This window comes from Rutilus rutilus, assembly GCF_951802725.1.
Source record: "Rutilus rutilus genome assembly, chromosome: 22".
NCBI classification, from domain to species: Eukaryota; Metazoa; Chordata; class Actinopteri; order Cypriniformes; family Leuciscidae; genus Rutilus; species Rutilus rutilus.
The window spans coordinates 5,053,890-5,342,247 of record NC_140227.1 but is presented as its reverse complement, the minus strand read 5'-3'; the positions used below and the strand labels follow the sequence as shown (position 1 = coordinate 5,342,247).

Here is a 288,358-nt window from a genome sequence, read left to right as displayed (position 1 = left end):
CGGAATTTAATTCATTTGGCAGATGCTTTTATCCAAAGCAACTTACATTGCATTTCAAGCTACACATTTACCCACCAGTATGTACATTCAGCTCTCCCGCTCCGCTCTCATAACACAGAGCTCGTGTACATCACTGGCCATAATGCAAGCTGTTGATACACACTCTCTAAACTGGCATAAGCTCACATTGACCAACAATATCTTCACACGCACACATAGACAAGCGGCTCCTGAAGACAAAAAGGCTGATGACGTCTAATGCAGGTAACCTTTTATACGCATTTGTGCCCCAATGTGACACCAAAGGACTGCCGTCTGCCAACTAGTTGATGTGTTTCACACGTGCTTCTGACACCGGTCAAGTCTGGGGGTATTCCAATAGTGTCAACTTAATGATGCAGCACATAGAGTTCTCTTGAAAGGGAACTGTTATTTGGGTTGAGTTGAGTGGAAGCGTGGGGTCACAAGAATTATGAAACCTAAACATAGGTCATGAATTACACAAGTTTTTTTTTATTATTATTTAAAGGGATACTTCAGGATTTAGCATTAAGCTTTGTATCAGTAGAAAACCTGTTGTATTTTCGAATTACCGTGCTTTCCTCCCTCATATTCCCCTGAGACGAGAGATTTATGTATTTTTTGTCTGGAAAAAATTTTTTGGCCAGAGGCTAGAAACTACAGCCAGTAGTAGGGGCTGTCCCGCATGTTTTCAACCCGCCCATAGAGGGTGGGATCTCACTCACTCTCACTGAATGTACAAACAGTGTCAGCCATCTTTTATTTGGAAGCTAAGCTAACGGGTTCTTATTCTGTGGAGAAAGCTGAGTAGTAGGGGTTACCATACATCCTCTTTTTCCCGTACATGTCTGGCCATCGAGATCGTCCAAAATGTCTGGGATTCGGCTTTTGCTTTCTGCGGTCACCATTCATTGTTTACATGCACACCTTTTTTTTCAGTCTAACTGAATTCATTCCGATTGGTGAATCTGAACGTAGTGTTTACATGAAAGCTAAACAAGTGATCGGTTGATGTGCGTTTTACCATTGCTAAGAAAATACCCGCTCCTCCGTGAGAGATACGAGACCGGTGCGTCTGCATCAGTAATCACGCCACCGGCCTCGCGCCGTTCTCCTAGACCCCTAGCCTCGTCCTGCTCGCCACAGTAAACATGATGAATGGCGACTGTAGAACGCAAAAGCCGAATCCCGGACATTTTGTGCGATCTCAAAAACCCGGGAAGACAGAGTTTTTGTCACGGAGATTCACTAGTAGCTTAGCTTTGTTGTTTAACTGCTGTCTAACCGGTAGGCGTGGCTTGGGAGTGGCCTCCTAGGGCAGCGAAGCAAGTGCATTCTGGGAGTTTTTGTCTTTCATCCACATGAGCCAAAAATAAATTTTCTGGCTTTTCTCAGTCTAGAAGGCTCCAAATTCAAAAATTATTTCACATTTCTACTACATAAATGACCCAATTTAAATACACATTCATCTTTCCAGAGATGAAGTATCCCTTTAAAATATTATTAAAACTATAATAGTATCTTAATAATACTTAAATAGCACTGATCTAAATCTTTAAACGTTACATGTATTCATACTGTTGTTGTATTGTGATTTTTGTCAAGTCTAGTCAAGTCACCTTTATTTCTATAGCACTATACAATACAGATTCTTTCAAAGCAGTTTCACGGTAATAAACTGGAAAAAAAATGATCAATGCAAACTTCATCAGATATAAGACAAATTCAAATTCTGCTGTAAAGCAGCTCTACAGAAGACAGAAGTGTTGTTATTCAGCTCAAGTCAATTTAGTACTGATGCAGTTCAGTAACATTGTCAATGTTGCGAGATTCGTCAATTATGAAACAAAGTCCAATCAGCTATAAAACAGCTCTGCAGAAAACAGTGTCTTCATCATTCAAGTTTTGTTCTCATCCAATAGTGTCAGTGCAGGCAAATTAATATATTGTGGAACACAACAGGGGAAATTTAGAAGAATATACTTGTAAGAAATTGTAGTTTGCCTTGACCCAGATTCCACTCCAAAATATATTTTAGAATGAGCTCATCCCCAAAATGGCTTAATTATTATTATTAATTAACTGACTATTATGGAAGTCAAGTTATATTGTTTCTTCACCATTGATCACATCCTGAGCAAATGGTAGTCAATTGTAGAATGGGACTGGGAGTGGGACACAGAGAACCTTCTCAGACAACGGGGTGTCTCAACTCTCAACTTCATTAACATACAGACCACAGCTCTTACAACAAGAGCAACTTCAATTACATTAAGATTTGTTAACTAACAGGATAAAAGGTTTAAGATTTGGAGGTTCTGGGTTCATTCTGATGCCAGTGAACCCAGGGTGCTTTGTGTACTTTGCCACTGCTATGCTGTAATAAACTTCATTTTTGAGATCTTCGACGTCCACATAATTTTTTCTTACATACTGGTCTCTCTTTCAATACAATTAAGTACATTCAACACTGTAAAAAGTAATACCTAGATCTAACTTATAAAAAGTGAGGCAAGCGGCTGCATTGGATGTTTTATGTTGATTCAACTTGCAGCCTTTTTTAAGTATATTGAACACTTTAACATTACTTAATACAAATACAACAAAATCGAGTTGAGTTAACTAATAGTACTAGTATTACTCAGTTAGATAAACTTACTTTTATTGGTACAGGTAACTTATTTATGGGTTGCTACAAGTAACCTGTACTCATTTTAATTAGGTTTTATGAACTTTATTTTCTTAGTAAAATTAACTTAATCACATGTGAATAAACATTTTAATTGAGTCCTGGCTATAACCTCAGAAAATAAATCTAAATGTCTGTATCCTGCACTACAGTGATCAACTTTAAATAAACAGACTTTGTCAATAACAAATACAAATTCAATTGAAGAAGAAAAAGATGAGAAGATAGATTGAAGACAATAATTTATTCAATAAATTCAATATCAACAAGTGTCACTTTTAACAGTGACTACAAAACATCAAATAAATGTGCCCGCAGCACATGTACACTAATATAATACAAACACTGTAGAAGTTTATTTTCAACCTATTCTGAACAGTACATTGAAATATCCAAACTGCCCAATCTGCAATGTTTGGATAAAGGTAAATGTGAGCCATAACATCATCACACTAGAACTGTACTGTCAAAAATGACATGATGATGGCTTAGGATGCACAGGGTCCAATCCCACAAAAAGCCTTTGATATTTCTCAAGAATACACCAGTTTTGAGGGGTACTTGCGGTCGAGAGCATAGGTAAGTCCAAACAGGAGGCAGCATGCTTTCGACAGGTTTGGCACACCTCTGACCACGGGCTGTCCTTATATGATAATCCCAATCGTGTCGGGGTGATGGCACATCTACATTTTCAGTGGGCAACTGCCAAGCTCAGCGTGCACCTCTATTTCAGCCCGACTCTAGTGGAGACAAAAAAGAATCAAGAGTTTGGTCAGACAAATAGGAAATAAGATGAATATAGCAGACAGGTAGAAGACATAACACACAAAGTCAAAATTGTACTTTTGTTGCAAAAGGTGTTGGATACTAGACGGATACTTTGACTAGAACATGTGACCAGAGTGAAGTCTACCATGACAATGCCATAGAGTGTGGGTACTAAACTATCATGATCTACTCTAGCATGAGTGTTGTCTTTTTCTGGTTTAAAGGATGCATTACAATAAAACGAATGCAATTGTCCTTGCCTGTACCTGATTGGTCATCACATTACTGTTACACATTACATCACATTATAGTTTAAATATCTTTCAAGAGCAAATATAATCACCCCATATCATCACAATATTAATACACCCACTAAGCAAAGTTATGTCCAAAAAATTTAATTTCAACGTCTTTGTCACAAAGACGTACGTTGAAAAGACGTCCACTGAGGAGCCAGAATGAAGGTTTTTGAACGTTTATGGAACCTCTATTCAAGGTTGAAAACTAGTTCAGATGTGGACAATGTGGACATATTTTCAACATCATTTAAGGTCTCATTTGGACAATTTATTCTTATTCTAGACCAAATAAACACTCTCAGGATATATTAAATTAAAACTCACATTTATTTCAATGTGTAATTGCAAAGCAATTCACAGACATTGAAGTTTCTTTCATGATTTTTGAACAAACACGCACTGACACCTTTAGACAGCTCAGCGTCTGTAATTCACACATATTTGGATCGTGAGAGAAATCAGATTCGAACCAGGGACCTTAAGCTGCCTGCCCTAAGTAGACAGTAATGATTTCATGATTTTTGGACAAACACACACTGTGAGTTGCTTTGCAATTAGAAATTATGTTGAAATAAACACAAGTTTTAATTTAATGCATCCTGAAAGTGTTTATTTGGTCCAGAAACAATTTAAATTGTCTAAATGAGACATTAAATTACGTTAAATAGGTCCACATCTGAACTAGTTTTTAACCTTGTATAGAGGTTCCATGAATGTCTATATTGGACTTACAGAACCTGTCAAAAAAGGCGTCATAACATTCATTCTGGCTCCTCAGTGGACGTCTCTTCAACATACGACTTTTTTGACAAAGACGTTGAAAAGACGTCTTTTGGACATAACTGTGCTCAATGGGACAGACATAAAAATAGACAAGTAGCAATACATACATGGTGGACAATGATGAGGTCTTCCTGTCTCTTCCCCATGTACTCAATCAGGCATCTCAGGACCACTTCTCTCCTTTTCTCCTCAGAGGCAGATGAATCCTGTCAAAAAGTATAATCTGATCAAATTGTAATTGAATTATTTTTATATTTTATATTGAATTGAATTATGATTATATTCTGAAGTTTTTATTACCTGGAGTGAAGCTCAAAGACCCCAGGTTACAAAAAAGCTTGGGTATCTAAAGACCAGGAAAATACATGTTAGAAATAAGGTTAAAAATCAGTTGTAAATGTAACTAATAGGTTAGGGTTTTTTTCAACCAAACATATGTCATTAATTGACTATATGCAGCATTAAAATAACATGGATCAAATCTCTAAAATCAGACAGAAGCATACATCTCTCTAGTCTATAGTCTAATCTGTGCATCTGCTTTAGTAATGCAAAAGTATACTAACATAATCTCTGAGTCCTGTCAAAGACACACAACACACAAAACAAAGTGGTGTCTATAAAACACCACATCTTACTTTCCCTTATTTGCCCGGACAACTATTGCCTGAAGGCTCGAAATTGCGATGATCCCGAAATTTAATCTGTACAATATAAAAATATAACAGGGCATTTGTGCAACTAATTATTACCTACGTAACTTGTATGCGTTTATAAATGTGCAGCTATCTTAGCTTACCATGTTTGCAGGATAGCTAGCTATACAATTTTCAAACCTAACCTCAGCTCCCTAGTGGAGAGAAAGCAATTTCGTGTGACTTTACATCACCAGTCATTCGGCTAAATATGCTCAACTTACCTTGTTAATAAGACCCTGAAATTCAGATCCGCTGCAGCGACCGAACAGTTGAAGTGCCGAGGAAGATACTGCATCTGCCTGGAAGATCCCCGCCAGTGACAAAATGGATAATGCCAACTTATAAAATTTAAAATATTTACGTTTGATGAACACACCTGCCACATCGACAGCTGCTCAAATAAATTGTGTATTGTCAACTCACTTTTATAGCATTTGTTGTACACAACAACCACATACAAATAACTACCCAAATAAATTGCATGGGTTTTATTTAAAATATATTGTTATATAAAAACTGATATATTTTAAGTAAAGATGAAGTATTTTGATACTTTTTTGTATAAAACCAATAAAATAAACTAGATTACAAATATTTTAAATATATAAAACCTACTTTGTGGGTGTAGCACTTTTTACAGTGAAGTCCCTTTTTCTATTACATTAGAATGGCATGAATGTGATTAAATGATGATAGAATTTTCATTTTTGGGTGTCTTCATTGCTTTTAAACTGGCCATCCAAGCAGTCCTGGCTGCATTTTATGTAGTAGTCCTGGATTTCATAATGAATATGATTAAGCAATAACATTTCCCATGCCTTTACCATATGTCTGAGAGAGCAGTCAACAAAAGATTGATCCCCATAGGAACTGAAAGTAGCACCCAATGGAAATCAACCCTGTCTTCTTCAGTTAACAATCATGTAAAGATTTTTCTCAGACAACATTTATATTGGCCAACAATTTTTTTTTGCTACACTGATGCCAGAAGAACTTTTGTATGACCTCAGTACTCAGTACTTTCATATGACCTCTATTTAGTTTCCTAAATATATTCCACATTGACAACAGTCTTTACATGTTTATATCACACAAATCTACAATCACATCTGACCTACATGCAGGTTCAGGTGCAAGCATGATGGTTAGATCTACCCAGGAAACCCACACTTAAAGAAAAGGCCCAGCTGTGACTAATTTTCAGATGTAAAATTTTTTTCAGGCAAGACTCAGGAACACATGTGAGAGGCATGCATCAAATGCTTTGCTTTCCCCATGGATTATGAAGTTACTGTTGCGTATCAAGAACAACATATGTTATCAAAAGTTTCAAATGAGTTTCAGCTGCTTTGATTTCCAACTGATAATCAGAGCCTGATTAAAATACAGCCAAATTAATCATGTTTTCTCTCTATATCATACTCCAAATACATTAAACCACATGCCTTATGTACAGTAAGTTGAGCAATGAAGGACTTTACACCAAGCTGTACCACATAGCTGTAAATTGCTTGACACAGAAACTTTTACAGTTCAAGAATATTCTACTTGCTTTAAATTGCCACAGAAGACTCAATCTGCTTCTGAAGTTTATTTTAGACCATGTTTATAAGTATAGGAGCCAAACAGATGCTTTATGGATTTTGTACTTCCTGTTTACTTCAATTTACTTTCTGTTTACTTTCATTTAGCTATGGTGCTCCAATGTGCAGAAGGCCTTATTTGAGGAGGAAGAGAAAGTCAAAAACCTCTCTCAAAAAGTGAAAATCCTGGAAAAGGCCAACAATCACCTGAGAGACAAGGTGAAGAACATGAAACGTCTCTTGAGGCAGGCCAAACGAGAGACCAAAGAGCCAGTTCAAAGCTTCAAACAGCTTCACGAAGCCGAACCAGAGTTACCCCATCCACAGCAGGACACCACCCAGGACCAGAAGCCTACTCTCAGGAAAATCCTGTCCAAAAAGCTCAAGAACTAAGAGCTGTTCCTGCACTGAAGGAACGTTGATTGAAATGATGGTGTATTGGCAGATCTAGATTAATGCTGAAAGGTCATAGGGATCTATGAAAATAGTATAGCCTTCAAAAGGTTCTCATCTGCAATGAACCTTCTACTGTGGATTATACTTCAAAATGGATAGACAAATAAATCCATCTTGCAAAGAGGCATTAGACTAGTTAAACTGTTCTTTAATGACTTCAGAAGGTTTAGACAAACAACGTTTTTCATATAATAAGGCTACGTTCACACTGTAGGCAAAAGTGGCCCAAATCCAATATTTTTTTTGCTCATATGCCCCTCAGATCTGATTTTTATATATATATAATAGTGTAAATAGCACAAACCAGCCCGATCTCATCCCAAGGCGTCATATACTGACGCTTTTGACATTTCGTCTACATCCAACGCACATGGCACCCTTTAGCGTCAATATGAGACGCAGATAGAAATGGGCCAGAAGGCGCCTCCTAGCGGTCTAACCCTAACCCTACCCCAGACCTAAACCTACCCATAACCGAACAAAGCTCTGTGCGTGTCATAGTGACGCTAAAGGTGCGTTGGATGTAGACGAAATGTCAAAAGTGTCAGTATATGATGCCCTAGGATGAGAATGCGTTGCACAAACCACATGGAATCTGATCTTTTCGATTCTGATTTGTCTGAACACATCACCTTAAAAATGAACACATAAATGCCGACATCTGTACCTCTGTGTTTACTTGAGTATGACAGTGTGCTGTGCGCCGTCTTTGTTATCGTTCTTTTGCACATGCGGGTCAGTTCAGGACCGAAACCAGTTCACACTCAAATCTGAAATTGGCCACGTGTGAACAGCCAAAAAAAAAAAAAAATCAGATCTGAGCAATGAATCAGAATTGAGCATTAAAGCTTGCAGTTTGAACATAGCCTAAACGTACAATATCATCAAAACTCAAAATAACAAAAATCATACAATGTTTTGACTTTGATGAATATAAAGTATCATGATCCTTTATCAAAATCTGAAAATACTGATATATATATTACAACTTATATAACCACAGCATGAGGTTTAGGCCAGTAATCATCCAATCATAATCGAAAATAATGTTTTTGTGAAAGCAAATTTGGTCTTCCTGCCTAGATGCAGATGTAATTGTTAATCGGGCAGAGCCTGACAAGATCACGGATACAGTTGTCTTGTGAATTTATTTGGCCAGGTGTTTATATGGAAATCAATTTTGGCACAGTGAAGCAACATTGACTTTCAGTTCACAAAAAGTCACCCTTACACATTACACTAAAAGTCTTTCAGCTGAAACATCCATCTAGACACAACATCTGGTTTTGAGCTTTTGTTTAGAAGTTCCATATTTGACCATTTATGGCTAAAATATAATCCTAAGAGTCAATGCACATCACAAATCTCTCCATTTAAGTTTGAATTTTTTATGAGTTTTATAATTGCAAACAGGGTGCTGAGCACCTGATATATATAACCTTTACTCAGTGAAGCTAAAGTGAAAATGTTCACCATTTAAGGAACCGTTTACTGAAAAGGTTTTAAAAATGGTGTTTTTTAATTGTAAAATAAAATGTACTATCATTTTCTGTTTAACACATTCACATGTATTCCAATGAGTAATTAAATAAACATCACATTTCTCTTAATATTTGTCCATACTTTTTTATGTTTCTTTTATATGTAATGAATCTAATGACTACGAGTTACGTCGTGACGACGAATGGGGTTTCGCTTACAAAGCCTATCACCCTCGAGTATTACAAAACGAGCCAATGGCAAGGAAATGCCATGGGTCTGCGGAATTTGCATAGCGTAACTCCGCCCCACCGTGTGGGTATATAAGGAAGTACGCTGGCAACATGCAGTTATGTTTTTGCTTCGGAGCCAAGAGGTCCTCTTCACTCCTGCAAGCCTGTTTCTCTGTGTCTACTTCGAGTTTCTTCGAGACAAGCAGTTCTCCAGTCTGTGTTGGTGTGACGGCGTGATCCAGCGAGTTTCACATCCTGCCTGCTGATCTGTGCAGTGGTCTGCAACAGCGTGTGTGTTTCTCCCTGGGTGCTTCAGCACAACTGCTGAGCTTCCTCTCACAAAAGAGCTTGCTGAGTCTGATCCAGAACTGACTGCCATGCTTTCCCGGGCAGCCGCGAGCATCGGGCTTGAGTGGAACCCTCCGCCATGTCCCGAGTGCTCAAGGCTTGATGATTATTTTTGGGGGGCGGCCCTCAATTCTTTTCTTCCCGGAAGTGCATGAAGAGGTCATGAGATCGTGGAAGTCTCCTTTGACTTTTCGCGACTACTCAGCGCCTCACTGGCCCACCCGGACCTGGATAAAACTATCCTGTGTAAAATGATCACTACAGAGGCGGGTGTTGGTGGTGATCCTCAGCTCTCCATCAAGGTGACTCTTCACAAAATTAATCCACCTCTTCTTGAAATGATCGTTTTTCGGAAATTTAAATAAGGACACTGATCTGCTTTGTAAGTGATCACATCCAGGTAATTCCATGACGAAGGCATAGCTAGCTAACAAACTGTAGTAAATAGTACTGACAGTAACTCACAATTGAGCGGTGAACTGATAGGGGAAGGGGCAGCCTCGGTGGCTCCAGTGCGTCATCAACAGTACCAACAGGGCCAGGAGCTCAGCGGCTCCAGTGCGTCATCAACAGTACCAACAGGGCCAGGAGCTCAGCGGCTCCAGTGCGTCATCGAGCCACCGTTTTAGCCCCGCCCAAAAAATCCTGACCATAGCAACGGTGAAAAACTGTTTAACGGTCTAACTCCACAATTCAGTACTTCACAGTTCACAGTCTTTGTAATGTGTTTTAGCAATACATTTCTAACATTTATAATGTGTTTCGATTTCTTTTTTGGGGGGAATTGCCTTACTGGGACTTTAAGTTTCTGTCAATGAAGACACCGCTCCTGGTTGCATTGGCCTCCATCAAGATGGTAGGGGACCTGCAGGCATTTTCGGTTGACGAAGCGTGCCTAGAATTCGGGCTGGCCTACTCTCACGTGATCCTGAGACCCCGTCCTGGATACATGCCTAAGATTCCCACCACTCCCTTTCTAGATCAGGTGGTGAACCTGCAAGCGCTGCCCTCGGAGGAGGCAGACCCAGCCTTGGCACTGCTCTGTCCAGTACGCACCCTCCATGCTTACGTAGACAGAACGCAGTGTTTCAGGACCTCAGACCAGCTCTTTGTCTGTTATGGTGGGAAGCTTAAGGGGAAGGCTCTCTCCAAGCAAAGGTTGTCTCACTGGATAGTAGACGCCATTGCTTTGGCATACCAGCAGCAAGGTCGACCGTGCCCCCTTGGTGTGTAGGCACGCTCTACCCAGAGTGTGGCTTCCTCTTGGGCTCTAGCGCATGGCGCCTCGCTAACAGACATCTGCAGAGCTGCAAGCTGGGCGACACCTAATACATTTGTGAGATTCTACAATCTCCGAGTGGAGCCAGTATCCTCCCGTGTACTCGCTTCAACTAGCCAGTAACTAGGATCTGCTCAGGTGTCTTCACTTGCTAGCCATTCCACTCCTCGGACGGGATACGTGCAATATTCTCCTCAGGTGAGTTTCTGCGGGCTGGACACCCCAGTGTTGTCCATATGCAGCCCGCTCGCGGGTCATATGTGTATTCTGTAAGTCCTCCCTTCAGGCAGGCATTGTGCTGCATATTCCACTGAGATATGCTTCTCAGTTTACCTTAGTATTCCTGTGTTAAGTAGAAGTCCTTCATCCGTGCTAGTCTCATGACAGGGAGCTCAGACTTACACAGGACATGGAAGACAGCCGAGGTGGCATGATTAGACTGGGAACCCCATTCGTCTTCACAACGTAACTCGTAACTCGTCTCGGTTACGTATGTAACCCTCGTTCCCTGAGTAGGGAACGAGATGTTACGTCTCCCTGCCACTTCCGCTGTACCACTGAAACGCCTGAGTTCAGTCTCGGCTCCTCAGCAGGAAAACATAAATGCATGTTGCCAGCGTACTTCCTTGTATACCCACATGGTGGGTCGGAGTTACGCTATGCAAATTCCGCAGACCCATGGCATTTCCTTGCCATTGGCTCATTTTGTAATACTAGAAGGTGATAGGCCTTCTAAGCGAAACCCCATTCGTCGTCACAACGTAATATCTCCGTTCCCTACTCAGGGAACGAGGGTTGCATACGTAACCGAGACGTTTGTGTTTGTCTTTAAAGATGATGTGATGTCAAGTATGGTCTTGCCAGGCTATAACATGAACTACAGGCAGGAAGTACATTAATGCAGGTTGTGTTTGATTGGTACATTTAATTGGTTAGAAGAAGGGATAATATATTGCATCCAGAGTACAAAATTGAATTCAGTCCAAGACTTGTCACTAGAATGAAATATAGTCCACAAGGCTCCTGAGGCCTGTGAAAGATATCCTTCTTCCTCTCATGTCACATCTCAGGAATTTGAAGCCCTTGGAGGAACATTGTTTCCAAACACATACACACATTAGCCAAATCTTTGACTCAGACATGCAATAAAAATAATTTTTAGACCTTAAAATAGGCTGAACTCTACGGAGGATACCGAAGGGATCATAAAGGCAGTCTGGGTTTCTCCCTGTGCTTGAGAAACTCCCAATCTAATGATCATTTACGACTTATGCAAAGTGATGCTAAGCCAAGTATAAAGTACAAAGCGAAAATGTTTCATCCGATCCCAATCTCTTCTCTAAAGGTTTTCAAACATATTTGAAGAGAAATCATACACTTTATCGTGGAATTTTCTTGGCAGACCAATTGCTTGATTCATTTTTCTCAACACAATTTACAGGAGGTTCAAACCCAATCATTTCCATATGCGTGTGACTGTTCCTGAATGGCGGAGGAGGGAGGGGTATGAATTTAACATTGAACAACTTAGCCATAAAAAAACTGTACAGTGTGTTCTTTTTTGCAATCATCTGAGAAAAGTGATATTGCGGTGAATGTATGAAGTGGAGAAGTGCAACAGACATTTATAGGTTTTTTATATACATTCAAACCAACAGCATGGAACTGGCATTTTTTACAAGAGGCAGAAATTGAATTACTCTTTCCAGTGACCTCTTTTTAAAGCATATTCATTTACATCGTCATAGTACTTCATCATAGTAGTGCTGCACCCTGCAAGAATCTGTCATTACTCCATGAACACACTCCAAAGAAGATATACATACACTGCGTTTTAAACATAAACCATTTTCTCGGCCAAGCTGCAGACCAGATGTCTTGATAATATGGGGTGCTGCAGTGATCTTCCTTAGAGACTTCACGCTAGACATGACTTTGTTTATTTTTTTCCTTCTGTTGATATTTTCAGCAGAATGCTGTATTACATTTGATTAAAAAATTTGGGATTTCCTACTTGATTTCACTAGAATGCCACATGATATCGGATTTCCAACCTGGAACCTTTCATAAATTAAAAGTTTGTAATATACTTTAATTAAAAATTCTCATTAGTATTGTAAGAAAACACTCATTTTACCTGGTCAAAAACAACTCTGTTTTCAGCACGCCGTTTAAGTGCATGTGTCTTTAAATGATAATGAGCTTTGCTCACCCCGCCCCTCTGTTCTGTGCATACACGTTTGTAATAATAACACAATAACCATAATGCGTTGTTCATTATAAACGTGGGATTATTAATTATATTGAGAACGTCATTCATAGAAAACATGCCATAATGTACCCTGAGTGTAAACCTTAGCCGCATTCATCGTGAAGAGTGCAGCAAGCGATTTGCAAAGATTAATATAAAGATTAATATAAAGGTTAATAAAACGTTACACTCACTTCAGTTATTCTGGAGGTGCAGCAGGAACACGAATAGTTGGTACCGATCCTTTTTTCAGGAGCAGCTTCTTAGCAAAACCAGCTTTATAACGTTACTGACCCTCGTTTGTAAAGCAGTCTGGTGTGTGAAATGATTCGCGCAAACATGAAAGCATTGCTGTTGATCGTGGGGAATATTCAATTCGAAAACAAACTCAGCCACTGCGTCTTCAGCGGTTCGGATTTAGGAACATCAAAATGACTGCTGTGTTCCTTATTACACCCAAGAACAGAACACCACAATCGCTTAGACGGCATTCTGCTCATAGACAGTGCTCCAGCGTATCAACAATGGCCGGGCCGGTCCGCGCGGACTATGATTGACAGCTCGCTCACGAGCGAGGGCGGGTCTGTGTTGAAACGTTGCTGTCAATCAACAGTCGTGGGAGGGACGTCGATTTTGTGACGTCACAGAATCGAACGACTTGATTTGAGATGGGGGGAAAACATATAAGAAGATTTAAAAAAAAACACTGGATGGATTTTTATCATTGTATGATGGTTGTGTACAGGCACTGCCAACACACATTTCAGTACAATCAACTTGTAAAAGTGCATGTACCATTATATGACCCCTTTAAAGAACTCACTTTTTAAAGTAGCAAGCAGTAGACAATATATACTGCACAGTATTCAGTAAGCAATATTCCATACAAACAGTTGTATTCATGTTTTCTGTTTTTCTGCTAGTACAAGATTTTAAAAAAGGATGTTTTGTTCATGTATCATACTGCCCCAGTCATATTTTAAACGTTCACATAGCATTTGGCATAAACTTTAAATGCAAACCAGATCTTAAACCCCAACTCTTAGACTCTATAGCCAATTCAAAATGGGAGGTAGCCCTCAGGCATGTGGTAAGTAGAAAACTGTAAAAAAAAAATCCAAACTATAATTAAGGTATGATTATTCAGAAACCCTATATTGAGTCAGAATTTATATATATATATATATATATATACAGTGCTATGCATAAGTTTAGACACCCATGCTAAAGTTGACTAAAAAGAGGAATAAAAAATCATCTTTTGGAAATTGAACTTAATGCCTTAATTAAAAAAATTTGGAAAAATCCAACCTTTAAGGACACCAATTTTCTTTGTGAATGAATAATGTATCGTAAATAAATAAATGTTCTTCCTTAAAATACAGGGTGCATAAGTTTGGACACCCCTATGTTAAATTCCCATAGAGGCAGGCAGATTTTTATTTTTAAGTATTTAAAAAAAAAAAAATTTTAGGATACTATGCATCCTGATAAAGTTCCCTTGGCCTTTGGAATTAAAATAGCCCCACATCATCACATAGCCTTTCACCATACCTAGAGATTGGCATGGGGTACTTTCCATAAGATCATCTCTCAATGCAAATCAAACTAGCTATTAGGCTAACTGAAATAAAATCATGCCAATCTCTAGGTATGGTGAAGGCTATTTGATGATGTGGGGCTATTTTAATTCCAAAGGCCAAGGGAACTTTATCAGGATGCATAGTATCCTAAATTTAAAAAAAAAAAAAAATACTTAAAAATAAAAATCTGCCTGCCTCTATGGGAATTTAACATAGGGGTGTCCAAACTTATGCACCCTGTATTTTAAGGAAGAACATTTATTTATTTACGATACATTATTCATTCACAAAGAAAATTGGTGTCCTTAAAGGTTGGATTTTTCCTAATTTTTTTAATTAAGGCATTAAGTTCAGTTTCCAAAAGATGATTTTTTATTCCTCTTTTTAGTCAACTTTAGTATGGGTGTCTAAACTTATGCATAGCACTGTATATATAATATTAAACATGAAGCATGACAAATGCTTTGGTCTTCATCTTGGAGGGGGCACTGTACTTTCCACTTTTTTCCCCTTCTTTTTTAACCAGTATCTTATAATCACTGTTTTAGGACTGAGATTTTTTTATATATTTTACAGTCATGGTAATGCATGAACATTTAAATATATTGGTAAAAATTACCTATACATATTTTCAAATATGAATGCATATTGTTGCTCACAATGCATAGGCTGCCATAAGTTATATTTTCAAAACTGTGGTATAAAAACCTTCCAACCCAAATGTCTTAATTCATCAATATTGTATGCCGACTGTGCTTGATAAGTGACACAGGGAAGAGTGGGATATGATGAACCTGTGGGTAAGTTGACCCACCCCCTGTATCCAGGCAACAGTCAATATTTATGTCATTTGATTATATAACCAGGAAGTACAGTATCCGTCATTTCTGTCTGGCTATAATGAAGTACATGGGAAAATAGTGATTTTTTGAGATGGGTTCATTGACTTGGCAGCTGAAACTAGATTTAAAGGATTAGTTCACTTCAGAATTAAAATGTTCTGATAATTGACTCACCCCCATGTCATCCAAGATGTTCATGTCTTTCTTTCTTCAGTCGAAAAGAAATCAAGGTATTTGAGGAAAACATTCCAGGATGTTTCTCCAAATAGTGGACTTCAGTGGGGTCCAACGGTTTGAAGGTCCAAATTGCAGTTTCAATACAGCTTCAAAGAGCTCTACACGATCCCAGCCGAAGAATAAGGGTCTTATCTAGTGAAACGATCGGTCATTTTCTAAAACAAATATATAATATCTATACTTTTTAACCACAAATGATCATCTTGCACTAGCTCTGCGATGCGCCACGCATTATGTAATCACGTTGAAAGGTCACGCGTTAAATAGGCGGAAGTACAGACCTCGTGTTTACAAAGCGAAAGAGCAAAGACTAAAGGTCCTTGCACACTGAGTCCGAAATTCGTGTCCAAAATTTTCGCACGTTAAAAAATAAATACGACCTCATGTTTTGTCAATCACGTTTACACACTGCCTCCGATACTTTCGTCGGTCATAATTTTTTTGGGATCGGGTTCGATTTTCTGCGTTTTTCGCATCTGTAGCAAGCATTTTGAATGGTGTTTTGACAATTCGGGTGACCAACCGTCCTGTTTTCCCCGGACATGTCCTGTTTTCACGTCCTGTCCTGGCCGTCCTGTCTGTTTTTTGTAAAGTGGTGAAAATGTCCTGGTTTTCATTATTTTTCATTGGGCCATTAAGCGTGTACTTTAAATACATGCTTGCCTTTGCACACAAAACATATGAAACCGACTTCGGCTTCGCCCCGTCTTGTTATAATCAGCGCATTCCTCAAATTCAATCCGCAGCGGCAAGCAGAGCGCACGTCAGAATACAGATGCCTGTGTGTGTTCACTGTTCATCTCAGCCTCATTGGTCTGTCACACTGCTCTTCAATGTCAGAATATTTGAAATGACCAATCAAATCAAAGTAGGCGGACTTTACGTTCACAGACACAGAATTTCAATTTTAGCAGCGTGACTTGACCAGGACTCGACGGTCGACGCTTCAGTTTATATGTAAGTAGCTAACAGCGTAAAAAAAAAGCCCAAATGTAAATTCACAGATGATTTACAGAGAAAATTCCCGTGTTTTCGTTTCGGTCGGGATCCGTGTAAAGCAGAATGCTTGAACTGCAAAGCTGGCACATACGTGTCAGTGTCAAATAAAGGTGCTAGCGATCTAGAAGCCCACATAAAGAAATTATAGGCTACAAGAGAACATCAGGAGGATTGAAATATATATATATATATTTATACTGAAATAGTGTAGTAGATTTTTTATTTTAGTGGTAGCTAGATTTTTAACCTATGACCATGAAAAGAAATAGTGTCATGTAAAAGGTGTTAAAAGCTAAACTTTTTTTTTAATAGTAGGCCTATTCTATTGTTTTGGTCCAAACATTGTGATTGGTCTGCCAGAACCCCTCCCTCGGGGTTTCACATGCTCCCTAGGTGCGCGTCAACGCGGACAACAACACAGAAGTATAAATTAAAACCAACACGTACGTTGCCTACGCCGTATAGGCTCCGGCGTAGGCACGATGCAGAAGTATAATGAGGCCTTAAGAGACACCGAATGACAAATACAAAAAAACGCACACGGACATTTCAGACTCAGTGTGCAAGGACCTTAAGTCAAACGGGATAAAAAAATAAAATAAAAAAAAAAGGTAAATAACGATTCACCTTAATCTAAAAAAATTCGATGGAGTTTTTCGCCCTACTCTACCTTTTTTTTACCGGAACAAGCGTGATTACGTAATGCGTGGCACATTGCAGAGCTAGTGCAAGATGAACATTTGTGGTTAAAAAGTATATAATTGTTGTTGTTGTTGTTTTTTTAGAAAATGACCGATCGTTTCGCTAGATAAGACCCTTTTTCCTCGCCTAGGAATGTGTAGAACCATTTGAAGCTGCATTGAAACTGCAATTTGGACCTTCAAACCGTTGTACCCCATTGAAGTCCTCTATATGGAGAAAAATCCTGGAATGTTTTCCTCAAAAACCTTAATTTCTTTTCGACTGAAGAAAGAAAGACATGAACGTCTTGGATAACGTGGGGGTGAGTAAATTATCAGGCAATTTTAATTCCGAAGTGAACAAATCCTTTAAGCAGAAGTTTAAGGTTATTCCTAATTATAATTATAACTTTAAAAATTAAAAATTTAAATAAAAAATTTAAAAAGATTTAAAAATTAAATCCCTCAACCTAAGAGACAACAAAACAACAAGACTGCCAAGAAAAGCAGTGGAACAAGAAGCATTTTAAACACAGAGCCATAGGCATAACAAAGGAAAAGTCAGCACTCGCATAATTAAAGAGTAAATGAAGGGGTGGATCAGTGCCAGGACATTCTGCTCAGTTGCAGATGGAAAAGAGCAAACCTGCTAGATTAGCCTGTTGCACATGTGATTAGCGAATGGTATGTGGGTGTTTGTGTGTGTTTGCAAAATCCAGTCTATAGACACAGCCTTCCAAGCATGTTTTATGGCCCACAACATCTCAGACAGACAAGAATGCTGGCAATAATACAGTCTCTGAGAGCTGATGTGTTTAACAGTTTTCCCAGCTTTTGATTCAGTAGTAGGTTTCTCATCCCAGAATTTCCCCCGAGATTATTCAGTTTATCTTTTTAACAGAAGCAAATGTAAATTGAACAATTCTATCTCTACTAATTTGTAACACTGGAATATATCAAACCAAAACTGAACATACACGTTACAAAGACAGGGTAAAATCACAAATTAATAGAAACAAAAGCACAACATAAGTGTCAACTGGTCAGAGATGATCTTCTTAACATAGTAACACGCTACTATAATTTTTTATTACAATAATTCCTCTTTATTACAGTTAATGTTTTTTTTTTAAATCTGAAGTCCAACAACAAATACAAAATGAAAACATTGGAAATGAATGTACACTCTCAGAAAAAAAGGTACAAAAGCTGTCGCTGTGGCGGTACCTTTTCAAAGGGTACACTTTTGTACCTAAAGAGTACATATTAGTCCCTCAAAGGTACATATTAGCAGAGGTGGTTAATCCAGGGGCCAACGAGTAAAAGTCCTGCCATATGTTTATTCCACCCATAAACTCAGTCATCTGATTTCACTAATTAGTTCTCTCTCCTGCTGAATTAGCAAATCCAGGTGATTGGAATAAAATAATGAGGAGGACTTTTACTTTCTGAACCTGGACTTTACACCTCTGCATAGCAATGCCACATGTCAGCCAAGAGCAAAGAAATAAACCAGAACTGGTCCTTATCGTATAGCCACAAAATCTGTGTATATTAAATATGGAGTAATTTCAGCCACAGCCTCAGATGAAATCAACTGAAGAGAAAAGAAGACATTCAATCTGTGAAGATCTCAGCAGAGGAGGATTAAACAACTCCACAAACAGCATTACCAGCTTCACTTATTACTAACCAGACTGACTTTATTTCTGTCAGACATCTACAAAAGTATTTATTGAGAATTAACAGAGGTTTAACTCTAATGTGTTTCATTTGAAGTCACCATAACAGTGATTAGTGTTTCCATTAGTTGGGCTCTAAACTCTTATTATATCTATTGTCTTTTTTGGCTGCTCTGACAGTGTGTTTGCCAAACACATTTGTAGCAGCAAAGAAAGCTAAAGTGAAATGAGATCAGGTGATGATGGTTACTTGTTGATAGTTTTATAATCAAAACAATAGTAATAGTATTAGTACTAGAGCCTGATTGCCTAAAGATACTAATGAAAGCAGTGAGGCTGATCACACAGGGCGAAGCTCAAACCATAAATTAATCTAGAGATCCAAAACTTCATAATATATTTGTTTAAACATAAAAATAAAAAAAAAGACAGATAAATGTAAAAGAGAATTCCACTAAATGCTTATTCCGCTTCATGGAGATAAACAAAAGTCTACTACATCATCATCATTTTCAGTGTCAACAGTAAGAATAAGCCAGTTTAAGTGCAAAAAGAGCCTAATATAGGTGATCGGAATAAGCAACGTAATTAGCAGTCATGTCACAGGCGTTCATGCACACACCAAGACAGCCAAAAACGTGTCATTCATTGATACACTGTACTGTGTCTGACAACAAAAAATGAATAACAGCTACACTGCGATTGCCTTTGTGTTGCGCTTCAACTTCAGACAGAACTACAGTCTTTCGTGAAGTACATATTGTAGAACATAATGCAGAACTTTGATCAAGTCCAGCAGCTGTCAAGGACGAGCATACCAGAGTACAGTCTGGACAGTTTAAAAGCTGTAGTAATGCTGGACATGAGTAGTATAGTCCATTATTCAGATTTGATTTTGATGAAATCATTCAATTACTCTGATTTTAGAGTTACAATTATATTTACAAAGAGCCTTTGAGTCATCTCCCACAGGTGTAATTGACGTTTTGAGAGTTGGTCACTCTCCCACTCTTTACAGTGCAACTTATATTTAGGCCACTTTAGCAGTGCGATCGCTTGTAAACATTAAAAAATCCGGTCTCTTATCGCGCTAAAACCCGTGACCCATCACGTCTCACCAACATAAAAGACCAACGTAATAGGATTGATAGGTCTCCCTTATGTTGTTCAAATACATTAAAATAACATGACTGAACATTAAAGTCAGTTATTAAAAAAAATAAAAAAATAAATGTCAAGCCTTTTTAAGTTGACACAAATGCATCAAATGCAGTTTGGCTATGAACTTGCAGAATGGCACAGACGCAGACACCAGACACCAGGCAACCGATGCCTGTGGCTGTACGGAAGTTGTCACTCCAAATTCTATTTGATGCTTTGTTTTCTTTGCCAAAATAGATAATCCATTTGATTTGTTAGAACTGAGGTTAAATCACGGCAGGCACGTGCAGAGATAGACCTCAAGTGGTGCTCAAGCATTTGCCCTTTTGACCTCTGACCAGATAAGTGCCCTTTTTATTTTATTTAATGTTTTAGTTTTTGTTTACAGTTGTCCTGTGGCAGTGGCATGAATTTTCAATTCTTAGTGTGTGCCCGATGACTTATTCTTAATAATTCTGCGAGACCACATGAGCCCCTCCCACTAGCATCATGCAAGGTCGGAAATGCAACCAAAATAAATAAAAATTGCCCCCAAAATTCAAGATATTAATTGCCCTTGCATGAGTTCTATTTTTTGTTTATAACATAATTCAGTTAAGCAATATCACACGAGCAGGAATGCTATTTTCTCGAATATCAGCACGATTGCAAATTGTGATATTCATTTTATACAATAATAATAATAATAATTTGTTACATTTATATACAGTAGCACTTTTCTGGGTACTCAAATCGCTTTCCACATGGAAGGAGGAATCTCCTCCGGCGGGAACCACCACCGACGGCAGCCATAGTACGCCAGAACGCCCACCACACACCAGCTTATTGGTGGAGAGGAGACAGAGTGATGAAGCCAATCAGTATATATGGGGATGATTAGGTGGCCATGACGGACAGAGGCAAATGGGCAAATTTGGCCAGGATGCCGGGGTTTTTAATGACCACAGAAAGTCAGGACCTTGGTTTAACGTCTCATTCGAAGGACGGTGCTCTTTGACAGTATAGTGTCCCCATCATACTGGGGCGTTAGGACCCACACAGACCACAGGGTGAACAGCGCCCCCTACTGGCCTCAATAACACCTCCTCCAGCAGCGACCTGGTTCCCCCAGGACTCCCATCCAGGTACTGAGCAGGCTCAACCCTGCTTAGCGGCAGTAGGCAACTAGTCTTGGTCTACAGGGTGATATGGCTGCTGGCAACAACAGTTCAATAAATAATAAGTTGATTATATGAATTGAGACACAAAAAGGCTATTTAGATTCAAATTCAGCAACCAGTCTTAGGCTACATGTGATAATGTAGCCCAAGACTGGTTGCCCACTGAAGCTAAGCAGAGTTTAACCTGGTCAGTACCTGGATAGGAGACCTCCTGGGAAAACTAGGTATAGTGATGGGGATACTACACTGTAACAACCACCGTCTGGATGAGACGTTAATCCGATGTCCTATTTCTGTGTGGTCATTAAAAATTCCAGAATGCCCTTCAAAAAGAGTAGAGGTCTAACCCCGGCATCCAGGACAAATTTGCCAATTGGCCTCTGTCCGTAGTATGGCTGCCGTCACGTCATCCATTGGTGGTGGTTTAGAATTTTGAGCACTGTTGAATAAATTCTTAAACTGGAAATCAAAAAACTCAAATAAATTCTGATTGACCATTGTGTTGCCAATCGAAGTCAGTACTTTTGACAACTCTAGTTGGCATATTATTGGTTATCATGGAAACATTTTTGCAAGAGAGACTAGAAAATTTAAACAGGAATTCAAATCAGGATTATAATATTTTGTTTTATATTGTGTCCTTAATCAGACTCAAAAGCTTTTATGCGTGCCACACCTCTCTGTCAGATACTGTATGTTAGTGGACTAATGTAGTGAAAAGTGAACTGGGGGTAATTTCGGGTAAAAAAAAAAAAAAAACTGTAGCTGGCAGCAGGAAGTGGCTGCCATTAAAACCAGACATCAATGGCCTTTCACAACAACCAAAAGTAGGAGGTGCCTGATATGAATAATATTATTGGCAAAACTAATACATTTGATTTGATATAATATTATTGTTCTTGTTTGTAAAAAGTAATACCAGCCATCTGTATGGACAGGTGGGGCAGGTCAAGTCACCTTCATTTATATAGCGCTTTTAACAATATGAATTGTTTCAAAGCAGCTTTACAGTGATAATAGAAAATTAAAGTAACAGAGATTGTTTTCGCTTTACAGGAGCTCTAGAATAAAGTTATTGTCCAGCTAAAGTTAGTATTTGATTGATTCACTTCCGTTGCAAAGATCATTAGTTATTAACTTACACAACACTGTTTTATATGAAAACAGAAAACTTTTTGGGTCGTTCATTTGCACGACAACCGTGTTTGGTGGCTCGAGAATGCAAACTTTGAAATAGGTTCCAAGGTGCAAGTTGTGAAAAATTTTGAAAAACTATCATCTCCGTGTAAACTTCAAAAACGTGAATCTGTGAAAACAGTGATGGCATGCTCATGCGTATTACATGTTTAATCTATAGGTATGCGCGTTTGAATATGTATGAGCGCAGGCGCGTAGTCTTTCTTTTCAAAGTGACAATGCCAAATTACTTGTCTGACCTGCATAATACAGATTTTTTTTTTGTCATTTCAGCAGATCCATGCGAACTGCAATCTTTTTGACAACGTTTTATCTGTAAAGAGGTAAAGGGAAGGGAAGGAGTGCCTTCACAGTGGAGAGACTAGATGACACTTCAGGGCTGTGTTGTGGTCGTGTCTAGGCGCAGGTCCTTCATGGATCCGGCAGACTGTAGTAAACCTCGGGATAAAAAGAGAGACTAATATTAGCGTAGACGCCATTCTTCTTATGATCAGGTGTTATGGGAAGTGTTCCCGGTTCCAGCTGATGTTTCTTGAACATGTAGGTGATGTCATGAAACTAAAGGTAAACTGTCAAACTGCAGCAAAGGAAAGCACATAATGTGCCAATGTGTCTTTTGTTTTTTTTGTTTTTAAATATGGAAGGGGTATAAAGGGTTTTCTTATTGTACTATTTGCATATTGTCTATTTGCACACGTTAGTTAAATGTATATTTTCTCTTTAACATCCGCCAACGCTCCCCTCTGAGCTCCCGTAGTTCCGAACGGCCTCAACGTTTGCCATAGAGATACACAAACAACATGGCAAATGAACAAGACCGCGGCAGCACAAGCACACCCGCCAAAAACATTTACAAACTGAATCAGCAGGGCTGCCAACTCTCACGATTTCACCTTGATACTCACGCAACTGTCCCTTTTTACATGCTCTCACGCCAACACATCCATTTTCTCACGCAGAGAAAAATTGCGACGATAAGAGGACACTGACAGGACACTGACAGACAAGACAGAGAAGGTTACTATTGATATGAAACAAATTCTCAGCTCTCAGATTCTGTCAATTTAATTCAAACAATAAACGCCGTTTTGGCGCTTGTAAATGTGACGTGACAGATCGCTGACAAATCTCAGTTCAAGCGGCACATGAACCGATGATCTGTTACTCTTTACTACTAGTTAATGGTAAATAAACACAAATGATCAATAGGTAATTTGAAAGATACAGTTCAACTTACCGAAATGTAATAAAATCGATCGATCATTGTTTCTCAACCGCGGACAGAGGTCCATAAAACAGCTGGAGAACAATATGTCACATAACGTTACATTTACCTCAGGAAAGCCAATTATGACCATAGCATGTTAGCTGGACTTGAAAAAATTGCTATAGAAAAGTATTTTGCTAAATATGATAACTATATTACACATTTATTATATTTGTACCTATATATATCATTAAAATATTATAATATAATATTATAAAATATATATGTTATTATAAAAAACGGATTATATTTCATTTGAGATGTTATTTTTAACCTTTAATAATAATACCAGCTGACAGGGCTCTGTATGTTTATGGCATTAGGTAAGATATTTTTTTGGGAGAAAAATTAACATTATACATTAACATATCTACTGTAAAAATAAATTAAATTAATTAATTAAATAAACGTAAACATCTTACAGAGCTCAGACTTGTACCACCCGGCTGCTGCAGATTCATCTCCTTCAGTTTAGCTCCATGTGTTGTCTTTCTGCACAAGAACACAACAGCCTAGATTAGTCTTTCACTAAAGAGGATTTACACTGAAAATATAATTGTTTGATTCCTGTTCATACTCCAGTTTTACAATGGACTTACATTGTAGACTTATTTCCTATGAAGACATTGGTTCAGACCAAGAATGCACTAATTTTGTTCTTCCTAAAGGCCTCATTATACTTCTGCGTCGGACCTACGCCGGAGCCTATACGCCGTAGGCAACGTGTTGGTTTTAATTTATACTTCTGTGTCGTTGTCCGCGTTGACACGCACCTAGGGAGCATGTGAAACCCCGAGGGAGGGGTTCTGGCAGACCAATCACAGCGCTTGTGTCCGCGTAGAATTGACGCGTTGTTACATTTTTGGAGAGGTGCACGTCAGGGTACGCCGTAGGGTACGCGCGCTACACACAGCCTACGACGTAGCTACGGCGGCAGTTCGACGCAGAAGTATAAAACAGGCTTTACTTTGGGCATTTCTGAAAAAAGAAGAAAAACAAAATAGCATGTTATTAGAAACTCCAACCACAGATTAAACATGAATAATTGGTCCAATTTATTATATATACGAATTATATATAATACTTTGTTGACATTCACCTATTGGGCTGTTCTCCTCAGGGGTTTCAGGAGAAGCATCCATGCCATCCTGATCGATCCCACTGCTGCTGGCACAGTTGGCACTGGTGTATCTCTGAAGAGGGGCGACGATGTCATCAGCATTCTTCAGGTCGCCCTCGTTATACAGACTGTGATCTTGAAAATAGCCCACCACAGGGTCGGGCACAAGGTAGCGTACACTATGTCCTTTGCGTAGTGCACAGCGCACATGGGTGGCTGAGATCTCATTGGTCACCCATTCTTGAACCACATGGATGTTCTTACGGTGTCTGGACAGCACATTAGACTGATTGATAAGCTTCTCACATCTTGTGATGCACACCACACCGTAACGCCCCACTATAGGGTTGCGCGATATGCTCCATTTTCATATCGTCCTATCGTCAGCCTGTGAGATCGGCGATACACGATATTATCGTGAGGGGGGCGGGGCTTACTTATTTGATTATTAACTTGCTTATTTACTCATCAATTTGCTTGTTTTATTACTTCGTTTTAAATGAGAATCTTTTTCTATTTTGCTAGCAAAGGTGGAGTGTTTATTAATAGGCTAAATCAGGTTGTTTCCTGGTATAGCCTAGTGAGGTAAAAAAAAAAAATCCTAATCATTCTTGTATCTGACCATTCTTGTATATTTCAACATGTCAGCGGGAAATTTACGGACACACATTATCCTCTCATGCCGTTACAGATGCAGCATTTTGACTGTAGGCTGCTTCTGCACGAGATCATGAGAACACGTTTTAATTTATTGGGTCAAGAAAGAGTCGGAGTCTGCGATATGTCCTCCTCTGTCTGGATGCACTTCACTTATGCGCACCGCACTTCAATAAGCCCAAATAACGCGGGTTTTAAATGCCGGGAGAAATCAGAGGCAAAAATCTAAAAGTCGATCGGTACTTACTTATGACTTGACTCTGATAAAGGAAAATGGGTTAATCCGTTTACATGACCACATGCATTGTCAGTTTATTCAGCATAATCGAGTTAATAACGTGCATGTAAACGCGCTCATTCCCTGAAAACGAAAGCAGAAACGGACTGCGCTTTCACTGCATTAACTGCGCGTTCTCTCAGAGACGACGGTGGATATAACGGTAGGCTACAGCATCTTAATTTACTGGCTTAATATTTCTCTTGTGGACTTACATTATTGACAGTGAAAAAAAATAGAAGAATATATTTCTTGTTAAACAAGTTTGAAGTTGCTTGTGATTTTCACAGGCAGAGTTCCACAGATGCTTCGTGTAACCTACTAAAGACTTTATTAGGCCTAGGCGGCCTATATAATTTTATTGATATTATTATTATAATTAATATTTTGTAATTGTACTGTTTTTAGTGTTTTTACTGTCATTAAATATTTTGTTAATGTGCTATGGAAACAAAATACTGACGAACAACGATGCCGCGTCTTCATCTTGGCTCTGTATAAGAATGATGCGTCTGTTAAGCACTCTTGGCAATTTGTGAATGGATCACCTTGCAATTAAATTTCGTTGTGGGATGTAGTTTTTTTTTAGTCTGTTTTAAAAATATTTTCTTTGAGGAGTCTTCATACGCGCGCGTCGGTGACGTCGCATGTGTGGTTATGTGATGTCGCAAGTGTGGTTATGTGGTGATGTCGTTATGAATTTAGGCAAGGCAAATATAATTGTAACTATACTAGCTTCATAATAATAATAATAATAATAATAATTTAATACATTAATAGGAAAACGAGCCAATTATCGTATTGATATCGTCAAAGGCATCTGCCATCGGCGATATCTCTGTCTATCGTCGATACACGATACTATCGTCTATCGGCACAACCCTACCCCACTATCTCTTCAATGTCCTCAGGCTTCCATAGGTTGGGGACGCCAAATGACTCCAGCATATCAGCACCACACAACAGCTTCAATTGAGGGGTCTCTAAAATATATATATATATATATATATATATATATATATATATACAGTGAGGAAAATAAGTATTTGAACACCCTGCTATTTTGCAAGTTCTCCCACTTGGAAATCATGGAGGGGTCTGAAATTGTCATCGTAGGTGCATGTCCACTGTGAGAGACATAATCTAAAAAAAAAATTCCAGAAATCACAATATATGATTTTTTAACTATTTATTTGCATAATACAGCTGCAAATAAGTATTTGAACACCTGTCTATCAGCTAGAATTGTGACCCTCAAAGACCTGTTAGTCTGCCTTTAAAATGTCCACCTCCATTCCATTTATTATCCTAAATTAGATGCACCTGTTTGAGGTTGTTAGCTGCATAAAGACACCTGTCCACCCCATACAATCAGTAAGAATCCAACTACTAACATGGCCAAGACCAAAGAGCTGTCCAAAGACACTAGAGACAAAATTGTACACCTCCACAAGGCTGGAAAGGGCTACGGGGAAATTGCCAAGCAGCTTGGTGAAAAAAGGTCCACTGTTGGAGCAATCATTAGAAAATGGAAGAAGCTAAACATGACTGTCAATCTCCCTCGGACTGGGGCTCCATGCAAGATCTCACCTCGTGGGGTCTCAATGATCCTAAGAAAGGTGAGAAATCAGCCCAGAACTACACGGGAGGAGCTGGTCAATGACCTGAAAAGAGCTGGGACCACCGTTTCCAAGGTTACTGTTGGTAATACACTAAGACGTCATGGTTTGAAATCATGCATGGCACGGAAGGTTCCCCTGCTTAAACCAGCACATGTCAAGGCCCGTCTTAAGTTTGCCAATGACCATTTGGATGATCCAGAGGAGTCATGGGAGAAAGTCATGTGGTCAGATGAGAACAAAATAGAACTTTTTGGTCATAATTCCACTAAACGTGTTTGGAGGAAGAAGAATGATGAGTACCATCCCAAGAACACCATCCCTACTGTGAAGCATGGGGGTGGTAGCATCATGCTTTGGGGGTGTTTTTCTGCACATGGGACAGGGCAACTGCACTGTATTAAGGAGAGGATGACCGGGGCCATGTATTGCGAGATTTTGGGGAACAACCTCCTTCCCTCAGTTAGAGCATTGAAGATGGGTCGAGGCTGGGTCTTCCAATATGACAATGACCCGAAGCACACAGCCAGGATAACCAAGGAGTGGCTCTGTAAGAAGCATATCAAGGTTCTGGCGTGGCCTAGCCAGTCTCCAGACCTAAACCCAATAGAGAATCTTTGGAGGGAGCTCAAACTCCGTGTTTCTCAGCGACAGCCCAGAAACCTGACTGATCTAGAGAAGATCTGTGTGGAGGAGTGGGCCAAAATCCCTCCTGCAGTGTGTGCAAACCTGGTGAAAAACTACAGGAAACGTTTGACCTCTGTAATTGCAAACAAAGGCTACTGTACCAAATATTAACATTGATTTTCTCAGGTGTTCAAATACTTATTTGCAGCTGTATCATACAAAAAAAATAGTACATTGTGATTTCTGGATTTTTTTTTTTTAGATTATGTCTCTCACAGTGGACATGCACCTACTATGACAATTTCAGACCCCTCCATGATTTCTAAGTGGGAGAACTTGCAAAATAGCAGGGTGTTCAAATACTTATTTTCCTCACTGTATATATATATACACATAATTAGTTATTTTGACTGCTTTAATCACGGTTATAAAATCATCTTGTTATAAAAGTTATGATTTAATTGAAATACTTGCTCCTATCCAAAGCCACATGGACAAGCCAACACTATATGCTAATTATGGTTATGCTGTTGTACTGCAACTAAATATTAAAACATGAAGACAGAGTATGTTGAACATTCTAGAAGGCCAGAAGAAAATACATTTGATTTTAACTTATATTTTAAAAAGTTAAATTACAGTTCCAAAGTTTGGGGTCACAAGTTTTTTATTAAAAAGAAATGAACACCTTTATTCAACAAGGATACACTAAATCAATCAAAAGTGACAGTAGAGACAGTCATATATTGTTACAAAATATTTCCATTTAAAATAAATTAAATTATTTTGATTTCTATTCATCAAAGAATCCTGGGAGAAAAAAAAAACAGCATGATTTCCACAAAAATATTAAGCAGCACAACTGTTTTCAATGATAATAATCAAGCTTAAAATATAAACAGATATTTTAAATTGCAATATCATTGCACAACATTACTGTTTTACTGTACAGACCCCAAACTTTTGAACAATAGAGTATATTTCAATTACAGTTTATATTTTTACAATTTTAATATTTATTTTATATTTATATTTTTACATATAAAATATTTTAAATATATAATACATAAAAAAGGATGTTGTTTTGGAGTTTATCAACTAAACACAAATATAACTCGCTATACAATTTCTCTACTGTCCCGAGGGCACATCAGCCGTTCATTTTTATTGCCTGTTGTCAGGTACTGTGACAGAGTGACATTATAAACACCACTTTAAATGCACTGAGAAGTAGGAACATTTATCCTATGAAGGATTGCTGTGGATTATTTTCCATACCTGCTTTTGTGTTAAAAGAAAAACCGATCTGACAGATGGTTGTATTTTGCTCCAGCTGTCTCCTCTTCCTACACCTCACTGTGTACCCATTATTACTGTTGTTGTCACAGCTGGAAATTAGTTCTGCATGATTGTGCCTAAATACATTTGAAAAAGAAGGATCTGATTCAATGTCAATTTTGCATAAAACTTTGATCATTTTGACATAGTAGAACATCAAATATGACGTCCAGCCCAACCACACAAGATGACACTATCAGTTGTGACATGGAAGTCATGCAAAGGTAAAAAGCACTACAATAAGTGCAAAACAGAAAGGTTGTGCCATTATCTTTTACGTCAACCAAAACTAAACATTCACTGAAAGCACATGATTTTAAGATGTTCCCACCGAAGTACTTTGACTGTCTCCATCCACTCCGGCTGCTGAATCTCCCAGTCATCCACAGTGATCCACTCGGAGTTCTCTGTGGCCAGTCTAGCCATCTCTAACCGATGACAGTCTTCAATCAGACCTTTCTTTTTATACCCATCTCCAACTGGAGAGATTATTCCTTTCAACACTGTGTATCTTCCTGAATCAACAAAGAAATACAAAAATATGAAGGTATGTGTTAAATATAGGCCTATGTAAAAGTATATATTTACATTAATACATGTTTTATTGAAAGTTTACCAGTGTATTCAAGGTAATCTCGAGCCAGTTCAAACATTCGCAGGTGCATGTTTGTGACGGGGTTGAAGGAACCGCATGCCAGCAGCACTACTTCGGTCTTTAGTGCTGTCATTGATTATGTCTCGTGCTTCCTATTTAGCGGAGTAGAAGTATAGTCACAACACAAGCAATTTACGAGTATTATTAAGAACTTTGACGTTTGTTAAAAGCAATTTTCCACTGTATCTGCTGGTAAAGGTTCGTGAAGTTGTTACTGGAGCATTATAGTCGCTGACTCGTAGACTATAGCGGCATGCATTGTGGCGTCACGCGTGGAATGTGGCCAAGGTGGCGCCGTAGGTAGACGTTCTTATAGTCCAGTCATTTTATGAAAAAATTGAACAAATTGCAACAGAAGCAAACTCAACTGATTTTGTATCCTCGATATGTACTAATTAAGGGGAAAAAAGCCCAGAAGAATCCCATAAGGGGAAAGTTTAGAAAAATACCCAAATATAGCCTATTCATACGCCTATTCATTCTTTTACTCACGTGAATAGGGTAAAATTTTTAACCTTTAGATATCACCATGAAAATTACTGAGTTGATTACTTACATCAAGACAAACAAAAAAAATTTTTTTTTTTTTTATTGTTTGTTAACATGGACAAACGTGCATAATCTAATTACGTGCTAATTTGCATAAATATCACAACAGATCTAAACATTGGGTTAGCCAGGTGAAAATGTCTTGTTGAATCTTGTTGACATATTTTAATATATGCAGTTCACAATGTTTTTGGTAAAATTACAAATGCTTCTGGACAAAAATAATGTAATTTTTGACAGATTAGAGAAAAATAATACTACCAGAATGTTTGTACACTGGATTCTTTGTCCTAGGTGTCAGGGCAGAAAATTAAATTCATACTAGAATATAGAGTAAACCTGTCTTTTTATGATGCCCTCTGAATTACATATTTTTTGTTCATGCACAAGCTGACAACAAAAAGATTTACTACATTTCATTAAACCTTTCTGATTAATTTCCTTTAAAAATGTTTCCTGTTCCAAATATTTCCCCAGGGGAGCTTCATTGGAGTGCAATATTTGTTGAGGCAGAATAGTCAGCCCCTGGAGGACATGTGCCCTACCTCCGATAGGACCTCTCAGTTGCTGGAGGAGATAGATGTGGAGGAGCAAGGGGAAGAGGATGAGGGTTTCAAAAGACAAATCTTGTGGCATTAGATGACTCATTCCTTATAGGTCCACCAGTCCCACCAATCCCACCCGCTGCACCAGTGCCCAGTGTCCAGACTCCTTCCGCTGCCCTGTGTCCAGGTTCCACCAGTGCCCAGTGTCCAGACTCCTTCCGCTGCACTGCTGCCCTGTGTCCAGGCTCCACCAGTGCCCACTGTCCAGACTCCTTCCTCTGCACTGCTGCCCTGTGTCCAGGCTCCACCAGTGCCCAGTGTCCAGACTCCTTCCGCTGCCCTGTGTCCAGGTTCCACCAGTGCCCAGTGTCCAGACTCCTTCCGCTGCACTGCTGCCCTGTGTCCAGGCTCCACCAGTGCCCAGTGTCCAGACTCCTTCCGCTGCCCTGTGTCCAGGTTCCACCAGTGCCCAGTGTCCAGACTCCTTCCGCTGCACTGCTGCCCTGTGTCCAGGCTCCACCAGTGCCCACTGTCCAGACTCCTTCCGCTGCACTGCTGCCCTGTGTCCAGGCTCCACCAGTGCCCACTGTCCAGACTCCTTCCTCTGCACTGCTGCCCTGTGTCCAGGCTCCACCAGTGCCCAGTGTCCAGACTCCTTCCGCTGCCCTGTGTCCAGGCTCCACCAGTGCACAGTGTCCAGACTCCTTCCACTGCCCTGTGTCCAGGTTCCACCAGTGCCCAGTGTCCAGACTCCTTCCGCTGCACTGCTGCCCTGTGTCCAGACTCCACCAGTGCCCAGTGTCCAGACTCCTTCCGCTGCACTGCTGCCCTGTGTCCAGGCTCCACCAGTGCACAGTGTCCAGACTCCTTCCACTGCACCGCTGCCCTGTGTCCAGGTTCCACCAGTGCCCAGTGTCCAGACTCCTTCTGCTGCCCTGTGTCCAGGTTCCACTAGTGCCTTGTGTCCAGGCTCCATCAGTGCACAGTGTCCAGACTCCTTCCGCTGCCCTGTGTCCAGGTTCCACCAGTGCACAGTGTCCAGACTCCTTCCGCTGCACCGCTGCCCTGTGTCCAGGTTCCACCAGTGTCCAGACTCCTTCCGCTGCACTGCTGCCCAAAATTCAGGATCTGCCAGCTGCACCTCTGCCCTGTTTCCAGGCTGCACCAGTGCCCTCAGCAATTGTAAAATTTCCTTTTTCCTGTTTCTCATTTAGTCATTCACCCTTAAGCAGCAAATCCACAATCTCACTTAACAGCATGTAATTATCTAACCAACAGTTATATTTTTCCAGGCTGTTGACGGGCACTGCATTCCTGGAATGGACCGGGTGGATGAGTTGGTGGAGTGTCTAGTGGAGCTGTGCACACAGGCGAGCCTCACACTTACCAACCAACAAGTTGCGACCATTGTGGGTTTGTGGCAGAACCTGGACCAATTTGACAAAGACAGGGTGATGTATGCTGCTTGTCATGAAGACAGGCTACTTACAGGACATTTTAGGTCCCCTAAAAAGAAAGCTGTCTTCACTCCTGGTGTCGACAGCACAAAGAGATGTGTGTTGGGTTCTAGCGGCTCTCCAGCACAGACGCCTAATTGTTGTCGCCTTGTTGAAATGATTTTCATAAGGTTGTGTAGCATCCAACGAAGCCCCAAAAAAACAGAGGACAGAATCTCTGTCTAGATGGGATCTCATTCTTCACGATTACAGAAGAATTCGGCAGCTAATCCTGAGCAATGGAACGGTTATGAGCGACACAAGGACCCTTACAGCGTGGCACAATGAATGATTAAAGGGTCAGGAGGTCTCAGTGCTGTTGCAAGGGCTGGTGCTTCCTGAGGCACGTCCAGTGGCATTGGATGCACTGCCTCCAGCAAGAGTACAGCCTGCTGTGCCTCCACAGCCACCAGTTGCATAACTACCAGATGCCACCAGACACAGCTGGACAGGCAAAGACAAAGTTTAGAAAGATCCAGCCCTCAGCTGCCTGTAAATCTGCCACAGCATCTTCATTTGAGCCATCAGCCTTACACCCTCAGCGTTCAGCCACGTTCAGCCAGCTAAGGACAATGACGTCACTGAGGTCAGATAAATCCCATGACATAGAGACTATTTCACCTAGATATCATCATATAGAGACTGTGTCTGTTCCCCGAATTAGGAAATACAATTTAATTGATGTTCAACAAATAAAAAACATATATTATACAGATGAACAAATGATAAAGCTTGGGTTGCTGAATATTTGTTCCCTTACTTCAAAAGCACTTATTGTTAATGATATGATTACAGATTATAACCTAGATGTGCTGTGTTTGACAGAAACCTGGCTAAAACCAAACGATTACATTACTTTAAATGAGTCCACCCCCCAAGATTACTGTTATAAACATGAACCTCGTTTGAAAGGCAAAGGGGGAGGTCTTGCTGTAATTTAGTAATATCTTCAGAATTACTAAGAAGATTAGTTTCAAATATAATTCTTTTGAAGTGTTGGTGCTTAATGTAACACTATCTAGTGTAAATGATAAATCACGTTTGAGATTTGTGCTGGCTACTGTATACAGGCCACCAGGGCACCATGCAGACTTTATCAAAGAATTTGCTGACTTTCTATCAGAATTAGTACTGGCTGCAGAAAAAGTCCTAATTGTTGGTGATTTTAATATACAGTACATGTAGATAACGAAAAAGATGCATTGGGATTGGCATTTAAAGATATTCTGAACTCTATTGGAGTTAGACAACACGTGTCAGGACCTACTCACTGTCGGTATCATACTCTAGATCTAATATTATTACATGGAATCAATGTTGATGCCGTTGAAATTCTGCAGCAGAGCGATGACATCTCAGATCATTATCTAGTCTCGTGTAAACTTTATTTAGCCAAGGCTGCAAAGCTGACTCCGTGTTACAAATATGTTAGACCTATCACTTCTGCCACTAAAGATTGCTTTATTAATAATCTTCCTGATCAGTTTCATCATTTCGATAGAACTCGATATTGCGACAGAAACTTTTAACTTTCTCTTTTCCAGGACTTTAGACACAGTTGCTCCGTTGTGCTTAAAGAAGATTAAAGGAAATAGTCCAACGCCGTGGTACAACGAGCACACTCAGGCCCTTAAGAGAGCAGCCAGAAAAATGGAGCGCAACTGGAAGAAAACAAAACTAGAGGTATTTCGCATTTCATGGAAAGAGAGCATGATTGCATACAGAGAGGCCTTAAAAGCTGCTAGATCTGCTTATTTTTCAACCCTATTAGAAAAAAATAAACAAAACCCTAGGTATTTATTTGAAACAGTGGCTAAACTAATGAAAAATAAAGCTTCAAGCCCAGACGTTTCCAAGCAGCACAGGAGTAATGACTTTATGAACTTTCTTTACTTACAAGATTGATAATATCAGGGAGAAAATTATAACTATGCAACCGTCTACTACATTATTGCATCAGGCAGTGCATTGTAGTCTCCCTGAGGAAAAATTCGATTCATTCATTGCTATAGGAGAGGAAGAATTTACTAAACTCGTTAAAGAATCTAAATTGACAACATGTATGTTAGACCCTATACCGACTAAGCTATTGAAAGAGATGCTTCCAGAGGTCATAGATCCTCTTCTTAATATCACTAATTCATCTTTGTCATTAGGATACGTACCAAAAACCTTTAAGCTGGCTATGATTAAACCGCTTGTTAAAAAAACGCAACTTGATCCTATTAGTAAATTACAGGCTGATCTTTAATCTACCTTTTCTGAAAAAAATACTAGAAAAGGCAGTATCCTCACAACTATGTTCCTTTTTTAGAAAGAAATGATATCTGCGAGGATTTCCAGTCAGGATTTAGACCATATCATAGTACTGAGACTGCTCTCATTAGAGTCACAAATGATTTGCTCTTATCATCCGATCGTGGTTGTATCTCTCTATTAGTGTTACTCGATCTTAGTGCTGCATTTGATACTATCGACCACAACATTCTTTTAAATAGACTCGAAAATTTTGTTGGCATTAGTGGAATTGCATTAGCATGGTTTAAATCATACTTATCTGACCATTATCAGTTTGCAGCAGTAAATGAGGTAGAGATGTCTTATCGATCAAAAGTTCAGTATGGCATACCACAAGGCTCAGTACTAGGACTGTTGCTGTTCACTCTGTACATGCTACCCTTAGGAGATATCATTAGAAAGCATGGCATTAGTTTTCACTGTTATGCTGATGATACTCAGCTCTATATTTCTTCACGCCCTGACAAAACTTACCAATTCACAAAATTAACAGAATGCATAGCTGATATAAAAAACGGGATGACTAGTAATTTCCTACTACTTAATTCTGAAAAAATAGAGATTCTAATTATTGGACAAAAAACTTCCTCACGTACAGTAATAACCTAGAATACTGTCTAACACTTGATGGCTGCTCTGTCAAGTCTTCGTCGTCAGTTAGGAACCTAGGTGTGCTCTTTGATACCAATCTTTCATTTGAAAGTCACGTGTCTAGTATCTGTAAAACATAAAACGCATTTTTCCATCTTAAAAATATATCTAAATTACGTCATATGCTCTCAATGACAAATGTGGAACACTTAGTTCATGCATTCATGACATCAAGGCTAGATTATTGTAATGCTATTATGGGTGGTTGCTGCACGCTTAATAAATAAACTACAGCTGGTCCAAAACGCAGCAGCTAGAGGTCTTACCAGAACCAGGAAGTATGACCATATTAGCCCGGTTCTGTCAACACTGCATTGGCTCCCTATTAAACATTGTATACATTTTTAAATATTGCTGATTACTTACAAAGCAATACCTAGATAATACAGTTGATAATACCTAGAATATCAAAATCGACTGCTGGCGGTAGATACTTTTCCTATTTAGCACCAAAACTTTGGAACAGTCTTTCTAACATTGTCCGGGAAGCAGACACACTCTGTCAGTTCAAATGTAGACTAAAAACACATATCTTTGGCCTAGTATACACATAACACATTATAGACTTCTATAATTCAATGTTAGGCTGCATAGTTTAGGTCAGCCGGAACCGGGAACACTTACCATAAATCCTGATGTACTTGTGACATCATAAGAAGGATGGCGTCTACGTTAATATTAGTCTCTCTGTTTGTCACAAGGTTTTCCACAGTCTGCCGGATCCAGGCTGTATCCAGATCTCATGAAGGACAACAACACAGTCCTAGGGCCCTATCTTGCACCCAGCGCAATTGGCTTTGTACACCGACGCATGTATCATTCCTATTTTGCACAGCGGACTTTTCCCTCCACAGACACATGTCGGTTAACTAAGAAATACACTTGCGCTTCCCGGGGCGGTTCAGCGCAAAGAGGAGGCGTGTTCCGGCGCAAACGTTCCCTCATGCTATTTTGCAGGTTTAGAAAACAATTCCGCCACTGACTGAAAAATAGTTTAAAGTCAGTGGCGCGTTGCGCATGATATTCATATGCTATTTTAAGGGCGCATGCTTGGCCATAATCAATGTAGCGTGTGCACAACGCGCATACACTTTGATTCTCTCATCTACACAGAAGCAGCAGTTTTCATTTTTGCAAATCATACATTATTACGATAGATAGATAGATAGATAGATAGATAGATAGATAGATAGATAGATAGATAGATAGATAGATAGATAGATAGATAGATAGATAGATAGATAGACAGTTTATTATAAAGGCATACATCTAGCTTACACATTTACCCAAATTATCATACACCTGTTTAACCGAAGTTAATTTGGGTGTGTTTCTCCATCCCCAACGTCACTTCTCTGTGTTTTACGGCCCTGACGAGAACGTCGGTCTCCTCGGCTGTGAACCGCTCCTGGCGCGCGCCTGGCAAATCCGCCGTTATAATAGGAATCCGCTATAGAACAAGCGCGCCTGCTCTTAAAGAGAATGTGAGATGACGCTCTGATTGGTTTATTTCACATTACGCCCAAACCACACCTATGAATAATGAAGCTACTTCAGACCAACCCATTTTAGATTTGCGTCGGGCGCAAGAGTCATTTATCCCGCCGGTATAATAGCAACAGCGCCCAAGACCCGCCCACAAAGTTACTTGCGTTTCGCGCTTGATACTTGCGTTTCAGATCGTTAAAATAGGGCCCCTAAAGTGTCAATTAGGCTCTCCCTTGTGAAGGCCTCCTTCCCATCCCTTTACCTCTGTACAGATAAAAGTCCCCACGTGGCTACACGGACTCGATAAATAATTCTGTTTTTTCCCAGGAGGTCTCCCATCCAGGTACTAACCAGGCTCAACCCTGCTTAGCTTCAGTGGGCAACCAGTCTTGGGCTACAGGGTGATATGGCTACAGGGTGAAATGGCAGGGTGATATGGGAGGGTGATAAGGTTAATTTATTACCATAATAAATGCATTTGGACAAAAATGACTATCTTAGTCAATTGGTCATCTATTCAAATGGTTTACTCCAAAAAGAAAAATTAAAGGTATAGTGGAGGATTTTCCTGAATTTTAGAAAAGAACCGCCCTCTCCACTTTTTGCAAAAATGCACATGCGCAACACTCTACCTGCTCCCGAGAGGGAACGCCTATTAAACGTGTGCACGAGAGAGCATGCACGAGCCTAGTGCGTGACTTGTGCCAGGGCTAGCATCGCTAATCATAGCTTACATTAACTTTTACTAGCAGTGATTTTAAATGGATTTCTCCAAATAGCATGCCAAACTTTACCTGTCGAGTAGAAACTTCGCGACTGAGGCATCAGTGGGAAGCCCAGCCTGTGCTTTTAGCGCACGCCAGCGTGTGAAATATTCTCCCAAAAACACTCTGGTCTTGTTTCTTTCTTCAGAGGCCTTTCTCTTCTTGTCATACAACTGGTAGACACTTTTTCTCTTGCGACCCTCAGACATTTTGAAAAATGACCAGTGACCAAAACGGAACAGAGGTGTTGTGCAACTGCTGATGTACCAGTAGCATGGCAGTAGTTTGGTTGCATCACCATCACCACAGAGCTCAGCCAGTCCTCCAGTCCCATCGCTCCTGGACGTTTGCAGCCTTGCGCCGTCTCTGGGGATGCCCTGCCAGGACATCGAGCCGCAGATCATGCAACCACCAGCTGTCCAAGAGGATCCTGCAGCTCTGCCTCGGATCCCTTCACTCCATCTCGGCCCATCGACCTGTCGGCTCCGTCTTGGCTCGTCTCACTTTCGGCTCCACCAGAGACCCTCAGTCTAGAGGCTCCTCTGGGTTCCCTCGTCCCACCGGCTCCCCCTTGGTCAGTCATCACACCACTTCCGCCATGGACTTACGGGCCATCCGCTGCGCTCCATCCCTTCGGCTGCAGCAGGTTCCTCCTTCCCATCAGCATTGCCTCTGTCCTCGGTCACACCATCATCACCCCAGCCCCTTGGGTACTCTGGCTCCTCATATGATGTTCGTCGCCAAGACATCGCCTGGGTCTCCAGAACCAGCGATGTCACTCAGCTCCCTCGGTCTGCGCCATCGGATCCACCAGCTCTGTCTCCCTCGGTCGTCTCCCAGATGTCGTCAGCAAAGCCAGCAACATCTTGGCTCCAACCTCCCTCGTCTAGAGTTTCATGATAGAACTTTGTATTTGAATTTTCTTGTATATTTTTGAGTAAAAATACAAAATATCTGGAATCACCACTGCACCAATAACCACAACACCACTGATGTCCAGCAAGGTTTCTCTTATCCTCGAAAGGACCTCAACTTCTCTCACCTGTTTGTCTGTCTCTATCTCACTGCTAACAGAAACAATAAGAAATTCTGAGATTTTCAGAGTGTGGTGAGATGTAACCTCTGAATCGAGGGCACTGGTCTTTTGTGTTAGACAGCTATCACCTCCATGCTGATGGATTTGGTAACCACACAGACTCTTGATGACTGACGCAAACACAATGTGCTGCTGTTGAAAGGTAAGTCCGCTGAGTGTGTGCACTCATTAATTCTGGAAACATTCATCACATTGTAGTCTCTGACATGGCTGCATGGTTCTCTATGATACACATAGTGAAGACAGAGGACTATGGAAACAATCCAGAAAGACCCTTATACTCCTTTATTCTAATGTTCAGAATGTTCAAGACAAACTTTTATGTTTGCATGACAAAGTCTAAAACTTTAAAAAGCCTTGACGTTTTTTGTTTAAACAAATAGCAAGAAAGATAGCAAGGGTTTTGGTAAGCTGTATATGTTGCTTAGAAGTTGCTAGGATTATCTCAGTGGTTGCTAGGGTGCTGCTGGTTGATACATAGGATATTTTGAGAGAAATTGCAACAGAACTTGGTGGTTGCTATGGTATTGCTATGGTGTTCTAGTTTCTGAGGTGTTTCTTGGTCATTGCTAGGCGGTTTTGAGATAGATTAATTTGATAAAGAATAATAAGCTTAAATAGAATATCAATATGTTGCTATTGGAAAAAAACACACCTGAATAACATAAACAACTCAACCCAACATAGTTTCACAGGTGAAATCCAGTCATTTCAACCATTTTCCTTACCGTGTGTTCAAGAGATTTGCATGAGGATGATTTCACCATGCAGATTTCACAGCCGGGAGCAGGTCACGCGAATTCACCACATTTATCAATAGTAAGCTGCTTGGTTTGAAAGTGACTTTTGTGCGAGAAGTGATTCATCCATCGCTACACTATTGACAAAGGCCTGTGGACTTTTTTGCTCTCGAACTTAAGCTGAAATATCACTAATGTGACTGCACGTTTACTGTGACCTAGACCAGCGGCACTAAACAACAGACTCCAAACAGTGCAAAACATTGACATCAATCATCATTTTATTTTCTTACACTTGTATGGGAGCTGTCATCATTGTTGGCATAAACTTCTGTGATCATTTGTCTGTCCACAACTGCTTTTGAAAGACTAACAAATAATGAAGAGGTTAAAGGTTTAAGGTCAGACACTCAGATAAGGCCTGGGTCATGCTTCCCTAAGCAAATGTATTTATTTAGATGATAATACTACATCATCATTGGACAAAATGCCTCTGATTAGTTTACTCAGAAATGACAATAGTGTCATTTATTCACCTTGCCATTCAAATTAATTATATTTTGTACAATTAAAGTGAATGGGGACAGATGTTGCAAAATAATAATAAAAACTGCACCATAAAAGTAGTCCAGACAATAATATTCTAAGCTTTCAGAAACCATATGACACTGGTCTAAATTTAAACCATTTTCAAATTGCATTAATTCCAGTGAGGCTTGGAATATAGTGCACAAGCAGTATGGACCAAGATATTGTTCAATACCCAGAGAAAGCTGTTCATCTCAATAACAGTTGCTTGGAATATATAACTCCTTCGAATGGAGACAGATTAGTGTAGTTACTATAGCCTATCTAAAAGCAGTGGCTATGGATTGGACCATGCTAACTTGTCAAATCTCATCCCCTTGGTGTGGATTACTTTTTGAGGTCACACTTCAGTTTAGGGCCCAAATCTCACTATTAAAGGCACAACATGTAAGACTTTTAGATTAAAATATCCAAAAACCACATGAACAATGTTATATAATTTGTTGACTTGTGTACTTACAGTATCCCAAACGCTTCCAACAATGTTTAAATCCAGAGAAATCAGCAAATTTAACCAGGACACGGTTAGTTTTACTTTTGTAAAAACCATGGAATCACCAAAGACACTTTAATATAGTAGCCTATGTGTTTTATTAGACAGGTGAGCAAATGTTTGGATACATTTATCAATAGAAAACTAATCATTGTTATATAGCTCAACACGGTTAGTCTTATTGTTTGAATCACTTGTTTTCCTGATTTACCACGAGTGCCATGTTTTTACCATGCCTCGGAGACAACACTATTTTGCCAAGTGGCTAACATAGCTCTATGCAACTATTAATTAGCTATTTAAACTATTACATAGAGCTTTCTCCATCATACAATATACAATATACACTGCATTACCCCACATACGCAACGAAAAGGGTGTACAGACCCTAAAAAAAAGTTTCTTTATTTCCATAATTCCATTCAAAACGTTAAACTTCCATAGATTATAGATTCAGGGCCCACAACTTAAACGATTTCAAGTATTTAGTTTAGGCTTGGGCGGTATTCGAATTTTGAAACCGTCAAACCGCCGCCCTATTTTACCGGGGTATACGGTATTACCGTGACTAATTAAAAATTATGACATAATGGACTCAGACGGCGTCACCAAACTGTTGGCTTGTGCCTACACCGTTCAGAAACTGAATGCCAGATCGGGCAAAAAAACAACAACAAAAAAATCAAGCCCAACCCCTGCACGTTGTGTCTGAGTCAGGCCGACGGCATTAACTGTTATTATGAGCCGGAGCCCACCATTATTCAACATATCTGTGTGCGCGCAACAAGCAAGAAGTGCAATCCGGTGACGCGTGTCCATTGATTTTTATTAATAAAACTTTTCTGCAAAGATGGAAGTTGACGATCGCCATCTCTGTAGTGAACGAACATATAGAGAGAAATTACACAATCAGAGAGTGGCCTTTTTCTTTTCGTTTTGAATTGTTTCGTTTAAAGAAATTGACGATCGGCATCTCCGTAGTGAACGCTAGAGAAATGCACATCATGGATTACAGAGAGTAGGCTAGTCTATTTATTTTCGTTTTGAATGGTTTCGTTTACTGAAATTGACGATCGCATCTCCGTATGAACGCGCCTAGAGAGAAATGCACATCGTGGATTACTTAGCCTAATCAGTGAGTAGCCTATTTCTTTCGTTTTGAATTGTTTCGTTTAAAGAAATTGACGATCGCCATCTCCGCATGAATGCGCCTAGAGAGAAATGCACATCGTGGATTACTTAGCCTAATCAGTGAGTAGCCTATTTCTTTCGTTTTGAATTGTTTCGTTTAAAGAAATTGACGCTCGCCATCTCTGTAGTGAACGCTATAGAGAGAAATGCACACCATTGATTAATCAGACTATATTTCTTTTCGTTTTGAATTGTTTCGTTTAATGAAATTAACGATCGCATCTCTGTATGAACGAGAGAAATGCACATCATGGATTACTTGGCCTAATCAGTGAGTTGCCTATTTCTTTCGTTTTTAATTCTTTCGTTTAAAGAAATTTCAAGCTTTATTTATTTGTCATGTCTGTGAGGCATAGCCTTTTTTATGAGATTTCAATGCAAGTGACAGCGGCATGCCCATCATGTCATGATTATATTAAATCCAGGCATATTGGATGATGAAAATTTTATAAAAATTTAGATACAATTTATACAAAACGAAATTCGTTTTAAAGAGGCCTTTTACAAAACTAAATTTATTGAAATGGTCAAATCGTCTGACTCCCGATGCATCCCATCTTATTTGTGCTGTTCACTTTTCATAATCAACAAAGATGGAAAAAATAACATTATAATATTTTAACAAATACGAAACTTAATGCGCTTATGTATCCTGGCAGCAGTGAGTGGGCGGTTGTTTCGGAGATGCAACGTTAGAGGTGTTTACCGGTCACCTTTTTATTGCACAATTTACAAATTGCCTCGTCAGTATTTACCGCCTCTCCCTTCATATTCGGTTGGAACCAGAAATATTGCCAAACAGCAACCACACATAAGCATTTTTTAGGCAATAAATAAATTATATATATTATAGGCTATATAAGTGCCGGTAATGACGGTATTGAAACTGATACCGGTGCTATTTTAAGATCCCGCGGTATCCGATATTACCGTAATACCGCCCAACCCTAATTTAGTTGTTTATTTGTACATAATTTGGGCTTCCAGCTCATAAAACCCACGAAAACAGGATTTAAATTTTTTTGAATATTACATGAAATCACACAGTAAATACACAGTGATACCATGGTCATTGAACCAGGTTTAGGTTCTTTTGGCAGTGTGGGCAGGTGCAAATCCTGCTGGAAAATGAAGTCAGCATCTCCATAAAGCTTGTCTGCTGAAGGAAGCATGAAGTGCTCTGAACATGTCCTGGTAGACGGCTGCGTTGAGTGGACAGCACAGTGGACCAACACCAGCCGATGACATGGCTCCCCAAACCAACACAGACTGTGGAAACTTCACACTGGACTTCAAGCATCTTGGATTGTGTGCCTCTCCATTCTTCCTCTAGACTCTGGGACCTTGGTTTCCAAATGAGATGCAAAATTTGCTCTCATCAGAAAAGAGGACTTTGGTCCACTGTGCTTTATTAAATCCAGAGTCAACGCAGCCGTCTACCAGGACATTTTCAGAGCACTTCATGCTTCCTTCAGGATTTGCACCTGCCCACACTGCCAAAAGAACCAAAACCTGGTTCAATGACCATGGTATCACTGTGTAATTACTGTGTGATTTCATGTAATATTCAAATTTTTTGAAATCCTGTTTTCGTGGGTTTTATGAGCTGGAAGCCCAAATTATGTACAAATAAACAACTAAATACTTGAAATCGTTTAAGTTGTGGGCCCTGAATCTATAATCTATGGAAGTTTAACGTTTTGAATGGAATTATGGAAATAAATAAACTTTTCCATGATATTCAAATTTTTTGGAAAGGGTCTGTAAGTGGCCAACTGCAGCACAAGCATAATAAAAGCTCCGCTGGACTCGTATGTATCGCAGGTATCTCTCATTAGCATTCACTTTACCGGCCTCATACGTTCCCACAGCTCTCGGCCCACCCTGCTTCATACCACAAAACTTCCTTGGACATGATTTCTGCCCGAGTCCGTCGGATTCTTTTCCATCGGCTGTGGAGGTGAAGACGACAACTCCCATGAACCCATGCTCATTCACGGCGTCATCAAACTACGCCTTTGTTTTGAATAAGTGACTCTACCGGACAAACGTTCATATTGTGCCTTTTGCTCATTAGCATGCATTACTAGGATATTGGCTGTTTAAAGTACTTATAAAGCACATATTAGACCATATTCTACATCCCTTAATCCTTCTTGATACCTAAACTTAACAACTACCAACTACCGTACTAACTATTAATAAGCAGAAACTAGGAGTTTCTTGAGGCAAAAGTTGTAGTTGTTGGACCCTGATCTAAAGTGTGACCATAAATATTTACAAATATTTATTTACAGTAATCTTTATTTATACTCTTGAATGACTAGTTGTTTCTTGCTGAGGAAGCATAAAACACAAAAAATATTAATGGGAGACAAAGGGAGTTTGAGGAGGAGACTTTCCACACACGTCATCATTTTTCTCAGATCTTCCACCATGTGTTCCTGTGCAGCAGTGGTTGGAGAGGTGGAAGAAGTGTCTCCAGTCTTCTTAGTTTGGCCAGCTTATATCACACAACAGTTTAGAGGTCAGGTCGAACAGGAAAATGAGGATTCATTGATTTAAAAGGCAGCGTAGGGAATTTGAACACAAAACAAGGGGAAACTGCACGAGGGGGAGGCAATGATTTGATGAATAACTTGGTTTGCTTTTGATAAGAAAGGCGATGCAATGGTCCCAAAATCTGACATAAAAAATATAGAAAAGATTGACATCAAGAAGCAAGTGACAAAAACAAAGAGGATGACAATCTATTCCAGAGCTCTTGAAAAAGCTTGTAATATATGGCCATTACAGGGTGGTCTCCATTCAGACAACGTGGGCCCCTATTGCCTTTGTAAAAAAAAAATGAAGATAAGCGTTTATGCAGAGGTCTGATAGCCTGTCAGAAAACACTAGTTGCAGTCTCTTGGGATCGACACCAAGCAGGGGAGAGGGAATGAGTAGACTGGAAGAAATGAGGTAGAACAGTTTTCATCACCCTCCAGCAGGAAGTGTTGACTGACACGAACTGGAACAGAATCGCTGGTGTGAGGCTGTGAACTCTGTGTCATAACTTTCTATTACTTTCCATCATATAATTTAGAGAAAAACAAATACTGGTTACATTGATCCTTGAATCTCATTGCTTAATGCTTACTGTAGACGGTCCTGTTATACATCACACTAATTAATACACAGTGGCCGGATGTCACGTTTTGTCTTTTTCTGTTCATGTCTGAGTTTTGTCATAAGTTTTCATTGAGTTCAGTTCATGTTTGCCTGTGAGCCCGTCTATTTGATCCAGTTTCCCAGTGTGTCTCATTGATTTATTCCTGTCACCTGTTCCTCAGTTAATTCGTTAGTCTTGTCAGCTGTGTCTCGTTTCCTTGATTAGTCCCTGTGTATTTAAGCCCTGTGTTTGGTTCAGTTTAGATGTTACCATTGCGTTTGGATGGTTGTTCTGTTCCGTGTTCTTCTGAGTTCATTGTAAATAAACCTTTTACTGTTGCACTTGGATTCTGTTCCTACTTACCCCGCAACCACCATGTGACGACGGCGAAAGTGTTTGGACCTATATTTGACTACCTTTATGGTGTTTTTGTTATTTATAGAGACGCAGCTTGGACATTCTGAAAGGAAAAAAAAGTCTTTCTCAGTCCCATGGAAAACCGATAATAAAAAAAAAAAAAAAGACAACATAATGAGTGAAGAATAACAAGTTTAGCCTAAAGCAATGAAATCTTTCGAAAGATTGAAAGTGAAAGTGACTTGGAACGCGCAGCTTTGTGTGATGCGTTGATGTACGGTGCAAGGTGGGACATATTGAATGGTTCCTCCCCCTTTTCAAATAGCCAATAGCGTTTAGTTTACCTCACAGACTGCAAGCTGTACTTGACAGCACAATGGAAGCGAATCTGAGCACTGATGATATGTTGGATTCAATAGTAGAGGTGTGAATAAATGCTAGCCATGTCATTCTTAACCAACGTACAGTTGGAAAACAGAATAAAACTCAAGCGTTTGAGCAACCAAACACACACGTCCAACCCATATTGCTCCGTGACGGTCGCTTTGGCCGGGCAGCCATTTGATTGGACAGAAGATGTGATGAGAAGCTGAAGTTCGTGGTGATGTCATAAAAATGTGTTATCCATTTTAGCGGAAGTGAGAGACTGTAAGTTTTGAATGCTTATTCTCCTAAATGTGAATTTTGTCATTGTTTTGGAACACACCAGCTTATTCATAACCTTAAGGCTAACATATTCATACTAAAGCTAAAAAAACGTACATTTTTATTTCAGGGGGCATTTAAAATAGCATCAGAGTAACATTAGAAACAATAAATATATTTTGTATCTAATTCAATTACATTTATACATTTTAAATATGTGGCTTAGGTGTACAAATATCACATACAGATAATATAAATTGCATGTATTAAATGATTTTTATATAACATGTCTGACATTCTGCATAGGCCAAGAACTCCCTAGAATTTCCACTGTGGTGCAGGAAATACAAAACCCCAAAAAATCCCACTTTAAAAACATGTTTGAGTAGGACTATTACCATAACCTGCTATTATTCACTTCTACCATATCCTTCCACTCATCTCTCTCTCTCTCTCTCTCTCTCTCATTTATTCAACACGCTAGACAGAACACAGAAACAGTGCATAGACAAGGAAAGTTTAATCCACTTTACAGTTACAAATGTTTTAAAAATACAAATCATTGGCGTCAATATCGAGCAGTACTCCATTACAAATACAGTAAATATCTATGATGCACTGCATCCATACAAGTAGTGGCTCAAAACAGCTTTTACAAGTCTTACAAAAAAGGCTAAACACAGTATGTATATTCTGATGGTTATACATATTTATACAACATACTGCCATTAATATTTTAGTTCAAATCAAATCAAAGACTACGGTGAAATTCAATTTAAACACATTAGGGAAATTGACATAAATCTCATTTTGGTTTAGAAATAGTTTGTTTAGAAAGAGAAATGACTTCAGTTTTTGTTTTAAAGGGTAACTCTCGCCAAAATGCAACCTAGGGTCTTTTTGTTCATCTACCCGAGGCAAACTTTCGTTTAAAAGCATAATTAGAATGGAAACGCCACTTTCAAGTTTGACCGTATTTTCGTTTTCGCTCAAATTGCCTTTTGAATGGGAGTGATTGGGGCACTTCTATGACAGCATCAAAAATCGCTATTTTTAAAACACTAAGAAGGCTCGACACAACTCAAAGTATCACCAGGGGCTCTACAACATGAACTTCAGCATTGAGAACATTGTTTATGTACACAGAGTTTACTAAGAAAGATTTTGAACAACTCACTGTGTTTTCGTCCACCGGCATTTCGTCAGTCAAAAATAGTCGATCTCCGAATGCAACATAATGATTCATTCTAAGTAAAGATGGAAAGCTCCTAAAGCTTAGTTCCATATAAATTCACGGATAGTTTGTTGTTTTGTCGTTAGTAAAAATCAGTATTGACCTTGTATTTGAAAAAGAATGCTCATATAAGAAGCAATACTAAAATTCAGAGTCAGTTCATTCGCATTCGGAGATCGACTATTTTTGACTGACAAAATGCCAGCGGACGAAAACACAGTGAGTTGTTCCAAATCTTTCTTTTTAGTAAACTCTGTGTACATAAACAATGTTCTCAATGCTGGAGTTCATGTTGTAGAGCCCCTGGTGATACTTCCAGCAATGTTGCGTCGAGTCTTCTCAGTGTTTTAAAAATAGCGATTTTTGATGCTGTCATAGAAGTGCCCCAATCACTCCCATTCAAAAGGCAATTTGACCGAAAACGAAAATACGGTCAAACTTAAAAGTGGCGTTTCCATTCTAATTATGCTTTTAAACGAAAGTTTGCCTCGGGTAGATTAACATAAAGACCCTAGGTTGCATTTTGGCGAGAGTTACCCTTTAAAGAGTCAAGCCCTTGAAATTCATTTTGCATAATTACTAAGGCCAATGATACAAATGTTTGGGTTTGCATTTTAGGAGTGTGGAAAAATGGGGCACTTTTTGCAGATTGTAAATCTAATATTGTTGCCATCCTGAGTTGGTTTAAGTTGGTACATTTTCACACCGTGGTCATTCCCAAACTTCTTCCAAGATACTGTCAAAAACACTGTCCAAAAGACATGAACAAATGCAAACCACAACTTCTGCAGAAAGCATTCAGAAGCCAGAGAGGTAGCTATCAACTCTTTATCAAGGAGAACAGGGATAGTCAGAATGACATACTACTCTTACTATTTGTGCAGTGTGCATACTGAGTGCGGTATGTACAGAATACAACAGTATTCCGAATGACGCTATCGTTTTACATCTAATTTTGACTCATGATTAAAATTATGGGGCATAGTAGGCCTATATAATGTGCAGTATGCATTACACAGCACACTTGTATTCCACTCCGAACATAGTTTTATGACAATCATGACCCCGTCTCTGTCGTTAGGTTTTTTTTTTAGGTTTACATTGATCTTAAATTGAACTAGTAAACTTACATTTTTTGCACTTTACATTTAACAATAGCATATATTTCTGAGTAAACATATTTATCTGTGTATTTACAATAATCTTTTTATGTATGTACATAAATCACCACAACATGCTTAAATCATTTGCTTCTGACTATATCAACATATATATTTATGGTAAATCCTCATTTCCACTGTCTCAACCACAGTTACTATGCAATATCTGTGCAAAATACAGTCATACATATACTTTTGAAAACGCCACAGCATGTAAAGGGCTACCACAGCAACAACTGATTAGTTCAATTGAATTTATTCTTTGACCCACCATCTCACAATGGCACCTTGATCAATACAGGAGGTCTGCGCAAGCAACACTGCAGGCAAAATCACATGACAGGATGTTCTTCACGTTGCCTTTCACTATTAACTGTTTTGTACTCTTTTTTTTTTTACTTTAATTTCATCCTTCTTCATCACACATCTAAAATAAATTCAGAAAGCAGATACAGCAAAATCAATAATTAAATTAACCATTTGTTTTCATCTAATATTGTTCAATAAAATGTATAATTCTTGGGTTTTTTTGTTTTTTTTTCAACCTTACATTTTCTTATCTATTAGTAAACGCAGATCCTTGAAAGCTGTTCAGCACCAGAATTACATTTTAACCCTTCCAACAACCATTCTGAACATTATAGACAGATGACAGAGGGTCTATGAAACTGCTGTCACAAATCAGACTTGCATGATATTTGTATGTACTATTACAATATCAATAAATCCAAAACATTTGGTATCGTTTGGGAATTTAGCACTATATATTATGTTCATCCAAAGCAATTACCAGCATATAGACATTTTTGAAACTTCGAGAAGTCTTCCAATGCATTATGGAAAACCACCATCTTCCAACAAACCCGTGGGAAACTCTTTCCGCAAACATCTGGAGATTCCAATTATGTGACTTTTATGAAACGGTTTTTCCATCTAATGTTTTTTTGTTTTTTTTTAAAACTTCTGGATGGGAGTGAATGGAAACAAACAAAACAATAAAATTGGAGTCAAGTCACACATTCATGTCATTTAATGGAGGTTACTTTCATACAGGTTCCAACATTGAAAAGAATCCAAATTTTCAAATATAGTTATATAATTTGGACCACAGCCTCGTAGTGACATGTTTTCGTATCCTATAGTTCTTGTAAAACAACCATTTAATATATCAAAATTCTCTGATTTCTATATACTTCTAAATATTTCCTCCCCTGAGTACTGTTAATGTTGTAATAGAAAGGGGTTTACAAAAAAACAAAACAAAAGCTTTGCCGTATTTACAGGATGGCAGCATTAAACATTAGACATTAACAAAGCGTCCACCGACAGTGCATAGCTTGGAATAGCCGTATATATGCCTTGTAGGTGAATTTGATGGTAAACAGCTATGTTTTAACGTGTACAGCTTCCAACATTCCCAAACGAAAAGATGAAACAAAACATGGTTGAACGAATAAAAAAAGTCAAACAAATTGATACTGAATCCATGAAGGCACCACAGAAAACATTTGAAGCGAGAAAGACGCTCTTAAACATACTGACAATGAATTCATGATCGGTTGAGTAGACTTAGTGTGCAAAGAGACATTGAATGTAAAAAAAAAAAGATGTTTCAAACACAAACTAAAATATCACTTACACTTAATCAGCGCTTCTTATGAGATGTGGCAACATGGATCTAAAATCTGATCGTACCTTAGTTGAAAAGAAAGAATATATACCATTCAGGGTGTGAATCTGAAATGGACAATTTTACCATAACCCAACGCCAAAGTTCTCAATCGAATAAAATGTTGCAGAATCTAAAAGTGATGTGTATTAAACTAGGCCACATCCCAGCAGCCACTGTGGCAAGAGCTTGCATTTTGAATGAAAGGAGAAACAGGCCTGCATACTTTTAGTTTAGGAAAAGAAAAACGAAAGTAGACGGTGTTGTTTTAAAAAGTGAGTTAAAACACTGTCCAATCTCTATCCAGCTCCCACAAAAGCATATATTACCCATGCAGCGCCTGTGGCAATCTTCTCGTCTCCTTTCTTTTCCAACTCTCATTAAACAGAATCCCTCCATTGGAATAGTAGTGACCACATTCCCACCTGGGTTCTTTACACTGCAGTGCCTCCAAGTGGATGCTGGAGCTGCTCAGTATTCCTGGCCAGACTGGGGGTGTGGCAGGACTCCAGTGGAAAAACAGGACAGTCAGTCATTGGTTACTGCAGGATGATTGACACTCAGACCCGACTAGTGGGATGGACATGGTAGGTGCAGTTCTGGATGTCGTTCCCTTCACCGACACCCTCAGAACAGCCACTGTTTTCCCTCCGCAGGGCTGGGAAAGAGAGAGAAAGCTTAGCCCTCATAAGTAACTGACAAAAACGGACACGTTTTTATTAAAATGTTCACCCCCCCCCCCCCAAAAAAAAGTCATCCTCATCACTGCAAAAATGAATTGAAATTATTAGAATTAGATATTATTTAAACGGTAAAATATTTACAGATTATGGGTGAATGTGTTGTACTTTATTCAATTTATGCTAATTTAAATTAAAAAATGGTTTGATTTTCGATACTGTATTTTTTTTTTAATACATTACAATAATAAAAATGAGATATGTATTTTTTAGTGCTGTCAATATTAATTAAAAGTTTGTTTATATGTGTGTATTTACAGTATATTATATATATATTTTTATATATAGTGTGTGTGTGCCTGTGTATAAATATATAGATATTTATACAGTATATATACATATGCATACACACACATATATGCATACATATGTTTGTGCACACACACACATATATATATAAATATAATAGTATATACACATATATTATATAAACACAAACTTTTATTTTAGAATCGATTAAATCGCGATTAATTGATTTGACAGCACTAGTATTTTTTAACATTACAGTTATGAAACTTTGTGAAAAAAAAAAAAAAAAGATTAATTAAAATTAGTTTAAAAAAGAATGCAAAAAAATCAATGGTACTAAAATAGGCTTTGCTGTCCCCTTATGTAAAATATAATTTCTGTCTTTCTTTTTTTTATATTATGGGGTGCAATTTGTTCTGGCTTGACTAAATACTGAAATATACAGATATATGATTGTGGTTTCAAGTTCAGACTGTGTAAATATTTGTTTTGCTTCATTATGACTGGCAGTTGATGATAGTGTCTGTATAGTGTCTGTCTGAATGAAAGGGTATGCAAAAACACAATAGGAAATGTAAATGTGACATGTCTGGATACTGACAGCTCTCTTCCTCGTCCCCCTCGGGCAGCAGCAGGTGTCCATGGCACGGGCTGGGCAGGGTGGACTGCATTTGGCCCTCCTGACTGGTTCCCAACTGCAGCCTGCGCATGTGACGAACTACAGCTGTGGCATTAAATGCTTGCTGTGAAGGATAGCAAGAGAAAGATAGCCACTGAAATCAGAAACCATGCTTTACACCTTTGCAGTACAGACTTTCTCAGATGAGGTCCTTCCACTCTCATATGCAATGATTTACCTTCCACTTGCTTTTGGCAAAGTTCTTCTTGATTTGGGCACTGACAGATTCATGGATGTTCTTATCCAACGCTGTGTCTCCAGCAATCCTGAAGTACAAAACACATTTATGTTCAAGTTTCCTTTGTTAAGTTTCCAATGTCTCATCTGGCTGTATATGTGCCAATACAAGCAAAATATATTTTTGAGTAGCCAATCTGTTGTTTTAAGGCAACGGTTCATCCAAAACGCAAAGCTATGTCATTATCTATTCCCACCTTTGTTCCAAAGTTGTAATGCTCACTTTCTCACTACAGTTTAACTCTTTTGAAGGTACAGTAGATAGTCAACCAAAATGCCTTCACTCTCAAAAAAAAAAAAAAAAATCATTCAGGCCCTTCATAGATATGACGCATTTCAATTTCGTTCACTTTACTTAAACATATCTAATTAGCAGTAATACGTATTTATAGTTAATGAGTCAAACATCAAATATTTAAAGTGTCATCTATGTCATTTATTTAAGTTTGATCAACTCAGTTTAGCTAGATTTAGGAAAGAGCAGCGCCTTCTGCACATGCACTCGACTCAAATGAGCTGAAGTAACAATTTATTTTTCCTATTTTTTTATTTCTCTTTCCTAAATCTATCTAAATTGAGTTGATCAAACTTAAATAATTTTCATAGATGACACTATTTAAATATTTTATGTTAGACTCATTAAATATAAATATGTTGAAGTAAAGTGAACAAAATTGAAATGTGTCATATCTATGAGGGGCCTGAATAAAGGGGCCAAAATTTCAGGATTTGAGGATCTTCCCCTCAGCCACAGCTCTCAAACGTCGCTTCTGTGTACTCAAACGTCATATGACATGATTGGTTACGACATTAGTGAAAACCAATGGCATTCGACATCATTTGATGACAGGCCTGGCACAACAACTTTTCATGCGTATTCGAATATATTAATGAGATGGTAAAGCTGTAGCAGATTTTCAGTGAATCACGGCATAAAATTATAATGTATAAAGCATAATGTAATTTTTTAACATACAGCCTCATACTATTTAATCAAATATTAACACTCCTTCGCAACAACATCTCTTCTCTGATGACGTGTAACACATGTAGTACTTCTTTATGGTTATTTTTTTGTCATTTTCTGAGCTCTACAGCATCTATTTACTTTCACTTCACTATTTCACTATTTACTTTTGTTTCATAAAAGAAAGTTATATGGTTTTGGAATGACACAAGTGAGAATAAATGACACAAGTGTGAAAGAATTCCACAAGCTCTACATCATCTGTAACAGGGAAAGGTATTCATTGTGTTCTTGGATCCGTTGACAGATGTTTGAAAGGTGATGGGGTTCATGACAATGTCTTTTCAAGCAGTAAAACCACAACATCTGGTAAATGTAATAGTTATGCCAATAAATATCTGTATGTAAGCAGTCATTTTTTTTAATTGCTATAAAAGAGACTGTAAAACACAAAGTATTAAAGTGCTATATGTGAGATTTACAGTATAATTGTTGAAGATCAGTCTGAACTCATACCATGGGTGCTGAAGAGCCTGTTCACACGTGTAACGCTGGTTGGGATCCTTTTCCATTAAATGCACAATAAAATCTTTGGCTGAGAAAAGAGCACATTGTTAAAGTTAAGAACATGACATAACTGTTTCCATAATGTCATTGAGAAACAAAGGAAATGTCAGAGAAAAAAAGAAAAGACTCTCCAAATATATTTGACAGCCATTATAGTTTGATAAAATAAAATGTTTAATCAGCAATAAACTTCTGAAAATGTACCATTACAGAAAAAGTTTGTGCTATACCTGAGTCAGAGATATCATCCCAGTATGGCGAATCAAACTCATACTCCGCCTTCAGGATCTGCTCAAAGAGCTTGGCATCATTCTCATCGTAAAATGGCGGATAGCCACATAAACTGAAAAGAGACAGACAGATGGTGAGCCCAGTTAAATTCTTATGAACAAATTCAGTTCAGGTACAACATTAGGAAATTACAGCTGAAGAGACAGAGGAAAGATAGGTACAAATGTAAGAATACACATGTAAAAGCAGCAGCAGTAGTGGCACTCACAGGATGTAAGCGATGACCCCGATTGACCAGCAGTCCACCGCTTTACTGTACGGCTTCTGTGCCAGAACCTCAGGAGCTGAAGGTCAGGGTAAATAAGATCAAACATCAATTCACACGTTTATCCATTCACCCCACCGGCTCAGAAAGCTTTACAACGGACTATGTTTGATTAAATGAAGCAATAAGTCCCGCAAAGCCGTGTTTTACAGAGAATTCACTGTAAAACACGGCTTCAAGGGGCTTATTGCTTTTATAAAACGATTACTCCATAAAAATATTCATTTTAATATTCATTTTATTCATAAAATAAACACCAGCAACAAAAAATATAACGTTATAACACCGAGGTCTTCAATCCTGCTCCTGGAGGGCCACTGTCCTGCAGAGTTTAGTTCCAACGTGCTTCAGCACACCTGCCTTTGAATATTCAGTCGATTCTGAAGAGCTTGATGAGCTGATTCAGGTGTGTTTGATTAGGGTTGGAACTAAACTTTGCAGGACAGTGGCCCTCCAGGAGCAGGATATAACACATTTATTCCTCCGCCAAGCAATGTAGTTCCAAAGAGGTTGGAGGGCGGAGCCAGGCGAAAGCAACACATGCAGCAACAAATAATCACAAACGGCAGTTGCGCAGTAACACTAATGTAATGCGGTCACAGGTGTGTGTTTGTTGAGTAATTTACAACGGCTTCGAACGCGGCTCAACCAATCAAAACCAAGGACCGGAACTATCCGTTTTATAATATATAAATATATCGTGATTAATCATTCCCCTTGACCCATTTGTGATTTCTGCAAATAATTGAGGTACCACCTCACTTCAAATATTGCTATGTGCACTTAATTAATTGGTATATCATATAATCAATTTGTTATTATAATACAATAAATTGATTATAATAAATTATATTATTTATTAATTACTAATTAAAATTGTTAATCGAATGACAGACATTATTTGGCCGGAAACCCAAAGGCTGTAAGTTCAAACCCGAGAAAGGATCATTGTAATCACAATGTAATTCATGGAAATAAATTCCAACGGCTCCAGTAGTGTGACAAAAAACATACTTCCTATCATATTCAGGTTATCCCTGTTAGATTTTACAACTATGTTAATTTTAATGTTGGGGAAAAACTGGTAGTATTCAAGATGAGAATACTGGTTGTGGTTGTAGATACATTTTTAGATATGTTGTCGCTTGCTCCTCTGCAGTCATCCATGTATAGTTGGCAAAGAGACTTATACCCAAGTTCACTTCTCACTTTTTCTGTATAAATAACCTACATTTAATCTCCCTGACACACATACAGGATATTCTTTAGAATTGGGTGCACATGGAACCAGTTTCAACCAGTCATTTCTAAAGCTATGAAAACTTCCAAAAGATAAGGTCAACAACTGAGGGCATACAGGCATACCAGAGGTTCTTACAACACACATTTTATCTGCACATTTTATCAGAAAAGATTGATGTTAGACCAAGTTTACACCTGGAATTGAACTACATGTCCAGACAGAACATTTCATTGGTATTCTCAGTTGTTTTATGTGTATTATTCTCTTCGAGTCAGAAACAAATAGTGTTCAAATCCTTCATCCAGATACATATACCGTACTTTTTGCATATTTGCATATGGAGGCGTGTCTTACCTACATATCCAGGAGTGCCACATGCCGTGCTCATCACACTATCCGAACCCTCAATCTTTGACAGGCCAAAATCGCTGATCATGATTTTGGAGTCTTCATCCAAACTGTAGTACAGCAGGTTCTCTGGCTGAATCAGAAAACAGACACAAAAAGGTGATTGAAACTTTTGTGTGAGCGGTATATACAACACACAGAAAATGTAATTCGGACGTTTACTGTCACTGGGTTAAGTGATCAGACACACACACACACACACACACACACACACACACTCTTTTTGTATTCATGTGTTAGCAGAGAGACGTAATTAACCCAGGCAAGAATCACACTCAACATCCTTCACTGCACTGGTTATAAACAAACAAACTTTGCATAACGACTAGCATAACTCATGTTAACTGTAACACCAGAAACCATGAAGGAAAGTAGCTGGTTAGAAAAATTGCATGATAATAACTAACTGTTGCAAAATTTTAAGGGTTGATCAACACCTCTAAAATATTAAATTTACATCTTGTGGATAACAATGTATATGAGCAAAACTCATAAAAAAGTGCATTTCCACTACTGTTCAAAAGTTTTTTTATAAAGAAATTAATGCTTTTATTCAACAAGGATGCATTCAATTGACTAAAAGTCACAGAATTGTAGCTTGAGCAGCAAATCAGCATATTAGAATGATTTCTGAAGGATCATGTGACACTGAAGACTGGAGTAATGATGCTGAAAATTCAGCTTTGCCATCACAGGAATAAATTATATATTGTAAATATATTACAATAGAAAACAGATATTTAAAATTTCACAGGCTTATTGTTTTTGCTGTATTTCTGATCAAATAAATGCAGCCTTGGTGAGCATAAGAGACTTCTTTCCGAAACATTAAAAAATATACATTACTTTAACTTTTAAACGGTAGTTGTAAATGAAAATAAAAAGCTAAATATTTCTACATGGTTTCTAGGGTGTTCAGGTGGTTGCTAGGTGGTTACTATGGGGTTCAGGGTGATTTTTGATGGATATTTACTGGCCAAATTCCCAAGATATGGCTTGAGTCACTCATAAACTGTTGAATAAATATAGTACAAATAATGCATGTATATTGGAGAGAGGGAATTACACTAGCTGGACTCAATGGATAACCAGGATTCAATGTGAATGAGCCAACCACTAGACCACGACGCTGACCTAAATGAAAATTCTTAAGATAAAATGCAGTACAGATCCTTCATTTTGAACTTATTCTAAAGTTTAAAAATGGGGCCGGAGACATTGATTGATCCATTTACCTAGAACTACTTTCCTGTTCTCTGGGGGCAAAGACCCAACTATTAATATCATGAGCACTATCAAGGACTCCTGAATGAAATGATAAAGCTGGATGGGAAAAGAAAAGGAGACTTTAAACTTTCAGAACAGATTTCTGACACTGAATCGTGGCTTTAATCTGCTTGATCAGACTCGTTTCCCTCCAGACCAACTGCCGCCTCACCTTCAGGTCTCTGTGCACAATGCCCATGTCATGCAGGTATTTCACAGCGTCCAGGATCTGCTGGATGAGCTTACTGGCATCTTTCTCAGTGTAAAATCCTTTTTCCACAATCCTGTCGAAGAGTTCGCCACCGGACACTCTGCCAATGGAAAAACAGAGAGATGCTTGCAAAGCCGTCTTTCACACACACCAACGCACATGCTCACTTCTCTCTCGTTTTTTTTTACCCGAGACAGACTGGCGCACAGCAGGATCCCAGCAGAACCACATGCTGATGCTGTACCGCATCACAACCACCAGATGAAGCTGTTTTACTCATTTTATGTTGAAAGACTAGGCAGTCACTCTCTCTCTCTCTCTCTTACACATTTACTTGCTCAATCTCACTGTGGTAAACTTCAAAGATGACTCATTAAAAGTGCTGTAGTAAGAAGACGATTTTTATTCCTCAGAAGTGGTGACACCACCTATACTAAGGAAATGTATAATTATTCTCTGGCACTATGAATATTATGGTAATATAATATAAGTTTGGCCATAGACCAGGGTAGCCTACTGTTTAAAGTACTTTGGAAGAGCAAGTAAATTCCATGGTATTTGATTATGCCAGTTAATGGTATAAATTAAAGTAGCAATACCATGTGATACAATCACTATAAAATGGTGCCACCATAGTACTATTCTTTTGTAAGGATGATCTAGGTTTTACAACAATAGCATTATAAATAGTTAATTAAAATAATAATAATAATAAAACAAACATTTAAAGGAAGAGCTTCTCCACCCTTCCTAAAACACAATTTGCTTTGAGTGAATTTCATGGACATGTCAAAAAATGCCCAGGTCATATTTCACATTAAAAATCAATGCAGGTTTTTATTTTTATTTTTTACATGTGACATTTTCTCTTCCAATTATAATTACCATAATACAATCCCATTCTCTATAACAGTGTTCCTGGAGTCCCCAACACTGCACATTTTGCATGTCTCCTTTCTCTGGCCTTGTCCACACTAATACATTTTCGTTTGAAAATGCGCCTTTTTCTCTCCGTTTCGAGACTTTTTGAACAAAGCTTTTTAAATCTGAAAACGGCGTTTCCGCGTTGTAGTGTGGACTGTGAAAACTGAGGTATTTGAAAACGATGACTCATGTTTATTCATCATGTGACGCATATTGTACCAGTCGATATTCTTGTGCCTGTTATGTGCTATTCACTTTCTACTTTAATCCGGACACATTTGAAAACGGCGATTTCGTTTTGGATTTGTACTGTGGAAAAACAATGACATTACTTACATTGTAAAGTAACATTTTTGGTATACTTTATGGTAGTATTTGTTGTAATTAATATAATTTAGACTTATTAAAAAAAAAACTATTACAGTAATGAGAATGATTTGTTTGTTTTGTTTTATAGTAATGAGAATTTGAAGTTTTTCACATTATGGTAATGAAAATTGTGCTTAATTGTCATGAAAATAATTTCACAATGCAATAAATTTCATTGGTCCTGAAATGTATAACTTCTTTAAGACATGTAATAGGAATATCATTTGTTTAGATTTTGGGGTGAAATGTGTTCTGGCCATTTCTGTGAGATTCACCCACTTGTGGAATGGACGAGACATGCTGTCTATGTGCGTGTCAGGTTACAGTGACACATTATTCAGCAGTGAGTGTTTTGTCTGTTCGCGTGTGTAGGATGAAGGCAATGCTGAGGGTGGGATTTCATAGTCTGTGGTATTTGAAGCATCAAGACTGTGGGTGCTAACACACACACACACACACATATATATATACGCACACATACAGAGTTAATGTCTCGCTGAGTTGAAAGCCTTGGCAAGCTTGGAGTCCTGCTGTCTGCATGCAGAGCTGCCATCACCCGGAAAATACGACAATGAACATCTCTCGCATCCTTTTCTGTCATTCTGTCGCTCTTGATCTCTCTGTTAACACAGCTGTAGTGGAAACCGACCCTTTGCTGTGTTTCTCTCTCCATCTTTTGTCACCCGTGATATAATCTGTCTCTCCTCTCTGTATACACATCTAACTCTCTCTCTACTGACATTTCGGATGGTGGGTGTGAAGAAGCAGGTGTGAGCATATTTTCCTGGCTCCGTTCAGCTTGTGCGCCTGTGTGCGTGTGGTTGTTTAGCCTTTTCCTTGATTTCTCAGTGGAAAAGACAATAGCGAAGCTCTCTGGCACATAAGTAATTAAAACAGGTTGACACTATGACACGGCGAGAGAGAGCCGAGGGGGGTGACACACGGAGTCATGCATTACCTGCTCCTCTGTAGCTCTATGGGGCCTGTTAGAAAGACACACGATAGATTCTAGTATTGTGCCGTGTGTCTCCTGTGGGTTCATCTAGATGAAGTGTGTCATTACTTCGATGTTAAAATGCTTTTTCCCCCCTCAAATAACAGCTTAACGGTGCAGTAGGTGATTCTCTGCAGAATTTTTTTTTTGTTATGCTGGTTGAAAGTCTCCTCATATCCTGATAGCAATCACTCTGTTAAGCGGTCTAAATTTATTTTTTTTATAAATATATGTCGTCTGTGGAAGGCGTAGGACCATAGAATGTTCGTTCAATTGTATCGTTCGGTCCGAACGATCCTATAGCATGTGTTCCCTGTCGGTCAATGTGTGTTTGCATTCCACTGCACAGGCTGTTCACGCAGACATAACAAGTCATCGGCGCGTTCACGTACGCTGTGCAGACAGAGCGAGAATGGCAGGCAAGCAGCAACAACAAGCAGATTCTCATCGTGGAACCCTGGCATGCGAGAAATATTAATATACACTGATAAGTTTTGCTAGCTAAACAAACCGAAAACTAGCTGCATCTAATTCCGTTTTTAAGAAGTTGTTTACGTTTGGTATTGTAGTGTTACTAACTGTACTTTAAAGTTTTCTCACCGGTGAATGACGCATGATGTATTGCAGTAACGTTGTCTCCGGTCTTCTTGGCTGTGCGCGTTCATGCTTTCAGGAGGCGTGGCTTTGGACGGCGATTTGCAGGGAGAGTGGGACGTACGCTTTTAGTGCTATTAGGCTAAAGTTAGCGTTTTCCCAGATGTCCTACTGCACCTTTAAGTCTAAGTAAACCAATTGCAGGTTAATTTCCCTCAAAAGTTGTTTTCAAATCATTTCTGTTTGTTTGAGCATCCAGACCAGGGGTATGTCTCCCTAAGAACTATGATCTCAAGTTCTGTCGTTATTAACATAGATTCAGTGTTTTCTGAAACCATATGAACATTTGCAAACAGAGTCGCATTTTTTAAAAGAAAATGTAAGGCTCTTTAAGACCTTATTAAGATCTGAATATATAAAATAATACTGTATATTAGGGGTGTGCAACAATGACAAAATGATTATATCTTGATAATTTCAAAGACTTCGTTGATAACAATAATTAGATGATATTTTGATGAGTGAACAATGTTTGCTGAGTGTGTTTTTGTGCTGGTAATGGCTGGTTTATGGCTGTTATTGACAAATGACTCACAAAGACATTCATATTATTGCGGTGGTCAGTTCACAGCAGTGACAGAAATTTACTTTTTTTATTACAGGGCAAAATTTGCCACCTTAAATTGATTTCCAGGGGCATTTTTACCTATGTAAGGGCTTTTTTTCCCCTTTTAAAATTGTTAGATGTATGCATCATTGACAATGCGTTGTCTAAAATATAACTCACAATGTTAATTTATTGTTCATTTAACTGTTGTATAAAATAAATCTCACATTTGCAATCGTGATGATATTTGGGGAAAGTGGCACTCTTGCTCATGTGATATTGTAATATAACTACACCATAATTGGGGCAAAATTGGGGCCCGTGTATCTTGAAATTTAGGGGGCATATAACTGCATACATCATGCAGTGAAAGCGTGAGTGACAAACTCGATGTCAGCTCGCACATCGTTAAAACAATAATTACGATATAATCATAGACTATACGTATCGCACACCCCTACACACAAAGAATGAACTTACAATTGAACTTTGAGACAGTACGTAATACGCTGTTGTAAATGCTGCGAATTGTCAAGTGAACAAGCAAATCCACAAAGAAAGAATAATAAAAATCATACAACGCTAATTAGATCATTTTAATTTGCTTAAGTATTTAGATATGACTAAGTTAAAGTGTCATCTAAAATGTAAGATCTCTCATAAGTAAAAATAAGACTTTTTATGACCTTACATTTTTAAATAAAATGTAATACTTTTTAAAACTTAACCCTGAAATTTATGTGGATGAAACTCCAGCTCTCAACCCGTGGTTAGAGGTCAATGCTCTTTAAGTTGTTTATGTTCATTATTATTGTAATGTTATGTGCTTTTGAGACATGTTCAGTTTACATTCTTACAGTTTACATTCATTGAATCTGCAATCCTATTACAGTATTTTTCACAAATAAAGTAATTGTTTAAAAATATATGAATATGTGAATAAAAAGGAAGTAAACACTGTAACAGGGCACTCAGTAATCTGGTAATTTCGTGAGCACTGGTAATCATATTTTTTCATATAAAGACAAGGTAGCGTTAATTTTACACACAGCACACAGTGAAAACGATATGAATATGACACAGTGGGCAACTGGTTATATATCAGCATATTTCAAAATGAAGGATTTAAAGTTTTTAGATTGCGTCTCCTGTGAAGCTGATCTTCTGTTCGCATTCACTCACTTCGCACGGACCGACCGTCACTCGCAGTAACACGTTTATCCAGGCTACAAATGCACACTTCACAAGATATCACAGCTGGATTCCATTAAATATGCAAGGTTTGTGAAATTAAATGTTTATTAGATTCAGAGATTTGTTTAAATGATGTAGATGCGCATTTGCTGAATGTTGACGGTAAATGAGAAAGTATAGCCTGATTGTTTGCCTTTTCTGTTACAAATAATATAAAAGCAACGCTTTACTTTTTCGCATACCATTTACTTTCTTTGTTTACCAGTTCTGTCTAACAAAGTATTAGATATGACTGACAGAGATCGTGAACTAATGAAGACGGAGAATGTGAGTGAGCGCTGTGTGATCAGGGCGCTGCCGTTCTCTTCTTAGGCGCTGGTATTCTCAGTGCCGCCCGTCAAAATAAAAGTCTGGAGCGCCGTCAAAATAAAAGTCCCGCTTCCAACACATCGGCCAGTCAGAAAAACGTATCGGCCGAGGCGGTATTTTAAAAATGCCAAATATCGGCCGATATATCGGCCTTGGCGATATATCAGTCGACCACTAGTAATTTCATAGTTAAAGTACTTTTATTGTCTTTGAAATCTGGTTAAAATGTACTGCTGAACGTCCTAACAAGCATTTATGGTAAACTAAACTATAATGTAATTTTTATTAAAATGTATAAATCATGTATTAAAATATTTGTAATAACACATTTGTAATGATCAAGTTGCAATGTACAAATTTACATTTATTAGCTCTAAATGTAATATCAAATAACACACTACAGTTAAAAAGATAATCAAGTATTATACATGCACTTTTTAGTATGTTAGTCAGGACATCAATATAAGTGTACTTTAAAACATGAAAAAAGATAAAAGGTCCCTGCACACTGAGTCTGAAATTTTCGTATGCGTTTTTTCGTATTCGTCATTCAGTGATGATGTCAAAGCTTAACCAGTGCATTGCAATCATAGCAGTCTCCTTTGGCTGAGAATGTAACATATACTTACACTGTGTTATGGAGGAGTTCTGACATATTTTAGAATACAATTAGAAAACAATTAGAACACATGTGTTCATGTACTTATGTAGAGAATATTTTGGGTCTGAATGTGTACATTTATGTATGGTAGCAATAATAATAAATGTAATAATGTCTGTTCTCTACCTTTGCATCTCTGCTGCAAGTCTTGTGCTGTACAAATGCTCTAAAATACAGCTTTTGGCCTGCATTTAGATTGATTCACCATAAAAGCCACGCAATATCTAAACTTGGAGAGCCTTTAAGTCACGGAAATGAATGAGTTCGAGATAAGGAGCTAAAAACGGCACCCAGCACATGGCAGCTGCACTAGATAATAGCTGAATTGTTTGGAGGTCGGCTCATGTACTCTGTGTGGAAAGCTGGAAATATGGGACAACAGCAAAGTTAAAATAAAAGATCAATGACTCACAGTTGCATGACAAGGTAGAGGTGTGATTTACACTCATAGATGTCCTCCAGGGAAACTATGTTGGCATGTTTAATCCTGAGAGAAAGAGGGAAATAAAAACAAAAAAACATGTCAACCCAGAGATAAGGCAAAATATCTAGGCTAAGTACTTGGTGCTTATACTTCCAGAATAAAAAGTAACATCAGAGACCAAAATGAATGGCAAAATACTTTTATGATTGTATATAACTTTACACAGGAAAGGTTAGTTAAGTGACTTCATCACACTAAAATCATGCTGACATGCTGTTTCTGTCTTGTAGCATACCTTTGAAACAGTAGGTATATTTGTGGACAACCAAGCTTAACTTGTACTGAGCATTAAAAAAGGCACGGAACCAAGAGCATTATATGCAAATCTTTTTGGGTGGAGGCGAAAGTGTCAAATTAATGCTTCGTTTTAATTAGTGCTTCACAGCGCATACTAACAGGTTTAATAAGTCTGTCTCCATGAAAGCTGATCTGATTCCAGATCTCTCCTCGTCCAGACCAATCTCTGCCACAATGTTCTAGACCGTTAAACTGACCCAGAGATGCGTCATAAATATTTACAGAGGGGATCTGGAATCAGGTTTCTAGTTGTCTATAGCCTGAGACGCAATGTAAATATGAAACCAGGTCTGAGTGCATTGAATCATGAAAAAGAGAGCGAGAGGAAAACCAGACAGAGGGTTTCATCAAATGTCTCATGCCTATTACAAACATACTGTAGGACATGTTACTCACAACAACATAATGTGACATTTGCAGAGCAGATGGCACAGTGAGACACTCGTAGCAAGAAGGCAACAGGCACATCTCACAAAAGCATGGAGAAAAAGGGTTTCATCTTTAATTTGATCAGCGGCCTTCAGCGGTTCTAGAAGAATTTTTCCTATCCATTTTCTTCTCCACGGGGATTTCAAAACATTCTTCAAAAAGAGTTACAATCAACCAAAGCTACAAGACTAATCACAATATCACAAACTTTCATTCTGAGCAAAAAAAGTATATGAAAATTGGATAACACAAAAGAACTAAACTTATTATTATTATTATTAAGGAATGAACTACTAAACTACTCATTGGGAATTAAGGAATTGAATCAGAAATGACAAAATATTGAAACTTTAAATTTATATTTTTGATTAAAACATTATTTAGTTTGGGACTGCAAGATTCATTAGATTACATTAGACATTTGATTCAAGTCTGATTTTTAAGATTATATTATTTAGCATAAAAGTTCAAATTCATTTGTCAAAAGTGATAGTAAAGGCATTTATAATGTTACAAAACATTTCTATTTCAAATAAATGCTGTTCTTGTGATTTTTTTCAAGCTTTTAAAGAATCCTGGAAAAAATGTAGCATGGTTTCCACAAAAATATCAAGCAACACAACTGTTTTAGACAATAATAATAATAAATGTTTCTTGAGCACCAAATCAGCACATTATAAAATAGAACATGTGACACTGAAGACTGGAGTAATGATGCTGAAAAATCAGCTTTGCTATCACAGCAATAAATTACATTTTAAAATATATTAAAACAGAAAAGAGTTAATATTTCACAATATTATTGTTTTTACTGTATTTGATCAAATAAATGCAGCCTTTCTGAGCATAAGAGACTTGATCTTACCAACTCCAAACTTTTGAATGGTAGTGTATATTTTTATATAAATTAATAAAGGCAGGGCTTGACATTAACGTTTTTGCGTACCAGTCTACAACCACTGTTGCTAGCGGTTTTCCAAAGTTACAAGCCACTCATCATTTTCTCTGGCCACAATTTTGACATCGATGCCATGGTGAAAAAGTGCCATATTGATAATTTTAATATTATCTCATAATTTGGCAGCAGATATATTAGGCTGCTGTCACTTTAAGACCTGACGCACATATCCATTATACTGTTACACATGCATTTTATTTCTAAACTGTTATGTATTTTACGTTTAAATTACGTTTACTTAAAAAACATAACTGACTGTGTTTACATGAATACTCTCCAAGACTGGCATTATGACATTATTTTGTGTATTTGACTGTTTAAGCGCAATAAGCAGCAAAAAAAACCACTACAAAATCTGTGGGAATTAGTACAATTATGCGCAATGCTCGAAATCCCACACTGAAATTCAAGCCCTGTAACACCAACAATATTCATCCAGAGCAAATGAAACGAGTGAGTGAGGAGAGGCGGGTTTGTGTGTCACTCGCTGTCAGAGAGATGAGAGAGAGAGAAAGCGCAGCTAGTATGGTGTATCTATTCTGCTGAAAATGAGTATTGGAAGTGTTTCAGATATTTCAGTATCATTATGTATCAAAAAATCAATATTTTTGACAACATTACAACGCACTTATTTTATTATATAAGATCCTGTTTTAAAAGACTACAGTTGAAAAATGTATATACAGTATTGTATATAAAATTCAACCCACCAAAGCGGCTAGTAGGAATGACTGCGTTACACGCCACTGCTGAAACCCACCCACATTTGTCAATCCCTAGGTGTATTATATGTATCCATATATGAAAATGTTTATTTTACGTGGTTCCATAGGTACAAGATGTCATCATCATACTCAATCCCAAATCTGTCTGACACAAGTTTCATCTTTGTTTGATGGCGATTCGGGGAAGTCCAAATAAACGAATCGCATAATATGAAGTAAACTCTTACAGAAACAGGCAGCAGTGAACACTGCGTAGGAACCCTGAGAATCAGAACGCAGCTTGTGACATATTGAACAGACTGTACTTCCCTCCCACACAGCCTTGAGTTTCATTCAAATTAAATATGCCGTCTATTCTGACTAAAGTCTACGAGGGGGTGGATTTTGTGTTAGTCTAGTGCATAATAAAGAAGAGATAAAGAAAATTGTATCAACTAATGTCACGCATCTTCCTCCGTGACCCCTGACTCTCAGTCTTCACTGCCCCCACAACAGCCAACAGTCCAGCGGATTTTCATTGACTTACAGAAGGACTGCGTGAGTGTGTGTGACACGCGGGGGCTCTAATTGAGCCGAACGGTGGAATCCCACACACCTCCCCATTGGCAATACGACACGACAGAGGCACCTGAATGAGTCACTGAGGATCTCTTCCACTCATTCTCATTCTTTCTCTCCCTTCAGCAACATGTACACTCACCCACTCCCCTTCTCGCCTTCTCTCCTTTCAGGCATACTGGTGGCCTCGTCTTTGCCTCCTTCAGAAACTACGCACCGCTCCGACCCACACAACTGTGGGCAGGCACGATTCCACAACAAGAGTATTATTGTTGATGAAAACTATTGCTATTATGAATGATTAACTATTTCATTCTCACTTATATAAAATCCAAAAGTATAAATGTGAGCTAAATTAAATCAAAGACAAAATAATTTTAATTGTTGTCTTTGAAATTAATGCTGATTTAATAGGTCATGAATGCATGTGAGTGGCATCCAGTTATCATCTTGAAAATCTAAATTATTTAGTGTTTTTATTTTGTGCACACCGAGGAAAATAACTATACCAATAAATGACAAAGATTTAGTTTTAAAAATCGTTCTAAATGTAAATGAATAACAACTATAACAATAACGGCACAGAGAAACAATATCATTTGGATCACTTATAGCCAATCAGAATCTATCCTGCTTTAAAGGGCCGGATTATTTAAAGGTGCAGTGTGTAATATTAACAGCTAGTGGTTGAAATGGGAACTGCAGTCAAAATGTAAAATATTGGAGAGATTGTTTCCCCCGCCCCGTCCTCCTCAGACTTGATGCTCACGCGGGTTGCCAAATTGAAAGCATGCAACATGAACAAGCGCAATTGACAGCCTAACACTGTAAGTTGATGAGTTGATTTATCCGTGTTTAATATATCACTGAACCGATGGATGCTAAGGTTTTTTAGGTTGGGTAGAATATGCAATCTCTGACCCAGTTCATTTGCTTGCATCCATGGCTGCAATAAGCTTTGTTTACTGCCAACTGGCAACCCAGGAGTGTCGAAATTATTACTATTGGGTAAATTGGCAGTGGGCGGGATCGCATAGACCAAAACAAAAACAGACAATCCGACATGGAACGCACATTTCGAAACTGAATAACAGGCTGTAGCATTGTTTTTGAAGAAACAAGCATGTGAACTTAGCCTGTTTCCTAAATGTCTGCAAACATATTATGGTATTTTTTAATGCTCAAGTAGAGTCGAAAAAATTACATACAGCACCTTTAAAGTGGCAGATGACATAACTGCAGTGCACGTTTATAATAAACAGAACTTTATTGTTATAGATTTCATTATAGGCCTTTACTATAAATTGTGTATAATTACATGCAACTAACCCTATAACACCCTAATCCTAACCATATAGTAAGTACATGTAGTTAATTATTATTACTCAGGACTTAAATGTATAATTAATTACACTGTAACACAGACACCTTAAAATCAAGTGTAACCCTTGATTTTAAGGTGTTTGTGTTACACTGTAATTACACACATTAATTAACATGTATTTTAACATGTGTAAAATGTTTGTAATTAGGCATAATTTACTATTACTATAGTAAGTACAAGTAATACAAGTAACAAGGGCACTGTAAAATAAAGTGTTACAGAGAAACTATTGTTTAGTTTATCCAAACAGAACTCAAAATAAATTTCAAAGATTCCACACTGTGAACTTCGTTAACTTTGGCAAATCCAGACTAGTTGGTTTCCAGTTTGGCCATCTGACAGAAGATCTGAGCAGATCCAGTCTGTGCGGCTGAATCATAAATTCCCCAGAGATTCCAGTATGATGGTAGTCACAATTGCCTTATGAATGTAGAAGTCATGGTGTATTTATAGCACATACCTACCACATACCTTTATAGCAAGTATGGAATGCTGTATAACGCTGAACTTAAATTTAATGGTTTTATTTTCAGTGCAACTGCAACTAACCCTCAACCAAACCCTAATCCTACCCTAACCCAATAGTAAGTATATGTTGTTAATTAATATTACTCAGAATTTAAATACATAATTACATTCTAACAATGACACTTTAAAATAAAGTGTAACCGAAACTTTTTCTAAACTATAATAACCCTGCTTGAAAAGTACAAAGTACTTGCACTCGCTCCTCAATCTGTCCCAGGGTGCCCTGCGTTCTGGTGTGCACAGTAAGGTCACTGAGCATGTCTTCCCTTGAGGACGCCCTGTCGGATTCACAGTGACATAATCTGGACATCTTACACAACACTGACATCACAATCCTGCTGTATCATCTCTGTGGGTGACAAAGACCGCGGGACTGTCCCTGCAGTAGATTACTGTGAATTGTTTTGAACAAAAACCATTTGTTAAAAAAAAAAAAAAAAAAAAACAGCTAATCTGTTCAGTTAGGATATAAAGTTGTGCCACAAGGGCATTTGAAACAATAAAGACTTAAACTGTTCAAAAACCTAGAGCTGTCTCGCTCTCTATGCACTACATGGGCAGCTTTCTCAGCCTTCTCTGGCAGCATAATAACTGAAACCGAACCTCATACATGACGATTTTAAATGATCACCATAAGACTCAACTCATAATTCATACCAGTAGAGTTTGACGTTAGTATGTTGCTAAGCTAATGACACAACATTGGTAATAAGCACATTGAGATGGAAATTCACCCTCTATTTGTCCATGTCGTATGTCCATCTATTTTCGAAATGATTCAACAATGTATGCTTTTCAGGGTTTTTTTTTTTGGGATGTAATTTTTTGTCAAAATGTCAAAACTTCTTTATTAATTTAGTCAGTTAAACTCCACCCCCTTTTCACAACTGACTGCAATCACGTTCAGATCAGACTCCACCCACTTTACAAACGATTGACAGAACTAATTTCCTGCCGTACAATCTTTTTCTTTTCCGATAATCCGTTTCATTCGGGATATCCCTTAAACGCATTGGGACATCATTCACTACCCTCCTCTTAAATCAGTTTTTAAAGTTAGACATCAACCTTCTTGGTCTTCCTCAATCAATTCATTATAAACAATATGCCAAGAAATTTTTTTTATAAAAGAATGCCTGTTTCCCCATTTATTTTTTGTAAAAATTGTATAGGGTTGCTAACGACCCGAGGTGTGTAACAGTGTAAGTATGTTTTTTCTGCACAACAATAATTTAATCTTTGATGACTGAATAAGTGAAAGTTGGCGATGTCTGATACACAATGATGAAGTGACGTTTCATTCATAGAATGAATTTCTGCCATTCTCCGCAGGCAGAAAACAAAAGAATAGGAAGAATCATCAGTAAAACTTGAAATGGCTCAGCGATTTACTGCAGAGCAAGTACTGAACACAATCAAATATTAGTGTCAGTGTCATTTGATGGTTTATCTGGTGAAAAAGTTGTCAGCGATGAAAATATTGATTTTGAAGTTGCTGAAAATGATAGTTTTGAGAATATGGTTGAGAGAGTGAATGCTGAATGCACTGGGAAAATGAACTCTGTTGAGGACAGTGATGATGGTATAAAACATATGCTCAAATATCGTGACAGGTAGAGATCCATCTGTTTTAGATATAGATCCGGGTCGCTAAAGACCCGAATATGAAATAATGATTGGCGAAACATTCATATACGTCACAATATGGAATTTTATTTGTCAATACTTCTGTAATATTGTGACTTTAATAAGCATAAAAATACATGGCACACACAAATATTGTATAAAATGTTTAAATTGTTTGAGCTTTTATTTGGTGTTAACTGAAAAGTACATTTTATTTAATTCATTCGCCATCTTGGATGGATTTTCTTAACGAATGTAGTTGATGTTGCATCAGTGGATTCTGTTCTTCTGTTAATGTGATTTTTCACCAAAAATGAGGTACCTTACAAGGCGACAAAATGTTGCTGCCTACCTTTTGCAACAGTCATTACATTAAAACCTATGATGCATTAAATTGCTGTCTAAGTAGGGCAGCTCATTAGGTAGTTAAATAAATGAATGAGGATGCATGCGATTCTTTAATACCCTAGTTTTTCACATAGCGTAACAGAGCAGCGCTTCTGGGTTCAGAACGTAGGCTCACTATTGGCCAGCGCTGGTCATGTGTGTGATGTGTGTGATGCTGGCTAATAGTGAGCCTACTTTCTGACGTACAACCCAGAAATGCTGCGCTGTTACACTACGTGAACTCACTCAGAGGCCCACACAAAGAAAATTAATAGTTGAATAAAGTCGTTATTTTTGTTGTTTTTTTGCGCACAAAAAGTATTCTCGTCGCTTGATAAACTTATGGTTGAGCCACTGTAGTCACTTGGACTATTTTAAACATTGTCTTCACTAACTTTCTGGGCCGGCAAGTTTCAATTACACAGAAGCCTATGGAGGAGTGAGCCAGCTCTCAGATTTCATCAAAAATATTTTCATTTGTGTTCCAAAGATGAATGAAAGTCTTACGGGGTTGGAACAACATGAGGGTGAGTAATTACTGATAGAATTTTCTTTTTTTTTGGTGAACTAACCCTTTAAGTCTAAGGCCATTTCACTGGTGCCAGCAGCATTGTTGAGAAATGTGACTTTCCAGCAGACTGTGAGTGCTTCCTCATTCACACGTTGCCTCAAATATCTCTGTGAACGCTGTGCCTCTTTGCCTGTGGTAACCCAGGCAACCCAGCCACTAAAAATAGCGTCGGCTGCTCCGGCTTCAGTCATTCCCACAGAGCTTTATGATTCCAGCGGTTTAAACATTAGATTCTTAACACACACACACACAAATCACTTGCTGTCCTCTCTCCCTGAGATAACATGGCTGTTACATATAGATGAAGACCTTCATGGACTTTACAACTCTGGGCCACAGTGTTCATACAGCTAGGGTGTGATATTTCATGTGTGTGTGTGTGTGTGTATGTCATATACATCTGTAAGTGAACTAAAACAGCTGTTTCAATGACTCACTTGTGGAGCACAGCGATCTCATTTTCAATGCTGTTTTCTTTCCCCTCCAGAGCTTTTTTCGGGATGCACTTAATCGCCACTAGTTTTCTCGTCCTCTTCTCCTCTGCGAGCACCACCTCAGAGAAAGCCCCTCTGTAAGACAAAATCCATATAACCAATCAGAATACAGTAAAACCAGGGTCAACAGACCATTAGGGGTCCATCAAGGTCCTACGGGGACAGATATACAAAATATTTAGACTATAAATAGCATATACATTTCATAGCATTTCTAACTACATAAATTAACGTTAAATAATGATATGTGTTAAGTATGGAGGGGTTGTTTGGGTTGACAGAGTCTGGTTGGGGGTTCCTGGCCATATTGTTATTATATAAATAAAAATAAAACGTACAACTATAAAGATTTTGGTAACACTTTACAATAAGGTTCATAAGTTAACCTTAGTTAACTACATTAGTTAGCATGAACTAATAATAAACTGCACTTATACAGCATTTGTTAATCTTTGTTAATGTTATTTTCAACATTTGCTAATACTTTATTAAAATCCTGTTAACATTAGTTAAATTAAATATCCATATTGCATTACATTTAAAAACGTTAAAAAACATTCAACTTAAAAATGTTTCAATGACAACTAACTGAAATAGATAAGTTAAAGTACCAAAATTGTCTATTTATATTATGTGTCTTTAACTACTATGTAATAACATTTAAATTAATCATTGGATACAATTAAATTTATTGTGTACATACATGTTTTTATATTAAACTTTAACCCACCCTTAAACCTAAGCATACCACCAGACCTGTCCCTAACCTTACCCGTATCCCACCTCAATAGCAGCACAAGTTTTTCAAGTACATTGTACCTAATTTTTTTTTTTATGTGCATAAAGACACCTAATATAAAGTATGACCACTAAAACTGAAATAAAAATCATTTAAAGCTACATAGAAAAAAATATATATATATATATATAAATAAAACAACACAATTGTTAAAACTAAAATAAATAAAAGAAAATGTAAAAAAGCTAATTCAAAATATTAATATATACTATAATATTATATAAATAGTACTAAAATATCATTAGTTCCTGGGTCAGAAAAAGTTGGCAGCCACTATCTAAAACAACGGCAAAATTCCTAAAATTGTTGGCAGGATTAACATCATGCTGGGACAGCGTTCCTGTCATTTCACTAGTAATTTGATCGACAAATACAGTGCAAGTCACAGATGGGTCAAATGTTGACATGTTCTCAAACAGACTTGTCTTAACAAGAGCTAACCACACACAACATGGTATTATGGCAAGCAATAAAAGCTCTTCCATGTAAATTTGAGTTCTTATCTCCAAGTTTCTGAGGCCCTGCCCACAGAGAAATCTCACTGCACATGACCGCTGCACATAGCTGCACATTAAGCATCCACTATAGTGGATCAGTGAAAGCAGGAAAACAGGAAGCAGATGTTAACTTCCTCTGAAAGGATAACAGCACAGGCAGCGAGCTCTCTAGAAGAGATTAACGGGATAGTTCACCCAAAAAAGAAAACTTTGGCGTAATTCAATCATCCTCGTGTTCTTCCAAACCCGTACGAGTTTGGTTAATCTTCGAAACAGTCATTTTAAATGAAACCTGAGAGGTTTATGTCCAGGTAATCAAACCTAAGAAGGTCCAAAGGTCATAAAGGTGTCATAAAACAAATCCATATAAATCAAGTGTTTTAACCGTGAAGAGATACGTTCACTTTGTATGATGAATAGATTTCATTTAGGTAACTTTTATTCACATAAGTAACTTTGCAACTACATGTCAACTAGCAGTCATTAGAGTATTAGTAGACTGTCAGTAGATGTAGTTGCAAAGTTACTTCTTAGTCAGTAGAATGTCTGTTGGGAGCATCAAAATAAAGTGTTAGCAGATATTAAGCAGACAGTCTACTAATACTCTAATGACTGCTAGTTGATATGTAGTTGCAAAGTTACTTATAGTTAGTAGAATGTCTAAATAGTTACCCAATAGTGTCATTATTCAGTTCAGCGTTGATTCAATTAAGTTCAATAACTGTGTAAAGTTCATCAATTATGAAATGAGATCAATTCATCTATAAGAAGCTCTACAGAAGACAACAGTGTCGATATTCATCTCGAGGCAATTATGAAACAAATCTTTGTTGATTGAGCAATAAAACAGCTCTACAGAAGACAGGCTTAATTCAGTTCAAGTTTTGCACTCATCCGATAGTGTCAGTGCAATCAAACCGATGATAATACTGAACTTTTAAACCCCAACTAAGCAAGCCAAAGAACTATTTACTGAGTGTCGATTCAACTTCAGTTGTTTCAGTTGGCTTTATACCACAGCACACAGAGATCCAGTCACAAGACATAATGAACCGAGGATCTGTGATCAGGCCTAAAAGCTCTGATATCATCAGCAAACCACCCAGCCTGTTCAATATTTGAGAATGGAATGAAGATTAAGAGCAAACTCATTATTAAACAGGATGTGATTATCGCTCCTCAGCGGCACAGATCCGGCCAGGCAACCTTATCCCAGAGAGCTCATGGAGGACAAACACTGATATGATGCATAGTTAAGCCGGCACACGTACGTGTGTCCTCGGCACATGACCAGAGGACAGGGGAAGACTGTGGGCTAAACCGCTGACGCTGACCCTGAGAGGACACACACACAACATATCCCATCAGCCCATGCACTCGCTCGAGTACAGCAGTGCCACACTAGTGCTCACGCACAACTGAACATGGCATGACAAGCGTAAAACAGCAAACAGTGCATATGTCGGACATCTTTGTTTCAGTCATGCAATGTGACCTCATCAAACTCAATGTGGTTCGACGACTGGAATCAGTCGCTCTACTGTAAGGAAAATGCACACGACTAACACATGCAGGAAGGGCCTAAAATTAACACTCGCCAAGCGCCAAATGAGAGTTAAAATCGGTGTTGGTGAGTATATGAGTCGATTGCCATTTGGCCAGTAACAATTTTATGAATTCTAACAATACAAAATTGTGAGAACATGAAAGTGAACAAACGTGAATGAAGCTGTTATCAGTTTTAATGCTCATAACTAGGGCATAACTTTTTTTTAAATTTAATGTTTTGCCACGATTTTATTATTTTTAAATCGAGAAATTGCGGTTTTGAATGAAAATGTTAGCAAATGTTACAATTAGACATGTTGACAATTCAGCTATGATAACAGTTAAGACAAGACAATGATCCGACCACATGACTAGCTAGTCTTAAGAGGCTGTTCACTGAGAAATGCATTATTGCTTTGAAAAAAATAAGACGTGAGCAGTGGAATGGGAAAAAAGTTAAGTCATCAGATGCGAGTTCAACTTTTTTTAACTTGAGTGCCACGTTTTTAGAATGCAGTTTCATGGGTGAGTCGCTGCAAAAGACACGAGACACGAGTGCAACAGCCAAACATAAAAACAATAGGTCAAATATAGGAATTTTGCAATTCAATATCGTCCATATTTTCTCATCGGGCCGATAACGATAACATTAAAAATGAACATCTATCGGCCGATACCGATATGGTGGCCGATATATGTTCATTTTTAATGTTATTCGTTATCGGCCAGATAAGAAAATTTGGACGATATTGAATTGCTTGAAATATGATTGAAATCACTTCAAAAAAGGAAAATACAGTTAAGTGCAACATGTGCAGCGCAAGTCTGTCATATAGGCTACATAAAATTACAAATGAGAACGTTATAATTGTGTGCTTGGGACATGGATTTTAATGGTGAGATTTTTGCTTTTGTAATCAGGCTCTCTAAATTTCTATAAAAAATAGGATTTAGAGTTATCGGCCAATACATTGGTTATCAGCTTTCAAATATAAAGAATTATCGGTTATCGGTCTCGGCCAAAATGTTCATATCAGTGCATCCATAGTAAAATAGCGCAATGGAAGGCAAAAACCTGTAAAGAACCACTACTGTATGTGTGATATCTCATGTTTGCATGATGGTGACAGGCTGAAAGGTGCTGTTATTTTCAGTTTTACAAAGCATTTGCTGTGTATAATAGCCTAATACTGTTGAGTATACAGGATATGTTTAAGATACGTTTGTACAATATTTGCCTTTTATATTTCATGTATATTTTATACATTTACCCCATGCTGATCACTTCAGGTGTGGTCCACTTGGAATAGAACATTTTTAACATTTAACATTTTGAATCATATTGTAGTTACAGTTTTAAGTTGACTAGTTAAACATAAAAAAAAATTAGTCGTTCTGAAAAAAAAAAAAATCGAGATTTTATTTTTTGGGCATATCGCCAAGACATAACATGAAACTAATTATCAATTATTATTTAGTGTGTTGCCTGCTACGCAGTTTCTAGGTTATTGCTAGGAGGTTGCTTACTAGTCCAAGTCAAAAGAGCCTGTAAGTATGATTATTAGTATTAGTGATCCTTGCCTTCAGTAAGAGCAACAGTTCAGAGCTGGGGAACTGGGGCAGAGCAGCACATTCCTCTCCGGTCAGAGACACAAGAGGACGGCCATCTGCTGGAACCAGGGGATGTGGACTAGATTACAACACAGGCCTGTCTGTTGTGGCTTCCTCATTATATTTCCCGAAATACAAAGAGGACAGAGAGAGGGACGCTGGGGGCAGAGATGGACTCCCAAAACATGATCTGGAATTATAACTTCATGCCTGAAAGAATGTCATTTTGATTAACGCTAAACCCAATTCATGATTGACTGTCAGCTGCACTTTTCATTATTGGAAAAATAAGCCAGTTTATTTTAGTCATTTGTTCAACCCAAGCTTGTCACAATGCACTCTTGAGTTGAATTATGTTTCTGAGTACCATTAGGAACAATCATTGACATCGTGGTAATGCCAATAATACCGTCGCATTCTCTATCCTTTATCTTTTCTTTCCCTCCATTAAGCATTCTTTCCCACTAACACACTTTCTATCTCTCTCTCCTTCTTTCTCATGTACCGTTAAAAACACACTTTTGCTTGGTTTGGCCGCTGTAGAAATTGTGGTTTCCCTGAGAGGAAACAAGAGGTCAGGAGCAATGCAGAGGGGACAGCGACTTCCAGTCTGTGTTACATGACTCTCACATCTTACTTTAGAAGAGAAAGCCTTCTCGGAAAGACATTTTAAAGGAATAGTTCAATATCCACTGCAACCAGATCATGGAGTCAGAACTGTATCAGTCCAATTAGTTCAGATCTTTTTTTTTAACCAATTCTTTGAAAAAGATTTTCACCAAGTTATCATATGGCTAATTGTATGATACATTTATGGTGCTTTGGTGTCCTTCTGGAAATGTAATGGCCCTTCGTGTTCTTCACTTAGGGGTAAAAAGAAAGACCTGAGCAGTGATGAGCTGTTAGCGAACATCCTGTTTAGATGAATATGCATATATATGTGATTTCCTCTCAATAACAAAATAAACAACAAAAATGACAGCGTGAGAAAACAGCAGTTAAGAAAGCATCTGATCACAGTGACGTGGATGTTTGCACTAGTTCTGCAATGAGGCACTCCAGTGAAGTCACATGATGTTTATTAATATATTACTTTATACAACAAATTACTTTAAAGCAAGCAGCTTTACAGTACTAAACATGAAAAAAGTGTCACTTTCATTTAGAATTATAACTTAAAATTTACTTTTGAAGACCTTTAAAATCATTTGGCGAAGTGATATGGACATGTAATGCGGTCAAGACCTGCCTGGAACTACTTTAGCCGTGCGTTTCCTTGAAAATAATCACACACCTTAGAACGTTCATCAACCAATCAGATTCAAGCAATCAACAGCCCTGTGGTATAATTGAAATTAGAGCACTGAGGCAAACAAATTACACGGGGTGTGACATTCTTTAGAAAACGATTAATTCGAACTAATTAAATACCACAAACAATTTAATAATTCATCTCTCACGAGACCGACGCCACATGTCATCTTTCTTCCTGAGGCAGTGCTCAGCCTAAATTCAGGTTAGTGCAGGTCCCACAGACTCGACACGGAACCATCATTTCTGCGGACTGCATTATGTAACGTTCCCTAAAATAAACAAAAAGCAGGTGCAGCTCATGTGCTGGAGGCCAGACTGGAGTCTGAGTTGTGTGAATCGAGTCAGACGGCCCAGTGTCTCTGGACGGATGCAATACATCTCAGCTTAACTCAGGCTACCCTTAATAGCAGCTCCAGAGCGCCTTATCAGCTGATCTGAGAACAGCATTGTGTATTATACATTTTAACATCATAATCTGGATTTGGACTAGGCAGACTGATCCAAAACATGCAACATTGGTGAACCGGTTCTTTACCGCATTTTTGGGTGAACAAATTATTTACAGTACAGTAGGGACTTCCAGCATAAACATGTTTGCTTGTAAAATGCATTTATTCTTAACCATGTTAACTGATGTTACAATACCAAACACTGTATTTGCTAGAAAAAAGTATATTTTCATTAAATATTAGGTTTTCTTTAACAAAGGGCCTGTTTCACTGTCCACACCGCAAAAAGTGATAAATTTTAAATTTGAGCAAGATTTTATATTTGCTAAAAATATTTATATTTTTCCATAAATGGTAAATTTTATTTGTTTTTATTTAAATATTTTAGTTATGTTTTTGTATTTTATGTTATTGTAGTATTTATTAACATTTAGAATTATCTTTTCTTTATATGCAAGTTTTAGTCATGTTGTTATGTGCTTTTGTCATTTTTATTAGTTTTTGTTGATTAAAATATTTCTATTTAGCCTTAATTTATTTCATTTCAGTTTTAGTCATTTTAGTACCTATTAATTTTTAGTTAGTTGCAAAAAGGTTTTTTTTTTTTTTTTTTTTGTCTAATATTTATATTATTATTATTTTATCTCAGCTTCATTTTAATTATGGCTGTCAAATAGATTAATCGCATCAAGCTTAAAAAGTTTTGTTTATATAATATATTATATATATACACTGAAAAAAATTATTCGTTGAATTTAATTAAAAAAATTATCCTAAGTGGTTGCACACAATTGATTTTAGCTACATTTAAACAAATGCATTAAGTTGACCTTAATCAATTTTAGTTCAACTTAATGCATTTGTTTAAATGTAGCTAAAATCAATTGTGTGCAACCACTTACGATGAAAAAATTGATTAAATACATTTTTCAGTGTATATATATATATATATATATATATATATATATATATATATATATATATATACACACATATTATATAACCACATTTTGTATAAACATTTTTAATAGTTAGTTAACAATACAAACATTATTTACAAAAAGAAAATTTGCAACAAGATGGAAATCATACAGCTGTAATGTAACTCCAATTCATACACACTTTTGTTGGAAATTGGCTAAATACGATGGTTTGAGCACTATCCATCAAGTTAGCATAGAGGTGCTATGGGAACTTCTAAGCAGACGCCTGTTTTAGAGAGTTTGGTCTCTATCCTAGACTCTTCGAAAACATAAAACTAAAAGTGGTCAGAAAATCCAGAAGAACGATGTAATGAAATGCTATAGACGTCTATCTTATTCCCTTAAGTTACCGTGATAGTGTCGCTATACGTTTCTGGCACACAGATGATGGGAACAGTTCCACTAGGCGTGTGATTCAGAGAAGAGCACTTATAATGTGGTCGATCAGGGTCGCGCACAAACATGCACAAACAGCAGCACTGATTGATCTCCTGGGATATTTCTGTTTCCAAAGCAGGAGTTGCGACCTCACACCTGGCCGTCGGCCGAGCCCGGAGGATAGCCTGCAGACAATACCACTCAACATGAACAGACAATATCTGTGACTAGACTACAAGACTAGAGAGATGTGGCACACTAACAGCCAATTCCAAATGCTATTTATACACTGTGGAAAGAGAACACTATTTGTATAGGGACCCTTCACAGAGGTTCACTTCCACGTGGCCTTTAATGAAGTGATCATTATTTGAGATAACATCACCTATTTGATATTGGATATTTTTTGCCACAAAATTTCGTTTTATCATAACATGATGTGAGTAGTGATACCTTGCAAAGGGTTTGCCTTTCAAAACCCTCATTACTAATCTCAAAAATATTCAGATTTTTTTTGACATTTTCAGGTTTTTGTAAACCACATTTGTTTTATTTACAACAGTCAATAAAAAAAAAGCACCTTTACTATTCAAAATAAAGTCGTAATGACCTATACGTACAAACAAGGCACATTTATTCTGTTCCAAAAACTAGCGAGCTACCTTTCACTGTAAACAATTATTTGCATGATTTGTTATCACAACTTTTTATCTTTTGTCAATTCAACTTTTTGTGATTCAGATAACATAATATTTTGAGCTAAACCAATCTCCTTCATAGTATTAACTCAGTTAAAAAACAGTTTAAGTTTAAGGCAGCTGCCTTTCAAGCCAGTGCGTTTTTGCATTGAATTACAGTGCTTTTCTATTGTTTTCCCATGCAAATATGCGATAGATTGACGTGTTTGAACACTGTGCGTGCATTTTGCGTCTTTTGCAACACCTTGCACATGTGTTCTAAGAATGAATAATAAAAAAAAAAGTGTCTCTAGACCTTGTTTTCTCACAGTTCTTAAAATAGGGGCCTAAAAACAAGATGTAGTGGGTGGGATGTGCATGGCTGATATGAAGAACACACTCTAGTCTCTGCAAATCATCACTTGCAGTGAGAAAAACAAGAGTAGAAACATCTTTCCTGTGAAGGGGGAGGGGAGGGGGAGGGGTGACAAGCGACAGCAATCAGGAGATTAACCTTTCATTCCAGGCATAAACGCGGCAGAAGACACACCTCGATTGTGTTTGTGGGTGTATATGCTTGCAAATGTGTGTGTGTGTGTGGGTGTGTGCAAAAGGATTGGTGATTGAATAATAAATGCACAGGGACACCTCATGGTGTTTACCAGCCTGGTAGAAACACCTGCTCTCCCACACACACACACACACACACACACACACACACACACTTTCAGTTACCGTCCACACCTCCACTAGAACATAACAAACAATTAAAACCCAGACAGTGCAATCTGTTTTTGAAAAAAGGTTCATGCGACACAATCGAAGACTTAAAGGGATAAATCTCTTCCAAGCTTTATAATGGCAGTGAATGGCCGTTTCTGTTTTGAAGTCCATAAAAGTGCATCTATCCATCATAAACGAACTCCACACTGCTCCGGTGGGTTAATAAAAGGCCTTCTGAAGCGAAGCGATGCGTTTGTGTACGAAAAATATCCATATTTAACACCTTACAAAGTAAAATTCTAGCTTCCGGCCAAACGGCCATACGCAGTTTACTTGCGTATAAAGCACAACTTGTGACGTCAGAAGTAGCGTAGTGCGTCATGGCGTAGCGTAAATATCAGCAGTGCGGCGCATTACTCGCTTAAAGGGACACTCCACCCATTTGCATTAAGCTTTGCATTGTTAGAAACCCAGTCATACTATTGAACGGTCGTGCAACACTCTCTCATTTTCCCCTGAGACGGGAGAAATCCGTTATTTACCTTTTACACTTCCTCCTACAATGACGCAAAAATCTTCATTTTGCGTCATTGTAGGAGGAAGTGTAAGAGGGGGGGATTTCTGTTGAGACTACAAGCACTAGTTCCTCATCTTTCCCAGGGGGCGGGACCCGCTCACGCTACAGACCTATTACAGATCAGTGGGTGGGACTTTACTCTCTGAAACTGAAAGCAATATCCTCCATCTTGTTTGAAGCTAAGCTAACAGGCGCTGTGGAGACAGATGTAAAGTTATGACAATAGCGGAGGAGAGTGCTCAATATGATATAGACTAGAGGAAGAGGATTTCGGAAGTCTGATGCTTGAATCAGGTGTTTGTGGCAACCTTTACAAGCCGCATTATAGCGAAGAGCCGCCGAGGCAGAAGACCTGCCTGCCGCGGACGAGGAGCCCGGACTGGCTCGAGTTAGGGCGGACTGGTGGCGCCGGTGATCTCACTATGCAACTCATAGACTGTAAGATGCAACTACGAACACAGAGATAGTTGATAGTCTGCGGCAAAGAATTTCAACGATGACAATTTCTCCTGGACGAAATCTCTGAATCAGACGAGGACACAGACGTTTGTGTTGAGAACTATCCTAGTTTCGCACCGCATATGTTCTGACTGAACATCCAGGTACCATGCAATAATTCACCTTTTCGAAAGAAATACAAATGAGGAGTAATGAGTTCGCCAACTAACTAGACATTTTGTGTGAATGTGAAATGAATTTCAAGCTCTGGTGGTAGCTAGACTTGTAGACGGAAGAGTGATTTCTCTTATAGGCAGATATGCGCTTTCTGGATTAGTGGGAGTGGCTTGCGGAGCTGTGCAATGTGGTGCATTGTGGGAGTTGTTGTCTTTCATACAAATGCGTCCTGATTCCTGAAGTTATTTTTTGTCTTTACTCGGTCACGAAGGCACCAAATTCAAAATTTATTTTACATTTCGACTACATATATGACCCACTTTAAATAAAAAACAATGTTCAAATGGGTGGAATGCCCCTTTAAGGTGCGCTTAGACTTAAGTCAAATCCGTATGTTCGTTTATAAAGTTTTAAATATGGATATTTTTATATTAACCCCCCGATGCCGTGTGGAGTATTTTTATGATTTTTATGGACTTCAAAACCAAATCAGCCAATCACTGCCATTATAAAGCTTGGAAGAGCCAGGACATTTTTTTTTATATAACTCCGATAGTATTCGTCTGAAAGAAGAATGTCATATACACCTAGGATGACTTGGTGAGTAAATCATGGGCTAATTTTCATTTTTGGGTGAACTATCCCTTACATTTTTTCTCTCTTTACAGAGAAAAACAAACATCAAACGTCAATGTCAAATTACCATTAATCCCAAGCATGTGGCTTTCACTTTAAATATTTGCGCTGCCACCTAAACTGCTCTGACAACACTCTGGATGACACGCCATGCTCATCTCGTCTTGGGTTAAACCAACACTCACAACAGCCTGTAACTGCATCTGCTAATAAGCAGCTAATGGAAATTCAACATGCCCTAGTGTGCTTCACATCAATGAAAGGGAAACCATTAAATCGCTATGGCAACTCAGAAGTGATTTGGTTCAGCTCAGTGCCTATTCTGAGGGATTATGGGTTCTTCACAATCAAATCAAATATACCTGGAGGAAACGGTGCCTCATAACTGGGTATCCCAGAACCGAAACATTCTGCTGTTAAACAGGATAAAGGGATAGTTCACCCAAAAATGAAAATTCTGTCATCATTTACTCGCCCTCAAGTTGTTTCAAACCTGTAAGAATTTCTTTTTTTCTGCTGAACACAAAAGAAGATATTTTGAAAAATATCAGTTGATGGACCCCATTGACTTCCATAGTAGGAAAAAAAATAATACTATGGAAGTCAATGGGGTCCATCAACTGTTTGGTTACAGACATTTTTCAGCAGTGTTCAGCAGAAAAAAGAAATTCTTACAGGTTTGAAACAACTTGAGGGCGAGTAAATGATGACAGAATTTTCATTTTTGGGTGAACTATCCCTATAATGTTACAGTATTGCAAAACAAAGCGAAAACAAGCATCATTATTACTATTGCTCATACTTGGTGTAAGGAATTCGAACAATCCCTTAAGTTTATTCAAAAGGCTATTCAAAAGTAGACATTGATCCTGATAACATTTATCACAGAAAATTGTTGTAGATCAGCATTGTTATTGGTAACTATAACTGAAACCTAAAAAAAAAAAAAAAAAAAAATATTGTTATAAAAATATATAAAATAATTGAAAAACTTCAATGAAAATTAGAAATGTTGCCAAGGTCGAGTAACTGAAATGAAATAAGTTGAAGAACAACTATAACAACTTATAATACATATAAATTCAAGCTAATTATGAAAATTAAATAAAAACTAAAACTAAAGTAAGTAAGCACATAACAAAATTGCTAAAACTTAAACAAAAATGAAACTAAAGCTGAATATATATATATAAAAAAGCAGCTAATTCAAAATATTAATAACCATACAGTATAAATAATACTAAAACAACACTGGACTACAGTGTTCAGAATCGATTTTCTTTTTTCTTTTTTTTTTTGTGTGGACTCTTAAAAGCATGGACAAACAAGAAATGGACTTTTCCCTGTCTGCTACAGACCATAAAATAGTTAATAATAATAGTAATAATATAATAATAACATTTTATATCACGATATGAGTATTTATATTTCACGATAACGATATACAGTATATCAGTATATAGTTATTTTTGCTTTAAATAAGGTCAAGATTTTTGATTCCATTGAAATTTCATAATTCTTATATAACCCTTTTCAATATCATTAAAAAAACTAATACTAGCCTAAAAAATCTCACAAGCTTACTGAAGAAGAGAAAGAGCAAAGAAAACAAACTACAACAGAACAATGACAAGTGAAATAGACCTACTAAATCAAATTTATAAAAAACAAAACAAATGCATAGTCTTTACTGTATAAATTAAATATACATTTACTCTTATTAAAGTTGCAAAAGTTATTCAGTCAAGAGTAGAGAGAGATTTTCTCTTTTTGTGATGCTGTTGTTTGATTAACATCAATAAGGACAGCAGGTTTATTAGGCTACTGTCACTTTAAGACCGAATACGCGCGTGTGTTTTCTTTCTGTTTACTGTTTACGTTCACTTAAGACATAAATTACTGCGTTTACTTGCAAATACATGGTCAATTTGACACAAGTGGTAAGTGTATTTAACCGTTTAACCGGCTGACAAATTTCTCCGGGTTAATCATGTCTACCGGTATATCACCCACCCCTTTAGTACACAAGTAATCCTAAAATAACACTGACTTGGGAGTGGGACACTGCATTTGCACCAACATTTCTTGTAGCGAAGACAATACAGATGGTACTAGTAATCCCAATGAAATGGGTTTAATTTTCAAAGAAAGCATACATTTTTAATATATTATTATTATTATTATTATTAGAAAGTAATGTTTTGACCATCAACATTGATGTGGTACATTTAAATTGAATATTTATACGGCTCTTTCACTGAATGATCAGTTTTCACAATGGTTTAATGGACTTCTGGCATTGCACAGCAGCTGAATGGACCTCCATGCACGTTTGTAAGACATCTGAGCACACTTTCACTGTGTGCTGTAGACCTGGTGATAAACAGGCCACCTCCTGCTGTGCCCCGGTGTGACTCTTTCGTTCGGGAGAACGAGTGCGATTCATGTTATTGGAAACAGGGCCATATGTCTTCCTGAGAAACCCCAAATGCAGTCTTGCTTGTCCGGAGGCGCATAAAGCTAAGCAGATCTCGCGCAACTATGCTGACCTGACAGAAATTTGTCAAACTGCTGACCGTCCTGTGCTCTTACTGTCTATCAATCACTGAAATGAGAGTATGAGAGAGCACGGGGTCAGCAGCAACAGCAGAAGCGGGCACAGGCGATCCATACTCCCAATTGATTTTAGATTATTCCAGTGCTTTTTAAACCGCCCACAAACCACCAGCCCCCGCAAAGCACGCTGGGAAGTGTCATAGTTCGCACAGTGCCACTAATAAGGTTGGGCATGAATGTTGTGGAACAGAATGAAATGCAACAAAAAAAACACACAATAACACATATATATATATTTTTTTTTTTTATCAGTTGAATATATATATATAAGTTGTTTTCAACTGTGATAATAACAAATGTTTCTTATTGATTTTCTGAAGGATCATGTGACACAGAAGACTGGAGTAATGATGCACTCATGATGGAGTTTTGCATCATAGGAATAAATGACATTTAAATGACATAGAAAACAGCTATTTTAAATTATAATAATATTGCATAATAGTACTGTATTTTTAATCAAATAAATGCAGCCTTGGTGAGTAAAATAGACTTAACATTTAAAAAAAAACGTACAGACCCCAAACTATCGAAGGGTAATATTAACTTAAGTACGTTCCACCTGTTTTATTGTCAAAAGCCATAGCTAGGGATCCGAATATCATAGAGACTCTTGGGCTTTTTTTGGCCCAGAAGACCCGATAGTAACAACCCGAAGCATTTGCTCCCACCACCTATTCTATTTTAGGCTGTTATATAAATATGTCCTGCACAGCATCCTTTCACATAAAAATGCTGTGCAAATAAATCTTTTGATTAGTGGTACAGAAACTGCCAACCCTACTCTATTAACCAAAAATAGCTCTGGCCACTGGCCAGCGACTCTCTCTTAGTTAATGGAAAACTGCTTCAGTCACAGTTTTACTTCCTATTTACACCTATTTTAGGAACTTTGTTTTAAAATCTTTAGGTTTTTCAGGTTTTCAAACCAGGAACAAATCATGCAAAAGAAAAGAAAGCCAAATGTAAAAGATACAATGTACAAAGATGTAAAAATAGAGATCACTTTTCATTCTAATTTGATGATTTGCTGCTCAAAAAATAATTCTTATTATTATCAATTTTGAAAACAGTTGTGTTGCTTAGTATTTTTTTGTGGAAACCATGATACACTGCCATCAAAATTAAAAAAAAAAGAAAATAAATGAATACATTTATTCATCAAAGACACATTAAATTGATCAAAAGTGCATAATCTTACAAAACATTTCTATTTTAAATAAATGCTGTTTTTCTTTTCTTTTTTTTATTCATCAAAGAATCCTGAAAAAAACGTATATATCATGATTTCCACAAATATATTAAGCAACAAAAACTCTTTTCAACAGATAATATAAGAACCATTCAGTAGGCCTACAAATAATAATTGAGCAGCAACTCATCATATTCGAATGATTTCTGAAGGATCATGTGACACTGAAGACTGGAGTAATGATGCTGAAAATTCAGTTTAGATCACAGGAATAAATTACATTTTAAAGGGGTCATATAATGGTACATGCACTTTTACAAGTTGATTGTACTGAAATGTGTGTTGGCAGTGCCTGTACACAACCATCATAAAATGATAAAAATCCATCCAGTGTTTTTTTTTTAATCTTCTTATATGTTTTCCCCTGTCTCATATCAAGCCGTTCGATTTTGTGCCCCTCCCACGATTGTTGATTGACAGCAGCGTTTCAACACAGACCTGCCCTCGCTCGTGAGCGAGCTGTCAATCATAGTCCGCGGTCATTGTTGATACGCTGGAGCACTGTCTATGAGCAGAATGCCGTCTAAGCGATTGTGGTGTTCTGTTCTTGGGTGTAATAAGGAACACAGCAGTCATTTTGATGTTCCTAAATCCGAGTTTTGTTTTCAAAGGGAATATTCCCCACGATCAACGTCAATGCTTTCATGTTTGCGTGAATCATTTCACACACCAGACTGCTTTATAAAGGAGGGTCAGTATAAAACTGGTTTTGCTAAGAAGCTGCTCCTGAAAAAAGGATCGGTACCAACTATTCGTGTTCCTGCTGCACCTCCAGAAGAAGAAGTGAGTGTAACGTTTTATTAACCTTTATATTAATCTTTGCAAATCGCTAGCAAGCTTCACGATGAATGCGGCTAAGGTTTACACTCAGGGTAAGTTACGGCATGTTTTCTATGTACGGCGTTCTCAATATAATTCATAAACCCACGTTTATAACGAACAACGCGTTATGGTTATTGTGTTATTATTACAAACGTGTACGCACAGAACAGAGGGGTGGGGTGAGCAGAGCTCATTATCATTTAAAGACACATGCACTGAAACGGCGTGCTGAAAACAGAGCTGTTTTTGACCAGATAAAATGAGTGTTTTCTTACAATACTAATGAGAATTTTTAATTAAAGTATATTACAAACTTTTCATTTAGACCCTAAAGAATCATATTAGCTTGTACAAAAATTGCATTATATGACCCCTTTAAAATATAACTGAAGAGAAAACAGTTCTTTTAAATTGTCATAATATTTCACAACATTAATATTTTTACTTAATTTTTAATCAAATAAATGCAGCCTTGTAACTGTATTTGTAACTGAAACTGTATTTGGGAACTCTGAATAACACACATACACACTGACACTGCCGTGACAAAAATGTAAGTCTAATGTACATTTGCTAAGCATTGCAATTATGTGTACTTATCGAAGTTTGCCCAACCCTCTTAATGACATCCTCAGAAAACAGTCTGTTTAATCTGAAAGAGTGTCCACAGGAGTCGCTTTGTCAAACATTTACTAAAGGAAGTTATTAGGGTGTTGATAAACAGAGTTCGTAGAGTAACTACATGAGAGCAGGGGCACGAGGGATTGGGTGGGGGTGAAGAAGCATGACGGTTTTTTAGCACTGAACACATCAACAACTGTTAAATCAACATGGAACAAACAGCGTCCACCCAAAAGCTAAATACACAGTCTGTTGCTCTTGGATACAAGCAGATCCAACAACAAACATCGCTTTCGTGAGAATCGGGATACATCAGGAATACCGTAACGTATCTGTACCGTGCTGAAATATATCTGTAACGTATTGCATGCCAACGTAAGCGTGTGAAATGCGTCAAGATCCTGTTTGATCAGAATCGAGTCCTCAAATTATCAACAGATGTGGAGAAGTAACCACAAAGATATCAGAACTATGGTTTCTAGCATATTGCTGTGCCGTTGTTAAGGTGTTCTGGGTGTTTGCTTACTGACCCACTAGTATCTTATTGTGCTTAAGCAGTCAAATACACACATAATAATGTCAAAATGCCGGTCTTGGCGAGAGTATTCACATAAACAGTTGAGAAAGAAATAGCATGTGTAACAGTATAATGGATCTGTGCGTCAGGTCTTAAAGTGACAGCAGCCTGCCAAATTATGAGATAATATTAAAAATATCTATATGGAAGGTTTTCCCCAAGGTATCGTGACTGAGTGACTATAACTTTGAAAAACCACTAGCAACAGTGGCTGGTGAGCAAAAAAGTCAAGGTCAAGCCCTGGTTATAGTTATAATTTTGGGTGTGAACAGGCCTTTAGTCTGTGGGATTTCTGTTTGTTTTATGGTCCACCAGATTAAAATCGAATACACACTGTAAAACTGCTTCAAAGTAAATAGTGATGAAATGCATGAAATTACGGTAACACTTTATTTTACAGTGTCCTTGTTACACGTTGCATGTAAATAACACATAAATTATGCATAATCACATGCAACTAACCCTAAACCAAACCCCAATCCTAACTTTAACTCTACAGTAAGTACATGTAGTTAATTATTATTACACAGTACTTAAATGCATAATTACATTGTATGGACACCTTCAAATAAAGTGTAACCAAAATTACCGCAAACATTATATGTGCCACTGTGCTACTGAAGAATCTAGAAAATATCTAAATAAAAACTATGAATGATGAATAGACTCAACTGAACCATATATCCATGAACTTCAGGCTGACTGAAATGCCTGCTGGAAAATGCATCTGTGCTTTAGCTGTGTTTCTAGCTGGCCATTTCCACGTTCATAAATTTAGCTTAACCACCTTGGTTTATTGCTTGTCCAAAATGGCCTTCCAGCTTGATCCTGATGGTCATAAGTTGTATTTTACAGTAGGCTAATTTGACTCCACGCCAAAGGAAATGGCTTTGGTTTTTCAAAGATGCATCAACTTACATTTCCAGAGTCTCTCACTTGCTCAATTAATCAATAGCGGTTTTAGTGAAGCACATTAACAGTTTGCCATTGTATCGACATGTTCTCCAGTTTATGAACTAGATTTTACGAGGCTGGCTGAGTGTATGTTTGAAGAGTTTGTTTAGGTTGAGGTTTTATGAGGATCAGTGTAACATCCCTCAGAGCGCTGAGCGTCCGTCCACTGCAGCACAAAGTCAAACATGCATGGGAAAGCCTAAGGAAATTCAGCAGAAGCATCACGACTGGACAAAATGCCCCCAAAAATCTTTTCCACTAGACTGAAAATTGAGGCTCTCGATCCTTACACATTTACTCGGCAGATTATTAATAGAAAATAAAAACTTTGTTTCCATAGCAACAGTAATAGTCCATATGGAAAGTGTCTCCTCCTGTTGCCAAGACAACCAACCCACGATGAGCTCGCAGTTGAACGACGTAGAGAGCTGTTGATCTTTCCCCAAACAAGCCTGGACAACATACAAAACTGACCTTACGAATAGAGTTTAGCCAATATTGAAATCTTGAGATTTGCAGTACCAAAAAAGACAGACTTATTTGAACATTTGTTCCAATTGGATTCTGGGACTGTTTAAAACATAATGTCTTTCTGCATTCTCATTAAACCTACAGAGAAAACCAGACCATCCTAAAACTCTATAGTTAAATAAATGAAAGCACAATTTCCCCTTCTCTCGGTCCCAAACCGTTCCTGCAGACATGATGTCACTGAAGATTCCATTAACACTGAGTCCAGGCCTAGGATATGGGCCCTGAGTATTCCCACTCTCGCACTGTGTGAGCAGAGGCCAAAGGTCATCTCACACACACAAAATCGAAGCAAGCCCCCGCCTTAGCCCGAACAATAGCCGCCTTTAAACTGGCTCTGAGTAAAGCATGTGGAAGTGTTTAATGAGGGTCTGGAGTTTGGAATTTAGAATGGGTTCCTGTTCAGATCCGGTTCCGACGCTAAAAAATGGTTATTGGTTAATGTTTTGGGAGCAGTCCGCTACTGAATCTACAGTGCTACAGAAAAACAAATAACGTACAGTTTGCATGTGGTGTAGTTTGAACAAATGACTCCTGTGAGCCGCATCAAATGGTTCTAATCTTACCTCACTTAACAGCAATTTTTTATTTCATCAAGTCCAACACAAAATGGACAAAGAATTTGAATGTGAATGAATTTGCGCTTCAAAAGATTGTAATAACTGACTTGTTGTTCGTAGTTAAAGATACATATAGAAAATAGCAGTTATTTTGTTTAGTAGATAGCACCAAATACTGTATGTGGGATGGGTTCCTTCAAAGGGGGTTAAACTAATTTATTAAAGGGATAGTACACCCAAAAATGAAAATTCTGTCATCATTTGCTCGCCCTCATATCACTTTCGTAGCTGTCAATGGAGGGACAGAAAGCTCTCAGATTTCATTAAAAAGATCTTCATTTGTGTTCCGAAGAAGAACGAAAGTCTTACGGGATTGAATCGACATGAGGGTGAGAAATTAATGACAGAATTTTTATTTGTGGGTGAACTATCCCTTTAATATAATAGTTTAAGAGCCAAAACAATACGAAGGATCAGAACCAGAATAATGGATAACCAGTCCAGAAAGCATTATGGCCTGGACAGTTTCATATTGGAATGACAGTCACATATGAGAAGTTGTGGGAATTGTTGTTGCTCCCTGTTGAAATCTGAATATCTGGTTTATTTAAAAGAGCTATATTCTACATATTTTAGTAGGGGTGTGTGTCTTTGGGTAGACAGGATTCGATGCCATCGAATTGATTCATGATTCACAGGTTTTCAATTCAGGAACGATTTTTGCAAATTCAGAAAGATTCAATCCAATTCACAGTGAGATTTGATTTAATTCGATTTTGATTAACGAGTCAGTAAACTAATCCAAATATTTCAATAATAATAATTTCACCTCAAGGTCTCATATGCAGATAAAGAAAATAAAAAAACCCTGCTATATCTTAAGACCCCTTTAAATGATTTTGGTTTGCCCAAATAAACAATGATACAGAATTTTATCTTATAGAAATTAAATCACAATTTACAATTCCTTTGATTTTCGAATCCAAACCCAAATCCTAACCTGATAGTAAGTACATGTAGTTCATTAACATTACTCAGTAAAAATTTTAGTATTTTGAATCGATTCTTTGACCTGAACAAACTATTCACGATTTAAAAATCCATGTTTCAAGATCGATGAATGTGCATTGGCAGGATTTGTAATCGATGTGTACATTTTTTATATCGTTATACCCCTAATTTACAGCATTTTCTCTTTATCTCTGAAATAATGTTCGTCAAGGTTTCTTACACCAAAACCTGCTTTTGCTACTGTACCTTTAAGACTTCTATTCGTAAATGATCTCATACTATTCATAACAGAGACAGCTAATTTCCACGCACAGTATACTCTGATTCGTCAGGGTGGGCCAAGTCACTAAATACTGAATGTTCCCTATTAAAAATCCATTAAAAGCTTGACTTTCTATGAACATGCACTTGGAATCAAAGGGAAGTGCCACGTCCACATAGGTCAACACAAAAAGATCCTCAGCCCAAAATTGTAGCATAATTGACTAAAGATGAATGTGATTATTGTCAGGAAGAAATTACTGCCATCAGCAGAAATGCAAACATCAGCGGTATCTTTGTAGCTGCTGAGCTGGAGTAAAATGTTCTTATACTCACGTTCCCAAAACATCTTTGAAGTCATAGATTTCCTTGATGTGCGATGTTTTCTTTTTCCAAGAGTGTCCTTCCTCTCCCAATGGCATTTTGCTGCGGTCAATGATGGAAAAACTGAGAGAGGAAGAGGAAACCATTCAATTACTATACAATAACGGCTATGCAAAACATCCCTAAAGATTTTTAGGGAAACTAACCGGAAACTAACTGATCTTCAGCTGAATCCTTTAAACCTTTGACGTATAGGGCTATTCACTTGGACCTTGACCTCACCATGTGGAAATCTTCAGGCTTAAATGACTGTGGTATAATTTATAAGAGTCACATGAAGACACATGATGTGCCTTTTATGAATCAAGACCTTTTACTATGTGTCAGTTGTGATTACTATTAAAACACCATGATGTCACAGCAAGTTCTCCCCAGCTGTCAGTTTTTCCTTGAGCATTTCAAAGCAAGGGGTCTGAAAACACACTAACAATATCAGCCAGGCCAGTTTCATTTAGCTCAGGCTTCAATAAGACATGAGAATGTAAATTGAGACAGCCGCAGTTACTTAAAGAATCTTGCAACACCTGTTTGTCCACATGGGTGTATCTTCACAGAGAAAGTGCTTTTTAATAGGTTGTTCATTTGTACAAAGACAAATAGGAAAGTTTGTCGCTTAGTTGCTTAACTAGCATGGTGGAAATGTAATGAATTATTAAGTCTAACATATTCTCACCATGTGTTTATTTAAGACTTAACATAAGTTATTTAACTTACCTGTTCTATACCTGATCAAAGCTTCCACCAGAACAAAAAAGGCTCTTTCCATGCCAGTAAGGTGTTGAGCGAATCAATCAGGTGAACCAATGATTTAATGGTCCATTCATAAAAAGAGCCATTTATTTAATTCCTGAATGAATCAGCTGTTTGAACGAATCGAATGAATGAGAGAAAAATCAATGGGCCCTATCATACACCCGGCGCAAGTGTTTTTTGCTAGTTTCAGCCGACGCAGTTATCATTTTCACGTCCTGCGCCACGTTGTTTAAATAGCAAATGCATGTGCGCCCATGAGCGTGCTGGTCTGACAATGGGTTGTGTTCAGGCGCATTGTTGGTGCGTTGCTATTTTGAGGCAACTAAAATATTTTTTTTGTTATTTAAAGAGCGCGTTAGTAATCTGCGCCTATAGTCAGGTCCACAACGCGCGTACACTATCCCGTAGATGGTCTGCTCGAAGTGTTCAGTTTTTCCGCTTGCAAATTCCGCCATGTAAATAGCGAATCTGCCATGGCGCGAGTGCAACTGGCTTTTAAAGGGAATGGGAGATGAGACTCTGATTGGTTTATTGCACGTTACACCCAAAACACACCCATTACTCATTAATAAAATAGGGACAACCCTTTTAGATAGGGCTGCACGATTAATCAATGGGCCCAATCATACGCCAGGCGCGGCGCAAGTGTTTTTTGCTAGTTTCAGCCCGACGCAATTATCATTTTCACATCCTGTGCCACGTTGTTTAAATAGCAAATGCATGTGCGCCCATGAGCGTGCTGGTCTGAAAACGAGGTTGTGTTCAGGCGCATTGTTGGCAAGTTGCTATTTTGAGGCAACTGAAATATTTTTTTAGTTATTTAAAGAGCGCGTTAGTAATGTGCGCCTATAGTCAGGTCCACAACGCGCGTACACTGTCCCGTAGATGGTCTGCTCGAAGCGTTCAGATTTTCCGCTTGCAAATTCCGCCATGTAAATAGCGAATCCGCCATGGCGCGAGCGCAACTGGCTTTTAAAGGGAATGGGAGATGAGACTCTGATTGGTTTATTGCACGTTACACCCAAAACACACCCATTACTCATTAAGAGAATAGGGACAACCCTTTTAGATAGGGTTGCAAATTAAACCGATTTGGCTTATAGCGATTATGAAATTGCAAAGGCTGCGATTATTTTTTTATGCGCAGTTTGTCATTGATGTACGGCTCTGTAAACGCTGCTCCATCTGAAAGCACTGAGTAACTTATAACGTGCATTTGAAAAAGCAACACGCGTCAAACATCTTTCCAAACATGAGAAGCATTAATGAACCTCTTGTCCAACAAAAGACAACATTTACTAACATGCGTTTACTCCAAACTCACTTCATAACGACAGTTGAGCATCCTTCTGTGAGATGATGTGGCAGATGAATAAGGCAGTCGTGTGTTTATTAGTCATGTTTAATCAATCAAAGCGTTTCAATCTGTTTATTCAGCTACAAGGATAGGGATTTCCTGGAATGATGTGCGTTATCGTACTTCTGCGGCGGGGCATATTTGGCATGTCTGCGTGAGACGCCCTCTGGCGTTCAGTTGGAGCATCATTTACTACCGATCAGCTGCTGCACTGACAACCTGTGCATAAAAAAAAATCGCAGCCTTTGCCAAATTGCGTGCGGTTTGATTGTGATTAATCGTGCAGCCCTACTTTTAGAACATGCGCCGGGAGCGCCGACCATTTTTCCTGTCGTTAAACTAGCAAAAGTGGATTCGGACATGTCCTAAGTGCACTTGCGCCGCACGCTTTAGACCATGCGCTTAGATCGTTAAAATAGGGCCCAATGACTTACTCATGTAGACATTTACCGCCACCTATTGGCAGTTTTAGTTTCTTATTTAGACTATTGTTTCATTAAAAATTATTTCATATTTCCATATTAATAAAAAAAAAACACATTAAAGGAATAGTTCACCAAAAAAAGTTAAATTCTGTCATCATTTACTCTCATGGCCGTTGAAGCTTAAAAGTTTATGTGTAATAAATTCTGTTGAATCAAATAAACTGTTTTTTTTCTAAAGCTACTTTTTATAATGTCTATTATGCTTTTCTCATTTAACACAATAATAACTTTAATGATCTTTTGGGGGTAATTTCTCAGCCAAACTCGATGTGTGATTTATTTGTGATTAATTCTATTAATGAATCTTAAAAAAATAAATAATCGCTCGACAGCCATAATAATAACATTAATTATAATTATATAATTCGCCATCCACCATTAACTATCAGGACAATTAATTGTTAGTTTGCTCTCATTTTATATTTAGATAACCATTAAATTGCCATCATCTAACATTTTCTGATGCTTAAATTTACTTTTTTCTATTGTTTTATAATTTTACATTTTTATAATTTATTTAGACAAAATAGGCTAAAGTACATATTAGTATCGCATCCCTAAAATATTTTCAATATCCAGCTTTAATTTACAATATTACACTGGAAAGATACAATGTAAAATTTCTGAAATAGTACAAGTAGAAATATGGCTTTCACAAAACGTAAAATGTGTGACTTTGTAAATCTTTAAATACCGTTTTTGTTTTGCCATTTGATTTTCAACGGTACGCTTTACAAGTCACCAAACAGCTTTTGTGAATGTTACTTCCAAACAGCCTTAGGGACATTCGAGGATCAATACCAAAATAACATTTATGCAGCTTTGCACATTCGGTGGCCCTGTAAGTCTTCAGCAATCACTATCAGAGTAAACTCTGTTGTGTGGGGGTTTGTTGTGTCTAATTTAGAGAGTCAGTGCACAAGCATTTCTTCATGATAAGTGTTGCCACCATCAATCCACCCCACTACATGCCTCTCATAGACAACAATCAAGGCTCTGTGGTCTGAAACAACCAGCTTACTATTGTCCTATATCTAAGGAACTTAAGGAGATGGCTCAAGCCAAAACTTGTTACCTAATGTCAACCATAACCGTCTACTGTGCTGTTTTTGGCTACGTGGTCTACTGTATTCTTTTTATGTGATGACAATGTTTCCATGGGAACCCGGTGATCCACGGTGTGTCTGGATCCAAATGGCAAGCTAACAGAGCAGCTGCGTTGGGATCTCGGGTGGTTTAGGCGTTCAGTTTGGGTAAACACTCTAAACTGTTTGAATGTTTGTGTTTATGGAAGGCTGTCTCACCAGTAAACCTCTGTGTTAATTGATTCTTAATCGGGAGACAGTACATTTCCTCTTTCCTAAAACAGAAGTGTTGCAAAACTGTAGCAATATATTGAGCAATGTCACAGCCATGTTACACCGATCAGACATCTGAACATTTAAAGTTTGCTGCCATCAAATGTAAAGTCATATAGCTAAATCTGTCCTACATAAAAGAATGTTCCGGGTTCAGTAAGTTAAACTGTAGCTCGCTGTGCGTTACCACAGAAAATAGACCAGCACCTTATACAAATGTCAATGACATGAAGCTCATTTTCATCCCGATCCATTACTGTATTTAAAAATACATTAACATGCATTTCATACATTCAACAAATTGTAGACACCTCTTTTATGATGCAAATGTTTTTCATTTCTGAATACAAATTTTGAAGAGGCATAGAGTCAAACATATCACTAACACTATCCTGACATGAAGATGAAGAAAATAAGCCTTGTTAAAAGAAAAAAATACTTGAAAAGAAAATGTTTGGTCTTTTATAGATATTCAAATATTTGAAAAACCTTTTTTCCCACACCAAATCATGCAATGGGAAATGTGTTGTGACCGACAAAGTCCTGTGATGCAACCAACGTGCAAAAACATGCAGGAAATAAAAAACGTAAAACAGAAAATGATGTAATCGAGATGAGGACATCCTATGGCCCTCATGGACAACAGTTCTCCTAAATATCTGATCATTTGATCTTCATATGACAGTGCAAAATAAGTTCAGGTTTGCATATTGTATAGGCTACAACCCCTCAAAAAACGTAATGATATTTATGAAATAATAATTCATGATAAAAATAATGATTAAGATGTGCACTCTAAAAAATGCTGGGTTGTTTCAACCCAAATTTGGGTCAAATATGGACAACCCCAGTCGTTTTTTAAATGTTTAACCCAACGGTTGGGTTTGTCCACATCTTACCCAAATTTGAGTTAAAACAACCCAGCATTCACATGTATTCAAAATGTGATGATATGTTATTTTTTACATATTTTATTTTTACATCAAATATTTTTTATACTCTACATTTAGACTGAAAAACCACCCTTTTGACCACCTTTTTGACTGAAAAAACATATTTTTGACCATTTTTCTTTTCTTCTAGAAAATTCTGACCCAAAAACACAAAAAAAAAGAGATTTCCCTTACAAATAAAGTTTATAGGATAATAATTGTATGTTGCACCATAGCTTTCCATGGAAGGCTCTGTTTTAGTTCACTGGACTGGATCTGGATCTGGATCTGGATCCTCACAGACTGAACATTCATGCTTCAGTAGACCGCAGGATCTGGTATATTAGGAAATACTTGAAGTCATTGCATAACTAAACAGACTCTATAAAGTACATTACCATAATAATTGAAATCCAAATTGGTTTTGCTTTAACATTCATCATATAAATGGATCCTTTTATTGTGGAAGACTTTGTTGGTCTAATCAAAACCAAGAAATCCAATTAGCTAATGGCCACATTTAAATGGCCTACATAGTGTATAAAAACAGATATAAATTAATGTAGTGGTACAATGATCGTCCCAAAGACGTACTCAAACAATGGTATGAGTACGTCTGTAATCAACAACATGTCACAAAAGTTGTCAATAGAATTGAACCAAGAATGTTCATTTAAGTAAATGCTGGAAATTTCTTTTTAAAACCGGACTGGTATACTTCCTTAAAACTTCTGCATTACAGACAGATGGCAAGCTCAAAACAGCAAAGAAGGAGTGCAGGAATTAAACGTGATGACCGGGCCGACATCTAACATGAACACATGCAAAGGAGATGGGAGACATTAAATTCCCTTATCAACTTATTTTCTCGTTGAGAATCACTGGAGCATCCAGTCACATCACTGAGTTTGACTAAACTTCATCCAATGCTCTCCAGGCAAGCAAAATATGAACATACACCAAAGACTCAAAGGCATCCAAAATCTCAGGCAAGAAGTTTTAAGAGTCGTATACATAGGCACCTTATATCATAACAAAGGCCCGGTAGGTATTTTGGATCACTACACATGCAGGTCCAGCAGTAGAAAGGGGTTTCAATTCATCGTTTGTTAGTGAGGAACCACATAGAGGTCAGGAAATAGATTGTAGAAAAGCTATAAACTAACCCACGTACAAAGGAGGAGAATCATAAGGCAAGCTTGAAGTATTGAAAACAGACACATCCATACAACGCTACCATCTAGATCATCATGCAGCATTCATAATGTTTTGAGTTCATCAGACAGACGATGGAGATACTCACTGGTTTCCCATGGCTGCTCAGAAGAGGACAGAAGAGATACAGAGTGACACCTAAACCTTCAGTAGGTCAGAACAGTGTCACATCACACTCAGAACTATTCATGGTTCGTGCTGACAGAGTCTGTCATGGGCGTTCATAACCACAAACTGCGCTTCCCCTTTAAAGGTGAGCTATCTAACCACACCATAACTCAAACTCAGGAAGTATAGAGCTTATATACACACATGGAGGTAACCGAAGCGAGTGTTCTCTCACCCTGAAAAAGGCCTCCACTACAGGATGTGCAAAATCAGGCTACAGGAATGACTCAGTCTTTCTGTTTATAAGCTTTCAAAAGCTACAGTGATCAGTGAGAAATTAAACCAATTAACATACTCCTGAAAATTGGGGAAGATTAACTGTGAATAATAACTCAAGTTTTGGTCTGTTCCCTTATGGAGCTTAATAGACATGGTAACAGCTGTATCATTTTAATCAAACTACATTTTGTATTTTGTATTTACATACTTAATCCCAAGAATCAAGCACCGTTTTCATGCAGTTTTGAAAACTTCACTAAACATTACTTGTAGCGCACCAGTCATCCAATAATCACAATAAGCTTTGCGCTTGGCACTTCCGATATGGAACAATTGTAAAAAGTGAACAGTTGGATCAACTTAAAAAAAATTACTTCAACTGGTAACACCTAAAGAAATTAAGTTTTCTCAACTTAAATTATCAAGTTTTTCACGATAAAACGTGATAATTTAAGTTGAGAAAACTTAATTTCTTTAGGTGTTACCAATTGAAGTAATTTTTTTAAGTTGATCCAACTGTTCACTTTACAGTGAAAGTCTCAGCTTTCAGATTATGTAAATTTTACCATGACATTTAAACAGTAAATGACGTTTTGTGGCGTTCCTTGTGTTGTGACAGATCGATGTAGCCACCTGAGATCAAGTGGCAGAACTGATCATCTCTTCCTCTTTACTAGTAACAGCACGAAATAAACATGAATGAACATCAGAATGTATGTCTCATGTAATCGTTCAACCAGTGTTTCAAAAGCAGAAGGACGTCATTAAAAAAGCTTGTGAACAATGTCACATAATATTACATTTACCTCAGGAAAGCCATCTTTCCAACGCTTTTATGACAGTGTTTAAATGTTTATATTAATGGAGTAGAAAATGTACATTTAGAAACTGCCTTATGTGCCATTTAAATGTTTGTATAAAACTCAATCTTTTATTGTTGATTATTAAATTTAAAAATAAAAAGCAGTTGAATTAGTAGTTTGGACTAATCTGAACCAATATTAATGTACCAACTGGCAGGGTTCCCTGTATAGCTCACTGATTCAGATGAGAGAGATTTTATCCAAATTAATCAAATTGAGATCAGAATCAAATTGAGTTTGAGAATCGAAATCAAATACAATCAATACCCAGCAATGCTGCATAACAATTATTTGGAATAAATGATATTTTAAAGGGGTCATATAATGGTACATGCACTTTTACAAGTTGATTGTACTGAAATGTGTGTTGGCAGTGCCTGTACACAACCATCATAAAATGATAAAAATCCATCCAGTGTTTTTTTTTTTTTAATCTCCTTATATGTTTTCCCCCATCTCAAATCAAGCCGTTCGACCTAGTGACGTCACACGTTCGGACGCCCCTCCCACGATTGTTGATTGACATAGTCAATCATAGTCCGCGCGTCATTGTTGATACGCTGGAGCACTGTATGAGCAGAATGGCGTCTAAGCGATTGTGGTGTTCTGTTCTTGGGTGTAATAATGAACAGTCATTTTGATGTTCCTAAATCCGAACCGCTGAAGACGCAGTGGCTGAGTTTTGTTTTCAAAGGGAATATTCCCCACGATCAACAGCAATGCTTTCATGTTTGCGCGAATCATTTTTCACCAGACTGCTTTATAAAGGAGGGTCAGTATAAAGCTGGTTTTGCTAAGAAGCTGCTCCTGAAAAAAGGATCGGTACCAACTATTCGTGTTCCTGCTGCACCTCCAGAAGAAGAAGTGAGTGTAACGTTTTATTAACTTTTAGATTAATATTTATATTAATCTTTGCAAATCGCTTGCTGCATGCTTCACGATCAATGCGACTATTTTTACACTCAGGGTACATTACGGCATGTTTTCTATGTACGACGTTCTCAATATAATTCATAATCCCACGTTTATAATGAACAACGCGTTATGGTTATTGTGTTATTATTACAAACGGTGTCCGCACAGAACAGAGGGGCAGGGTGAGCAAAGCTCATTATCATTTAAAGACACATGCACTTAAACGGCGTGCTGAAAACAGAGCTGTTTTTGACCAGGTAAAATGAGTGTTTTCTTACAATACTAATGAGAATTTTTAATTAAAGTATATTACAAACTTTTAATTTAGACCCTAAAGAATCATATTAGTTTGTACAAAAATGACATTATATGACCCCTTTAAAAAATGTTTTAACTGTTTTTGCCCATACATTGAATGTCAATGGGGTCCAAAACTCATTGGATCTCACTGATTTAACATTGTATGGAGAACAAAACAACAACACTGAGACAGTTTTTCTTCCACGTAAGAAATAAAGTAATTCAGGTTTGGAATGACATGAGGGTGAGAAAATAATTACACAATTTTCATTTTTGATGCACTGTCTCTTTAAGCATGGCTGAGATGCTTACAGATACACAAATGCCATATGGTTGCTTGGGACAGTTAACTCATCAAGTGTGTGATCCACAAGCTATTTGCAGACAGGTTCAAAGTTCAGCTCTTCACGGCACCATCCAGCACAGCTTCACAGCACCATCACGACTAGCTATATACATTTTTTTTTTTTCTCACAGAGGCTTTCACCCTCACCACGACACTAAAGGGAAGTGCATGCAATGTGAAAGCACAGGGAAGTTCAGCTGCCGCATTGTTATAGTTTCAGAACACTTAAAATGCATGACTTTATTTCCTTCTACAGCCTAATACAGAACTGCACACGTGACAATGCAAACGAAGGCTTTGCAAAGAGGAAGACGTCCCTTCTAACCAGCCCTCACATTAACGCGTCTATCTACACATCACGATCACATTCTGACTGTCAGAGCAGCCCACAACAGCTGATAAAGACTAGATCTATTCTCATACAGAAACTGGTCAAACTGTTATTGACTACATGTGATATAATGAATTGCTAAAACCGACGGGCTGTCTGATCCCTAAAAATGTGCAAATGAGGGAATCAAACAGCCAAAGTGCTTTAAATAATGCCAGTTTTGGCTGTGCTGTGTGGCAAAGAGGAAGAAATAGCACAAGAAAACAGGAAAGAAATGCTAAGAGGCTGAAAGAGAAAGGGCACACATGTGGAACCACTTGAATGACTGGTTAAAAGACACAGATGCTGTTGAGATAAGATAACAGTAATGAAACCAAAATATTAAGCCGTTTCAGACTATTAGAAGCTAAGTTTGTCCTTTTATGGTCAGAAACTGTGCAGTATGGTGGTTTCATTTATATTAAAGAAGTCATGTAATACAGTTTTATTTCCCTTTTCTTCTAAATTCATTTTTTATTGGGATGAGCAATACATTGGTGGTCATATCGGTATCGGCTGATACATATTTTATGTTTAATATTTTTAAATTAGGTTGATATACTGTATATTAGAAGAGTTTTAAAAGTTAAGAAATCTTTAACTGGTTCAAATAGACTACTTTAGGTCAATATTTTTTGGGGTAAAAAACAAAACAAAAATTCTGTTAAGATTTCCAAATAAAAGCAGTAGTATGTTTGATATAATTTGAAGTCTTGGACATTATGGTGTATGTGAGCCTTTTGTTTTGTAATATTTACATTAAAACAATTATTTATCGGTGTATATATCGGTTATCGGCTTCCAAATATAAAGAATGATTGTATCATATCAACCAAAAGTTCCATATCGATGCACCGCTAATATTTTAGCATCTATCTAAACTTTAGAGTGGAACAGAAAAAACAGCTTTTTCTTTAATGTTTCTTTGTATGTGTGTGAAGAAATAAAGCACTGTGCTGTGGGTTTGCAGTCGAGTTGGATATAGATTTTAACTGCGCCATTTTTGAAGGACAACAAAATGTGAAGAAATGTGCCACTCAAACTGTTCAACTCTAAAAAATAACTTCATTTGCTTATTTCTCCTAGCCTAGAAATCTGTCGTCTAGCAACTCTCCGTGGGCTTGCAAGCTGGAAAAACCAAACTCTAGTCTGGCCAATCACATCGTGTATGGAGTCGGTGGGCGGGCTTAACATAATGACGGCAGAGTTGCGACGGTTCCGCGTGAATTCCCTGCTACTTGAAAACAAAGACGACGAGTCTTTCCAATCGGCTTTGGCCGCGACTCTGGAAGACTTTGGAGTTAAGCTTTTCTTTGAGGAAAGAACAAAAAACGGCACTGAAGTCGTTCTTAAAAAAGGAAGATGTGTTTGGAGTTTTGCCGACCGGATACGGCAAAAGTTTAATCTATCAACTAGCTCCGCTGGTGGGAAAACGCTCTGGTTGGTTGTAGCGCTGTCCTATTGCGTGCAGAGGGAATTTGAAAGACAACCGTTTATCCCGCCCCTCGGATTGAGCCCTGCCATTGTTCCCAGACCCAACATCTTTGATGTGGGTCTGGCTTGTCAGGATATATTTCTCCCATTGGGATTCTTCAAAAGGATGTGTGGTGCGAGAAACAGCACAAAATATGACCATGTCCCACATTTTACTTGTATTGTTATTATTAGTTAGCCTATTCTGATATTAGGAATAAAGCATTGTTCACAAACGTTGCATTAGGTGTCATAATAACAGTTATGAAAACTATAACCGCTAAGATGTCAACATGGAATGACATGGACTGTCAGCAAATCAGTTTTAATGCTACTAACAACAACGCATGCTGGCTGATAAACGCAAACGATAATTTGCTGAATCGTTTATTCGTCTGACGTCACAATGCTGCGGAAGTTCAAAAGAGTCATTTTTGCAGCAAAAAATTATTTGGGGATACGTTTTGAGTTTTAAACTTGCAGAGTATTCAATACAATAGTAAAATCTTTTTTATCTGGAAAAAAAGAGCATTTGATGCCTCATATGACAACTTAATCAAAACCATTTATTGTTTCAGTTCTTCATCCTTTGGTATTCTTTCAAGCAATCAGCTGTCAAAGTTTCAGTGCGTTCAAAGACTTAGAGTGGTAAACCACATCCACCCTCTGAATGAGTGAGTGCGATAACGCATCATAAAGTCAACCAGCTCTAATACAAAACTGTAAGCTCTTAATCTGGTGGACCAGCCTGCATTTGCGAAGTGCAGGGTTATTATTAATGTGCATCATTAATATTATTAAAAGTTGAATGCACATTGTGCACATGCATGCATGCATACATTACATGACATCAATACATAAAACCAGCATAACAGGCTCCTAAAAAGACAGCGAAAAAAAAACCAGCAGCAGTTATCGATCGTGCACGGCTGTCCTGAACATTTCGTGTGAAATACAAGGTTAATTGTAAAAGTGGGTACCTGTGCTGTGTGTCGGAGAGGTGTGAGGAGCGTCTCGTGCTGTAATATGAACGCGCTCGAGCTCGCGCTAGTGTCACTCGCAGAGAGAGAGAGAGAGATCTGACTGACTGCTGGTTCCTCGCGCTCACCCAGTCTAGCGCGCGACCGACGTCACGGACACTCTACAGCTCTGCGCCAATCAGAGGACAGAGATCGCTGAATCAGGTAATAGAGGCGGGGTTATGTCTGTCTGACTCGCTGTTCCCAGAATTTGATCTAATAGCTGGAATTATCTGATATCCTTATTCCTTAGAGCTCAGGATGTGCTGATGGGGACATTTGTTTAAGAAAATCTTTCCCGCTGTCCCTCTCTTTGGTGATAAGTGAATATGTTCAAATACATAAATATGCAGTGTGTAGTGCATTTCAAAGTAATTCCTGTAATTTAATCACATTTCCCTTGAAAAAGTAAAGGAAGGGATTACTCTATTTTTCTGAACTGTAGTTACTTTTGAACTAATTGCATTGAATGCTGTACAGACAGGCTTTAGAACAAAACAATAGTGGATTGAATATTGTAACGTCTAATGTTAAAATGTATGTTTTTCATGTAACCTTCTCCCTTTAAATACTTTGATCAGTTTAAGAATAATTTATGAAATTTTATATCGTTTATTTAAAAGAATTAAAAGAGCAATTTCATGTCTATCCTTGTATTGCTCAACTGGTCATCTATCTATATATCTATCTACACACACACACACACACACACACACACATATATATATATAAAGAGAGAGAGAGAGAGAGAGTCTATCTATCTATCTATCTATCTACATATCTATCTACACACACACACACACATATATATATAAAGAGAGAGAGAGAGAGAGAGAGAGAGAGAGAGAGAGTCTATCTATCTATCTATATATCTATCTACACACACACACATATATATATATAAAGAGAGAGAGAGGGAGAGAGTCTATCTATCTATCTATACACACACACACACACACACACACACACACACACACACACACACACACACACACACACATATATATATATATAAAGAGAGAGAGAGAGAGTCTATCTATCTATCTATCTATCTACACACACTCACACACACACATATATATATATAAAGAGAGAGAGAGAGAGAGAGTCTATCTATCTATCTATATATCTATCTACACACACACACACACACATATATATATATATATAAAGAGAGAGAGAGAGAGAGAGAGAGAGAGAGAGAGAGAGAGAGAGAGAGAGAGAGAGAGAGAGAATCTATCTATCTATCTACACACACACACACACACACACACACACACACACACACACACACATATATATATATATAGTATAACTTTGTTGTTTGTTCAACTGGCAGGTAGCTGTACTTGTCTTCACCTGACCCAACCAATGTGTACAGTAATACATGAATAAAAACATTACGCCACCTACTGGTGAAAATAATTTTTTGCCTTTGCCTATACTCTACTTATACTACTTTAAACTTCACATTTGCAATATGTGGAAGAAAAAAATAAGTATAGTTTGAAATGTAATTTCATATATAGCCTATATATAACGATAGTTATGCAATGCATATACTTTATATTTTCAAATATTATTGTACAAGTTAATGATTATGAAATAAAGCTTTTATTGGCAACATATCTTATGAAACTCTAATCGTCTTGCTGCTCTTATTTGGCACGTGTCGCTGAGCCTCTAGAGGGCGCTGTGTTGAGACTGAACACACATTAGATCGGAGTGTGTAGCGTTAACGCGGAGTGTGTTGCCTGGTGACGCCGAAGCTGAGCTCGCTGTTTCCTGCGCCCTCTGTCACCCAAAACAAGTTTCAAACAGACAAATCTCCGTCGATGCATTGAGAATAACGCGCTCACTTGTATTCGAACTTAAAACCACTCGCTATGTGATACAGACAGCATCTCTGGAAGAGGATCATGGACAGTTACTTGTTCGTTCGAGTTGTGGGGAAGGGGAGCTACGGGGAGGTGAACCTGGTCAGACACAAATCAGACCGTAAACAGGTAAGTTAACGGTAGAGTTACACACACACACACACACACACACACACAGCTTTAGAGATTTCACTACTGGCCGAGCTAAACTAATGTCTTGGTTAATATCAGATTGTGTTGTTGTTGTTTTTACTGCTGAGAGTTAACGTTAGCCTCTTCCATGAAAATGTCTAATTATTGAATTTACATATTTTAGGAAAAGCGTAGGAATTTTGTATTCTTGTATGATGCATTAGTTAACATGAACTAAGAATTAACAATACTTCTACAGCATTTATAATCGTAGTTAATGTTAATTTGCTAATACATTATTAAAAAATCAAATGTTGTATTTGTTAGCATTAGTTAATGCACAGTGAACTAACATGAACAAACAGTGAACAGCTGGATTTTTATTAACTAATTAATTAATACTGTAGTTTTTTAACAAATGTATTGTTCATTATTAATTCATGTTTCCTTAAAAATTCCTTAACTAATGATAACAAATGAGACCTTATTGTAAAGTGTTATCAATGTTCCTTGTACGTAACACTTATATATAATAACTTAATTTAAGAGGCAGATTATGAGCCTATAGGATACTTCATATCAGAGTGATCATGTATATTCAAATATGAATATGTATGAAAAAAAAAAAAATGAATCAGATCAATCTGTTAAGCATATAAAGCAATGTTTTAAGTGTTCTTATTATTTGACTAATTACTATAAAGGCAGTTGACATCCTGCAGTGTATAATGCTCTAAAACTATTTGAAACAATTTTGAACAGCATTTTTTCTTGTAAATTAAGTTTAAATAAAATTTTGAATTAATTTTCATACATACCGTTTTTGTGATTGTTTAATTACTTATTTATTGAAGCAGGACGATTTAAAGTCGGCATAAAAGAAAAGTTTTCTTCCCTATTGTGACGTATATCCGAGTGAAACGGCTTCTGGAACAAGAACAAATGTAGGGCGGGGCTTGATTTTGTCCATGGGGAATTGATTGGATGGTTGTGGTTTGCTATTGGTGGATCTCGTGTGAGTGACATGTTGTCGCTGCAAGAGGGAGGTGAAGTTATTTAGATTAAAGATTACGAGGGAGCATGTATTAAAAAATATATATTTTCTGCATGGATAAATCATTTATAATAAGTACTGCGATGTTCCATAAAAAATAGGAATTGTCAATTTTTATTTCATGGTGACTTTAAGGGATGCTTCGGAGTAATTTCAACCTAGGGTCCTTTGCACCATGACCTCGAGCCAAACAACCCCCCCCCCCCAGAAGCCTTTTTTCCCCTTGGTTGAACATTATTAAAGTTAGAGCTTATTTAGAGAAATCAGCCGAATGGCTTCGTGCAAGCGCTAATGGATCCAAGGATGTATCTCGTAAAATTACCCCACTAATAATGCCCAGAATGGTACCAAACTTCTGCAGTAGTACAAATGGGTTCTGTACTCATAAAGCGAGGCATTGGAAATTACTCCGAACCATCCCTTTAAATACACTGAAAAAAAAATGATAAAAGTTGTGGAAAATCTTAAAAGAACTAGTTTGCCTCATTTAAAATATATACTTTCCTTTATACAAACTGACAATAATGGACATTTGGATTTGGAATATATGATTGCTGATATGTTCCGTTCTTTCTTTGCGCAACAAACTTTAAATTGTGTTCCTAAAGGAATAGTTCACTTCAAAACAAACATTCTGTCATCATTTCCTCACCCTCAAGTTGTTTCAAACCTGTGTGAATTTCTTTATTTTGAAGAATGGTTATGGACATTCTTAAAAATATCTTCCTTTGTGTTCAGCAAAAGAAAGAAATTCACACAGCTTTGAAACAACTTGAGGGTGAGTACTTGATGAATTTTTTGTGAACTATTCCTTTAAAATGTGGACATTTTCCACTAGGATCCATGTCTTATGTGCAAAGTTGTAGCTTGGTATCTTGTATGGTTTTGGCAGTATGTGATCAAGAAGCTGAACCTGAGAACATCCTCCAGACGTGAACGGCGAGCCGCGGAGCAAGAAGCACAGCTCCTCTCTCAGCTCAAGCATCCCAACATAGTCACATACCGGGAATCATGGGAAGGCGAGGACTGCCAGCTCTACATTGTGATGGGTTTCTGTGAGGGAGGAGATCTGTACCACAGACTCAAACTGCAGAAGGGAGAACTGCTGCCCGAGAGACAGGTGGTGGAGTGGTTTGTTCAAATAGCCATGGCCCTTCAGGTAACTCCATATCCATCAGTCTGTCCAATTGTCCTTTCCGAAGTTTCAACTGAATAATAATTTTTTTTCTTTATCCGTAGTATTTACATGAGAAGCACATTCTGCATCGAGATCTGAAAACACAGAATATTTTCTTGACCAAAACCAATATAATCAAAGTGGGTGACCTGGGCATCGCACGGGTCTTGGAGAATCAGAACGACATGGCCAGCACTCTGATCGGCACACCTTACTACATGAGTCCAGAACTCTTCTCCAACAAACCGTACAACTACAAGGTACCGCATGCTCACAGTGACAGTTAGTGCAGCTCTAGATCAGTCTACGTCAATGATCATGTCTAGATCATCTTTTGCTAAATGTCACAAAACCTTCTTTTTTTTTTACCTCAGTCAAAATAAAAAAAATTTTTATATATATTGTTTATGTTTTTATTTAGCAATTAACAATTAAGCAATTTAAAAAAAGTTAATTATATATATATATATATATATATATATATATATATATTTGATTTAAGATTTGTTTTAAAGAAGTTATTAATATTATTCTGCAAGGATGCATTAAATTTATCAAAAGTTACAGTAAAGATTTTTACATTGTTACAAAACATTTCTACTTCAAATATGTTTAATGTTTTGTAATATCTTTTCATTGTAGAATCCTGAAAATAGTTGATCATGGTTTCCACAAAAACAATATGAAGCTGTTTTAAACATTGATAATAATAATAAATCTTTCTTAAGCTCTAAATCATCATATTAGAGTGATTTCTGAAGGATCATGTGACACTGAAGACTGGAGTAATGATGCTGGAGATTCTGCTTTGCATCACAGGAATAATTACATTTTAAAATAAAGAAATAGAAAATATTTCACAATTGTAATAATATTTCACAATATTACAGTTTGCACTGAATTTTTGATCAAATGGATGCAGTCTTGGTGAGCATAAGAAACTTTTGTTAAAAACATATAACATCTAACCAAACCCAAACTTTTGAACTTATGTAATATATTTTTATATAAAATATTATTTTGTATATATAATGTAATAATGGAGAATTAAAAAAAAAAAAAAAAAAAAAACTCAAGTAAAATATCAAACATAAAATGTCTGAGGATTTCTTAAATTTTAAGACAGAAATCTAAACAGTCCTAAAATAGCTTTTTTTTTTTTTTTATTTGAGGGTAACCTGGAGTTTTGTTCACCCAAATGTTGTGTTTAAGATGAATCATTATTTATGTTTGTTCATTTCAGTTATGTTTGTTTGTGTTTGCAGTCGGACATTTGGGCTCTGGGATGTTGCGTGTACGAGATGGCGACTCTAAAACATGCCTTCAACGCAAAAGACATGAACTCTCTCGTCTATCGGATCGTAGAAGGGAAGGTAGAGGATTATATTCATCATCTGTTTCACTGCTGAACTGTGAATGTTTGCATTTGTCAGATCTAAAGAGCTTTCCATTCATATCAGTACTCAATTCATCCTTCCTCATAATATATTAACAGTATTATTAATTATTCATTTTTAATATTCAGCTGCCCCAGATGCCGAGTAAGTACGACCCCCAGTTGGGAGAACTGATAAAGCGGATGCTGTGTAAGAAACCAGAGGACAGGCCGGACGTCAAACACATCCTCCGACAGCCGTACATTAAACACCAGATCTCCATGTTCCTGGAGGCCACAAAAGAGTATGTGCTTATTCCCACCTCTCCGATAAAATGCAAATAAAAAGATTCCACTAGATTTCAATAGGTTTGTAACTAGGGATTCGCCATTTTTAACAAACAAATATTGTCCGATACTGATATTTGTCATTTGCTCTCTTATTTAATCTTTTGTCATTAAAATAGATTCGTGTTTTAAAGGGGTGGTTGAATATGATTTCACTTTTCTAATTTTAGTTAGTGTTAAATGTTGCTGTTTGAGCATAAACAACATCTGCAAAGTTACAACGCTCAAAGTTCAAAGCAAAGGGAGATATTTGCTTTTAAAGAAATAGTTTTTTTAGGACTACAACAACGACATTCCTCCTGGGTTAGTGACATCACCAACTCTAAAATGTACATAAACCCCGCCCCCGGGAACGGGATTTATAGATTATCAAGACAGAATATGCTAATTAATGACTAGAAGATAACTACACATAAGCTACATAAATTCATCAACTAACCATTCAGAAATGTTGCTCTACATGTTGTCACTTCTTCTAGAGTCTCTCCATCTTTGTCTGACTCCGGTTTGAACATAAAAGGCTAAAAGTTTTTGAAATGTTCAGTCCATGTCTGTGTGAGGTAAAAGGACACAAGTTATTGAAGCTCCGCCCCCTGTGAGCAGCAGCAGCTCATTTGCATTTAAAGGGACAGACACAAAAACTGTTTTTTTGCTCACACTCAAAAAGTGACAACTTTAACATGCTATATAAAAATATTTGTGGGATATTTTGACCTAAAACTTCACAATACACACTCTGGGGACATCAGAGACTTATTTTACATCTTTCGAAAAGCGCATAATACCACCCCTTTAATCATTTTTTAAATAAGCAATGTTCAAAATGTAGGTATACTGGCTAGTTTATTGCTGCGTCATCAAATAATTTCTGTTGAACATGGATCCATTTAACATTCAACAGGCCAACATAAAAACAAATACAACAGAACAAAGATGCATATGAAATAAACAGTGCTTTTCAGGCAGGTCTAACAGTAGTTACAGAAATGAAGTAATAAAATGCTAAATATATTATTTATTGTATAAATTAAACATACGTTAATCTTTATTAAAGCTACAAAGTTATATAGTCAAGAGTAGTGATGTAGTTTGTTGTTTGATTAACTTTAAAACAGACAGCAGCGCTGCAGGAACATTAGGCTGCTGTCACTTTAAAAGCTGCACAGATTCAATATACTGGTACACAAGCGACTGTTAACGTTCATTTAAGACATAACCAACTATGTTTACAAGGATCCTCGCCAAGGCATGCATTTTGAAATAAATGTGTGTGAATTAGAAGTGAAAGAACTCAATTCAGTATTTGTGCCCTGAGACGTGGCTTTTCAGGCGTGTACTTTGTATGTGTGCGCACACAAAACCTCTCACAGTGAGTAGAATTGAGTTCTCTTTTGCGTCTTCTTGCGCTTTAATATTTAAATTAGCAAGGCTTAAAGACACGTGCAAAGGATACACTTTCGTGAAGATGCAGAACTGTCCTGATCGGAAGAGTCAGTTCCATCTTTTTTACCGAGCGTTGTTCACGCTTCCCCCAGTCCTTATTGTCGAGCCCTGCTGATTTTAATTTGTTTTGGCAAGTATTTAATTATTTTACTCAAAGAAAAACGTTGGATTGTGCAACAGACATTATACAACTCAGTGCCTTCACACAGTTAACCATCTGTTTGTATTATCAGCCTTTTTTTTATGCTGTAGCCGATATACCGATGATTTTAAACTGATACATCGGTGAATCTCTAGTTGTAACGGTACACAAAGATGACGCTTCGGTACATCCCTTGGTTTTGAAGTCACAGTTCGGTATGTTTTTGGTACAGGAGGGGGAAAACTAACCATGTGTTTTTTTGTTTTTTTTTACAAACTATGTCTGTCTTCAAATAATTAAAAAAAAGTCTGTCAGTATTGCTGCATACACTGCAGTTTATGGTTCTGTTGTAATTGGGGGAAGAGATTTGAAGTGCTTTTACTTGTTGATGCAAATATGTTAGTCAAATATTTTAGAATAAGGTTAGGATTATTGGGCTCTCATTCTAATCCTCTCCATCTATTTGACACACATGCTCTCCGGCACTTGTTCATTGAAGTCTGCAAATTTAAAGTTAAATTCTGACTCGCTTTCTGTCAGGATAATCCTTTATGCGAAATTGAAAAACTTGTGTGAATTTGTAACATTTACAGGCAAGTATACATCAGTAAGATGTGAGTTGTGCGCTGACAGTAAGGAAAGCCATGTAGGTTTATGATTTAGTTTGAAGTGCTAAATTTAAAGCATTTCTCATGTTTAAGACAGGTTGGATTATGCACTTATTCAGTGGCAACTCACTCTGTGTGGTTCATTATTTTTCAGATGTGTTTGCAACATAAAAGTATATTGATATAAACGATATTGCCCCACATAAGGAGGAGAATCAGAGTTTAAAATTACATTCCGCACAGAGATTAAAACAATACTGTATTCATTTGGTACACGTGTTCAGTACGGGTCGTTCGGTTCGGTACATGCAGAACTTAAAGTGTTTATAATGTTTACAATGGTCTGTCCTGTTACCGATCTAACAGGAAAACTGCCAAATCACGGAAAAACGCAGCAAACAGCAAACCGAGTGCCGGATCAGATGGCTCAACCAAACCAAATCATGAAGTTCAGCCACAGTGTTTTAACTCTGAGTCAAAGACCAGAAGAAAAAAGGTAGGATGAAGCTGGCAAGTTGCTGATTTTATGACCATGTGTGTGGACATGATCTCAGTTCATCTGTTTTGTTTTCCACATTTCATAGGTTGAAGAAAATCACTTGAACCGACAACAACTCTGTAACGGTGCAGTGGAAAATGTGGTTCCTAACCCACCCTTGCCCCCCAAATCTCCTAATCGGGACATTCTTAACTCAACAGGCCAATCTATAGCCACTATTAGCAATGTAGACATTGAAATCCAGTCCCAGAAACAAAGAAAAGCCAAGCCACCACAGCCAAAGCCCAGCAGCCATCAAAACCACAAGCCTCCATCTGTGAGCGTGAAGAAAGAAGATCCCAGTCCTCCTCAGACACACCCTCTGAAACAAGAGTTTGGTGTCAGCAGGACGGAGGATAAGATGTCAGCGGATGGATTGAGATCAGAAAGCTCAAACACTCCCAAACCTGCAGATCGAACCAAGAACAAGGCTCTCGAAGCAAGTATGGATCTCAAAGACGACACTATGAAGCTCCTGCAGGAGGCAGGGGTGGAGGACCTCCCTTACGAGCCCACTGAACAACATCACGATGCGGAGAGCCAAAGAACTTCAGCAGCTGTTGACGATAATCACAGCAATGCTTGTGTCATGAAGGATGTTCCCACTGGAAGTTCAACTGAGGAGAGTGAGGTACGTTACTGTGATGGAACCGATCGAAGCTTCTGATAGGTTTGATTAATATAAAGCCGGTTGCACACTGTACGAGTTATAATGGTTATTTACGCCTGTTGCTTGTCAGACTGTACGAGCATGATCCCCGCTGTAAGCCATGTCACACTGTAGGGTCTCAGTTGTCATTAATGTCAGACTGCTGTGTTAAAAAACTGGTGCATGTCCGGAGTGTTACATCATCAGTCCTTCACACGTTCAGTGACTGAGCTGCATTTACATGTGTTACAAAACTGTTGGAAAAAAAAACGGTGTGGACCAAGTGGTGGTTAGTTGTTGTCTCACTGATTGTGGCATCAGGTTCTGCGTTCTTATTGGCTTTTGACATGATGCTTGTCGTAGGAGAAGTCACACTGCAGGACTGCGTGTCATAACTCCTGACAATGCCGGTATTTTGTTGGAGGAACAAAAAAAAAATCGTCTGTCGGTGAGCAAGTCAAACTAGCGGTCAAAGACTTCAAATTTCGGCCTAGGATCAGAGGAATCTTTTAGGCTTCATAAACTTTGTCTCAGACGGCCAAATCGTGGCCAAAATCGTACAGTGTGCACCCAGCTTTAAACCATAACTCTCTTAGGCCCTGTTTACACGAGAACACTCGCGGGTGAAAACGTAAAAATATTTTATCAGATGTGCCTTTCGTTTAGACGGCGACTGCGTTTTTGGGGCTTAAAAACGCAAAAAAGTGAAACCACCCTCCAGAGTGGAAATCTTAAAATCGCTCCACCGTCGCGTTTCCGTCTAAACGGTAAAAACGCAAAAGTCTGCTAGACAGTGAAGGCACCGATCAATGCTTCACATTGCCACCTAGCCGCCTGGAGTGCATACTACATTGAATTTCACACACTTTTGCGTCACCATATGCACGCAGATTTCCTCCCCATAACGCTCGTCTAAACGCAGAATAAAAAGTGATCACTTTTGCGTTTTCTCTTCAGATCGTTTCCGTGTAAACGTAGCCTTAAAGTCCCTCTTATATTGATGGACTTTAATATGTTTTATCATCTGTGCTAAAAGAAAGATTCACAATGAGAAAGATTCATAAATTCTGTCATTATTCACTCACTCTCATGTCATCCCAAACCTGTATGACTTTCTCTCTTGTGTGGAACATAAAAGGCGATATTTTGAAAAACGTCACATCAGAAAATGTCCATACTATGGAAGTCAATGGACACCAAAACTGTTTGGTTGCCAATCATGTTCTTTGAAATGTCATATTTTGTGTTCCACACAAGAAAGAAAGTCATACAGGTTTGGAACAACATCAGGGTGAGTAAAAGATGACAGAACTTTCAGTTTTCAGGAACTATCCCTTTAGATTCATTCATTCATTCATTCATTCATTCATTCATTCATTCATTCGTTCATTCGTTCATTCATTCATTCATTCATTGTATTTTTTTTTTTCGTCACATTGCAGGGAAGTTTAGACTTCACAGAGAAACTACTCAAGCCTGTTCCTGTCATTTTAATGGTAAAACACCGTTCCTTTCTTGTTTTAAATCATTTTATTTAAAGATATTAATGAAAATGTATATTGTAAAATTTATACTTGAAAAACATTTATATAGTTATATAAATATTACAAAAATATTTATTTACTTAATTGTTTATATTAGTATTAATGGTAACACTTTACAATAAGGTTCATTAGTTAACATTAGTTAACTACCTTAACATGAACTAAGAATGAACAAGACTTCTTCAGCATTTATTAATCTTAGTTAATATTACACTCACCTAAAGGATTATTAGGAACACCATACTAATACTGTGTTTGACCCACTTTCGCCTTCAGAACTGCCTTAATTATACGTGGCATTGATTCAACAAGGTGCTGAAAGCATTCTTTAGAAATGTTGGCCCATATTGATAGGATAGCATCTTGCTGTTGATGGAGATTTGTGGGATGCACATCCAGGGCACGAAGCTCCCGTTCCACCACATCCCAAAGATGCTCTATTGGGTTGAGATCTGGTGACTGTGGGGGCCATTTTAGTACAGTGAACTCATTGTCATGTTCAAGAAACCAATTTGAAATGATTCGAGCTTTGTGACATGGTGCATTATCCTGCTGGAAGTAGCCATCAGAGGATGGGTACATGGTGGTCATAAAGGGATGGACATGGTCAGAAACAATGCTCAGGTAGGCCGTGGCATTTAAACGATGCCCAATTGGCACTAAGGGGCCTAAAGTGTGCCAAGAAAACATCCCCCACACCATTACACCACCACCACCAGCCTGCACAGTGGTAACAAGGCATGATGGATCCATGTTCTCATTCTGTTTACGCCAAATTCTGACTCTACCGTCTGAATGTCTCAACAGAAATCGAGACTCATCAGACCAGGCAACATTTTTCCAGTCTTCAACTGTCCAATTTTGGTGAGCTTGTGCAAATTGTAGCCTCTTTTTCCTATTTGTAGTGGAGATGAGTGGTACCCGGTGGGGTCTTCTGCTGTTGTAGCCCATCCGCCTCAAGGTTGTGCGTGTTGTGGCTTCACAAATGCTTTGCTGCATACCTTGGTTGTAACGAGTGGTTATTTCAGTCAAAGTTGCTCTTCTATCAGCTTGAATCAGTCGGCCCATTCTCCTCTGACCTCTAGCATCAACAAGGCATTTTCGCCCACAGGACTGCCGCATACTGGATGTTTTTCCCTTTTCACACCATTCTTTTTAAACCCTAGAAATGGTTGTGTGTGAAAATCCCAGTAACTGAGCAGATTGTGAAATACTCAGACCGGCCCGTCTGGCACCAACAACCATGCCACGCTCAAAATTGCTTAAATCACCTTTCTTTCCCATTCTGACATTCAGTTTTGAGTTCAGGAGATTGTCTTGACCAGGACCACACCCCTAAATGCATTGAAGCAACTGCCATGTGATTGGTTGATTAGATAATTGCATTAATGAGAAATTGAACAGGTGTTCCTAATAATCCTTTAGGTGAGTGTATATTCAACATTTACTAATACATTATTAAAACCAAAGGTTGTGTTTGTTAACATTAGTTAATGCACTGTGAAGTAACATGAACAAACAATGAACAGCTGTATTTTTATTAACTAACATTAACAAAGATTAATAAATACAGTAACAAATGGATTGTTCATGGTTAGTTCATGTTAGTTAATATATTAACTAATGTTAACTAATGAATCTTATTGTAAAGTGTTACCTTATTAATAGTACAAATATTTACTTAATCCTTTAAAACCTGATAGTAAAACACAGGTGTTATTATTGCTTTTGTTTTTCAGATTGGTGATTGAAATACAATTAATTTTTGTGCAAATCATTAATTAACTGTTGTTGTTTATTAATATTTCTAATTAATATTTTTATTATAAATATTAATATAATCCTTTAAATAATATTTAAACATTACTTATAATAACATTTAGGAGCCATGCAATTCAGAGTCCACAGCGCTCTCAGATCACAGCAGAGCAGTTCTTCTTCCTTCTTCCTCTTCCTCTTCCTCCGAACCATCCACGTCACGTCAGCGCAGGCAGAGGAAGAAGGACACGTCTCTGGATGACCACAACACTCATCAGGTGAGCAGCTTGAGCATTGGAATTCTTGTATTTTATAATTTAACGATTAATTGATAACTTTTTATCAAAGAATCAGTACAAACCAGGATGAATTCACATACTTATATTGTCTGTCGCTGATCTTACTCACTAAAACATGTATATGTTCAGGTCAAAGCAGTGTCCAGACCACTGCCGCCTCTTCCTGAAGATATCCTATCAGTAAACAGTGCACAGAAAGCCCAGAGTAACTCAGAGAAGAACAGACCTACCGATCTCTCATCCAAGAACACTCCAGAACAGCAGGTGAAACATTGGGGACTGTATTAAACTGCTTTATACAGTATATCCATGTAAAGAATGCATGTGCCGTAATCTGATATTTCCCATGGTATCATGTTTGTTTCATCTGCGAGTTTGTTGTCAGTAAAAATCACTGTACTTGCAGAGCCGTCCACTGTCTGCGAGGGAAAGGAGAAGACTGAAGCAATTACAGGAGAACTCCAGACAACAAGGTTTGTGAATTTCTTTGAATGCCGTGAAAATGTTTAAAAAACAATAACAATGTGAACGTTGGAACGTGGAAAAATTACAGCAAATATAGACCAAAACAAGATGACCTTGTTCACATGCACTCCATTTTCCGACTAAGGTCCATGTTCTGTTTAAGGCTTTAAATGCTTCATAGCTTCAGGGTTATTATCGTGAACTAAACAAGAGTTTTGTTAAATAAAGATGAATAAATGTTAGATGTCGAAGCACTAAATTACTGACTGGAAATAAATACAAACTAAAACTAACCAATAACTAAAGCTAAGACTGAAATAAACCTAAAGTGATATTTAAAAAAATAAATAAAAAAAATGACAAAGCACATAACAAAATTACTAAAAACTATTAAACTAAAATGAAAATATAAAATAAAAGCTATAAGTATGTGAATAACACTGCACAGCTATTGGAATATAGACATAGACATGCACATTTCTTTTTCTTGTTCTTTTCTGAAAATGCAAATGCAAATGACCATATTCGGACTACTGCCGGAATATTCTTTTGCACATAAACACAATCAAGATGTATGCTAGATTCTTTTTCAAACTGTTCACTTTTTTGTACACTTAAAGGGATAGTTCACCCAAAAATGAAAATTCTCAAGTTGTTCCAAACCTGTGTGAGTTTCTTTCTTCTGCTGAACACAAAAGAAGATATTTTGAAGAATGTCCGTAACCACACAGTTAATGGATTTTTTTTTTTTCATACTAAGGAAGTCAATGGGCTCCATCATCTGTTTGGTTACGGACATTCTTCAAAATATCATCTTTTGTGTTCAACAGAAGAAAGAAACTCATACAGGTTTATCCCTTTAAAGGAGGGTTTGACTTTCATTCTGTTAAAGAGGCCTCACGAGCGATAACACCCTTGAGAGCACAGTATTGGCGGATCAAAGCGAGACGTTTCTGCATGCGTCCATTAGAATGCATGAGGGGCCGCCCACTATGATCAAAGCCCACAGGTGCTGCATAACTGAATTCAGATAAAAGCAGATTTTGCACAATGATTATGATTCCTTAGTTTCTTTTCTTTGAAGCAGTGTCCGCTGTCAGAAGGGCACCTTGTGATGTCCCCTCATTAGACGGTAAGCAGACGGACCAGCTACACTGCCCGAGACCTGCTAGCACAACCTTGGAAACAAAAAAGGTACGTCTAATTTTTCCTCCTCGACTCAGAACGGTCTTTCAAACAGCATACACTTCATTCTTAAAGGCATAGTTCACCAAAAAATCTAAATCCTGCTATTGCCACTCTTTCTTCTGTGGGACATTTAGATATTTTGAACAAAATATATATTTTTCCTTTCAATGGTTCCCAACATTCTTCATATGATCTTATATATTATTATGTCAGATCTTCTATATTAGAAATACATACAGGTTTGGAACTACATGAGGGTGAGTAAATAATGGCAAAAGATTAATTTTGTTTCATCAAGTTTCAAAACTATATTCACCATGTAATCAAACCTGTTTAATGCCTGACTTTAAATAAATCTACTCTGTGACAGTGATTCCCAAACATTTTAGTGTCGTACCCGCTTAGGGATTTAACATCCTTCTGCGTAACCTCTCTCTTCCACTCTTCCACCGCAGTCGCACCTTTTCCATTAAGGGATAGTTGAATAGAGAAATAAGCAGTGATGGTAAAAACAAAGTGATACTTTTAAATATTAAACTACAACCACCAGTAGGTGGCGGTAAGTCACTGTCTTAATGAGTGAGTTATCAAGTCATTCATTCATTCAGTAACCAAGTGTCTGTATTTATGAACGAGTCATTTAATCATTGACTCACGATTCGTTCAAAGCCGCTGATTCGTTCATGAAACCCCACTGTGTGTTTCAGTTCTGCTGTGACTTTCGTTGAAACTGTTATTTCGTTGCAGAATAGAGCAAACAAAACTGTTTTAAAATGTCCATCACTTAATATTACACTTTTGTTTGTTGAACTGTTGTATAAAATCAGTGTCACACGTGGATATTTGGGAAAAATGCCATTCTTTCTCGTATAATACATTACAAACGTTAAAAACAAGAACTCGCGCGCACACACACACAGTATGTTTTTGTAAGAGAGTCTTAATTGAACAGTCTATGAACAGTAAGATATCTGTGAACAGTTAGAATCCAAGATCTCAGCTAGTTGGTCAAAAGGGATCTGACCTGAACTGTTTCGGTTGTCTTTGTGTATCAGGAGAGGAAGTCCTCATGGAGACAGTCTGATGAAGACGAGTGTAGCTCCTCCACCAGCTCCACTGAGCGCTCAGAGGGGGACTACAGAGAACAGTAAGACCTCACACTAATGTGCTCTAATAAGACATAACTGGCTACATTTATGTATGTACAAATTCTGAATAATGACGGAATTGGGTCATATTCCGGTTATGTATGCGTCATGTAAACATATATGTGTTCTTCGCATTGTTTACTGCCAATAACAGTGACTCATTTTTTATTTATTTTTATACAGAAAGCGTGAGACCAGTGAAATGCAAGACTTGGTTCAAATGATGACACAGACGTTACACATGGATGCCAGAGATGTATCACTGCCTGAGTTCAAACTAAACAGGAAGTACAGGGACACCCTGATGCTTCATGGGAAATCCAGAGAGGGACAGGGGGATTTCCAAATCAGTGGCTTCCCGTTAGGTAACTCGCTTAACTCGTTTTCAGGAACATTCACAGTCAACACAAATATTCAAATTCCTTTAAAACAGAAAATTGTGAATTGAGTAATCCTTCATTTTTAGTACACTAGTCTGGCGACAGAATCCATCGTTATTTTCCTACTTTTCTGTATTTAGATGACAGCACGGGTCCAGCAAAGGTCAGGAGAGTGATCGAGCACTTGCGTACAGATGTGGTGAAAGGACTCGGTGTGAAGCTGTTGGACAGAGTCCTGGACATCATGCAGGAGGAGGATGAAGTGAAGAGAGAGGCAAGTTAGCTAAAGACTCACTGTACTTTAGAAGGACATCAGAATCAATAGGCCATTGAAATGTTTACAAAAAAATCATGATTCATCATTAACTGTTGTGAAAAATGTATTCTAAGTTTATGATACAGTGGAGGAACAACTGAAACCACACGTGCGTAATAATCAAGAAACTTTGCTGCCGTACCATGAGTCCAGCAGGCGTAATGATATGACGCAGCGCCTGAAAATAGTCCCCAGCTCGGTAACTTCCAACGTGACCGGGACTAAGTTTGTCTAACCTATTTGACCTATTTTCAGGCGCTGCGTCATATCATTACGCCTGCTGGACTCATGGTACGGCAGCAAAGTTTCTTGATTATTACGCAGGAATGAGAGTATAGTTCCTAGCCATATCAGCCTAGAAAATCGCAACTTTTCATTTTCCGTCGGTCTTAGTACACGATGTAACTACAGAAGAGTTAAGTTTTAAATAGGAAAAATATCTAAACTCTTTGGTCATTTTTTTGAGAGAGATGCTAATGGTCTTGTCCGAGTCAATGATCTATGCTAAGCTATGCTAAAAGTGGTACCGCCAGACCCGGAGTTCGGCTGAATGGATTCGAAAACGGTAAAACTCAACTGTTTAACTCTGGGGGAGTTGTAAAATGAGCCTATTTCCAAAAAAAAGTGGAGTATCCCTTTAACAATTTAATGGGTAGCTTTCGTTCTAATACCAGCACTAGCAAAAAGACTTTCATGTTTGCTAAATGGATAAAAACATGAAAGCATTTTTAGAAAACATACTAAATAGCAGTTAGCCTGATATTTCTATTCTTTTTTTCTATCCAGCATTTACTGCAGGAGCAAATGGGGGATGAAAAATACAAGCAGTACGCAGTGAAAGTGCGACAGCTGAAGTTCTTTGAGGACGTCGCATTCAAAGATTGAGCCAGATCAGAAGCACTTGAGGATCCCCGCCTGTGAAACGCTGATGTACCGTTACGACTTCACTGAAGCCTCCTATCAACAATCACTGTTACTTTAGTAATGCTTTTGTAAATGTATAGTGATATAACTGAGCTTAACACTAGATATGCAATAAAGCTATGTTATTATGCACCTTTAAATTTCACAAAAGCATTATTTTCTATTGGAAATGTGAACCTATGCTATGTAGATAGCAATCTTGAATTTAATAGCAAGACGTTGAAATAGTTTTCCTATTTTCTGGACTGTATATTTATATGATGAATAATGTAAATCAATATGAAATGATTTTTAATAAATGACATTTTCAGGAACGCTGTGCTTTCTTTTGCATTAATACATCTCCACTCAAAAAAAAAAAAAAAAGTTCCACACAAATAAACCAAAGACAGTTCTTTATTACACATACTGAATGTTGAAACGGTGACAAAAATGGATGGGTTTTCATATAGATTGATTGTTTGTTTGTTTGTTTCTACTATATATCTATATGGCTTTGCTGTGCCAAATCCCCACTAAAATGCTGGCGGGAATCACTTGTGCTTCTTCTTCTTCTGACTCTGACTCTCCTGAGGTTTGTCCCGGTTCTCTCCGGACGTCTCGGGCACGGCCGGCTGCCAGCTCAGAGGGTTTTTTCTGTACATCGGCCAGGGAGGCAGGGTGAGCTGAAGAACAGGACACAGCCAGAGTTACACAAGAGGATTTCTGAAACTTTACATCAAGCAAACAGAAGTCTCGTGACATACCAGACAGGATACTGTGAATCCAGCCAACATTATGTAAACCGTCCACCCAAACTGCTGAATAAATAATCCATAGACGAAGCCGATCACCTGCAAGATACAAGACGTGAGGCAGAGGAGAAATGACAGTATTGAGATGGCTTTCGAGGTGCTTCCAGTGTTACTTACTGCTGACACCAGAATGATTCCTTGGAAAATTTGCTCGGCAAGTTTCTGTCCCTTGTAGTCCTGCAAATAATCAGTGTGAATATATGAATACTCATGTTTATGTGATGCATTATACACAAGCAAGCCATCAGGAATGTTTTCCAATTTGTATTAGAAACGTTAGAACTGTAGATCACCATGCATGAGACACACTTTCTCTTGGGATAGGTTATGCAATAAATAGGCTACTAATAAAATATATTTCAAATATAATAGTGTAAATAATTACTTGGGTACATTTCAAACGCAAAATACATCCAATGTATATTTAATAAATTATGTCATAAACATGTGGATCAATACTGTCTAGTAAGAATAGCATTTTCATAAACGTTACATCCACAATTACTCTCCATCCCTTGACTCCCAAAGCTGTTGAGTGCACACTAGATTTAATAATTTAATGGGTAGCTTTCGTTCTAATACCAGCACTAGCTAGATGGTGTCTAGCTATTTTTTAAATATTAAAAATAAATGTAATATTTCCACAGGAACGTCGCTAATGCGTTAGCTGCTAACATATGACAGTGTTTTAAAACAGCTCTAAACACCACTGAACTCACAATATAAACACGTGCACGCTTACCATCACAGGAAGGCTTACCATGTGTGTCGGAATGGATTTAAACATTGCAAGCATTTTGAAATAACAAAATAAAGCTGCTAGATAATTGTATTGTGAAGAGAGTGATGGTTTGGTTTCCTGTTTGAAAGTGTGTACGTAGAGATCCGCAGGACCCCTTAAAAACATCGACCGGCTAAAATGCTTCCATTCTGCACAGATCAGAGAGAAATACCTCTTGTGATCTCTCGGTGCAGATGTGGCTTCAATAATAGGATGATAAGCTTTCAACGCTGTCTCGGTGGAATTCTAAATTAAAAGAAACATTTATGTTTTTAATCAGGCAGAATTCTAGACGCACATTTCAGACCATTTATGGTCAAGGGCGTGTTGAAGTACGTCATCGGCCGCTGGAACGATCAGATCTGTAATTCATATTAGAGAACGTGAGGATTTTGATTCGAATCTTTTGCATCATTTCATTTCGTTCTGGTTTGTTTTTTGATTTTGTAAGTGGTAAAAAAAAAATTGTAAGTGATTTGTAGTGAATTGTAAATCTGCTATTGCATTGTTACACCAGAAGATGGCAAAAAGCAAACGTTTTCGAGTCAATTACTACTTTAAATGCACAGAGTCATGACCGAAACGATGTTTTATTAAGATTTGCATCAACATATCTATCATATGTTAATTCCGTTTTGTCAACTGCTGCCTATGACTTGTATTAAGCGATACAATATCCGTTCATTCAGTTCCATGGGAGATGTCTAGTTCAGTGATTTACTTTCAAGTGGCTTTATTGGCATGGCAAAAAAAAGTCTTTACGTTGCCGAAGCATTAATAACATTAAATTAAAGCATAAACACATTTAATTCAAAAAGGGGAAAAAAGGTTTGAGAAAGAAACCTCAGTGGCGCTCTGATAAGACTCAAATCATCGACTCGTTCTGTGAACTGAAGGGGGCGTGTTCGTTCAATGGGTCAAGCCAATGAAATGCTTCTATACAGACCACACTCGAATGCTATTGGCTCTCGCTACAGTCTGTCTTGGAGGAGTCAGTGCGAGACTGATTCGTTCACTTAAAAGATTCGTTCAAAACACCAGTCGACTCCGGCTGTTGCGCTCTATCCTGATACTATATAACCAGTGAAAGGTCTTTTCTGCTCTGGCGTGCTCACTGCGGGACTGAAGGGTAACTGGACTTGTTGATGTTGAGTTGGCGTTTTGGATGAAGACCCGAAGAGAGTCCAGACGATATAAGAAGTAAGGTTTCAGTACACACCTGCAGTTTTCAAGGCTTGTATGTTTGAGTAGTTTTGGACTTCTTTGCTAAAATGCATTTTGTTTGTATATGCAGTGATTTCTTTACTTGTGTGATTTAATTTGTAACCTTCTTGTGTTATATTCCGCTTCAACCCGATGTTAAATACATATTTCTGTCGTTTTCTTTTCTGCAATTCATGTTAGTGTTTGTTTTCATTCAGGATTTAAACTCAAGTGCTTTTGATCGAGTGCCATGACTGTACGCAGAGGTGAGTATATTCGAGTATATATATATGAGGTTTTAAGCATTGCTTTCTTCAAACTTTATCATTTAACATATAACCTCTCTTTTCCAGTGAATGTGGTTATTCTTGTGCTGCTTGCCATCGCCTTTTTGATTATTTTGCATCGAAATCTGCTAAATCTCAATGATTTCCTGAAGCAAGAGAATTCAGGTATGAACATGCTGTTGTTGGTGAAGTTGAAAAGTTTTTGGCACCCTTAAATGCAGCACCTCACTGATCTTCCTTTGTGTTCGCAGACACGGTGCCCGGGATGGTCCTGCCCTTTGAGACTGACCTCCTGTCGGGTCATAAGGTCATCAGAACAGGAGACGAGATCCCAGTGCTCATCACCGCTCCAGAGGAGAGACTGGGAGCTGCTGTCACCGCCATGAACAGCATCTACCGCAACAGCAAAGCTAATGTAGTGTTCAACATAGTGACTCTAAATGAGTCTGTGGTTCATCTCAGGTACACCTTATATCGCATTACTACGGTTTATTAAACCAGGGGTTTTCAAACGGGTCCGCAAGGGAGTGTTTAGGGGGGTCCATGAAAACGTTTACAGAAAAATGATATATACAGTACCGGTCAAAAGTTTGGAAACATTACTATTTTTCAATGTTTTTGAAAGAAGTCTCTTATGCTCATCAAGCCTGCATTTATTTGATCAAAAATACAGAGTTTTTTATATATTTGTGAAATATTATTACGTTTTAAAATACTGGTTTTCTATTTTAATATACTTTAAAATATATGTTATGCAAAGCTGAATCTTCAGTAACACATGATAGTTTGGAAATCATTCTAATATGCTGCTTTATTATCAATCTTTTTAACTGTTTATTTATCAATGAATCCTGAAAAAATGATCACAGGTTCCAAAAAAAATATCGAAAATATAACTGTTTCCAACATTGATAACTGAATATCAAATCAGAATCCTAGAATGATTTCTGAAGGATCATGTGTCACTGAAGACTGGACCGCGTGAGCGTTTACACCACGAAAGCAATCCGGTTAAATGCGTTTTCGACTACCTCTGAAAGTGGTCAATACGTTTTAGACCCCGTTTACACCTGTATTTAGCATCATCCACTTGTGATCTGATTGACCAAAACGCCAAATCTTAATACCAGGTGTAAAAAGATTGAAAACCCCTGTATCAAACTATACTGTGTTTCATTACCTGTGCTGTGATCATTTGGTATACATAATTATTTCTCATTCCAGAACATGGTTGAGTAAGACTGACTTGAAACATAAAATTATCATTTTTGATCCGAAGATCCTGGCTGGGAAAATTTCTAATGATCCTCAGAAGGTGGAGGCAGTGAAGCCGGTAATCAAGCGCCAGTGCTTCTGTTTGAATAGAAGTGCAAATGCCAGTTATATATCATAACTGTATATGTATTTTATTTTTCAGTTGACCTTCGCCAGATTCTACATGCCAGTTTTCTTGCCAGATGCAGAGAAAGCAATTTACCTAGATGATGATGTAATTGTACAAGGTGAAGTGCATAGTTTACATTTTTTTTATAATTCACATATTGTCATATTGTTTATATATAAATTGAATTAGTAATTAAGTCCACAACAAAATTTGAAGGCTCCCTCCCTGCTAAATTTACAGAAATTAGGAGTGCCCATAGATTAAAATATGTGACTAAAATAATTATAACTAAAATGTATTAAATTTAAAGATTTCAAAAAATTTGAAGGGGGTAAAAAAAAAAAAAAAAATTAGATTTGAACTTATTTTAAAGCTAAGTAATCTTGAGGCTCTCTTGGAAGTTTGCTGTGGCCTCTAATGGACCCCAAACCACTGATTTAGGGTACACCAAATACAGCTTACTTTATCAAAACAAAATAGTTATTTGTGGTGTTATATTTTAAACAGTTCAGGGCTCAACATTAAGAACTGCCTGATGGGACAGGCGACGGAAAGCGCACACACCCGAAGCGCATGCACGGAAAGCCACCGCATGAATAGCGAATTGAGTTCTCTCTTTTTTTCCTGCTTTTGTTATAAGTGAGCGTAAACCGTTGGGGGAAAACAAGCAAGTATATCAGTATATTTAATCTGTGGACTAAGTGACAGCTAAACCTGCTGTCTGTGTCATTAATGTTAAACAAAGAACAAAAGACAAAGAGAAAATCCCTCGCTGCTCTTTACTGAATTACTTTTTTAACTTTAATTAGGATTTATCTATCAATGGAAACATCTTGGGAGCGCTGCTTGCTGGAGGGAACTTTAAGTAATCCCAGAAGGTGCTCTGGTTGGGTTTCAAACCTGTATTTGTAGAAAAAAATTATCCAAGGCACTTCTGGATACTTGAATGTTTTGTTCTACGACGTACATTACACACACTCACACTCCAGACATTCTCATCTAGTTATTCAATAGAAACACTTTTTCTTTTTTTTTTTTTTAAATAAACATAACAACTTCAAAATTTGCGTCTTCAATATTGGTGTGTGTAATTTATGTTGTAGAACAAAACGTCCAAATATAGTAAACTTATGTTTACCACAGACCTTATTTTACTTTGAAAAATCTCGAGGGAGCCAGTGGCGAATTAGTCTTCCAGGTTTTGACCTCATCCCTGCACCACTGGAAAAAATCATTTTTATTTAAAGTGGCATCCAGTTATATGGGGTATGAAATGGTTATTTTGTTTATAAAATGTGGAATAGTTGTCTTTGGATTTCCCCTTTGGTTTTATACTGCACATTCTATTACATGTAGTACGCCATCTGCACATTTTACACATACAGAAATTCTGCGTATCGTAAAGTATGCATAGTGTGTATATAGATATACTGCAGAGGTACTGTGATTTTGATTAAAATACAGCAGGAAGTGCTAATTGTATTGTTTTCTATGGTTCAGGGGACATTCGGGAGCTTTTTGACACCAGTCTGAAGTTTGGGCATGCAGCAGCTTTCTCAGAGGATTGTGACTCTTCCTCCTCGAAAGGCATGGTCAGAGGAGCTGGAAATCAGGTGATTATTCTGTCATGATCTAAACTGCCTGGATTCCAGAATCCACTCAGACCTGTCGGAATATCAGCAGTGCGATGACAGACACACGGAGGAAATATGAAAATACAGGATGTTTTTTCAAAACCATAAACTTGTTTATCCAAATATAGACATGGTTTTTGAATATACAAACCATTTATTTTCTATATTGTGGTATAAAATTATTCATACCATCCAGCCCCAAAGTCAAAAAAGGTTTGCATAACACATATTTGCTCATTTGTTTTACCTGCTGCTACAGAACAGCTATATTGGTTTTCTGGACTTCAAGAAAGAGGCGATCAAGAAGCTCGGAATGAGAGCAAACACTTGCTCGTTCAATCCTGGAGTCTTTGTGGCCAATCTAACTGAGTGGAAGCAGCAGAATATCACCAGCCAGCTCGAGTTCTGGATGGAGCACAATGCGAAGTTAGTTTCGTGTTTTATTACTTCTCTTCCGTTCTGCTTTATTATATTATTCATTCAAAAAATGTTAAGGACAGCTGTTGTACGTTACAAGGCAAAGAACTGGAGTAAAATCCAGCGTTTAATCTGTTGAAATCATCTAAGACAGTGGTTCCCAATTCCAGTCCTCGTGACCCACTGCTCTGGGGTCTCATTTATAAAACTGTGCGTAGGAACCTTACTAAAAGTGTACGTGCGCCCGAAAGCCAAAAATGGCGTACGCAAAATAATATTCGGATTTATAAAACCGTTCGTACGCCAGAACCTGCGCAGAATACACTTTATAAATCCCAGTCAGCGGAAGATTGTGCGCACATGCGCCTCCTCCCTGAAATAACCATATATGGAGCTTACAACGCCTAGTTTTACTATGCAGATCCTCATCTGCATATCATTTGCATATGATTATTCATCCACGTGATAACGTTTAACGGTACAAGACACATTACATTAATAAAAATCAAGTAGTTGCCTATCCTTGCCTTGTTTTTGAATACATAAATCAAATAGTGTAAAATACATTTCAGAGAAAGTTTTTCTCAATCTTTTCCACTGGCCGAATTGTATTTTTAATTGATACTTTTAATGGAAACAGATAGGCCTTGGTCATTATTTGCACGAAACTATTTTCTCAGACAATCTGGTATTATCATGATAAGCAGTTATCTCTGTGGTTAAAACATTAAAACAAAGCATGCCAGAGGAAAAGTGTTCAAAAACACCGCATTAACAACAAATATTTCTATTGACTGAATTTGAATATAAAAATGTTGTAACTTCTCAGTAATGACTTCATGTTTAAGTGCTTAACTCCATTAGTTTAAATCATTATTTTATTTATTTAAACTGTTATTTGCGTCAGTTTCACTAAACGGCCCAACGCGCTCGCTGGCGCGGACATTTAAGAAGGGATGGATATTTGCTTCAAGTGGCAGGCTTGGTGAGTGAAATTATATTTGTATTATCTTTCTGTATATGTTAAATTTTCTTTAGATTTTCTGTCTAAAAGTGACCAAAAAGACACTTAACTCCAGCTCACCATCGGTGTCGCCAATTCCCTTTGTCTCCAGAATGTGCGTACGCACGGCTCAAAGTTTGCTTAAAGGTGCGCACATTCTCCCGTCAAGTTTGTTTTTTATAGATCACAACCTTTGCGTGGGAACTGGCGTACGTACGTTTCCAGCCCCGTTTTGTGCGTACGCACGCTTTATAAATGAGGCCCCTGCACATTTTGTATGTCTCCCTTATTTAACACACCTGAACCAGATCATCAGCTCATTAGGAGAGACTCCATGAACTGAACTGAGTGTGTCAGATAAGAGAGACCTACAAAATGTGCAGAGCAGTGGGTCACGAGGACTGGAATTGGGAACCACTGATCTAAGACATCTCGAGGTTAATGGTTTTGTGTGGTCGTTTTGCTTTAGAGAGGACCTTTACAGTAAGACTTTGGCGGACAGCATCACAACGCCACCTATGCTCATCGTGTTCTACAAGCACCACTCGAACATTGATCCCATGTGGCACGTCCGACATCTCGGTGAGGAAGTCATCGAAGGCTCTGGTTCATAAATGTAAAGCAGCTTTCTGAATCTCTTAGTGACCAATAGTTTTTCATTTTGACCTTTGTTTCTAGGGGCGACAGGAGCGGGGAATCGGTATTCAGCTCAGTTTGTGAAGGCTGCCAAACTCCTCCATTGGAACGGACATTATAAACCGTGGGGAAGAACATCCTCTTTTTCTGATATTTGGGACAAATGGTACATTCCAGATCCCACAGGTAAATTCCACACAATCCGGAGACACGCTGAGGAAAAATAGACTGTGGTTTGGACTACATGCATACAAAAAAAAGGTGCTTTGTGGAGGGACCTTGTCAGACATTTGGCTTTGTTCAGGGGATTTCTGGATGCAAAATATGGGGCCTTCTTAATGTTCTTTCTAGGTCTTTCAAGAAAACCTAGTTACTGGGACCAACATTGAACAGAGCAACAGCAAAGAAGCAACATTCAACACCAATCAATGCACTACCTCAGCATCCATTGTCTAATTATAAAGTAATAACACTAAAACATTTATGGCAGAGCTTTTACATTTTCATTTTGTATACTACATCCATGCAAGTGTCTAGATTTTTTTTAAATGTTGTATAATCCTGAATATTTTGGGGTGGAATTGTGGACCAACGTGTTTTTTTGTTGCAAAATTTCCGTTTCAGGGCTTACGACACAAACCTGTGACGATTAACATTTCAGATTTCCTTTGACACTACACAAACCACTTTCCCCTTCTGTTAAGTGTTCAGTTATATTTCTGTGGGTGCATGTTTTTTTTCATGTCAGCTGTTACTCAGCATGTCAAGTTTTGTCCTCGGATTGAAGGGGAAATCATGCTAATTTGTACAGAAAGGAAAAAGTGTTATAACAAAGTATTGAATAAAGCTCTGTTTAAGTTTTGTATGCAATGCAAGAGTATTAACCCTTTATTTAGTCAAATAAGCTATAATGCACATTTTATTATGAATGAATACATACAGATGCACTCCAACCGAGTGCCATTTCACAATCTGACTCCTCTCAGTCCATGAAATTTTACACAAAATCTGTGTTGAAATCATACGCGTCATCACTGTTGTTGTGCTGCATTGAAGTCAGGTCGACGTTGACAAACTTCACTTTAGTTTCTTTAGTTGGCTTGTCTACAAAAGATAAGACAAAACAACTGATAGACAGAAGATATCAAACAGAAAGAGGAAGTTTATTGGTGTAAATCACAAAACAACATACCTTCTCTCTTTTGTGTCGATTCCTGAATCTGTGTCTCCATCTTTGGAAGGGGGATTTCAGCCTCAGGCTTAAATGTGGACAGCGTGTTGACTTGACACTTAATTTGTAAAAAAAAGAAACAAAAAAAAGATCTTAAGATGCATTAAACTCAACACACTTCTGAGAAACAATAACATTTCTCTCGTATATGGTTTGTGAATATCGAATCTACTGGAGTTGCTGTCAGAGAGAGATCAGAGTTGGATTAAAAGGTCATCAAGGACTTATGTGAAGAACTAACTCATCATTTCTCATGGTCTGTGATGACAGAAGTGCTCCAGAGGTAAGTGGCTCATATGAAGTACCTCATCTGTGCTGACGGTCATGTCCGTTTCATCTGCTTCTGTCGTTACTGACGTTATCGTCTCTTTAGGCAGCTCGCTGACGTCCAGCACACCAGCAGTGGGGCCTTTTGAGCTGAAATTTATACTGCTCGCTAAATTTGGGGACCGCACACCTGAGGACAGGTACATTTCATTGATATTTTGCTTCATAAAATATCAAGTTTTATAGTCTGATTTGTTCAATGAACTGATGTACCTCTGATAGCATTCTGGTTGCCCTCCCTCACCGTGTCCATATTCAGACCTGACTGCAGTTCGGTCACGACGGCATCAGAGAGGTACGAGGGGAGGTCCCGTCGCTCTGGAGCTCTGCTGTGGTAACTCAGTTTAGCTCTAAAACACACAACATAATGCTTAGGAAGAGACTGCTGATTCGACTTAGAAAGAAAAAGTGATTTAATAATTATGTACGATGAATAAGCTCTGAAACTAACCCAGTCCAATCGTTGAGGAACGTCGTGGCTGCCAGCTCTGTGTTTGGGATGCCACCTTTCTGCAGCAAACCTCGTTTCTTGGCTAAGGTGGTCAAGAACTCTAAGGAGTTTCTGTAGTTTGGGACATTATACTGTAGCATTATCTGAAAGAGACACATGAAACAAAAGCATGATGTTAAAAAGAAAAATGCAGTAATTGACTCCTCAAAAAGGATTTCCACTGTTAAAAGTTTTGCATTTGTCTGAAAAAAAATGTAATTCCTGTAGCAATTATTATCTACATTCTATGGAGAAAAAAAAACCTTTGAAAACAATGAAAGTCAAATTTTTTAATAAAAAATATATACACATTGTTGGCATTCAAAACAGTTAATAATAATCTATAGAAAATGCATTATGGCTGTGAATCAATGGCAATATGAGCATGTGCGATTTCCAAACTGCATCAAGTTATTTTATTTATTTAATATTTTAATTCAGAATTCTGTGACTTTCTCAGACCTGCCGACCTGTAAGCATTTAGCATAGCAGGTACTCATTTTGACCTTAAAAAATGCTGGTACGAAACTATGCAAAAAGCTGGTGAAGCCTTTGGGGCAGGACGCATCAGTGAACTTCTATCTAAAAATAGCCTTTAGTTTACAGCACAGACTGGAATACCAGATTGTCAGACTGATGAATTCCTGGTTCACGAAACCATTCAGGCTCAGAGTCAGCGCATGTACACAGAGACATATCAAATTATAGGAAAGTTGCTGACCGCTAAAATAACTTGATCACGCTGTTGAGACGCCACTATAGGATGTAGTGACGGATCACGTGCGCTCCACTGAATTCACTCCTATTGGTTGTCGCTCTTGAAAGTTGTTCTTCATTCATTTTAGTGCTGCACGATTAATCGTATCGCAATCGCGATGTCAAGCCTACGCGATTATATGACGCAAAATGCTGCGATTTTATATTAAATAAACAAATTAGCGCTGTTAACGCAATTAACGCAGCATCTGTTAATTTTTGCCATCCTTTGGCTAGTGTTACATGATCCCGCTCTTATTCATGCAAATGCTTTTAAACCATTCATGCGCGATAAGACAAAAAAGAACGCGCTGCCTGTGAATGTCCTCCTGACACACACACACACACACACACACACACACACAGATAAACGCGCGCCAGTATCAAGTTCTCTTTCGCGGTAGAACGAACACACATGTATGCCAAAATGAACGCGCTGCCTGTGAATGTCCTGACTGTGACACACAGAAAGACTCGCGCTAATATCGTGCGTGCGCACAAAACAGCATGCCAGAATACGGTTCTCTTACGAACAATAACACACACAATTATGCCAAAATGTCTTTTTGTCGAGTATCTTCATAACATAAGAGTAGTCTTATGATGAACGTGAAGAGTTGTGACTCGTGAGAGAATGAGGCGCGCGTGTCTCTGACAGCAGTGGCTGGTCTTAAAGGGACAGTACACAGTAGCCACTAATTATATCTGTCGCTAAAGTTAATCAAAGAACAAAGGGAACAGAGAAAAACACTCACTGCTCTTGACTAAAGAACTTTTTTCTTTAGGCAGATTATCACTAATCTGTGTGTGCATTTATTTTCCTTGAGAACCAAGCAAGTTGACTCATGAAACCATTTGTTTATTATATCGCAATATTGACCTCAATTATCGCAATATGACATTTTCCCCAAATCATGCAGCCCTAATTCATTTGCATAAACTTAAACATATCAACTTTATCACGGTGCTGGACACATCCTGTCACCAATGGTCACTGTCACTCACCAGCACTGGAAATCACCAGCTCTCCATTGAAACAAATGTGATTTTGTCGCTTAAGAGAGAGGATACGTTCTCGTTCTAAAATTCTGTGCCAACCTGAGTCAATGTTTGATCTAAAAGCCACAAATCTCCTATGGTGATTTCTTAAGGTGTTCCTTACATGCTGCTGATTGCACTGTTTGAGTAAAGTCCTGACTGCTTCCAGGGGACTCTCCTCCTTCTCCTCCACCTGGAGGCTCCTGAGGGCCATCACGTCTCCTGGGTTACTGGGGGCCGCCACAATCCCTGGGCTGTCAATCATCTTCACACTTTTAGTAATATGCACTTCTTGCATACATCTATATAGGAGGGGAAGAATATCATTGAGGTTGGTATGTTATTGAGCCTCAACGCCTTACAGCAGAAATGCATTTTGGGAAATGAAGCTCAGTGTTGGATTGATGGAAGACTTCATGTGGTGGTCAGTCCAATACAGTTCATCATGCTTCAAATTCACATACACTAGGACACTAAAATAATGAAGCTTTACCTGGTCAATCCTCTCTGTAAGCCAACATGACAGGCTCGCATTTCTTTCAGACTATTGATGATGCTGCTCTTTCCCACGTTAGGGAAACCTGAAGACAAGGCAACAGTAAAAGGTTCAATATTAAAAAAAAATGAAAAGAAACACACTGAGCAGTTACGAAATGATTTCATGATGACGAAATGAGATCACCGTGGTGCATACAAATGACAAGAAGTCTTACCGACAACGCCAACTTTAAGCATGGTCTCGCCATCTTTCTTGTTAGCCAAGTCAGTAAGCGTCTGTAGGAGACAGTCACGTCCAAAACATGAAGCTGCTCTGCTGTGATCCAGAACTGCATTCGTTCCTCTCTGCTTCTTCTGTGACTGTAAAATGGAGATTATGAAGTGACAATGAGTGCGCTTAAGCAAACAATGATGTGGTCATGTAAACGCGTTAACCCGTTTTCCTTTATCGGAGTAAGGTCATAAACGGCTTAAGCATAAACTGTTGGGCAGTTTATTAGCTTGGCTAATGTATGCACCGTTATTGATACAGTTTCCACATGGTCACCGCAATAAATTAGAAAAATACTCGGTAAATAAATAAGTACAAGTAAAATAATCAGTTTGTTGATGGACATGCACTTGTTAATGCTGATGGTGAGGAATTACAGTAGCAACATCTCATCATGTACCTCAAACCAGTGTTCATTTTGGCAGCCATTTTTGATTTAGTCTTAGTCTTCAGATGAAAATGCTTATTGGTCTTAGTCACATTTTTGTCATTTTGTCTTTCATGGTTTTAGTCTAGTTTTAGTTCACGAAAAGTCATTGCATTTTTTGTCAACTTTTAGTCAAACTGCCGTTACCAACATTCATTTCGGTAGCTATTTTATATGTAGTCTTTAGACAAATGTAATTATAATTTTTCTCTCTAGGCCAATTTAATTAAGCTTATGAGAAATTTGAATCAAGGTCACAGGCTGTATTGGCATTGCACTCTTTAGCAGTAGCACTTGTGTAATTCTTCATATCCCTTTTCCTTAGTTCAGTGGTTCTCCAATTTTTTAGAGTGGCGTACCCCTGAGGCATTTACAGTCCTTCTGTGTACCCTCTCTCTTCCACTTAGACTGCAGTCACACCTTTTCCATTAAGGGACAATATCTGCCCCCTTTTCCAGTTCATTTTTTACCTTCATAAATACCTTTATAAAATAAACAATGCCTTAAATAAAACAATGTTCAATAAATATGCAAAGATGGTAAAAACAAAGTGATTAAATTAAAGTAGTTTGTGGTAAGTCACTGTCTTAATGAGTGAGTCATCGAGTCATTCATTCATTCAGTAACGAAGCAAGTTGCTGTATTTATGAACGAGTCATTGAATCTCACGATTTGTTCACGAATCACCGCTGTGTGCTGCAGTTCTGCTGTGGATTTCGTGGCAAAATAGAGCAATAAGCCTACTGACAATACTGTTTTAAATGTAGTACATCACTTAATATTACCCTTTTGTTTGTTGAACTGTTGTATAAAATCAATGTCACATTTGAAATTGTTTGGATATTCGGAAGACACTGCATTCTTGCTCGTATAATATGATCAACATTAAAAACACAGCTGAATATCAGCCTGCATTTTGATTGAGCAGATTTAGTCGCACAAACCGCGCTTGCGACTCGTGACAGAACAGTCTTTGAATGACACTTTAATTTAAGTAGAAAAATCGCAAATGAAGATCGCTGAACTCCAGTTTACTTTTCAGATCATCCGTGCTTCTTCAGCAGTGTAGAGCGCGTGCGCATGGTTGCCAGATACTATTGAAAAGACCGGGTAGAAAAGTGTTCTTTTAACAGAAAAGCTCTGACGGGGGTTTAAATGATTGAAATCTGGCAACCGTAAGCATGAACACTCGTAAAAACAGTCTGAAATGTGTTGTCTCCTTTATTCGACAAAAACAAGTGGTTTTGGTCAAGTTTTTATTTTGTTAAACATTTCAGTCTCGTCTTTTTTCGTCAACGATATTGCATGTGTTGATAGTCACAGTTATCATTTAATGACGTAGGTGTCGTCTCTCATCGTCTTGTCTTAGTCAGGGGAAAAAAAGGTCGTCAACTAACATTTTTCGTCAGAGTTTTTGGTAACGAAATTAACACTGCCTCAAACTGAGTAGCGTATCACTGAGAAACGTCCTGCTCGAGTCGTCCTTGCGATGGAGGTTCGGGTTGAAGAACTAGTTCTTCCAATGTTTCATCATCGGACTCGCGCTCGGATTGATATGGTCAAATCTACGTCATTGTTCGTTACTGTGTTTAGTTTACGGTGAAGGAAGCCTCAGGACACGCAGAGCTGACATTGTTATGGCGACGGGCATTTTTGTTTTCGACACGCGCGGTAGACCAATCACAACAGACTGAGCTGTCTGGCCAATCAGAGCAGAGTAGTTCACGGAAAAGAGTGATTTAGAGAGATTGATTCATCTGACGAGTCATTTGAGAATCATTAAAAAAATGTGGTGATGTGCAAATGTCTATTATGAGAAAATTAAACAGTTTTTTGACCTTTGATGCATGTAAACATGTTGTAGGAGACTCCAAAACAACATTAGGAAACTTTAAAATAGCATAATAGGGGCACTTTAAGGAATCACATACCACAGTTCTGTCCTTTAGTTGCATGGATGCTTTGAAGAGAAAAGTTGGACACTCAGCTTCAAGATACCCAAGCCATTTCTCTAGGTTATCTTTAGGAACAAGATCTAAAAAGTAAAAAGAGACTTTAGTAACCAGTTTCCATCATGATAACTGGGTGACTTCAAGTGTATGGCAATTCAGATTTGCTCTCTACCTATTTTGTTCAATATGAACAAGAGTTTTTTCTTTCCCTCGTGTTTCAGGACGGTTTCCTCCAGCTGAGGACAGCGGCAGCCCAGAGGATCTCTAGCATCCAAAACCTCCACGATCACGTCAGATGCCTCAATAACCTGCACAAGAATTCAATCCCATGTAAGATCAACCTTGTGAATGACCATTTTGGCCATGTTGGAGACCCTCACACAGATTCAGGAATATATTATTGTCAGTTTGTCAACTTGCCTTGTTCAGCTCACAGCATTTGAATGTTTTAGCGCTTTTCTCTTTAGCTACCGCAGCCCTTGCTTCTCTAACTTTCGTCCCCTGCAAACAATCAATAAAGTTAGAAGTGAAGCTAGAGTCAGTGATTTACTTCTTTAGTAAAAGTTTTTACACCTTTCTTACCTTTTTAGCTTTCTTGGCGGCAGGTCCGACTACTGCACTGGCAGCTTCTTTCCCCTCTTTCCTCTTTGCAGCTCTTTCTTGCTGCTTTACAATCTTGTTTTTCTCTTTCAGAGCTTCAAGCTTCAAGAACAACATAATACACATCAGTTAAGTGCAAAGACATATGCTTCAGTAATTGATATGTACAAAACACTCTGACTGTTAGTTTGGAAAAATGAAATTTGATTTCCACTGGTTTTAGTAATGATCTTACCTCCTGTTTTCTCTGCTCAGCTTCTCGAAGCACTTCCTCTTTAAAAGGTGCACTGTTTGGTACTCCAACATCTTGCTTTGGCTTTCGGCTTATCCCTGTCTTCTTTGCCGCTTTCTTTAATTTACGGTTATGCTCCCGAACCTAGCAATGGAGAAAGACAAAAAAAGAAAAATGGCAAGTGTCCAAATGTGTAATAATAACATCTAGAAAAATAATAAACAACATTAAGCCTTGTCATGGGTTTGTCCTTCGAACAAATAAACCGGACATTCACTTGAGTAAAAAGGTTACTTGTCTGGATAGAAAAAAAATATACTCAGTGTTCTATCAGCTTTTACTTGCTTAAATAAGCATATTTGTGATATTTGCTCTCTGAAATGTATTTCCAGGGCATTTCTTTTCCAGTTAGGCTCCTCCAGATGATGCATTAACATGTTTACAGTTATCACCTTGTCAATTATTATTAATAATAATAATAATAATAATAGAGCCATGTTTGCAGTTGTGCCACCCTGAGTTTTTCAATTATCTCAACAGCTGTAAACTTCTGATATTTCTAAAATGTTTATATGAAAGATTTCAAACCTAAAATGATGCCATAGTATATTTTATTATTAAGACACCATTTTAAATAGTTGTCTTAGTCTGTTCATTTGTTCGGACAGTTGCGCCACCTGACATTTTGGGGGGTTTAAGATAACAAAACATAAAACAACAAGTACAACTTAAATGTACTAAAAATGAATTCAAACTAAATCGGTTTATGTAATAAAATAGTGAATTTATCAAATTATTTTATAAGGAAATCAGGCACATGGACACAAAATTATGCACGTCATGTCATTTACCCATCCATCCATATGCATACGTTACATGGACTGTAACAAAGCCCATATTAATGTATGTAATGTACATGTACAGTTGCAATTTCTTACCTTCTTTTGTATTTTGAAGCGTTTGGCGCATGATACGCGTTTGCTTGCCTTCTTCAACTCTACAAAAGACACGTGAGTTCCGTCAGTGTTTGACTACTTACTTCTGATAGTTTATTACATCCTTTTAGCAAACAACGGGCAAATATAATGATTGACGTTGCTTTGGTATACTTAAAGTACGTTAATAATGCTATTTTTGAGAGCATATACTCACTCGGCCTCTTCATGTCTGTAGCTGCTCCAGCACGCGCTCCTCTCGTACACGACGCAGCACGTGTCTACTCCTCACTTCCGCTTCCGCTCTCGCGCTGTAAAGGGTTAATTTTTTTCCCTCAGTTTCTTAATAAATCACTCAGCCTCCTTGTTGAATGTGTGTCAGTCCTCAGACAGCTCTCAGAGACAGCTGATCAGACACGGACGGTAAGGCCTGCACCTCGCGCGCTCTGTGTATTGTTTGCAATATCTGCCGTTCATGCTATAATAAAGCGCGAGCATCATCACGCAGAGTGTTGCATGGCCCAGTGCGTGCGTGCGCGCGTGTGTGTGTATGTATGTGTGTGCGTGTCTTTGTTTTTATCCGCCTGTGCTGATGCATGTGTCACACAGCTTGTGTCTGCAGACACATAACGGTCCCACCTTCACCATCATCATCGTCATCATCATCATCATCATCATCATCATCATCATCGCACTGCTGAAGTGGCTGTGATCATCAGACGTGATAATAAATGCATCTGATCACAGGTTCACGCATTGTCTCATAGCTGCACATCACTCATGTTGGAGGTGCTATTGTAATAACAGCATAATAAAAATCCGGGTTGAGCAGAAGACGAGCTCTATTGATATGCAGCTTCTTGTGTTGTTCTATATCTGAATACTTTCAAAAGTGTGGACATCTTTCTCTTAAATGGCACATGAATGTTTACACGTATCAGCTGCCACTAATTTGTAAGCTGGTATTAACAAGCAGTACTGTACTTTAGGACGACTGCTAATAATACAACAACAATAATCAATTAATTGTATTAAATGCTTATTTAATTAGGGCTGTAAAATCGATTAATCGCATCTTAACATAAAAGTCTGTGTTTACATAATATATTTATAATTATACTGTATGTGTGTACACACACACACAAATATATATAACATATAAATATGATCATATAAATATATATACACACACACATCGATTTTACAGCCTAACTTGTATAATACATGCACTGATTTGAAAACAATTTCCCGTATATTCCACATATATATTCAGTTATAAAGATGAAAACACTGTAAAATATTTATTAATAATTAAGGAATATCCATCAATCAGTGTTAGAATCTTTCTGGCATTTTGCTTATTTTTTATTTTATTTATTTATTTGTGGTGGTGACTAATACTAGTCGCCATTTTCTTTTCTTTTTAGCAATAATAACATGGCTACCATTTTTAGAAACACAACACTGGTAAATTGATGTCTAGACATAATTCTGTTTGTAAATGGCACTAACTAGTATTACTGTATTGTGGGATTACTGTTAATTCACGACGAAGCCAATGACAATACTTTATGGCTATTGTTAATAAATACATCATTAAATTTGATTTGAAAATGTTCGTTTACTGACCCTTTACCATGATAAGCATAGTACAAAATATCTAAAATACCACAATATCAGTCACTACAATTATTGTTACTATTATGAAATATTTCTAAATTCATATTTGATCTCATTCTAACAGAGTTTTCAGAATCGTTTTTATTTTATTTATTTCAAATAACCACAGTTGTATCTTATTATTAGTAACTGTGTGACTATAACGTTTTGTTGCAATCAGTGGTTTGCTCTTTATCACATAATTCTGTTATTACCCCGGTAGTAAATTAGTAGTATTACTGTGCAACAACTTTACTTCAACAGCAGTAATTTAGTTTGATCTTACATAAGCTAAAAGCGAACTATTTGACTCATTACACCTCTTTTCTAGCGTTTACAATGGGCTCAAAGCGACGGAGAGCCACGTCTCCATCCAGCAGTGTGAGCGGAGGAGATTTTGAGGACAGCCAGACAACATCCATACCTTCAACCAGTCGGAAGAGGAGAAGAACCACAAACATCCCCACTGTTGACCCTGTGAGTTCATACACTTCATGTACATTTGATGTGATCCAGATCAAGTGACTTCACAATCTGCTTTAGGAATATTGCATATGCTAGTGCGTCATCTGTTTTCCTCACAGATTGCTGTGTGTCATGAGTTGTACAACACTATCAGAGACTATAAGGATGATCAGGGCAGGATGCTGTGTGAACTCTTCATCAGAGCACCAAAGAGAAGGTCAGTGACACACGAGAGATCGAGCCAGTCGTTATCTGAATATCTGAAACTTAAACAGTTTTAACATCACAGTGGTTAAGACATGCAATGCGTCCCCACAGGAACCAGCCGGATTACTATGATGTGGTGTCGCAGCCCATCGACATGATGAAGATCCAGCAGAAGCTGAAGATGGAGGAGTATGATGATGTTGAGCAGCTCACAGCCGACTTTCAGCTCTTATTCAACAATGCCAAGACGTACTACAAAGTGCGTATATATCTTACACTAGCAGTCCAATGCTTGAAATCATTTAGATGTTTTTTAAGTCTCTCATGCTCACCAAAGCTGCATCAGTATAGTAAAAACTGTAATATTAATAGATTTAATATATTTTAAAATGTCATTTATTCCTGTACGTTTTCAGCATAATTTCTTCAGTGTCACATGATCCTTCAGAAACCATTCTAATATGCTGATTTGCTGCCTAATTATTACTGGTGCATTATTATTATAACAGTTCTTAATATCAGTGTTGAAAACAGTTGTGCTGCTTCATATTTGTGTGGAAACTGTGAAATATGTTTTAAGATTCTTTGTTGAATAGAAAGTTCAAAAGAACAGCATTTATTTGAAATAGAAAGCTTTTGTAACATTATGAATATCTTTACTGTCACTTTTGATTCATTTAACGCGTCCTTGCCGAATAAAAATATGAATTTCTTAAAAAAGAAAACTCACAGGTTTCCACAAAAATATTGATAATAAGAAACATTGATAATTATAAAAATGTTTCTTGAGCAGTAAATCATCATATTAGAATGATTTCTGAAGGATCATGTGACACTGAAGACTGGAGTAATGATGCTGAAAATTCAGCTTTGATCACAGGAATAAATTACAGTTTACTATATATTAAAATATATTTTTTATTCTAATCATATTTCTGTATTTTTATTCAAATGAATGCAGATGTGGTGAGTGGAAGTGACTTCTTTCAGAAACATTAAACAATCATAATAATTCAAAACTTTTGACCGGGAAATATATTTGTATATCGCTTTAATTATTGTGCCATGAATAGGTTTGAGAAAATGAGATTGAAATATTGATGATTATTGCTTTAGATCTACCAAATCATTTAAATAAGAAATTCACAAATGCCAAAAAAGAAATACGCTAAAGCCTCTTTTCCTGTGCAGCCAGAAACTCCGGAGTACAGAGCGGCTTGTAAACTGTGGGATCTGTACATTCGCACCAAAAACGAGTTTGTGCAGCGAGGAGACTATGATGAAGATGATGACGATGACGACACACAGGAAACCCCTGGAGGGGCCACAGAGGAGGAGGTCAGAGGTCGCAGATCTTGACGGTCATGTTGTGTCTGTGGCCAGGGATGATTTGGACCTATTCAGATGAGTTTTAGATGTGTTTGGGCATTAATTCTGCTCTGTTTTGTTTGTACAGTCCGTCTCAAGCCTTAAGGAAGTTCTCGGGCAGCTTCTGGACGCTGTGCTGACGTACACAGAACACGGGCGTCTCATCAGTGAACTTTTCCAGAGACTTCCCTCTAAAGTGGTAGTTGTCTCAGTTTCATTTGAGTACGTACACAAACATATTATATTATTATTATTATTATTAATTAAACATTTAACATTCTTTTTCAGCAATATCCAGATTATTATGCTATTATTAAAGAACCAATAGATCTGAAGATCGTTGCACACCGAATACAGGTATCTTATTATTACGATCATATTCTGTTACAGCTTATCACCATTTATTATCGATTTACACTGAAGTCGATTTGTGTCTTTTTTCCCCTAGATGTGCTACTATAAAAGTGTAAACCATATGGCTAAAGACGTTGACTTGTTAGTCAAAAATGCCAAAACCTACAATGAACCCGGATCACAAGTGTTTAAAGTAATGTGTCACTGAAATTCTGTTTACATTTGTATACAATTTATATAATATCTTAGACTTGCACTGATTAGCATTTTGTAGTATGTTAATACATTTATAATGCCATGTTGTGTGTGTAATATAAATATATATATATATATAATGTAAAGTCATGAATTTCCAGGATGCAAACACCATCAAAAAGATCTTTGCACAGAGAAAACTGGAGCTTGAACATGCAGAGCCTGTTAAAAGTAGCATCAGGATCAGGTAAGTTGTGTTATGGATAGCACAATTTATTAGTTAGTTATTTTAGTTTAAGTATGTAAAATAGAATAGAATTATTGAATTGTATCAAATATATTAGTTTTCAACATCAGGATGAGGTAAATTGTGGATTACATTTTATGGATTACAAATCATGGATTACATTTTAATATTATTATAAAAGTAGCATCAGGATCAGGTAAGTCGTGTTATGGGTTACATATTATCATAACACACTTTATTAGTTAGTTATTTTAGCTTCAGTATATAGAATAGAATTATAGAATTGTATTAAATATATTAGTTTTTAGGACCAGGATGAGGTCAATTATGGATTACATTTTGTGGATTACAAGTCATGGATTACATTTAAATATCATAAAATAATTGTAAGAAATGTGCTAGTTTTACAACATGCAGCATTTTTTTTTTACTTTTGGCAATATAATATTTGCATTTGCGTAATTTTACAATTGCACCATTTTAATATAGTAAAAATTATATAAAAAGTATCATTGTGTTTTTTTAAGGTTTGTAACATGGTGTTATGTACCCACTCTAATGTGTGGGTTTTAAATGAATGAATAATTTTGATCTACAAACTAAAACATTTATATTCTGTGAAGTTTGACTTGTATTGTTTTTGCACTGGTGTTTGTGAACAGGAACAGAAGGTTTGCACAAGGAGACAGACTCTCCTCCATCACTACTGCTCTACAGTACGGCTCAGAGAGCGAGGAGGATGCCATACTAACTGGTAATAGCACTGTCGAAGACAGAGATGTAACATCAATATAGAATGTTAGAATTGGTCTTATATACTGTATATACTAGGGATGCACCGAAATTTCGGCTGCTGAAAATTATCGGCCGGAAATGGCATTTTCGTTTTTTGGCCGAAAGAGAAAAAAGGCCGAAAATATGCCACCCTTCCCCTCCCCACCCCGCATAGAACTTAATGAAGAATAATATATTGATTTTTAATATTATTTTAATATAGGCCTATTTTCGGTCAAATTTTTGTTAAAAAAATAAAAGTGGGATATTTTATTTTATTGGCTTAATTTTTTTTTAAGTCAAATTAAATTATTGAATTTAATTAAAATGTTTAATAATAATACAATTATAAATAAAAAAAAACGAATTTAAAATAAGAAATTAAACTTTTTTTCTTTTCTTTTTTTTAAAAGTAATTTTCAGTTTCGGTTTTCGGCCAAGTGCATCCAGAATTTTCGGTTTCAGCCCAGAATTTTCCTTTCGGTGCATCCCTACTATATGCTAATCAGATGACTGTTTCCATGTTCTCAAGGCTCTGTTCATTACGATGAAGGCGAGTCAGAGGCCGAGAGCCTGCACTCCAGCATGGACATGTGCAACCCCATCTTCCAGATGTATGAGGCAGTGCGGGGCGGCAGAAACAACCAGGGACAGCTCCTAGCCGAACCCTTCTTTCAGCTGCCCTCCAGGAAAGACTTGCCCAACTACTTCCATCAGATCAGCCATCCAATCTCCCTCCAGCAGATAAGGTGCAGTAGGACAGTAGGACGCTCCTCGGTTTTCAACGGAGGATGACATGTATTTTATCTCTCCTCAGGAGTAAGATGAAGAACAACGAGTATGAAAGTGTGGAACAGATAGATACAGACCTCAACCTGATGTTTGAGAACGCGAAACGCTACAACGCTCCCAACTCTCAAATCTACAAGCGCGTGCTGAAGTTGCAGCAAATATTGCAGGTAATATAAATCCATTCCACTAAGTGACGTGTTATAAATTACTGTGAATTACAGTGACTCAATAGGCAATGCAGTTAAAATGAATGATTTGTGCTTTGCCCCGCACATGACGTGCAGAATAAAAAATAGATATTGTAGCCATTAATTAAGAATTCGCTCCCTTGAAATGACCACAATTTAACTAAAATGAGGAAATTAATTTGTATAATGTGGCCACAAATTAAATTGTTCTTAAACAATATCTTGTTTTTTCCCCATAATGTCATGAGTGGGATCTGTACATTTATACTGTGAAAAATATATAACAATAAAATATATTCAAATGTTTTATTATTAAATATAATATTAATTTATAATGTAATGATATTTATTTGCATATAATCTTTTTTATTATTATTAATTGAACCTTCTCTGTGATAAACTGTAATAAATCTAAAATAAATCTTTTTTGTTGTTTAATAGAAAAACATTAACATCATTGGAAATTGTTGAAGTTACAGAAATATATGGAATTTCACAGGTTTAGATTTTGAGAGAAGCAAGTTTTCATAAGGTAGAATGTGTTTACTTATATGATAGACTAAATATAATAAACCAGGAAACTAGATGAAGCAAATTAAGCCATGCATATATGAGTTGACTCCTAAATCGTGATTATCGGTTTAAACGTTATCATGCAGCCCCAAATGAACCTACAGTTCGTCACATGAACTATTAAACATGTTCCACCAATGTGTGACATCCAGAAAGAATCCGTTTTGTCTTCACTTTATGTTTATGTATACGTGTGTCTTCAGATGAAGAGGAAAGAACTGATGAGGAGAGATGATGAAGATGGTGACAGTATGCTCTCATCCACGCTTTCTGATGGCGGCAGCGTCAAGCGCAAAAGGTACATTTACAGCATTAGTGAACCACTGGTAGTATATGTTTGGCACTACATAGTTGAGTACATAGTGTATAGGGCATCATTTGGGACATTCACACTTTGCAAGAGTGGCAGTTGCTAACGCATCACTAATGCATCACCTCTTGCAGCCATAAGAAGAACACAAAGAAAAACCGCATGAAGGCTCTGTACGCTGCTGTGGCAGAGGCTCGGGAGATGGGCACAGGACGGAGACTCTGCGAACTCTTCATGGTCAAGCCCTCAAAAAAAGACTACCCAGACTACTACAAGATTATACTGGAACCAATGGACCTGAGGACCATAGACCACAACATCCGCTCTGACAGATACCCCAGTGAGGACTCCATGATGGAGGACATGAAGCTGATGTTCCGTAATGCACGTCACTACAATGAAGAAGGCTCTCAAGTGAGTTTAAGGGTCACTAATAAGCTTGGAAAGACCGTATAGAGCGTGGGTGTCCAATCCTGTTCCTGGAGATCCACCTTCCTGCAAATTTCAGATCCAACCCTGATCAAACCAGAACCTGAGGATCTTCAGGAGCACTTGATAATTACAGACAGGTGTGTTGAGCAGGGCTGGAAGGTAGGTATGCTGGGAATATCCCAAATTAAATGTCCTACTTCAGACCTCAGTGAGTTCCAGGCAATCAGGTTCACATGTTGACCACATGATGTCGCCACGACACAACAAGAGCATATTGTGTTTTTGTGTCAATTATGGCAAAAACAGAATAAAAACAACATAAAATTGCTTTCAAAAGCAAAAACAAAGGTATTATTACATAAACTTAATGTCTGATGTTAAAGTTTGTTTTTACGTTTATGCTCATTGGAAGCAGGACTTGCTGACATCTTAGAAGTGACGTCAAATGACGCATCTCGCTGAGGTTGGGGTTGATCGATGTACGCCAACTTTGAGTGGCGTTCCAGACATTATATCTAAGAACGAGGTGGGAAAAATCTGGAACACAGCAGTAGATCTACGGGAACAGGATTGGGCACCACTGGGATCGAGTAAATGAGCATGAAAATGAGCTTTCTGAAGAATTTCATTGTTGTAGGGAAACGTTTCATGACTAGCTTGTTATTTGGTTTGACTCTAGGTTTACAATGACGCCAACGTTCTGGAAAAGATATTAAGAGAAAAACGAAGGGAACTTGGACCGCCGCCGGATGACGAGGATATCGTTTCACCCAAGCTGAAAATTAGTATGTTTTTTATCAGCAAAATTTTATCAGAAAAATCGCAATTCGATTTTTTCCCCCAAATCGTGCAGCCCTACTTTGGGGTTTGTTGTCCAGTTTTAAACTTACAGACACTCTTTGTTGGACAGTTTTTCATCAATTCTGCCACAACGAATCAGAAAATGCAGTGTGATCCTATTTAAATTAAAAGTGTGTAATTTTTACACCACTTGGAATTGTAAAACAGTTATATTCCCAAAACTAAATTCTCAAACTTTCCTACTTTCCGCATCATTTGCAACGAATTTTTTTTTAATTTCCATTTATGCATTTAGCAGACTCTTTTATCCAAAGCGACCTACAGAAACAGAACAAAGCATTCATCACAGAGCCAATAATCATTGTGGTACACAGTGCCATGTCATTTTAAGATCCGCCTCTAGTCAATAATTGTATCCCTTAAAACTCATCTCTGATCACCAAAATTACATATTTAAACATTTTTTCTTTGAAAAAAAAATTCTTCATGCCTTAAAATAGCTTGCATGCACACACCCTTGCCTCGTTTAGTATACGCGGTTTTAGGAATATGCAAATGAGCCCCGCCTCCACTCACTCACAGCAGCTCAGAGATCCACTCGTTGATGATCACACGTTGATCTGATTGGTTATAAGGTAGTTTGTGTTGTCAGAAACACCAGCGATTTCAAACCACCATTTTGAGACTGTCTTTAGTTCACCACAGTTTTAAAGAGAAAATACTCAGCAATGGGGTTGACTTATGAATTTACACATGGTTTGTCTTAAAGCACATTAAAAACACCACATAGACATTAAACGCTTGGTTTTCACCACATAAAAAACATAACATAAAAAAAAAAACTTCTGAATTTAAGCTCTTATTTTTGGAGGGAAGTCTCAGGAGTTATGGTTTTCACCAGTCCTCTTAGGAGAAGCTGTGACTGACCATGTGCCACTGTCTTTCCAGGGAAGAGTGGCATCTCTCCTAAAAAGTCCAAGTACCTGACCCCTCTCCAACAGAAACTCAACGAGCTCTATGAAGCAGTGAAGAACTACACTGACAAGCGTGGACGGCGCCTCAGCACAATCTTCCTCCGTCTCCCGTCCCGCGCTGAGCTTCCAGACTACTATGTGGCCATCAAGAAACCCACAGACATGGAGAAGGTCAAGAGCCACATGCTGGCCAACAAGTACCAGGATGTTGATGCTCTGGTGGAAGACTTAGTCTTGATGTTCAACAACGCTTGCACTTATAACGAGCCTGAATCGCTGATCTACAAAGACGCATTGGTGCTTCACAAAGTGCTTTTGGAGACTAGGAGGGACTTGGAGGGCGGCGACGACGCGCATGTCCCAGATGTTGCACGGCTCATCCAGGAGCTCATCCGCAATCTTTTTGTCTCAGTGCTTGGCCACCAGGATGACGAGGGGCGTTGCTATAGTGACTCACTGGCGGAGATTCCAGCTGTTGATCCTAACAATTCCGATAAGACTCCACTGAACTTTGAGATCATCAGAGCTAACGTGGATAAGGGCCGTTATAGGAGGCTAGATGTGTTCCAGGACCATATGTTTGAAGTTTTGGAGAAAGCCAGACGCCTGCACAGGTGATGCTCTTCATGTACTCGTTTTGTCTTGGGGTTTTTGTACCTGGAGAGGTAAAGAGTTGTGTTTAAAAATGTTTAAATTGTGTCGTAGGACGGACTCTGAGATCTTCGAGGACTCTGTGGAGCTCCAGCAGTTCTTCATCCGGATCAGAGATGAGCTGTGTAAGAACGGAGAGATTCTGCTGACGCCCGCCCTCAGTTACACCACTAAACACCTGCACAGCGACGTGGAGAAAGAGAAGAAAGAGAAGCTGCCCAAAGAATATGAAGAGGATAAACTCAAGAGAGAAGAAGAGAAAAAAGGTACCGTTCCTGCAGTATTCAGTTGTTTTTCAATCGGTTTGTGTATTCAGAAATACATCATAAAATGCAATTCATACATTACAATTACTTGAACATTCTTCTGTGATAAACATGTTTTTAATTTGATATTTAAAGTATATTAATATTTAAAGTGAAATACATATATATAGTACTTTTTGCTAGTATTTAGTGCTAGCATTTATATAAATAAGTACTTATACAGTGTATATATATATATATATATATATATAAACATTTACATTTATATATTTTGGTTATATGGAATATTATGTATAATCTGCCAAATCAAGGTCAGTAAAATATTAGATTGTATCATGTCTTTAAATTCTGAAATATTAATTAATGAATATTTATTTTTAAAAAATAAGCATGTTTTTAATTTCTGAATTAAAATAAAAAAAAAATTAATTCAAGTGAAATCCTTCAATTCAAGTGAAATATTTATTAATTAATGTTTCATGATTTAAAACAAAAAAACATTTTACCTTGAAAAAGGTATGTTTTGATAATAATGACGTGTACATGTTTTAAGGAAAATATGTAATTAATTTATACTTGATGTTTACACCACATTTTTAGTCACTTTGATAAAAAATGTAACTTGGCACAGTTAAAAATAGCATAAATGTTTTTCAGAACCATATGACCTACATGAAAAAAGAGTACATTTCTAAGAGCTTGTATTAAAATGGATTTTAAAAAAGGAAAAAAAGAATTTTCTTTATCTTAGAAACCCTTATTTACCATTGACCCATTTTACAGAAGTGACAAACGTTTTGTAACCACAAACCATAATCAAACAGGATAAATATTTAGCCTTTATTAACCATCACAATTTTGGTAGTGACTCCTTTATTCCATACACACAAAACAATCGTTTAGTGGAGTTCTCTCCTGTGTTCAAACACAGTCTTTGCTCCCTAAACTTTGCACTGCGTTGCAGATGGCTGTTATTAATGTTTTGACGTTGATCTCCAGAGGCTGAGAAGAGTGAGGACACAGCAGGTGGCGGATGGCAGGGAGTCCTTCAGCGCAACTACAGCCAGGACTGCAGCTTCAAGGACAACATGTACCATGTGGGAGACTATGTTTATGTGGAGCCCACAGAACCAAACCTGCAGCCGCACATCGTCTGCATAGAGCGCCTGTGGCAGGATGATGCAGGTATTACATCCAGGAAACATTAGATACATGCTGTCAACGTGTGCTATGCATTTATGTTGTTTCATAACACTATTGATTGAGAATATACATTACTGTTAAGATTTGGGGAACAGTAAGAATTTTTTTTTTTTTTTTTTTTTTTTTAAATGAAAGAAATTGATACATCAAAAGTGACTGAAAAATATCATGTTTCAAAAAAATCTGTTTCAAATAAATGCTGTTTCTTTAAAAATAAAAAAAGCAGCACGATAATGATAATGATAATAATAAGAAATGATTCTTGAGCAGCACATCAGCATATTAGAATGATTTCTGAAGGATCATGTGACACTGAAGACTAGAGTAATGATGCTTCAGCTTTGCCATTACATTAATACGTTTCATTTAAAAAATATTTTGAAATAGAAAAGTGTTATTTAAAGTTGTAATATTTCACAATATTATTGTTTTTACTTATTTGCAGCCTTCAAAAACTAAAAAAAATTGTACCAACCCCAAACTTTTGAACTGTGGTATAGCTATTAAAGTATGTGTATGTATCTTTTCATGAAGGAGAGAACTGGCTTTATGGCTGCTGGTTCTACAGACCCAACGAAACATTTCATCTTGCAACACGCAAATTTCTTGAGAAAGAAGTTTTCAAAAGCGACTATTACAACAAAATTCCTGTCAATAAAATAATGGGCAAATGTGTCGTCATGTTTGTGAAGGTAATATCATTCAGCGATGAGTCCAACACATTCCCAATAAGACAAAATACATTTTTACATTAATACTACGTTTTAAAATCTGCTCTGATAAAACCCCTTATTTCAGGAGTATTTCAAGCTTCAGCCTGACAGCTTCCGACCTGAAGACGTTTTTGTCTGCGAGTCTCGTTATTCTGCTAAAACCAAGTCCTTCAAAAAGATCAAGATGTGGACGATGCCCCTGAGCTCAGTGAAGTTCGCCATTCGTGAAGTGACCTTGCCTGTGGTTCGGGTGGCCTCCATGTTTGCACCCAAACAGGAGAGTGACAAGCCTCCTGAGGTGGTAGAGGATGGTAAAGCTGTACCATCCATCATTGATAAGGTAAGACAAACACTGCCCAGCCGAAAAAATACATTCATTGAATAAAATACAAGATCTTGACCAAAAATGAATGCACCTCTTGATGGAAATAAATGTGCATCAGTTTTTAATCAAGATCTTGTATTGGCAATGCAAAAGTCTCCTCCAGCACATCCCAAAGACTTTCAATGAATTTAAGCTCTGGACTCAGAGGAAACGATGCGTGAAAATGATTCTTCATGATCCCTCCCAACTATTCTTTCACAATTTGAGCCTGATGAATCTTGACATTGTCATCCTTGAATATGGCTTGAGGAATCATTTTCACATTTCCTCTTAAATTCATTGAAAGTCTTTGGGATGTGCTGGAGGAGACTTTACAAAGTGCTGGACTCTTGCATTGTCAATACAAGATCTTGACCATAAATCACTCATCCTTGAATATGGCCATAATGTGTCTTCCTACATGGTTGTTTAAGAAATGAAAAGCTACACACTCAGTCAATTAGGGTTAGAAGAACTGTCAATTTGCCTATTTAAGTCCAAACAGCAACTTTTTTGGTAGCGGCTGTGTATATTGACTGATATTGAATATCTTTGACACATGCTGCCTGACCGTCAATCTGTGTCCTCAGGAGAGGGAGGATGTTACCATGGAGGTCAGTAACGGCGAGCCAGGCTGCCAGTACTACGAGCAGCTCTGCTACAACGACATGTGGCTGAAAGTGGGAGACTGCGTCTACATCCGCTCTCATGGGCTCGTTCGCAACCGTGTGGGCAGGTAGGGTACCGATGACGAGACGCAGCGTTGCTCATGTTCTTCCAAACTATATGCCGTCATTTCGTTTGTGGAACAAAAAAGGAGATATTTAGCAGAATATTCATGCTGCTCTTTTCCATACAATTAAATCAAATGGGAACGGACAATGTAGAGCTTCGAAAAAGAACAAAAAGGAACTATAAAAGGGTTCTGTCAACAAGGACTCGCAGTTATATCATTCCAGGCTCAGAAGACTTTTGTTGTACTTTGAAACACAAATGAAGATATTTTTAATGAAACATGAGATATTTCTGTCCCTCCACTGAAAGTCCATTGATCAAAACATTGACACTTCAGAAAGGTCATAAAGACAAAAGTAATTCATATAAATTGATTGATTTAATCTAAGTCTTCTGAAGACACACAATGGATTCATATGATCAACAGATTAATTTAGGCTTTTATTATATAAATATTGAGCGATGCAGAAGACTTGGATTAAACTGCTTCATGTCTTTATAAACTTTTTGAAATGTGAAAGATTTGGTAACAGCTAACAGCGTGCGGCAGTGTAAACCCTCTTTTGGTGTTAAAAAACTACTGTCAGGATTTACTAAAGACACGCAGTGAAAAATTAACGTTGAAAAGGCGTTATTTTTGCGGCTGACCTTATTGCATATGCATCTGTAGGAGTTTCCCTTTCAGACGCAAAATTTATGGCAGGAGAGTATTTAAATGAATCATGTAATGTGGTTTACTAAGGTTTGCGCTAGTCAATTTACTGGTGTTTGTGCCATTATTTACAGCCCAAAAAAAGCACATCTTAAACTAGACACTCATTTTCGCTGCTCTTGGTAGATTGCGTTGGTCATTATGGAAATGATCCGGCTGCGACTGTGTTCTTTCATTTGCACGTCGTCAGTAGATCACGCGCAGAACTTTCCACTCCCATTGGTGCTTTTTTGGAATTGCCCTGTTTAGTAAATCTGGCCCGTCTTCTGAGGTCTTGGATGTCGCATTTGGTTAAAAGATACGGAGATACGATACGAAGGGAGCCAACTGCATTTGGTGTCATTGATGTTAACATCATAATAGTGTTTTGGGTAAACTGACTGTTTAATGTTGCATAGCAACATCTTGGTTATTTTATTTCTGTTTGTACTTATTGTAGCTATAGATTCTAAATCCCAACTGCCACTTCCTAAGATGTCAATAACAACAAGACCAGCAAACTTGGATTCATGACAGTGTCTCCTGATATATAAATGATTTTGTCTTGTAATAGGATAGAGAAGATGTGGGTGCGAGATGGAGCTGCCTATTTCTTCGGGCCCATCTTCATCCATCCCGAGGAGACCGAGCATGAACCTACTAAGATGTTCTACAAGAAGGAAGTATTCCTCAGTAACCTGGAAGAATCCTGTCCTATGACCTGTATTGGAGGTAACAGTATTTTGGCTGGCCCCGAAGTTAAGTTCCATCATCACAGTTGTATTACTGAGTGGTTTCAAGAACATTGACTGAAATACATTGACTCTGCCACTGAGTGATTTACATTGAAAGGACTATTATTACATGAAGTGATATGTTAGTTTCCCTGATTAAATCTTATCACCGTGTCTTCTCCCTCATCTGGAGTGTTTTTTGTCCTCAGGGAAGTGTACAGTGTCTTCTTTCAAAGATTTCCTGTCATGCCGGCCAACTGAAATGCCGGAGGAGGATGTGTTGCTGTGTGAGAGCCGCTACATCGAGAGTGAGAAGCAAATGAAGAAGTTTAAAGGGCTGAAGCGTTTCTCTCTGTCTGCCAAAGTAGTCGAGGATGAAATCTATTACTTTCGGTCAGTTGCTTCAGTAATCCAAAGAAAAATCAAACTTGATTTGCTTAGAAAACAGACTTTAGTGCATAGCGGTGGGATTGCTCGTTTCTGTCCCAACATTGGACTCATGCTTTTGGTTATCTCTGTCAGAAAGCTCATAGTGCCTCAGAAGGAGCCGTCTCCGCTGCTCGATAAGAAGATCGAAGAGTTGGAGGCCAAGTTTGCGGACATGACGGACGAAGAGCTGGAGGATTTGGGTGATGATGATGGAGACGGTTCTGATGCTCACTGCATGCCTCAGCTTCAGACTCAGCTGACCGGTGACATGGACATGCTGCATTACGCCCCCCCGCAGGTCTGCAGTCTCTGTTGTTGAATGAAAACCATTGTTTGTGCTTGTGCAAGAGCAATAGGGAATAGCAGTAGGTGACCCTCAATGATTTAAACCACTGATCTCAGAGGGGGCTTTTCATTGTCATTGTATTATTTACTGTATTGTCTGATAATAATTAGTCTCGAAGAGCGAGAGTATTCAACTTATTCTGGTCAAAAACTGCCAACTTGGGACATGTAAACTGGTCATTATTGGATTTAGGGCCAGATTTACTAAAAAGGGCAAATTTTCGTGAGAGCGCAAAACCAAAAAAGCACCGATGGGAGTGGAAAGTTCTGCGCTTGATCTACTGATGAAAAAAATGAAAAAAAACACAGACGCAGCCGGATCATTTCCATAATGATTCCAACCAAGAGCAGTGCAAATAAGTGTCAGATTTAAGTTGATGCCAGTAAATAATGGTGCAAATACTAGTAAATTGACTAGAGCAAACCTTAGTAAATCACCTTGCATGATTCATTTAAATACTCTCCTCCCATAACTTTTGCGTCTGAAGGGGAAACTCCTTCAAATGCATATGCAATAAGGTCAGCCGCGAAAAAAAACCTGTCCACGCATTGAATTTTTCACTGCGTGTCTTTAGTAAATCCTGACAGTAGTTATTTAACGCCAAAAGCGGGTTTGTGCTGGAGCATACTGATAGTAAATCTGGCCTTAGATGATTCATATTTTCAAAATTACTAGAATAATGCCGTATCATTATGAAATTTAAATTGTAACATTAAGCCATGTTAGGGGCCGTTTTTGCATTCCACTGCGCTACTTTTCCATTGTTTTTCAATGTAAACGCACTAGACTGACATCTTTAACCATCACGTCTCGCGTCTTTAGCAGCTTCTCGTGCGTGACACAGCATTTTTTCATTCCACTGACCTGCATCTCACGTTTTTAACAGCAAAACGGCTTGCCACAAAGTGCTAGCTCAATTCCAGGGACTAGTTTTTTAAAGTAAAGCATATTGAAGCGAGTGATTTTGAATCTAAAGTAGCACGATGCATCCTGTCTAAGGCCGAGACTAGATCATCAGCATCTCATTTTCCCACAGTCCGCACCAAAGTCCATTAAGGGTTTGTCGAAGAAGGAGGGGGCAAAGAGGAAGATCAACATGAGTGGGTACATCCTCTTCAGCAGTGAAATGAGAGCTGTCATCAAGGCCCAGCACCCTGACTTCTCTTTTGGAGAGCTCAGTCGACTGGTGGGCACAGAGTGGAGGAACCTTGAGGCCACTAAGAAAGCGGAGTACGAAGGTAAAGTGCCTGGAAATCATATATGGACACTGTCTTCAATGCCTTCAGGTTCTCCATGAAACATCAAATTGTTTTTTTTATCTTTTGTGGTCGATTCAGAGCGGGCAGCCAAGGTAGCGGAGCAGCAGGAGCGAGAAAGAGCAGCGCAGAACTCCCCGAGAGCAGGTACCCCAGTAGGGGCGCTCATGGGGGTAGTACCCCCCCCGACCCCCATGGGGATGCTTAGCCACAGCATGACGCCTATGGCAGGTAACCCCTCTCAGGTGTGGTGGACACACAGAGCTGCAATACGAAGCCTAACTGCTAACACGCCATCTTCAGCCAGTTCATTCCTTTCACAAAGCTGCCATGTTTTGGTGTCTGTAATTTCAAAACTAACACCTGTTATCTTCCATCAGAGTTACTGCATGAACTGTAACAATCATGAAACTTTACTACCCCTTTTTCATTGGGATGGCGCTCAGCCATGGGTTCAGAGGACTTTTCTCCCAAATGATCCGTTTCCACTGACTTGAGAGCTGAATAATGACGTAACGGGTTGTTTATCCCCCAAAAATTGCCTAAATTCACTTGTAGAATTTACAATTATTTTAGTTTCAATTGAATTAATTTATATAGAATAGTACTGAATTTGAATATCAGGCTAAATAAAAATTTTGGTGCATAATCCTAAAATTATCAGATGGATAACAAAAATAAAAAGGGCTAGTGTTGTTTTTGTTACCTAAAACTATTTTAAAAAAGTGCTAGATAACCGAATTAAAGTAGAAATAAATTAAAATATAAATATTAGATGAAAACACTTGCCATTTAAAAAATGTATGTTAAAAACTGAAATAAAATATGTTTGAATTGAAGTAGTAAAATTAATAAAAACTTAATTAAAATAATAATAATAATTAAAAATAAAGTTAAATAGAAATTATTTTTATTTTTTTAAATAACAAAAACACAATTGATAGTTTGATAACAAACTTAAATATGAAGTGAAAATATGAAAGTAAAAGATAATTCAAAATATTATTAAATACTAAAATAGCTGCTGGAGTAGCTTTTCAGCTCAACTTAATTGGAGAAGAACGAAGCAGTTGATCAAAGTGTACTTTACATGCTAAGGTTCTGGCTTCCATTGCAAGTACCAGCAGCCATTGCAAAGATGATTTTTCAGGCCCAGAACCACTTTTCTTCAGTGGAAATGGGTGGATACAGCAGGCCAGATTAAGCACAGCTCTGGTGCCCAATTTTTGGAAAAGGGGTGTGTGTGTGTGTGTGTGTGTGTGTGTGTGTGTGTGTGTGTGTGTGTTGGGTTTCATGTTTCATCATGAATGATAAATCAGCTTACATGCTCTAATTGTAGTTTTCATTTTCGTTTTACATGTAGTGCATGAATTCATTCTCATAACTGCATGATATACTGATGCATGCATATGTTGTGTCGCCACCTTCCTCTTCCAAGGAAAAGGCATGCTGGGTAGTTACAGGCCACACATGCTGCCCTTTCAGGGGCCTGTCGATGGCATGATTAACATGGCCGGCATGCCTCTACATCCCATGGGGATGCCTGCCTTACCACTCCACTTCCCGTGGGGTATGCCTGGCATGCCGTATCTGGGTAAGGACCACTTCACAGCCACACGTCCCCACTCGCAGTTGCTTCCTGTCTGCCTCTCCAATCCTAACAAGAGGGGCTACCTGTACCATAGAGCAAACGGTCCGCCCGGACCAAGACAAAACCAAGAGACTCCCAATGTTCTGTTGAGGAATAGTTCAGTTCTGTCATCATTTACTCACCCTCATGTCTTTCATTCGTACAACACCAAATTGTGGTAACACTTTACAGCACGTTTCCATTTGTTAACATTGCTTAACTGCACTAGTTAACATGAACTAACAAAGAACAATACTTCTAAAGCATTTATTAATCTTTCAACTTTTAATAATTCATTTTTAAAATAAAAAGTTGTGTCTGTTAGTATTATTTAATGGACCTGAGCTAACATGAACTAACAATGAACAGTTGTATTTTTATTACTAACGTTAACCAGATTAAATATAGCTGCAAGCAGCAAATAACGGGGTTCAAGCGCTTTAAAGCCTTTAAGCACATGCGTAAAAAGGTATTATGTTTTCTTTAGCAAGCTTGTAACCACCATGATCATAGTAAATCAAACATTTAAAGCCAAAACAGGCAATTTACTAAAGTAATATATGTTTTAATGCTTTTTAACAGTTATCGAGGTTAAGCCAAAGACCTAGGAGTAGTTTGCGAAACAATTCGATTGACAGGAGCGGCCCTAGAGGCAAAGTTGCTCAGAAGGAGGAGTTCTACCATGCGGTATTATGAATGTCGTGGACATATGCGAAAAATCGCGTGATAAACAATCCTTTATGCACGTGAAAAATGTGATGGCGCCCCCAGGTGGCCGATTTCTTTTGAATTTCTCACAGGCCTCGAGGGCCGTGAGTCAAACTGGCCCAGCAAGTTTCCTTCCGATTATGTTTTTTTACATAATTATTGACAATCAGATTCCAGCGAATCTTTCTGCACTGGTTTAGTTCCGATCGAAAAATCCTAGGACTATTTAGCAAAATACCAGAAAATTTCGAAAACGTTTGAACGTTTTGTTCGCCGTGAGTCAAGGATCTCAATTATATAAGACACTTGAGTCTGTGATGAGCGGTTTAGGAGTTATGAGCCGTTACGTACTTTTGATCGCTGTAGCGCCCCCATCAGGCCGATCGGGGCGAACCTTTGTGACGTTGTAGACGGTGAGAGTACTACCCTCCCTCAAAAATTCAAGTCTCCACGACTTATGGTTTCGTCTGCCTGATCACTTTTAGGGGAGAATGCTGATCCTTGGAAATTCTAACAATTGCAATAGAGTTTCAGCGCTTCAACCCCTAATCAATTCTGTTACAAATGTATTGTTCGTTGTCAGTTCATGTTAGTTCTAATGGGAGCTTATTTTAAAGTGTTACCCAAAATGTAATATTTTTAAGGTTTTGTTTATTTTATTTATTTTAATATTAGACAACTACATTAGTTAACATGAACTAACAATGAACAATACTTCTACAGCATTTATTAATATTAGTTTATGTAAATCTCAGCATTTACTAATACTGTTTTTTAATCAAGTTGTATCTTTTAACATTAGTTAATGCCCCGTGAACTAACATTAACAAAGGTTAATAAATGCTGTAAACATGTACTGCTCATTTTTATTTCATGTTAGCTAACACATCAACTAATGTTAACAAATGAGACCTTATTATAAAGTGTTACAGATATTTTGAAGAATTTTCAAGTTCTGTTCATTAGAACGAAAGCAATAGTGACTGGGAGCAGTTAAGCTTCAAAAAGGGAGTAAACACAGTATCGCTGCATCTGAATATACCGACTTCCCTACTAGTATGTGAAAAACAGTATGCTAAAACTGAAGTATTTCTGAATACATAGTATTCTCAAACCAGTAGGTAAAAAGTACATAGTAAATGACCTACTACTTCTGCCAGATTCCAGAGTCCACATTCTAGACACTTGACTATCCCATGAAGCCACAGGAGAGGAGTTGTAAATGGCAGGTAACTGACGCTGAAGCTAGGTCACACGACAAAGCCAATGATGTATTGGATCCAGATAACATTCAAATGACACACACACATTTATTCTTTAACTCTCGAACCATTAGGCCACAACTACCCCACAAAACATAATTGGCAGCGGTGGGATTCGAACCCACGCCTCCAGAGAGACTGGAGCCTAAATCCAGCGCCTTAGACCGCTCGGCCACGCTACCTCTTCTGAAGCCATGCTGCAGTTTCGTGTCAGCAACAGTCCAAAATGTAATTCATTATTCAATGAAAATCTGTGTTTGGCTGATTGGTGCTTTTAATATCAAACCTGACACAAAACTTATCATTCAGCGAATAGCAACTTGAATTTCGATCTTCTCCAAACAGAAAGTTCGCTTTATTACACGAGTCAGATGCAGTACTTTCATTGCACATGTTTTGGAGCTTGACAGCCCCTGGTCACTCACTATATCATCAGCGTGAAAACAATTCTCCTTTTGCTTGATTTGAGACTGGATTATGCCATAAACTACGATCAGATTCGAATGGTTTCAACACTGTAGATTATCTACACAGATAAACATGAACAGAAAGAGCTGAGGGTCTCAGTTTACTTTGAAAGTCTCTTCTTCTCAGTGTATGCTGATACCTCTTTCACAGGTATGAATGGAATGGCCCCGGGTTCAACAGGAAGTGCTTATGGGACTCAGGTAATGCTGATTTTGAAGGGTTTTGCGTTTATCCCTTATATGAATGCTAAATGTTAATGCTACTTTATCTCTGGCAACAAAATCAACAACAACGGTTGGATTGAATGGGATCATTTCTGCGCTTCGAGTCGTTCTGAATCTTTGTGTTTCTGTAGATGGGTGTGATGAACTCAGGCCAACAGGCTCCACCACCCTACCCGGGACAGGGGCAGGCTGGGACGCCCTCTCTACAGCAGCCCTCCACCCCTATATTTGTGGCTCCTCCACCCAAACCCCAGCGCCTGCTACACTCAGAGGCTTACCTGAGGTACATTGAAGGACTCAGTGCTGAATCCACTACTGTCAGCAAATGGGACCAAACCCTCTCTGGTGAGTAAGAAGGCAGATTTACATTATGTTCTAATGGTCGACCAACATTGTCAATGCAGATAATTGAGGTTAGATGTCACCGGAAAAGGAAAAAATTGTAACACTTTACAATCAGGTTTCATTTGCTAACATTAGTTAACTACATGTGTTGTGAATTCTTTACTTTTATTTGTCTCTTATGCCTTTATATTCAGTAAGAGCTTGTATTATGTAAATATGCAAGATGCGACTTTTATTATGATACGTGTTCGGCGTAAGTGTTGCGCTATTGGTTACGCATGCAGAGCTAACAGAATGTGACGCAGTTTTCCACCTGTGCAGCACCGTCAAGTGCAGGGCAAAAGTTATTGACGAAGTAAGTTCATTCTATGACTTTATGTGTGTAATACTGGACGTTTATACTGCTGAATCTGTTTGCGATGTTAAGCCTTTGTGATATTGTTGATTTTCGCGATCTTTATGATAATTAGTTCACCATGTGAAATGCACGTGAAAATGCCGCTAGCATCGCGGCGTATCTTGCTAATGTTGTTAGTATCTTGTTTACACATGTTGCTGATTTCGTGTGATATATTCTATACTTGTAATGCTTTCATATCGTGATGAGGACATTGTATAATGTACCAAGTTGTTTATATGCATCTTTATATTGTATTACTCCAGTAATTATTCGTCCACAAACTACAAGTTGTTAATATAGCTTAATGTGGAAAAGTGCGCTGCTTACTGTAACAGTATATTTGTTTAACATTTAGTTATTTATTTCTGATTTATTGTTTATTGCAGAAACTACCTCCAATGCATCAGTGTGTATATGGTGAAACCCTGTACCTAAATAAATGGTGGGAAGAAATTTGATGACTCAGACTCCCTGATCAGAGTACTGAAGTGGTTAATACCCTTAAAAACCGGCATCAGTGGGGCAGTCCCCAACAAATGGTCCTTCGAGCCGGAGCCTTAACTGCTTCAGAATGTCATCAGATGGCAAACCAACATCTCCTCCTCAAGCTAGACCATCACGGCAATGCCAAGCCCCAAGGCACCTTGAGGATTACATCCTTGACTTCCATCACCGACCTGCCCTTTCCTCCATTCCTGTTCATAGGGAGTCAGATGAGCAGAGAGGAGCAGCAGCCGCAGTGCATACAAGTCAAGCAAATGCAGACTCCAGCCAAGGTGGGCGTCGAGACACGCCCAGTCCAAGTCAAGCAGACTTATTGAGTATGGACTCATTAAATAAATTAATGGAATCCATGAACGAGAAGGAGAAAGAGGAGACAGCTGAAATGGACAATCTTCTCCGGAAATTAGATCGGCTAAAGAAACGAAAGCATCGCCGAGACAAGATGATGGAGCACATTAAATCATTCTTGAGGGAGGAACAGGAAAATGAGGACAATGAACAGGTACAGGCTGTTGCATCATCGCTACAATCTTCACCTGCACCTTCTAGCTATGTCAGCCCTCCACCCTTACTCTCACGAGGCACAGTGCTACAAGAGGAAAGGTTACATATAACAAATACTGATCCTGAACCAGGGGTGAAAAGTCGCAACTGTGGATTTGCTCCAGTTCAACCAAGTCATCCACAAACTACAGGTTTACAGTATTCCCCTATCTCCTCTGGCTTGGCATCTCCTGTTTCGCATCACTCACAACCACCAAAACTATATGAGCCTGCTCCCTCTCATTCGTCCAGAGTTCTGCCCAATCAAGAACGAGCTGTAACTTACGAAGCTGAACGAACATTCCAGCCCCTTGAGACACAACAGCTAATTTCGCCGGCACCTGTCTATCCGCATTCTATGGCACCTCACCGCTATCTTGCAACACCATATTCACAGACACAGCCGGTGAACACACCCACTTTATTCAGCTATCTACCCTCTCAAAATGTGGTCTCTGGTTTAGTCCCTTCAGTGAACACTACAGCAGCCGCACCACAGCTCATGCCAGTCCAGACTGCAGTTCCACCAGATGGTAGTATACCTCATCGGACATTGCATAGTCCCCCTAAACCTAAAATTCCTGACTTCACGAGTGACAGCGAAAGGGAATTTGCTAATATGAAGCTGGCGTTTGACAATTTGCTTGAGCCTTACCCAGAGTTAACTGAGAAGTACAAATACCATGTACTGTTGGAGCATCTTAAACTGCCTGAAGCTCAAATGATAGGGCAGTCTTGCCGGCATCATCCATATCCGTATTCAGCAGCTATGCAAGCCCTTCAGCTACAGTACGGTCAGCCACATCAACTGGCTCAAAGTGAGATAGCAGCCATCCTTACATCACCAGATGTAAAGCCCAATGATAGCCACAGCTTTCAAAGCTTTGCCTTAAGAGTTCATCTTTTGGTCAGTATGCTGCTGTCATTAGAGGGATCCAGAGGGATGGAGCTGAACTGCTGCTCACACGTGGACCGACTACTTAGCAAGCTGCCGAAGTATCTACGAGATGGCTTCATTGAGTTCCTTCAACAGCAGGGGAAGCTCAACTCTATAAGTCTTAACCCCTACAATCTGCAGGACTTTGCCGGTTGGCTACAAGTCAAAGCACAGCAGCAGAGACTGTCGATTCGATTAGTGCAGCGCTACCAACATGAGAAACTTCCAGGGGTTGGGAAAGAGAAACCCTCAGCTAAACCAAAGGGGCCAAGTGTAGTTTTTTATCATGGTGCCTCCTCCGCTGAGACTGCGCCTTCTACCCATCCTAAAGAGCCCAAACAAAAGAAACCACTCAAAGTACACTGCCTCTTTTGCAATAGTAAAGAGCACTACATCACACGTTGTGACAACATCAAAGAGCAGTCGGTCACAGACCTACAAAAGTGGATTTCTGATGGAAAGCGATGCTGGCGATGTGCACGACTACATGAACCAGAGATGTGTAACCTTAAAAAGCCATGCAGTGACTGTGGTGGAATTCATCTACAAGTGCTTCACCACATAGCACGTGATGATCCAACAAACACAGCAGGTACGTCAGAGAGTCGGATTTACCTCACACCTGCTAGTGCGACCTGCAGAGTGCTTCTCAAAGTGGTTCCAGTGTTGCTACACAGCAAGTCCAAGTCAGTGGAGACTTACGCTGTACTAGACGACGGAGCACAGCGAACCATGATCTTACCAATGGCAGTACAAATGCTTCAGTTGAAGGGTGAACCTGAAACTCTGGCTCTACGCACAGTACGATCTGACATCACTCGCCTTTCTGGGTCCAAGATCAACTTGGAAATCTCTCCGAAGAGTGAACCAAAGAGCCGCTTCCAGATACTTGGGGCCTTCACAGCTTCAGGTTTGGACTTAGTAGAGCAATCATATCCAGTGCAGAGACTTCAGAGTCGGTATGCCCACCTCAGAGGGCTCCCATTACAGTCATTCCAAAATGTACGTCCACTGGTACTGATAGGATCAGACAATGTTCATCTTATCACAGCAGATAAGCCAGTCCGTCGAGGAACCAAAGGTGGTCCAGCTGCAGTGCACACAGCCCTTGGGTGGACCCTACAAGGGGCCGAGGAGAGCACCACAAGCCACAGCTCAGTGCATCAGTGTCTTTTCGTGACAACCACCTGTCCCAATGACTTGCTCTACCGTAATGTTGAGAGGTTATGGCAACTTGACATCCTGCCTTATCGAAATGAGAAACTGGTGGTTCGATCCAGGGAAGATCAAGAAGCAGTTAAACTTCTCGAATGCAGAACACAGAGAATTCAGGTAGACAATGTTCAGCGTTATGCCACCCCCCTTCTGCGCAAACCTGGTGTTACAAAACTCATAAGCACAATCCAGTCTGTCATGCCTAGTCTGAGGAGTACCGAGAAGAAACTTCAGAGAGACCCCGACAAAGCTGCTGTCTACTCTGGTGAGATTACTAAGCTTGTTAAGGCAGGCTATGTTACCAAGCTTCAACCCGAAGAAGTCACCAAGTCAGAGGAGGTCTGGTATATTCCCCACCACCTGGTGTGTCACAACGATAAACCGAGATTGGTCTTTAATTGTTCATTCAAGTATCAAGGCCTATCTCTGAATGATCAGTTGCTGCCAGGGCCTGCACTTGGCCCATCGTTGTTGGGCGTTCTTTTGAGATTCCGTCAACATCACGTGGCTGTAAGTGCAGATATCCGTGGAATGTTCCATCAGGTCCGCTTGCTGCCTGAGGACAGACCGCTTCTCCGCTTCATCTGGCGAGATCTGCACTCTGAGAACTGTCCAGACGTCTATGAGTGGCAAGTCTTGCCATTTGGTACAACCAGCAGCCCATGTTGTGCCATTTTTGCTGTGCAACAGCATGCCCGCAATAACCAAGAGAGTTACCCAGGAGCTCTACAGATAGTGCAACAGAGTTTTTATGTGGACAACTATCTGGCAAGCTTTCCAACCACATCTGAGGCCAAGCTTACAGTTGATCAACTGCGCAGTCTACTTTCAACGGGTGGTTTTGACCTCAGACAATGGGCTAGCAACCAGCCATCTGTGATCTCACATCTACCCACAGAAGCAAGGTCTTCAGCTGCAGAACAATGGCTTGAACAGAACAGGACTGATCCAATGGAACCAACTTTGGGTCTCAGGTGGAACTGTGCTGCTGATACATTGGGATACCAATATCGTCCCATTGAACATGCTGTATTAACAATGAGAACAGCTTACCAAGTGTTAGCAACGCAGTATGACCCATTGGGGTTCATTGTGCCTTTCACCACACGAGCAAAAGTGCTCATTCAACAACTATGGTCCAAAAGAAGAGATTGGGATGACCCGAATCTGCCACAAGATCTTCACACTGCCTGGGACACATGGGAACGTGAGTTAAAGTATCTCAGCACCATAACAATTCCCCGCTGTTACTCTTCAGTGCCCAATGATGTACAACGGGCGTATGACCTCCATGTGTTTTGTGACGCATCAGAACGAGCATATGGGGCTGTGGCTTACTTGGTAGAGTACACAGAAGATGCCGTTCATACCACTTTCGTCATGGCCAGATCCCGAGTTGCTCCCAGGAGGCAACAGTCCATGCCTCGCTTGGAGCTCTGCGCAGCATTAGCAGGAGCACAACTAGCGAAGCTTCTGAAAGATGAGATCACTCTCACAATTCAGCAGACAATTCTGTGGACGGATTCTACAACAGTGTTGGAGTGGCTTCAGTCCGACTCTTGTAGATTCAAAGTCTTTGTTGGAACACGAGTCTCAGAAATCCAGGAGTTGACAGAGCACACTGCTTGGCGGTATGTGGACACACAGCAAAACCCAGCGGATGACATCACTAGAGGAAAACCACTCTCAAGTTTTACTGTTCCTGGGCGATGGAGTCAGGGACCGTCATTTCTAAAACTGAGTCCTGAGCACTGGCCAAAGAGACCTGAACCAGCAAGGTCAGAAGAGTTACCTGAACTGAAAGGTGTCACTATCTGCTGCCTAACCTCTGTGGAATCAGATCATACCCTTCCTGATGCCACTCAGTTCAGCACCTGGAAAGAGTTAGTGGAAGCCACTCGGCAGGTATGTCAACAACTGACAGATGATTCTGCAAACATCCAGCCCATTGATCCTCGTGAAGCAGAGTTGATCCTACTGAGGAAGTGTCAGGCTCAGAGCTTCCCTGAGGAGACCATAGCCCTCAAAACACACAAACCAATACCAAACCACAGTCGACTAATATGTCTTGCTCCAGAGTTGGATACAGTAACTAATGTAATCAGAGTTGGAGGACGATTACGGAGGCTGGAAAGCCCAAATGTTGAACAGATTCACCCCATAGTGCTAGATTCGCGGCATCCAGCAACAAAACTCCTCATTAAAGACTTCGACGAGCGCTTATTGCACCCAGGCACAGAAAGAGTGTATGCGGAACTCCGGAGACAGTACTGGGTCTTGAGAGGGCGGCAAGCTGTTAAACACCATCAGCTTAACTGTTCATCATGTCAGCGGTGGAGAGCTAAGCCTAAGATACCACAGATGGCAGACCTGCCTCCAGAGAGGCTCAGACTTCTCTGTCCACCGTTTTATTCCACAGGAGTGGACTGTTTTGGCCCGTATCAGGTTAAAATAGGCAGAAGGATTGAGAAACGTTGGGGTGTCATTTTCAAATGTCTCACCACAAGAGCTGTACACATAGAGCTTCTCAACTCCATGGATGTGGATGCTTTCTTGCTTGCTCTTCGGCGATTCATAGCCAGACGCGGCAGACCAAAGGAGATCAGGTCAGATTGTGGCACAAACTTTCGTGGGGCTGATCGAGAACTGCGAGAAGCCTTTGCAGCTATGGACTCCCAATTAAAGGAGCAGTTAGCCGAGTACCAGATCCTCTTCAAGTTTAATCCGCCTAATGCTCCCCATTTTGGTGGTGTCTGGGAGCGAGAGGTCCGCTCTATTAAAGCTGCTCTGCAAGTGGCAGTTGGAAGTCAGTCCATCTCGGAAGATGTCCTGTCTACAGTCTTAGTAGAGGTAGAGGGCATTTTAAATTCAAAACCCCTCGGATATAACTCAGCAGACATTGCAGACCTCGACGCTATTACACCAAACCTTCTCCTCATGGGGCGGCGGGATGCATCGCTTCCACAGGTGGCGTATGCCTCAGGAGAAATGGGGCGGCGCAGATGGCGCCATTGTCAAAATCTTGTGGACCAATTCTGGACTCAATTTACAAGGAACTACTTGCCTACACTCCAGACACGCCAGAAATGGCACAAACCATCAGACACTCTGACAGTAGACTCAGTAGTCTTGATAGTTGATCCGCAACTTCCCAGAGCTCAGTGGCCTATCGGTAAAGTGGTTAAGACTGTTGTCAGTAAGGATGGATGTGTGAGAACAGCAGATGTTCTTGTCAAGGGTAAGGTGTACACTAGGCCAGTAGCTCGCCTCATTCCATTGCCAGCCTTTGAGGACGAAACCAAAGACTCTTAAAGAATTCCCTTAACTTGCACATTTGCTGCTCAACTGTGGGGGCGGCTGTTGTGAATTCTTTACTTTTATTTGTCTCTTATGCCTTTATATTCAGTAAGAGCTTGTATTATGTAAATATGCAAGATGCGACTTTTATTATGATACGTGTTCGGCGTAAGTGTTGCGCTATTGGTTACGCATGCAGAGCTAACAGAATGTGACGCAGTTTTCCACCTGTGCAGCACCGTCAAGTGCAGGGCAAAAGTTATTGACGAAGTAAGTTCATTCTATGACTTTATGTGTGTAATACTGGACGTTTATACTGCTGAATCTGTTTGCGATGTTAAGCCTTTGTGATATTGTTGATTTTCGCGATCTTTATGATAATTAGTTCACCATGTGAAATGCACGTGAAAATGCCGCTAGCATCGCGGCGTATCTTGCTAATGTTGTTAGTATCTTGTTTACACATGTTGCTGATTTCGTGTGATATATTCTATACTTGTAATGCTTTCATATCGTGATGAGGACATTGTATAATGTACCAAGTTGTTTATATGCATCTTTATATTGTATTACTCCAGTAATTATTCGTCCACAAACTACAAGTTGTTAATATAGCTTAATGTGGAAAAGTGCGCTGCTTACTGTAACAGTATATTTGTTTAACATTTAGTTATTTATTTCTGATTTATTGTTTATTGCAGAAACTACCTCCAATGCATCAGTGTGTATATGGTGAAACCCTGTACCTAAATAAATGGTGGGAAGAAATTTGATGACTCAGACTCCCTGATCAGAGTACTGAAGTGGTTAATACCCTTAAAAACCGGCATCAGTGGGGCAGTCCCCAACAACATGAGTTAACATGAACTTACAATGAAAATACTTCTAGCATTTATTAATCATTGTTGAAGTTAATCTCAACATTTACTAATACCTTTTTTAATATTAAAAGCTGTATCTGTTAAGTAAGGGTTAATGTACATCCAGACGTTATCGCAGAATAAACAATGATCACGACCCAGACGTGACGAAATCAATATTGGTTTGAGTTTTAATATTTGATTAGCTCACCAAAAGCAAAACTTCCATGAGGAAAAACCGTTCCTAGCAAGAGCAAAGTGCCGACTTTAGTTACCCGGATGAGCCTGTGTTATCAGTTTTTATTGGTTGTTATTGGGGGATAACATACCGATGGATCAGAATCAAGTATTCCACAGAGCTGTGTAATAATATTAGTTAATGCACTGTGAACTAACATGAACATGAAGGTTTAAAGGTTAATAAATGCTGCAAAAATATATTGCCCATTGTTAGTTCATATTAGTTAATGCATTAACTAATGTTAACAAATGAGACCTTATTGTAAAGTGTTACCGGGAAAAAAAAAGAATTACATTTTGCATAAAGAAAATGCAAAATATGAGTGAGATTTACCAAGTACACAATACCAAGTAAGATTATTATTATTATTATTTTATAGTATTATTGGTTTATGAACTTATTGTTTATGGGGTTGGTAAGATTATTTAACGCTTTTAAAGTATCTTATGCTCACCAAAGCTACAGTTATTTGAGCATAAATACAGTTAAAAAAACTATAATTGTGTAAAATATGACTGCAGTTTAAAATAGCTTGTTTTATATATATTTTTTATATAATTTATTCCTGTGATCAAAGCTGGATTTTCAGCATCATTACTCCAGCCTTCAGTGTCACATGATATTGATTTGCTCAACATTTGCTCAACAAGAAACATTTCTTATTATCACTGTTGAAAACAGTTGAGCTGCTTCATATTTTTGTGGAAACAGATGCATTTTTCCAAGTTTCTTTGATGAATAAAAAGTTTGAGAAACAGAATTTCTTTGAAATAGAAATCTTTTGTAACAAATGTTTTTACTGTCTCTTGAACTTTTAAACGATAGCTTATGTTACACAATATTTATATTAGATAATTATTAATAATATTAGAAAAATGTGTATTATCGATATGTAAAATCTTAAACCAGCCTGTGTGTGTGTGTTTGACCCCAGCTCGCAGGAAAGATGTGCGGCTCACAAAAGAGCAGGAGAGCCGTCTGCCCTCTCATTGGCTGAAGAGCAAGGGAGCTCACAAGACCATGGCTGACGCTCTGTGGCGACTTCGGGACCTAATGCTGCGAGACACACTAAACATTCAACAGACGTATAACATCCAGAACATCTGAAGCATTCCTCTTTATTACTCTTACACAGTGAGATGAGCTGTTCTTAGTGTTTTCATGTTGTGATCCAATAACGTTCTGTTTAGGGGTTTGTAATGCTAAATATTGTCCGTTGGCTTCGTTAGTGTTGATGTTTCTTGATAGCACTTTCAATTGGCTGATTTTGTATGTTGACTATTAAATGTTCTTAGACCAATTTAAACATTTTCATAAAATGTTGAACTTTAAAGTGTTGACCATTGTTTGTTCATTGTAATTTGTGAGGCGAATAAGTTAGGATTGTTCTGAAAGAATGTAGAAATGGCCGTTTTTGGGTCTTGGTTCGTAAAATGGTATGACAAGAAGTTAATAGGCCTATTTTTCATATCATCCCAGTTGTATCAGCTTAAATCATTTTTGAATGGACACTATCTGTCTATTGTTTCAATAAACTAACAGTGACAAAACTACTGGACATAATTGCTTTTGTATTGTAAGGAAAAATAACCAATTTTATAATTTACCCTGGTAACTCTCTCTCTCTCTCTCTCTCTCTCTCTCTCTCTCTCTCTATATATATATATATATATATAAATTTATTTTGGTTTATTTATTTATTTTTTATATAGTTTCATAGCTTTTAAATGAAATCTTAAATGCTCACCAAAGCATTTATTTGATCAAACATACAGTAAAAACACAAACAGTAATATTTAAGTCTTTCAAGAAATATTATTAGTTTACTCTTTTCTAGTTTAATATATTTAAAAATATATTTATTCCTGTAATAGCAAAGCTGAATTTTCAGCAATCTTAAGTGTCACATGATCCTTCAGAAATATGCTGATTTGGTGCACAAGAAACATTTATTATCTACATTAAAAAAAACAGCATTTTTGTGGAAATTGACTTTTATAATGAATAGAAAGTTTTTAAAAAACAGCATTTATTAGAAATATAAATCATTTGCAACATCTTTACTGTCACTTTTCATCAAGTTTCCTTGAAGAGTGATGATAAAGACATACATAATAGAATATTCGTTACTGTGCACTTGCCTCAGTGAAAGTTTATTTTTATTGAGAACATTACATAAACAAAAAAGGAAACAGTTACAATATAGAAAAAAAAGAAAGAGAAGAGCCGCTGCGAAAGGTTTTTTATTTATTTATTTATTTAGCCCCGGTGAAAGGTGGGTTCGTTGTCCGCCATGTTGGTGACGTCACTCATGAGGGAATGAATGAAGCGTCATCCTTCAGGAGCAGCTTTTGCAGCGCGAGGCCTCACTGCACGCGCAAACACATCACCAGATAGGACTTATTACATTTATTAACCGCCAAATCATAACATATAAACGCAAGACAATGTGGAGCGCCGGAGCGGTGAGTTTAGTGCTGATCTCGTGCCTCTTCTGCGCGTCGGTCGGCGCGGACGGGCTGGTGAACGAGGACGTGAAGCGCACGCTGGATCTGAGCACTCACCTCGGGAAGATCACAGCCGAGATTCAGCTCGCGAATCACGGGGCGTCGCGAGTGCACAGTTTCACGCTCGCGCTGGAGCCCGAGCTCGCGCCGCATCTGGCCTTCATCGGTGCATCTGTGAGTAAATCAAATAATGAATAAATATACAAGAAGGCAAAGAGTGGGTGATGCTGAAGGGAAGCTCTTTGCTAGCTATCACTTTGATAGCTTCTCTTTTAATTGTAGCAGCTAACTTATTTATTTCGGACTGTTTCTTGCTTTTTAAATTCTATCTGAAACTTATTTTTGCCATAGAGACAATAGGGAGTGCAACTTTTCATACACTGTAGCCTAAGCTAGCTGCACGATTCCGCTTGATTTGTACATTTGCACACATTTTTGGCTAATTTCATCTCAAACAATGTAGTTAAGATGTAATGTTCGTTCGAATAATGAATTCAAATGAATTCTGATGTAATGCACATGGCGTTATTGAAGTGTTCTATCTCTAGGATTAGCATTAGCTGTGGTTGTGCAGCGCACTTCCGCTTTGCTCTGTCAGTGCCAGCGTGACACGTACGTTCTGGAGACACAGTTCACTTCCGTGCTGTCGCACTACAGCAATATTATACAAAAACATGAATCCAGCGTCAGTTGGTTTTCTTCTTTTAATAAAAACGTTTGTTTCTCGTGCTTAAATGTGTATATTAGCAGCTATGAGTTTGACAGACGGCTCATTTGCAGGTGTTTGGCTTTGATCTGCAGAGGTTTAAGCTTCAACAGACTTTAGGGTCATGGATTTTCCGTTTTTCTTACTTTAGACTGCATATTAATAAGTTTATGGTTATAACAGAAGTTTTTTTTTTATCTTCACCAGGTAAAGGGGGAGGAAGAGGAGGATGAAAGCCTAGAGCTGAAAGAGAAAACTATCCCTGGACAAAGGTAAACACTGGGGGAAAGTATTAAAGTCGGCATGAAACAGAAGTTGCAATCATCTTTTCTTCACTATTGTGACGAATATCACTTCTCGAGCCAGAAGATATGTTTTTTGTATGGGACCTTTTGACCATGGGAAATTGATTGGATGGTTGAGGTCTGCTATTGGTGGATCTCATGTGAGTGACAGGTTGCCCCGCCCCTTCCACCAGTAAACACATCATCACAGAAGAGATGTCACTGGAAGAGGGAGTGGAAGTTATTTTGATTAAAGAATATGAGGGCACATGAATTTCGTTTATAATAACTACTGCAATAAGTATTGTCAGTTTTTATTTTGTGGTGACTAACATCTTCAGCATGCCAAAATCAGATTTAATTCAGGGCTGCTCAATAATGGTTCAGTTGATCATCATGATTATTTTGCTCAAATTATAATTTATTAGTAATCACGATTGTTCTCATTTAAGAAATTTCATTTCATCAGAATCATTCCAGTTTCACGTGATCACACATCAAGAGAAAGTCAATTCAGTTATTATATTTATCTTATACATAAACACACTTACTCAAGGTCCATACGTCAGATGATATTTGCCTTTTTTTTTCCTGTTTGGTGTCGTAAGCAGGACTTTTATTTTGAAATGTGAAAATTGTAGACATAATTTGATATATTTAGAATTAATATTCGATTTTAGCTTTTGAGAGATGCTTCTTAAAGTTTTACATTCGACCAATCTAGTTTATTTAAAAAAAATGTATGGTCCTTATAAAAAAGTATGGGCGTTGTATCCTGAGTAAAAATGCATGTTGTCTGTGAATGACGGTCCATCCGTGCAAAAGATTGAAGCTCTGTGAATTGGGTGTGGACCGGATTGCTCGGCTGTCACTGAACACGCATAAGTGAGCAATTTCAAACTATGCCTTGCATTGCCTAGTCTTTAAGAAAATATGATTCCCAGTGCACACAGACTTTTCAGATTACTGAGTATTGTTGGATAGTGTATACTTTTTAAATGATCTTATTTAACAATTTCTTTATTTCTCAAAATGGCGTAATAAGACTACAGAATTAAGAAATATATTTATTTTGCAGATTTTTTTTTTTTTGTCAAATTCAAATGATTTTTTACAAAAAAAATATTTATTTCTCATTTTTGTAAATATTATGTAAAATAAATATACATTTTATTATAGCAATAGTTATTTAAATCATTAAATTGTCTGATATCATATATAAATTATATATATATATAGTGGCCATCGGCAGCATCAGCCATCATAAAACCTATATCAGTCGAACACTCTACATTATGAATACTGGTAAAACTTTAAGAAGCTTCTTTCAAAAGCTAAAACAGTGAAATTTGTCATATCAATCCCAGATTATGTATGTGATTTTCTTTTTTTAAAACCCCGATATAGTCAAAATTCATGTTTGTAAGTATTACAGTTTGCTTGCAGAGTTTGTTGAAGCAACGAGCACAAGTGTAAAGGAACACAAACATGCGGTGTTGCACTTTGATTTGTGCAGAATATCATAATAGACATCTGGATCATTTTCAGATCATCAGCACTTTTTTTTTTCTGCAGTGCAGAATGGGTTGCCAGGTTGGGAAGATTAAGTTTTACACTGGGCAAAAAATGGGTCAAGATGTTTTGGGGATTTAAACTGATATCTGGCAACCCACGCATGAAACCTTCAATGCAATTAATAAACGAAAGAAAAAAGTTTTCAGGATAAATAACCAGTGGGCTAATATCTCAGATGATTATGCTTATTCGAGAGAAGCAATAATGTGATTAATCTAGACTACAAACAATTACTCTAACAAGTCAGATGTTACACATGGGCTATGAGAGACACTCCTCGTTGTGTATATTGGCATGTTCCTCTTCTTGGAGATGTATACGTCACACATCTTGTTCTCTTCCCCTCCTGCAGTGGTAAATTCTTCGAGGCGCAGTTACCGTCTTCTCTCGCTCCGGGCGCTAAACTGCGGGTGAAGGTCGAGACTGTGTTCAGTCACGTGCTGAAGCCTTTCCCCACCCAGATCACCCAGGCCGAGCGACAGCTGGTGGTCTTCCAGGGGAACCACTACCTGTTCTCCCCATACCCCACCCGCTCCCAGACCACCCGTGTGCGCCTGGCCTCCAAAACCGTGGAGACCTACACCAAACTGGGCAACCCCACCAAGAGCGACGAGGCCATCGAGTATGGACCATTCAAAGATGTACCTCCCTTCAGCCAGGTGACTTACTGCAAACAGTGTGTTTACACGATAGTATTGTCTTTATGTGCTAGCTATGAAATAGACTGACTTCATGCTTCACATGAGTTTTTACGTAACTAGAGTTTTGGCTCAGTCAGATTTTTAAAATGTTTTTCAAACTTCTATTGCTCACCAAGGCTGCATTTATTTAAGCAAAAATACAGTAATTTTGTGAAATATTCCTTTAATTTTAAATTACTGTTTTCTATTTTAATATATTTAAAATGAGATGAAGGTGAATTTTCAGCATCATCGATGTTAAAAACAGTTGTCCTGCTTAATATGTTTGTGGACTTGTTTTTGCAAGATTCTTTTAATAGAAAGTTAAAAATAGCATCATTTATTTGAAATGGAAATCTTTTGTAACCATTTTAATTGTCTTTGCTTGATCAAATCTTACTGACCCAAACTTTGAACTAGAGGTGGAAGAAACACTAGTACCTAACTAGTCATATGGATAATACGTTGACGTCATTTCTTCTGTTCTTTACTCAAACGAGGTTATTTAAAGACATTATCTTTGACACACTTTGTTCTATATATGTAAGAAACTTTTGGTAAGGGCCACAGGTGATACTGAATCAAAACAAATGCAAATTTGAATATTTTTCTATTAATATATTAGTTTACATTTACTTTGCTTAATGCAGTCAAATCCTAATGCATGTCAAATCTATTTTGATATCATATTTTTATTCCGTCCATTGCTGTGGTTATGTCAATCATTGCGATTTTGAGAGTAAATCCTGTAAGGGAGGTCCGATCATGATTACGATCACTAGAAGCAGTATTGGCCGAAATAAATAATAGGCCAACTGTTCTTAACAATGTATTTTAAGTATAATAAAAATGAAGAGAGATGATCATGAAAATGAAGTATCATGAATTGAAGACACTTAATTTATTGGTGTGCAACATATTCCATTACCTCTCTTAGAGGAACTTATAGAGCAAATATAGCATTCCTGTGAAAAATAATAATGATAAAAAAACAGAACCATCTTTTATCAACTGAAAGTAATCAAATGTAAAACATTGCATAGTCTTCACTGTATAAATTAAATAGAGATTAATCCTACTAAATCTACTGAAGAGCCATAAGTCTTTTCTTGTTTAATAAGCATTAATAACGGGAGGCTGCAGGAGTATTAGGCTGCTGTCACTTTAAGACTGAATGCATGGATCCAATATACTGTTACACATGTGACTTATTTCCCAACCCTTTGTTCACTTAAGATGTGACCGACAGTGAACTCACCAAGCTAGTCATTTTGACACATTTCTGTGTATATGTGATCATTTAGGCACAAACCTGAAGCTCAAAGTTTTGTTTATTAATGTTCCAATCCGTCTCAAAGCGAGCGCACAGAAATCCTCTTGAGGAACAGTATCTCTTTCACGCCGTAATGCAGTTTAATAACACTTTATTATCGAGCACGTCCTGCAGTTTATTGTTTAGTGACTGTGTTTTTTTTTACGACAATCACTGATCTTGCTGTTTTGGATGTTAAGTTCTGCTTTTTAGGGTCAAACGAAAGCGCTTGCTGAACTCGGCACTGAACCAAAAATCTGATGTTTTGAGTGGGGAATGGATTCTGTCCAACATAAACACTTCTGATTGGCCATTGCGTCCAAGAAATCAACCTTTGACACCCTCCAGAGCACAAACACAAAACGCTCTTGAGTGTTCGCCAAATCTTGTTTGCCAATTTGACATTATTACAGTGTCAAATGTACAGGGTGCTCTTGCTTTCTTTTGAGGGTGGTTCACACCCTCTAGAACCGGCAGAGTCTCATTACTAGCTTTAAATATACAACCTAGCTGGCTTACTGATGAGTAAACGTGTGCAGCTGGATTTAAACCAGGGTTCCTCAAATCCAGTCCTGGAGGGCCACAGCTCAAACCCTGATCAAACTCGCCTACCTGTGATTTTCTAGTGATCTGAAGACCTTGATTAGCTTGCTCGGGTGTGTTTGATCAGGGTTTTAGCTAAACTCTGCAGGGCATTGGCCCTCCATGGCAAGATTTAAGGAAATCTGATATAAACTAACGCAAATAGACCATAACAAGCATGACATTTAAACAATTATTTCTGATTTGCATGTATTTTTGCTAGGGATGGCCTCGGTATCGGGGATCGGGCCGATACTGTCCTCATATACTCGTACTCGTACTCATAAAAATTCGCCGATACCACGCACCGATACCACGTACATTTTGCGAAACGAAACTGGCCGCCGCGAGTGCTTTGTCGAGGTGAAACGAGGCCTTTCATAGACGCACGAGCTGGTCGAGCACATCCCTTTAAACAGACAACAGTGGAAAGTTTGTTCAGTCCGATGTCAATGGCAACGAAATTAAACGAGGCATGTAGCTTTAGCTTATTATATTAACGTTAACTGACGAGAGAGAGAGAGACAGAGAGCGAGAAGCGCACTTCTGTTGAATCCTCTTGATTGCTGATCGTTCACTCAGCACATGTTATTTGGATGAAAACTAAATCGTATATGTAAGTAAAGTAAAACATGAACTGTTACCTGACTGAAGTATAACGAGTGGTTCCCTACATTATTACAGGACGTGTGCAGAGGTCAAGAAGTTTCATGAATGCAAACATCCGAAGCGCGCGCCCCTCAAACCAGCGTCTCAGCGCGCGAATACTGAATTAAATAGTCTTTCACGTCTTGCGCTTGTACGGACGAATTCACACACAACTATGTAATAACGCCCGTCTTGGTGAGTATCCTATAGTAAACAAAGTCGGTTATATCTCAAATGAACGTAGCATGTTCAAATGCGGTCCGTGCGCTCGGTCTTAAAGGGGCAGCAGTCTAATAAACCTGCTTCTGTGTTTTAATGTTAATCAAACAAAGGACAAATAAATTACTCACTGCTCTTGACTAAATAGGCTACCCTTTTCAACTTTAGAAAAATATCCATCTATATATAATTCATACAGTAATGAATATGCTTTTTTTCACATTTGATTACTTTATTCAAATTTCTGTACCTGTTAGATCTACCCGAAAAACTCTAAAAACTGTTTATTTCATTTGTAGCCTTTCTTTGTTCTATTGTATATATTTGTCCTATTTGTAATTCAATTGTTTGTTTTTATTTTGTTACTGACTGCTTACTTGTTTTAAATTCACATTAATTAGGCTGCTAGTTTTTGTTGTAGTATCAAAATTGGATTAAATAATTGATATTTCACTGGTTTTGACAAACATTTGCACCGCTGACCCAGTCCTCAGCACTGAGCCCTGCTGAAGCAGCTCTAAATATGTGCTGTGCTATTAAATGAAAGATAAAATATGATAGAGCAATAGAATGAACAGTGACAGTAGGCTTACAGAAGCTCATATGCATTTTAGCAGGCTTAATTAAGCATGAAAATAACTGAAAGAAATATATATTTGATGAACAAATTAAGCCAACTAATATGATTTATAATCTTTTGGTTTATCTACTAATACATTTAAAAATTACAAATGCATTAAATTCAGGTATCGGTTACGGTATCGGCGAGTACCAAAAATTACAGTATCGGACTCGTTCTGCAAAAAGTGGTATCGGGACATCCCTAATTTTTGCTACACTGTTCTAATCGCTTGAGGTAGGCCTTCAAAAGGTTAACATCCTCTCAGCCTTGTTGGCTACTAATGCAGCATCTAGTCAACAAAATAATCATTTTAAAATGACAACCTGTTTATGTATTGTACAGTATACCTACCTTTTCATTGTCAAAGTTCTGCATCTGATATATTCTGCTCTGTGCAGACTAGTGTAGCGTAACGTGTCAAAACAAACACCACGAGGTGCCAGTGCTAGTTTTTATTTCGCCTCTAGAGGCCGCTCTCATACTCTGTAATGACAGCGGACCCTTCTCAGCTGATCCTGCAACAAACGCAACCGGGGAAAACGATTATTGCCGATAACCACAGTCTGGAAATGAATCTGCAAAAACGATATGTGTGTGTGGACGTCTACTCTAGTGTTTAACCTTTTGAAAACTGCTGGTTTGTAGGATGCCATGAAGATCCACTATGAGAACAACACACCCTTCCTCACCATCAGCAGCATCACTCGAACCATCGAGGTCTCTCACTGGGGCAACATCGCCGTGGAGGAAACCGTCGATCTGAGACACACTGGTGCCTACCTGAAGGGGCCCTTTTCCCGCTATGACTACCAGAGACAGTCTGACAGCGGCATTTCCTCAGTCAAATCTTTCAAGGTGTCTTAACACTCTCTTTATTTTTTTTAGACTCCTTAAAGAATTTCGCAAAATGACGCCTGGTCCAACATAATGGCTCAGCCGAAGTTTGCGTTCCTGTAGGCAACTCGAAAGAACTCTATTTTGGTCAGGGGTGTGAAATATAAATTATATTTGAACATTTTAGTTTTCTTATTTTAGAGTCTAGATATGCATGGAAGACTAAGAGTGCCTCTTAAATAAAAGGAAAGTTATAAGACCTTTAAAATGAATTTTAGCTTAAATGAAGCTTAAACCGGTTGAAGTAGAGGAATCTTGACCTCCACGGTGCACTTGGTTTGGTGTTCTTCAACTTGTGTGTTCTGTATCCCTGCAGACCATCCTCCCAGCCTCTGCTCAGGACGTGTACTACCGCGATGAGATCGGGAACATCTCCACCTCTCACCTCCAAGTTCTGGATGATTCCGTAGAGGTTGAAATCCGTCCCCGTTTCCCGCTGTTCGGCGGCTGGAAAACACATTACATGATTGGTTATAATCTTCCCAGCTATGAATATCTCTACAATCTGGGTGTGTGCCTGGTTTATCAAGTTGAGAGATTAGGAACATATTTTTTCTTTTAATTTAAAGTCATTATAAAGTTACGAATCCATTTGTTCTTTAGGAGACCAGTATGCCCTGAAGATGCGTTTGGTCGATCATGTCTATGATGACCAGGTCATTGACCAGCTAACGGTGAAACTGATCCTTCCTGAAGGAGCCAGGTGAGCATCTGATATAAGTTTAATTTGGTGACTTGCACTTACAGGTAGTATAAATATCTAATACACAATTCCTTTAAAAATCTTGACAATAGATTAACTGCTACTTTGTTGGTCTAGAAATATCCACATGGACACCCCGTACCCCATCACCCGCAGTCAGGACGAGCTCCATTACACTTACCTGGACACCTTTGGCAGACCTGTGCTGGTGGCCACCAAGAACAATCTGGTGGAGCAGCACATTCAGGACGTTGTGGTAATCTCAGACTTTCACAGGAGACCAGCAGGGTCATTTTAAACGGTGTTAAATCTCTTGCAAGGATACAGAACTTCTGTAAAGCCTCAAGGTTCCTCAAGTACAGTCCTGTCCTGTCGTCTTATCCTGATGCTCTTTACAGCGTTGCTTAGAAAACATGGGCTGAACATTGTAGTTTTCATATTTTAGAGTCTGGTCTAGATATGCATGGAAGACTAAGAGTGCTTCTTAAATAAAAGTTACTAATTAAAAAATAAAAAAGTAAATCACAATTAAAAAAAGACCTTTAAAATGATTTAAATAAAGTTTAAAATGTTAAATGTAAATAAATGCAATTGGCAAATGGATAAAGCAATTTAAATGTAACATGCTAGATTTAACTAGAATTATAAATATAAATTAAAAGGTTTTAAATGCATTCACTTTGAAAAATACAAATGTAAAAAAGGTCAATCAACACTTTTATTTTTATTTTTTTATTTAAGCTCATTAAGAAAAATGTAAAATAAAATTTCTTAAATTTCTTGCATATTCATTTTTTTTCTTTACATTTTCTTCTACATAGTGTAATATAAAGCTATTCAAAAACCTACTTATTTTCATCAAGCTACAGTATTGTTTTGGATATTTTTATTCAGTTTATAAAAGCGAGTGGGCATATACGTCAATTTCTAAAGAAACACTGAGCAGTTGCAACATTAAACATGGTTGGTTTGCCATTATTCACTGCAGTTCTTGCTCTGCCCTTTAAAGTACCGCATCTGGTACTGCATCTGCTCAGCAAACCTTTCTTCACATTTTTCCAATGGAATCGAAGTGCATGCAAAGTGTCAAAAATGTCTTGTGGAGGCAGTGACCGCACAAGTGTGCTTATGCAAAAAGTAGCAAGTATAAGCCCTCTGTGTTTTTCTCATTAGGTTCACTACAACTTCAATAAGATCCTGATGCTGCAGGAGCCGCTGTTAGTGGTGGGAGCGTTCTACATCCTCTTTTTCACTGTCATCATCTACGTGCGCCTCGACTTCTCCATCACCAAGGTGCGCCTGGAGCACGCGGTATTGTTGAAATGACTGAAGGTGTCCGATTCTTATCCAAGCTGTCTGTTTCCTCATTTCCTCTGCCAGGATCCAGCAGCGGAGGTGCGTATGAAGGTGGCCTCCATCACCGAGCAGGTCCTGACTCTGGTCAACAAGCGTCTCGGTCTGTACCGCCACATGGATGAAGTGGTGAACCGCTACAAGCAATCCCGGGACACCGGAGCCCTAAACAGCGGCCGCAAGACTCTAGAGGCTGAACACCGCACCCTCACCAATGACATCACTGCTTTACAAGCCCGTCTCAAGGCAGAGGGCTCCGATCTGGCTGAAAAAGTAGTCCATCTCGACAGAAGCCGTTCTTTTGTGTCATTTTAAAATGCTTTCAGTGGTTCTAAACGTTCACCGTTCCTCCGCCCGCAGGTTGGCGAGATACAGAAGCTGGACGGCCAGCTGAAGGACCTGGTGTCCCGGTCCTGTCAGGAAGCCGAGCGGCTGGTGGCCGGAAAGGTGAAGAAGGACGCCTACATCGACTCGGATAAAACCCTGACAGGCAAGAGGCAAGAGCTGGTCAGCCGCATCGACAGCCTTCTGGACGCCTTGTAAATCTCACACCGGACCGGCAGATCAAGTGTACACTCACATACAAGATGCATCATTCTGTGAACATCATGTTGGTGCCTTTGTAGGAAGTTTGAGTGATTTTTGCAGGATGTGTGTGTGGTCGTGGAAGAGGGTTTTTTTTATGTTTCAAGTTGCTGAATGTCAGATGCAGTCTTCATTATCATAGTCCAAGCAAACTGCTTCCTTTTCACTATCATTTGCAGTTTTTGGTTCCACAACCTCTCATAGTAATCTCACCTGAACATCATTGCACTTATTGTTTTAAAAATAGAGATAGAGAGAAAATGATCTTCCCCGTCCTAAAACACAAGTATGGAACATAAGGTGCTGAAAAGGTTGACACTGATATGCTCAAGTTTGGAAATTTTCTATTGGGTTTTTATTTCTCACATTTTTTGTATGATTTTCTTTTATTGTAAATGACGTACTTCAGTTCCACAGTGAATGATATGAATGAGATTGATTTTTGTATGTCAACGGTAAATGTGACACATTTTCAGTCCGTAAATAAACGAGTTTAAAACCGGACCAGTGATCTGATTTATTTGACTATAACAGTCTTTGCAAAGTAAAGCAATTCTACTTCAAAATGTGCAGGCCATTAGACACTCATCATTAATCCATTAATCTAAAATAACTTTAAATTCTATCGTTAAGTTCTTAGTTTCCATAAATGTCTTTTTTTCTCCCAGAATAAAAACATAATATATGGATAGCAAATTAACTCTTGAATATTTTGCAAATTAAATCTAAAACTTCAAGAAAAAAAAGTTGTATGATTCTTTGGTAGTTTTTTTTACCATGTTATTTTTAATGGTGGTTTGTGTGTGATCAATATGAAAAGACAGCTTTTTAGATATTGGTTTTTAAAATGACATTGCTGGAAATTGAGTTTATATACTAAAAACTGAATTTTACTGTGTAATAAACCCTTTTTTTGACAAGACTGACAGTTACCAATCAGATCTGTTTCCAAGTTATGATATCGTTTTTTTGTGTGGGTTTGTATATTTTTAGTTCATAAGTGCCCAGTTGTTCAAAAAATAGACTTGGAAATCCCATGATCAGGTAATCCATCTTAATTTTGTATTGGTTTTTCAAAGCAAATAGGATTGGATCACCTTGATCCAGATACACACTTTTTCAGATGACCAAATCCAGATTACTACCAGTGCTCTAAATGTGGTTAGATTTCACAATGTAAAGAACGACAGGTAGAAGAGTCGAGGTGGGTCACTAAGTGTTTTAATTGAAAAGAAAGAAAACAACATATGCAAACATCACCTTCCATTTTCAATTTCCTTAAAACAATCAGAACCCTACCGAGGCACTGAAGGGACATGGTGATGGGAAAAAAATATGTAATGGTAGACAAATTGAGAAAGAAGATTAAAGGTATCCCAATCCTACAGAAAATTTAGAACAACGCAAACTGACGATTTTATCCAGATCAAAACTTTTAGAATTTTGTGATTCAATCTGATTTCAGAATCTTTTCTCAAGATTTGATCCAATCCGATAGCCGAAATCCGATCAGATTACTTTTGAACAACTGGGTGAAAAAGAAATGTAAAAGAAGTGGAGCCTCTCTTTAATGAGTGTGCATTGTAACGCAAAGTTGAGCTGTGGCCCAGAGAGAAAAAAACAATAGGTGTCGGAGCTCGGAGGAAAAGATGCACGAGAGACGAGAGATGGCGTATTTTCCCCGTGTTTAATAAAATTACTCAAATGTCACACTCGTCCGCATACATGGGGATCGAGTGAGAAAAAGTATACAAACAAACATCCAACTCTGTACTTTTATTTCCTTTTATATTTGTGACCAAAGTACAAAGGTCGGTAGAGCGGTTATCTCTTCTCCTCACCTGTCAAATCTATTACTGACACGCTACGCACATGCGCAGTTCTCATTTTACCTCAGATTAACATAAAAGCACAAAGTGACCGTTACAGCATGTTCTGACCACAAGAGGGCAATATCACGCTGTACTCGGCCTGAACCCAAGTCTTGACCCCGTCTGTCTTAGTGGTAGTTAACGTTCTTAATCTAATAATCTAACCCGTCTGCTCGACTATGTAAGGGATTTAAAAAAATTACAAAAACGTAATCAATGTCATTAAACAACTGTGTAAGTAATATGTTGGGTTTGATCACTGCATACAGAGCAAGAGTTTAACATTATAGAGCCATTTTGAAGATCTGTGACAAAAAAAGTGAACTAGGCCTGTCTCGCATAACCAGTAACCAGTTCTCCTTCATTGCTAACATGCACATCAAATCTGTATTGATATATGGCCAACCTTACTCGAGGTGCTTCTCTACAGGACTTCCACATCAGGCCCAGGATCCAAGACGCTGGCAGAGGCCAAGCTGAGGTCATCATCACCTCATCATGAGTGAGGTCATCACTGGTCACCACAGGGCCATTTCCTGCGCCAGCATAACAACTGCCATTCTCGTCCCCATGATAACGCAGACATATTGTATATGCTGTACAATAATCATTCTGAAAATACACACTGGAGGGAAACCAAGACAATGTCTGTTAGCACTGATGCTTAGAGCGCCGGAGCCTCACAATGGCACACACTCTGTGTTTGTGGTTAGTCTTTAGCACCGCTGGGTGGGAAACCCTGTGAAACACTCATTCTCACACATTCGCAGACAAAATGCTGTCAAAATGGCTTTTGTAAAAGTCGAGGGCATGTGTGAATGCTGAACAGAACACACAAACAGAGACGCTTCTGGAACGGCTATATGCTTGTGCTTTTCATTCTCGTACATTACATGTGTTTACAGTTACAGAGCTTGATAGCATCTGTCGGCACATCAGTTTGGGTCATAATAAAGCGAGAGTATTCTATGGACATTACTGACATAATTGTGCATACTGCTACAGGGTTTTGAAATTATTTTATTTTTAATTATGTTTTTTGGGGGGTCAGAAAGATTTTTAGAGCATTAAATACTTTTATTCAGCAAGGACGCATTAAAATGATCAAAAGTGAAAGTAAAGACATTTATAATGCTTCAAATCTGTTCTTTTTAACTTTCTATACATCAAAATCCTGGATAAAATGTAGCATGGATAAGCAGCACAAATGTGGTCAACATTCATAATAATAATAAATGTTTCTTGAGCATCAAATCATCATATTGGAATGATTTGTGAAGGATCATGTGATCGTAAAGGAATAAATTACATTTTAAAATATATTTTAAATTGGAATAATATTTCACAATATTACTGTTTTTACTGTATTGTTTTAATCAAATAAATGCAGCCTTGGATTTAAAAAAAAAATTCTTTTTTTTTCTTTTTTTTTACATTTAAAAATCTTACCGACCCCAAATTTTGAATGTTTTATTTTTTTGTGGCTTTTTGATGAAAGATATGCTAACACTTTTCTAAGAAATCTAAATCTATTTTTTTTTTAATCCCATAAACTTACACTGACAGAAATCAAAGCCATATCTATAGACCAAAATATCAGCGAATCAGTGGGCCCTTTCTGACTTGGGCCAGTAAGTAACCACTTAGCAACACCCTAGCAACCACCTACACAACTTAGTATAGTGGCAGTGAGTTTTACACTGAATTTGTCTTTAGATATCAAACTATAGTTTGAGTTTCTTTACCATAAAAACTCACATCAAATAAAACCAGCATAATTTGGGTCCTGGATGCTGATTGGTCAGCGTTCCATCCATGTTCTATTCACAACCTGATTCCTTCAAGAAACAACTTTTGATTTCTGCTTGATTTTGACACAGAGCCAAATGTCAGATATGGCATTAATAATCCCGCATGCGCGAGCTGATTGGTGGACGAGAGAGAGGGTCGTTACGGGTGACGGCGCTCCATCACAGCTTCATCTGGAACATACAGTACAGCGTCTGCCAAAGCTGCGGTTTAGCTGTTGACCAGACCGGAGCTTAAATTCTGTTTGAAACCGGAATCCAGCAGCAGTACTGTATCCTGATGTGGTGCACAGTGAAAGCTGAGGGTGTGGGGGAGGTGGAGGGTGGGAGCACACACACACACACACACACACACACACGCTCCAAGCTGAAGAGTTCAATGACAGTTTCTCAAAGCCCAGGCAGAAAGCTCAAGAAGACTCCAGCACCAAACAAAGAGTCCAACTTGGCCGGTGTTCATTAGCGATAGAGCGTCCACAATAGAGGCGAGTGTGAGGTGGTCTCGGGCCCCGGGGCCGCACTGACCCGCCGTTGATTGATTGTGCCGGGCCGGGCTCACCTGCAGCCCCTGCACACGCACACACACACACGCGCGCGCGCACGTCCTGACAGCCTGCAGAGAGACCCGTCAGTGTCAGAGAACAATATCCTGCACTGTGCAGCTCGCAACTGAGCACGCTCATAAATCACCACGGTGACAGAGACACCGCCCTCACTGTCCGCACTCACACACACACACCGTCAGAAAACCTCAAGCTGTGCAACTACATGAAAGGGGTGTTTTTGAAAGGTTACATTGTGGCACCTGACTTGGGCCGGCAAAATAATATTCAGCTTATTAACTGTGTCCTCTCGCATACAACAACTGTGTTATTTACTTATTTATGAAACGGATATAAAGCATCCTGGTCCTGCTTGCTGATTGGTTAATACATTGATCCATATTGTAACAGAAAACGACACCGGTTCACCTAAATCATCTATAATATAATCATCATTTTTTCATCAAAATTGAATTATTAATTATATATTAATATATCGGCAAAATATTGTCGAGTTTGAATTTGACATCAACAAAAACATTTAGGATTTTTGGGAACACTTTATTTTAGTGTCCTTGTTATATGTGTTACATGTAGTTACTATAGTGATAACAGTAAATTATGCATAATTACATTAAACTAACCCTAAACCTAAGTACAGGTTGTTAATGAATATTACTCACTATCGACTGTAACAAAGACATTTTCTGCTCTCTTTCAAAAGTTGATAAGCTTATTTTTTATATATATCCTAAGTATGAACAGTTAATGGCATTTTATTATTTGCATTAGCATTGACTCACTAGTTTACAGCCACTGATATAGTAACTTTACTCAAAATCAACTCCCAAAATATCAAGTTGCACATAGATTTTTAGTTAATGTGTTTTTTAGTTCATTTTTAGTTAAGCATATGTACTTACTATAGGGTTAGCATTGAGGTTTGGTTTAGGGTTAGTTACATGTAATTATGCATAATTACTAGTTATTCCTACTTAAGGACACAGATTTTTTTTCTCATTGAATGTTCTAATCCACTCATTAGCATATAACATTACAGAAGTAAAACTGGTTGCATTTCATGTTGTTTCAATGAATGTTTTATATTGACTTTAATTTAACCTTTCCAGTAACCATTTTCATAATTTCCTAGCCGCACAATCTCATAAAACCTTACAAGCATTCAGCTTTTTATATGAGAAACAAAGAGCTCCAGTAGTCTGAGGAAACAGACACCCGTCCACAGGTGAATATATGACCTCTAAACATCCCGAGGCACAATCCTCCCCTCACAACAACTGTTCTCTCAAACGCACTTTCATCTCTCTTTCATCCCATCTTTTTGTTTTAATAAAGAGAGACGAGGTCCAGCTGCAGCTTCCTCTATGTCTATCTCTATCTTTCTCCTCGAAATCCTCCAAAAATACACTTTTCCATTCTGACTTTTAATGACATTTTGAAAAGATATGGCTATAAATTCTGATTGGATGAGCTATATGTTTAAAGTTACCATGAGTTATTTTTTAATTCAGATGAAATAATGTAATTTACTATTGTTTATGTTTGTGTTCAGTAATATATATATATATATTTAAAATATATTAATACTTTTATTCAGCAAGGATGTAATAAATGATCAAACGTGATCGTAAAGACATTTATAATGTTACAAAGGATTTCGGTTACACTTTATTTTAAGGTGACAGTTACATTGTACTTACTCAAGTAATATTAATTAACTACATGTACTTACTATACAGTTACTGTTAGGGTTTGGTTTAGGGTTAGTTACTTATGCATAATTTACTGTTATTACTATAGTAAGTGCATGTAGTGACGTGTAACTACGTCACCTTAAAATAAAGTGTTACCAGGATTTCTTAATATTGTTTTTATTAGTTTTATAAGAAAAACAAAGAATCCTGAAACAAATCACAGAACCACAAAACTGTTAAGCAGACATTGACATTATCAGTGTCTTCAACAATGATCATAATCAGAAATGCTTCAAATCAGCATTAAATATACTTATAATTAAGCACTTTTTTAATATACATAGATTGATATATCATATATATATACAGTATACAGTATATACATATATTTTTTTTTTTATAAATGTATTTATTACATATTATGATGCATGATCAAAGTAACTATTCAATTTCAGTGCCTTTTATATCCTCCTGAGAACTAGGGAAAACGTGACAAAAAAAATCACAAAACGTGTGATTACATTAATTACATTAAATTACATTGTTTGGAGCATAAGAGACAAATGCATTTTTGCAAGACATTTTTGAAAAAACATATTTCATTCATATGTTATGCTATGTCCTTTCACAAAAATTTTATACATTTTTATAAATTAAGCCATTTAATTAATAGTAAAATTCCATCATATTGAATTGAATATTCCTTACATATTTTATTTAAATAATTGAAGAGCACACTAGGATCCAATTTATTAAGAAAATTAAAAGACAAACATGGCCATAAATGCCATTCCTCTTCTATGCATTGGCTCTATACACTGTTCTTGCAGTGCATCTATATAGCTGTTCTTGGGGCAACATGTAATGAAATAATGGGAGTAATAATTGGGAATATTTTCTTAAGAATATCTCATGTTTCATATGAATATTGATGTGTAATTTCTTTCCCTATTCATTCCAAAATGCCTGACATGCCATGCTTTAAGTCCCGTTAGTCCTTTCTCTACAGTGGACATGTATGTTACCAATGCCCTGGTAACAGAAAGTCCCTTCAAAGTTCTGATTTGAAAACCCATAACGTGTTCCTGAGATGTTCATTTCTGACAAAAAAATTGAAAAAGGGTCAGATTAAAAATGCTACATTTGATCATTCAGTCATATTTAAAGACCAAGGAGAGGGAGTTGTCAAGGTGAAACCTCCAAACATTTGGTATCTCTGCCAAGCCCTGAATGTGCAGGACATCCAGACTTAAAACTGAGACATCAGAGAAATCCGCTAAAATATAATGTCCACTACAGAGGCAAAAGGTCTATTCCTGGGTGTCAGGAGGATATAATGGCAGCAATAGCAATATGATAAAAGCAATAAGACACTTACGGCTCTGCAGTGATTTCATGGTTAAAACACCCCTTACCCATGGTAAAATCAGTGTAATGCACGGCTTCGAGTGGCTTAGCCAAACTTCACGACCACAGCGCCTGCCGGTTTAGAAAAGCGCTCAACAATAGCGTGTGTGAGAGAAGCCAGGCACTGCCCTGTCCGCCGGTCATTCCACACTGACAGAGCTTTAGGAAGAGAAAAACAGGAGAGCGGGATGAAAGGTGAGTGGTGCCCTGCGCAGGTGGCAGGTGTGATCACGGCGGACGGCAGGAGCAGAGGGACACAAAGGACCGGTCTGTTTCTCGCTCACAGCTGCAGGGGGTGGAGATGAGTCCGGCTGACAGATAGACAGACACCACAGGGGAGGAGGGAGACGGAGAGATGGAAGGAGAGCTCTGACGGTGATACTTCAAACGCAGGATTGGGTCCTGGGTGCCGAGAGACACATTCTTTCTAAAAGAGGGGGGGGGGGGGGGCAGGCGGAAGAAAGAGGGAGATAGAAAAGAGTAATGCTGCCTGTGCGCAAGTGTGCGTGTCTGTGTGTCGAATGTGAATCTCTACAGTCGCTTGGAAAACCAGACATACACTGAAAGTGTCCGAATGGCAGTGCGTCGATTAAACTAAAGTGCAATCCCACAAACAATGCTGGAGATTTTCACAGAACTGACTTCACTTTTCTGAGCCATTCTGAGTTCAGTTCACACTACAGAGTGACCACAGGTGTAGTTTCTTTGTAAGTATTTGTGAAATTTACTAGAATTCCTAAATGAAAAATGTTTCAATTTTCACAATTTTTTTTTTTCAGTGTACTATTTGTCTTGAACATCTGTGACATCAATGACAAATAAAGTGTCCATGGAAAAGAAAAGGGACCTGAACAAATCTAGTCTAAACCACAAGTGCCAAATTCTCAAACATTTTGTATTCATGTTGGTTTCATATGCTTTTGATTTAAATGTTGGTTTAAATGTTTCAATTTAATAACTTGTCATGTGGTGTAACCATTAAGTAAAAATTAATATCATATTGCCCTGGCATCTTGAATATATGTGAGTATACAAATATTTATGATTGTTTAAAAAATGTCAAAAGTATCAAAAGTATTCTTATATATATATATATATATATATATATATACACTCACCTAAAGGATTATTAGGAACACCTGTTCAATTTCTCATTAATGCAATTATCTAATCAACCAATCACATGGCAGTTGCTTCAATGCATTTAGGGGTGTGGTCCTGGTCAAGACAATCTCCTGAACTCCTGATTCAAGCTGATAGAAGAGCAACTTTGACTGAAATAACCACTCGTTACAACCGAGGTATGCAGCAAAGCATTTGTGAAGCCACAACACACACAACCTTGAGGCGGATGGGCTACAACAGCAGAAGACCCCACCGGGTACCACTCATCTCCACTACAATTTGCACGAGCTCACCAAAATTGGACAGTTGAAGACTGGAAAAATGTTGCCTGGTCTGATGAGTCTCGATTTCTGTTGAGACATTCAGATGGTAGAGACACACTTTAGGCCCCTTAGTGCCAATTGGGCATCGTTTAAATGCCACGGCCTACCTGAGCATTGTTTCTGACCATGTCCATCCCTTTATGACCACCATGTACCCATCCTCTGATGGCTACTTCCAGCAGGATAATGCACCATGTCACAAAGCTTGAATCATTTCAAATGGGCCAACATTTCTAAAGAATGCTTTCAGCACCTTGTTGAATCAATGCCACGTAGAATTAAGGCAGTTCTGAAGGCGAAAGGGGGTCAAACACAGTATTAGTATGGTGTTCCTAATAATCCTTTAGGTGAGTGTATATATATATATATATATATACATTTTTAATTAATATCTGAATATTTGTCAAATAAAAATACTTTTTACCTTATAAAATATATTTACATTTGTATATGCTACTGCTCAAAAGTTTTACATTGCTTTTTAATGTTTTTTTTAAAGAAGTCTCTTATGCTCATCAAGCCTACATTTAAAAAAAAAAAAAAAAAAAAAAAAAAAAAAACAGTAATATTGTGAAATATTATTACAGTTTAAAACAAGGGTATTCTATTTTAATACACTTTAAATGATAATTGATGTGATTGTTATTATGTGAACTTTCAGCATCATTACTAGTCTTCAGTGTCACATGACCCTTCAGAAATCATTCTAATATGCTGGGGGTTGGAAACAGTTGTACAGCATAATTTTTTTTTTTTAACCTGTGATATTTTTTTTTTCAGAACTCTTTGATGAATAAAAAGTTGAAAAAGAACAGCATTTACTTAAAATAGAAATCTTTTGTAACCATATACACAAAGATTTCAAATTATCTGATTAAGAGACTTATTACTAGGTCTACTACTTGTTTGTAATATACATGTCTGTATGACATGAAATTGTTTTATGCATGTAATAACAGTGTTTAGTTTGATAATAGATCTGTGTTGATCATGGTTTAATCCTCTCCTCTTGTGTAACTGTCCAGAGCTCCAGCTAAGACCCCCTGATCTCTGCCACATGGCATCCCATCAAAGCACCTTCACTCCGGGCTCTGAGAGCGAGTCAGCCCCCCGATTCATCTCTGGAGGAAGCATGCCTGTGTCAGATCCCCGTCTAATGTTTTTTCATGAGTGTGTGTGTGTGTGTTATTCTTTGCCTCAGCACGACTCCGAATGTAGTTTCAACCCAGCTCCCTGTCAAAATACACACATAGTCCAACCACTTCTGTACGCAACACAGTTAATACATAGATGATTTGATTCCTTTTGAATGTCTTCACAACAATCTGTGTGCATGAATTATCACACAAATAGTCACACACACTTGGACTGACTGGAAGGGCAAGGTCACTTCCCATTGGCCGCAAGTCTAACCCTCTGTTTTCCAGGGCAGTCTTTTCCCCTCCTCGACTGCTGATAGGAAACTTAGATAGAACCTCCCCAGACACTTCAAAACATCTGTCCATGTCCTTCCTTCATACTCTCTCCCTCTTTATCTTTTCCACACTTTTTTTCGTACCCTGCCCCACAGCATTAACTATTTGCCCTCTACCTGTCAGAGCGGAACGTGAAGGAGAGTCCAGGTGTGCCGTCCACAGGAACGTGAGGAAGCCTGAGCTTTGACAGATAGGAAGTGACCTCCTGCTCTGGCTGCTTCCCGTATCACTCTTTATTTACCCGGACCTGCTGTCCTCCAACATCTGAAGCTCACTTCCACCTGCACAGCCCGAGACCACCTAAAGCTCTTCACTGAGGAGAGAGAAAAGCTCACACTGACCTACAAGCTCCACCTCTGGGTTTATACCTGAAAACATTTTCTAAATCATAAAATAAAGTACCTGCTTTTTGGCCAGTCTCAGTCTAGGGGACAAAGGTATCTCAGTATCAGCTTTGTTTTAGATGTTTCTCCTAAAGTTGCTGAGGAGAAATAAAGATATACAAATGAGACAATAATTGCCAGTGTTAGAAAAAAGAACTATAAACATTTGATATGAAAGTTGATACTAGGGCTGCATTATTAATTATAATAAAACCAAAATTGCAATCTGGCTTAGTGCAATAATCAAATCACAAATGCAGCGATTTACTTAAATCAGCGGTTCCCAACCTTTCCCAACTCGCGGCCCACACAACCAAACGGGTACGTTTCCGCGGCCCACTGCAAGAATTTGAACAGAGCCGACTCTTCGTCGCACAAGTTGAGGACTTAGAAACTGAGATTGTTAACACAGTCTTTATTGAATAAACTGGCAATGAAGAGAACATTCCGATTATGGGTTACGGAGACCAGGTCCGGTTCCAGAATCAAATCAGGTGTTTTAGCCTTAATGCACATCAATCAGACTTTTGTGCCGTCCATTGCTACGGTCACTGTGTCAATCATTGCAATTTCGAGAGTGAATTCCGCATTTGCAGGAATCTCTTCACATCGTGTCTATACTTTATGAAAACGATCGGATTCGCGAGCTTGCAGAACTCAGCGCTGAACAAAAACTCGTTTTAAACAGTGAGTGGATTCTGACTAACTTAAACACCTCAATCAACAGATATGTCTGTGATTGGTTACATTGCTCAACGCTGCAAAAGCACGTTGTAAATAGAAACATTTGACGGCTCTCCAAGCGCAAGCACAGATGCACACTGGGGCGTTTGCCAAATCGGTTTCAGCTTCAACTGAGGGTGCTCTGTTGTGCAGCCCTACAAATAAGCACAGCAAACCCGGAGCTTGTTTTAAAATTACATTTTAAAATCAAAATCCCATTTTTTATTAGAAAAATCGCAATTAATCCTAACCCATCGAGCAGCCTTGGGTCATTCTGAAATCTCGCTTCCGATTTGTATCTTGTTAAATGAGGACAGCTTGTAACATGTTGGGATGTTTTCTGAACAACATGTGAGATTATTCGATTATTATTATCGCATCAATCTCAAATGAGAAATAATTGAGTTATTGACCGCAATTTTTCTTTCCGGTGGGAGCATACATTTTTTTTAAAGGTAGGCTACACAATGACAAAATCAGTACAGTACTTATAGTGCTATAAAGAGGTCATGATAAGAGTAAATAAGGAGTCGCAGCTGAACATAGATCACTGGAAAGAGAACAATGCTGGGAGATTGTAGGGAGTGATTTTGGAAAGATGATGTTTTAGGGCAGAGTGCAGACAGGAACGCTGGGGTGAGAGTGAGTTGGACATGCATTATGGAGAGTGGACGGTTTGGGGAAGGGAAGAGAACCCACGAGTTGGAGCCAGTTAAGAGGAATATCAGGAAACTCCCCCCCTCCTCAGTCAGGACCACCCCTCCCAGCTCCCTCTTCCTGCCAAAACTCAGCACACTTCCTCTGCAGCTATTGGGATTCCCACCTGGGACATTCCATCCATGAAATGCACCCCTCTCTCTCTCTCTCTCATTTTGTGTTTTATTTACAAACTGTAGGCTACACATTATTATGGTTACACTCTTGGTTAAAGTTTCCTTTTCGTGTTTGAATTCATTCCTGGTTTTCACAATAATACTCTGCCATTCAACGAGTTTCAGTTTCTTAAAGAAATTTCTGTCAGTAATTTGCGCGGTTGTTTATTTCGCGCAACCCGTGTTGTCTTTTTGGCGCCCTTTGCACATTCGATTTTGGCAAATGCACAAAAATAGGCTAAATGTTTTGTGTGAATATATAATAAAGGGGAAAATAACGACAGTAGCTTACTTGTGTTTTGTCGGTGTGCGGTCATCGCGTGAGCAGCCCACAGTTATGTTGCTATAGTTACACCTCAGGCCAGCGCGACTTTTCGCGAGCGTATTTAACTTGCAATCTAACTTTTGTAGTTGTGAAACGTTGCTTGTGCATACAAGAATAATACCTATACATAAGAATACCTCAACTTTTTTAATATTCAAGCCTAATTATATAACCCAACATATTCGCATCCTGTCCATCTGGTGTCAAAACCATTGAGGTTGTGTGGGAACAGCCTACACTGCGCTCTGGCCACTAGAGGTCACTATATCACAAAGAAAAACGCCTATTATCAGTCATTCCGTTCATTGCGAGCTACTTTGTATTTTTCCAACACAAAACGGGTGATGTAGACAGTTTTTTTTTTCAGTTCTCACATAACAAAAAAAAAAAAAAAAAAAAAAGCCATTATCCTGATGAAATTAGCTAAATGAAACGACAGAGGAGCGAATGTTATGCGAATGAATATGCAGGGACTCGCAGGAAGGGTGAAAATACCAGGTTTCATGACTTTGTGTTTGACCTTTTCGGAAAACGAGCTAATCCTGGGGTATAATAGACTCTGGTGCAGATATGGAAAACTGCTGCTCCGTTATCTGAGTTGCCGTGGAGACCATCAGAGAGCGCGCGCCCGGTGAAGATGCCGCCTTATTAAAAGGGGAGTTTGTATATATTGGAAAAAGGCGCTTTTTGTCATAAGTGTCACTCACATGCACAACGTCCTCCTCTCGATTGTAAATGGAAACCTGTCTCTTTTCTCTCAAATAACAAAATTCACTTCGAGCACGCGTAGCATAGAAGTCAATTTTTGTGAGCAGAAAGGGCCTATCAATAAAACGGCGCTCAGTATAGCCTACAGTCTAGCATCTTCTCCAAACTAAAAATAATCAATTCAGTGTTCGCATTAATTAACAGCACAGTTGTTCATTTAATAAAACAATAAAAGACGGGCAGTGAAAAAAATGTTTAATTTAATGGGCTAATAATAATAGCCTAATAATAATAGATAAAGGCATTTAGAGGGACTGTAGAAAATACCATTTCTTATTAATATAACTTTTGTAACTGTGTAAAGGCTAAAACATGTTTTCATAATTATTACAACAATCTTTCCATTCTAATTTAACAATGTATATGTAATTTCTAATTTCTATAACAACGCTGCATGTATTTTTAGAGTTTCAACTTTATTTTCATTATTAGAAAATCAATTCAATTCACTTTGGCACCACTTTGAATTGTTATTTTTATTTCTAAGGGCAGAAGTTGCGGTTTTTTAGCGTCTTCTGTCCTGCGGAGACATTTTAAATGAATTCGAACGGATGATTTTTAAATTCTTCTGATTCATTTTGAAGTCTCCACTTTCAGGACACACGTTTTTAATGGCATTAACTTGTAGGCGTTCATTAGTGCTGAAACGAGATCACATGCTGTTTTAAAGCCTAATGGACGGGCTGATATTCAATTACAAAACACTAACAGTTATAGTAACTCTAGCCGGATTCTGCGAGGACTCTAGATACTGATGAGAGTTATTTCGATAAAACTAAAATGATTTCTCACTAAAGGACTAGGCCTAGAAATATTTTAAAGGGCAAAAGTTCCTCTTTTTATTTTATTTAGGTAAATGACTCCTACAAACGCTTTATAACCAATTATATGTCAATTATTGTTCATTTAAATCTAACAATAGCAAACCGCCTCTTATTGTTTTTTGTAATTAGTAATTTACACATGAAGTATAGCCTATGTTATTGCAAAGGGCTATACCCAGTGCCAAGTGTTTTCAGCTGTCTGGCTTTCAATTAATTTATAGGACTAGGCCTACCTATTGATTTTATTTCCCATAAGAAAGACGTGCTGAAAAGGTAGGTAACGATAACGATACTGCTGATACCCACCGGATAAAGAAGGCAAAACAAGTGTTTGGATGAAACGAGCTAATTTCACAACTAATTCAACACGTAACAGATCTAATGACAAGACAGAATAATCACGCAGATACCTATCACCAGTGGCACTACAATATGAATGATAATGGCTGCATTGATATGTTAAGCGTGTGTACCTCTCTGCCCGTCCAATAAACTGGCTCAAAACCCCAGCTAATATTGGCCCGAACACGTTAAATGTGTAAATATTTCTCCTTCGGGTAGCCTATCTGTCTCTATCACCCCTGCGATCTTCCCCCCTCAAATGATGCATTAGATGCATTGAATGTATTTGTTGTGGCGGTTTGAAAAGGCGGCGATAATCTGGGGGAGAGAGATAAGAAACACCAATTTATTCAGCGCCACTTTGGACCCTGTTTCCAGCCTCGCTCGGTCCTGACACCTCCAGCGGTAAGCTGATAACGATTAGGCCATTTATTATCTTCACAAAGAACAAAGATTGCCTCACGCCGATGAAATATTACCCCCGGTAATAATCGGAAGGAGAGGGCCCTGGCATCTGATGCATGCATATATAAATAATAACTTTAGAACCCTTTTTTTTAAAAGCAATAAAATGATGAAAATAATATAGGCCTATATATATATCAAAAATGGAAAGACTATTAAAAAAATACAAAGAAACCATGACATAATAATAATAATAATAATATTAATTAACATTTTACGAGTCTTCAAGAAAACTCAGTGTGGGATAAATGCATATAATATTTGACGTATTGCTTTCACTATTTAGCATGGCTTCATAAAAAATAAGGCATAAGAACTTGTAAAGTGTTTTTCAGGATAAATGTGTCTGATTCACGCGCACTCTTTACTTTGACGCATGGCAACTCAGAGTCAGACTCAGAGACATGCACGCGCGCTCTGCTGCGCCTTTGACGGACAACGTGAAATGGAAATGTCACCGTGTCTGCCACAGTGTGCACTGCTGGAAGGGAGCAGGCGAGCTTAGCAGTCGCCTTTATTAGTCTAAAGTAGTTTTTTTTTTTTTTAATGCGCTGGAGATGCAAGCTCGAGACTGATAAGCGCTTATCTCGCGCGCATCATGAGTGAGCATCTTCTTCTGCTCAGATCGCAAAGCTCCTGTAAGCCCAGCACCTACTGCTCTTAACGCTTCGCCATCAGAATACATGCATACATTAGATCTTTCAGAAATCCGCACACTAAATCCATTTAGTTCTTTAGAATCAAATAGGCCTGTGTTATTCTTTTTTGTTTTAAAACAATAAATAACTACAACACAAATAATTAAAAAAAAATAATGCTTTGACTGTTTTTAACATTATTTGTCTTCGTTTTTTTTTTAAGTTAAAATGACCGGGAGCTTCAGAAAGCCACTCAAAATTAGCATAATTATTTTCTTCATCGTCATCGTCACTTTAACTTTTGATAGCCTAAAGAATTTACATCTCATGGGGCAATCAAGGTTAGTTTGTCTCGACGTAAAACTTTCATGTGGTGCAAAGTAAACCTCCTAAATTACCAGAACATCTAGAGATGTGTCCTCCAAAATTACGTGATTCGCTGTCAGCAACTAAATTAGTTTTTTTACAAGTCTGTATAGGGATATTCGCTTGTCAGCATACTTGTAATAAGATATGATTAAGTTGGCCACGAAAAGACATGCCAACTCATGTCATGACATAAAACTGATAACTGAAGCACTCAAAAAGGAACTGATAAACACAATACAAAACGATTAGGCAATTCTTGAACGTTGCACTTACCGGAAACTCTGAGTAGCCAAATACTTGTCTTTCTTTTAATCTGTTATTCTATCCTTATTGATAAGTGCAAGACAATGGGGAAAACCAAAGAATTTTGATTTTTATCATAGGCTAATCCTATAGGCCTGCTTTTTCAACATCATGGTTGCGACCAACCGGAGTATAGCCTCTGATTTGACTGACTTGAATCCTTCACCGTTCGTGGTCTTTTGCATGAAAACGAAACAATAGCTGGCAATGGACATTGTTATTTTGATCATTCTATATAATGCAATTAATTCTGTCAGAGTTCACTCCTCTCGCGCTCTCATTGTGCTCGTGCACTCTTGGGGGAAGCCGGGCGCGAGCTGCACCTGCCCTGCGTGAGCCGATGCACGCGAGCACGGGGTCTTGTGCCAGAGATTTACCGAGGCTTTGCATGTTTTAAAAGTTGGTGTTATGTGTGAGAGAGTTAAAACTGGCTGGGTTTGGGGGGAAGGCAAGGTCGACCGCGACGTCGCAACATATTATAGACAAGATCAAGAAGGAATAGAATTCATTAAGATGGGAAGCCTAAAGGCGTCTCATATTAAAAGTAAAGATTTACATATTCACAACACTCACGCAAACACATCTGCAGCATCGCAGTGATCAAATGAGAAGGACAATACTTAATGTGCAAATCACGCTCCAGTATCGGTCTACCATCCTATCTATGGTGGGGTTGGCTTCTTATAATTATTCCTGCACTGTAAAAACATTTTGTTGGTTTAACTTAAAAAAGTAAGGTTGAGTTCATTAAATTAAACATTTGAGTTAATACAACGAAGGAGATTGGTGTAATCAGCAGAAAATCAAAATAGTATGTTGTCTGAACCACATTAATTTGACAAAAGAAAAAAAAGTTGTGATAACAAATCATGATTTTAATTAAATTATCCTAACTTCTCAATCTAAAAAAAAAGAAAAAAAAAGTGAGAATAATAGCATATGCCAAACCAAGTAAGAGTGACAGTATAGGTGCAACTGGGTCTTGTTTCATAATTATACGAGTGAGAACCACACATAACATCTTCAGCACAGCTTTTAACCATCAAAGCACGACCCGGAAGACCAGATTGGCTGACGCACGGCTACGTTGCAGCAGCCCCACTTTGTGCCTCAAGTTTCGCTGTTTCCAGCCAGAGAGAGAGAGAGAGAGTACGATGTGTCAGACACTACACCACGTCGTAAGTCACTGAAGAAAGATCCTCAGCGAACGAATTCTGGAACGACGCTTGCCTGTCAGGGAAGGTTGGCATCGCCAGCCATAGAGAAGACTGTGCCCGGAGCTTCAGCGCTTCGCAAAGCGCAACGAATCACCGATACTCTTCCCTCAAAGACGGTGGCACACGGAATTGGCCCCAGGACACATTTCTCTGCTAAATGTCAAGAGAAGAGTGCCTAATCGTAAACACTGGTAAGATGCGTTTTGCGTAGACTATATCATTCGACACAGCGAGCGTGAGGTCGAGTAATACGAAGAGATTATTCACGCGTTTTAGTGAGGTATTTATAAAGAGAACTGTTAGTCCAAAATAGGTTTATTATGATGTAGCCTGTAATTCCATCAAAAAAATCAAAAGAGTTTATTTTAATTTGATAGCAGTTTTTAATGGTTTATAATAAAACAAAAAAAGATACAATTTTGCGTTTGTATGGCTGAATAGAAATAATAATAATAATAATAATTGATTAAATACAAAAATACTTATTGTGTTTCTAAATCCGTTATCTACACTGTAGGCTACTACTGCAGGCATTTCGGGTTATAAGAAATGACAAAGAGTGTTTCGTATAGCTCAAAGATATAGTCTCAAGTGCTAATAATATTATTATAATATTTAAAATATTATTACTTATTTTACATTTATTAAAAGGGACATTCTTAACTATGCCTTTCTCTTTGTACACATGTTCAAATAAAATCCAAATTAAACATTTACACCGCATACACAATAGGCTAAACAAAACATTAATGAAACAATGCATGAAATAATGTACATTTAAGAGACTCATGTGGAAATGAATGCTTGTGTTGATACGATTTTGTAATTTAACAAACCAAGAACAAAGCACACGGTACGAAAATCATTTTCCGCCAACATTTTCAAATGGGAATTTGAATGATTATAAATGTGAAAGCGAATGTGGCGCGGGTGAGTTGAGGAATTAGCTTTCTCAGGAATGCCCCAAGGACGCCTGCATTAGCCCACCTGTGCTGTTTATTTAAATCATTGACTCCAAGAGCTGTCAAGCACAAAAGAAGGGCGGGCGCGCTGTCATCACCCATCAGATTTATGACCGCCACAGGATCATTTTCCGACTAAACAAATGCCATCACCCAGAAGAAGAACTTTACCCAATGTGTCGCGCAAGACATAAACCATGCGCGTTAGAATAATACTGAGAACGCATGCACGCATATGAGACTTCGCCTCAAAATAATGTGGATTGTTGTTTGAAATAAAAAGAGGGTGAGACGCTTTGCTTTCAAACCCTGTTATTCATGCTTCAGCAGAGGACAGGAGGCTTGTGACTTTGCCTGTGCTTGTGTCTGCCCCCGAGTGCCCTGTCACAATCTAATTACCCGTGAGTAAAGGACAATACCGCTTCAGCTGGTCTGTGTCATTCCCCCTATATCCCAGTGCCTGCTTATCTTCACAAACCCTTCTGCGCCGCTCTCTGCCCCCTCCTGCCCTCCTTTAACCCCACGGAGAATGATAAATGCGCGGTGAGGGAACGAACGGCCAAAGCCATTTCACGGCACCTGTTAATTAAGGGAATGATTGCCTCCATTTTCGCGGAGCTTGTTTCCTCCATTATTTTTGATGCAATTAATTTAAAGCAAAGTATAATGTGACATCACAAACATGATGTCATTGCCGTCGTCACAGTCACACGTGTTAGACGACACGACTTGTGTTACATAAGAAATAAAGTCTGAATCTTCACACGCATTTAAAGAAGAGTTGGCCCACTGAGTTAGAGTCCTCAGTCGGGTCAATCTCTGTAGTGACACACCCCCGACTTTAAATGTTAAGTCCCTAAAAGGACAGTCCCTTTTGTTCTAACGTCGAGAGCACCTGGATTACCACAGGTATTTAGTTCAGGTATTCTCTAAAAAATATTTAGCCCTAGGTGGCCAAGATTAGCGCAAAAACTGGCGCGCGCGCGCACACACACACACACACACACACTGTATAATAAACATGTATTGCCACATTTACACCACAAATGCGGCAATGAAGCTGCATGTAAGGTGGCATAGCCTACCACTAAAATACATTTACATGGTTTAATGCACACAGCGGCAGACATGAATTTACACCGAAATTACAACAGAATAAATGTTATGAAATAATGAAAATATTTCAATATTTGCATTTCAGATATTGAATATTTTATTTCCCATAAGGGCTGAGGTGGGTCACTTTTAAAGTTTGGCTTTTATATGCCACTGCGTTTTTACACAAAATTAGTGTAAATGTTTGTGAAAAAGCCTATTAAAGACGCCGTGTTGCGTTTCATTAGCACTCAGTCTGTGATAAAGCAGTTATGACAGTATGAAAGATCACTGTATATGCGTATATTTAAAGGTTTATATCAGCTTCCATTTATATCTGCATAATCTGCTGTTGCACCTTTTTGATGGAAGACTGTGTATAAAATGCATCATTACACAGCAAAACCAAGCGTCATATTTTATTGTACATTCTAATTTGTTGGCTTCAGGCTGGGCTCTTTGTGTTGCGTAGGGCCCCTGGCAGGAATCCAGTCCGTTAAAGAGGGGTTTAAACATCTGATATTGTCACACAATAAGGCCAAATAGCCTGTTTGAGCGTCTTTATACATCCAACGTTGACAGAAGCTCTGTGGTTTAAGTGCTCAATATTATTGTCCAAATTGATTATTCGCTCTTCAGCCAGACCAAAACTCTTACCAAAAGAAAAAAAAATCATCTTCTTATGATGGTAATATGATTTGATGAAAACATATGAAAACACACTATGACTATACCAGCCATTAATACTCAGTGTATTACACTGTAGTTGTAGATAGCTGTGGATAAGTCTTTGCAGCGCGTCTAGATCTTTTTCTTCTTTCCCGAGATACTGTGACATCAAGTCATGGCGTCAGAGTGGCGGCCGATAGGGGCTCTGAGATCGCGCTTCAATTATTGCCTTTCAATCTTCAGACTAAAACTCCTGCTTTAAATAATAATAAAAATAAATAGCCCTATTGTCAGAAATACACCCCACCATTATTTCTAGGATAAAATGTAGCCTATAAAATCAGTTAAAACTCAATTTCTCATTTTTTTAAAACCGGTTCTTGGCTAGAGCTGTAACTCCATCAAGAAAACAAAAGTAATAGTGTCTTTCTCGATAGATGAAAAACGAGCCGGAGCGCCCTGGTAGTGATAGTCAAGTCTATCTTGTGTTATCTTTGATTGATCCAACCAGACAGGTTAAATAATTAATATACACAAAGCGTTATACAAGCAGTTAGAGGCCATAGAAGATATCTAAAGGAGCACGCTGCTATATAGGCCTATTACATATTTTATATGTTAACGGAAGGAGTGTTTATTTGTATTAGATTATTTGAATTGGAGCTTCCACTGCATGAAATTAGTAGGCTATGCAAATTTGTCTAAACGAATTTAAAACGCTTGGAATAGGAAATGAAGCCTTTTTTGACTGGATAGACAAGCACATTTTATGTTTAGCCGCAACAATGTATTAAACCCTTTGTGCACAATGAGGTCTTCAGTTGACTAACCTGTATCCACAGTTTATCTAAACGCTTATCAAGCTAATTGGCGTCGTTCTGTCTTTCTGCCTGCGGTGGGTGAGCCTGATGCTTGTTTTGCCATGAGATAATTGTAAGTAAGAATCAACGAAGCTGCCCTAATGGCCACCAATTGGCTCAATTTGGACCTGCCCATGCGACCTGTCGGCACCAAGGAGACACGGACCCGCTATTAATATGTAAAGTAACGTTTGATCGCTCGAAACGGCATACAAAGACTGTTTTCACAAGAAGAATGTGGTGAGAACTAATTTAAAACAATTAGACGCGCAAGAACAATAGCCTCGAATTTAAGGACCATAAAACACTCCTCCCCAATTAATGCCCGAGGTGCTAGGAATCGTGTTTGTTTGCTTTAGGCATATCGCATGATGTGACACTTCACTGTTACAGGTTTTGTTGTTTTAAGCAATGTTAAAATGTTAATGGTCAGGCAACAGGTCTTAATCACAGTATTAAGTTCTTAAACAAAAGTTTATGATAACTGTAATAAATCATTTTGTTTATCAATAGCCTAGAAAAAATTTAAGTGATTACACTATTCATTTATGCTTAAACAAAAGTAGTCTAACCAATGTAATATTATTATTCGAATAAAAGAATGCAGTGTTTGTGTCTTGATAAACGTTCTGAGGCCGTATACAAGACTTCAGCTTTACATTCTTAATTTCGGGTAATTCTGTTAGTCTTTGAGTAAAAAGACAACATTATTACATCATCATCTTGAAGCTCTAAGAAAGGTAAAAAGATCTGAATAAATTGCTTTGCTGAATGATGAGTCTCTCAGCTCTCTGAATGTGGAGCACTAGGCCGACAGTCGCCGTGGCAGTTTGGAAAGCATGATGTTCGAGCCAATGGCAGTCAGCGCGATCTGCTATTGGTTAACAGAGCGATCCCTGCCAGCCCGTGACCCCGCCCATGTTCGTAAGATATGGAATCTACTGGCGCCAGTTCCGACAGTACACAGGCACAATTCATTAACGAGACTTCTCTCCGCTTCACACAGACGCAGAGTTTTAGAGAGGCTGTGGACAATTTAAACCAGTGGCGAATTACGAATGTCAACAGACATCTTGAGGATTAACATTCTTTGTACAGGACTAACACGGGAAAAAAATAAACTGAGGATTGTAGTGCTGAAATGCTACTTCGCGCCGTAAGTAGGCTACTTGCGCTATACCGATAGTTCTTTAAAATTGCGCTGTTGAGCTTGTAATGAAGCGACTTATTTCAAGTTGCAATAGCGTATTTCGATAAAGTGGAGATTCTTTGTACAAATTTAAATCTGTATTGCAATGTATTTAACGTTCAAATTGAGACGCATCTATTTGTTCTCTTACAGGTGTTCCTGAGCATTCAGAAAGCAAAGAAGCAGGACCTCTTCTCCAAAAATAAGGGCATAGAAAGTGAACAGAGCATCACCAACTGAAGCTGAACGACAAATATTGTAATAATCTAAAGGACCTGGGTCTCTAAGCGTCCAAAAGGTTTTCAGTAGGCATCTAGAAAACTTTTTTTTTAAACGTTTTCTAAGCGCGGACACTTCCGACATGGAGGTTGCGGCCGATCAGTCTCGATGGATGGCCCATCATCATGCGGTACTCAACGCCCAGCACCCAGAGTCACATCATCATGGGCTTACACACAATTACATGGAGCCCATGGCCCCTCTTCTTCCCCCGGACGAGGTGGATGTGTTCTTAAATCACTTGGACTCGCAGGGGAACCCCTACTACTCCAATTCTCGGGCCAGAGTATCATACGGACAAGCGCACGGTATGATTCATCTTTATGTCAAATTTCTCTCGCATATTATAATATTTTAATCACAAAATGTGTAAAGGTAGGCTATCTTGTGGATATTTCATTATGTAATTTCCGATAAATATTCCAGTCACACTTTACATTAATCATGAATGAAAATAAACTAATGAATGTGAATTAATTTATAAAGCTGCTTGAAATAATACTGTTACTGTTATTGCTAAATTATTTAACCTATTATTTATAGTTAAATGTGTTACGAACAGTTCAATGTAAAATGTTGCTCATATTTATGGCGAAAGAGAACATTTGTTTATGTTTGTTTTGGTCGTATAGCCTACTCTTGTGCTTAAAGAGGGTTTAGTAAACAAACTTGACCTTGTCGACGCCATTTATGCCCATTTTGTGTCAGTTGCATATATAAAGTCTACTGGTGTTACTTTAGTACAACTGCGTTGTGCGTTTAGTGTAAAACCGAAAGATTTAGACGGTTTTTACTCACTTTGAGTCCAAGTGCGGCCTAAATGCGGGACTGTCCCATGGCTCGATGTCTCGAGGCTTGACCAAAATATGCTAATGTAGGCTTAATGTTTATTATTTATATATTTAGCCTATTGATTTATTTTTTTGCAAAAACGTTATGCATATATGTGCCTGGCAGACACCAATTAGCCGAGCAAAAGCATGACAAAAAATGCGTTTAAAATGAAACATATCGGATTTCTTCTCTGCGGTGCGAACTGTCATCTCCAAGAGGTGCGTGTTGAAATGTAAAGATAAGAAGAAAAAGAAAATGTCCAACGAATGATGAGGAAAGGGAAGTTCGTGTCAGGGAGAGAGAGGGGGATCAAGGCACTTCCCGGATGCCAAATCAAAACGAAACATTCCTGATGAACTTCTTAGTTCAAATGTCTAATTTGTGCGACGAACAGGCTGTAGTGAGAATGCTTCGTTAAAAAAGTTGCGTGTCGCTTTTGTAAGGAGATTTTCCGTCTGTTTCTTGGGAGTAAGTGCGTTTTTATTTTGAAAATCATGTCGAGACGAAGAAAAACATCTTTTAAGTGTTAGCGAGCAAACACTGGACTAACTTTAGGGTGAATCGGCAAATGCGGTTTTGTGCATTATTGATATTTCATATAATTTTATTTTATCTCAATGTCAAGTTTGTATTGTTTGAGTACGGAGTCAACAGGTGAGGTTGAACATTAGGCATTTTGTTGTTTGAAAAACAAACTGGTGTTCCGGCAAAAACTGTAGAGATTTAGACATTTCGAATAGAGCTTTTATGTTCGTTTCTTTCTTGTATTTCTCAGCTCGTCTCACGGGAAGTCAGGTCTGCCGGCCACACCTCATACACAGTCCCGGGATCCCCTGGCTGGACAGCGGGAAGGCAGCGCTCTCCGCCGCGCACCACAACGCCTGGGCGGTCAGTCACTTCAGCAAGCCCGGCCTGCACCCCGCCAGCGCCGGCTACCCGTGCAGCAGTAGCTCTAGCACCGCTCCCGTCTCCTCCCTCACATCCGCAACACACTCCAGTCCACATCCCCTTTACAATTTCCCCCCAACCCCACCGAAAGACGTCTCACCGGACCCTGGTCCTTCTTCTCCGAACTCCACCACAGCAAGAATGGACGAAAAGGACTCCATCAAGTACCAAGTCATCGCTGATGGGATGAAAATGGAGGGATGTAGTCCTCTTCGGGGAAGCCTGGCTATGAGCGCCCAAACACCGTCCACGCATCATCCCATTCCGACCTACCCAACGTACTCCCTGCCCACTCCACACGAGTACGGCGGCGGGCTGTTCCATCCTGGTACCCTCCTCAGTGGATCCGCTTCGGGCTTCACACCTAAATGTAAAAGCAAGACGAGATCGTGCTCAGGTGAGTTTCTTTAGAGTTCTCTGACTCGATCATGAAGTGAAGAACAGATACATTTACATTGGGTTGGATAACATTTTCACATCAGTTATTAAAAATGTTACATTTACAAAATCTATAGCCTATGTAAAGTATTAGCTATATAGCCCATGTAGATACCATATGTGTAGGATTTTTTTTGTGATAGGCTATTTGAAAATAATTTAATTTAGCCATAGGCTATACAAATGAATCCCCAATGGTTTACTGGCCTAGATATTTCAGTTTTCCATTATCACAGCTTTTATTTTATTGGACACAACGTTTTAATCTAATTTGGAGTTTACTTATTTTGTTTTTGTCTAATTAAATGAGTTCGGCCGCCATTTTAGGAATCTCCCTCGAGGCAACTCTACACCACAGTTTTTTAATTATGACACGCCACAAGTTTCAGCAGCTCTTAAAAATGCTAAATCATAATGCATCACCACTCAAAGGTGACATTTCCTATAAAAATAGTGGTTACATAAACTACAAACCCAAGCCAGCTGTTTAGTAATAAAAAAAGTCGATAGGCTATTTTTACGTAGCTTTTTTACGTTTAAATAAATGTAAAGAGATGACCTGTATATCGCATTTTTCGAACACACTGAATTTACTTAATGGTGAAGAAAATGTAGATAAAATTTGAGAAATTATAAATTTGAAGAAACAAAAATGTAGGCCTCTAACATTATGATAAAAAAAAAAAAAAAATGAAAGTGCAAGGAATCCAGCAAAAAAAAAGAAAAATATTTAGATATAAATACCAATATATTAGTGGAGCTGTATTGAAAACGGCTTGATAAAAATGATAAATAAAATAAATTATGAACATGGCGCTTTTGGCGAAGTTGCAGACCTTTCGACATGAATTAGCATATTAAATGACGACACACAAACTTCTATATATTTATTCCATGCAGATTCGGTTTAAGTTAAGGTCTTAAGATGAATGATTTCATTTGGCAGGCTGCGTGTTGCTTTACGCTTTGTTTTCCTTTAAATGTAGCCTTTATTGCACTTAAAACGTTGAGGAGTCACGACGCGCTGGCTCCAGTCATATCCTGTATACCTTCAGTTGAAGAAATCACGACATACTCCCCCCTCCGCCCTCCTACGACCCCAATACTAACAAAACCCCGGCGGGACAGGCCTTCACAGGCGACAGGACCCTGCTGTTTGTGTGCATATTTATGCACGACGTCGGCCCGATGCACTGCTATCAAATAACATTAATTTAATCTATTCTTAATGTGTTACAGTTACATTATATGACACATATTACATGAAATTATAATTGGATATTACATTAAAATAGGAATAGCAATATGTAAATACAAGATGCTTAATAATTGAATGAATAATGGAAATGAATAATATAACACTCAGTGATAGCCAACCTATGAATGTAGAAAATGTCTAGGTGGAACATAAGGGTTCAGTGCATTGGTGAATGGAACCAATTTTGAACTGCATAGTAATATTTTATATATATATATATATATATATTATGTTAAATGAATACTACAAACATGATTGGGCATTGAAAAAAACAAAAAAACATTGGATTTGTTTTAAAATTCAGAAAATATGAAAGGAGACTGTGAAAGGCAAATGCATAAATGAAACAAACAAAACCAAAAAAGATAGATTTTTGTGTGTGTGTGTGTGTGTGTGTGTGTGTGTGTGTGTGTGTGTGTGTGTGAAATGTAACAATATAGGCTACACCTCTGATTTAGGTGAACCTCTATTTACTAATTCGCTATATTCGCTGGGCTGTTTTCGCCTAACACTCCCAGCACCAAGTTTCAGTACATTCAAAATGCAAGTGAAACTTCGGAAAAAAAGTCTGAAAATGACTGAATTACAACATCATATACACTTCAAAAGAGCATCCATTGTCCGGGCGTATTCTTTTCTCTGGTCAGGGTGGGACAGCGACTATCTCACATTATAATGTGAATAATAGAGAGGTGCTCAGGGGAGTGAGGAAGAAGAGCATATGAATTAAAGCGCAGGGCCCTTTCCAGCAGGTTAGGGTGCTTTACTGTGATATGACACCTGAGAATATAGGACAAGCCTGGACAGCTGGCTGATAAACAGGAGTGAGAATATATAACATGGAATTAATCAGCTTCTTCTTAAAGTGTCTGGAAAATGTTGTATGCAAAAGCAGACTGATATTTAGGGTTCTCTCTATAGCAGATAAATTAAACGGTTGGTCTGTAACTAATTTAAGAGTAGAACCTGGATGTATTCATTTTCCACAGTTATGCAGCGAAAAAACAACAAAAAAAACAACGTAATTTCATCCACACATGCACATTCATACATTTCGATATCAGTTATGTAATGCATCCAGTTCAGATAAGAGATTCCAATGTGAATGTCATGTTAGATGTTGGCTAATTAACTTGGGAGTTGTTTTTCTCTGCCCGGTCCGTGACCCCGTGTTCCTGTATTGTAGATCGAGTGTGAACTTCTTAATTATATAAATTTCCCTTTGCTTTCCCTCCACTTGAATTCTGCACAGAGGGGCGTGAATGTGTGAACTGCGGAGCCACCTCTACCCCGCTGTGGCGGCGGGACGGGACGGGCCACTACCTCTGCAACGCGTGCGGCCTGTACCACAAGATGAACGGCCAGAACCGACCCCTCATCAAACCGAAGCGCAGACTGGTGAGTAGATCAGCACTCTTTCAGTTGTTCCTTACACACGTGAGAAAGGGGGCTAAATAGGAGCACGGAGCAGAAAGCCTGAGCACAATTCCAGGAAAGTTATATTTTCCCTATAATCTTCCTGGAATTGTTTGTTGCCCTCACCCCCTGGTGATCCCCTACTCTGCCTGTTACAATACTGCTACTATTGCCATTGTTCCCGCTATCATTATTGCTTCTAGTTCTGATACTGTCACTGATACCAATGCCCATGCCGGGACAATTATCACCACTCCACACTGAGTGAAACCTGTTGCTGCATATTGCCTGAGCGCATCTGTCTAGATCAAGCAGTTTGATCCAGTTGTTCTTTTTCTGGCTGCGTTTAGAAAGCCACATGCCATTGGTTTTGTTTCGTGTGGCTGGCTTATGATTCTGGTTCCATTTTAGAATCGCTGCCAGCAGAATTATCTAATTCGATTTTTGATGTTCTTTTATCTTAATGGCTTTTTACATTGAGATGATTGATTGAAGGTGCAGGATTATTTAGCTGTTTCCCTGTGGAGAAATCATTAAGATGTGTGAAAAGTCAAACTTGATTATGCTTTGGTTATTAATCTGCTGTTTGTCCATGGTTCGGGACAGCTTGTAAAAGAAGGCTCCTCTACGCTTTTATTGAAATATAACTCATATCTCGCCAGGCAGGGGTGACAGTTTTTCCAACATCAAGATTCTATGAAAACAGATGACTTTTGAAGAAAACAGGCAGGATATTATTTTCCCAAACTAGATAGATTTTTCTATTCCCATAATCTTATTATATCGTCTAGCGGATGAAACTCTATATCTCTACCTCTGTCTCTTTGCACTGTCATTGAGTCATTTTAGCAGTCTTTCAAAACGTGATGTAATATTATCATATATTCATTTGGAGACGCAGCAAGCTGTTTAATTGAGTGAGACCGTCTTTTCTATCAGCCATGTGTAATAATTTAATTTTCACTTGGCTAAGTGACCATCAGAGTGTAAATATAAGAGTCTCAGAGGGAATCTTATTTCCAGTGTTGTAAAAGAGACGCTTAGAAAAATTAGCCTTGTAGCGAATAACAGAGTGACGTATTCAAAGAGGAATTGAAATATGGATTGCAACTGCAATTCCCAATTATGATGATCATTATTATTTTTAGCAGTAGTAGGTGAAACAGACTGTAGCTGTTAGTTTCTCTATATGTTCTCATGGTGAAAAAAGCCACAGGGTTTTCCATGGAGTCAGTGTGCTGGCCCATGCTTTTGCATTTTGGGCTGAAGTGTTTTCAGAGCGCTGTTCAAAGGCCATCCAGTTGTTTCCTATCCGGATATCTGCCCGGGCCCGATAAGGAAGCCAGGCTCCCGGGTGTTTCCGTCTTCAACAAACCCGGCTGAATTTTCTCTGGCCCCGGCAGGCCCGAATGACATCTACTGTAAAGCGATTATCAGAGCACTATGTGTGAAGGGGCTGGGGCAGGGATTGGAAAATAAATGGATTTATACTCTTTGCTCTCTTGTTTGTCATGCTCGACTGGCACTGAGTTTAAGTATCGGAATGTGCGTGTTTTTGTTGTCGTCTGCGTTTTGTTTAATTTCTATTCAGAGCGGCGTTTTTTTATTTTATTCGTAGCTTCCTTTTACAAAAGCTTATGTAAATCGTTAATGAACACAAACTGCAAATGCTATACGTGTTGGACTGCGGGGGAATTGCGTTGTATGCCTATAGATGTTTCTCATTATGTGTGAAAAATTGATCCGTAATGGACAAAAAGCGAACAGAGGATTGATGACCCGGCTTTGCAGACGCCCCGCCCACTAAAGCGTTTGATTCGTGGCACCAAGGCGAGCAGTGTATCGAAACGATATAAATTAATGATCTGTACTGAAATATGGCAGAATTTAGCTATTAGATACAGGTCAGAAAAAAAGCGAATTTTTTTCGAACCAGGGCACAAATTGGAAAATTGAATTTAGCGTATTTAAATGCAGAGAACAGGCTGTATTTAATTAGTCCAAACACGGAGGCGAGTCCTTGTAAGAGACTTAATATGTTCAGGCCGCATCGTGGCGGGATATAGTTTTGAAATGATGTCTGGTGCAGAGTAGCCTACACATGGGTGAGTCAAAATATTCGTCACCCCATCAGATTCTTATCATGGATGCTTTTACTCCAACCCAAATCCGTAATGCCTGTTTGATGTCAGTGCGTAGAATAGAAATGCAGAATTGAGTTCATGCAGTCCGACTGCATTCAGTGCAATAAAAAAGAACTCAATAAAAATAAGACAAGACCATGTTACAGTAAAAAAAAAAACAACTCTATATAGACCTACTATAGGCTACATTTATAAATATGTATTAATATTAATAATAAAGTTTCCACCAAGTAATATAATAGATTAACCTATTTTAGTATTTTTTCCGCAATAATAACCAGGCTCCTCCATTGAAGGTAAACGGAATTAGGCTATTCGTTTTAAAATGGCTCTATCCTTTTTAGATTATAAATGTCGTTATGGATAATGTATGTTTTAATGTCGTGTACCCAGTATTGAATACTCTGTTTTTTCTTGCCTACACAGTCTGCTGCGAGGCGAGCTGGCACCTGCTGCGCGAACTGCCAGACAACCACGACCACTCTGTGGCGGCGCAACGGGAACGGTGACCCGGTGTGCAACGCCTGCGGGCTCTACTACAAACTCCACAACGTGAGTATTAAGAGTCGCAAACACTGAAAGTGACAGCGAAGTGCTCAAGTGGGCGGACAGCTTGTATCGATTGAAGAGAGGGTGAGAGTGAGACCGGGGACGCAAAGCCGGCTTTCCCTGTCAGACAGAGCCCGTTGACCGTTTTCTTTTTAGATTAATCCAGCTTTGTTTCAAAGGAGGGCGTTATTCCCAGGAGGGACGACAGGGCGGGTCTGCCATTCAAGATACGGCGTCAGTTATAGGCTATCAATTCGGAGTTGTCTGAAACTAGCCTTTTTAATGTTAAGCTTGGCTGCGATCTATTTAGCAGACGAATAAATACATTTCACCTTAATGAAACAAGCGAAACAAAGGAGGAAAGAGAAAAAAAAACGAAATTGCGTGACAGCTGAGCTGCTGAATTGCTTGGTTTTCGTTTGAAATTCAACAGTAAGAGCATAATATTGACTAGGCTACATTATAGCCACCCTTTGATGTATAATTTGTGTCAAATATTTCATCTAATAAATATAAATAAATAGCATAAATTATAGGCTACAATGAATTTTAATGGAATTTCTTTATAAATAGCCTATGTAAAGGTTATATATTTGATAAAAACACTTATTTTGTATATATTTGTATACAATAAAATAAAATGGCATCTTCTAATGATCCTCGTGCGATCTATTGCTGCTTTGGTCTCCTCAAGCGAACGCGTTCTTTTCTCAGGCGTCCATTTAACTAACTTGTAACTTTTGTGTTCAAAAACCTGTTTGTAAAACATGTACTTTGAGACCTCATATCCTTTTGTTTTTACTTCCTTTGTGCTCATCATTAACCTACCCTATCTTGTTTCTTACAGGTCAATAGGCCACTGACCATGAAGAAAGAGGGCATCCAAACACGCAACCGCAAGATGTCCAGCAAGTCCAAGAGGAGTAAACGATCTGGCGAGGGTTTCGAGGAGCTCTCCAAGTGCATGCAGGACAAGACCTCTCCGTTTGGCAGCCACAGTGCTCTGGCAAGCCACATGCCACACATGGGCCACCTGGGACCGTTTAGCCATTCCGGACACATGCTGCCCACGCCGACTCCCATTCACCCCTCGTTCAGCCACCCTCACCATTCCAGCCGCTCTCCCGTCTGGGCCGAACCTCACTGAAGACCCACACTCGATCGCTAGCTCCTTTATACCGAAAATCTCAATGCACTCAAGAAATCTCCCCTCCCGTCAAGAAATCTTCCACAGGCGAGGGACACGAAGGGGGTTCGTGTCGGTTTAGTTCCTGGTCGGACACTGCAGAGGAAGGTGCCATCTCATCAACAACCACGTCAACTTGTATAGAGGACGGTTTAAAAAGACGCTGAGGACCCTCACGGACAGAGCAGAGGGAGAGAGAGAGAGAGAGAGAGAAAGAGAAAGAGAGCTGTCTTTGCTTTTAGCCTTTCGTTACGTTTTACTGAGTCACTTTGGTACTGTCCTGAAAGAGAGGATATGTCTTTGCAGAATCACTGTGTGGCAGTTCCTTTGAGAACAGCCGCCTCAGAAACTCTCTAGTAAAGAACTCGCTCTGAATCTCTGCGAACATGATGAGTCAAAGAGAGAGAGAGAGAGAGAGAAGACCACTAAGTTTATCCCCCCTAACATGCTGGAATACACCCCTCCCCCTTGGGCATGATCCCCTCTGAATGGACTCTATGGATACGACATACAAGCAAAGAAATGTTTATAAAGGTTAATTGTTATTATCGTTATTGTTATTATGATAATTTATTTTCACCCTTTATCTCTTATTTCGCTTTCCTCAGAACACATTGTTATATTATAAATATTATTTGATTGTTATTGATAAAAAAACACTGACCTATCCTAGCCAAGGCAATGTTGCTGAGCTGTACGTTTTTATCATTTTCCATTAAACAAATAAAGGAAATAAAGTTTTAATACTTCATCTTTTTCCCCCCCGAGTACTTTCTTGCTAACGTTCACTCTTCACCTGAACGGAGACATTTTTGCGGCTACAGGTCGGTTTGCTCATTTACGTTTCTGATTCCAGGGCATCATATTTCCCAGCATTTACTGTAGTTTAATATGAGAAATGCACACGAATGCCAAAACATGCACGAGGCCAAACACAAACACACCCAAGCGCTCGGATAAGCTGCTGTTCCGTATACCGAGTGTCAGAGGGAATTTCACCTAGGCATCGCTGAGTTCTAAGGTAAGCGATATCAGATGCACATGCTAAGTGCCTGAACGGCAGTGTGTCTGGGTTTGTTCTGTACAACTGCAGCTGGGGAAGGAGGAGACCTATATGGCATACATAAGCCCCCCCGGGGTGCCTCGATTTGACCCAGACAACAGGCTCCAACCACTGGTCTTCCAATCACAGTCATACTGTACAGAATGCATTTAGATGGACGAATTTGTTGTCCCCGTGTCCTCCTTTTCAACTGACCTCCTCAACCCCCTCAGTTCTGGCTTGTCTTTCTGGAGCCAAAGGAAAAGTAAGCAAAAGGACAGCAAGTTTTTTTTTTGGTGGTAGAGAGAGAAAATGAGAGAAAAAAGAGAGAGGGAGAAGAGGAAGGAAAGGCAATCAGTCCAGTCCATGAACAAACACGTGGGGGGCAGTTTGGAGCCTTCTCCCACAGATGTGCTTGCAGCTGAGGCTTGCAGGAAACAGCTTTTAACCTGGTCTCATTTTCAGGCTATTTAACCCAGTGCAGCGACTGAGGAAACCATCAGCCCAGCCAACAGTTAATGAGAGAGACCCAACAACAGCACAGATCATGCTGACGAGGGCCGACTTCAGGTCAGCACCGACTCTTGCACAAGTGCAGATGCCCAACCCCCCACCCAAATAGTCACACACCCCTCTTTTGTTTTCTATTCTATTCTATTCCAACTAGTGCTGTCAAATTGATTAATCACGATTAATCGCAACTAACAAAAAAGTTTGAATTAATATATGTGTGTATATACATTATTATATGTGTGTGTTTGTGTGTCTGTGAACACACACACACATATATATAATAATATATATATACACACACATATATTATATAAACACAAACTTTTATGTTAGATGCGATTAAACACGATTAATCGATTTGACTGCACTGATAACATTCATTGAGGCATCCATCTATCAGTGGCTAGATTAATCTTCGGTAAATTAGCTGAAAGGAATCACTAAAGGTTTTCTTCAGAATTTAAAATTCTGTCTTCATTTACTCATGTTGTTCCAAACCCATAAAACGTTTGAAACACAAATAAAGATATTTTTAATGATTTCTGTCCCTCCATTAAAAAGTCAACTCCAACAAACAGTTAATGAAAACATCGTAAAAGTTAGCCATATAAACTGAGAGGTTTAACTCAAGTCTAAATGATAATTAATCCTAAAAGATTTAATTTAGGCTTTTATTCTGCACACATAGAACATCATATATGGTAAAAAAGAAGCTCGTCCGTACTTGCTTGACACATGAGAATCATTTGTTCTCGCGCGTCAAGTAAACATGTTCGAGCTTCATTTACCATACTTGTTAAATTGATTTTTGTTGAACTTGTGAAGCCACAAATTCTTGTTGGAATATATATATATATATATATATATAGCCTATATTAGGGCTGTCAGGTGATTACATTTTTAAATCTAATTAATTACACAATGTGGTGATGAATTAATCTAATTAATGGCAAATTAATCGCAAATCAAATTTGGCTGATAAATTACACCCAAAACTTCATTTTAAATCATTATTGTGTTAAATGAGAAAAGCATCAAATAAACTAAAAAGTAGCTTTAGAATTTTTGATTCAACATAGAATTTATTACACATACACTTTTTAAGCTTCCACGGCAATGAGGGTCAGTAAATGATGACAGAATTTTTGGGTGAACTATAACTTTAATATGATTTTTTTTTTTTTTTTTTTATATATATAATAATGGCAGTAAATGTCTAAACGAGTAGGTTAAGTCATTAGCCCCTTTCACACAGAGATTCCGGAAAATACACGGATAATGTGTCCCTGCATTTGTCCAGGGATCTGTCCCGGGATCGTTTGATTTTGGTTCATTCACTCTGCCAGTGATTTTCCGGAATCTGTGAGCGCGTTCAGGTTCACACACATCCCGTAAAGACACGTGACGTCAGGATGTGTTGTAGAAAGACAAATATCATTTTCCGCTACGGCTCTTTCCATTGTAGTCGTGCACTTGGTGGATTTTTTTACGCAGCGTCTTAAGTTTACTAATGATCTGCGCTTTCGATCTCGAGAAACCACGCTCAAGCATTTTTTCCCGGATTCGGTCGTAGGCCTAGGCTACACTGAAGCATCGCGCACCGTTCCACAAAGCTGGCGAACGCTCTCAGCTTCAGTGCGGATAGTAAGGAGCTCCTGGTCTCGGCTTCATTCTAGTTTGCAGACATTTTTTGTTTGTTCTTTCTTTGTTGATGACGAACACAAACTTTCTTCTAAGAGCAACAAAATACCCCTTACGGCATCGGTCCTGACTTGTGTTCTGTTCACACAGGGCGCATTTCGGGACTGATCCCGGCATCAGTCCCGGGACGTGTTTGCGTTCACACAGAAGGCACTCTAGCAATTTTACGGCAATTTCCCGGGATCAACGTGCTGTGTGAAAAGGGCTATTGAGTCATTCATTTTATTAGATTCGTTCAAACGGCTGATTCATTCAGCAATAAAGTAAATAGCTCCCTTTATGAATGGACCATTGAATCTTCAAAACGCGAATTCATTTAGAAACATCGAAGATAGAGGCACAGTCATTCTGCTATGGCTTTATGAGTAAAACAAAACAAAACAAAAAACAACAACAGACAATATTGTGTCTAAAATATAGCACAATTTTAACTTAAATCTATTTATTTTAACGTGTTAAATCGACAGCCCTTATAGGGTATACATAAATCACACATTTTTCATTTACTCACCTAGACCTAGACCTGGAACACAAAGATATTTTGAAGAATGTTTCAAGTTTTTTTTGTCCTGAGTGTCCAAAACGAATGGGGTCCAAAACAACACTGGATGCCAAAATATCAACTTTAAATTCAGAAATAAAATTTAAATTATGAACTCAAACATTTGTTTTTTATATATATTTTACACTCACATGTACACATTTTTACATTAAAATGACTCATTCTGGTCATCAAAAATGAGAAAACTGACAAGATATATTCAAAAAGTGAGCTGATAATTTCTTGCAATAAGTCTTTAATAAAGTCCACAATATTCTGCCTCACTGATGAAAACCTGTTTGTTGTGTTTGTAGCAATAGTCCATGACTGTAACTGTTCAGCTGCATTCCTGCTGTGTTTGCCAGTCATAGATGCCACTGGGCTTTTTTATTTGTGTGTGTGTAGAGGTATTTGTGTGAGTGAGTGAGTGTGTGTGTGTGTGTGTGTGTGTGTGTGTGTGTGTGTGTGTGTGTGTGTGTGTGTGTGTGTGTGTGTGTGTGTGTGTGTGTGTGTGTTGTTCTCTTTGGCCAGGCTCCCAGAGCATGAAACATCCAACGGACTCAAACAGGGCACTCCTGAGGGAACTAGCTGTCTTCCCCAAAATAATAATGGGATTGGGCCGCGTCAGAGAGACGGGAGAGGGAAAAAGAGAAGCTTTATTCAGCACAGAGGCTGAGGCACCGTGACGTGCTCGCGTGGTTCCTCGTGTGTCCTTGTCCTCTCTGTCCCCACATGTGTGTTGTTTTCGTATGGTGTAAGTGGTCTGTTCTTATGTGGGTGTGGTGGCCATGTTCGGAATGGAATTGTAGCTTCTCACTTAATGAATATGTATAGGTACTAGGCACACAGCCTACAACTTTTAAAAAATGGAAGTGGAAGAACAGGAATTATGCTAAATAAGAATTGCATGAAGTAGAATAGTGTCCATGAAAAATAAATGTTTAAATATTTACAAAATTTAGTTTAAAAAAACATATCACTGCACTCTTTGTATTCATGTTGGTACATATTGGTTGCAGCTATGTATGAATTGCATTTTAATTGTATTTTTAATAAATGACTAGATATGACAAAAAAATTGGCTGTCATTAATTACTCACCCTCATGTCTTTTCAAACCCGTAAGACTTTCGTTCATCTTCGTAACACAAATGAAGATCTTTTTAATCAAATCTAAGAGCTTTCTGTTCCTCCATTGACAGCTACACGAACACCACTTTGACGCTTCAAAAAAGACTTGATCGCTTTATATGATGAACAGATTGAATTTAGGCTTTCAACTCACACATTAGTTGTGGTAAAAAATAAATAAATAAAAAAACGTGCTTGACGTGCAAGAACCAATGAGGTTCATTCTTGTGTTACGCATCACGTTTGAGCTTCAGCAAGAACCAATGAGGTTAATTCTCGTGTTACGCATCACGTTTGAGCTTCAGCAAGAACCAATGAGTTTCATTCTCGTGTTACGCATCACGTTTGAGCTTCAGCAAGAACCAGTGAGGTTCATTCTCGTGTTACGCATCACGTTAGAGCTTCAGCAAGAACCAATGAGGTTCATTCCCGTGTTACGCATCACGTTTGAGCTTCAGCAAGAACCAGTGAGTTTCATTCTCGTGTTACGCATCACGTTTGAGCTTCAGCAAGAACCAATGAGTTTCATTCTCATGTTACGCATTACATTTGAGCTTCAGCAAGAACCAATGAGGTTAATTCTCGTGTTACGCATCACGTTTGAGCTTCAGCAAGAACCAATGAGGTTAATTCTCGTGTTACGCATCACGTTTGAGCTTCAGCAAGAACCAATGAGGTTAATTCTCGTGTTACGCATCACGTTTGAGCTTCAGCTATAACCAATGAGTTTCATTCTCATGTTACGCATCACGTTTGAACTTCAGCAATAACCAATGAGTTTCATTCTCATGTTACGCATTACATTTGAGCTTCAGCAAGAACCAATGAGGTTAATTCTCGTGTTACGCATCACATTTGAGCTTCAGCAAGAACCAATGAGTTTCATTCTCGTGTTACGCATCACGTTTGAGCTTCAGCAAGAACCAGTGAGGTTCATTCTCGTGTTACGCATCACGTTTGAGCTTCAGCAAGAACCAATGAGCTTCATTCTCGTGTTACGCATCACGTTTGAGCTTCAGCAAGAACCAATGAGCTTCATTCTCGTGTTACGCATCACGTTTGAGCTTCAGCAAGAACAAATTAGGTTAATTCTCGTGTTACGCATCACGTTTGAGCTTCAGCAAGAACAAATGAGGTTAATTCTCGTGTTACGCATCACGTTTGAGCTTCAGCAAGAACCAATGAGGTTCATTCTCGTGTTACGCATCACGTTTGAGCTTCAGCAAGAACCAATGAGCTTCATTCTCGTGTTACGCATCACGTTTGAGCTTCAGCAAGAACCAATGAGCTTCATTCTCGTGTTACGCATCATGTTTGAGCTTCAGCAAGAACCAATGAGGTTCATTCTCGTGTTACGCATCATGTTTGAGCTTCAGCAAGAACCAATGAGGTTCATTCTCGTGTTACGCATCATGTTTGAGCTTCAGCAAGAACCAATGAGCTTCATTCTCGTGTTACGCATCACGTTTGAGCTTCAGCAAGAACAAATTAGGTTAATTCTCGTGTTACGCATCACGTTTGAGCTTCAGCAAGAACCAATGAGGTTCATTCTCGTGTTACGCATCATGTTTGAGCTTCAGCAAGAACCAATGAGGTTCATTCCCGTGTTACGCATCACGTTTGAGCTTCAGCAAGAACCAATACAGTTTCATTCTCGTGTTACGCATCACGTTTGAACTTCAGCAATAACCAATGAGGTTCATTCTCATGTTACGCATCACGTTTGAGCTTCAGCAAGAACCAATGAGGTTCATTCTTGTGTTACGCATCACGTTTGAGCTTCAGCAAGAACCAATGAGTTTCATTCTCGTGTTACGCATCACGTTTGAGCTTCAGCAAGAACCAATGAGGTTAATTCTCGTGTTACGCATCACGTTTGAGCTTCAGCAAGAACCAATGAGGTTCATTCTCGTGTTACGCATCACGTTTGAACTTCAGCAAGAACCAATGAGGTTAATTCTCGTGTGTCAAGCAGGTTCAGTTGAGCGAATTTCATAATTCATTTTTCATCAAAAAGATCTTAATTTCCAAAGATTAACGATAGTCTTACGGGTTTAGAACGACATGTGGGTGAGTAATTAATGACAGATTTTTCATTTTTGGGTGAACTAACTATTTGACACTTTTTTATGAATTGGTGGTGAATTTATATTAATTTGTGTGTACATTTTCATGCAGTCTGCTTATGCCCCACTGATGATTAGGTTCAGTGGTGGAGTTCAGGTGGCCTTCATGCTTATTTATTAATAAAAAAAAAATTTAAAAACAATTGATCAAATCATACAAATTCATCCAAAATTGCTAATCTGTAAAAAAAAAAAAAAAAAACAATGAGAAAAAGTCGGAGCATCTTGTCACTGACCTACACACACAACGTAGATGACACATGAGCTCATCAAACAGTAGCCGAAAAGTAACTTGATGACCTACTACTTTCGGCGAGATTCCGAAGTTCGCATCCAATGGATACTTCACTATCCCGTAAGACCACGGAAGAGGATTTGGAAATGCCAGTGAAGTGATAGGTCACATGACAACATGGCGGATGTATAATGTACAATTCTATACACAGTCATACTATATAGAACATGCTTTTTTCGCAAAGTAATTACTTACAAATTTAGAGAGTATGCAATCACGGATGCTTCTTCGAATACTAATGGATGCAAAGCATCATGGGAGAGTATACCAGAAGATTAACGTGACACATGAAGTCAAGGGAAGATCTACATCTATGAAGAGTATTCTACAAAAACAACAATATCTTACTTCTAAATTAAGATGCCTAAATTATGACTAAAAAGAAGTCGGATCTTTTAACGGCGCGCAGTTATATAGTACGGCAGAATGAAAGCAGAGAGACTTATGACTAAGGCTTTAGAAACAGCACGGTGGCCTCTCGTCTCCGAGCCATGAGAGCTTTATGAGCTACAATCAAGACGAGTCTCCTCTTCTTTTCATCCTCTCATCCTTCCCTTCATCTCCCTCTCCTGCCCTCCCTCTCTCCCTCACTCCCTTCATGTATTTGTTTATGTATTAAATTGAATTAAAGGAATCAAAAGGTGGCGGGGGCCGTGCGCACACAGACTCGAGTTATGGAGCTAAAGATGAAAGCGTAAAGAAGCGAGGAGAGCGGTTCAACCGCAGGTCTCTAGCAATGCGAGGGGTCAGACGCTTGACCTCATACAAACATGCTTCAACTAAACACGCCGTGCCCTCCCTTTCTCTTTTGTTCTTTCTCATTTTCTCCGTCTCTCTTTTTTTGGTCACTCTTTCTGCACCCCGCCAGGGAAATACGGAGTCATATCCTATAAAGGGCAAAGGAATTTTGCTCATTCCTAAGGCGCTTTGATTGCCTCCAAAATAAAACGCTTTTATGTATCAGTGTTATGAAATAAAATGATCTTCTACAACGCCTGTCCTTGATCTGAGACCACTCATGTGACGGCACCAAGCATATTTGCTTTAGATTTAAACAAATTTACTAGACTTAACCAAATTTAAAAACACAAACATTGAAGTGACCCCGGCCTCCACTGCCTTTTATTATAGATAGATAGACACTAGAGATAGACAGAAAGAGAAAGAAAGAAAGAGGAAGGACAACCTCTTCACTCTTGAGTTCTCTGTTGGAACCACTGCAAAGGTCAAACGGCTCTTTCTGATGATGGTGGGGCATCCCAGATCACACACTCACAAGTTCACCTACACAAACACACACACGCACGCAAATCACACATCGCATTAGTTTGATATTATTAGCTGCACTTCCTCTTTCAGGTCTGTCATAAATTCATAGAAATATGGTCCCTTGGTAATGAAATGCCAAGCAAGGGGTGGAGTAACGGTAACCATGTTCAATAGCCTGAGAAAAGTATGTAGGAGGGTACGGCGGTTACAGCATGTGTTCTTCCATTGTTTCTCCCCCAAGAGACACATTCATAAACACATACACTTAAAAATACATGAATTGGGGTCCAAAAGTCTGAGACCACAAATCTGGGATTCAAATGATAATCTAATTCAAATAATGAAACAACAAAGAAACATTATGACATAAAATTAGTAAGAGATATGTAAAATTCTGCACTGTTAGATCACTAATCACAGAAGCAAATCGATGTACTCCTTTGACGGCCAAATGCTCTTTGGATCTTCTCAAATCATGCCGGAGAACATGATCATCAAATGTGACAAAAAACTTTGTAGTTTAGTGTGCAGCTCAGAGTTGCCATGTAATGGAAGTAGCGACAGATCAACCAAATCAGATTTGAGGGACAAGTTTACAGTTTATGTAAAGTTTAGGCTTACAACCAGGGTTAGGTGCTTCTACATCAGTGTTATTCACTTCATCATTTTAATATAAGGTAAGTTAAAGGGTGTTATGGGTATGTTTAAGGGTAGGGATAGGGTTTGGACAAAATTTTAGGACAGGAATGTTGTTCCAGGATCGACAAAATATATAGACCCAGGAACATGTCTTACTTGGCAAAATCAAGGTGACAATGAGGCATATCCGAGTGAAACTTGGTTCTAGCCATTGGTTGTTGACTTGGATGAAGCTTGCAGTCGATTGTAACAGAGGGCCGGTGTTTAAGCAGACTCAATTATTGGAGAAGTCCTGTATAGGCCAACATCACCACAGAAAAGCCTGTTGTTTCACCGGAAGATCCAGTTATTACATTCAAAATTCAAATTTTAAACAATGAAATGGATGGATGGATGGATGAATAAAAAAATAGATGGAATAAAGATACAGTGAATTTGTTTTTATTTTATGCCAACTTTAAAGAACCAAAATATTAAACTATGATATCAATGTTTACTTTTGAATGCACTCAATTTGTTGAGCTGATAATAAGATCTGTAAAAGCAAGACCGACGCATTTTCATTGGTGAATTCTTGGACTAACACACTAACATTCACTCCTGAACAACAAACTGGAACGAGCCGGTCTCTCATAAGGCCAGGACAAAGGCAAAGCCATGAAAAAACTGCAGCTCGCCTCTCATTACCCTTTACAGTTGTTTCTCTTTAGTTTCCTGCTCGTGTAGAAGGCAATTGTTTAAAACCCGCAGAAAGCTACAAAAGTGTTTATAAATTTGAATGCAGAAAGAAGACAGGGAAGCGCTTTTGGTTTAACTTTGGACGCATGGCTGATGAGAGAATGCACCTGAAGAAAATATGACGGTGTTGGTCCGCTGAAAATGTCTGACACAATGCTAAATTGCTGTGGGTGGTTGCCAAGGCATTGCTAAGGCATTTTGGGTGGTTGCTAGGGTGTTCTGGGTGGTAGCCCACTACCAAGTCTCAGTAATATTCTGGTCTTTAGATATAAATAAAATCAGGTTTAATATCTGTCGATCTGTGGGATTTTTTTCACCTGTTTTATCATCTGTCTCATTACTAAGTCAGCACATCATGATGTGAGGTATCAATCATACTTTTAGATCACAAATACTAAGGGTTAGGGATTTGTTTGAATCCACGAATGAGCAATAACGATGCTTGATCTAACAAATTAGTCATTTATGAAACAAAAATAAAATTCCCGAAGCACAGATCATTGGCAGAGGTCAAAGAATCTGTGATTGCTTCTAAGAAACGTTTTCCAGGAACAAACCAGATGCAGGTATCAGGATGTCACTTTCTTTCTGTTTTGGTCTTTCCCTCTTGCTCACACTCTTTCTCACTCTTTCTTTATCTTTCTCACTTTCTCTTCATTGCTTTATTCTGCACTTACAGTACGCTTAAACCAAACCACCAAACATCCAAAAAACCCAACTCAATACTGCTTCTCTGGAGCTCTAACACACACACAAAACAGGAAGTGAAAATATTAAGCAGGAAATACTTATATTGTATTATTAGGTCTGAATATGCCCTAGAATCTGTCTAAAAGGCAAGAAAAAAAGAATAATTGTTGATGGTCCACGGCTGACTGCTTGTCACACTTGGTTGTGCGCGCCTGCTTTGCAAAGACAAAACATCTGTACTGTGTTTCACTGTATAGCACAGCTCATAGATACAAAGAGTGAAAGAGAACCATCATGTAAAGAGAAGTGAAAAAGATAAAAAGGAATAGAGAGAAAGGGTTTCACATAAACACTCGTGGTTAAGGGCCACCTTTATTGCTTTTTGTGGTTTCATATTGGTCATGACATGAGGTTCTGAGTATTCTGAAGGTTTTGTGAAGCCCACATTTCCCATGATTGTGTCAATGTAAAATGGTTTGAAAGTCCATAATCACTGTGTAAACATGTAGCTTGAAGCTTTAAGGCATATGATGGGATGTTCTACTGCTGGATTGTCCAGTGTTGTGGACAGGGTCGAAATTTGACATTTAAAGGTACACTATGTAACTTTTTTTGATCAACATTAACAAAAATTTAAACAATGAGTCAATCCTTCTTCCAAAATATGTTTTTGTCTTACCCTGGGCCACTACACTCTAAAAAATGCTGGGTTGTTTTAACCCAATGTTGGGTCAAATATGGACTAACCCAACGTTGGGTTAAAAAATGCAGGTTAAAAATGGACAAATTGCATTTTGGACAAAATCAAAAATGGACAAAAATGCAATAAAAAAATGGACAAATTGCATTGGTTACATTAAAAATGTAACCCAACGGCTGGGTTTGACCATTTTTAAATTGCATTTTTTAACCCAACGTTGGGTTAGTCCATATTTGACCCAACATTGGGTTAAAACAACCCAGCATTTTTTAGAGTGTATGGTAAGCCTATTATAAGTGTTTATATTTTAGACAGGTCGGGATGGTTTCTGCGGGAAATTGTCTATAACTGTCTATAAACCGACTTTGCTACTTTGAAGCGTGTCTGGTGTGGGAGTGGCATGGGTTAGTCATCACAGCGAAAGAGAAATCCTGACATGGAGCAGCTAAATCTCCACCCGTTTAAAACAAACGCCTGCTGGCAAAAAGAGAACGCGACAGAGCTCGTAATAAAATGAGAATCAACATTGGCTCGGCTTTTCAGAGATGGCGAGAACTGAGGGATTTGAAATGTTGTAAAAGTGATGCGGAGATGGCTTTTTTAATACTCAACTGTTGAGTAAGGTATTTTATTGAACAGATACACATATGTAGCTCATTGTAAAGCATTATCTATTGTGAAGGGTCATATTTATCTGCTGACTCAATAATTATGTAGTGATAATCACATAGCTGACTATTTATATATATACAGTATATGATGGGATATATTTATATATGCAATATATATGGGATATATGAGCTACTCCGATTTGAAGTCGATATAGTCAGCAAGAAAAATCGAGTTAAAGTTTTCTGAAGGTTCCAAAACAAAATCACCTAGCAACTATACCTTAAAATCCCTGGTAATAACACCAAATTTGACACACACCAAGTCAAAACAAAATATCATGATACATTAATGAAATTAATGAAACAGACAGCCAGTACGACCTACTGTACCACATGGATCTAATATAATGTTACACATCAGATGTTTTTTCCCCAACAGTTAACCAAAGGTTCACTTTAAGACATAACAGACAATGTTTGCGTGAATACTCGCCGCAAGACAGATATCCTGAAGAAATACTGTAATTCTGTGTATATGTGTATAACGGGATCACGTGCCGTCTGAGGCGTCTTGGTGCGCATGCTTTGGATGCGTCAGCCCATTTCATTGGTTCAGACTCATGCCATCGAGAATTCGCTATGAATATTCACAAAGTTGGTACTCCTATCAGAAAATGTACAAATAAAGATACTTGTAGAAATTTAGCTGCTATTTGGAGCATTGAGATCGCTAGACGAGGGCTTAATGAACTGATTTTTGTGAAATCCTCAAATTCGACCAAAGTTTTGCCTGTTGCTCATAATTAACCTGTGCGCATTCAGATATATACATATATATATATATATATATATATATATATATATCATCATCATTTACATCAAACTCATTTACATCAGAGCAATTTGATTTAAATCCTTGTACCAACCTTTTTTCACATTTGACACATTTGTTAAGTGTTCATTTTGAACCCTGGTAAACAAAACAAAAAAACTATATAAATAAACAGACACAATCGAGAAAGGTTTTTGTTTCTGCCCATGTTAAGTGAAAAACCCCAACAACAGCAGAGGCCTGCGCTTGACTGTAAATAAAGTCTAAAGTGAGAGGTGTGGTCCTGGTCCCGACTGTACTTTGTGAGAAAATGGGTCGGCGTGCCCACCTGGGACAGGAGTATTGTACCCTTTCTCTATCAAGAAAGCCAGAACTGGAATGGGGGCTAATGCAGAAGCTGTGAGATAGCTAGCATCACATTTCTTTCTTCTTCTTCTTTTTTTTTTTTTTTTGCTTTGTAAAACAGCTATTGTCGAGTCAATAATTATGTAGTGACAATCACTATTTTTGGAAAAACAAGCAAACAATTCAGACAATGATTTAATTACCGTATGCATCAGAAATTGGACACTGAGATGGTCTTGGGATGCTGCATAAACATATTTTTAACAAATTACACATCTACAATTTTGTCAGCTTTGTGGTTTCTTGGATGTTATGTTGATACAGTAAACCTCATGATTGGTTTGTCATGTTTGATTTATTGTGCTCATAATCAGTTGAACTCACTGTCAAACAAAATTCAACACAAATGTTTTGTTTCATAAACATACCAGTACTTTCCTAGAGTTTTGTGCTATTGAGTTAGCATTTGTGTTCTTTAGCTGACAGTAGAAATGAATAAAGTTTCTATTATTTTATACTCAGCACCCCCCTCAAAATGCACTCTGATTTTGAGAATAACGAATTGTGTAGTGGATGAAATTGTTCACAAGGATTAATGCTATTCTCAAAGTCGGTTGTTAGATATTTCTGTCTCATTGCTGACCCTATCTATTTTATTGCCCAATGCTCAGAAGATGGTGTATTAGGAAACAAAATTTTAACCATTTTGCAAATGTCAATTGTCAAAAGATTACGGAGGATAAAATATGCTATCCAGAACTAGTATATTTTCAGGTGTATGTTAATCCATAATAAGTATAAATCATGTAAAAAATAATTGTAATATGTACACAAATTCAGATGAGCAATAGCGCTAATCACTGAAGCTAGTCAACTCTTGAAGATACAATTTCCAGCCTTTCTTTGAGCGCTAACATTAATGCTCGTCTTGTCAATGAATGTTAGCATTGCAGCTATTAATGTTTACATTTGGTTGGGGTTGAAAGCACTCTTAGCAAAGCAAAGCAAGTGCTCATTTTCATTTCTCCTGAAAGAACCAATATTGAGGCCAGCATTGAGGCCACTCTCACCTGTGAGAGGTAACATTTAGCAGCTTCAGCAGTATTCATATGTCCCACTTGAGACACTCTTGAATTCAATGCATCCTTGTGGGACAGACAACATTCAGGCCTTCCTGTTCTTTTCTGAGGCAGACAAATTCATCCCCACTGTCTGTGCACAAACAGGCACATTCATCCAGCCTTCCATTGATAGAGCAAAGGGGGCAAGTGCTAATGCCAGAACAGGCTCAGGGGAGTGTTAGTCTGGACGGCCCATCCCCATCCGCACCCCATGTGCTTTCACCATCAGGTAACTAGAGAGGGTGAATCTAGGCCAGCCTGGCACATTACTGAAGTTGGGGCTGAGGGGATAGAGAGGTATGGGACATGGTGTCTATCCCCGAGAGAGTTTAGTGGGACCAGGGATCAGCCACACAAAAAAAGACAGACATTTTCAGAGACCCCAGAAGGCTTTCTTTCACCAATTCACCATGGACATTAAGAAGGAATGAACGAAAGCTTTTCTTTGAAGAACTGTTTTATTGGAGTGGGATCATTTGGCAGGGTAGATCGATTAGGACTTTCGCTGAGTAAATGCATGGAGAACTGACAAATTGGGATTTGCCTTGGAGCTGAGAAGCCTTCTATCCAAGCCTCATTTAAGCAATCTTTGGCTCTTCAGCCATGCGCAAGAGCGAGGCAGCACAGGTGAAAACCTCTCCAGACAAAACACACACATTGTTTTTCCACACTTCTGCTTTTGTTGTGTCTAGTATCTGTGCTGTTCCCGAGACCCCCATGTTTTCACTAGCAGCACCACTACAGAATTCATCCTTGCAATCTAAGCATCCAGCTTCCAAGATCATCTTCACAGATTTATCAAAAACAAACAAAAAAACAAACAAAAAAAAGTTCTCATCTAACTCACAGACCTTTAATGAGCCTGACCTGCAATGGCCCCACCGAATAAACACTGCAGTCGCCTCCTTTAATAATGGAACACTTATACAAAAAGTTTCCAGATGGGAGTCTTCACTTTTGGCTTTCAGCGAGGCGACATTCATGGCTGCATCTCCCTCCAGAGCGAAAGCATGGTTATGACTCTTACATAGGGCCATGTGCATATGCTTGCTGGGCTGGCAGACGCCAGTCTCTGTGAGATTAGAGCACTAATCAGTGATGCTGAGGGTGCTGGAAAGGCTCTATCTCACAGGGAAATCACTATGAAAACCTGTCTGCTCTCTCATTCGCTCAGTGGGATGTTGCAACTCCAGCATCTAGTGGGCCTTATCTCCGTGAAGCAGATTGCAGAATTTGATATGCATCTGTGAAATGGTAGGAAATGACAGTCTCCAAAAAAACTACATGATGAGTCAAACGGTGTGTCTCAACATCACCTCTCTTTTTTCTCTTTCTTGCTCATCCTTTTGCTCTCTCTCACTCTCTCTCTCTCTCTCTCTCTCTTATTCTGATCGCTTGCAACATCTAATCTCTGATTCCGGAGAGAAATGTACACCAAGCAGATCATTTTCCTCAATAAACGTGTGTGCACAAATGAAGGCCAATACCTGTAGATGCGGTGTGCCCATGGATACATGTGTTTGTGCATTAAAATTACTTGTAGAGCGCATGAAGATTGGCATCAGTTTGATGCCATCTTACTCTCCAACATTAACATCGTCACTGATAAGAGTTTGTCCTCGTCAGCACGACACACTAGCAGCACGACTGGGCTTTATCGCGGTTTGGGAGTGTTATAAGGTGTGCTTGGGCCTCTATCAAAGTAATCTGAAATGATAGGCAATTGGAGGGTTGGGGTTATGATATGAAGTGTGTGTTTGGGGTGAGGTTTGTGGAGATAGGGGGTTTGCATGGGTATCTGTAAGTGTGATAATATCTTATCCTCAAAATACCTAAAACTGCACACTTATGCATGCATGTTATGTTATGCATGCAGGCGACACTCTCCCAACCATCTAGCTGCTGTTTATGAGTTTATAGCCCAGGAAGTTAATGGTCATGCATGCACCATCATTAGACCACCCTGAGCAAGCGTATCAGAGCGCTCAGAGGCAAGATTAAAGGGAAGACATTGAGGCCATTAGATTATGGGTCCATTGTAAGGGAAGGGCAGCAGGAAAATAGGGACACTTTGACAGTTTTAATTTCCCTTGGAGCACGCTCTATAAAAGGAGAATAAATCTGTACACAACCATAGAGGGAGATTGGCTCTCCAAACAGGGGGAAACAAGATCATTTTACTACTCTCATCCCTCCCACCAACAAGCCACAAGCAAAGCTGCCCTGGGGTCACCTCCCAACCGCCCCGACTTCAGCCATGACATCACAGGCCACGGAGGATGTCGAAGAGCGTGCATAATGCCACGGGTTACACAGTGGATAAGCAGTTAGAGGTCGACTATGAAGAGAGAGAGGGAGAAAGACAGACAGACAGAAGTACAAAGAAAAAGTAGAAGGCCTTTTGATTAGTTTCCTTGGCAGGAGAACAAAACTGTAAGGAATGTAGGCAAGTGGGGAGAGAGAAGTGACAGAGAAAAGAGGGAAAGAAAGAAAGAAAGAGATGAACAGTGGAGGCTACAGGATCTGCTGAGTAAGACTGGCCTTGTTGATTCATTTCCTCTTGTGCTAGTTCTTATTCCCCCCTTGTTTAAAACGCTTCATTCACACAATGAAAGCGCATATTGGTCAACGGTTCCCAATGACGACTATAAATATACATAATCACTGAGCACAGGACAGAAATCCTTTAATGAAACCATAGTTTATTGAAGCTGACTAGTAGTCTATATTTCATGAGTTCAAGGTAAGCTACACATATTTGGCAAATTTGACTGAATTTGCACTGGCAAAGATTTTGAGTGACAAACTTAAGCGACTGGAAGTCATTCCTTTTTGATGGGAGTTGTAAAACTGAGGTGACATAAGCAACAATGACCATTGTCGATGGATCTCTTTTTAAAAGAGTGATGGGTACTACCAATGAGAGACAGCAAAACAGTAGATCAACTTGCCTTCTCCAGCGATTAAACCACTGCCAGTGTGAACGCCTCATTAGAGGCGCTCAAGCATAAAGGTCCTTGCACTCTGAGTCCGAAATTCTCGTCTGAAATTTTCGCTTGTTAAAAAATAAATACGACCTCACGTTGTGTCAATCACGTTTACACACTGCCTTCAAAACTTGCGTCAGTCATAATACATTTCGGATCGGGTTTGATTTTCTGCGTTTTCCGCATCCGTAGCTAGCATTTTGAGAGGTGTTTCGACAATTCAGAGCCACCGAATGACGAATACGAAAAAACGCATACGAAAATTTCAGACTCAGATGCCCAAGGACCTTAAGACTCAACTCAAGTTCCCCACTGGACTATTTAATTAAGTAGGTAGGACATTCTATTCATAATTATTGTCCTCTGATCTTAGGGTAGGGTAAGTCTTAGGGCTTGGGTTAGGGTCTGGAACAACAGTCTATCAGCCATTTACGGCTAGGACATGGTTGTCCAATCCTACTCCTGGAGGGTCACCTTCCTGCAGAGTTTATCCGAAACCTGCTCCAACACACCTGCGTCCAGGAGCAGGACTGGGTTAGGACTATGACTGGTTGATATGAATGTTCTCCATTGCAGCCATTGCTTCCTGCATTATGCTTAACAGGATTAGGTGAATATGCTTCTATTGAATGAAATAACTTGATGATACATGCTCCACTGCATGGTGCACATTTATTGTCTGTTTAATAAGGTGGATGAACGTTTTTCCAAGATTTAGGTGGTTGGATAAATAACTGCTGTTTAATCCTGAAGCTCAGTAGCATGGGAGTGAGGCACTAAAAAACTATTTCACCTCTTACTGATTCCCATTTATACACACAGCCTGGCATTGTCCCCTTCTGGTGTCCAAATGAAGCATCCCATACACGCAGGCACACCAATGTCAGGCCCATTTCACAGTACGTCCTCAGCCTCCTCTGTGTGTGGCCGGGGGGCAGCGATCACTCTATTGCTATGTAAACACTGGGACACAAGTTCACACTCTCCATCTGATTAATGGACTAAGAACATTGGACATGACAGCACAGCCAAGCCTGCAAGATCCAGCAGCACACAGTGCAAAAGACTGCTCTGTTCTTCCCTTACTTTCTCTCTATTGATGTACTTTACCCATTATATGATCTATTAGATGAGCTACTTTAAAATGTAGGATGATGTGTAAGTAACTACTTCACAGAATTAGCAAATATCTGAATTAGCTGCAGTAATTTGCCAGTAAGATACATGATCAGGTTAGCTAACAAAGATAGGACAGACATTTTTTTAAAGATGTATGCCTTTATAAGATAGTATGGAGAATAGTCAAGGAGTGACGTGGGAGAGAGAAAGAGAGACGGGTTCAGAGAGTACCTTTAGTCAAACATTCAAACTTGGCCCGAAGCATAACCCATGAGACTATCGTCTCCGACAGGGCAGTCAGTTTAGAAAGCAGGATAATTGTTCTATCCTGCTTTTTTTTTTTTTTTTTTCTATCCCCAAAATGTATTATGATTGAAAAAAATAAGAAAAAAATAATAATTGAAAACTGATCGAGTTAAACAGTTTGAGTAAATAGAAATGATAAAGAAAGTTTGTCTCCATTGTGAAAGCAGCAATGAATATGGATTCACTTTTACTGAAACATTTTAAATATTTAATCCGCCATTTGTTATGAATTACTTGATTTAAGACGACATGTTTTTGGATCAAATATAATTAATTGGCATATTTTAAATATTTAAAGCAACATAACAGACCAAAAGTAAAAAGTCATGGTCCTGAAAAGACCAAAGATAAAATAAAATAAAATATGTTTGGATTGTTACTATATTCAGATGTTTAGGTCCACATTCTAAATAAGTCCACTTTCTGCTCTGAGCTTTTCTAGAACGCACAAGCCATAAACTTATTGGCATCTTCATGTTACACAACCATATGAATAAGCACTGACAGTGTCAGCATGTTAATGTCAAGGTTTAGGACAGAGAGTTGTGACAAATGGTCTTTCTCACTGTTGCTTGCTTAATCGGAATGATACCGCAACGTCTAAAGGTCTTGAATCGTGTTTCACAATCATGGGGCATAATTTTTGATAAACAACATCTTCCAAAATCAGCTGTGGAATTAACGGCTCAAATGTGTGAACTGAAAGCTATTTTCTTTGTCAAATAAGACATCAAATCCGCTACAGATACTGACAAAAGATTCCAGCTCACTAATATCAGAACACGCACTAATAATACATGCACTAATGGATTTATTCAAAATTAGCTTGATGTGGTGATCAGTATGCACTGGATTTCCTCTGTATTATTGTGCAATTATGTTTTTTTGTACTTCTTTTTTTTTTTGTCATGCTGAAAAACAATTGGGAAATTGGCTTAACAAACCAGTGGTGAATGGTAAACCTGTACTTGCAGACAGAAGAAAGGGTCTGCAATGCCCGTCAGTGGTAAGAGCAATGCAAAGCAATGTTCCACTCCACCTATGTATAGCATGCAATATACGTAGGCCAATGTGTGTGTGCGTAAGCGTGACATGCAGACGCCAGACTGGTCCGTCTCCACAGGACCAAGGCCTTTCGACACACGAAAGTTTGCAGACACGCTCACACAAACGCAAGCGAACACGCGTCCATTGCCTCTGCTCAGATCATGTGTCAACAACATTAATACTCTATTGTTTGAAGTGAAGGAGTTTGGCTTCAAACTTTATTTGTCATGTGACCCGAGTCAGCACCCCCCCATCCTCGAGTGCCCCACTTCCCCCCCCTCCCGCTGGCGCCTACACGGTTTGTTAGGGGCTGCCATAGGCCATCATGTGATCTGACTGCCATTTACCAAACGCACACACACTCGCTCCCTTTGCAAATCAGGATACAAGCACACATACACACACATATCAGTCTCTCTTGTTCATTTCTTGTACATATTCGCTGGCGCAGTGCCTGCTGCTTTCATCAGGGTTGAATCAGAGAGCTAATACTAATCACAACAATAAACGGCATTATGCTGCACACATCAAGACCTTTCTCTCTCTCTCTCGCTCTCTCTTTCTGTCTGTTAGACACAAGGCAAAGTAGTCACACCTCAAGGCATCCGATCTCAATGTCCTTACTCAACTCGCTCAGTTGACAAGTTGCCGCCGTTTAATTTTTTCATGCCTCGTTTGTTTTTGTTGCGGATTGAACACAGACTTTTTGTTAAGCTTTCTGATGTTTGTTTATTCAGTTTAAAGCAATACTTTATACATAAATGAATGTACTCAATCTCATTTCAATCCAAACCCTTTCAAAAAACAGTCTGAAGTCATTCAAAAGCCATTCATGTGTTCATGAGAGTTGATTCAGTTCAAAATGTATCTGATTGTTTTGTATCAAAAATGTTTTGTTTTTTTTTGGCTTATGGAACAGCATTTATCTTACAATATAAACAAGCAACCAACATTTTAATATTTTACATTATGTTTAAATTATATTTATTAAAACCAAGTCATATCCAAGTCTTGTCAATGTTAAGTTCATTTGATACACTATTGCCCATAGTGTAAATTTAGGGTCTGTAAGATTTTTGAATAAAATTATTACTTTTATTCAGCAAAGGATGCAGCTTTGACGACAGCCTATGACGACATTGTAGGCCTGGAAGTCCAAGGCGATGCCGCCAGCTTGAGGGACCGAGGCGAGGATGGGGGCCTGGCAGACCAAGCCAACACTGGAGGGAGTGAGGACCAATGGAGAACCGGAGGGAAGGAGGAGCACGGTGGAGCCGAAGGGGTGAAGGGTAAAGGTACAGCTAGACACTGGGAAGTCCAAGGCAAAACCAGGATTACGAGAGACCAAGGTGGTGCCGGAGGGACTAGGGAGCCTGGTGGAGCCTGAGTGATGGCGGAGCTGAGGGAGTGCAGAGCCAATTTGGAGATGAAGGGTGGAGATGAAGAGCGGACAGGTGGAGCAATGGGCCTGGAAGGCCAAGGTGAAGCCAGGGATTCACTTCACAGTGTCGTGCTGCTGGTTAAGTCACCTGAGGCAGAGTTGATGAGCTGAATGGAGTCCGCGATGTGGGCGGAGTCAGTGATGTGGGCGGAGCCAAGGGGCTACAAGGCACCGGCGGAGTATGAGAGTCTAGGGGACTGGACAGAGTCAATGGGGTGTGAAAAACAGGAAGGGATAGGGTCATCCAGCGGGTTAGGAGCGCATTCAGGTGCAGGAACAGGGGTGGGAGCTGGCTCCTCAATGAGCCAGTGCTCCTCAAATGACTCATCTGACTGTCTCACTGGCTCCTTGATTGACCTGGCGATTGCCGGGCTCCAGCCTCGGAAGCGGTGACCGGCTCTGGCTCTGGGGGTGAACAACACTGTGGATGGTTCTGGCTCAGGGGATGGAGGGGGCTCAAGCTTGTGATCCACAGTGGGCGCTGGCTCGGGCTCTGGGTCCGTGGCGGGCATGGACATTGTCTCTGGGTCTGGGTAATGGGCGATGTGTCCTTTCTGGAGCGGGAAGAGAGAGGCTGGAAGTGTTGAAGGTCCTGGGGAGTCGGAGCTGCTGGTATCGTCCTACACGACTTTCACAGAGAGGAAGGTTCCACAAACCCACAAGACATACTCCGCAAACTCAATGAAGGGATGGTGTTCCTCCCTAACCAGCAGTATCTTTCCTAGAATGTCATCTATTACACTCCAGAAAAGCTGTTTAAGGGTCTCATCGCCCCAGCGCACCACATTGCTCCAGGATGTCCTCTAAAAACTCCTTTAGCATGCAACCTTTTTGTAAGTAACAGTCCATGTTTTTACTCGTTTGAGGGTTGGTTCTGTCATGAACTGTAGTGTGGCTTTCCAACACGCACGACTTGGGGAAATAAATACAAATAGTCTTTAATGAAGAAGTAAAACACTCAGGTGATTCATAGGAGAATAACAAAGCATACACATTAGCCAAAAACGGGAACTGACAAACACAGGGCTATATATACAAGGTAAGAACAAAGGAAACCAAACTAGAAACAGGTGAAACTAATACAGAACTATAGAAACCAACGAGGACCTAATAAGCAACCAAAGAAACAAAACTAAACTGCAATGAAGCACAAGAAACAGAAACACAGTCAAACATTATCCTGACAAAAGCTTTGCCATCATAGAAATTACATTTTATACTATATTCAATTAGAAAACATCTATTTGAAATTGTAATACTATTTAACAATGTGACTGTTTTTACTGTAATTTGATCAAATACAGTGGGTACGGAAAGTATTCAGACCCCCTTAAATTTTTCACTCTTTGTTATATTGCAGCCATTTGCTAAAACCATTTAAGGTCATTTTTTTTCCTCATTATTGTACACACAGCACCCCATATTGACAGGAAAATACATAATTGTTGACATTTTTGCACATTTATTAAAAAAGAAAAACTGAAATATCACATGGTCCTAAGTATTCAGACCCTTTGCTGTGACACTCATATATTTAACTCAGGTGCTGTCCATTTCTTCTGATCATCCTTGAGATGGTTCTACACCTTCATTTGAGTCCAGCTGTGTTTGATTATACTGATTGGACTTGATTAGGAAAGCCACACACCTGTCTATATAAGACCTTACAGCTCACAGTGCATGTCAGAGCAAATGAGAATCATGAGGTCAAAGGAACTGCCTGAAGAGCTCAGAGACAGAATTGTGGCAAGGCACAGATCTGGCCAAGGTTACAAAAAAAGAAATTCTGCTGCACTTAAGGTTCCTAAGAGCACAGTGGCCTCCATAATCCTTAAATGGAAGACGTTTGGGACGGCCAGAACCCTTCCTAGAGCTGGCCGTCCGGCCAAACTGAGCTATCGGGGGAGAAGAGCCTTGGTGAGAGAGGTAAAGAAGAACCCAAAGATCACTGTGGCTGAGCTCCAGAGATGCAGTCGGGAGATGGGAGAAAGTTGTAGTAAGTCAACCATCACTGCAGCCATCCACCAGTTATGCTTTATGGCAGAGTGGCCCGACGGAAGCCTCTCCTCAGTGCAAGACACATGAAAGCACACCTGAAGGACTCCAAGATGGTGATAAATAAGATTCTCTGGTCTGATGAGACCAAGATAGAACTTTTTGGCCTTAATTCTAAGCGGTATGTGTGGAGAAAACCAGGCACTGCTCATCACCTGTCCAATACAGTCTCAACAGTGAAGCATGGTGGTGGCAGCATCATGCTGTGGGGGTGTTTTTCAGCTGCAGGGACAGGACGACTGGTTGCAATCGAGGGAAAGATGAATGCGGCCAAGTACAGGGATATCCTGGATGAAAACCTTCTCCAGAGTGCTCTGGACCTCAGACTGGGCCGAAGGTTCACCTTCCAACAAGACAATGACCCTAAGCACACAGCTAAAATAACGAAGGAGTGGCTTCACAACAACTCTGTGACTGTTCTTGAATGGCCCAGCCAGAGCCCTGACTTAAACCCAATTGAGCATCTCTGGAGAGACCTGAAAATGGCTGTCCACCAACGTTTACCATCCAACCTGACAGAACTGGAGAGGATCTGCAAGGAGGAATGGCAGAGGATACCCAAATCCAGGGGTGAAAAACGTGTTGCATCTTTCCCAAAAAGACTCATGGCTGTATTAGATCAAAAGGGTGCTTCTACTAAATACTGAGCAAAGGGTCTGAATACTTAGGACCATGTGATATTTCAGTTTTTCTTTTTTAATAAATGTGCAAAAATGTCAACAATTCTGTGTATTTCTGTCAATATGGGGTGCTGTGTGTACAATAATGAGGAAAAAAAAAGAACTTAAATGATTTTAGCAAATGGCTGCAATATAACAAAGAGTGAAAAATTTAAGGGGGTTTGAATACTTTCCGTGCCCACTGTAAATGCATCCCGGTGAGCATAAGTTACATTTTTACCAACCTCAAACTTTTGCTTTTGCTTTTGTATTTACGATAACTACAAAACTTATTTCACATTGCTTTTATTTGTTACTATTAACTGTTGTTAACAATTTTTTGGACTATTAGTCAAGTAATCAACTAAGCATTTATTAATTTAGCAGACACATGTGTCCAAAACAACTTACAAATGCAAATAAACCCTTAAATTCACAACAAACCCTGCAGGGGTCTATGAAGGTATAAGCATGCAGGTGCAACTTTTATTAAATAAAAAAGTTTCACTCACAAATCATATAATCAGTTCTTGAATCAAATTAGAAAATTCAGCTTCAACTTCTTGCTCATACTCTTAACAGAACATGAGGATTAAAACCCAATAGAAGAGGTGCTCTTATCACTGTAAATAAGTTCATTTTGTAAATGGAGGGATTATTGTGTGGACGACGAGGAAGAAAAGGCAGAAAGAGAAGAGCGTCACTGTGCTTTCTCTCTCCCTCATTCGCTCTCACCCTCTCTGGCAGTCTGCCAGCCAATGTAACCCAAGACGACATCGGTTTTGCCCTTCCTAGAGAATTTAGGAAGCCATTAGCAACATCAAATCATTACTCTAGGAGAGAGAGGGAGCAGGGAGAGAAGGACGAGGGATTGAGAGAGGAGAAGAAGATCAGGTTTCTTTGTGTTTTCATGTGGCCACTCCATTACAGTAATGTGCTGGGGCCCATTTAACTAATGCAGAAAGGCACACTGATACCCATAATAAACAGTATTACACAGTGAATTAGAGCCTCGGACGGCACAAACAGAGACAAGCACCCTGTTCCTACCATTACACACACACACACACACACGCACACAGATTTATGTTCACTATTTGAGTTTGCAGTTTGTCATGATCTAACACTGAGGATAAAACAGCGTCTCTCTCAGAGTTCATTTCTAGTGTGTTTACAAAAGTGAAAAAGCTTGTAGAGCTCTATATACGGGCTTCTTCTAATCATGGTTTATATTAAATGATATTTAGAGACGTACTCTTCTCCTTGGCAAAGCAATCAAGACTTAATCTAATCACTTATTTCACATATGCGATCTAGATTTCAAAAAGACGTCTAGCTGACGCAAATGTCAAAAACGAACAGCCTTGCGTTCGAAAAGGCTTCTGATGAGAGATCAAACGCAATCACACACACAAACACACACACACACACATACACACATTATAACTCACATGCAAACACTGAAATTGTAAAAACAGCAACACAGGCAACTAATAGACAAGAAAAAGTATAAATGAGCTCTCTTTCTTCTTGATTACTCCTAGATAGGAATGAGATTGAGTGGAGAGCAGAATAGAGTAGAATAGAATTTCAGAATAGAGTTTTAGAAGAGATGTCTTTGCTCAGATTGGTGAATCTAACAAATAGTTTCCACAATTCTCAGTACTGTAACACAAACATATCTCATTCTTTTTACTGTTAAAAAAGAAAGAGGGTATATCATTTTTAATGTATTGTTTCAAATACTTATAAAAGATAATAGTATTTTTATTTTAGATTTTAATTTTTACATATTTATTTTATATATTTATTGACCTATTTCAAATGATTTATTATAATTATAATATATATATATATATATATATATATATATATATATATATATATATATATTTAAAAATATATAGTAATATATTTTTGCTTATACGTATTTCTGTTCTAATTTTATATAGCCTAATATAGATAATATTTTATTAGCCAGCCTGGACATTTCACTATATACATATATAAATATAAATATGTATACATATACATATACACACACACACACACACACACACACACACACATATATATATATATATATATATATATATATATATATATATATATATATATATAGTGAAATGTCCAGGCACATTACAATAATAACAACTTGGGTTAAGTGTGCTTAATTGTTAAGAAGATATATATAACAATGCATATATATATATATATATATATATATATATATATATTGATTTGGTGGTGAAATGTGATCTGGACTTGTTTTCAGCTACCAATGTCTGCAATTAAAAGTAAAAGATGCTTAATGAAACATACCAGATCTCAATGAAATCTTCTGGGAAGCGTTCAACATCTGCAGAGGCCAGCTGAAATAATGTGACATCTTCTAAGTGATCGTCAAATATTTAATTAGGTCCACTAATTAAAAAGAGAATGAGCCAGTCAGCCAAAATCACGCCGCACAGACTTACAAGGGCGATCATCGAGACATTTCAATTCCATGTGTAAAGCTGCATACGGCTTGTCTTGTTCTCTCTTTCTCTGTACGTAGTGAAGCCACTGTCACCCTGACGTTAATCCAGTTCAAATGTAAACAGGCTTAGGTCTTCATTCCACACTTAAACCATATCAAATGTATCAAAGCAAGAGCTCAGTGGCGTCCTTGGCTACAGCGGGGTCACGCCGCGGACACACGGGGCCACACACACAACTCAATTAACCTCAGAGCCAGGCAGTCTGTCTGTCCAACACTCACAGTGCGTGTGTGTGTGCGTGTGTGTGTGTGTGTAAACCGGGATTTTAGGGTTTAGGGGCTGTAATTGTGTGTGAACAAATCTGTGTTCCAGTGTGTATGTAAGTTAGCCCTAGGTTAATAGGTCACAACATGGTAAAGTGAACACATGAATCTATGTTTTGTGTGTATGCGTGCGTGCATTTGTTGTGAGAGAGACTGAATTAGTCCATCACATGCATCTGCGGGTCATCAGATCACCCTCCACAATCTCTCGTGTGTAATCTTATTTGTAACGTTACATATCTGCAACAAAATAGTAATTGCTGAAGTACGTCACAGCATGTGTGTTATGTGTTTTACATTTAACAACGTTTGCTGCATGGGTTCTCTGGTGTTGTGTACTGTAGCTTCTGCTACCATTATATTGTCATTTTTAAGTTTTGTACGTTTTCTATCTATGTTCCATTTGTTCAAAAATAATACTTTATAATATAATACAATTTGAACTTGCATATACTATATTAATGTGATCAATGGTCATTTAACTGTACTTAAAGAGAGTAGTCACTTTAATGACTATGCTTCTTAAAGGGATAGTTCACATAAAAATGAAAATTCAGTCATCATTTACTCACCGTCATGTCGTTCCAAACATGTAAGACTTTCGTTCATCTTCGGAACACAAATTAAGATCTTTTTGATGAAATCTGAGAGATTTCTGTCCCTCCATGAGAGCTACTCAACTACTGTACCACTCTGACACTTTAAAAAGTTCATAAAGAGATCGTAAAACTAATCCATATGAATTGAGCGGTTTGGTCACATTTTTTTGAAGACTCAAATGTTTTATATGATGAACAGAATGAATTTAGGCTTTTATTCACATATAAACATTGATCAGTGAACATAAACAGAAGCTCAACCGAACCTGCTTAATGCGAGAGAACAAACCTCATTGGTTCTTGCTGAAGCTCAAACGTGATGCGTAACACGAGAATGAACCTCATTGGTTCTTGCTGAAGCTCAAACGTGATGCGTAACACGAGAATGCGTAACACGAGAATGAACCTCATTGGTTCTTGCTGAAGCTCAAACGTGATGCGTAACACGAGAATGAACCTCATTGGTTCTTGCTGAAGCTCAAATATGATGCGTAACACAAGAATGAACCTCATTGATTCTTGCTGAAGCTCAAATATGATGCGTAACACGAGAATGAACCTCATTGGTTCTTGCTGAAGCTCAAACGTGATGCGTAACACGAGAATGAACCTCATTGGTTCTTGCTGAAACTCAAACGTGATGCGTAACACGAGAATGAACCTCATTGGTTCTTGCTGAAACTCAAACGTGATGCGTAACACGAGAATGAACCTCATTGGTTCTTGCTGAAGCTCAAACGTGATGCGTAACACGAGAATGAACCTCATTGGTTCTTGCTGAAACTCAAACGTGATGCGTAACACGAGAATGAACCTCATTGGTTCTTGCTGAAGCTCAAACGTGATGCGTAACACGAGAATGAACCTCATTGGTTCTTGCTGAAACTCAAACGTGATGCGTAACACGAGAATGAACCTCATTGGTTCTTGCTGAAGCTCAAACGTGATGCGTAACACGAGAATTAACCTCATTGGTTCTTGCTGAAACTCAAACGTGATGCGTAACACGAGAATGAACCTCATTGGTTCTTGCTGAAGCTCAAACGTGATGCGTAACACGAGAATGAACCTCATTGGTTCTTGCTGAAGCTCAAACGTGATGCGTAACACGAGAATGAACCTCATTGGTTCTTGCTGAAACTCAAACGTGATGCGTAATACGAGAATGAACCTCATTGGTTCTTGCTGAAGCTCAAACGTGATGCGTAACACGAGAATTAACCTCATTGGTTCTTGCTGAAACTCAAACGTGATGCGTAACACGAGAATGAACCTCATTGGTTCTTGCTGAAGCTCAAACGTGATGTGTAACACGAGAATGAACCTCATTGGTTCTTGCTGAAACTCAAACGTGATGCGTAATACGAGAATGAACCTCATTGGTTCTTGCTGAAGCTCAAACATGATGCGTAACACAAGAATGAACCTCATTGGTTCTTGCTGAAGCTCAAACATGATGCGTAACACGAGAATGAACCTCATTGGTTCTCACACGTCAAGCGAACATGCTTGAGCTTCTGTTTACCACAACTGATGTGCGTGTCGATGAATGTCTGTTTTTAAAAAATGCACATTGTAATAATGTAAAATTAAAAGTTTAACTTAAAGTACATTTTAAATCATGTTTTAATAATCGTTTGTCGTACTTTAAAGAAGTACACTTATTTTGATGTGCTGACTAACATACTAAAGCACATGTGAAGTACTTAACTGTACTGTTATTAGATATTACATGACAAATGGTAATATATTTTAATTGTAGTAAATCACAACTTCATCATTACAAATGTGTAATTACACATTTATTTAAATACATAATCCCTCTATGGGACTAATAATGAAATCAAAGCTAAAAAAAAAAAATACTGACTTTAAATTTTACATATTTAAGGCTAAAATAATTTTCCATAATTAGTTTTCTACCTCTGACCTTTGACCTTTTTTAAGGGTCCCATCATTTATAACTGATTTTGTACTATTAGGGTAAATTATTTAAGGCAAATTGTCTGAAACTTCACACACTTTCAGATGCATTTGCACTGCTAGTGAAAAGGTCTTAGGCCTGGTTTCACAGACTAGGGCTTACATGTAAAGTATATTTTACACTAGTTCACAATAATTGCTTGTCAGTGTATTCGGCAGTACACTTTAACAATATTTCAAAGACAATAGAGGCGATTATGAAAGTAAATACAAAGATGTACTGAATTCATACTTAAGTGGGTCAAACAACCTTAAACGTTCAACTAAATGCAAGTAATATATTTAACTGAACCTACAATACATTTTCATTTAGTTGCAATTAACCTACAATTAAGTTCACACTTAAGTATATTCTTTTAAACTATATAATTTACATTATAAGTATACTCTTTATAAAAGTATAAATGTATTTAACGTTTATCAATGTTTATCAACAGGTAAACGGCAATTTCTTAAATAAATTTTTTAATTCATCAATTTCATTTATTCATCTAGGTTTATGTTATGATATAAATATAATATTGTTCACTGTTAATTCATGCTTGTTTATTTATTATTGTTAATGTTCATTTTTACTTTATACTTCATTTATTACTAAATTAACATCAGCCTAGATTAAGAAATGCTAAAGGTCATTTTTAGATCATGATATCTGATGCATTATAATGTAAAGTGTTGCCAAATCATTTCGAAGCCTCAGTTGTTAAAGCTGTATTTGTGCTTGTTAACCTGAAGGCCAGTTAGCTAAACACAGCTGAATCCCAAACCAGCTATAGATTAGCTATAAAGGGATTTAAGTTTAGGCTGTTGGAAAACAAATTTCATGCATAGGTAAACTTAAATAATGTTAAGTTATAATAATATATAATCAAATTAATACTGCAAAAAAAAAAAATGTATAGCAGTGTATAGAGGACTGAGATTTCCATGAGTTTAGTCCTGATTCCAGTAAGTGCTCAATCATCCACACATTGAGGATACTTTAACGTAAACATCACATGTTGAAAGTCTTTAAAACAAAACTAAAGTTTGTCAGAGCTTTTTGCTTTACGGTCACTCTATAATAACCGGTTTAATAAAGGCCATAAAATAATGGTCATGGCAAAGGTTGCGGGTTCAGTCTCAGGTAATGAGTCACTGTAACATAACTCAGCTCGGTCTGAAAATGACCTGATGCGCATCATTGTGTGTGTGTGTGTGTGTGTGAAATGAACAGTATTTCCATTCACACAATTCCAATTTCATTTTCCAGACTCTAAATTGTGTGTCACCTTTAAACCAGAGAACCAATCAAGGTTAAACATGTGCAAATACTCTGAATATTGACAATATTTAATTCTGGGAATGGGTGTTTCCTCTTTTTCCCATAAATACCCAAGAGGACTCATCCCTTAGTATCCCATCTAGTCATCCCATTCCCCTGCATCAGACCCTAAAAATCACCTTCACGTTCCCTAGAGGGCACTTCCCAATCATTCCCACGTCTTGTCTGAATTATTGCTAGTTATGTTCAGTGCGGTAATGTTGGAACATTCTGTGTCAGTCGGTTGCAGAGGTTTCCCACAATCCCCAGGGGTGTACCTGTCATGCTCCACGGGGATTCTATCCCAGTCACAGCGGCATGGCTGTGTTTTTGGGCCACGATTGCCCCAGTGTTCACAAATATACACACCCCCATCTTCACAGACCCCTTCACTCGCTGAGTCATCAAGCCCATCATTCTTATTGTAATACAAAAGTGTCAATAATGCCCTGTTCTGAGAACAGTCCTTATCTGATGCCACACAATCCCCCCAGGACAATCCCCCCCAGCCAAGCCAAGCTCAGTGTCTAGATGCTCACAGCACATTCCCACACAAACACACATCTGATTAATAAACGTGTCCTTGATTTTGCATGTGGAATGGATGAATTTCACTTGTCCAGAGTTTATATATATATATATATATATATATATACAGTGCAATGCATAAGTGAATACACCCATGCTAAAGTTGACTAAAAAGAGGAATAAAAAAATCATATTTTGGAAATTGAACTTAATGCCTTAATTTAAAAAATTAGGAAAAATCCAACCTTTAAGGACACCAATTTTCTTTGTGAATGAATAATGTATCGTAAATAAATAAATGTTCTTCCTTAAAATACATGGTGCATAAGTGAGTACACCCCTATGTTAAATTCCCATAGAGGCAGGCAGATTTTTATTTTTAAGTATTTTTTTACATTTTTTGTTAGGATACTATGCATCCTGATAAAGTTCCCTTGGCCTTTGGAATTAAAATAGCCCCACATCATCACATAGCCTTCACCATACCTAGAGATTGGCATGGGGTACTTTCCATAAGATCATCTCTCAATGCAAATCAAACCAGCTATTAGGCTAACTGAAATAAAACCATGCCAATCTCTAGGTATGGTGAAGGCTATGTGATGATGTGGGGCTATTTTAATTCCAAAGACCAAGGGAACTTTATTAGGATGCATAGTATCCTAAATTTTTTTTAAAAAAAATACTTAAAAATAAAAATCTGCCTGCCTCTATGGGAATTTAACATAGGGGTGTACTCACTTATGCACCCTGTATTTTAAGGAAGAACATTTATTTATTTACGATACATTATTCATTCACAAAGAAAATTGGTGTCCTTAAAGGAGAACTCCGGTCAATTTTAACATTGAGCTCATTTTTTTGTACATTTGGAGTGCTGTCAATACAGAGAACAACGACAAAAATCGGTGTTGCCTACACCGAGTTATTCTATTTTTCAAATTTGCACCCTGTTGACTTCAATGGGGCAAGTAGTAAGCCTGCTTTTTAGCCTCTTAACATCCTTTAAGTGTCATTACAAGTGCACAGAAAATGTGAGTGATTCCTTCCGAGTGAACACGGGTGGATCTGACTGCAGTAGATGTTAGAGATATTAATAAAAATGAAGTTAATTCAGCCAGCGCTCATACCTTTGTTTACATCCTGTTTTCGGTGGAAGGCCATAGTAATCGATTGTCGAGTTCACGCGCATTGGTTTAGTACCTATGATCACGCGCGTGAACTCGACAATCGATTACTATGGCCTTCCACCGAAAACAAGATGTAAACAAAGGTATGAGCGCTGGCTGAATTAACTTCATTTTTATTAATATCTCTAACATCTACTGCAGTCAGATCCACCCGTGTTCACTCGGAAGGAATCACTCACATTTTCTGTGCACTTGTAATGACACTTAAAGGATGTTAAGAGGCTAAAAAGCAGGCTTATACTTGCCCCATTGAAGTCAATAGGGTGCAAATTTTAAAAATAGAATAACTCGGTGTAGGCAACACCGATTTTTGTCGTTGTTCTCTGTATTGACAGCACTCCAAATGTACAAAAAAATGAGCTCAATGTTAAAATTGACCGGAGTTCTCCTTTAAAGGTTGGATTTTTCCTAATTTTTTTAATTAAGGCATTAAGTTCAATTTCCAAAATATGATTTTTTATTCCTCTTTTTAGTCAACTTTAGCATGGGTGTATTCACTTATGCATTGCACTATATATATATATATATATATATTTATAAAGACCAGGACATATTCTTACATCTTTTATAATATACAGTATACTGTATCTACATATCTTATTTATATATTTATTTATTTTATTTTCTTGTAGCCTATTTTAGGACCATTCATTTTTTACATTATTTTCATGACAATGATAGGTAACATAACACAACAAAAAACAAAAAACAAAAAAAGCCCAACAAAACTAAGCAAAACAAAACAAAACAAAGCAAAAGAAAAAAGAAAAAAAGAAAACAAAAATCAATGCAACAAAACAAAGCAAAACAGAACACAATAAACATAACTTAACAAAACAAAGCAAAAAAAAAAAAAGAACAAAAAACACAATACAACATAACACATCAAAAAACACTGCAACAAAACAAAGCAAAACAGAACAGAACATAACAACAAAACAGACAGTGAAACAGAACACAACAGAATAGAATAAAACAAAACAAAACCGAACACAACACAACACAACACAACACAACAAAAAACACAATACAACATAACACATCACAAAACAAAAAATACTGCAACAAAACAAAAAGTGATACAGAATTAACACAACAGAACAAAACAAAAATTTATAAAACAGAACACACAAAAAAGACAAAAAACAAACAAAAACAAAACACAACACAACACACACACACAAAAAAAACAGCATTACATTACGGTAATGAGAATTGAGGAGAAAAGTGGGACACATTTTTTCCAGCAGTTCATTCAAATATGTTCCTGCATGTACCTGTGGGGCGCGTGTGTGTGTGTGTGTGTGTGTGTGCTGACTCACTGTAACCGTGATTACATCAGTCAGCTCTAATTGTCCTGTATCCCGTCCATCACAGCAGATTTAATTGTGCTGGTTAATTAATAATTGCGTTTATCGAGGGGACATCAGATGCTGGATGTTGGGACGGCCCGTCAATGTAATTGGAAGGTCTGCCGAAACGCCAGAGGAAGCTTTTACCCAGGAAGGTTATCAATGTCCCTGCTCCGACCTGTCATTTACCGCAACATTCTCTCTCTCTCTCCATCCCTCCTCTATCAGTCCGTCTCAACCTACTTTGCATCCCTGTCTTTCACTTGTCTGCCTCTTATATTACATGTCTATTCAAGAGCGAAGCTTCTACTGTAAAAACAAATCTTGTTAAATTCAGATTTAAATTTACACACAAAGACAAATCACACTTAGTTAAATAATAATATATAAATATATTATATATTAAATATAATATAAAAAATGATCACAACATACTCTAATGGTCACATTTTAGTCCATTGATGATGAAGAAGAAGATTCAGGTAGAAGCGTGTTTATTAAAACAAAGTAAACTCAGTTAATCCACATACATGAAGATGTGAGACAGCGTGCCACGCACAAACAATAAAGGACAATGACTGAAAGGAACAGAGGAACTAAAATACACAAGGTGACGAGCTCAAATACAAACAGGTGTGCTCTAATTACAAACATAATGAATCACCAACAGGAACATAGGCAGACGGAAACAAAGAGGATCATAATAAGAGTCCATGAAAATGAAACTAAAGCTTAAATTAACATAATGGTGACACTAATGTGCATAACTTATAACAACAAAATTATAAAGGTGTTTATTTATTTTACAAAATATTATTTTAATTACAAAAAATATAATTATAACATTTGTATTTTACTCGAATAAAACCATGTAGATCCTTGTTGAATACAATATATTCTTATCATGATTTATATGGTAATATAAATATGAACACTGTAAAATATTATATGATCAATAAGTTATGACAACATATGTTTTTACATTGCTTTAACTCATCAAAATAAGTTAAGCAATTTTCTACTTTTTTATGTTATACAAGATTCAACTTTTTTTTTAAGTTAGTTTGAGGTCATTTAAGTTGAAATGACTTAAACATCCAAGTTGATTGTACTTAAAAATGAAAGTTTTAGGCGTACCACTTTCAGAACCTATATTATTTTGCAGTAAAATTTCACGTATTGTCTCATTTTATCCAATATAATTTTTTTATTTACCGCGTACAGTTAACCAATTATCCAAGTTTACAGTAACAACATGCTTATTTCTGCCAAAATGACAAATATATGATTTTTAACAGTGAATTTATAGACAACATCGTTATTTAAATCGGATAAACAGTGACAGGCCTAAAGACAGAGACACTCCCTTTCTAAAGTGTCTTTCTCCGTTTACAGACGACTTTAGCTCAGATCAGTCATGCCGGACCGGTTGAGATCGCTGAAATCGATCTATTGATGCCTATTGGCCGAGCTAGAAATACTAACACAATTACCTGCAGCCCAACTCATTCCCGCCCCACGTCCATCTTCATCAGCACAATGCCTGAGGGGACGTGTGACTGCTGTACAAACACACTCCAACACTCTCCGCATCTTCTCTCTTTCTTTCTACTCACTTCATTCTGTAATCTCTACATCTTCCCCCTTTCTCTTTCAGCCTTCTGCCCTCTGTCTATCTGACCTCTCACTCCTGCTCTCACTATGTCTCTTTTAAGTGCTGGATAGTGTTTTGTATAACAACTACAAATACACCTGGATCCTTCAGCAGAGGTGTGTCTCTGTTATATGAAAGAAGAATATCCTCTGAGATAAAGATAATGCCATTCTTAGGGTAAGTGTTCCCATAATCATCTTTACTCATATGAAAACGGTCAAGAACATGTTAATAGTAATAATAATAAATATGTTTTACTATGAGACAATGTTTGCATTGACAGTCTTTATTGTAAATAGGCATGCATAAATAAATAAATAAATAAATAAACATACACTTAGAAAATGAGTATTAGCATTAGAGCGATGTTAAAAAATAATATAAATATAAAGTATTTACAAGTTATGGTATTAGTTTTGTGTGTTAAATCTTATTTCAATAATAAATACAAAAAAACTGTTGTATTACAGCATTTTTTGTAAAAAAAAAAAAATGTTTTTAAAAAGGTACAGTATTACAATAATGAGAATCGTATTGCTTGTATAGACCTTATAGACCTTATGTAGCTCCGCCCCTTTTCAGCGCTGCGCTCATTGTCTTTTGACTTCTTGTATACTTGTGGATTTACTTAATGTAAAGTTAACGAAAGTTATCATGAGGACTGTAATGTTTAAAGCAGATGACTAAACAAATGTCAGTCGACCGGGAAGATTTGAAAACGAGCCGTTCATTAATAAACACGCAAAATCGCTGTGAAAACGCAGACCGGAAGCGCTGAAAAGGGGCGGGGCTACATAAGGTCTATAGGCGTGTAGTGTTTCTTTACAAAGTGACATCGCCATCTACTGGCCTTGCAGCAGAATACAGCATTTTTAATATTTTTTTGCAGATCCCCTGTGAATGGTGATCGTTTTTGAACACTGTTGTCATCAGTATACGAAAAACACAAAGAACTATCATTTTTAGTACATTTTTGTCGTGTGAACGTACCCTAAATCTAAACAGAGAAACAGAACTGTGGCACTAATGTGAATCCCCATTGAGCATAATGAGAATTTATTAATAAAAGAGTAATGAATATTAATATATAAATATAAACATGAAAATATACAAATATTTTTGGGGTGAAAACCTTTTTTTAGGGGTGAGCGGTGGGGGGGTGGGTGGGTTTAGGTCTGTGAACCAGCCTGAACAGTACTGTTAAGTTTTTAAGAACAGGCCAGACCAGACTAAACTAAACCAAACCCCACAATTGTTCACACTCTGGTTATATCCACTCTGAGCGACGAGACCAGAAACAAAATAACATATCCTGAACGGCTTGTGTTGGATAGCAGATTCTATTGGGAAGTTGTTGTTTTTTTCTATTTGTAAAGTCTGAAGGGATTGTTTTGAGGTTATTCGTTGAATAGAGTGGTTAATAAAGGTCCCGTAACCCTGCACAAACACACACCCCTCTACTCATTCCCCTGGGTTTTGTACTAACGGTCCTGCTGTCGTGCATGTATATGTTTGAATCAGTCCAAATGCTCCAATAACAGTGATGATCACAAGCATTCCACACACACACACACACACACACACACACACACACACACACACACACACACACACACACACACACACACACACACACACACACACACACACACACACACACACACACACACACACACACAAGTTTCTATGTTTTTTGGGGGGATATTCCATAGACATAATGGTTTTTATACTGTACAAACGCTATACCCCTAAAACTACCCATCACAGAAAACTTTCTGCATTTTGAATTTTTCAAAAAACATAATTTACTATGATTTATAATCATGTTTTTCTCATGGCAACCAAAACAAAGACTTAAACCATAAGTGACATACAACTACACAAACATAATAGATATAGTACGTACCATGAAAGACCATTCAAACATTGTCAATTTATATACAGAGTATAGTCACTTTATTTTAAGGTGTCCTTGTTAAAGTGTAATTATACATTTAAGTACAGAGTCATGTTATTTCACTACACGCACTTACTATAGGGTTATGGTTAGTTACATGTAATTATGCCTAATTTATAGTTATTACTATAGTATATACATGTAACGTGTAACAAGGACACAGTAAAATGAAGTGTTACCCTATTTTTATACATTTATTTAATCGGATGTCATGTTACAGAAAACACCACACACATCTTTGGACTATAAAGCTGAAACAAGAGAATACGGCAGAAATAAAAACATCGAGAGAGAACAGACACAGGGCATTATGGGATAGGATTCCTTTCGGTCGGTGTGGTGGGCTGGAAGTCGGCCGGTTTTACGTAACCTGTTGAATGCTTATTGATCGCTTTGTGGTGTTTAAAGAATGGCCTCAACAATGGCATCTTCCTCTGTGAAAGAAAAGAAAGTGCTCCTTTCTTTCTCCAGACATTTGTAAGCCGTGCATGATGCCCCGGCCACATGAATGTGCCATTGTTGAGGCAAAGGGAGCAGCTTACAAGAAAGCGAACAATACCTCACACCGCTGACAATGTGCAGACAGGGGATAGGGTGCAGGAGGTTTAAGAGCAGTTGTCTCGCCGAGGACTGGTGACCCAAATGAGAGGAGGGATGTATGATCGCTTGTCTGTGGACGTATTGATTAAGGGACAGAGCTAAAAGGAGGACAAGAGGAAGTGGAAATGAAACAGCTTTATTTTATTGTTATGTGCGTTACAGTTGCTGTAACATCAAACGTTGACATTGTTAGAAGTCCGTTTAAACTCGTCTTCCCTCTGTCTCTCCAGTTTCCTACACTTTTATTAATCCTTGGTTGTTCCAGTCCTGCACCTTTTCTCTCTCTCTCTCTCTTCTTTAAGGGATAATTCACACAAAAAGAAGATGTTTTGAAGAATGTTGATAACAAAACTCTTCCGGTTCAATGGAAGCTTTGTTTCCGCCTCAGAATAAAACATTTTAAAAGATAATTACTTTTTATCTCACAATTCTGACTTTATGACAAGCAATTGCAACTTTATATTATGAGATGTAAACTTGCAATTGTGAGAAAAAAAAAGTCAGATTTGTGCGACAAAAAAAGTCGCAATTTGACTAAGTCTTTGACTTCCATTGTATGGACAAAATTTCATACAATTTCCAATCGTGTGGATTCCTGTTGAAATGACTGGTTTCACATGCACACACACACAAAGAATTGATTTATATATATATATTTATGCACTTTCATTATAAAGAATGGATGACTAAAAGACAGAATTTACATTTTAAAGTATTTACATTTTTAACTCATTTTTAAGTTTTAATTGTATTTTTTATAAAAAAATTTTTTATTTATTTATTTATTCTTTTACATTTTTAGAAAACTAAAACAGTGGTGAAAACTGTAAGTTCTTCCTTTGCAACAAAATGGGATATAATTGGGGATATAATAATAATAGTAATAATAATAATAAGCTGATCTTTCCATACAACTAAACTGCATAGTGACCACTGGCAATCAAGTTCAATAGGATTTTTTTTTAATTATTATTAAAAAACAAACAGGTCCATGACACCAGCCCCTCAGTGGGACCTGAACACTCTTGTTTGAATGTGAGGACTGATGGCAGTAATGAGACTCCCGTTCATGTGCTTATTGGTATAAATAACATCCCCAAATCAGACAGAGAGGCACCATGAAAGAGATGCGCCTCTGATAGCCGTAACTCCATCACCCTGCAGTGATAGCAACATCTCTGGACCTACACAACATCATTTACACACTACCTGCTCTCAGACTCCATAGCACATGGAAATTGACGAAATTGGATCGTGTCTTCGGCTTTTAAAAGAGATTAGATTTTACAGTTGGACGTTTTTCTGCCTCCCAACCTTCCAGTTTCTCTCTCGTTCTTCCTCTCTCGCTTTGGAGCAGTTTGTTGTGAAATAGTGGGACCCCAGTCTCCTGTCCTAGGGCTCATCCGTTAGCTCAGTTTAATGTAGTTATGAAGGGGGGGTTGAGCTTCCTGTCTTGGCCGAACAGACCTGGTTAAATGAGGTTTTTGGTTGCCTGGGGGAGCAAAGTGTAATGGACCTTATTAACTCTCTCTTCTCTCTCTGTATATATGTGCGTGTGAGCGCAGAGGATAAGAGATATGGAGGTTAAGGGTACGGCCCGGGAGAGTGACGGTGTATTTGCAGTGAAAGAGCGACGTGTGGTGTTGCCACAATACTGTCATTTATAGCACCACCATGTTATATTGCAGTATGGACAATTTTAGGAAAACCTTGCTAAGTTATTTAACTAAATATTTTTCAGAGTGTCTATTTACAAAGCTCGCCTTGTTGGCAGAGGCTATTTACACTTACTCCGCCCACTGACGTCTGATTGGGCCAGACGTCTAATCGGTTTGACGCTAATCGACCCGAGTTTGAATCTGCCTTTTGCCGAACTCGCTCTACTCCCTTTTCCCATCACATATCAGATAGGAAATTTTATTAAGTTTATTATAAAAGTGTAAATAAAGTGCCTAACGTGTGTTTAATAATAAACTGTTTATCGGTTAGGGTTATGGGTAGTTGTAGGAAGGGCTTTATTGTCCCAATAAGGCATCCATTTAATAAATTCAATCGATATAATCATTTACACTCTATGTTATTATTGCATATGGTTTAATGTACAACAACACTGAGGTGCAAATAGTATCTGCCACTATTTATAAGTATTAATAGCATCTATTCTACTATTCTAGCATCATCTTAACTAGAAAAAATTGAATCGATTGCTATTTAAACAGTGTAAATTGCATCTATTGCTAAGAAAATGTTATTTTCACTTGGTGTAAATAGAATCTAGTTGCTATTTTCACTTAGTGCATTTAGCTGTCTAGAATTATTTTCACAATCTTTCATAAAAACATACTGTGCAGTTCGTTTGAAAAAAGTATTTTTCAACTATGATGATTTGCATAGTTGCATATTTCCAATTGTGATGCACAGGTTTCAGACACTCAAATGAAAATGCACTTTACTTTAAATTTATATTTAACTTCAGATTGTTTATTTTAACCCACTTAAGTAGGACTTAAGCATATCTTTATATGCAACTTCATAATTACTTCTGTTGTCTTTGAAATAAGGTCAGCTAACTTGTATGTCATGTATTTTTGTAATAATGATGAGGTTGCAATTTGGTACATTTAAAATATATTCACATTAAATGTAATATCAAATAACAAACTACAGTAGTAATTATAATCAAGTACTTTACAACTGCTTAAGTCAACTAATCAGAATAAGTGTACTTCTTTAAAGTAAAACACTTAATTTGACTATTTCAATGTAATTTCAATATTTTTTTCAATATTTCAATACTAATTCAATATTTTAAAGTGTACTTAAATGTGTTAAGAAACACTGTCATGAAAATGGACTCTCTTAAAGTATACTTTAAGAGAGATTTATTTAATTAATATTATATTACTTTCAAGTAAAGTACAATTAAGCACTTTTTTTTTTTTCCTCTATGGGTGGTCACATGCATAAACCCTCACAGAAGCAATGTAAAGTGGTTTTGCCCACCAGCCACACAAGTATCTGCTGAATTCTGACTAAACAACCAGAAATGGCAGGATCAATAAAATGCCATAACACCATAACAAATATATATATCCTGGTCAAAAATGGTAAAATGTTTCATAATGTATATTTTACAGCACATCTACATACAAAGCATTTCTACCATCATAAAGACAAAAAAGTTTTTAATGACCCCATCTATATACATATAACTATATGACAACTTATGCTAAATGTAGTGCGTCTATCCACTGTCTCTAGTTAAAACACACAGAGCACAAACACAAGATTTGGCAGTATAGGTAGCGTAGTAGTATTGGTAGCATACTGTGTTACAGAACAGTAAAGCATAAAACTACCACTGTAAAACTGGACATTACACTTTTCTACTACAAGAGCAAAAAAAGCTGTAGAGTAAGATCCCACTAGCAGATGCTTTTACCCTGAGAAACACCTGAGCTTAAGAGCTGCTTCATGACCCATTGCTAGGTTCAAACCTATACTTTTTTTAGTTACAAGATCATTCTAGCCCACACAACCATAGAAGCCGAAGCGTGAATTTCTCCTCTCAAGTTCGTTTCAGGTCATTACCGTGTTTCAACTGTCCAGCTGAGACCTCATTTTTAAACATGCAAGCAAACATACAGCTTGCACTTGTTTTAATGACCCTACATCCCAGCAAACAATTTTGTGTTGAAAAGACGTCTATTAGCAGTCAAAAAACAGCGCTGACGTGCAGGCAAAAAAAAAAAAAAAAGTGGGCTATCAGTGAAAATTTAATAGACGTCGAACCACAGCCCAATAATACACAAGTCATCTATTCTAGAACATGAACATTGTCAAAGAAATGAAACCAAACACCTTGCAATCACTGTTGACTTTGCTTACATGATGGAATATCATACATCTCGCAAGGTATTTTGGCAAAAACGAATGTAACCAAATTCAAGGTTATTTTGGCTAGAAGTGGGTTACTCATAGCAGGACTATACGGTGAAATGACGGCTATTGCTTGCTGGGATACAGACATTTTTGTGACCCATGCTAAGCAAAGAGCCTGTCGGACACACATAAAAGCACAAACACACACGCGTACACGCGGTGCCTGCCTACCGCACCCTTTCCCATGGGTGTGTGTTGTATGGGTGGGGTGTTTGGCTCAAGGGGAATGAGGTAACCCAAGTTACAGGTCATCCTGTGTGGTGTGTGGGTTTACTTAGCTATACTTTTGTCCCCGGAAGAGTGAAGCTAAATCTAACAGAACATCCCACTGGAGTCACCCTCAACTGGAAAATCAAATCATAAATAAATATGATCATTGGAAAAAAACATGCCTCTACCTACACTTTTAGCGAAACCACAAAAAAACTTACCTGTAAATACAATTCACTGCTGTTTCCAGTTGAAATGATCGCTAGAGGCAGTAAAACATCAACAACTTTCATTCCTGTTCGCACAAATTATGATTACAGGGGCTGATCATTGACATATTTTCAAGTGGTTTCTTTGCACAATACTTATGTCCTCAAAACATTTTACCATAGTGCATGATTTGTGCATTGTGATTTCAATGTTTGCATCACATAATCAGCTCCATATGTAGGCCTACGTCTTTTCTGGCGTGGTAAACTTGCTCGATAGCTCATCTGGTACAACACTGCGCTCGGGTAGGAGTCCCGTAAAAATACTAGTCACGATACAATCATTTTTTTTGCTTCAGTAAATGTGTTTTTATCTCACGCTTGTTTTTGTTGTCGCTAATGGTTAGGTTTAGTGTTAGCTTAACCTTTTAGCGCCACTCACCGGATATTTCATTTCAGACCTACTGCAATACGTTCGACAAACGACATAAAAATCGTTGCCAGTAACGTCCATCTGTTTTGGATCAAATGAATGTGCTTTTAGTGCCATTACTGGACATTTGACTTTGAAAGCGACACAAAATAAGCACCGTAATATCATTCTGCAGAAAGGTCGCCACAGGCATGTTTTTCCAATGAGCCAAGGTTGGTAAATAATGTTTTTTGGTTCTAAAAATCCATAAAGTTTTCTTTTTAGCTTGATATAAAAGCAGTAGAGGTCCACATAAAGCTTTGTAAATGGGAATGTTTATGTGTATGTGTTTTTAACCTTTGTCCATCAGTTGCACTTTCCTTCTCCATCTCTCTCTCTCTGGGGACACGGTTGTCGATCGCCTACCATTCTCTTGCACACCCCGGCTGTCCTGTAACCATGGTAACTGCCCAGATGTTGGACTCTGATTAGCCGAGACTGCCAAATAAAATCAGGGTGTTGATAAAGATCAGGAGGCGGGGTGAGGGGGGGGTGATGGGTAGTTATAAAGGGACAGTGTGGCATATACACACATATATAGACACATACAAACATGCACACGTGTAAACACATAAATGACTGATGAGGATAAAAACAACCATCACATAACAGGTTTTACACACAGTGCATTATGGGAAGACTCTCTCCCAGCAAACAAGCGCCTGACCAACTAAATCCATGGTAGCTCTAAATATACACTTGTGGATATTTATATGTGCTGTTTGAACACATTTGCTAAAAAACAAACTAAAATTTATTTTCATTTTCCTCACAATGATGTGGCACAGCACGGATTACAAAAATAGCTGAGGTCTTTCATTCGCTTCCAAAGAAAACACTTCATTACTCCACCTGGCATCGTGATGATGTGGTGTTAGCGGCGGACTGCTGGGAATAAAGGTGCTCATTGTCCCAGGATCTCTCCAAGGTCGCCGAGGATGACAAATGCACACATGTAGAGTCTCTCACTCACTCACACAAAAGCTGCCATGATGGAGCGAGCTTACATTTCTTCATGTCCAAAGCGCAGTCCTTCCATGCTGACTGATGTTCTTTCGTCAGTGAGAGTTGTTAAGTCCTAATTGCATAGCAGAGTAGGACCCAGAACAGATGTTTTAACCCAAAAGACAACAAAATAGCTGTGTTTGGATGTGTTAACTGTCCACAGCTTCTGAAATATGTGGCTGTTGAGCAGAGTATGTCCAAAATCGTTAACTTTCTGAAAATGAGAAGAAAGAAAAAGATACTGTGTCATCAAAGCATATGGCCAGACAGTTGCTTACGTCATTATATTATTACATTTTACTAAAACCAAATGGATTTCAGACTGCGATGAATAGTAGGCCTAGTGTCTAAGGCCCTATTTACACCTGGTATTAAGATGCGTTTTGGTCGATCGGATCACAAGTGGACGAGGCAGACTCATATCCGTTTACACCTGGTGATTTTCAACCACTTCTGTCCTGATTTCTTCGAGGTGAGGGTCTATGGGTGGATAAATGTATGGGTTTTTTCAGATCTTTCGATCTAATGGACAAAATAAGCTTGCATAATTTACATATGAACGCGACCGGAGATGATGGAAAAACACACGGCAAGATCACGCCGAACGCTGTGAGTATGTGTTAATATTAACATTAGGTCAGTAGGCGGAGAGTAGACGGTCTTTTGAACACATTCGCCCACATGAGCGTTTACACTACAAAAACAATCCGGTCAAATGAGTTCGACTACCTCTGGAAGTGGTCCAAAGTGGACAAGCTCAAAACATTTTAGACCCCATTTACATCTGCATTTAAAGTTGTTCACTTGTGATCGGACTGACAAAACGGATATCGCGTAGGGGAGTTTTTCTATTACTTTCCATTAACTGGGAAAGAACTGAGAACTGAAAAAGCTCCAAAAAGTACAAAAAGTTCAGTATAAATACAACAGATTGTAAAGAGTCAATAGTGATTGACCTTTATTATACTTTTTGTTCAGTTTTAGGAAACCAGCAGAAAATGGTGTGGTAAGATCTAAAAGTAGCATCTAGGTTAGGTTTAGGGGTTATGCTTAGGAAAATGCATTGCTGGAATGTGATAAGGTGACAAATTAGGTTGGGCCGTTAGATTTTTCCTCAGTGCAAGTAAATGTTGTACATTGTGTACAAACCAACCATATTGTATGAGTTATCCATCTGTTTAACAAATTATTACAAGTTCAACATGAGACTGAGTTGTTGCCTGGTCATCCACATCGTCACTTAAATGACTGATAATTCAATTTGGAAAATGCTAAACTAGGCTATTTTTTACTTGACAACCATTTAATCGTATTTTCATTTGAGAATTGTATGCTCTCACTTACAACATAGAACAAAATCGACCATTATCTCTACTTAATGACACTTGAATGTTCAGGAATGTACCCGACTCAAATGACTTTTCAGACTTTTTCAGAATTTTCACTTGCGACAACAATCATATTTTCAGCAATACTTTTAGAGAATTTATTTTTCTCACTTAGAAAAAATAAGACCAAAATATAAATCTCTATATCAATCTTTGAACTAATAGACATTTGCCCTAGACAATGCTAGACAACAGTAGCCTATATATATAATAGCTTGCTTTAGTAGATCTACATCCAAAGAATGTAGAAAATTGTATCTGAAATCGTATCATCATTACATTTTGCCCTAAAGCCTGACAATGGTAAAGCACTGTCACATAGTAACAGAATGATTTCCTGTTAAGTTGTTTTAAAATGATGAGTATCGTGAAAAGTGCTATACAAATACATTTCACTTGACTTGATATCTCAGGAATATCAGTCAGATGGTAGGGACATTTTAAGCGTGCTGTTTCAAATTATTGGATTACAAATAATTTTGGTTGGAAAAAAAGCCAAAAGCCCAAATAATAATAAAAAAGCGGACGACACTAGTTCAAATCAGTCAGGCCGTTCCTTTGTCCCTTTTATTTCCTTTATGCTACACACACACACACACACACACACACACACACACACACACACACACACACACACACACACTTTTTCAAATATATCTGAAAGTGTAAAAAAGTTATAGAAGTTTAAGTTTACTGTAAAGCAAATGTACTGCACACTAATTGATGCAAATATATTTTGTCTAACTGTCTGTCTAACCAAGTTGTGTTTTTTAAAGATGACGTAAAAAATTTTTTAGATGACTTAAAAGGTTTTAAAGTACCGTTTCCATTATAACGCAATGTCCAATTTCGAAACGTTTTTTTTTTGTAGAAAGAATTTTGAGTCTTTACATGTTCAAATGATACCTAAATGATGATGATTACTAAAATATGTGACGGGGGAAAAGGCAAGTGTCTGCAACTCACTGGGACACTGGTAGTTAGCAAACTATAAAAAGTGATGTATGTTAAAATTAGGAGTATTATGTAGCCAAAAAAGTAGTTTTGTTTTGTAAAATTTGAAAATCCCTTTAATGCCTCCAGCAGCTTTTCAGATTATTATGGGAGAGAATTTGACATTTGTTCAATTACTGTAAGGTCCTGTGGGAAAAACTGTAATAAAATTAAAAATGACGTGCTCGTGATTTCTGTTTTTACTCCGTTACACCATCGGTGTGTGGAGGTCACAGTGGTGGCGCTACCTGATATGTGTATGTGCCTTTAATCAGACTGAGAGGAAGTGATCAGGTACTTCCGTCCATGGACCGAAATCACATTAAAACATTAAAACATCTCTAACCTAAAGTACTGATAATGGAACTAAATAGGTAAAGGCCGCACAACTTCCCTTCTCTCCCAGAGAAAGAGGGAGGAGAGGGAAAGAGAGAGATAAAGGGAGAGAGAGAGAGAGAGAGAGGCTGGAGGCAACACTGTAAGCCTCGCCTCTCCATTTTCTAATAAACTCCAGCAATCAGATCATTTGTGCTTTAAATGGGCAACTTGATGGCAGCAGTCTGCATTAGCCACTGGTGCTCTCACAATCTGATTAGACACAGACAGTGACAGTTTCCAGCCAAAGCAGTAGGTAACACAATGACAAACACGCACACACACACGGACACAAATGCACTGACAAACAAGGCCCTTGAGGCTCCCTCTCGTTGTCGTTCTCTCCTTCTCTCTTTCCCTCTATCTCTGAAGACCTTTTTTGCTAGTGTTTGTGGCACTAATTGAATTGCGTGAAGCAGATGTCATTATTGTTGAGCAGTCAAGCACTTGATGTTTCCAAGTTGTTAGACACTAATTTAAGCTTATTAGCAGCTTTACCAGGGAGCAAAGGTCGTCGCTTACGCGTGTGTGTGCGCTGAAAAGTCTTTCCCTGGAAGGAAAAAGGATGAGAAATCTCTACTAGGGCAGGAGAAATAGATAATGGCAAGCTTTGATAGCAGAAAGTAGCTTGAAGCTGAAATGTGTAATTTTAGCACGACTTGCGTCATCAAGTGGAATTATTGGGCTTGTTTACACCTGGCCACTTCATGCGTTTTCTCTGATCGGGTAGCTATCCGATTGCCAAAAGACCAGGTGTAAATGCCCTATGAAACACTTTCGAGATGGATTTAAATCCGATCACTCAAACCACTTCAGGAGGTGGTCTGAGATGCATTCCAGACAAAACTGGACAGGTGTAAATGCATCTGGTTGTTGAAACCACAAACTTAAATTTTACTCCTCCCAATATGGTAAAAAGTAAATGTGTTTGAGAGTGTGTTATAGGCTGTATGACATGGTTTTGCCAGATATGAGGGTGTTACTGCATCACACCTCGGCGCAAATGAGTAGCTGCAACTGCAAACTGCCACAAATGAAACTGAAACTTCTGCATCACAAGACGCTCAACACACAATCATTTTCATTTAAGTATTAAGACTAAATGATCTTACCAGTTCTGATGCTGCTTTCTCTCCTATTGCAGTCTTTGATCTTGAGTTCAATGATTATATGTTTCCCAAAACCATGGTTCGCATTTGCAAACAGCATCACAAACAGCTCTCGAACTGTGATTACAAGCAAATATTTTTAGTGAGACATGGAGTTCAATAGATCATGCTCTTGAGCAAAACAAGCAAGCTAACATGCAGTGCAACCTATATCTTTCATTTCATATATATACTGTATATATATGTGCAAATTTCATTCTACATCTTTTGAATGCTTTTTTCGAAGAGTGCACAGGTTTGAATGTGCTCTAGTTCTCTAGAGTATGATGTAAGAGGGAGCCATGATTTAATCAAACATCTGTATATAAAGCAAAACAACAGAGAACAAAAATATTGAATATTTACAGCAATAATCTGACATTAATTAGATCTCAAACTAATTAATTCGCACCACCACATGTGGGCTCATAAGGTATGTTGTGCCAAGTTTGAGTCAAATATCAAATGATGTTAAAACCTGGATTCATGCATCTTGACACACCGTATTTAAAAGGTACATGGTTACATTGGTAACCTAGACATTCCAATTCAGTCAGTCACGTTCAATGTTACGTCCCTATGGGGTCCATATAGAAAGCGCCATAGCAACTGAACTGTGTTACGAGTGTTGGAGATACAGATGCTGGCAAGCTATGTCTAACCCCTTTTGGCAACTGCTCTTGCAGCGCCCCTTGAATCCGAGGAGGTAGTCCTCCATACCGAAGGGGTTGGAAGGGACAGGGTTTACTCTGGGGATGGTCAAAGCTGCTGTTCCTACCCCAGGGAAGAGTGCTTCAGAACTCAATTTTCATCGTTTCTCAGCCATGACCATAACGCTCGGGAAGTGTTCCCAATCCCAAAGGAGGAGAACACAACGGAGACCTCACACTGCCCGAAGGGAGGTAACGTGTGGAGGTTACACATTTGGACTGACCCGTGGAGCAGTGCTACATATGGAAGATCTCCGCGGTATGTCCTACCCAGCCAGGGAGGAGCTGCTACCGGTACAGAGACCGGGCAGAGCAGAACCGCCCAGGGAAAGACACGGGTTTACCGTGTGGGAAACTGTATCATGGACAATAAACATATGGGATTACCGAACAGGGAAACACATATGGGCATCTAGCCCAATACAAGGGCTGATCGGCCGGGCATTCACAAGAGTACTGGGCCTGGTGTCAGATGCCTCCGCTGTGCCTGACTGCCGAAGGATGCTGGAGGAACTCAACTCAGGGTTCGCCAAGTGGAGAACTCACCTGAAGAGCAAGTAGGCGTTCATATCCCCCTGTTAGAGGGGAATGGCGCAGCAATAAAGACACCGAGCCAGTCTTACTGCACATTACAGCCAGGGAGGGGCTGTTGTGAGGAGCATCACTTCTGGGAACCAGGTTCGATTGGGCCAGTACGGCGCAACTTACAAGACACTCTTTGTCCTCCCTGACATTGCACAGTGTCTGTGCGAAAAGGATCAATGGTGGAAACGCATAATTGTGCAGGGCCAGCTGTGTGCCAGTGCATCCGTTCCGAGGGTCCCATCGGTCAGGGAATAGAGCAACTGGCAGTGGCCAGACTCCTGGGAGGCAAACAGGTCTACCTGGGGATGGAGTCTCCATTCTCCCGGGAACATGAGCTGTTGTGAGAACGCATTGGCCGCACGATTTAGCTCACCCAGAATATAAATAGTGTGCAGCGACTTGAGCCGCTGCTGACTCCAGACGAGGAGATGGCGGGCAAGTTGCGACATGCAAATGGAGCGTAGACCACCTTGACAGTTGATGTACGCTACGATCGATGTGTTGTCCGTCCGGACTAGTATATGCTTACCGTGCAGCAGCAGTTGGAACCGGCACAGGGCAAGGAGTACTGCTAGTAACTTGAGACAACTGATATGCCACTGCAGTGGAGGTCCTGTCCAGGAGCCCTAGGCAGCATGCCCATTGCAAACGGCACCCCAGCCAGAGGTGGAGGCATCGGTTGTGACAACAACATGCCTGGACACTTGTTCTAGGGGCACTCCGGCCCATTGAAAGGTATGGTCCAACCAATGGGTTGAATGTTTGGCGACAGCTCTGTGTGATGGTGATGATCTGCTGAAGCGGTCTCATATGCATCAATCCGAGCGGCGTGACAGCGGCTGCAAATGCCATATGCCCCATGAGCCTCTGAAATTGCTTCAGTGGAATCGCTGTCTTCTGCCTCCCTGAACGGGGAAAGGGCAGCTTCCGCGACTTTGGTAAAGACACGGGGAGACAGGGACAGCCCAAAGTGGAGGACCTTGTACTGATATGCTTGACCCTCAAACGCAAAGCAAAGTAGCGGTCTGTGTCAAGGTAAATTCGAGACATCGAGTACGCGTCCTTCAGGTTGATCGCTGCAAACCAATCCTGAAAGCGAACGCACATAAGGATGCATTTCTGCGTGAGCATCTTGAATGGGAGCTTTTGAAGCTTGTTCAAGACAAGCAGATACAAGATTGGCCATAACCCCCCACTCTTCTGGGGTACTATTAAGTACGGACTGTAAAATCCTGACTTCATCTCGGCCGGAGCCCATGATGGCTTGGTGGTAGTGTCACGCCGGGGCACGATGTGCTTTGTGGCCTCCGTCTCCTCCTGGACTGCCGAGAACTGCTGGGCAAAGTCCTCGACAGTGTTGCCGAAAGCCAGCCTGAGAGATGGGGGCCTTGAGAAAGCAAACTTTGTCGATGTCCAGCCAGGTCCAGAGTTCCACTCGAACCCGATGCCCGTGACGGCCCGGGAAAGCATGGCCATCAACTCTGAATCCGATTGAGCGTGAGCAAACACCCCAGAGGGGGGCAGCTCAGCTTCCTCATCCTCTCCAAAGGACAAAAGCCCACTCCCCGATGCAGCGATAGACATCCGATCCTCATCTGGAATGCCGAATGAGACACAAGGTGCCTCACGTGAGGGACCTGCACCAACATTCGACAACTCGATGGCACATGCTAGAGGAGTGGGAGGTTCGGGGGCGTGGACCCGACAAAGAAGCCCCCACTGTAACCCTCAGATCTGCGGCTCAACTACAAGAAGTGGAGGGGGACTGGGTAGCAGCAGAGGGGACTCATGACTCCGTTTTGAAGAAGGAGAGTCGCGACCGCAATGTCAACATGGGCATGCTCTTGCAGTAAAAGCATGCACCATCCACAAACGCTCTCTCAGAATGCTGTTTGCCCAGGCATTAGAGACAGCAATTGTGGCCATCAGATGAAGTTAAATAACTGCATCCAGAAACACACTGATTTTTTAAGACATCTTAAAAAAGACGCTGACCGCCCATGTTTGCTCTTTTAGGGAAACTGCTCTGAACGCCGAAGCGCAGAGGGATGAAATGCTGCACTCTCCTGGATGCAAGACACCGCTGGATGCGCCTTCTCACTGGCAGAGAGATCCCACGACGAGCTGCAGGCAATAGCAAAATTGCTGTTTTTGGAGAAGGTCTCCTAGTTAGCAATCAAAACTGCTGTCTGCTCTTTTTGCTTCTAGAAATGTACTCTTTCTCTTGAAAGGCGAATGGAATGAGCGATCGCTGTACAACCGCTCGGCTTCGAAGCAAAATACGAAGTGAGTAATGCAGTAACTCATTGGCTCGTTTTTTTTACCACTTGGAGGTGATTGGGCTCCCGGATGAGACCCTATGACGTCATTCCGACGTAATGTCGAACGTGACTGACTGAATGGGAACCACCTTTATGGTACTTACAGCACACTAGCATTCAAAAGTTTGGGGTGGATAAGATTTTTTTATGTTTTTGAAGTATTCTCACAAAGACGGCATTTATTTGATAAAAAATACAGTAAAAACTATTAAAATATTGTGATATTTTATTACAATTTAAAATAGGAGTTTTATTTTAATATATTATCAAATGCAATTCATTCCTGTATTCGAAGCTGAATTTTCAGCATCATTAGGCTACTCCAGTCTTCAGTGTCAAATGATCCTTCAGAAATCATTCTAATATGATGAAGAAACCGTTTTTAATATTATCAGGGTTGAAAACCCTTTTTTGGGAATACATTTCTCAATCAGGATTCTTTGATGAATAGAAAGTTCAAAAGAACAGCATTTATTTTAAATTGAATTATTTTATTTTTTAACAGTGTAAAGGTCTTTACTGCCATTTGTTATCAATGTAATGCACAATCTTACTGACCCCAAAATTTTGAACAATACAATATACAAAAATAAGTTGCTTTTTTGTCATTTTTGGAACTTGACCTCCTGGTGATTCTGAAAGTGTGGTCACTGGTTAGCGCGAACATTCTGAAGAAACTTCTACTGTTGTCTTTCACACAACAACATGCGGGTCAATAAATTATGAGAGAATTTTTCTATCCCTATAACTGCACAGCTTTAAATGTGTCTATGCCACTCTTCCTCCATCACTATGCCTCCATCTCCATCTCACTATCTCTCAGTTTATTAATCAAGGTCAGATGATACCACACCTCTCTGAGAGAGCAACAGTGAAATTATCATCCCTGCATAAACACCTGTTGTTACACTGACGAAGCCCATTAGCGCTGCGGGGCTAATGTCGCGGAAATGCCGCCTTCTGAAAGCAACCTCTGCTTCTTATCAGACAGAAACAGGAGGAGTCCGGCTGTGCTCAGCACATTCAAATGGCCCATCAAATCTAATCAGAGCACCTGTAAAAGCCTGCAAAAACACAGAAAGAGAGCGCAGTGTCTCCAGTTACCCAACAGCTCTCGCACAGAAAACCACCACTATACTGTGGGGCAATAAGATAGGCCATTCAGATACTGTAAAGCAGGAGGGGGCACAACAGCATCATGTTTTTCTGTGGCTGTGAGCCTGATTATTAGGGAAACCAGATTAAACTTCAGAGAAGACACCATTAAATGGCTCAACGAGCACAGTTTTCTTTCCTGTGTTGATGTACTTCCTTTTAAAACAGGAAGCTTGGGTGGGAATTAATACAGAGCTTTTCTTTTTTAATCAATACATTTGCTCTGTTTTCCCATAAGAGAAAGACTGTAGATTGTGAATGTTCATATATGTGGCATTAAGTTTTTCGTTTTTTCGGCTAGATCATTTAATTAATATAAAAATACATTAATAATCACTATATGTACATATGCTGACTTAAATACATAATTTTTAAAAAGTTTTTTATTTATGAATTAAAATTCACTATGATCATTTCAGATAAGTCAGTAATATCAGGCTGATAGCAACGGTCTTAATATCACAATCAAGATTTTTTTTTACATTATTTACATTTACATATATTATATATATATAGTAAAGAATTTTGTTAAAATATTAAAAATAACTTTATTCCACCAACTTTAAGTCATGTGATGCGACCAACATGCAGTGTGTGAACCCTTTGTCCAGGACCTCTGGCAGAAAATTAGGCCCACAGCATTAAAGATACAGCAGAGTATTTCAATTTACACATGGGGTACTTATTATCCCTGTATGAACCAAACCCATATTAAGTGTTTGCTGCCAAAAAAGCAATTTTTTTGTTTCATTCAGTTTCATCTGACCATTCACCCGTCCCGTTTGAAGTTCCAGTAGTTTCAGTTACTTTTCAAACGTTCTATGGTCAGATGAAACAAAATAAAAAAAGAGCTTTTTGGCAGCAAACACTTAATATGGGTTTGGTTCATACAGGGATAAAAAAAAAGTACCCCATGTGTAAAATGAAATACTCTGCTGTATCTTTAATGCTGTGGGCCTAATTTTCTGCCAGAGGTCCTGGACACCTTGTTCAGATACATGGCATCATGGATTCGATCAAATAACAACAGGTAAAAAATCAAAACCTGACAACCTCTTATAATGGGCCATGTTTGGATCCTCCAACAGGACAGTGATCCAAAAACAAACATCAAAATCAAAACAAAAATATGTCACTGAGGCAAAAAAACCAAGCATCTGCAATGGCCAACCCAGTCCCTGACCTGAACCCTATAGAAAATGAGTGGGCTGAACTGAAGAGAAGAAGCACCAGCATGGATCTGGGAATCTGAAGGATCTGGAGAGATTCTGTATGGAGGAATGATCTCTGATCTCTTGTCAGTTGTTCTCCAAACTCATCAGGCATTATAGGAGAAGACTCAGAGCTGTTATCTTGGAAAAAAGGAGGTTGCAAAAAGTATTTAATAAAAGGGGGCAAATAATTGTTCCAAACGTGTTTTGGAGAAAAACATTTATTTCATAATGTGATTTTTCCCCCCACTTTCAATTATTTTACTTCAATGAAAGGTTAGATTTTTGCTATTTAAAAAAAAAATATATATATATATATATATATATATATCAATCATAAGAATTAAAAATGCTGATTTATTTTTTAAAGCCATCTTTGATCATATTTACCAAGGGGGCAAATAATTCTGACCAGCACTGTATATGCCTCCTCTCACGCTGATAGACAATCTGAACCTGTTCCTCCCAAACTTTGTTAATAAAACATCATATGTGATCCGCAATGACCGATTTACGTCAGTGGCTGACAGAAAATCAACCGTAAAAAGCACATGCTGTGGGGAAAGGGATCTTACAGCTCTTCACTGGAAATTCAGTTGTTGTTCAGCCATTTGAACCACAAATGATCCCAGAAGGACACTGAGGATACTTATTTTAATGTGATAGTTCACCCCAAAATGTTGTCCCAAACCTGTATGACTCACTTTCTACGGTGGAACACAAATGAAGACATTCTGAAGAATGTTTCTGAAGAATTGTTTTTGTCCACATTGGACCCCTTTGATTTTCTTTTTATGGACAACAAAAACAAACACAGACATTTTATAGAAAATATTTTCTATTGCATTCCACAGAAGAAAGAAACGGGACGTCTGGTCACCCTAGTGTATATGAAGGCTGTTTTTTTTTGCATGTCTGCACCCAGGCAGATTCATTTCTTTGAGAGCTTTGTGACTTGCGGTTCATTTTTTCATGCCTTCTTCTTGCTGCAGTCCACACAAGCCTTTAACATCTCGCACTTCACGTCTGCACGCCTTATATAAGAAGGAATATCTGAGTTTTATGATCTGCTGAATCGCACTAGGCCCATTAGCATACGTCAGAGCCGCGGCTGCCCGAGTCTTATTAATCTGTGTGGAGAGAGAAATGGAAGAAAGAAAGGATAGGAGGACGGATCAACGCATACGAGATTAGCACCGACTCCAAAGATATTTTGTTGTGGAGATCATATAGATGAACACACACACACAAGCGCACATATGAACACACAACATCTCTGTCATCTCTTCACCTCAGCATGAGTGTGTATGCCTCTGCACGTGTATGTGTGTGCATATGCGTGTGTGTTGCGCTGAACTTATCATTGCAGCGATGAGATGTGAGGATGTGTGTATGTGTTAAGCCTCAGGGTGATTATTCTGTCAGGAGTGTTTCTCTGCTGCAGCCCATCCTGCCAGGAAGCAACTCTAAATCCACACTGATCGGTCCAAAGTCAAGATTTCACCATTCAACATATTCCCATCTCTTACCACACAGATCCAACGACAGACGGCGAGATCTCGCTTTACTCGTCTTCCACACACACACGCACACACACACTAAGCCTCCTCTACATGCTGCTGTGGGATAAGACTGCATGCCTTGTCATGCCCGATCACTGTGATTCTACAACCCTGCCCAGCACAAAACGGCAGAGCCAACTGTTAAGTGTGTGTAATTTGTGCATGTGTGTGTGTGTGTGTCTATGCTAGAAAAAAGTGGTCTGGCAGTGTTTAAGCCAACGTACCACTTCTAGTCAATATGTGCTTCCTTTAAGCACAATTTTATGTTAAATATAGTGGGCTGCAATGAAGTCTCTCAATGATGCCAATTCCACTCAAAGGACAGTCAGAGCACATCTCATCCTCTTTCCCCATCCTAATCAGAGTAAAATGTAATATGACTACACATATAATAAATATGCAACAATATTATAATAATTTATAATATCACAGTGATGCATTAAATGCATCAAATAGACCAAAAATGACAGTAAAGTCATTTATAATGTTACAAAAGATTTCTATTTCAAATAAACGCTGTTCTTTTGAACTTTCTATTCATCAAAGGATCCTGAAAACAAAAGTGCCATTGTGTCCACGCAAATACTAAGCAGAACAACTGTTTTCAACATTGATAATAATAAGAAATGTTTCTTGAGCAGCAAATCTGCATATTAGAATGATTTCTGAAGACTCATGTGAAAGAAAACATGAAAACAATGTTTTAAATTGTAATAATATTTCAGAATCTTACTGTTTTTGCTGCATTTTTATCAAATAAATGCAGCCTTGGTGAGCATTAGAGAAAATCTTACCAATCCCAAACTAGATTTTTCATTTAAGATTACCTATTATACAGTGTCTTTGTTACATGTACTTGTTATAGTAACAACAAATGATTCATAATTGCATGAAACTAACCCTAAACCAAGCCTTTATCTTAACCCTGTAGTAAGTACATGTAACTAATTTATTACTCAGTATTTACTGCAAATGTATAAATTACACCGTTACAAGGGCACCTTAAAATAAAGTGTAACCAGCTACTCATTTAAGCATTTGCTATCATTTTGCGTTATGAAAAACTGCAACATCTTGTACATCGTATACAGTTGTTATCAGACTTTGTCAGTCACCTTTGTCAGGGTTCATTTCACAGATACACCTGCATGTCTATCTTATCTGTGTTTTCAGAAGAACAGTGAGAGCCCAGATACATCATACCTATATCTGATCTAAGGAGCTCCACTGATGACTGTTGTGATCCCTAATAAAAGAAACAGAGGGGATATGTTTATGTAAGTGTGTACGTTTATGAAATTGTGGCATGCGTGGGTCTGCCCGAGTTCCACAGTAAAGGCAACTTCCTCTCTGTCATAATGTTTTTCTAAGAAAGGAATCCCCAATCACCCTCAGCTAACACATATAGAAGCTTAGCTACAAACAGTAAGTTCACCCACAAATTACTCATACATTCTCAGTATTTCATCACCTACTCATCTTCATGTTGTTCCAATTGCGTAAGAACTTTTTTTTTTCTTTCATGAAACACAGCAGTAGATATTTTGAAAATGTCAATGAAAGTCTTGACTTGGAAACACTGACATATTCTTCAAAATATCATATTCTCTGCTCTGTTATGTAAACGATGACAGAACATTCTTTGTCGAACTATGCCTTTAAAATAATAATTAGGTCATGCGTTTTAGGATACTTTTGAAGAGAAAACCATAAAGAGAGTGAGCGGGAGAGAAACAGAGAGAGAGGGATGACCTATACTCCCGAGACCCAGCTGTACTACGACATCCCACATCTCAGAATTCCTTATTTTAAGAGACTCCGACTTCTTTTCCTGTTTTGGTTTGATGTTTCTGCCCAGTATATCACCTAGTCCACCTCCCAACATAAAACGTTTTGAGTTTTATGGCTTGGAAGAAGACTTAAAAGCAATCACCCGTAAATCTCTATGAGTAATAAAGAGCTAGAATTAAATTTCTGTCTGCTTTGCTTGTTGTCTTTTCTTGTCAGTCGTTTAAACATCTTTCAGGTGGTTTTTCATAACCTGAGAGGAAATGATTATTAGAAGCTCGAATATGGAATCTGGTGCGAACGCCTGCTTAACAGGCCCACATACGGTTTATCAGACACAAAAAAAAAAAAAAAAAAAACTCGCACAAGTTTCCTCTTCTCGTTTACCTGGAAAAGTGTGCTGGCATGTGGCCCGACCGCATTCCTACAGGGTCCGATCGTGAATCTCCCTGAGGAATCTGAACGGTTGAACCCTCTGAGACGACCTGCAGCCAACTCCTTGTGGACCCTCGTAAAGACAGGCCTGGGTGGTCAGGTCTCTCTCACCTCTATCCATCACCTACAGGGGAGTGCAACATTAGTCCTAAATCCATCAGCCGCTTTGGAGCCAGTATTGGGCCAGTCTGGACCAGCCAAGGCCCTTCAGGGGCCAAAATCTTACCTGCAAGAAACCACCACAAGACATATAAATGAACCAATACAGGAGACATCATTAAACCAAAGAATGAGGGTTCAGATGGTTAGCATGGGTCAGTTAGCCCCTGCTGGTAGACACTGTAACTTCACCATTCTGGAGCCAAAATAGCATGCTTGATGAGAGCCATTGAAACGTAGCTATTTATAACAGGTCACAATAAAAGGTGTCTTTTTCATGTTTAGAGGTTTTGTCACGTCCACGGACCGCTGGCTGAACGTTTGATGCAAGTGGCACACTTAACTGGAAATGCTTCAGGATTTTCGAAGTTATCATCTGATTGGTTGAATTCTACATGATGCCCGGGAGACGTGTGTGTTGCGTTCTTTAACGGTCCGCAAAGATGCCGTGATGCCAAACCCTCTTATGGAAGAAGAACTTTGTAGTGTTTACAACTGTGACAACAAGTGCCTATCTAAACGCTGAATTTTCAAAAGTACGTGAAGTATGTAAAGTTTGCTATAAAATACGTCCAAGAGTTTTACACTCTGTTATTGTAGGGACTTCGACGCCTCTAAAAATGACGCGGAACAAAACAAACTGTGATTGGTTGCTTTACATATTAGTCAGACGGCCTCTGTGCGGTCCTTGGCCAATGAAAGCTGCCAATGAATGTGTGTGGTGCTATTAGCCAATCACAGATGTCAAGATCTCATTCAGCTCAGGTGATTGGCTCTAAAGCATTTGTGCCCAGAACTGAGTGCCCATGAGCAAACATGGCACATGTCAAATCACCCTTGAGATGAACAGGAATGCGAACAAATTTCTCCAGGTATCATAAACCTCCTTGCTACAGCTATTATTATTTTTTAAATGCCCACTACATGTCTATTAATGTTAAATAATATATGTCATCAATCTTTGACCTTTAATATACCCTAATGACTAATACCATCAAAATATCCTTTTTATATATCCATTATGTAACTTTTTACAAAAAGATACAAAACACAGAATTACAAAATCAAGGAGTAGCCTAAATACATAAATAAATAATAGTGGCAACATATAAAAACAGGAATTTAAGACTAATGGCCCAAATATAAATCTCATAATATCCTTTAGCAAAGGATTCAATTTCAACCAGTGGGTCCTACATTCCTCTCAGAATAGTTAAGATAATCCCACCCTCCCTCTCTCTCTCTCTCTTCTGAGAAAATGAGCTCCATCTGACAGACGGATTCATGAACTACTGTGTAAAAAAAAAAAAAAAAAACTGTCACCAACCCTATAAAAAAATTGACCCCTGATTTCCAGAGAAAGTAGATCTGCTAGCTGGACACCATACAGAGAATTTGCCTGTATTCAGGGAAAACAGTCCAGCTCTTCTAACCGAAAAAACCACTCAGGCTCTTTGTTAGCATGCGGTGTTGAACACACAGTTGATGAAATGTGCTTCCTTTTCGGGCCACACTACCTCTTTTCGGCCAAACTACCTCTTTTCTGCCTCACTACCTCTTTTTGAACACTCAGAGGTGACAGCGAGGCTTCTGCCTAACATGCTGACTGTGCCGAATTCCATCAAGGCGAGATCAAGGGCGATTGGAACAAACACAAAAAACGTACGATTATTCAACACATGGTCAGTTCAGTTCTTTTTAATCCTGAGAAAAAGACATCCCTTCATTTTACACATTTACTTTAAAAGTGATCTTTTTGGATGCCCTGTACAAATGCAAGACAAGTTAAGGATATGACTGAATATTTTGGAATAAATACATTTTATTTAATATGAGTAACTAGCTGAAGACTTAAAAAGATAATAAAAATGACAAACACAAAATTTCTAAAACTTTATGCTTTTGCCATAACTAATAATCACATTCACCTCGTTCTTTAGTTAATAAATATTATTGCTGCAATCGGATCCTACTCTCCTGCATTACAGAGACCAGTACTGATACTGATGTCTCCATTAAATGGATTTATTTTCTCAATATTAGCCATGAATATAGCCATTCAGCGTTACAGTATAAAATTGCTAAAGCTATACATTTTAACATGTAATATGCTTTAAAATATGCCAACTTTTAATTTAAGTGAACTTCTTCACAGTCTTCACATAAACCCATTGTAATAAGTCACATTTAGCTGTGCCTTTAACATATCAGGGCTCAACGCTCAACGCTAAGGATTTTTTCAAGTGGCCCTGTTGATCCAGTTCAGATTTTTACCTGCCCTGCTAAAATGCACAAAAAAAAGGTAACTGTTTTCGTTATTTTTGACCCATGTAACCTTGCAAACAGTGCTTTGAGATTTTCAGGTCTTACAGGTAAATATACAGACATTGAATAATCAATTATAAATTGAATATAAATGAATCCTTATTATAGCTACAAAAGTCAAAAGCAGTGAGTGATTTTCTCTTTGTCTTTTGTTCTTTGATTAACAATAATGACAGACAGCAGCAGGTTTATTAGGCTGCTGTCACTTTAAAGGGATACTCCAATTTTTTTTTGGAAATAGGCTCATTTTACAACTCCCCCAGAGTTAAACAGTTGAGTTTTACCGTTTTCGAATCCATTCAGCCGATCTCCGGGTCTGGCGGTACCACTTTTAGCATAGCTTAGCATAGATCATTGAATCGGACAGGACCATTAGCATCTCTCTCAAAAAAAATGACCAAAGAGTTTCGATATTTTTCCTATTTAAAACTTGACTCTTCTGTAGTTACATCGTGTACTAAGACCGACGGAAAATGTAAAGTTGCGATTTTCTCGGCTGATATGGCTAGGAACTATACTCTCATTCCTGCGTAATAATCAAGAAACTTTGCTGCCGTACCATGAGTGCAGCAGGCGTAATGATATGATGCAGCGCCTGAAAATAGGTCTAATAGGTTAGACAAACTTAGTCCTGGTCATGTTGGAAGTTACTGAGCTGGGGACTATTTTCAGGCGCTGCGTCATATCATTACGCCTGCTGGACTCATGGTACGGCAGCAAAGTTTCTTGATTATTACGCAGGAATGAGAGTATAGTTCCTAGCCATATCAGCCTAGAAAATCGCAACCATTCATTTTCCGTCGGTCTTCGTACACGATGTAACTACAGAAGAGTCAAGTTTTAAATAGGAAAAATATCGAAACTCTTTGGTCAATTTTTTGAGAGAGATGCTAATGGTCTTGTCCGATTCAATGATCTATGCTAAGCTATGCTAAAAGTGGTACCGCCAGACCCGGAGATCGGCTGAATGGATTCGAAAACGGTAAAACTCAACTGTTTAACTCTGGGGGAGTTGTAAAATGAGCCTATTTCCAAAAAAAGTGGAGTATCCCTTTAAGACCAGATGCGGATCTGATACGCATCCTAACTTTTTAAGTTCATTTAAAGCAGTGCTATGCAGTTTTGGCAATTTCTTCGCTGTTTTCTCGCTTTTTGCTCGCAGGTTTCTCTATAGAGCTCCCCCTACAGCTTTGGAATAGATATTTGACAACACTGTCGTAAAAACACGTTGGCGACTCTCCCCCCTCCCATCTTCTCCCTCTGGTCATGTGCATTTGTTTTCAAAGAAGCCGGCGAACGCACAGAGCCATGTCCACTGAGGTATGTATGATACACAGAAGGCTAGCATATAAATGTATGTGAGCAGTGCCGTAAAGCAATTCGTTACATCGTGAGACCTGATATCACGTGATACTTCCTGACGCTGAGGCAAGGGTGTTTTTTTATATAAATAATCAATATTTTTAACGTGTAAAACTGAAAAAAATTAAACACAAAATTAACACATTAATTTTGACACCCCTAATATTGTTATTTTTTTATTTTAAATGTTTCTGTTTTTTAACATTTTATCTTAAACGGTTAGTAAAGACATTTAGGCAGAAATGTGACAGCTCCCCGAAACTGAAAATGCGATCAAACTCACACTGCGAGCATTTCCTGTATTTGTTGACCTCTCTTGCCCTCTCACCTGTTCCCGAACCGAGTCTCAACCTTCTCCACATTACTCCACCCAGATCCCCGGCCCAGCCCAAACAGACGCCCATGAACCCACCCAATACACAGAGACAGACACACAAACACACAGATACTCACAGAACCACAAAGAAACAAACAGAGCTGGGGCAGACGGCTCGTGACCCTCAGACATGAACACACAGACTCAGTGTTCTCCACGCGCGGGTGGGTGTGTGTACAGTACTCCCCAATTTCACATATTTTCCCGTTCTCACAGGAAGGGACTGTGGGAACCACGCTGTCACTTCCTGTGTCCGTGGGCCTCAACCAATCACCATCAGATAAGGAGCAGCTCCTGGCCAATCACAGACACCAATGACAGGACGCCAATAGCGATAAGTGTTACGCAGCCCGGAGAGAAATGTCTTGATCTTGAATTCCCTTGTTTCCCACCAAAAATAGTTGTTTGGAGACAAGGTAGTTTTTGTTTCGGCATAATTAGAGTCTCTTTCATCTTGTCGTCTGTTCCTCTCGACCTGCGACCCCCAGGGTCGCAACGCAGGATATCCCACTCTTCGGTGCCCCATAATGTGGCATTTAGAGAGGATGAAGAGGGGCATTCAGGCCTGAGCAGACAGGAGTGAGAGGAGGAGAGAGAGCCCTATCGCTCCATCATTCCCTCGACAGGCTCGACACCCCCGGTTCAGGCCGCAGAGTCAGATCAAAGCCCTCAGAGCTCAAAGCGGCCCAGTGACAGTGGGACGTATGAACTGAGCTCAGGCTGTCCCGCTCATGCCGAGGGCACGCTGGATTGAGCGGCGTATGACCACGTGCAAACACACACACACACACACACACTCACTACACGTTTTGGTGATGTCATATAAATGAATCACGGACCCCATTTAAGGCACGTAACTTTTATTAACGTGCCTTAGAAAAAAAACATTACTGGTGTGCATTTTGAGACAAAACAATGTTACTGATATATTTTAAGATGTGCCAGTGCAAGTTGCTTTTTTAGTTAAGACAGCTCAAACATGCATTTTAGTCTGTGAAATTATAGTTTTAGTCCATACAGTGAAAAGCCCTATTCGGACGGAATTAACTTTACAAGGGTAGATGGAGGGATGTAATTTTACCACAGGACGTCTGTGATATTAATAGCCAATTCGCACGTGATAAGATATCTCAGTAAAACTAGCAGAATTTGCGCATCCTCCTGTCGTCATGTGTGTATTACATTGCTTCCTGATATCACGTACACAAACACATATAACCTATATTTATATAAAACAGTTATTTCCGGTTGAACGACGTATTAATTAACTTCAGATTGGATTGTGTTGGTAATAGGCACTTACCTAAAGCTAAAAGATGTTTCGTGCCTCTAACAAGTGCTGTCGATCTTCTTTCTGATGTGAATGGTGTGGAAAACGCTTGAGTTTTGCCACAGACTCGTTCCAGCGTCTAGAACGCAACTGAATGCTTTTTCAAGCGTCTCCATACTTTAAAAACAGCAGAAAACTACTTTTAAACAAGAAATGATGAAGGCTACGTACATATTTACAGCGGGTCTATTCGCACGGGATTAGTATTACCTGAGGTCATTTTTCCGGACCTTTTTACTGAAGGTAAAAGTCGCCGTAATCTTTACTGACATTGTCCATAATGATTACTGAGATGCACATTCGGACGGGACTAAAATCACAGAGAAGCTCTGGTAATAGTTACTTTACCCCACCTCTCCATGTTAAACTAGTCCCGTCCGAATAAGTCAATGGGGTCCAAAACCACCCGAATGAAAACAAAGTTTATGTAATTAATTTATCTTATTATTTTAATTATATTTATTATATAATTAAATCTCTGACAATATCTTTACATACTTAAACAATCCTGTTAAAAGACTGAGATAAATTCTGGAAAAGCAGAGGAAGACGGCGTTGACGCGTGCGTTGGCTGGCAGTTGCTTCTTTATTGTAATTAGCATTATTATTCTCCTGTGTTTGTGTTTAGTGTCCTTCTCTGCTGGTACACGATTCACTTCCAAACTTTGTTGGATCTTCGCTGCAAATTATGGAGGTTGGAATGCTGAAGGATTAAAAAGTATTATTACATAATTAAATAATTTTTATAAAAAAAAATTATTCACAGAGACTCTCATTTTAGTAGGATACGATGGAAACCATCTTATTCCTGATTGGCTACAGGTGGTGTTTCTCATACATTCTCATTATGATTAATTATGACAGATCATTCATTACAACAGATACCAACAGCCTGTGCTGGTTCATCGTATGATGCTTTGACAAGGCCGAGACAAAATGGCTCCCAAGTGTGACGTTATAATGACCACAGTGCCCTGCATGAGCTTTTCGAGAGAGAGAAAGAGAGAGAAAGAGAGAGAGAGAAAGAGAGAGAGAGAGAGAGGTGACAGAGAGAGAGGTGACAGAGAGAGAGAGAGAGAGAGAGAGAGAGAGAGAGAGAGAGAGAGAGAGAGAGGTGACAGAGAGAGAGGTGACAGAGAGAGAGAGAGAGAGAGAGAGGTGACAGAGAAACCAAGTGCAACAAAAACACTTAAAAATCAAAAAAAAAAAAAAAAAAAAGAGTTCAATATCTGAGACAGGAGAGCTTTGGTGTGCAGGTTCAGAGGCTTGCTGAGTCGCACTGTGTGATCAATAGATGGATTAATTGCTGCAGGAGCGGGTGGTGGGCCGGCCCTCAGGCAGGGGGTGAGAATGAGGGAGAGGGGTGCTGACAAGAGGGGAAAGCGGCGGATTTAAGGAGCCCAGGCAGCCCCCACCCAGGGTCACCTGGCAATGTGCAGGCCAGCCTTCAGATTAGGATCTGAAAGAGGGAGATAACGAGTTTATTGCCCCCTGGACGGGGTACTGGAGCCAGAGAGGAGTGTGTGTGTGTGTGTGTGTGTGTGTGTGTGTGTGTGTGTGTGTGTGTGTGTGTGTGTGTGTGTGTGTGTGTGTGTGTGTGAGGAGAGTAGGCGTGTGTGTTTGTTTTAACCTAAGGAGACTGATGCAGTTTTTTTTTTTAAATAAATAAAAAGGCACAGTAAAGCTGTAAATGGTTAGAATACCAGCCACTGGTAGTGAGGAAACACCATCTATCATATTAAAGCTGAAACACCTGTCCTGAACAACCTGAACACATGACCTGCTACATTATTAGTATTAGCATTTAATAATAATAATGATTATATATTATTTATATATATATATATATATAATATACACAGTATAATAAATATACAGTATAATAAATATACAAATATGTAAATGTATATACATGAGCCTTCAGAAATCATTCTAATATGCTGATTTGGTGTTAAAGAAACATTTCTTATTATTTTTAATGTTAAACAGTTGTGCTGCTTAATATTTTTGTGGAAACTTTTTTTATTTCAGATTTCTTTGATGAATAGAAAGTTCAAAAGAACAGCATTTATTATAAATATAACTTTCTTGTAATGTTTATTAATTTCATAAATGTCTTTACTGTCTATTTGATCAATTTAATGTGCCTTTGCTAAATAGTAAAGCTATAAGTAAAAGTATCTTATCCCAAACTTTTGAATCGCAGTGTACCATGATTTCCCCCCAAAAAAGTAAGCAGCTAAAACTGTTTTCAACATTGATAATAATAAGAAATGATCTTAGAATGATTTTTGAAGGATCATGTGACACTGAAGACTGGAGTAATGATGCTGAAAATTCTGCTTTTCCATCACAGGAATAAATTCCATTTTAAAATATATTACAACAGAAACCAGTTAATGTAAAGTGAAATAATATTTCACAATATTACTGTTTTTACTGTATTTTTTGATCAAATAAATGCAGCCTTGGTGATATTAAGAGAGTACTTTCAAAAACATAAATGTTTGAGCATTCTGTATATATATATACATATATATGCACACACACACACACATTATAACTTATGGCCTGTCTGATGATAGGGACATTTACAGACCATGTCATATGATGTGCGCACAAGCTAACAAATTGATTTGCAAATTTAGTAAGTGCTCAGGATCTGTGAAAACTACACTTTTTTACACAGAAAGAGCAGCATATGCAGACATTTAAAGGGATAGTTCACCCAAAAATGAAAATTCTGTCAGTAATTACTCACCCTCATGTTGTTCCAACCCCGTAAGACCTTCGTTCATCTTCGGAACACAAATTAAGATATTTTTTATTAAATCTGAGAGCTGGATCACTCCTCCATAGGCTTCTAAGCATCGAAACTTGTCGGCCCAGAAAAGTTATTAAAGACATTGTTAAAATAGTCCAAGTGACTCCAGTGGCTCAACCTTAAGTTTATCAAGCGACGAGAATACTTTTTGTGCGCAAAAACAAAAATAACGACTTTATTCAACTATTCATTTTTTTCTGTGTGTTCCTCTGAGTGAATTCACGTAGTGTAACAGCGCAGCGCTTCTGGGTTGTACGTCAGAACGTAGGCTCACTATTGGCCGACACTGGTCATGTGTGTGATGCGTGAGCCTATGTGGTCCCTTAGAAGCCTATGGAGGAGTGAGCCAGCTCTCAGATTTAATCAAAAATATCTAAATTTGTGTTCCGAAGATGAATGAAAGTCTTACGGGGTTGGAACAACATGAGGGTGAGTAATTACTGACAGAATTTTCATTTTTGGGTGAACTAACCCTTCAATGTAGCATATAATGATGGAACGAGGCCACTGCTTCAGGTGCCACGATGCGAAGTGCAAGCCAAATGTCTGTCAGAGTTGGTGTGCCCTCCTGCTCTGCTGCGCAATATCATGTAAAGATGTATGTGTAGGTTATTAGACTCTGCAAACAGTATCATTTCAACACTGACGAACCAAGCAAGTTCGGTCAATATATATATATATATATGTGTGTGTGTGTGTGTGCTTGACATGAACTTTTTTGCACACCAGAGTGAACCACTTTCCAAAGTGAAGAGCCACTCAGCATTTTCTCTGGCCACAATTCTGAAATCGATACCATAGGGAAAAACTGCCATGTAGATATTTTTTTATATTATCTCATAATTTGGCAGCAGGTTTATTAGGCTGCTGTCACTTTAAGACCTGACACACAGATCCATTATACTGTTACACATGCGTTTTCTTTCTCACCTGTTTACGTTCACTTGAAACATAACTGACTGTGTTTACATGAATACTTGCCAAGACCAGCATTCTGACATTATTTTGTGTATTTGACTGTTTAAGTGCAGTAAGCAGCAAAAAATAAATAAAGAAAAACTCAAAAGGGCTTTATGTGCTTCACACTTTGGGTGTGAGCACAAAATCTGGAGGAATGAGTAAAATTATGTGCAATACAATCAATCCCATGCCGAAAATTCAAGCCCTTTAACACCAACAATATTCATCCGGAGCAAATGAATCGAGTGAGTGAGTGAGTGAGTGAGTGAGTGGAGGCGGGTTCTGTTTGTAACTCGCTGCCGGAGAGATGAGAGAGCGAGAACATGCAGCTGGTATCATTTGTCTATTCTGCTTAAAATGAGTATTGGAAGCATTTCAGATATTTCAGTATCGATATGTATCCAAAAAAATGCATTGTTTATTATTTCAGATGTCTTTTCAAAAGACTACAATTGAAAAATGTTTATGTTATAAAATTCAACCCACCCAAGTGGCTAGAAGGAGTGACTGAGTTACACGCCACTGCAGAAACCCTACACATATCTGGACAATCAAACTGAAACACTCCATCATTAAGAGCAGAGTAAAAGTTTAATTAGTAGAGCAATAGCAACAATATTGCAATCCACACAACACAATGGGAGACATATTCCTGGACAAAATTCTGGTGCGCGTCCAGGGCCGGATTTACGCATAGGCATTCTAGTCATGTGCCTATGCTCACACGTCCAGGCCCAATTACACTGAGGAGAAATAATATGTTTTAATTATTATTATTATTAAAACTATATAAGACAATTACTTTATACATTAATACCACTTAAAATAATCATTTTTAAATCACAACATCATTAATATGTTCACCCTTTATGTCTGTCTGTGGGTTTTGCAAATATTTAACCAATGAGAAGTCTTAAAAAGAGCTTGTGACCAAATCTCGTAACTCCATTGCCTCAAACTGTCAGTCAAAGCTCATAACTCCGGCCCATCTCTATCGTGAATGAAGTGCCACAAGCAGTTTGGAGCGTCTCTGCTTATTTACGACGCAAGGGTAAATAAAATCAGTTTTTTTGAACAAGTACATTTTCTTTCCTTAAGAAACACTTTATTAAAGGTAATCTTTTATGTATATGTAAAGGAGCGGAGAAGAGCGTCTTGCATTTGTCGTCGAGTCACACTGTGTGTAGCGCTTCATTACAATGTGAGATTTTGGTTAAATGACTACTGCCCACATAGCTACAGCTACAATAATCTGCATGACCTTTAAGCTGATGAAAACGTGATGGTCGACTGCCTCAGATGAAGCCGCTCTATTGACAAAAAAAAAACACAACATTCACTGGACAAAAGTTCATTTGAGCTTGATTTTGGTAAAGTGTTAGTAATTTAATAACACATGCAAGTAAATGACCACATATAAAGCCACACAATTTTTCATCCCGTTGTTTAATTGTTAAAAAAAGTAGTTTTTCCTCCCATTTATTTTAAAAGTAGCATACTTTGGTCATTCGGTGTGAGGGGTGTGGGCTCAAAATTAGCTTTTGCCTACGTCACAATGTAAGGTAAATCCGGCCCTGTGCGCGTCTCACAGGCTCATCTGTGACCAGGACAGCAAGTCTTTGTGGTGCATCGAGAGCTGTGTCATCCAGCGTAATGTCGGCATACCATCACACAGGACGAACCACATCCAACAGGAGTAACTGTCGACACAAGAGGAATCTGTCTGAAAGGATTGTCCAGGTACTAACCCGGATTATATCCAATGTGTACATAAAACCACAGCTGCCCGACTCACTGCAGAATTAAATGTGCACCTCGAATCTCCTATATCCACCAAAACTGTTCGTTGGGAACTCCACAGAGTCCATATTCATGGTCGGACGGCTATAGCCAAACGTGTGGTCACTCGTGGCAATGCTAAATGTTGGTTTCATTGGTGCCAACAGATCAAATCTTGGGCAGTGGAGAATGTGAAACATGTTTTGTTCTCTGATGAGTCCACTTTCACTGTCTTTCCAACGCATTCTCATCCTAGGGCGTCATATACTGACACTTTTGACATTTCATCTACATCCAACACACATGGCACCCTTTAGCGTCAGTATTTGTTCGGTTATGGGTAGGTTTAGGTCTGGTGTAGGGTTAGGGTTAGACCGCTAGGAGGCGCCTTCTGGCCCATATCTATCTACGTCTCATATTGACGCTAAAGGGTGCCATGTGCGTTCGATGTAGACGAAATGTCAAAAGCGTCAGTATATGACGCCTTGGGATGAGATCGGGCTGGTCTTTCCCACATCTGTGTGAGTTCCGGTGTGGAGAAATCCCAAAGAGCCTGAACACCTGGAGTGTTGATGAACAGAGTGAAGCCCAGCGATGGATCAGTGATGGTTTGAGATGTAATATCATGGCATTCCCGACTGTGTCTGACTGCCAAAGACTACCGAACTATTCTGTAGGACCATGTGCACCTAAAGTTTCAAACATCTTACCCTGAAGGGGCTGCCGTGTATCGGCATGATAATGCATCAATACACACAGCAAGACTGGTGACAGAATGGTTTGATGAACATGAAAGTGAAGCTGAATCTCCCATGGCCTGTACAGTCACCAGATCTGAATATTTCTGAGCCACTTTGGGGTATTTTGGAGGAGCAAGTCAGAAATGTTTAGTTTTGGCCACAAAAGGAGTAAAAAAAAAACATCACTAACAAATATTCCCATGCTACTCTTATGATATTGGGACAAAAATGGAACAACATGGATTCTAAAAGGAAAATGTTGCCTTTTAATTTAAGACATCTTTAATTTAAATGATTAAAAAATATAGATTATATTACATTATTATTATTATTAATAATAGTGAAGCCATAATAAATTAAATATTTTTTAAATAAAACATATTTCATTTAATAATAATACTTTTATTTTATAATTATCATGGTACTATCATGTTTTTGAATACCTTGAAATTTCATGAAAATATCATGGCACATGAATATGGCAATCATCATAATGAGAAAACTAATTTGACATTTTGGCAGTATAGATCAATCACACAAACAGACACAATTTACATGCAGACATGATCCATCAGAACACACAACCCAAAATAAGAGCGATGGGCAGGTGTGTCTAGAGCCCAAACGCTGCGCCATAAAGACGGACGAGCCAACAATGAGCGGCGTTGTTAAAACCGCCACACTTTCCTCCAGAGCAAACAAACACACAGCACTGAGCAAACTCATCAGCATTTAAAAGCAGACAGATATTGAGACAATGACTCGCGTTAACATTTACTCGCACATTCAGATGTAAAAACACACACGCAGCCGGATTCAGATGTGTGAGCTCACACAAACTCTCAGAAGTGCAAACATAATCTCCCAGCCGCACGTGTGTGTAGGGCCGGAGCAGGCCTGTGGCAGAAGGCTCCGCGGGACGGCACGTGAGCGCCTCGCTCTCAGCTGTGTTTACGCACTGGCAGAAAAGACCAGAGAGAGAGGGATGACCAAAGAAAGGGTGAAAGAGAAAAGAGCAGCAGCCCTCCAGAGAGAGGAGGAGGGGGGACGGACGGGGCCCCTAACAATGACCCCGCACTGCAGGTGCAGTCCTGTGGACACAAGGCCGGGAGTGTGTCTCATTCTAGTCCTCTTTTAATGTGATAATAGAACTGATACTGTTGTCTTAGTTCTCTCTCTTTCTCTCTTCGTCTCGCCCCGCTCAGGGCCGACCCCTCCTTCACCAACTTAACTCATTTACATCAGTTATTTACATGATATCGCACCGATTTCACAGCCTAAACTTAACTTTAAATGTCATAAAAAGGTACAATTATCGGATACTTTTCCCCTTCCTGCATGTAGGTTGCACCACGACTACAATTTGTTGTGCTTTTTTCTAAATATTCTTTCTAAATAAATTATCATTTTCAAAAGTGTTGAATTTTCACATTTTTATCAAAGCTGCTTCTTTATTATTATTATTATTATTATCACGTGATAATAAGATATTATGCCAAAGTGCTCAAACAGGTTTAATTTTCAAGAATTTCATTTTTTTCCATAGTTTTCCGTCTCTGATATGAGTTTATACTCCTCCAATATTAATAAAATAATAATAATAATAATAATAATTCAGAAATTAAAAACATGATCATGAAAGAAGATGATAGAAGATACATGATAAAGTATTCACATCATTGTTTGAATGAATTGCATGAACGTAGTTTGGGATAAATGAATAGATCCAGCCAAAAAAAGAAAGTGTCATCTCATTAAAAATGACAGAAAAACTTCTTAAACTGTTGAAGGATATCCCATAATAATTGATTTTTTGTTTACCAATAACTGTAGTAACTATTAGTAACCATTATTAGTGCATTTTTGTTATCTTCATTTGCACTTGTATGAGAGTTTTATAGCTAACTGAAACTGGCTTTTTCTTCTTCTTTTTAAAAATTTAGGCAAAAATCTTTCAGTAAGTATCCAAGAGCGTCAAGAAGACGTTATCTTAATGGAACTGTTTTGCAATTGTAATTTTGAACAGATTTATATGTTGTAAGAAAATAAATCAACAAATACATAAATAATACTTGTACTTTGAAAGCCTCATATCTAATACTGTTGTAGAGTAAATCTGCATGCCAACACGCTCTGTGAGACATTTACTTGTGATTTGTGTGGAAAGGTCACAAGTGAGAAAGTGAATTTATGGTGTGTGTGTGTGCGGCTTAATCTTTGTTCACACACATTTAGGAAAGACCCCAAGAGAGCGACTGCATCTCTCACAATGCAGCACCAATTCTTTTTATTGCTCAATTCCTGACCCTCTCAAATATTTAACTGTGTCTGTGTGTGTGTGTTAGTGTGTGAACTAGAGAGAGAGAGGGGGGGGGGGGGGGGGGGGGGGATTAAGAGAATAAGTAACCAATACAAGCAAAGATATCTCCACTTATCACTTACTAAAAACAAGAAAATAAAAAAATGAATACATTTACAGCATTAGAAACACTGTCAATACTCAAAATGAGTTTTGTCCTCTGAAGATTTTAGTACAGCACACCCAGACTTAAAGAGGACAAAACTCATTTAGAGTTTTAGTGGTTTGAAACGACATGAGGGTGAGTAAATGATGACAGAATCACACTTGGCATGTTTGGTTAGAACAAAACTAACACTGGTGCGATTGCTGTTAGTGCGGTTCATTTGAATAAGTGTGAATGCTGTCATCTGAACCCTGGTGCGCACCAAAAAAGAAGGTGAGAACTGTGAAAAGGTGGGTGCTGTTTGTTTCCAAATGAACTCTGTGTGGGTCGACTGAATATGAACCCAACACAGACCAAAGACATCTAAATGAACCAAAAACAGGACATGATGTCACAAGATGCAACCCTAAAAAGGACAGAATGCTCAAGCATAGGCTACATGGTTTTTCTCATAGTCGTGATGTTGCCATTACAGTTCAGTACAGGCATCGGAAATGCTGTCTCCTTGCAGCAGATCTTCGTTTGTGTGTGTGATTGAGGGATTCCTGGCACTGTTTTAAGTCTTCTACACATTTTCTAAGCTCTACTTGACTTCTCAGCTGGTAAAAATACCATCATGTGTACACACACACAATGAGAGCATTTATCCCACCACACATTGTTTTGGATGTTCAGTAAGTTCCCTCCCCAAAATATAAGTCATAGACGGTTTTTTTTTTTTTTAACTTTTGGTTTCGGTCTTAAAAATGACAGCATGAACGCTAAGTGAATCAGAACTAAATGTATTATTTTCTTTTTGAAAATAAAAAACTTGAATCCTAAGATTGTTGGGAAAGACAAGAAACGTAGGCTATGTTCGTAATATCATACCACTCATACGGTTTCTGCAGTATTTAGTATGCATACTGTGCACAGCATACATTTTCTGTATGCATGAAAGACCTGGATGACATAATTTATACAATTGTCAAAATGTGCACTGCATGAAACTGCATTTCATAATGCAATGCACTCAACAGTCTGCAGTGGAAGGACCTTGAGACCACCAGACTCTGGACCACTGGACTCTGGACCACCGGACTCGGGACCACCAGACTATGGACCACTGGACTCTGGACCACTGGACTCTGGACCACTGGACTCTGGACCACCGGACTCGGGACCACCAGACTATGGACCACTGGACTCTGGACCACTGGACTCTGGACCACCGGACTCTGGACCACCGGACTCTGGATCACCGGACTCTGGACCACTGGACCACCGGACTCTGGACCACCGGACTCTGGACCACCGGACTCTGGACCACCGGACACTGGACCACTGGACCACCGGACTCTGGACCACCGGACTCTGGACCACCGGACTCTGGACCACCGGACTCTGGACCACTGGACTTGAAAACGCTGAGACCATCGCACTTGGGATCACCAGAGATGGAAGCACTGATTCCACCTTGACTTGAGAGCGCAGCACGTACTGACATCATTGGAGATGCTTCAAATATTTAGTGGTCTTTTAATGGTCTTAACCATTTTAATCCCAAATCACTAGTCAGGAAATGAGCAAGAATTGCACAAATACTGTAGATGAAGTAACTTGCAGACAGATTTTTACTGGAAGAGGAGTCAGTGTTGTTTCATTCAATGTTAACAGCTTAAAACAGTTCATGAGTAGTTGAAAAATGTCTCCCAGTTCGTTTGAGTTTAATGTGAGACCAAATGTTCACTATAGGGTTAAAATCTGGACTCTGACCAGGCCAAAACATGAGCCCAGGAGCATTGTCTTGTTGAAAAATAACATCTGATCACTCCTCTTTAGATAATAACTTTTCATTTGAGGGAAGCAAGCCATTCTGCAATATTCTCCTGTACTCCAAAGCATTAAATGACTTTTCACAGTGAAGAAGCTCACCAATACTTCTTTCTCCATGCTTCACTGTGGTAGAGATGGATTTATTATTATATTTCTCAGCAGATTTTTGAAGACACTGCTTTGGATCATCACCATGCAACTTGTGTTTCATTGTGATTCATCATTCCACACACAACTTCCATTAGTCTGCCAAAACTCCATTCTGTCTTTGATGTTTTTTGAGACAGCGATGGCTTTTTAAAGGTGCTCTAAGCGATGTCACATGTTTTTTTTAGGCCAAAACATTTTTTGTCACATACAGCAAACATCTCCTCACTATCCGCTAGCTGCCTGTCCCCTGAACACACTGTAAAAAACGCGGTCTCTGTAGACAGCCCAGGCTCCACAAACAGCAACAAAAACAAACTGGCCCAGCCTGGACCACGAAACATAACAAACAGTGTTCCAGCCAATAACCGACAAAAATGATTTGGGGGTTGGGGGGTTAGTGCACGTGCACATGAAGGGGTGTGTGTGGGGAGTGGAGGAGAGAGAAGCATGAAGAGGGAAGTTAGCTAGAGGAGAGATGTCCTAAACAACGACAACGGCTAACGTTAGAATTATATTCTCTTGACTTTTGATATGGCCGACACACGACCAAAGAGACGACGTTCCGATGAACAAATAGCAAAGAAGAGGGAAAAGGAGAAGGAACGCACAAAGTCCCGAATTTACATCGGAAAAGCCTTCGACTCGTTCGTGACTGGTTCAGGAAGCACGGAAGGGAGGGGGAGGGGACGGGATGAGGAGGAGGGAGGGTCAAGCTAGCCTCCGTTTTGTTTGACAATACTTCGAATGTCAACAAGAAGTGACTTCACCCAACATTGCTTAGAGCAATTTTAAAGTAGTGCATTTGCTCAAATTTTGCTAATTTTCCGACCAATAATTTGTGTTTAAGACAATTAAAAGCTTAGTGCTCAGCCATTTATTTTTCTTTTTTGCACAGGAGTGTAAGCAACAGCAATGGTGATACTTAGCCAACATCACTAATAATAAAATGATAAATAATGTTCCTGGTACACCTTTTCCTGACTTTGCATTAGCAGCCCAGAAACCATTTTTAGTGAAACTCCAGCGTCTATAGTGTGTTCAAATGCCACCGGTAGACTGAAGCAACAGCTCCCTGTCCTGTTTAGACAAGTGTTTCCTATTGGTGGCTTCAAATGGGAGACTGACTCTTAACACACACTCCTGAAGCAGAATAAAACACACATTTACACACCTATTGTCACACACAGTGATTACTGAGCCACTGTTACTGGCCTCAACCAGTGAATCACTCACAACCATTAACATAAATGTACCACAACTTACTTTGGAATGCAAGACAAAAACAAATATGTCAGGATTGTTAAGATCACAGCCACAGGCCAAAGCACACACACACACACACACACACCTCAAAGTGAGTACCCCGGGGCAGCAATGGGAGGTAGCGAGTGTGCTAACAGAAAAACACGTGTAAAGCTTTAAATAAGACACAAAGTTAAGAGGCAAACTCCCACTCGCTGTCTTCACCTCCTCTCATCCTCACAACGCCCAGATTATAAAGGGAAGAAAAGGCCAAAGGCTGAGGATGAATGCAATCTCTCTTCTCCTCTCTCTCCCTCTTTTTTTCCGTCGCTCTGCACATATGAATGCTTAATTAAATGTGCAGCTTGTGCAAAGTATTATTCCAGTTGAGATGCTTATCGGCCATCTATGTAATAAGATCTTTGCAGGCTCATAGCTACATTTCAAGCAAATTTCCTCCCTATTCTTGTTCTCGTACCTTCATTCTGCGGGGTCTTTCTCTGTGCCGTGGAGAGGGGCGGCGTGAACGCGTTAATATCCTGGTCCGGCATGTTTTGCTTCATTAGCACGTGTAGGAAAATACGAATGTGGCAGATGGATGAAATTCATTTTATGGATTTCAAGTGAAACATCATGTGTGTTTGTTCATAACGAAAACGGATGGAGAAACTGTGGGAATGGGAGGAGAGAAAGATGTTCTTTCAGCTCCCAAATCTCTCTCTCTCTCTCTCTCGTAAAGGCTCAGTTTTAGGAGCGAGCTAATCTGTCTTGAACACTGTAAAATATGAGGCTGTTTTTGAATGCATCTGCAATCTGCAATCCACAACATGATTCATCATTCACAGCTCAAGGTTCTCTGAGGGTGGCCTGACTGCTCGATGGGAACGCTAATGCTCTTCATCGCTTCTCTGCTCTTATCTGTAGTGTTCATTTCATTTCTTTCTTTCTTTCTTTCTGTACAATGGTATGGTAATGTTAATCCATGCTCTTTTAGACACGTAACAAGGTAATACCATAGTATTTTAGATGTAAATATGTTTGCAATGTTTTGTTTGTTTGATTATTTCTTTCTTTCAGCAAGTACAATGGTATGATAATGTTAGTACCATGTTTTTAAGGTAATACCTTGATACATTTGGATGTAAATATGGGCAACTCTTTATTTCGATGGTCCACTTTAGACATACTACCAAGTATAAGTAACTTTGCAACTATACGTCAACTAACTCTCATGTTTTCATGTTTGTTTGTTTGACATACAAACAAGCCCAGTGATATTATCATGTTTTTTTAATACGTGTACCATGGTAAAATCAGAATTTTTTGACATTGGTAATATGATTTTTTGTACCCTGGAGAACCATACACGTATCTCCTTCTTTCTTTTTTATCTTTTCTCTGTCATTCCTAGTAAACGGTACTGACACAATGAAATTAACATGGTTTCAGAACAGTTACCATGGTTATAGCATAGTTTTTGGTAAAATCCCATGCTAATACTATGGTGTTCTTTGAAGTACCTTGGACTACCATGTACTTTCTTTCTTTCGTTAACTTAGCATTATGGTTTTGTGAATATATAGCATGGTCATACCATGGTCCCATATCCTTTCTTTAATGTACACAATTCCATTACCATATCAAGTGTTGTAGAGTACCATATTTTTCCTTTCTTTTTCCCCTATTATACTGCGTGTACAATGGTTTTCAGACATGTATCATGTCATTGGTATAAGTAAATCCATGGTATAAGTCATTAAGATCCCTGATTTTATCACGTGTCATCAAACTAAGAGCATGTCAAACACAAGCAATGCATCATCCTGCAATGCCAAACAGACATCACATACACACAGAGACCTGTAACAAGCATGACATCACTCCTATAGGCTTGCGATCAAACCTCTCCGCAGAACTCTCAGACATACATGATGCAAAACAACACCGGGGTCTGTAGTTGATCTCACAAGTTAAAATCTCATTTCATGCTGTCAGAGAAGGATCAGGCGTCGCTCATAACAGAACCGAGCCAGACAAATCACGCAGGCCAGATTTTTCCTCTCCATCCAAGGAAAGGAGGAATGGAAGAGGGAGTGAGAGATGTCAGCATCGCCTCCCTATAAACACGCGGAAGATGATCAGCCTGCTCTCGGAAAGACTTTTTTTTTTTTTTTACCTCGGGATAGATGAGGAGGATGACTTATAATAACAGCATTTCCACCCTCGATAAATCTAACACACACACACACACACACACACACACACACACACACACACACACACA

The 288,358-nt window shown here is 38.6% G+C and overlaps 10 protein-coding genes and 3 long non-coding RNA genes across 21 annotated transcripts in view; 8 read left to right on the top strand and 5 right to left on the bottom strand.

Annotated features, from left to right (window-relative positions):
- Positions 1-8,907, top strand: part of ccdc3b (coiled-coil domain containing 3b) — a 24,171-nt gene extending 15,264 nt beyond the window's left edge. The window contains exon 3 of the mRNA XM_084395873.1: positions 6,950-8,907. Coding sequence (XP_084251999.1) covers positions 6,950-7,234 — 285 coding nt within the window. The 3' untranslated portion in view covers positions 7,235-8,907. The remainder of the gene's footprint in view (positions 1-6,949) is intronic.
- On the bottom strand, positions 2,800-5,898 carry LOC311282240. 2 transcript variants are annotated; one of them, XR_014625902.1, is made up of 4 exons: positions 5,480-5,898; positions 4,861-4,906; positions 4,668-4,766; positions 2,800-3,450 (listed from the first exon to the last, which is right to left on the bottom strand). It is a non-coding gene; the product is annotated as an uncharacterized lncRNA (long non-coding RNA). The 2 variants fall into 2 exon arrangements; XR_014625903.1 differs by lacking the exon at positions 5,480-5,898 and having other exon boundaries at positions 4,861-5,048.
- Positions 8,908-24,161: 15,254 nt separating the features above from the next.
- LOC311281731 (nicotinamide/nicotinic acid mononucleotide adenylyltransferase 1-like) lies at positions 24,162-30,061 on the bottom strand (the record flags this gene model as incomplete). Its single annotated transcript, XM_084394940.1, has 6 exons — positions 24,162-24,187; positions 24,795-25,123; positions 26,636-26,732; positions 29,274-29,410; positions 29,665-29,848; positions 29,950-30,061. The coding sequence occupies 6 exons, from the start codon at positions 30,059-30,061 to the stop codon at positions 24,162-24,164; spliced, it is 885 nt and encodes a 294-aa protein (XP_084251066.1).
- A 19,388-nt stretch (positions 30,062-49,449) lies between these two features.
- Positions 49,450-103,682, bottom strand: camk1b (calcium/calmodulin-dependent protein kinase Ib). Of its 2 annotated transcripts, none has more exons than XM_084395655.1 (12): positions 103,510-103,682; positions 91,728-91,838; positions 71,323-71,454; positions 63,351-63,425; positions 57,188-57,326; positions 55,696-55,822; positions 54,042-54,117; positions 53,773-53,885; positions 53,492-53,570; positions 51,950-52,037; positions 51,694-51,835; positions 49,450-50,761 (listed from the first exon to the last, which is right to left on the bottom strand). In XM_084395655.1, the coding sequence occupies exons 2-12, from the start codon at positions 91,811-91,813 to the stop codon at positions 50,664-50,666; spliced, it is 1,155 nt and encodes a 384-aa protein (XP_084251781.1). In that variant the 5' UTR covers positions 91,814-91,838; positions 103,510-103,682; the 3' UTR covers positions 49,450-50,663. The 2 variants fall into 2 exon arrangements, with proteins under 2 accessions (XP_084251781.1, XP_084251780.1); XM_084395654.1 differs by lacking the exon at positions 103,510-103,682 and adding an exon at positions 97,964-98,100.
- A 1,588-nt stretch (positions 103,683-105,270) lies between these two features.
- On the top strand, positions 105,271-121,263 carry nek4 (NIMA-related kinase 4). Of its 2 annotated transcripts, none has more exons than XM_084395244.1 (16): positions 105,271-105,554; positions 107,504-107,770; positions 107,851-108,048; positions 109,054-109,161; positions 109,314-109,468; positions 112,071-112,200; positions 112,289-112,873; positions 114,334-114,387; positions 116,319-116,471; positions 116,622-116,756; positions 116,899-116,965; positions 118,042-118,151; positions 119,201-119,292; positions 119,477-119,658; positions 119,814-119,947; positions 120,776-121,263. In XM_084395244.1, the coding sequence occupies exons 1-16, from the start codon at positions 105,468-105,470 to the stop codon at positions 120,872-120,874; spliced, it is 2,556 nt and encodes an 851-aa protein (XP_084251370.1). In that variant the 5' UTR covers positions 105,271-105,467; the 3' UTR covers positions 120,875-121,263. The 2 variants fall into 2 exon arrangements, with proteins under 2 accessions (XP_084251370.1, XP_084251371.1); XM_084395245.1 differs by having other exon boundaries at positions 118,045-118,151; positions 120,776-121,228.
- A 28-nt stretch (positions 121,264-121,291) lies between these two features.
- On the bottom strand, positions 121,292-122,806 carry spcs1 (signal peptidase complex subunit 1). Of its 2 annotated transcripts, none has more exons than XM_084395246.1 (4): positions 122,468-122,806; positions 121,825-121,884; positions 121,660-121,746; positions 121,292-121,578 (listed from the first exon to the last, which is right to left on the bottom strand). In XM_084395246.1, exons 1-4 carry the CDS (start codon positions 122,612-122,614, stop codon positions 121,447-121,449), a joined length of 426 nt encoding a protein of 141 aa, XP_084251372.1. In that variant the 5' UTR covers positions 122,615-122,806; the 3' UTR covers positions 121,292-121,446. The 2 variants fall into 2 exon arrangements, with proteins under 2 accessions (XP_084251372.1, XP_084251373.1); XM_084395247.1 differs by having other exon boundaries at positions 122,450-122,796.
- A 740-nt stretch (positions 122,807-123,546) lies between these two features.
- glt8d1 (glycosyltransferase 8 domain containing 1) lies at positions 123,547-129,922 on the top strand. Of its 2 annotated transcripts, none has more exons than XM_084395266.1 (10): positions 123,547-123,688; positions 123,910-123,957; positions 124,045-124,143; positions 124,230-124,440; positions 125,203-125,311; positions 125,396-125,480; positions 126,863-126,975; positions 127,256-127,422; positions 128,886-128,998; positions 129,095-129,922. In XM_084395266.1, exons 2-10 carry the CDS (start codon positions 123,942-123,944, stop codon positions 129,277-129,279), a joined length of 1,098 nt encoding a protein of 365 aa, XP_084251392.1. In that variant the 5' UTR covers positions 123,547-123,688; positions 123,910-123,941; the 3' UTR covers positions 129,280-129,922. The 2 variants fall into 2 exon arrangements, with proteins under 2 accessions (XP_084251392.1, XP_084251393.1); XM_084395267.1 differs by having other exon boundaries at positions 123,602-123,725.
- Positions 129,923-129,925: 3 nt separating this feature from the next.
- Positions 129,926-138,160, bottom strand: gnl3 (G protein nucleolar 3). Its single transcript, XM_084395265.1, has 15 exons — positions 138,027-138,160; positions 137,813-137,871; positions 136,878-137,018; positions 136,625-136,744; positions 136,463-136,543; positions 136,215-136,350; positions 136,022-136,125; positions 133,608-133,752; positions 133,388-133,475; positions 133,019-133,196; positions 131,062-131,204; positions 130,824-130,960; positions 130,589-130,740; positions 130,245-130,341; positions 129,926-130,156 (listed from the first exon to the last, which is right to left on the bottom strand). The coding sequence occupies exons 1-15, from the start codon at positions 138,037-138,039 to the stop codon at positions 130,050-130,052; spliced, it is 1,701 nt and encodes a 566-aa protein (XP_084251391.1). The 5' UTR covers positions 138,040-138,160; the 3' UTR covers positions 129,926-130,049.
- Positions 138,113-168,720, top strand: pbrm1 (polybromo 1). 3 transcript variants are annotated; one of them, XM_084395261.1, is made up of 31 exons: positions 138,118-138,232; positions 138,419-138,556; positions 139,800-139,945; positions 140,053-140,150; positions 140,252-140,399; positions 141,332-141,478; positions 141,597-141,707; positions 141,797-141,865; positions 141,957-142,055; positions 142,219-142,304; positions 142,967-143,058; positions 143,611-143,827; positions 143,896-144,037; positions 144,835-144,929; positions 145,076-145,355; positions 146,053-146,158; positions 147,123-147,762; positions 147,854-148,065; positions 149,065-149,250; positions 149,803-149,960; positions 150,067-150,321; positions 150,936-151,081; positions 152,346-152,503; positions 152,715-152,898; positions 153,028-153,232; positions 154,317-154,518; positions 154,618-154,767; positions 155,975-156,130; positions 158,755-158,804; positions 158,960-159,173; positions 168,105-168,720. In XM_084395261.1, the coding sequence occupies exons 2-31, from the start codon at positions 138,541-138,543 to the stop codon at positions 168,275-168,277; spliced, it is 4,941 nt and encodes a 1,646-aa protein (XP_084251387.1). In that variant the 5' UTR covers positions 138,118-138,232; positions 138,419-138,540; the 3' UTR covers positions 168,278-168,720. The 3 variants fall into 3 exon arrangements, with proteins under 3 accessions (XP_084251388.1, XP_084251389.1, XP_084251387.1); XM_084395262.1 differs by lacking the exon at positions 138,419-138,556 and having other exon boundaries at positions 138,113-138,232; XM_084395263.1 differs by lacking the exons at positions 138,419-138,556; positions 155,975-156,130 and having other exon boundaries at positions 138,113-138,232; positions 154,618-154,683.
- LOC311281907 lies at positions 159,474-160,026 on the top strand. The gene is made up of 2 exons (XR_014625859.1): positions 159,474-159,528; positions 159,960-160,026. It is a non-coding gene; the product is annotated as an uncharacterized lncRNA (long non-coding RNA).
- On the top strand, positions 166,285-166,837 carry LOC311281908. Its single transcript, XR_014625860.1, has 2 exons — positions 166,285-166,339; positions 166,771-166,837. It is a non-coding gene; the product is annotated as an uncharacterized lncRNA (long non-coding RNA).
- A 736-nt stretch (positions 168,721-169,456) lies between the features above and the next one.
- rpn1 (ribophorin I) lies at positions 169,457-180,344 on the top strand. Its single transcript, XM_084394873.1, has 10 exons — positions 169,457-169,851; positions 170,591-170,655; positions 172,595-172,901; positions 176,951-177,160; positions 177,516-177,708; positions 177,803-177,902; positions 178,020-178,158; positions 179,076-179,195; positions 179,283-179,528; positions 179,616-180,344. The coding sequence occupies exons 1-10, from the start codon at positions 169,618-169,620 to the stop codon at positions 179,796-179,798; spliced, it is 1,797 nt and encodes a 598-aa protein (XP_084250999.1). The 5' UTR covers positions 169,457-169,617; the 3' UTR covers positions 179,799-180,344.
- A 16,896-nt stretch (positions 180,345-197,240) lies between these two features.
- On the top strand, positions 197,241-211,913 carry gata2a (GATA binding protein 2a). 2 transcript variants are annotated; one of them, XM_084395653.1, is made up of 6 exons: positions 197,241-197,526; positions 202,264-202,697; positions 203,999-204,568; positions 207,120-207,265; positions 209,854-209,979; positions 210,824-211,913. In XM_084395653.1, the coding sequence occupies exons 2-6, from the start codon at positions 202,472-202,474 to the stop codon at positions 211,121-211,123; spliced, it is 1,368 nt and encodes a 455-aa protein (XP_084251779.1). In that variant the 5' UTR covers positions 197,241-197,526; positions 202,264-202,471; the 3' UTR covers positions 211,124-211,913. The 2 variants fall into 2 exon arrangements, with proteins under 2 accessions (XP_084251779.1, XP_084251778.1); XM_084395652.1 differs by lacking the exon at positions 197,241-197,526 and adding an exon at positions 201,880-202,077.
- The last annotated feature ends 76,445 nt before the right edge of the window (positions 211,914-288,358 follow it).

What these genes read in the sequence shown, in the direction of transcription:
- gnl3 (XM_084395265.1), bottom strand. An exon ending in GTTCATATTGAACAAAATAG is followed by an intron (nt 136,126 to 136,214) that starts GTAGAGAGCAAA and finishes TTTACTTTTTAG; the next exon opens with ATCTTGTTCCTAAAGATAAC. An exon ending in GCTTAAAGTTGGCGTTGTCG is followed by an intron (nt 133,476 to 133,607) that starts GTAAGACTTCTT and finishes CCTTGTCTTCAG; the next exon opens with GTTTCCCTAACGTGGGAAAG.
- gata2a (XM_084395653.1), top strand. Translation starts at nt 202,472, where the DNA reads ATGGAGGTTGCGGCCGATCAGTCTCGATGGATGGCCCATCATCATGCG. An exon ending in ATCATACGGACAAGCGCACG is followed by an intron (nt 202,698 to 203,998) that starts GTATGATTCATC and finishes TGTATTTCTCAG; the next exon opens with CTCGTCTCACGGGAAGTCAG. An exon ending in CAAGACGAGATCGTGCTCAG is followed by an intron (nt 204,569 to 207,119) that starts GTGAGTTTCTTT and finishes AATTCTGCACAG; the next exon opens with AGGGGCGTGAATGTGTGAAC.
- spcs1 (XM_084395247.1), bottom strand. Translation starts at nt 122,614, where the DNA reads ATGTTTTTAAGGGGTCCTGCGGATCTCTACGTACACACTTTCAAACAG. An exon ending in TGGTAAGCCTTCCTGTGATG is followed by an intron (nt 121,885 to 122,449) that starts GTAAGCGTGCAC and finishes GATTATTTGCAG; the next exon opens with GACTACAAGGGACAGAAACT. An exon ending in GATTCACAGTATCCTGTCTG is followed by an intron (nt 121,579 to 121,659) that starts GTATGTCACGAG and finishes CCTGTTCTTCAG; the next exon opens with CTCACCCTGCCTCCCTGGCC.
- rpn1 (XM_084394873.1), top strand. Translation starts at nt 169,618, where the DNA reads ATGTGGAGCGCCGGAGCGGTGAGTTTAGTGCTGATCTCGTGCCTCTTC. An exon ending in CCTCAGTCAAATCTTTCAAG is followed by an intron (nt 177,161 to 177,515) that starts GTGTCTTAACAC and finishes GTATCCCTGCAG; the next exon opens with ACCATCCTCCCAGCCTCTGC. An exon ending in ATCCTTCCTGAAGGAGCCAG is followed by an intron (nt 177,903 to 178,019) that starts GTGAGCATCTGA and finishes TTGTTGGTCTAG; the next exon opens with AAATATCCACATGGACACCC.
- glt8d1 (XM_084395266.1), top strand. An exon ending in AGGTGGAGGCAGTGAAGCCG is followed by an intron (nt 125,312 to 125,395) that starts GTAATCAAGCGC and finishes TTTATTTTTCAG; the next exon opens with TTGACCTTCGCCAGATTCTA. An exon ending in GTGGCACGTCCGACATCTCG is followed by an intron (nt 128,999 to 129,094) that starts GTGAGGAAGTCA and finishes CTTTGTTTCTAG; the next exon opens with GGGCGACAGGAGCGGGGAAT.
- nek4 (XM_084395244.1), top strand. Translation starts at nt 105,468, where the DNA reads ATGGACAGTTACTTGTTCGTTCGAGTTGTGGGGAAGGGGAGCTACGGG. An exon ending in TTCCTGGAGGCCACAAAAGA is followed by an intron (nt 109,469 to 112,070) that starts GTATGTGCTTAT and finishes CCGATCTAACAG; the next exon opens with GAAAACTGCCAAATCACGGA. An exon ending in GAGGGGGACTACAGAGAACA is followed by an intron (nt 119,293 to 119,476) that starts GTAAGACCTCAC and finishes ATTTTTATACAG; the next exon opens with AAAGCGTGAGACCAGTGAAA.
- pbrm1 (XM_084395261.1), top strand. An exon ending in TCGTTGCACACCGAATACAG is followed by an intron (nt 141,866 to 141,956) that starts GTATCTTATTAT and finishes TTTTTCCCCTAG; the next exon opens with ATGTGCTACTATAAAAGTGT. An exon ending in CCTGTGGCAGGATGATGCAG is followed by an intron (nt 149,251 to 149,802) that starts GTATTACATCCA and finishes CTTTTCATGAAG; the next exon opens with GAGAGAACTGGCTTTATGGC.
- camk1b (XM_084395654.1), bottom strand. An exon ending in GGGGTCATCGCTTACATCCT is followed by an intron (nt 53,886 to 54,041) that starts GTGAGTGCCACT and finishes GTCTCTTTTCAG; the next exon opens with TTTATGTGGCTATCCGCCAT. An exon ending in GGGGGACGAGGAAGAGAGCT is followed by an intron (nt 50,762 to 51,693) that starts GTCAGTATCCAG and finishes TCTCTTTCCCAG; the next exon opens with CCCTGCGGAGGGAAAACAGT.